Here is a 280,738-nt window from a genome sequence, read left to right as displayed (position 1 = left end):
AAATAATTAAGTCACTGAATTTTAATATCTTTTTGTATTAAGCATATTTGAATACCTACCGGTATGGTACCATACATGTTCGACAATACAGTGTCACATATCTCTATTAAAAAATTTAAAAAAAATAAAAAAATATCCGTCGAGGTTCGAACCCCAGCCGATAGCACTCAAAACTGAGCATTACCCGTTACGCCACCAACTACATGACTGAAAAGCTGATAATAGTCTATTTATACGTGTATTACGTAATTGTTCATTACGTCATAAATATCATATTAACCTTGCTAAAACCAAAATGATCAGTTAGCTCAGTCGTCTGAGCGTTGTGTTAACAACACGTATGTCGTGGGTTGGATTCCCACGCTGGTCGGTGGAATAGAGTTAAGGCTATGCGAGCCACTGTGTTTGGGGTTCACAGATCACACGTCCCCCTTTCCACCACACATCATGAGGCGACAACATCAATACATCTGGTGATGTGGTGGAAACGACCCTAAAAGGCTGTGGCAGGGCCTTAGTGCTGAGGCAGGGAGAGCACATTTACCATCTTTTTTTTTTTTTTGGCTCTCGCAAACTGATTTGGTGGTTTAAATGTTATGTTTAGCGCCCTCAATTTATTTTAATGTAAAAAAGGGGAATTAATTGACGTCGTTACGTGTTTAGAAGAGAATTAATTTTATCTCATCGTAGTTTGGTATGGCGTGCGTTTGTTATGCAAATGAGTATGCACATGTGCTGTGGGAAAGATGGTATTGTTAGTCATTCGCGATCAACACAACACTTTTCATTTATATTTTGTTAATCTTTTACATTAGAATTGTAATTCTACCGTTGTTACACATAACTTTTAAATATCCGTTTCATGCAAGATATTGTATTGTAGGCCTACTAATATGTTGTGAATAAAAGTTTATGGTAGAATAAATAAATAAATATGTTTTAAGCGGATCTTCGAAATTGAATTGGGTTTTTTAAAACCCAACCTAAAATTGGCATCTGGATAGTTGAAATTTAACATTATAATTATCAAAGGTGATAATTGTAATTGTTTTCTAAATTTATAGAAATATTAAAAATTAGTAAGCAGGCTTTTGTGTGCTAGTTCTGTTTGTATTTCATAATTTTGTTTTGTTGAATTACCGTCATGGCCGCGTGCATTGCATGTCTCACACTTGGGAAACAATCACCATTGTACGGCTGGTCCTGAAGACTTATATATTTCGTTTCATAACTTCCGGGGAATAAGCTTTCATTCTTAGCTCTGCCTTAACCATGGTGAGCTTAACTGGAGACTTAATATTTAATTTCATATTTCAATAAATATTTTTCAAAATTGTCTTTGCTCAGCCCCAATCACGGTGGGTTAGTGAAGACTCTTATATATCATGGTTCAACATACTATAGGTGTCATTTCTGGGGACCTTGTAGTTATTTTAAACAGTTTGGTATGCCGTGCGTTGTTATGCAAATGAGTTTGTGCAAGTGTAATGGGGAAGATGGTATTGTTAGTCCTACGCGGTGAACACGCCACAAAATTAAATTTAAAAGTTAAATTTTGATTTTGTTAATCTTTATTAGAAATTCAAATCATGTAAAGATACAATTTTCCGGGCGGGAATCTAGAAACTTTCCTCCTTTAGTTTACAAAAGTAATCTCGAAAAGAACCCCATATGGAAAAGAAGCTTATCCATGGAAAAGAAGCTTATCCGTTGAAAAGAAGCAACCGTACCGAAGAGTACTAAACAATCAGGAACACCTCAATTTTAATGTAAAAAATGAATTAATTATCTTCGTTACGTGTTGAGAAGAGAATGTATCTCTCATCATAGTTTGGTATGCCGTTCGTTGTTATACAAATGAGTTTGTGCAGGTGTAGTGGGAAAGATGGTATTGTTAGTCATTCGCGGTCAACGCGCCCCACTGTTAAATTTTGATTTATTGATGTATTGTCCCTTTGACGAATTCCAAAAAAATTTTTTTTTTTAAATTTCGAAAAAAAAGTGGGTCATTTTGAAGTATCATAATAGTTATTAACTTTCACCAAAAATTAGTCAAAAAATAATAATTTAACCGAAATACAGATGTTTTTTTGTTCAAAAAATAACTTTGACTTCCAGTCAAAGTTTTCAATCAAAACATATCCCATAATGCAATGCGCTTGTTTGGCTACTCTGTATGCATAATCATAAAACTTCCTCGCGATCTGTGTGAAAACACCTTCTCAACCGTGATGAGTTGAAAACAATCCTAATTAGCATCATGCATAATGCATACTCATGGTTTGAAATCTTTGTTTACTTTCTCAGACGATTTCTCAGACGAAATGTAATCTAATTAATTTACCTGTTAATTACGTAAACTGTTGTTTTTGGCTCGAATTTTCGACTTAAAGTGAATAACTTTAATATTACTTTGATATGGCCAATTTAAATTTAGAATATTTTTTTTTTTTCATTTTTTGTGTTTCACGGGACAATACATCTTTAATCAATGTTGCAACATTGGTAGCGAAATGTCCGATTCTTTATAGTAGTTTGGTGTGTATGGTCGCACCGTCCCAGAATAAACATGTTTTAAACAGATAGTCTCAGATAGTTTTTGTATGGGGTTAATGGAGAGTGAAATAAGATCAAATATAGAATATTTGCAAAGATTCCGATTTCCGACCAATTTCGAAGTTAATTCCGCCGCCGGGCTAGGCCATAGGCATATACGAAGTCGAGTTGTTAAAGTAGAAAACCCCACTTAAAATGTTGAAGTCACATCTGGATAGTTGAAATTTTAACATTATCATAATTATCATAGGGGACTATGTATAGTAATAAGTATGAGTAAGTGCATTTCTGGGCTCTATTTTCATTGATCTGCCTCAACCATGGATGGGCTAGTACTGGAGACTTAATATTTAATTTTATATTTCAATGAATAGGTGCACTTTCCGGGTAACAAGCTCATATATTGTCCTGGTGAGTCTTATATAGTTTGTTTCATTCAAATCATGTAACGCCATATTTTTTCGGAACCTACCCACATACAGCTCTTTTTTTCAAAAATTTTCTTTGCTCAGCCCCAAGCATGGTGGGGTACTGAAGATTCTTATGCATGTTGTTTGAAAACATAATAGATGTCATTTCGGGTACCTTGTAGCTCTATTTTAAACAGTTTGGTATGTGCGTGCGTTGTTATACAAATGAGTCTGTGCAGGTGTATTATGGTAAAGATGGTATGTTAGTCATTCGCGGTCAACACGCCACACTGTTAAATTTTGATGCTGTTAATTATTTACATTAGAAGATTTTTCAAATCATGTAAATAAAATATTTTCCGGGCGGGAAGCTAGCAGTTCCTCTCGTCGTTTAGTTTGCAAAAGTAATCTTGAAAAGAACTCCATGTGGAAAAGAAGCCCACCCAAGAGTACTAAAAATGAAGGAGCACATGGGTTTCTTTTCGAGGTTTTATGGCAGTCTATTTAAACTTTGTTTCTGATTTAAAAAAAGTTCCACTTGACATTTACAATCCTCAAAATATCTCTCTTTCAAAATAAAAGAAAAACAATATTCATTATTTTCCATTAAAAAAAAAATCCACTGGCGCCAAATTGGGTCCACTTGAACACAGTGTATTAACACACGAAAAGATTGAAACTTGAGTGACTTTATTTCTATTTTATATCACTGCTCTCCTGGTACCAAATTGTGTCCACTTGAGCACAGTGTTTTATACGAAAAGATATTAAAATTTAGTGAGTTTATTTCTATTATCACTGTGCTCCACTGGGGCCAAATTAGGTCCACTTGAGCACATTGTATTAACATACGAAAAGATATCAAAATTTAGTGACTTTATTTCTATTTTATTTTTTTATTAAACCTTATTTTGTGAGGGTGACCCTAAACAACATATGCAGACAGTCAAAAACATATATGAAAAAACTATGTTCAAAAAATATAAAAATTTATATATGTACTTAAATACAAAAATATAGCTTAAAATACTATACAAAACGTTGAGTTTTTTCTTTTGGGATTAAATATTTTTTTAGAGCAGACTTAAAATTATTTATTGTTAACGCATTTCTTAGTTTGGTGGGTAGCAAATTCAGGTATGTTGGTGCTCTATAGATGAAGCTGTTCTTAAAAGTTTCAGTTTTAGGGAAAGGGACGACAAATTTCCTTTCACTGACACTTCGGGTACATCGATGATTTGGAATTCTGGCAAGACGCAGGACAAGGTATTCCGGAACAAGACCATCTGCAGACCTGTAGGCAAGGCAGCCCAGTTGTAGATGCATGCTATCTTGGACTGTATGAAAATTGAAGGTGTTGTAAATGTTAGTTCGTAGTTTGAGAGGATGTGCTTTAAGTGATGATGAATTACGTAATACACGTATAAATAGACTATTATCATCTGTTCATTCATGTACTACTTTGTGGCCTAAGGGTAATGCTCAGCTTTGGGTGCTCTCAGCTCTAGTAGATCGGGTTCGAACCTCTACAGAATTCTTTTTTTAATGGAAAATAATGAATATTATTTTTATTTCATTTTGAAAGAGAGATATTTTGAGGGTTGTTGAGGAAAATATTTTATTTACATGATTTGAACAATCTTCTAATGTAAAGATTAACAACATCAAGATTTAACAGTGTGGCGTGTTGACCGCGAATGACTACACACCATCTTCACCATAATACACCTGCACAAACTCATTTGCATAACACAACGCACGGCATACCAAACTGTTTAAAATAGAGCTGCAAGGTTCTCCTGAATCTATTATTTTTTCAAACAACATGTATAAGAATCTTCAGTACCCCACCATGCTTGGGGCTGAGCAAATTTTGAGAAATATAGCTGCATTTTGAATTCCAGACGTATATTTTCTTAATGTTTTTGTATGTGACGATGTGCTTAATTGGCGCCAAATTTGGTCCACTTGAGCACAGAGCATACGAATTACAGAACTTAAAATGCTTTACTCATAAAATATATATGCATATATTATGCGTTGTGTTGGTGTGTGCGAGTATACACACATAGCCTGTTTTATATTATATGTATTCATAGTTTTGCTATAATAAAAGAAAGAATCCACATGTACTGGAAGTAATAAACTGAATATCTTCATAAAATGTATAAATAATGATATTATAAAAACACTAATGCTTTTTGTTGATGAACAACTCTAAAATGTATATAGGAAATGTTTTTTTAAATTTTGTATCTATTATGTTGTGTTTATTGTTTTATGTTTTTTATGTAAAAGGGTCCTGCGAAAACAGAAGTGTAAACTTCTCCATGCAGGATCCTTGCCATCATTTATGCTATGAAACTGTATTTATAAACGATGAGTAAATAAATGTGAATTGAAAAGATATTAAAATTCAGTACCGGTAACTTATTACTATCACTGTGCTCCACTGGTGCCGAATTGGGTCCACTTGAGCACAGTTTATTAACATACGAATGAGATATAACATTTTAGTGATTTTATTTCTATTTTATATCCCTCCGCTCCGCTCGTGCCAAATTGAGTCCATTGAGCTCAGTGTATTAGATACAAATGAGATACGGTATTGTATTAAAATGTAGTGACTTTATTTCTATTTTATATAACTGTACTCCCCTTGTGCCAAATTGGGTCCACTTGAGCACAGTGTATTAACATACGAAAAGATATTAAAATTCAGTGACTTATTTCTATTTTATATCACAGTGCTCCCCTGGCTCCAAATCGGGTCCACTTGAGCATAGTGTATATTAAATACGAAAAGATATTAAAATTCAGTGACTTTTTCCATTTTATATCACTGTGCTCCACTGGCGCCAAATTAGGTCCACTTGAGTACAGTGTATTAACATACGAAAATATATTAACATTCAATGACTTATTTCTATTTTCTATCACTGTGCTCTCCTGGCGCCAAATTGGGTCCACTTGAGCACAGTGTATTAACATACGAAAAGATATTAACATTCAGTGACTTATTTCTATTTTATATCACAGTGCTCCCCTGGCTCCAAATCGGGTCCACTTGAGCATAGTGTATGTTAAATACGAAAAGATATTAAAATTCAGTGACTTTTTCCATTTTATATCACTGTGCTCCACTGGCGCCAAATTAGGTCCACTTGAGCACAGGTATTAACATACGAAAATATATTAACATTCGATGACTTATTTCTATTTTATATCACTGTGCTCTCCTTGCGCCAAATTGGGTCCACTTGAGCACAGTGTATTAACATACGAAAAGATATTAAAATTCAGTGACTTTTCTCTATTTTATATCACTGTGCTCCACTGGCTCTAAATTGGGTCCACTTGAGCACAGTGTATTAACATACGAAAAGATATTAAAATTCAGTGACTTATTTCTATTTATATCACTGTGCTCCACTGGCTCCAAATTGGGTCCACTTGAGTATGCACAGTGTATTAACATACGAAAAGATATTAAAATTCAGTGACTTATTTCTATTTTTATCACTGTTCTCCACTGGCGCCAAATTGGGTCCACTTCTTGAGCACAGTGTATTAACATACGAAAAGATATTAACATTCAGTGACTTATTTCTATTTTATATCACTGTGCTCCCCTGGCTCCAAATTGGGTCCACTTCTTGAGCACAGTGTATTAACATACGAAAAGATATTAACATTCAGTGACTTATTTCTATTTTATATCACTGTGCTCCCCTGGCTCCAAATTGGGTCCACTTCTTGAGCACAGTGTATTAACATACGAAAAGATATTAAAATTCAGTGACTTATTTCTATTTTATATCACAGTGCTCCCCTGGCTCCAAATCGGGTCCACTTGAGCATAGTGTATATTAAATACGAAAAGATATTAAAATTCAGTGACTTTTTCCATTTTATATCACTGTGCTCCACTGGCGCCAAATTAGGTCCACTTGAGCACAGTGTATTAACATACGAAAATATATTAACATTCAATGACTTATTTCTATTTTATATCACTGTGCTCTCCTTGCGCCAAATTGGGTCCACTTGAGCACAGTGTATTAACATACGAAAAGATATTAAAATTCAGTGACTTTTTTTCTATTTTATATCACTGTGCTCCACTGGCTCCAAATTGGGTCCACTTGAGCACAGTGTATTAACATACGAAAAGATATTAAAATTCAGTGACTTATTTCTATTTATATCACTGTGCTCCACTGGCTCCAAATTGGGTCCACTTGAGCATGCACAGTGTATTAACATACGAAAAGATATTAACATTCAGTGACTTATTTCTATTTTATATCACTGTGCTCTCCTGGCTCCAAATTGTGTCCACTTGAGCACAGTGTATTAACATACGAAAAGATATTAAAATTCAGTGACTTATTTCTATTTTTTATCACTGTTCTCCACTGGCGCCAAATTGGGTCCACTTCTTGAGCACAGTGTATTAACATACAAAAAGATATTAACTTTCAGTGACTTATTTCTATTTTATATCACTGTGCTCCCTTGGCTCCAAATTGGGTCCACTTCTTGAGCACAGTGTATTAACATACGAAAAGATATTAACTTTCAGTGACTTATTTCTATTTTATATCACTGTGCTCCCTTGGCTCCAAATTGACTTATTTCTATTTTTTATCACTGTTCTCCACTGGCGCCAAATTGGGTCCACTTCTTGAGCACAGTGTATTAACATACGAAAAGATATTAACTTTCAGTGACTTATTTCTATTTTATATCACTGTGCTCCCTTGGCTCCAAATTGGGTCCACTTCTTGAGCACAGTGTATTAACATACGAAAAGATATTAACATTCAGTGACTTATTTCTATTTTATATCACTGTGCTCCCCTGGCTCCAAATTGGGTCCACTTCTTGAGCACAGTGTATTAACATACGAAAAGATATTAACATTCAGTGACTTATTTCTATTTTATATCACTGTGCTCCACTGGCGCCAAATTAGGTCCACTTGAGCACAGTGTATTAACATACGAAAATATATTAACATTCAATGACTTATTTCTATTTTATATCACTGTGCTCCACTGGCGCCAAATTAGGTCCACTTGAGCACAGTGTATTAACATACGAAAATATATTAACATTCAATGACTTATTTCTATTTTATATCACTGTGCTGCTCCCCTGGCTCCAAATTGGGTCCACTTGAGCACAGTGTATTAACATACGAAAAGATATTAAAATTCAATGACTTTTTTCTATTTTATATCACTGTGCTCCCCTGGCTCCAAATTGGGTCCACTTGAGCACAGTGTATTAACATACGAAAAGATATTAAAATTCAGTGACTTATTTCTATTTTATATCACTGTGCTCTCCTGGCGCCAAATTGGGTCCACTTGAGCACAGTGTATTAACATACGAAAAGATATTAAAATTCAGTGACTTATTTCTATTTTATATCACTGTGCTCTCCTGGCGCCAAATTGGGTCCACTTGAGCACAGTGTATTAACATACGAAAAGATATTAACATTCAGTGACTTATTTCTATTTTATATCACTGTGCTCCCCTGGCTCCAAATTGGGTCCACTTGAGCACAGTGTATTAACATACAGTACGAAAAGATATTAGGCCTAATATTCAGTGACTTATTTCTATTTTATATCACTGTGCTCCTCACTGGAGCCAAATTGTGTCCACTTGAGCACAGTGTATTACCATACGAAAAGATATTAAAATTAGTAACTTATTTCTATTTTATATTACTGCGCTCCACTAGTGCTAAATTTGGTCCACTGGAGCAGCTACCGAAGTACTATTTCTATTTCGTAAGTAAATAAAGGCATAAATGGCGCTCCGTAGAAGTAGAGAATGCTTGATCGTCGAAATGACGCTATGAATACCGTACCTCGAGATAGGGAATAAAAAATAAATGATAATGGTATCAACCAAGAGGCCTATTAATTTTTTTAAAAATTTGAAGGTACTTCAATTTTATATTTGTTTTGTTGGTATAAACACATTAAGCACAATGCCTGATATTTTATTCCAAAGAGGATATGCGTCGATAATGCGTAGTGCATTATGCTACATACATAGGTAGTACTGGTTCCCCATAAGGGAAATTGGTATAGTCTAGTCATGGACACGTTTGCGTGTGAGGAGAGAGCAAGTATCTTTTCGTCAGCAGCAGGGGATCGGAGTGGAGGCAAGTGTTGAAGGTTAGGCGTAGGTTTTGTAAGTACTAAGTACAGCATCTTCTGGGCTATAGATTTAATCTTTGTTTAAAAGATCTATTAAATATAAATCAGTTGATATGATTAAATCGCTTTATATTAGATTTGTCGGGCCTCATCTTGAATTTGCAGTCCAGGCATGGTCTCCTCAACTAATAAGGAAAGACATTCTATTATTAGAAAAAGTTTAGAGAGGAGAGCAACTAGGCTACCACCTAGTTTGCATGGCATGCCCTATGCAGATAGGTTAAAAGTTTTTAATTTAACAACCTTAGGAGAAAGACGACATAGAGGGGACTTGATTCAAATATATAATTTTCTTTCCAACAAAGAGGCTATAGCCTATTGATAGTGATTTACTTTTTCAAAAGTCTGAATATACCATTCCCGCCACTAGGGGTCATAAACTTAAATTGAAAAAGAATACGCCGTGGCTAAAGATACGGTACCGTATCCTAACTTCCGTTTACTAAAGACTAAAATCATGCACTCAATCTCAAATATTATTTCATTATACAACATTAAACACTTGCACTACAGTAGAAATATGTTGATAGCCAAATTAGAAGTAAAGGAATTATAATTCAATGTTGGAAATTGTGTTGCGTCTAGTTCATTCGTCCATAGGCCTATAGTTACTATGAGGGTTTTATTTTTATTACAAACTGCCTATTTAGGCCTATATTTTTTAATAAACTTTGTTTACAGATGGTGACCATAAACAAAAAGCAAATGCGGACAATAAAGAGGCCCTCAAATACTATGATTTAGACAATAGGCCTAGCTCCCAGGTCTTAGTCTAAGTCACAGAAATCAGCGCACACATGCAGCTGGCCCCAGCTTGGCAAACAAACTCATATACCGAGGCTATATAGCATGGTTATAGTACGTAGTAGACCTCTTTTGAAACGGTAAATTTCTGTATTCTAGAATTAAAATCAACATATTTTAGCCTATCAATAATATCAGACGTAGGCCTAGGCTACATTTAGTTTTGTCAGACGACGGGGATAATAGCGATAAATGAAGCATAATAAAGAAAATGTTAAGACGCCGGTTGATCACTGTTTTCGCGATATGAAAAAAAACCCCAAGTCCTTATACGATGACGTCACACACGTACCACACCCCATTGGCTGACTATGACGTAATGCAATTTTACCGTACCTTTAGCAAACGGAAGTTAGGATACGGTACCGTATCTTTAGCCACAGTGAAAAGAATTATTGCTCGATTAAATTGCCGTAGTAATTTTTTTACCCAACGAGTCGTAAATTCATGGAATGCTCTCTCTGCCAGTACAGTAGAAGTTGACACTACCATACTATTTAAAAGACAATTTCAGAAGACGAGGGAGGCTAATAGAGGGCCACGACCGGCCCACCAGTTTCTAATTTAGAGTGGTGTACGGTGAGTTACGAGTTAACAAATTCTTTTCTGATTTAAAGATATGCATTTTAGTTAGCACGGCTAGCTTCCTATCTCACATAAACCACCTAACTGGTTCCAAAAACACAGGCCGGATGCAATCTATCCTAGATTAGAGGTAGGCCCCTAGCTAGACAAGGAAGGGCCAGGAGGGCCTGCAAAAGGCATGGCTCTTCTTGGACATCATTCATAGTCGTATAGCAGGCTAGGCTAGGCCCAGTGAGACCAATCAGTATCCAGCTAGAGTAGGCCTTATTAAGTCATAGTTCACATATCGGCATCATAAATAAAGATACAGAAGGTACAGTGTACAGTAGGTATAACACAAAAAGAAGTCCGTGTTGCTGCCATCAATGTACTGCTTGTGGTTCTAAATGAAAGTAATCTTACGTAAAAGATAAATGCCTCGTGCATTCAGCTAGCTGTTGGTTGGCCTGATACGCCTCTTGTTACAGGTACTAAATCATACTCTGTGAAAACTTTATTTAATTTACAAAATTGAACAATTTATTAAGACCTGCCATACTCCTATTTCTAAATATTTGGATATTTGAACCCAACATATGCCTCTGACTGGAAATGGTTTCTAATAGTTGTGATTTCGCAGGCTGGCAGTATAGTGCGGTTGCATCTACCCAAATATCCATGTCTGTATTTTCTATAACAGAAGAAAATGTTTTTTTAAATAAAATTTATCTTACTATTAAAATAAATTCATGTCGTATTGTGAGGTAATATTCTTCGGAGTTAAACAGTACCGGTACTTGGTTTAACTCCGAAGAATAATTCTCAAAAATATTACTGTTTATATGAAGTTCGAAATAGAGAGAAATGAATGAATTGCAATCAATTAAAAAATAATTGAATGCAGTTGAAAATACAGTATCATGCATTGTGGTGTACTGCGATAACAGTGGTACACTATATATTGGGTTGATCAATTTTATCATCAGGAAACTGATTAATGATCACGAAATATTCATAACAATATGTTTTAATTTATCACGATGACGCAAGTGTACATATTATACATAAATCATTGATAATTTATATTGTTTTGGTTGTACTCTCATTTATTGACTTGTTACGATGTCTTCTCCCTCTCCCAATTGAAAGTTGCAAAGTCCAGACATTTAGCTACGCTCGCGCTAACCGCTCGCCAATTCGCCAATGGCGACTGGAGTCTCCATTTGGCGAAAATAATTATTGCCTCGTTCGCCAAATTGGCGAAAATACATTTCCAAGCCTAGGCCTAGCCTGGTCGGCGTGACTTCTTATGGGAGCGAGAATTCGCCACACTTCGGTACTTTCTGACTCGGGTACACTTTTTACCACAACAGCATTTTATGTGACGACGTCACGATCGCCGTGTTAATTTTTTTAGTTCTGTTTAAACATGCGCAGAGCGTGCCTCGATGACGTTTTAATGACACACAGTTAATGTGATTGGTTCGTGGCCGGCCGTCGTCGACGTGATGATGAGCGAATAAAAGGGGAAGTCCCTATTCTTCGACGTAGAAAATGAACTTTGAGAAGAAAATGTAAACAGAAACATGTGGACGAATACTTCCGTAAACGAGGCTGTTCTGTTATTTAAAAAGGGGAATTTTAAATTTAACAAAGTAATTACCTCAATAGCATAATGTTAACATGTTTAATTTTATTTCCCTTTCGATTATTCTAACCGAAAGTTGGGCTTTAAATTGAATAGCTAAGAAACAGCGTATACTGCAACGGCAACACCATGGCCAAAGCGCGTTTCGGCCGCCTACATAGAATGGGTTACGGCCGCTGCATAGCAAATTCAAAGCTTCTTAAATTTCTGCGGTACATTTCTTGTTTTATATAATAGATTGATAAATATTCCAATTATTAAATAATTTAATAAATCGGTAAAATTGACGTTTCGAAGCAAATATTCCATGATGAGAGGTGACATTTTTCGACATGCCTCGTGTGCGGCGAAGACTAGTTCAGAAAATGGAACAGTCCACTGCGGGGGTTATCCAATCATTAATTAACGCGCTAATACATGCATACCATGCACATTGCCTGGGCGACGGTAATTTAGTAATAAGCGGAGAACTGAATCCCCCGTAAGGAAAATGGTAAACACTGATATTTATGGTAGGGATTATTTTTTTCAGGGGTTGGTCTTGTTGGCCTCTTCGCACGAGGTCCACGCAAAGTAAAAAACGATGTGTTTTATCAAACAGAAATATAAATTAGCTTCAATTCAATACTAAATTAGCCAGATTTTGATAATGAGAAAGACTCAAAAATTCAATTTTTATCGTTAAAATTGACATTTGAGGCGGATGTACATAATAATAATAACCGATTTACATATCAAAATAAAGAGTATTTAAAGCCTGATAACATGCAACAAAAATTACTCCACCACCTATTATGGACCTCGTGCGATCGGGTGCGAAAATGGGTAGGTGTTTTCCAAAGTTATTTTTAGCACGCGGATTTCGGCTCGCCGGCTTTTGTACCTCATTTTTAACTCGCGTTTTCTATTAAAATATTTAATAAACATAGATTATAAATATATAAAAATAATCCCTTAAACAAGATCTTTCCAGGCATATAATTTTTATTCTCATGGGTACATAAGAAATAGTGTATTTTTAACTTCAAAGACACGTCACTTTTTGAAATTTCACGAACGTGTTAAAATCCCGTTAACGAAAATCAGGTTCATTGGGATACCTAATAATAATATAAATGTAATAGAAATAAAATATAAATAAAATATAAAAAAAATACATGCATTATTTATTTAATATTAATAAACATTTTTTCGAATTTTTATGGTTTTTTTTAAATTTGGCTAAAGGATTTTCAATTTGGCTAATGTTTTTCAAAACCTTTCGCCATTTTGGCGAACGAAAATTTGACCTTAGCGCGAGCGTAGTTTAGGCATACGGATCAAATCCGGGATGTTCCGTTATACACGTAAGGGGTCCTGTCAACTATTGGTCTCTTTCGGGATGTTCCGTTATACACGCAAGGGGTCCTGTCACCTCTTGGTTTCTTTCGGGATGTTCCGTTATACACGTAAGGGGTCCTGTCACCTCTTGGTCTCTTTCTCGAGTCTCTCTAATTGCTATGATCTCAGTACAGCATATACACTCGTCAAATGATGCCATATGTGAACATCTCTGACATCAGCATGTGGCATGTTTCTTCTGAAGTCACAGTGATTGACATTCCAGTCGGCCAGTTTCTAGGGGGCAGGGCTTATTTTGATAAATCATATTTTTTTTGTATATTAAAATGATTTTTAATTTTTTGGATCAGGCATATAATGTGTTACTATTTCAGAAATAATTTGTTAAAAAGGCATACTTTGTCGGCTCTTTAACAATCTGTATAATCACTAAGATTAATTGTATAATATTACTACATAAAGTACATATCATTCTTTTAGCTATCAAAGTACAGTTACTCAAATTCCTATCTGCTTCCTGATGAAGGTCAGTTTCTGCTGAAAAAATCAAAATAATCGATTTTTTCCAGTCACCGCAAACCACAAAAATAATCGCGTTGCAATTGAAAATTGCTAAGACTTTAATCGGTTATTCAGGTAATCGGTTTTTAAAATCACGTCATCATTCCCCCACAGCGGAGTTCAAGTTATGAAAGGCCGATGAGAGTTGGTTTGTTTTAACATCGTATCGCTGCCTAAAACTCTCACATGTAGGATTAAAAATTACTCTTGCGTAAAGCTATATTATTTGTAAAATAAACATCTAGGCATACTACCGTACCACATACAACAGAATAATGATGTTATATTAATAAGGACACGTCGGCGAAAAAAGTTTGTTTCGCCGTTCGTTGGTTCTACCTTCGGCCTGCTAGGCCTATAGGCTATATACTTCTACCGGAACAAGTCAACAGACAACAGGCCTAAAAAATGACATGTAAAACATCGTTAGCCTGGACTGGTGGTATGTAACGGGTGTACTTGTAACACAGAATCCTGGAGTCTCTCGGTATAATTCTCCCCCACAAAATAATAAAAATCAAATGTTACATTTGATTGTTATTCGGTATACATCGCAATCGTGGTTTTGCTGATCGTCGTCGATATCGCGCAAAACAGCATGCTTTTACGTGAATAAGTTTGTCATACTCTAGAGGTCAAAGTGAGGTCAATAATCGCTATTTGTGTTGCAGCTCAAAACTGCTCCGCAATAATCGGTTAAAACAAGAAATAATCGATTAAAACACGCAATGGATTGAGTGTTTTTAATCAGTTATTTTTAATCGGTTATTTTATTTTGCGCCGTTTCTGCTGCCCAAAAATAATCGATTAAAAAAATAAACGGTTAATAATCGATTATTTCTGCTCAGCAGAAACAGGCCCTGAGACCATAAACCAAAGCCTAATTATTTTAGCTGGCATCTGGACAGTTTTATAAACAGCCCATTGCAGTTAAATTAATACCAAAGGTTCAAGGTTGGTCAAAAGGTCAAACTTTAGTCCATTTTATTTATAAGTTAAAATAAAAGTTGTCTAAATATACAGTATAATACAAAAAGTGACTAATCAAGTAAGAAATACATAGTTGTCTAATTCAATTCATATATATATTCAGTTTTCCTGTTCGTTTACTTGTGAGTTAAGACTTGAAAATTAAGAATTGTGTTTTCTTGGTCTATTTACAGTTAATCTCTCTCTTAATTGGTCTACTCTTTTTGCACTAAGGCGCAGGATTTACTCTCTTTTTGGTGCATCTCCTCCAGTGCTTTTGTCTTCTGCATGTTAATGGTCAAAGTTTCTTTATTAAGCAATCAAGGTCAATTGAAATACTGTTACATAAATATTAAAATACCACTTAAAAAAGAAAAAATTTGGCAAAGGAACAGACCTTGATGACAACATGGAGATCACAAGGATAGCCAAGAAAAGTTTCCTTATTTACACTTGGGTCCTGAAATGTAATTACAATAAATAATGTTACCTAATTACTCCTTGTACTGTAGATTGAGTTGAAATTCTGTATGACTACAAAACAGAAATACAGTACTGTATAAAATGGAATATTATTATTCCCCCATGGATCAACTTGACAAGGCATGCAAATTTTAAATTATTGACCACCAGAAATCTTGAGCCAACTCAATCCTCAAATGGCATGTGAAAGTAGATTGTCCACGTGGTAATGACCTCCCTAAAGTTGTTTTAAACAAAATAAATTGGAAGAATATTGATCAGGAATGTTTCTTTATCATTGTTTATAAATAATTGCTGTTTTCCGTGACAACCTTTTAGTTTTCCAGGTCAAACATCTGTAGGGTTAAATAAAGGTTGGTTTTAAATATACAAGAAAATACATATTATAACAAACATTGAAATGATGCAAGTCTATTAGATACAGTATAAGATATAATTTATTAAAACTACACCTTTACAATGGTGGCACCCGTTCATACACGGTGTGTTCTATATACAAATAGACATTCAACAGATACAAAAAGTAAAAAATAAAAACTAGAGTCAACAACGCCGACTGACTCGATCGCTGTCCTAGTCGTACGTGACTTAAGCAAAATACAATGAATTGAAAAGAAAAGAAAGACAAACAATTTAAGTAGTACAGTAATAATTGAAAATAGAAAATATAAAAAAAAGAGCTCAAAATATAGAGATGTCAGTATAAACTCTATACCGCAACAATACAAAGCATTACATGCTATCTGCGAGTTGTTAAGATTGTTTCGTATTTTCCATGATCTTGTTAGGTATACTTTACAAAATTTGTCAAAACACAATACTTATAGAACATTATTACTGAGGGGAAGTGTATCTGTCCCCATAACATATAGAATTTTTTCCAGAATATTTCCCAAACATCTAACTCGTTATGATAAATTAAATCTTGTTTAAGTATATTTAGCTGTTCTTCTCTTACACAATGCATCACAACTAAATAAAAAATGAGATATGTCCTCTATATCTCCAAAGTTGCATAATGAACAGAGACCATCATTATCCACGGTCCATTTACTTAATTTAAAATTTAAAGGTAGAGAATTGGAACGGGCTTGAAATTTAAGACGGGCACCATTAAAATTTGTTTTATCAAGTTAAAATTGTTCAAGATCCGGCTTTGATTTTAACTTTGCATAAAAAGACAGCGTCGATTTAGATACAAGGTCCTCTGACCATTGATTAATATTACGTTATCTAAAATATTTTGTTTCAGTAAATTAAACCAATTCTCCATAGTGCAATTTTTAATAACAAATCTACAGAAAGTGGTTCGTACACAACTATGGAATTTAAACCGTAATTCTTTTGTGTTGTAATTAAGCATTAGTCTTGTACAATACAGGTTGGGCCATCGTTTCTCATTCAACCCGACTATACGTTCAAAGAATTTTAGTTTGTAATATCTTATGAGATACGGTTAAGGGTATCCATCCTAAATTTTCATATAAAGCCACTTTGGGTGTATACGCCGGTGCTTTTAAAATGTATCGTGCCATCTGCATTCAAATCATCATCAAATTAATCATCAACAAACATGTCACGTCGTTACCAGTCTGATCATTATATCTATACTGTTGATATTAAATACTGTTAGGGATACCGAAGCATTTTCAAAAGACATTGGACTCTGTTGAGGTTGAAATGAATTATAACAACTTGTAGTAAAGCAACTAGAATAAAATAATCGCTGTTTTCCCGTGACAACCTTTTAATTTTCCAGGTCAAACATCTGTAGCGTTAAATAAAGGTTGGTTTTAAATATATAAAAAAATATATATTTAATAACAAACATTGAAATGATGCAAGTCTATTATTATTATTATCATCAAATCATCATCAAATTAATCATCAACAACATGTCACGTCGTTACCAGTCTCATTATATCTATATTGTCGATATTAAATACTGTTAGATACCGAAGCATTTTCAAAAGACATTGGACTCAGTTGAGGTTGAAATGAATAATACTGTATAACAACTTGTAGTAAAGCAACTAAGATATTGCAACATTAAACAGAATAAAATAATCATAAACTTGTGTAGTAATCTCAACTGGTTCAGAGCCAGATTTATTCAGTAATTTATTCATTATACAAAAATACAAAAACCAATATTTAAAGGGGAGGTATGAAGGAAATTTTTTTTTATATGTTTGAACGTCCCTCCATACTCCCCACCACCCCCTTTTGATTCAAGTGATACATATTCAAACGACAACAATAAGGTACATTTTTTAACATTAGAAAGAGTAATTGCATTTTCATCAATAGAATTGTCGTAAAAAAAATGTTGAAAATCTATGTTTTAATAATTGCATTATTAAACGCATTGATCCATTATGTAACATTTTTTACGGCACAATCGTCTTAACCAAATGCAATTAACACTATCCTATTTTGTATAATTTACACTTTATATTAAAAAAAAAAACAAAAAAAAAAAACAAACAAGACATAAATTTGGGTGGTTAGCTTATATGAACCCCCAACCTCCATACCTAAAGTTAGGCATGTTATTATTTTAAAATGAAAAACAATTTTAATTTTAATTTTAAACTGGTTTTATTTACTGTTTTTTTAAAAACTGTTTTAATCAGCATTTCTTAATGAAGAGGAACTTAAATAACATTCAGAATGGAGTGAGAGTAGCCGCAGATCCGATCCGATAGTGATATTAGAGAGCGTAGATGACGGGCTACGTTTAGGCTATTATCTACGCTCTGCTGTAGTTCGTAAAATCTATCAGCTGTATTTGCTTTGTGGGTTAAGTGGGAGGCCAAAGTTTCCCTTAGAGTAGGGTCCCGTCTCCTCAACGAAGTTGTGTAAAATTTACGCAACCTCGTGCAGCTAAACGTACTCCTGTTGCCTGCACTTATCCAAACCGTTTTCAGCCGTTTGCTAATGACAGAACTTGAGAGTTGTTTGCCATCCACAAAATTAGTGAAGGCGTAACGCGTCTCGCATTCGTCATTAACACACGGCCGAATCCATTGGATAAATTTCTCAGCCAACCGATAATCATCGTCCAAGAGAATGATCCTAGCAGCTCCACTAGTAGACGTAGTCTTGTGTCTAGCTGCTAGGATCATCCACTGGGTTCCTCTTTTCTCGGCATTTAGAATCTCTTTGCAAGTGAGATTCTTTAGACAACCGCTGCGTTGGTCGGAATTTAATACGAGCAGCATCATTATATAATCTCTGACTCGTACAAATTCCGACTCATCGCAGATGAAGTCTTCGTCCTCAGACTTGCGCAGAATTTCTAAAGCCTGGACTTTTGCAGGGTTGTTGCTACTGGTAAGCAGGTGGAATTCGTCATGACGAAGCCTTTCCTGCATATCAGTTGCAACCACCTCTGCGTGCCGAACCCTTTTCTGCCGACCAAGAGCCGAGTTCCATTTCTCGGTCTGCAGCAAAAGGTCAGTGGCAAAATCCTGAAAAGTAGCAACTTTGGCTAAGATAGCAAACTTCAAGAACCTTCTATATGAATCAATGTACACTAGTGTAGTTGAAACCGATATCGGTTTCTTTCCATCTAGTGACTTTACATGTAAATTTGTAAAACACTCGCGCATTTTGTCAGCATTTACCATACCGTCCAAACCACCAACAAGTGAGGAAAGCCTGTGGAGGCGAACAATATGTTGCTGAGCGTTCTCCTCCTCTAGGAGTCCTCCATCCATGTTGGTTAGGTATTTCTTAAACCTCTTGAAGCTATCGTATAGGGCGACTCGTTTATATGTAGAAGGCGCTTCTTCTTCCGATAATGATTTAGCTGAAAGAACAAAAAAACATCATACAAAATGTTTAATTTGTTGTACAATAAGAATAAATCTTTAGTAATTATTGTTTTTATTAGATTTCTCAATATTATTTTATTCCATTATTTTTTAATTATTTATTTAGGCACATGGCCAAGGAAAGCCAAATAGCCAACTTTTCTGAACTGGACCCTGGGATTGAAAGGTGAGCACCTTAGCCACTAATCATACATTAATTGTAATTAATGTTAATGGCTAGAGTAAGAAGAAATTAAAATGGAAACAGAATGGTCAATACACCAGTATCCTAATGAATTATCAGAAAATCCAAATATGACTTATATATTATTTCTTACCTGTTTTATTTTTTCTCATTAATCGTATGTATTCAGAAGTGCCTATTATAGAAAAATGAAATATCAATCAATTTTACAGTATACTGTAGTTATTTTGTATATTTTGTTTAAGGATGTTCGTGGAGTGAAATATTGCCACTGGACAACTAAACTTATTGAAAGAATTTTTAACAGATTCTACAACAAATAACATAACTGTATGATGCAGTTTGAAATAATGACTATTGTCATTTAATATTTATAGTTTAATGATTATAGCCATTTTCACGTAAGCGTATCCTAGCAACACTCAAAAGAACTAAAAAACCAAGAACGGTCGCTTAAAATGTGTAAATATTAACAGTCCGGCTCAATCAACATCATTATTCTCAACTTCAACGATTTGGTAACTCAACGCAATTCAATGATTTGGGATCTGAACATGGTAAATTTTAAAGTGTGCACAAGAATTAAATTGCACCCTCTATTACTTAGTTCTCAATATTTCTTAATAATGATCTATTGAATAAAGGATTGAAAGACTAATCAAAATTAATACAACATACCTTTATCAATTTTGTGAAATTGAGTGAGATGCCTTCCAACTCTTGCTCTTTTCATGCTGCATCCCGGAAACGGACAAGAGTCGAGTTCTGACTTGTCGCGTTTCAACTTGAGACTGCCTTCATCTGCAATTTCCATTGCATCTTCTCGTAATAAACCATGCTTTCTGCTCATTAGATGCCGTACAAGTTGCTGAACCTTTGCTTTACACTTTGGCAAAGGGCATTGTCTTGTGCGTTTTTTACCCTTCTTGGGCTCCTGGTGAATTTAGAAAATAAATAACATTTGAGTTGAAATAATACAGTGACAATAAAGTTATGATTTTATAATTTAACATCTGCACAATTCGAGTTTCACTCTCTCCACTGTTCTAGGTCTTACTAAATACCACCCAAGCCCTATCAAGTCCCAACAAACCAACCCTATCAATTATTAGTATAACCATTATTCATTACATCGACAATGTATACTGTTAATGACCTAATTAGCGTCACTCTCCAATAATTATTAGAAATATAAAATTATCGATTGAATAAGCTGCGCCCCTAATTGTATTTTGTAGGACATTTACGGAATAGTATAAAGTGTAAAGTAAAAAATGTTAAAATAATGGATCAATGCGTCAATAATGCGATTATTAACATACATTTACAACATTTTTGACAATTCTATTGATGAAATTGTTAAAAAATGTACCTTATTAATATTGTCGTCTACATCACTGCTACTGCCAAACATATCGCTACCACTATCGGACTCTGAATCGGATCTGCTGTCGTCACTAACACTACTACTGCTATCCATCTCAATCTCTTCTTCACTAAGAAATGTTGATTTAGGCTAGTGGTAAAAAAATAAAAACAGTATAAAATAAAATTGTTTTTCATTTTTAAACACTTATAACATGCCCAAATTTAGGTACAGTACCCAAACTTTATTAGTTTGCTTATTAGTTAAACTAACCCACAGTAGCTAATCTTCATTAAAGTTTAGCTACAGTAGGTTATAATTAATTTACAACAATTAAAAAATACAACAGAAATATCTTACTATTCTATCTGCCATACCTCCTTGAGTCTACTGCAGTATTCTCTGTGTATTAATGTAGTACTACTATAGTAGGTGTGACTGGAATGAGAGTTTTTTTTTCTGAATTGAAGTTTTTGTCATTGAAGTTTCTTGCATTGACCAATCAATGAAATAGATCAAATTGACCAATCACATAGATGATAGAGCCAGCACCACACTGTCCAGGAAGAAATTCAGGGTTATAATATGGTTTAATGGACTTAAACCCCCTCCCCCTCCTAACCCTAACCGAAAATCATCTAATTTTTATGGCAATTATATTAAATCAATTAAATAATAAACATTTATTGAAAAATATGCTAATTAATTTGTTTATACAGTAATTAATATTAATTAATAAAGAATTTATTTTTTTTGTTTTGTTCATATTTCCAATCAATTTGATTTTTTTACTTCAAAAACTAATTTTTAAATTACAAATTACAATTAGGCCTATGGGACATAAGGATAGGAATTTATATAGTAAACCATATTATACCCCTGAGTTCAGGGTTCAAATATGGTTTAATGGACCTAATTGTTATTAATTATTAATTGTAATTATTATCTTTAAATATGGTTTAATGAGTCCCGGGTCATAAAGCCACGTACCATATTATACCCCTGAATTCAGGGTTAAAATATGGTTTAATGGACTTGATCCCCGGGTAATAAAGCCACGTACCATATTATACCCCTGGATTCAGGGTTAAAATATGGTTTATTGGACTTGATCCCCGGGTTCATAAAGCCACGTACCATATTATACCCCTGAAGTCAGGGTTAAAATATGGTTTAATGGACTTAAACCCCCTCCCACATGGTTTAATGGACTTAATTGTTATTAACTATTAATTATAATTATTAATTATCTTATCTTATCTACTTAATTGTTATTAACTATTAATTATAATTATTAATTATCTTATCTTAAAATATGGTTTAATGATCCCCGGGTCATAAAGCCACGTACCATATTATACCCCTGAAGTCAGGGTTAAAATATGGTTTATTGGACTTGATCCCCGGGCCATAAAGCCACGTACCATATTATACCCCTGAAGTCAGGGTTAAAATATGGTTTAATGGACTTAAGCCCCCTCCCAAATATGGTTTAATTATTAATTATCTTATATCTAATCTTATCTTAAAATATGGTTTAATGAGCCCCGGGTCATAAAGATGGTTTAATGAACTTAAATTTAATTAATATTAATACCGGTAATGATTTTCCTAAAAAGTACCAAGCCAGTAAAATTCTATAAACCTATAGATGCTAAAAACATATATATCAATATAACATAATTGAATTTTAATTAAATTTAAGCTGTAATTCTACAATGGTAATTTCTGAAGCCTATACACTTTTTTGTTAATATACCGGTACTGAAATTGTTTAAAAAAGTAACATATAATAATGATTTTCATAAAAATTACCAAGTCAGCAAAATTCTATAAAACTATAGATGCTAAAAACATATATATTATTAAAACATAATTGAATTTTAATTAAATTTAGACTGTAATTCTATATTGGTTATTTCTGAAGCCTACAGAAGTAGTACCGGCCGCCCTATCTAGCCTACTTTATAGGCTAGGCCTGGGCCTAGCACATTTTGTTTGGTCTGGCTGGGCATATTATCATGTCCATTTCATTAACTGTAAGTTTTACAATAAATATAATGTATATATAATATAAATCAAACAATAAAATAAAAATAAATTTGATATTAAATTATTTATTTCAATATTTTATTTGCCAGGCCCTCTATAGTTTAGAAAATTAAAGCCCTAAAAAGAGGGCGATACCAGGAAAACAAGCCATCGACATAATGGTTTGCAGTCGAAAACGGTATGAAATCGAAAAAAAGATATTTTAAAAGTATTTATTCCTTAACCAGCCACCAACTCAGTTTCCCTAAATAATATATTGCTTGTCGCAAAATAAAACGATAATCTACTTCATGATGGGACATCACGCCGCTCCAACCATAACATAACCCCGATGCGCCCCCTAGAGTTTGGAACATAGAGCCTTAATACCATATTTTAACCATAAATTCAGGGTTAAAAATATGGTTTACTGTATAAAATCCTATCCTTATGTCCCATAATTGTAATTTAAAAATTAATTTTTGAAGTGAAAAAGTCAAATAGAATAATATAATAATGAATGAATGAATAAATATGAACAAAAAAAAACAAAAAACCAAAAAAAAAAAAAAATTCTTCATTAATTAATTAAAATCAATTATAAACAAATTAATTAGCATATTTTCAATACATTTTTATTATTTAACGTCCTTTTAATTCTTATGTGAATCATTAGCACCCTTTTTTAAAGTGGAGATTCCTAACAGCTTGTATTTAATTATGAAACATTATGTATTGTTTAGGGCAATCATTTTTTTTCTTTATGATTTTAAGTTTTCTTTATTTAAAAAAATTAGCAGATGAGCTAGACATGTACTGAAAATAGCATAGTCAACTGTAGTATTATTTTTCAGTGGTGGCAAATATCCTATCAGAGATTTTCTATATACAGTAACATATTTAATAGCTAATAGCAAGCCTAACGTAATTCAAACAATTAAAATCATAGAACAAACTGGAATGTATTGGTTGTATGCTACACAATATTTTCCTTAATTCCATTATTGTAACCTTACTGCACTCTTTCAATCTAATTCCATGGTCAGAAGGCTGTGTTGAGTAATTTACAATACTGTACATAGGAAATAACAATGTGACCTAATTGTTCAACCAAGACTATCCAAACCCCTATTTTAAGAATGGTTGAGTCCATTATTTGCTTTTCAATGTTATACAGAGTAGCCTTCAGTTAATTCTTTGTCTGTAGGTTCTAGATCATTCTGCATCAAGTCTTGAACCACACTGTTGTGTACAGGCACCTCAAAGCAAGGTTTGAACAGATGTGTAGGAGGCCCTGATCACCCGTTCAAAGCAAGGTTTGAATCGAAATGTAACAGGTTAACTTAGGTTATCTATCTTATTGATTGAACGTTAAATATAAACAGTTAGCTTGTGCTCAAATCATAGTTGCCATTTCTGGCATTATTATGCTTTTTGGCATATTTGGAGGCCCACGGCATCTGGCATAATGCCGCTGCATTATTTAGCCGTTTTTAGCATAATCTGGCATAATTTTGTGTTTTTTGAACAACCAAAAAAATAATATACCACAGAACAAAAATAAAATATTTTTTTTATGAAAATCTTGCAATTTAATACATATTATCACCTTATACAATATCATATCGTACAAAACAGATCTGTTCGGGTTTTCCGTACAATAGTTCTTCCATCCTTTCGTTTCGGACTTAATAGACTCTTCGGATAGGAAGGCTGCTCGAAAACTACTGTGTGTGCGATATTATAGGCAGTACAACAAATCCGAAGAGGCTAGCTATTGGCCAATTATGTTGCTCTATTTCAAAATAAATTAAATTACCTTTGTTTAAAACTATGTTTTATTTTAATTCTTTACCCAATGCCACCAACTTCTTTTTGACAATTTTGTTTTATGCTTTGCACTACAAGTACAATATCCTATAAAATTATTAAATTCTGAAATGTATTCATTTGATTGAATTTGATTAACTAAACAATGAATGATATTATGGAATCTGCATAATGGAAATATAGGCCTATACATCAAATATACATCAATTGAAATTTGTTGTGTTGGCGATTGAACCCACCCATGTTGCATTTCTTGGAGAAATAAACGGTACTATGGCAAGTTAAGTACCTTTGATGTCATTGAGGTTATTATGAGAGATATAGAGAAAATCTAGTTATTTTGTGATATTGCTTCACAGATGACCTGCAATTTAGTTAAATCTTGATTTTGCTGAGATTATTGTTTCTGATATTAAGATAATTGTAGCAAAACTTTCCTTTTAGCTCATTCACTGACCATCTATGATAACGCCTTGGTAAAAACCTGTGATATCACTAAGGTTATTGTGACTGAAACATTTTGACAAGTCTTTATATTTAATCAACGATATAAATCGCAGTAAGATGATTTTAAAATGGTATGGAACTGGTAATGGTTTGCTGTGATTCAAAATTCTTATCGTTTTGAAACTCTTGAATATTGTAATTGAAATTAAGTTTGTGTAATTCATTAGATTATGATGCCATAACTAATGTCATTTTCTTCATCTTCTGCAATGAACAAATTTTCTACCAATGGTGATGTCTTTTGTCCTATCTACTAGCAAAATGTATAGGTGACACAAAATAGCTATAATTAGCTATAGATCAGCTATTGTCTTTTGATCTTTATTTTGTATGGTTTCTAAAAGCTTAGTTAATCTCCAAGTTAAATACTAAATCCCAAATGTTTGGAATAAACACAACCTTTTTAAAATATTGTGTTGACTAGTTTCTAAGCTTTGTTATCTCCAGTCTAAATACTACTTCCCAAATATTAGTTGAAAAAGGTTTTTTTTCACCAGGCTCAATCTCTAGTTTAAATACTGCATCCCAAATGTCTCCTACATCTAATTGATCAAATAGGCAGAATTTTAACAAAAGGAGTAATTTTCCACTTTGATGCATTTCCCATAGATTCACAGCAATGGCGGTGGCAACAGAATTAGATTTTTCTGATCGGCACTTTCTTCGATTAAGCACCGTACAAAGTTATGGAATTCTTCATACTGTATCTCCCCACCACAGTGGTATGTGTCTTGTTTACAGTATCTTCATTATCTTTTTTTTTTATCTAAGTAGAACTTTTAATATAATACAAATATTTTGCATTCCATAATATGTCATATTTAATATTATTCACAGCAATCTCTTTTGTGTGAATTTTTGCTAAATATTAATATATAATTATAACATTTATTACAATCTTGTGCATTAAAAGAAATCATTTTCATTTCTCCTACATCTAATTGATCAAAGAGACAGCATTTTAACAAAAGGTAAACCGAAAAACTTGTTTTATTGGACTTAATCTCCAGTCTAAATACTACATCCCTAATGGTTTTGAAAAGGCTCAATGTCCAATTCAAATACATATAAAAAGGTATTTGTCTTTTTAGGTTGAGAATAAAAATACAGTTACTTTTTTTTTTTATCTTAAGTAGAACTTTTAATATAATACAAATATTTTACATTCTATAATATGTCATAGTGGTCAAATAGGAAGAATCTTAACCAAAATGGGATAATAACCAGTGCAAACATTACAGTTAAACAAATTATTAAAAGTCTTTGCTTCCTCTTCAACTCCTTTATCGCATCTGCTTAGGTTGGGTAGCAAATTATTAAATCATTTTGCACCATGATCAAGCACTGACTGAAACTGTGGAAAGAAATGGAACCTTTGGATGTAAAGTCTGTTGAATTCTGATGAAGTAAACCTTCTCAACACTTCTGTGTTCACTTATAAAGCTTTTAGTCATGCCGAATAAATAAATAATACAGTATATATCCTTTATCTTCTGGTGCATGGAATACATCATTAGTTCTTCATATTATTATATGTTTCCTACAGCTAAATGATCAAACAGGAGGAACTGTAACCAAAGTGCTACTTTTTTTTATCATCTCAATATTAAGTAGAACTTTTAATATAATACAAATATTTTACATTCCATAATATGCATATTTAATATTATTCACAGTCAATCTCTTTTGTGTGAATTTTTGTCCCAATTCAAATACTGCATCCCAAATGTTTAGATGTAAAGTCTTTTGTTGGCTTCATTACACGTGAAGCCATTCCATTGTAATTAATTAATCATATTTAATATTATTCACAGCAATCTTTTTGCTAAATATTTTGTAAAAACCTTTATTACAATCTTGTGCATTAAAAGAAATTATTTTCATTATGTCTCCTACATTCAATTAAAAACAGACAGCATTTTAACAAAAGGTAAACCGAAAAACTTGTTTTATCGGACTCTTATCTCCAGTCTAAATACTACATCCCAAATATTACTGAAAAGATGTAAAGTCTATTGAGAACCTTTCCAACACTAATAAATTTTGAAATACAATAACACGTTTGCATCTTTTGACATACTTCATTATTGTTTGATTGTCTTTTGTTGGCTTCATTCTAATATACGTGAAGCCATTCCATTGTAATATGTCTGCTACTTTCATCGTGTCGCTGTTATGTACAGCAAAGCACGACGAAACTGTCTTTTTTGTCGAGATTTCTCTCTCTACTTCAAACAATATCTCAGAAACGTTGTCACATTTCATTGTGCTTTCTTTCAGTATTTTCTTCCAAAAACGCTTGCAATTTTTCTGCCACATCAAGAAATAATAATATACAGTAATAACTTGTTTTATCGGACTCTATCTCCAGTCTAAATACTACATCCCAAATATTATTGAAAAGGCTCAATGTCCAATTCAAATACTGCATCCCAAATGTTTAGATGTAAAGTCTATTGAGAACCTTTCCAACACTTCTGTGTTCACTTCTTATCAGTGACAACTTTCTTTATCAGACTCAATCTCTTCCGTTAATAAGCAGATATTCTTCTGGGAAGAATATCTCATAATTTCTTTACTACAGGATTCTTACCTTCAAAGGTATTTGTCTTTTTAGGTTGAGAATAAAAATTACCTGTACACTTTTGTGTTCACTTCTTATCAGTGACAACTTTCTTTATCAGACTCAATCTCTTCCGTTAATAAGCAGATATTCTTCTGGGAAGAATATCTCATAATTTCTTTACTACAGGAGCTTCTCCACAGACAGTGTTGGTACCTCTGCTGCATTTGGATCAGTTGATAATTCAAAGTGTGTTACTGTTGTAATCCTCATATTTTTGTTAAAAGACCTGTAGCAGTCTTCAATTTTGTCAGTTTAGCAATGTCTAATAAAAGATTGGTTGTGACGAATTTTACCTATTAAATTTCTTCATCATTTTTGTGATGATCTGTCTTGCTCAGCCATTCACTTTGTGCAGTTGAGTGATGGTTTTTATGCATTCTTCGAAATTGGATAGTTTTGCAATTTCTAATAGAAGGTTTACTTCCAGTAAATTGTAGTTCATTGAATAAATCATTTCCATTCAGTGATTAAACGTTTCATCATTCGTGTCTGAATCGAATATATTAGGTATTTTGGAAATGCATTTTACGGATATTACAAACTGATTGCTCCTTTAGCTTTTTCTTTTTTTTGACATTTTCATGGTATTTGCGATTTGCAATTGTATTTGCGACGTTCTTCCAATTTTGGTAGTTTAGCAATTTCTAATAGAAGGTTTACTCCAGTAAATTCAGTAAGTTTATTAAATAAATCAAGTGACTAAACGATTCACTGAAAAATACATAAAAAAGGTATTTGTCTTTTTAGGTTGAGAATAAAAATTACCTGTACATTATTTTTTTGATGCATTAGAACTTGAATTACTGTAGATCATTCCTACTAAAATCAACCTCTGTAGATATTGCTTAACGATACCCTAAGTTTTATCTTTTTTTTAAATCTAATACAAAATAAAGAATTTAAGTACAAAAATATAGTACCTTATAACTATGTTTCGCGAATGCTCTTTGCTTTCTCAAGTAGACTGGTGCTGTTATTTTTAGTCTGGTCTAACATCACCTGTGTGTTGTTGACAGCAGTGATGCAACAAGAAGACGCTTATTATCACAAACAAGTTTATGGAATGGCTAGAACATTATGGAATAACAAGTGATTACATCAGTGGCAGTCATCATCAAACCTATATTTGAGAAAGATTTGAAGAATCATTGACTAACAACTAAGTCAACCTGTACAGACCAATAAAATTATGGAAATTAACCTGGATAACTATTTGAAGTCAACAATCACATGATATCCAATTAGTGTAACTCACCATCTATGGTAACTCTTGCACATAAGATACAAAGATGCTGAAACGTAGAGAAGATGATTTTATTTTTTTTTTAAATCAATAGATCCGATGAGCCTTGTAATTATTGTGCTTTGGTAGTCCTACAAAAGGCAACTTCAAACAAAAGAAATAATTGAGAAGATTCAGCGGTGTTCTATTATTTTCATGGAAACCCTCGAAACAAAGACTTTTTATACCACATATAACTAAATCCAAAAGATAAAATGGAAAGTTGTGGCTGCATTAAAGTGGCCTGTTAAACTGTGACCATATTTATATCGGAGAACAAGAAGTAAAAAAGAAAACACCAGTTTAATATCTCAACTTGCTTATCAATCAATCGGACATAGATCATGCAATTCAACTCAACCACAATGCAAAATTAGAACACTCAAATTACCAAGAAAGAAAAAGCCAGGTTTGAACAGTGGAACGACATGGTGAAAGGTCAAGAAGATTGAAAACAAGGTCACCTGTCAGCTTTAGAATGTGAATAGAGCATTTGCAAAACATATTTTTAATTTAATTGAGTTATTATTTTATTATTTTTATAGGATCAACAAAAAAGAATATCAAACTTGGATTAATGCTAAGTAATCTTTAAGAGAGGTTGATTTTAGTAGGAATGATCTATGGTGACCAAAGTTTTAGTGCATTGAATAAATTATGTTCAGTGTTTTCTTGTACTTGGCAATTTCTAATAAAAGGTTATATAGGACACTATATAGCCTTCATCATCTTGTGCATTTAATCATTTGCTCCATTCTTCATATGAGGATTTTAGGCTTTGTCTCGGATTTATAAGATCAACCTATCTCTCTCGGGTCATTAAACTGGTGATTTGATGATATTCAAGACTAAGTGTAATTAGTTGTTCTGGATAGGTTAATAAACGTGAAGGATTATCCATTTATCAACACTTAAATTTGTCATGGTGCAAAGTTAGCAAAAATAATTACATGTGGAATATCAAATACTTTTGTAATTGATTCGTTTAGAGTTAAAATAAAACCATTTTTAATGGCTTCAAATTACTTGGTAGTTGACTTTGTCCTCATTAGTTCTGCAAAAGTCAAAAACGACAATTCTTTCCCCATTGTGAGCAAATAAAACGTTGGCGGTCTTATTGTTGTTGTCTTGCCAAAGTCGACTTGCCTGTACCTCCCTTGCTTTCCAAAACCTAGTGTTATGGCTAGGGTGGATCTCACCAGCCATGTACACTATTCTCTCTTGCCACTTTCTATCTTCATCTCGTTAACAGGATCAAATCAGTATCACCGTGGACAAACCTATATCCGGTATTTTGTGGCTCCTTCCAAGGGTCCATTGAGGTGGCAGAATAGTATTACTGTACCTGTACCTCAATAAATTTTTATTCAAGTTCAAGAGAACTTGATAATGTGTCCTAAAGGTATGTGATCAAATAGGCAGAATTTTAACAACCTTGGTTGTCTTCCATTCTCTCCATGCTGTCTTTATCAACCTGAGTCGAGATCAAACTTTCTGGCTGGTACTGTAGAATCCTTCAATTCTAATATTCCATCAACGTCAATTTACCTAATGATATTCATTCAACATCACAACTCTTCAATTTAGATAGTTCAGCAATCTCAAGAAGAAGGTTAACTTATTCTTTTAAAGGTAACGAACCTACTGTAAGATCTAGTACATTGAATAAATCATTTCCTTTAAATTGTATCATGTTATGTTTCCTAAAGTTAGGTGGTCACATAAGCAGAATCTCAACCATATACAGTATGCAGGCAGTCTATGCAGTAAATTAAACTTAGTATAATGGTGACATCAATGAAAACCCAAAAAGGCTATGTAGTTACTATGCTAAAGGGAAATTTATTTATGCTGTTGAATTACTCTGCCACGTTATGTGGTATGATATGTGAGAGGACATATATCCATTCGTTGGCACTCTCAGTTCCATTGCAAGGTTCAGCCTCACACTTTTTAAGGGTTCCCTTTTTCCTTCCTGAAGAAGCCTATGCATGGGGGATGTGCAGGTGTTTTGGTGATGCCACCTGCCAGAGATGTCACACGAAATCCATGATTCATTTGCTGTTCCACCACAAGGTTCAGCCTCACATTTTTTATTGTTCCTTTTCTTCTTTCTTGAAGGAGTCTTCGCATAAGGTAAACAAAACTAATGCCCATGATTCAGTGACAACAAAGTATTGTACCCTATATCTATAATTTATAAAATCCAATTCAATCAATTCACGTTTATTTCAAAACAAAGTCCACATCATAACACATAACAATATTCAATAAATTAATGTAAGTAAGTAAAAAATCACAAGTTATATTGGCTATACTGTTACGTAAAAGTATACATGAAATTATGTATACAGAAGTTCAATCCATTTCTGTGCAACTACTACTACTATACTACTAATTTATTAAAAAAACAAAAATCATCTACATGGTCGTTTCGCAGATGAAACTTCTTCTTTGGCCACCACCACCGCATTGTATTCGGATCTGGATTTTTCGACGCTTACTATGAGCGGTACGTCGTCGTTGACTTTCAAAATTGGATACGGATGCGTGTTACTGCTCTATCAGGATCAGAACTGCATAATTCACACACATAAAACACTGAGAGTAATAAAGAGAATCTATGCTTGATTGTTTTACACTCGAAAAATTTATTAGTATTTTGTAATAAAATAAAGATAATTCAAATTGTCACATGATGCATTAATAAATTAAAGTTCATAAACGTCCAAATACTAGTTTCCTACCATTGGTATTAAAATAATTCAATTCAATTCAAATAAAGATTTATTTCTTTCATATTTTAGAGTTATAATAAAGTAAATCATAATGTATGAAAAAGGTTATTAAGTTGAAAATGTAGCAGATATATTTTCATGTTTCGTTCTGCTCTGCATGCGGGATGTGTGTGTGTCTTCTAGTGACTGGCTGACGTTCATGATTTAACGTTACCGCTCCAAGAATTTACTACAATACATTGTTTGTTGTAATATTGATGTTACTATACCTTTCAATGTTCATAAATGTTAATATGCTGGTGCTTCCTATTCCATCTGTCTTTGGTACAGTTCTTGACCATTCATTGATTGTTTCAGAATTTTTTACCAGCATCGAACCATGCTCCATTTTTATGTTCACCGGTTTAATGGGGTTTTTTGTACGGTGTTCGAATCTACAGATTCTAGTAGGTCCAAGAGACATAATGCATACAGGACTTGTTTCGCTCCTTTGTACATTATTAAGATAGCATTCCGCTGAATCCTCTGCTCTTGTCAAAGTCACCATAATGTAACTATGACCAGTCGCAATGTGTATCCATTCACGCATTTCGAGTAGAAATTTCGGCCAGTAACACAGAGGACTTCTTGTTGTATCGTCGATGTTTGTGTGAACTCCTATTTGGAATGATAACTCCAAATCACCGTACGCTGCACATCTAATGTGATCTACTTCACTGATCACATTGCGTAATTTATATATAGAAGTGAATAAATGTATTTTCCTACATTTTTAAAAAATAGTGTGTGCTATCCGTCTATGTAGCAGATGTACACGTACACATTTCAGGTTTCCTTCCGGTCTGCATACGGTGTGTGAAGGAAAACCGAAATAAAACTCCATACTGTCTATTTTTATACCATCTCCGTTGCGATGAATGTTAACTACACGCGATTTGTCAACAAACAACAAAACCGATGAATGGTTATCGATTACTAATGTGTGTGTGTGCGCGCTTTTAAATTCGTATTGAATATATCGTGCCTCCTCTTGCTCCTCATACCCTGCTTAATTTGCGTAGGGTTTTCGAATGACAGGCACAAACGGGTGTAATTCTATCGTTAGTTACTGCAGTGTTACAATAAAACCATCGGCAATATGGAAATAAGCGTCACCGTCGGTCAATGTATACACCGGTCCCAAAGAGTCAGGGTCAATTACTTTTTAAGAAATTATTATGTTTAATATGTATTATTATTATTTATAGTTTAATATAAGCGAATAAAAAATGCTATGTTTTAAATTTTATTTAGTTCTCTCTCGCTCCTCCTTTCTCCTTCTCCTTCTCCTTATTAATTTTGTTATCGAATGATGATTCGACTATGACACCTGTATAAACGGAATTTAATTTCCAAAATTAAAACACTGCATAATTGTTACTATAAAAACTGTCTGCTTTGCTTTTATCGATTACAATGGAAATGGCCATGGCGTGTGTCAGTGTACACACCAGGTCACAAAGCTATAAAGAAATATTTTTAATTGTTATCCCAAATATGTGTGATATAGTAATTCGTTTCCATATTTGATATATTAAAAATTTGAACTGGCTGCCTCTAGGCGCCTAGTCGTAAATCCAATCCTAGATTCTATATCTACGCCGATATCGCGCCCTCTATAGTTTTTGATAAATTAGTAATAATGTTATGATATCGGTAGATTGTAAGCCAGCTGAATGGGTAGTTCTTGAGTCTCGTAATGTAACGCTGTAGCATTAGGCTAGGGTTCGAGACTCGTATTTGATACATATATTTGTTTTACTCACCATTGACCATCATCTTTTCTTATCATTTTCCTTGAGGGATGTTTTTTTTAAATGAAAATATAACATCAAGTCAATGATAACAGCGCGCTTCATTGTTAAGCATGCAGGTAGACCATGATAACAGCGCGGCGCTTTATAGGCATTTTTTTTACTAGAATCGGTCGTATACATTTTCTTTATATTCGATGAGAAGTGTATAAAATAATTACGGAGATGTATTTTCTTACAGTACACATACTATCTGTGTTCATTATAAAGTGCGCGTTTATCAATGCTATTCTTGTCTGTAATGATTAAAACAGAGAACGAGACGGCTAAATTTCATTCGTTTTATTGGCAACACACGCACACACACAAAAAAAAAACCCACATGTATACAATGTCATTTATAAAAGACCATAAACATAATATGAATATACATATAAAAAGTTCATAACGTTTGTTTTGAACACGTACACCGTGAAAGTTTCTTTTCACCAGTCTTGTAAACCAATGGTCTGAATCTGTGCAGTTTGTCCTTTTCTATAATTTCATCTTCTACCAGTCTTATATGGCGTAAATAAGTGTCCACGTCGTGTCCAAATTGTTCTCTCAGTTTAATCTCCGTACCCTCGGACAACATTCCAATCCACGCTTTTCGTAGTTGCGACGGTTCGGCTTCAAGAAATTGCGGTTCTTCTAACTTGAATCTTAATATATCGTGATCTACTACCTCGGTTGTGGGATTTTTACAGTTCTCAAAGACATCCTTGACAATTCGTGTGGCTTCTGACGCATTGCAAGAGCGAGGAATTGCAATAGATACAGCATTACAACTAATAGACGATGCTGAAAAAGCACTGGCATTTAAGAGAAGCGACGAATATTACAAGGCATTAATGAGCGACGCAAAGAAATTTGCATCAAAATGTGAAATTCCAACGGAGTTCAAACAAGATCGTCAAAGACGACGAAAGCAACAAAGCGGTGAATTGGCAGGAGATGAGTTGTTCAATATGTCCCATAAAGCATATAGGTTTTTGTTATTGTATTGCAGTTGTGCTGTATGCGAAATCCGCGCGTTTTATTTTTAAAAGTTAACCATTATTGTTGTACTCGGAAGCGGTTGATTTTTTTTAAAAATTGTTTGGTACAACTTGTGGGTACAATTACTATATTTTCCAAACTAGTGATCAAGCGGAGGGTGAGGCCTGTCTCCACTCTTCATTGATTTTTTGTTTTTTGATTCTTCAATTTTGTAAATATTTTTTTGGGCAGTATTCAACAAAGGATCTACTGGCCATATGCATGACTTCAGCTCATTCATGGAATGGCCATTATATCGGTTTCCATCATTGGTTTTTTTTGCCTCTGACTTTTCTAGTTTCTCCTCTTTCTCAACTTGTATACCTCCTTCTCAAGATTCTCTATCCTTCTATTATCACTCATTCTGGAAAAATATATGTTCCCTACAGAAAAGTGATCATATAGGCAGAAGCTTAACCAAAAGAGCATGTTATTTTACAGTTTTTCTATAATTTAGAAATAACTAACAATATAACAATATACAGTATATACTTCATCATTATATAACTATTATATGTTTCCTACAGCTAAATGATCAAAGAGGAAGAATTGTAACCAAAGTGTTATTAAACCTTTATTAAAAACAGACAGCATTTTAACAAAAGGTAAACCGAAAAACTTGTTTTATCGGACTAAATACTACATCCCAAATATTATTGAAAAGGCTCAATCTCCAATTCAAATACTGCATCCCAAATGTTTAGATGTAAAGTCTATTGAGAACCTTTCCAACACTTCTGTGTTCACTGCTTAATAATGCATTCATTCGACGTAATCTTCAAAGAATAAATTTTGAACTACAATAACACGTTTGCATCTTTTGACATACTTCATTATTGTTTGATTGCCTTTTGTTGGTTTTATTCTAATATACGTGAAGTCATTCCATTGTAATATGTCGGCTACTTTCATCGTGTCGCTGTTATGTACAGCAGGCTACGACGAAACTATAAGACAATCTACATTGTTGTTGTCGATGTCTTCTGAATTAAAGGTGTAAGCTTCCTTTAAAATAAGGTAACCAATTACTTACAGTTATCAGTCATTTAATCAATATACACAATTTCTTCATCTGGTTCAATACGCTGTAGGCGTTCTTCCCCTTCAGCTATTCTTCTTTCCAAATCCTTGGTCAAACCTTCTAAATAAGAAATTACCCCTTCTCTCCTTTGCAGTTGACAATTTAAATTTCTTATTTTTCTAGAAAGTTGTTTGTTTTTTGTCTTCATTTGAAGAGTCTTCCATCATCCTTAGTTTTTTTTTGTCAAGTTCTGACTTGTCACGTTTCAACTTGAGACTGCTTTCATCTACAATTGGCATTGCATCTTCTTGTAGTAAGCCATGCTTGCTGCCCATTAGATGCCATACAAATTGCTGAACCTTGGCTTTACACTTTCGTAAAGGGCATGCTTTTTACCCTTTTTGGGCTCCTGGTGAATTTAGAAAATAAATAACATTTGAGTTGAAATAATACTGTCAAAAAAGCAGACTACCCCAATTCCTGTCTAGATTTATGAGTGTTGGCAGCTGTTGCACTTGTAAAAATCGTGTCACGACATATCACTTTCAGTCCATCCGAATTAGGTCTTGCAAAATGCCTCCTTAAGAGTGTCATCCATGCGTGTTCAGAGTCTGGCTTTTTACTTCAAACATCATCTCAGCTACATCGCCACATTTCATTGTGCTTTCTTTCAGTGTTTTCCCCGTCTAGTTAAGTTCTTCTAAAAACGCTTGTAATTTGTCTGCCACATCAATAAAGTTTGCGCCTAATATTTAATTTATTAATTTATTTAAAATTTAAACAACTAGAAGAGTTTTAGAGGGTGGGTGTATTGCTGAACCTTGGCTTTACACTTTGGTAAAGGGCATTGTCTTGTACGCTTTTTACCCTTTTTGGGCTCCTGGTGAATTTAAAAAATAAATAACATTTGAGTTGGAATAATACTGTAAAAAAATTCTGCTGAGGCAGAATACCCCAATCCCTGACTAGATTTATGAGTGTTGGCAGCTGTTGCACTTTTAAAAATCGTGTATTAATTGATTTAAAATTTAAACAACTAGAAGGGTTTTAGAGGGTGGGTGAATTAGGGGCTGTCGGCGGTGTCCTCATTGTATTTTCTTTAATGAAAAAACAATGATTACAATCCAATCGGCCTTTAACAACCATGATTGGGTACCTAGCCCATGGCACCTGTGGCATGACCAACCTATGGACACAAAAGTGACAAATGTGAAGTCCGCAATATAATTTAATAACTTTCACGTTTTCATGAGTTCTCTATTTTTGAATTTCTGTTGCAGATAATAAATTTAGGATATGATTTGAAGACTCAACTACAAAATAACCTAACCTGCAACTCCGGTTGCAGCAAGTGGGTGATTCGCCTGAAATTTAGGGTTTCGGCAATGAAATGTGAACATACAATTTGTTTTGCATCCAACTGATGTCCCTCGTCTTCAAGATTCTGGTGAAATGCTATTAGTTGTAAATATGCATCTACAGTAAAATGAATAATAAGAACATTCAAGAAACATCAATGAAAATCAGTTGCTTATTCTTAATTTAATCTGATCCTAAGACAGGACAATGATAACTCTTTACCATCTTTTTTAAATAATACATTTTATTTGCTTAATACTTTGAACAATGAGTTAAAGTTTTTATGACACTGTGTCATTAAATTTATTGTTAGAGCAGGGGCATGCATTCACTTTCAGTCTTATAGACAGTTGTCGCCACCATTTCTAAATTTTCGTTGCAGATAATAAATGTGTCTTCAACGTAATCGTCAAAAACATGTTTGCATCTTTTGACATACTTCATTATTGTTTGATTGTCTTTTGTTGGCTTCATTCTAATATACGTGAAGCCATTCCATTATAATATGTCTGCTACTTTCATCGTGTCGCTGTTATGTACAGCAGGCCACGACGAAACTATAAGGTAATCTACATTGCATTGATATTGCCCCATTTACATGCAGTTGGTTAAGATAAGCTCTATCCTATGTATACAATACAACGGATAAGAAATGAATAAAAAGAAACCGGAAATATGTGACGAAAAGAAAACTCAAAAGAAAAGGGAAGATAATATAGATTGGTTGGATGATGAGTTGTTTAAATTTTCCCAGCCTTTTGACGTTCTGCAAAAAGGTTCCACCCACCTTTCCTGTTGGTAGTGGTACATACCAAAATGTGTACCATACGCGAAATGTGTACCCAACTCGAAAAGAAGTCCCCTCTGTGGTTTGCAAAACAAGGAAAATGTTGCCAAATAGTAGAATTGTGTAAAATATATTGTTCTATAGTCTGTCTGCTTTATTTATGTTTTAGCACGGATTGTCATAACCAAAGTCTGCATGTTCCATGGGTTCCAAGAACGATATAGACTCTTCTATACTTTCTGCAGTGTGGCTCATCACGCTTTGGTGAAATTGAAAAGAGCATTTTTGGCAGCACTGCCTGCATTTTTTCTAATTATGTCCATCTTTCTTTAAAAATTAGTTCTTGAAATAGGTTTATTTTACTTATAGTTGTCATATTCTAAAATATTTACCTGAAGTGCTATAAAAAACAAAAGTGTTGTTCAAGATCGACGTAATTGTGGGTCCGTTGGTTTAGAGGCATGCTACACTCGGATTTACCGAAATAAAGACATCACGACGGTGGGGTTTCCCTAAACGGTCAGGAAGGCAACTATTGTTAATTATGTCTATGTCAGTTATTTTATTGTGAACCTTTAGATACAAAATTGGACAGGAATAGGAATGATCTATGGTGAGTTTTAGTGCGTTGAATAAATTATGTACAGTGTTGTCTTGTACTTGGAAATTCCTAATAAAAGGTTATATGTATGAGGAGTTAGATGGTGAAATAGGCCGAATCTTAACCATTGATATTTGATGTCCAAGAACCTTCCATCAACTATCTGCCATTTTATTAAATGTGCTAATTCAGTTAGTAGTTACTCAACCTGGTTTATTGGATTACTTGGAATTCTGTTGAGTCATAATAAAATAGCGCCCTCTATCGACCGTAGGTGGCGCACTTTATATCGTAGAGCGCGATGTTCATATATAGAGGGCGATATACACATAGAGGGCGTACTTTACTACAACGTATTATAGGCTAGTCGTGAGTATCGAACCGTTTATGTACCACCGCAAGGGGGAGCAGTTCATTTCAAAATAGACGATGGTGTTGATATGGGATGGTTGGTAATGGTTGTTGGTAATAGAATAAATTTTTTCGAAAATTGAGGTACCATGTAGTGATGTCATCATAATAGAGGGCGCTATTTTAAATAATGTGGTTGGTAGCGGTAGATGGTAATGAAATAACTTTTTCGTAAACAATATTCATCATCGTGTGAACTTTATTATATTGATATACATACATAAATATTAAACATATTTTTTTTTTTTTTGTATTTTTTTATTTTTTTTGTTGTTCATCGGTCCAAAATCCTGATGTGGATTCGCACTCAATGGATCTTTTCTGAGCAGCTTTTAAAGACTGAAACGCTTTAAATTGCGTGTAATGTAATTTCGTATTTTCGTTACATGCTCTAACATGTGAACCTACATTACGTTTTGTGTATATCTTACATTTTCTACACTGGTGGAAAATATGAAACGGTGTTTTACAGTTGCCCAACTCGTTAAAGTAGCAGTTAGACTGCAATAACTTTTCACAGTTTTCTAACAAGCGTCTTTGTTTAATCGATTCGTGTCTACTGACAAAAGACGGATCTCCGTGATACGGAGTGATTTCGTCTGAATTATTTTCTCTTAAAAACTACTAAAAAACTAATTAAAAAATGAGATATGTCCTCTATATCTCCAAAGTTGCATAATGAACAGAGACCATCATTATCCACGGTCCATTTACTTAATTTAAAATTTAAAGGTAGAGAATTGGAACGGGCTTGAAATTTAAGACGGGCACCATTAAAATTTGTTTTATCAAGTTAAAATTGTTCAAGATCCGGCTTTGATTTTAACTTTGCATAAAAAGATAGCGTCGATTTAGATACAAGGTCCTAGACCATTGATTAATATTACGTTATCTAAAATATTTTGTTTCAGTAAATTAAACAAATTCTCCATAGTGCAATTTTTAATAACAAATCTACAGAAAGTGGTTCGTACACAACTATGGAATTTAAACCGTAATTCTTTTGTGTTGTAATTAAGCATTAGTCTTGTACAATACAGGTTGGGCCATCGTTTCTCATTCAACCCGACTATACGTTCAAAGAATTTTAGTTTGTAATATGTTATGAGATACGGTTAAGGGTATCCATCCTAAATTTTCATTTAAAGCCACTTTGGGTGTATACGCCGGTGCTTTTAAAATATATCGTGCCATCTGCATTCAAATCATCATCAAATTAATCATCAACAAACATGTCACGTCGTTACCAGTCTGATCATTATATCTATACTGTTGATATTAAATACTGTTAGGGATACCGAAGCATTTTCAAAAGACATTGGACTCAGTTGAGGTTGAAATGAATTATAACAACTTGTAGTAAAGCAACTAGAATAAAATAATCGCTGTTTTCCCGTGACAACCTTTTAATTTTCCAGGTCAAACATCTGTAGCGTTAAATAAAGGTTGGTTTTAAATATATAAAAAAATATATATTTAATAACAAACATTGAAATGATGCAAGTCTATTATTATTATTATCATCAAATCATCATCAAATTAATCATCAACAACATGTCACGTCGTTACCAGTCTCATTATATCTATATTGTCGATATTAAATACTGTTAGATACCGAAGCATTTTCAGTAATTTATTCATTATACAAAAATACAAAAACCAATGTTTAAAGGGGAGGTATGAAGGAAATTTTTTTTTATATGTTTGAACATCCCTCCATACCCCCCCCCCCCACCACCCCCTTTTGATTCAAGTGATACATATTCAAACGACAACAATAAGGTACATTTTTTAACATTAGAAAGAGTAATTGCATTTTCATCAATAGAATTGTCGTAAAAAAAATGTTGAAAATCTATGTTTTAATAATTGCATTATTAAACGCATTGATCCATTATGTAACATTTTTTACGGCACAATCGTCTTAACCAAATGCAATTAACACTATCCTATTTTGTATAATTTACACTTTATATTAAAAAAACAAACAAACAACTGTTTTTTTAAAAACTGTTTTAATCAGCATTTCTTAATGAAGAGGAACTTAAATAACATTCAGAATGGAGTGAGAGTAGCCGCAGATCCGATCCGATAGTGATATTAGTGAGCGTAGATGACGGGCTACGTTTAGGCTATTATCTACGCTCTGCTGTAGTTCGTAAAATCGATCAGCTGTATTTGCTTTGTGGGTTAAGTGGGAGGCCAAAGTTTCCCTTAGAGTAGGGTCCCGTCTCCTCAACGAAGTTGTGTAAAATTTACGCAACCTCGTGCAGCTAAACGTACTCCTGTTGCCTGCACTTATCCAAACCGTTTTCAGCCGTTTGCTAATGACAGAACTTGAGAGTTGTTTGCCATCCACAAAATTAGTGAAGGCGTAACGCGTCTCGCATTCGTCATTAACACACGGCCGAATCCATTGGATAAATTTCTCAGCCAACCGATAATCATCGTCCAGTAGACGTAGTCTTGTGTCTAGCTGCTAGGATCATCCACTGGGTTCCTCTTTTCTCGGCATTTAGAATCTTTTTGCAAGTGAGATTCTTTAGACAACCGCTGCGTTGGCCGGAATTTAATACGAGCAGCATCATTATATAATCTCTGACTCGTACAAATTCCGACTCTTCTTCCTCAGACTTGCGCAGAATTTCTAAAGCCTGGACTTTTGCAGGGTTGTTGCTACTGGTAAGCAGGTGGAATTCGTCATGACGAAGCCTTTCCTGCATATCAGTTGCAACCACCTCTGCGTGCCGAACCCTTTTCTGCCGACCAAGAGCCGAGTTCCATTTCTCGGTCTGCAGCAAAAGGCCAGTGGCAAAATCCTGAAAAGTAGCAACTTTGGCTAACCTTCTATATGAACCAATGTACACTAGTGTAGTTGAAACCGATATCGGTTTCTTTCCATCTAGTGACTTTACATGTAAATTTGTAAAACACTCGCGCATTTTGTCAGCATTTACCATACCGTCCAAACCACCAACAAGTGAGGAAAGCCTGTGGAGGCGAACAATATGTTGCTGAGCGTTCTCCTCCTCTAGGAGTCCTCCGACCATGTTGGTTAGGTATTTCTTAAACCTCTTGAAGCTATCGTATAGGGCGACTCGTTTATATGTAGAAGGCGCTTCTTCTTCCGATAATGATTTAGCTGAAAGAACAAAAAAACATCATACAAAATGTTTAATTTGTTGTACAATAAGAATAAATCTTTAGTAATTATTGTTTTTATTAGATTTCTCAATATTTTATTCCATTATTTTTTAAATATTTATTTAGGCACATGGCCAAGGAAAGCCAAATAGCCACCTTTTCTGAACTGGACCCTGGGATTGAAAGGTGAGCACCTTAGCCACTAATCATACATTAATTGTAATTAATGTTAATGGCTAGAGTAAGAAGAAATTAAAATGGAAACAGAATGGTCAATACACCAGTATCCTAATGAATTATTATCAGAAAATCCAAATTTTGTATATTCTGTTTAAGGATGTTCGTGGAGTGAAATATTGCCACTGGACAACTAAACTTATTGAAAGAATTTTTAACAGATTCTACAACAAATAACATTAATGTATGATGCAGTTTAAAATAATGACTATTGTCATTTAATATTTATAGTTTAATGATTATAGCCATTTTCACGTAAGCGTGTCCTAGCAACACTCAAAAGAACTAAAAAACCAAGAACGGTCGCTTAAAATGTGTAAATATTAACAGTCCGGCTCAATCAACATCATTATTCTCAACTTCAACGATTTGGTAACTCAACGCAATTCAATGATTTGGGATCTGAACATGGTAAATTTTAAAGTGTGCACAAGAATTAAATTGCACCCTCTATTACTTAGTTCTCAATATTTCTTAATAATGATCTATTGAATAAAGGATTGAAAGACTAATCAAAATTAATACAACATACCTTTATCAATTTTGTGAAATTGAGTGAGATGCCTTCCAACTCTTGCTCTTTTCATGCTGCATCCCGGAAACGGACAAGAGTCGAGTTCTGACTTGTCGCGTTTCAACTTGAGACTGCCTTCATCTGCAATTTCCATTGCATCTTCTCGTAATAAACCATGCTTTCTGCTCATTAGATGCCGTACAAGTTGCTGAACCTTGGCTTTACACTTTGGCAAAGGGCATTGTCTTGTGCGTTTTTTACCCTTCTTGGGCTCCTGGTGAATTTAGAAAATAAATAACATTTGAGTTGAAATAATACAGTGACAATAAAGTTATGATTTTATAATTTAACATCTGCACAATTCGAGTTTCACTCTCTCCACTGTTCTAGGTCTTACTAAATACCACCCAAGCCCTATCAAGTCCCAACAAACCAACCCTATCAATTATTAGTATAACCATTATTCATTACATCGACAATGTATACTGTTAATGACCTAATTAGCGTCGCTCTCCAATAATTATTAGAAATATAAAATTATCGATTGAATAAGCTGCGCCCCTAATTGTATTTTGTAGGACATTTACGGAATAGTATAAAGTGTAAAGTAAAAAATGTTAAAATAATGGATCAATGCGTCAATAATGCGATTATTAACATACATTTACAACATTTTTGACAATTCTATTGATGAAATTGTTAAAAAATGTAGCTTATTAATATTGTCGTCTACATCACTGCTACTGCTACTGCCAAACATATCGCTACCACTATCGGACTCTGAATCGGATCTGCTGTCGTCACTAACACTACTACTGCTATCCATCTCAATCTCTTCTTCACTAAGAAATGTTGATTTAGGCTAGTGGTAAAAAAATAAAAACAGTATAAAATAAAATTGTTTTTCATTTTTAAACACTTATAACATGCCCAAATTTAGGTACAGTACCCAAACTTTATTCAAAGTATTTAATGGTTTGCTTATTAGTTAAACTAACCTACAGTAGCTAATCTTCATTAAAGTTTAGCTACAGTAGGTTATAATTAATTTACAACAATTAAAAAATACAACAGAAATATCTTATCTGCCATATCCTTGAGTCTACTCCAGTATTCTCTGTGTATTAATGTAGTACTACTGTAGTAGGTGTGACTAGAATGAGAGTTTTTTTTTCTGAATTGAAGTTTTTGTCATTGAAGTTTCTTGCATTGACCAATCAATGAAATAGATCAAATTGACCAATCACAATATGTAATATGTCTGCTACTTTCATCGTGTCGCTGTTATGTACAGCAAAGCACGACGAAACTGTCTTTTTTGTCGAGATTTCTCTCTCTACTTCAAACAATATCTCAGAAACGTTGTCACATTTCATTGTGCTTTCTTTCAGTATTTTCTTCCAAAAACGCTTGCAATTTTTCTGCCACATCAAGAAATAATAATATACAGTAATAACTTGTTTTATCGGACTCTATCTCCAGTCTAAATACTACATCCCAAATATTATTGAAAAGGCTCAATGTCCAATTCAAATACTGCATCCCAAATGTTTAGATGTAAAGTCTATTGAGAACCTTTCCAAGACTTCTGTGTTCACTTCTTATCAGTGACAACTTTCTTTATCAGACTCAATCTCTTCCGTTAATAAGCAGATATTCTTCTGGGAAGAATATCTCATAATTTCTTTACTACAGGAGCTTCTCCACAGACATTAGTTGTCAAGGTTGCTTTTTCTGGGAGGCATACAGTAGATATTCTTCTCTTCTGTGTTGTTCTGTGCAACAGTGTTGGTACCTCTGCTGCATTTGGATCAGTTGATAATTCAAAGTGTGTTACTGTTGTAATCCTCATATTTTTGTTAAAAGATCTGTAGCAGTCTTTAATTTTGTCAGTTTAGCAATGTCTAATAAAAGATGAACTGTCAATGTAACCTTTATCTTTACAGATATTATGTTCTGTACAATGTTTGAATGCACCCTTCAATTTAGATAGTTTAGTAGTCTCTAAAAGAAGGTTTACCCAATTTCTAGTGCATTAAATAAATCATTTGCTTTGCAGTTTGGTCTTGTAATGTCCCCTAAGGTTAGATGGTCAAATAGGCAGAATCTTAACCATTGATATCCTGCACAGCCATTGAGTGATTTTCTAACATCAGTAATACTTCTCTTGAAGCTCTCAGTAGCATCCTTCAAATTAGATATTTCAGCAATCTCTAATAGAAGGTAAACTTAACTTTCAGTAAGTTTATTAAATAAATCATTTCCAGTGATTAAACGATTCTGTGAAAAATACATATAAAAAGGTATTTGTCTTTTTAGGTTGAGAATAAAAATACAGTTACTTTTTTTTTTATCTTAAGTAGAACTTTTAATATAATACAAATATTTTACATTCTATAATATGTCATTGTGGTCAAATAGGAAGAATCTTAACCAAAATGGGATAATAACCAGTGCAAACATTACAGTTAAACAAATTATTAAAAGTCTTTGCTTCCTCTTCAACTCCTTTATCGCATCTGCTTAGGTTGGGTAGCAAATTATTAAATCATTTTGCACCATGATCAAGCACTGACTGAAACTGTGGAAAGAAATGGAACCTTTGGATGTAAAGTCTGTTGAATTCTGATGAAGTAAACCTTCTCAACACTTCTGTGTTCACTTATAAAGCTTTTAGTCATGCCGAATAAATAAATAATACAGTATATATCCTTTATCTTCTGGTGCATGGAATACATCATTAGTTCTTCATATTATTATGTTTCCTACAGCTAAATGATCAAACAGGAGGAACTGTAACCAAAGTGCTACTTTTTTTTATCATCTCAATATTAAGTAGAACTTTTAATATAATACAAATATTTTACATTCCATAATATGCATATTTAATATTATTCACAGTCAATCTCTTTTGTGTGAATTTTTGTCCAATTCAAATACTGCATCCCAAATGTTTAGATGTAAAGTCTTTTGTTGGCTTCATTACACGTGAAGCCATTCCATTGTAATTAATTAATCATATTTAATATTATTCACAGCAATCTCTTTGCTAAATATTTTGCAACAACCTTTATTACAATCTTGTGCATTAAAAGAAATTATTTTCATTATGTCTCCTACATTCAATTAAAAACAGCATTTTAACAAAAGGTAAACCGAAAAACTTGCTTTATCGGACTCTTATCTCCAGTCTAAATACTACATCCCAAATATTATTGAAAAGATGTAAAGTCTATTGAGAACCTTTCCAACACTAATAAATTTTGAACTACAATAACGTGTTTGCGTCTTTTGACATACTTCATTATTGTTTGATTGTCTTTTGTTGGCTTCATTCTAATATACGTGAAGCCATTCCATTGTAATATGTCTGCTACTTTCATCATGTCGCTGTTATGTACAGCAGAGCACGACGAAACTATAAGGTAATCTACATTGCTATTGTAGTCAAATTCTGAAGCTTCCTTAAAAGGCAGAAGCATGCTTTGCCTGTAACAGAAAACATATAAATAATAATTTTTGGGGTTTGGAAGCATTTTCCTGCCTAAAAAAAATAACAATAGTTTGTAAAACTATCATGGAGCACGCCTCTAGTTCGTTGATGACGACCTGTCGAATATAATGATTGTTGCTGTGTTGATTCTATATGAAAAAATATATATTCATATACAATCATGACAAGTGAAGTACCTTTGATATTATTGTCTTTCTCATCTTCCCGACTTAGCATATGAATGTAATAATTTTTCTAAGTAAGCTATTACCATGTCTTTTTTGTCGAGATTTCTCTCTCTACTTCAAACAATATCTCAGAAACGTTGTCACATTTCATTGTGCTTTCTTAAAGAAATTTCTTCCAAAAACGCTTGCAATTTTTCTGCCACATCAAGAAATAATAATATACAGTAATAACTTGTTTTATCGGACTCTATCTCCAGTCTAAATACTACATCCCAATTATTATTGAAAAGGCTCAATGTCCAATTCAAATACTGCATCCCAAATGTTTAGATGTAAAGTCTATTGAGAACCTTTCCAACACTTCTGTGTTCACTTCTTATCAGTGACAACTTTCTTTATCAGACTCAATCTCTTCCGTTAATAAGCAGATATTCTTCTGGGAAGAATATCTCATAATTTCTTTACTACAGGATTCTTACCTTCAAAGGTATTTGTCTTTTTAGGTTGAGAATAAAAATTACCTGTACACTACTGTGTTCACTTCTTATCAGTGACAACTTTCTTTATCAGACTCAATCTCTTCCGTTAATAAGCAGATATTCTTCTGGGAAGAATATCTCATAATTTCTTTACTACAGGAGCTTCTCCACAGACATTAGTTGTCAAGGTTGCTTTTTCTGGGAGGCATACAGTAGATATTCTTCTCTTCTGTGTTGTTCTGTGCAACAGTGTTGGTACCTCTGCGGCATTTGGATCAGTTGAAGAAGAAGGTTCGGAAAAAAGCGCCCTCTATTAAATCAGTGGTAAAAACATGTCCAAACAAAATGCCCTATGTAAAACTTACTGTGTATAGTACACTATAAAGAACAAACAGTATTAAAAATATTAATACAGTATAAAACAATTAAATTTAACATGTAAATTAACACCTTAAATGCCAAAAAGATTGATATTTCTGCTTTTTGTTATGTTACACACATTCTCTGTACCAAAATTCAATCGTTTACTTTTTATTATGCATATTTTGACACAAACTGTAATTTACGAACTTGTTCCTAAAGTAATAATATAAAATCCGTTCTGGACCGCAAATATTTACATTTTTAAGCTACTATGTATGTGTGGTGTTTGACAACTATGCAAGTAAAATGGAATTCCCAGAAAAATGGCTACGCGACGACTGACATTAAAGTTTTAAAATGTTAATAAATAAGAGTCAAGTGTTTTTTTATATCGTAAACACATGCACAAACCAAACTAAATTGATAGTATGGTCATCGTAGCTAGCCTTTTTTGCAGTTCGCGATCAACTTTTGTTTTTTTCAAAAACACGTGCAGGGTGCTCTCCATGCACTCCAGCAGTGGGGATGATGATCTCTAGCTTAAGCCTAGACTAAACGGCCTAGGCCTAGCTAAACGGCCTAGCTAACGGCCTAAGAATAGACAACTTTTAAACTATAAATAAATCGTGGATCGTTTTTAATAAGCTTTGCTTTATTTATGAAATAATTGTTTTGGGGTAGTTTAATAAATTAAGAAGATAATAAATTAGTAGGTACGTAAAAGTTTTATTATATTACTGATGACGTCATCGTTCGAACGGCGTTCGTAAAATAGAAGGTTCGTAATTGAGAAGTGTGTAAATGAGAAGGTCGACTGTAGAAGGTTTACTTCCAGTAAATTGTAGTTCATTGAATAAATCATTTCCATTCAGTGATTAAACATTTCATCATTCGTGTCTGAATCGAATATTTTAGGTATTTTGGAAATGCATTTTACGGATATTACAAACTGATTGCTCCTTTAGCTTTTTCTTTTTTTTTTGACATTTTCATGGTATTTGCGATTTGCAATTGTATTTGCGACGTTCTTCCAATTGTGGTAGTTTAGCAATTTCTAATAGAAGGTTTACTCCAGTAAATTCAGTAAGTTTATTAAATAAATCAAGTGACTAAACGATTCACTGAAAAATACATAAAAAAGGTATTTGTCTTTTTAGGTTGAGAATAAAAATTACCTGTACATTATTTTTTTGATGCATTAGAACTTGAATTACTGTAGATCATTCCTACTAAAATCAACCTCCGTAGATATTGCTTAACGATACCCTAAGTTTGATCTTTTTTTTAAATCTAATACAAAATAAAGAATTTAAGTACAAAAATATAGTACCTTATAACTATGTTTCGCGAATGCTCTTTGCTTTCTCAAGTAGACTGGTGCTGTTATTTTTAGTCTGGTCTAACATCACCTGTGTGTTGTTGACAGCAGTGATGCAACAAGAAGACTCTTATTATCACAAACAAGTTTATGGAATGGCTAGAACATTATGGAATAACAAGTGATTACATCAGTGGCAGTCATCATCAAACCTATATTTGAGAAAGATTTGAAGAATCATTGACTAACAACTAATGTCAACCTGTACAGACCAATAAAATTATGGAAATTAACCTGGATAACTATTTGAAGTCAACAATCGCATGATATCCAATTAGTGTAACTCACCATCTATGGTAACTCTTGCACATAAGATACAAAGATGCTGAAACGTAGAGAAGATGATTTTATTTTTTTTTTAAATCAATAGATCCGATGAGCCTTGTAATTATTGTGCTTTGGTAGTCCTACAAAAGGCAACTTCAAACAAAAGAAATAATTGAGAAGATTCAGCGGTGTTCTATTATTTTCATGGAAACCCTCGAAACAAAGACTTTATATACCACATAACTAAATCCAAAAGATAAAATGGAAAGTTGTGGCTGCATTAAAGTGGCCTGTTAAACTGTGACCATATTTATATTGGAGAACAAGAAGTAAAAAAGAAAACACCAGTTTAATATCTCAACTTGCTTATCAATCAATCGGACATAGATCATGCAATTCAACTCAACCACAATGCAAAATTAGAACACTCAAATTACCAAGAAAGAAAAAGCCAGGTTTGAACAAACAGTGGAACGACATGGTGAAAGGTCAAGAAGATTGAAAACAAGGTCACCTGTCAGCTTTAGAATGTGAATAGAGCATTTGCAAAACATATTTTTAATTTATATATTTTGAGTTATTATTTTTTATAGGATCAACAAAAAAGAATATCAAACTTGGATTAATGCTAAGTAATCTTTAAGAGAGGTTGATTTTAGTAGGAATGATCTATGGTGACCAAAGTTTTAGTGCATTGAATAAATTATGTTCAGTGTTTTCTTGTACTTGGCAATTTCTAATAAAAGGTTATATAGTACACTATATAGCCTTCATCTTCTTGTGCATTTAATCATTTGCTCCATTCTTCATATGAGGATTTTAGGCTTTGTCACTTAACTTAAATGTGGAATATCAAATACTTTTGTAATTGATTCGTTTAGAGTTAAAATAAAGCCATTTTCAATGGCTTCAAATTACTTGGTAGTTGACTTTGTCCTCATTAGTTCTGCAAAAGTCAAAAACGACAATTCTTTCCCCATTGTGAGCAAATAAAACGTTGGCGGTCTTATTGTTGTTGTCTTGCCAAAGTCGACTTGCCTGTACACCTCCCTTGCTTTCCAAAACCTAGTGTTCATGGCTAGGGTGGATCTCACCAGCCATGTACACTATTCTCTCTTGCCACTTTCTATCTTCATCTCGTTAACAGGATCAAATCAGTATCACCGTGAACAAACCTATATCCGGTATTTTGTGGCTCCTTCCAAGGGTCCATTGAGGTGGCAGATTAGTATTACTGTACCTGTACCTCAATAAATTTTTATTCAAGTTCAAGAGAACTTGATAATGTGTCCTAAAGGTATGTGATCAAATAGGCAGAATTTTAACAACCTTGGTTGTCTTCCATTCTCTCCATGCTGTCTTTATCAACCTGAGTCAAGATCAAACTTTCTGGCTGGTACTGTAGAATCCTTCAATTCTAATATTCCATCAACGTCAATTTACCTAATGATATTCATTCAACATCACAACTCTTCAATTTAGATAGTTCAGCAATCTTACGAAGAAGGTTAACTTATTCTTTTAAAGGTAACAAACCTACTGTAAGATCTAGTACATTGAATAAATCATTTCCTTTAAATTGTATCATGTTATGTTTCCTAAAGTTAGGTGGTCACATAAGCAGAATCTCAACCATATACAGTATGCAGGCAGTCTATGCAGTAAATTAAACTGAGTATAATGGTGACATCAATGAAAACCCAAAAAGACTATGTAGTTACTATGCTAAAGGGAAATTTATTTATGCTGTTGAATTACTCTGCCACGTTATGTGGTATGATATGTGAGAGGACATATATCCATTCGTTGGCACTCTCAGTGCACTTTTTAAGGGTTCCCTTTTTCCTTCCTGAAGAAGCCTATGCATGGGGGATGTGCAGGTGTTTTGGTGATGCCACCTGCCAGAGATGTCACACGAAATCCATGATTCATTTGCTGTTCCACCACAAGGTTCAGCCTCACATTTTTTATTGTTCCTTTTCTTCTTTCTTGAAGGAGTCTACGCATAAGGTAAACTCGCATAACCTCTGCATTGGCCTGCCTTAATGCATTTGGTAATACCCTCTTAGTTATGGCCCATGTATTCTGAAAAATACTAAATGTACATAAAAGAATAAGAAATGACTATATTTGATTTTAATATCAATCACTGCTCAGTGAGTTTGGTAAATTGCAAGTTCAGCCTCACACTTTTTAAGGGCCCCATACACTGTCCGTTTATTGATTTTTACTTTACAAGTTATATTGGCTATACTGTTACTGCTACTACTACTATACTACTACTATACTACTAATTTATTAAAAAAACAAAAATCCTCTACATGGTCGTTTCGCAGATGAAACTTCTTCTTTGGCCACCACCACCGCATTGTATTCGGATCTGGATTTTTCGACGCTTACTATGAGCGGTACGTCGTCGTTGACTTTCAAAATTAGATACGGATGCGTGTTACTGCTCTATCAGGATCAGAACTGCATAATTCACACACATAAAACACTGAGAGTAATATAAAAAAAGATTTATTTCTTTCATATTTTAGAGTTATAATAAAGTAAATCATAATGTATGAAAAAGGTTATTAAGTTGAAAATGTAGCAGATATATTTTCATGTTTCGTTCTGCTCTGCATGCGGGATGTGTGTGTCTTCTACTGACTGGCTGACGTTCATGATTTAACGTTACCGCTCCAAGAATTTACTACAATACATTGTTTGTTGTAATATTGATGTTACTATACCTTTCAATGTTCATAAATGTTAATATGCTGGTGCTTCCTATTCCATCTGTCTTTGGTACAGTTCTTGACCATTCATTGATTGTTTCAGAATTTATTACCAGCATCGAACCATGCTCCATTTTTATGTTCACCGGTTTAATGGGGTTTTTTGTACGGTGTTCGAATCTACAGATTCTAGTAGGTCCAAGAGACATAATGCATACAGGACTTGTTTCGCTCCTTTGTACATTATTAAGATAGCATTCCGCTGAATCCTCTGCTCTTGTCAAAGTCACCATAATGTAACTATGACCAGTCGCAATGTGTATCCATTCACGCATTTCGAGTAGAAATTTCGGCCAGTAACACAGAGGACTTCTTGTTGTATCGTCGATGTTTGTGTGAACTCCTATTTGGAATGACAACTCCAAATCACCGTACGCTGCACATGTAATGTGATCTACTTCACTGATCACATTGCGTAATTTATATATAGAAGTGAATAAATGTATTTTCCTACATTTAAAAAAAATAGTGTGTGCTATCCGTCTATGTAGCAGATGTACACGTACACATTTCACGTTTCCTTCCGGTCTGCATACGGTGTGTGAAGGAAAACCGAAATAAAACTCATCTTCTGACTGACTGACGTTCATGATTACTATGTCATTGACGAAATTGTACACTGCATGCAGCTGTTCAATTAACGCTTGATCTTGCTTTACCGATTCCAGTCTAGCTAGTTTCCTTGGTCCTTCGATGGTGTTATATTCATCAAGTTTGCGTTTCAGCTTTCTTTTGCATACTGAGCATGTGAATTGTAGTGCATTGCTGTTTATTCCAATGCATGCTGGGTGAAAAAGAGAACTGCAATTCGTGCAGCGCAACATTTCTGGGGATGCTGGTTTTCTGCAAATGCAATGCACTTTTGAGGTGATCATCTTTGGACAGTCGGCTATTCTAGTGCCAGTGACTGCTAAACTACGCAAATCATTCTTGCTAATTGCATCAACTAGTTTAGCTCTTAGCACGTTCTCCTGTTTCTCAAATGAGACCAGATCCGGATCCCCCTTCTCACAAAGTATGGCTGCAAACGACAACCTTTATTACAATCTTGTGCATTAAAAGAAATTATTTTCATTATTTCTCCTACATTCAATTAAAAACAGCATTTTAACAAAATTTTTGTTAAGGCAATGTCAATTAGAAACAATAATCTGAAATGATAATAATTTAGTTTAGTTTTTATTTATACATAATTTTTGAAAAACAAAATAAAAAAGACCATTTTATGATTTTCGAAAAAACTTGTTAATAGAATAAATAATTACGCGATGTATTTTCTTACAGTACACATACTATCTGTGTTCATTATAAAGTGCGCGTTTATCAATGCTATTCTTGTCTGTAATGATTAAAACAGAGAACGAGACGGCTAAATTTCATTCGTTTTATTGGCAACACACGCACACACACAAAAAAAAACCCACATGTATACAATGTAATTTATAAAAGACCATAAACATAATATGAATATATATATTAAAAGTTCATAACGTTTGTTTTGAACACGTACACAGTGAAAGTTTCTTTTCACCAGTCTTGTAAACCAATGGTCTGAATCTGTGCAGTTTGTCCTTTTCTATAATTTCATCTTCTACCAGTCTTATATGGCGTAAATAAGTGTCCACGTCGTGTCCAAATCGTTCTCTCAGTTTAATCTCTGTACCCTCGGACAACATTCTAATCCACGCTTTTCGTAGTTGCGACGGTTCGGCTGCAAGAAATTGCGGTTCTTCTAACTTGAATCTTGATATATCGCGATCTACTACCTCGGTTGTTGGATTTTTACAGTTCTCAAAGACATCCTTGACAATTCGTGTGGCTTCTGAGGCATTGCAAGAGCGAGGAATTGCAATAGATACAGCATTACAACTAATAGACGATGCTGAAAAAGCACTGGCATTTAAGAGAAGCGACGAATATTACAAGGCATTAATGAGCGACGCAAAGAAATTTGCATCAAAATGTGAAATTCCAACGGAGTTCAAACAAGATCGTCAAAGACGACGAAAGCAACAAAGCGGTGAATTGGCAGGAGATGAGTTGTTCAATATGTCACATAAAGCATATAGGTTTTTGTTATTGTATTGCATTTGTGCTGTATGCGAAATCCGTGCGTTTTATTTTAAAAAGTTAACCATTATTGTTGTACTCGGAAGCGGTTGATTTTTTTTTCAAATTGTTTGATACAACTTGTGGGTACAATTACTATATTTTCCAAACTAGTGATCAAGCGGAGGGTGAGGCCTGTCTCCACTCTTCATTGATTTTTTGTTTTTTGATTTTTCAATTTTGTAAATATTTTTTTGGGCAGTATTCAACAAAGGATCTACTGGCCATATGCATGACTTCAGCTCATTCATGGAATGGCCATTATATCGGTTTCCATCATTGGTTTTTTTTGCCTCTGACTTTTCTAGTTTCTCCTCTTTCTCAATCTCCAATTCAAATACTGCATCCCAAATGTTTAGATGTAAAGTCTATTGAGAACCTTTTCAACACTTCTGTGTTCACTGCTTAATAATGCATTCATTCGACGTAATCTTCAAAGAATAAATTTTGAACTACAATAACACGTTTGCATCTTTTGACATACTTCATTATTGTTTGATTGTCTTTTGTTGGCTTCATTCTAATATATGTGAAGCCATTCCATTGTAATATGTCTGCTACTTTGATCATGTCGCTGTTATGTACAGCAGGCCACGACAAAACTATAAGATAATCTACATTGTTGTTGTCTGTGTCTTCTGAATTAAAGGTGTAAGCTTCCTTTAAAATAAGGTAACCAATTACTTACAGTTATCAGTCATTTAATCAATATACACAATTTCTTCATCTGGTTCAATGCGCTGTAGGCGTTCTTCCCCTTCAGTTATTCTTCTTTCCAAATCCCTTGGTCAAACCTTCTAAATAAGAAATTACCCCTTCTCTCCTTTGCAGTTGACGATTTAAATTTCTTATTTTTCTAGAAAGTCGTTTGTTTTAACTTGTATACCTCCTTCTCAAGATTCTTTATCCTTCTATTATCACTCATTCTGGAAAAATATATGTTCCCTACAGAAAATAGATCATATAGGCAAAATCGTAACCAAAAGATCCTTTCTTACTTGCAATTTTTGATTTAAAAAATGTGTGTTCCTTGGAGAAAAAAACATAAAAAATAAATATAGATATATAATCAAAATGCTATGTTTTAAATTTTATTTAGTTCTCTCTCTCTCTCTCCTTCTCCTTATTAATTTTGTTATCGAATGATGATTCGACTATGACACATGTATAAACGGAATTTAATTTCCAAAATTAAAACACTGCATAATTGTTACAATGAAAACGAAATGAAATTGTTATCCCAAATATGTGTGATATAGTAATTCGTTTCGATATTTGATATATTAAAAATTTGAACTGGCTGCCTCTACGCGCCTAGTCGTAAATCCAAGCCTAGATTCTATATCTACGCTGATATCGCGCCCTCTATCGCACCGGTACGTCACTTCAACAAGACTAAGAGAAAGGGGATCATAGTATGACAGGTCTTTTCAAATTAAAGTCGCAACGCAAGACGTCTGACAGATAATTTGAAGTAAATAGATAAAAATAATTACTTCATATGCATGTTGTTCTGGTTTAGGGAATCCAGACAGACTACTGACATTGAACGTGCGACGGTTCGGCTTCAAGAAATTGCGGTTCTTCTTAATCTATCACGATCTACTACCTCCTAAAGACATCCTTGAGACAATTCGTGTGGCTTCTGACGCATTGCAATAGCGAGGAATTGCAACTAATAGACGATGCTGAAAAAGCACTGGCAGATAAGAAAAGCGACGAATATTACAAGGCATTAATGAGCGACGCAAAGAAATTTGCATCAAAGTGTGAAATTCCAACGGAGTTCAAACAAGATCGTCAAAGACGACGAAAGCAACAAAGCGGTGAACTGGCAGGAGATGAGTTGTTCAATATGTCACATAAAGCATATAGGTTTTTGTTATTGTATTGCATTTGTGCTGTATGCGAAATCCGCGCGTTCTATTTTTAAAAGTTAACCACATAACATAACATATATTGAAAAGGCTCAATCTCCAATTCAAATACTGCATCCCAAATGCCAACACTTCTGTGTTCACTGCTTAATAAGGCATTCATTCGACGTAATCGTCAAACAATAAATTTTGAAATACAATAACACGTTTGCATCTTTTGACATACTTCATTATTGTTTGATTGTCTTTTGTTGGCTTCATTCTAATATACGTGAAGCCATTCCATTGTAATATGTCTGCTACTTTCATCATGTCGCTGTTATGTACAGCAGGCCACGACAAAACTATAAAGATAATCTACATTATTGTTGGCGGTGTCTTCTTAATTGAAGGTGTAAGCTTCCTTAAAAATAAGGTAACAAATTAAATACTACATCCCAAATTTTATTGAAAACTACAATAACGTGTTTGCATCTTTTGACATACTTCATTATTGTTTGATTGCCATTTGTTGGCTTCATTCTAATATACGTGAAGCCATTCCATTGTAATATGTCTGCTACTTTCATCGTGTCGCTGTTATGTACAGCAGGCCACGAAAAAACTATAAGATAATCTACATTGTTGTTGTCGGTGTCTATCAGTCATTTAATCAATATACACAATTTCTTCATCTGGTTCAATACGCTGTAGGCGTTCCCCCTTCAGCTATTCTTCTTTCCAAATCCTTGGTCAAACCGTCGAAATAAGAAATTACCCCTTCCCTCCTTTGCAGTTGACGATTTAAATTTCTTATTTTTCTAGAAAGTCGTTTGTTTTTTGTCTTCATCCTTCCATCATCCTTAGTTTTTTTTTGCCTCTGACTTTTCTAGTTTCTTTACCCTTTTTCTCAACTTGTATACCTCCTTCTCAAGATTCTTTATCCTTCTATTATCACTCATTCTGGAAAAATATATGTTCCCTACAGAAAATAGATCATATAGGATCCTTTCTTACTTGCAATTTTTGATTTAAAAAATGTGTGTTCCTTGGAGAAAAAAACATAAAAAAATAAATATAGATACATAATAGTTAAAATGAGCATTTCATCATTTATAGACTTTCCGTTAGCAATTTGTGAAATTGAGCGAGATGTCTTCCAACTCTTGCTCTTTTCAAGCTGCATCCTGGAAACAGACAAGTGTCAAGTTCTGACTTGTCGCGTTTCAACTTGAGACTGCTTTCATCTACAATTGGCATTGCATCTTCTTGTAGTAAGCCATGCTTGCTGCCCATTAGATGCCATACAAATTGCTGAACCTTGGCTTTACACTTTGGTAAAGGGCATTGTCTTGTACGCTTTTTACCCTTTTTGGGCTCCTGGTTTTAGAGGGTGGGTGAATTAGGGGCTGTCGGCGGTGTCCTCATTGTATTGCATTGTAGCCCATGGCACCTGTGGCATGACCAACCTATGGACACAAAAGTGACAAATGTGATGTCAGCAATATTTCACGTTTTTGAATGGTAAAGTTGTCTCCACCATTCATAAATTTCTGTTGCAGATAATAAATTTAGGATATGATTTGAAGACTCAACTACCAAATAACCTAATCTTGCAGCATTCTCTAGTGAACAATTAATTAATGCACACGTCGAAGCTGTAGTATACCCCTTAGCTGAAGGCCCCTCTTTTGTGAAGAAATACTCAACTACAAAATAACCTAATATAAATAAATATAGATACATAATAGTTAAAATGAGCATTTCATCATTTATAGACTTTCCGTTAGCACTCTTGCTCTTTTCATGCTGCATCCTGGAAACGGACAAGTGTCAAGTTCTGACTTGTCACGTTTCAACTTCAGACTGCTTTCATCTACAATTGGCATTGCATCTTCTTGTAGTAAGCCATGCTTGCTGCCCATTAGATGCCATACAAATTGCTGAACCTTGGCTTTACACTTTGGTAAAGGGCACGCTTTTTACCCTTATTGGGCTCCTGGTGAATTTAGAAAATAAATAACATTTGAGTTGAAATAATACTGTCAAAAAAGCAGACTACCCCAATTCCTGTCTAGATTTACGAGTGTTGGCAGCTGTTGCACTTGTAAAAATCTTTACACTTTGGTAAAGGGCATTGTCTTGTACGCTTTTTACCCTTTTTGGGCTCCTGGTGAATTAAAAAAATAAATAGCATTTGAGTTGGAATAATACTGTAAAAAATTCTGCTGAGGCAGAATACCCCAATCCCTGTCTAGATTTGTGGGTGTTGGCAGCTGTTGCACTTTTAAAAATTGTGTCACGACATATCACTTTCAGTCCATCCGAATTAGGTCTTGCAAAATGCCTCCTTAAGAGTGTCATCCATGCTAAATTTGTTGTATTATCGTCAAGAACTAACTGTAACTAAACTTGCATAGAAAGTAGGGTATTATAAATTTGGCCTTAGCACTCGGGGGAGTGGCTAAGATGAAGTCCGTGGGACTACTAAATATAAATTGTAATGAACCTCGAGGGACATAAATAGGAATATTTCATGTTTCATTATCAATGTATAATAAATGGAAACTGTTTACCGATTCAAATAATACAAATTGGTTTTTAACATTTTCCGAACCTGATATAAGAATTTATGTTTGCAATTTACGGTATACATTTTGTACCATGTTTGGAAAACACCCTTAAGGGTCTTTCACACCTGTTCCGGCACGGTTCCGGTCCGGCGCCGGAAAATCCAATCGAACGCCAATGTTTCGTTTTCACGCGGCTACGCACATATCGATTGGCGCATAGCCGCGTGAAAACGAAACATTGATGTTCGATTCACCGGACCGGAACAGTGCCGGAACAGGTGTGAAAGACCCTTTATGCGGGCTTCTGGTTTAACATAAACGCATAAACGTCAACATTATATTAGACTGTATGAATTACGGCTACACTGACAATAAACTGCCGGAAAAAAAGTTATAATAGGTGAGTGAGCAATTAATGACATTGAGTATGGTCGACAGTGGAGGATTCATTCCTCGATCCCAAAAGATGGTGGAAACGACTGTGTATCTTGGCAGGAACCATATCTGAATAAAGTATAATAATAAAAATATTATTCATGCAAGAAAGCAACAAAGGTCAAGTCGTTTTAGAAAAGGGCATTTTCCGTTTAATTTCATAAATAAGACAGCATTAAAAGGTGTTTTCACACACACACCCACACACCCGCACACAAACATATCTGTAGGCCTAAGTATTGTTGATTTCGTAGTTACTGAAAACTATAAGAGGCACGAAGCAATGATAAGGAATAGTGTAGTAAAAACTTACATACTTTTTTTGAGTGTCATCTTGATATTTCAGCATTTATGTGTGCAATGTAGTTAAGATATCAACTGGTTCATGTGCAGAGTCGATGTAACGATCCTTGTACAGGTAGTTGGTAGGGAGTAGGCCTATAATTGAAATATTTCCTTGAAGACAATGTTTGAAACATGGTGACTATTAGTTGCGTTGGGATTGTAGATTCAGGGTTTCCAACTCTACTCAATGAAACATACAATTGGCCGTGCGTAAAAAATTGTTGATCAAGAAATATGCCAACTTTGCTAAGTGTTTGTCCTTGGCTTTTGTTAGACGTGATACCGAAACATACTCTGATAGGGAATTGTTTTCTGGTTAAAGTAAATGGTAATGTTGGATCATCAGGGGCTAATTTGAATCTAGGTATGATTAAGTCATTTCCTTTGTGTGGTCCTGTTGCAATTGCAGCATGGATGACTCTATCTAGCATAGTTTTAACAATATATCTCGCCCCATTGCAATGGCCATTGCTAGGATCAATATTTCTTAGTAGCATAATAGGAATGCCAGGCTTTAGTTGTAGGCCATTGAGAAATTCGGTAGGGTATTGATGTTGTATATCCTCGTCCACAGAATCGTAGCTTAAGTATGTTTTCGTTTGGCCGGGGAACAAATGTATTAAACATTCATTGACTTGTGTGACAGTTTCATTTGTTGGACAAAGAATGGCCTTTGAACAAATCGTGTCGTTAGTTTGAGTTTTGTTGATTATTTCAGGATATACTTCCAAGCAGAAAGCGTTTAGTGTTTTGGCATTTGAAAAGAAATGGTGAGGTAACTGGATGGTGTCGTCGGCTATATATGGATGGACGCCTTCCCCTACAGAAAGAAGTAGATGTGTTTGTTTCCGGGAGAATTGGCTACCCTGAGATTATCGGATAGTTTGAGTTGATGTATGTTGTTCCAGAGGTGTGATGACTTTAATGTAGATTGGAGTATTTCAGGTTTACCTCCTTTTGGGAGAATTTGTCGCCAATCACCGGCTAAGAGAATTTCCGTATGTCTCTTAGTGATCGGTCTAATGCCTCAAACATGTATTTGTGTGCCATGGTGACTTCGTCAATGACAATAAGTGAAGTGTTTTTTATTAGAGCAGCAGTATGCGATTGTATAGGAATGTTGCATGTGGAATCTTCACTTAATTTTAGTGGTACCTTAAATCGAGAATGAATTGTTCTACCGTTGGGTAGAAGTGTAGCAGCTATACCACTTGTAGCCACAGCAAGTGCAATAAGACCTTGTCGTCGTATTTCTGCTAAGAGGAGGTTGATTGTGAACGTTTTTCCAGTTCCACCAGGTGCGTCTAGATGAAATATTTTGCCCTCATGTTTGATAGTGGATGAAAGAACGGAATGGAATACGACCTGTTGTTTGTTTAGACGCGGTAAGTGTGTCTGGACGTAGTCGTTTAGTTGTGCTATGTCGTACATAGTTTCCTCACGAATTATTTGTGGTGTAGTAGGTGTGTTGTTTACAATTAGTGGGATTGGTAGGTTGAAATCTCCTAACGATGCACCGCCTCTTTCAAGTTCAAGTTCAAGTTCAAGTTAAAATTTATTGTCAAATACACAGTAAATGAAATTTGCCTTCCAAGGTTCAAATTACAATAAAAATAACAACAGTTAAAAACATACAATACTATACAATGGATAAGATAATATATAAGAAAATATGCTATGTATAAAACATTATGAACAGTATAAATATTAAAATACTATATAAAGAATAAAATATAAAACGTCTCAAGTTATCTTTTAAATTGCTTGTTGTATTGCCTGATTGCACACGGAAGAAATGATTTATTATGACGCTCAGTCTTCTTAATTGAAGGAATCATCCTTCCGGATCTACTGAAATTTATAAAGTTAAAAAGAGGATGAGACTGGTCGTTATTATACATTTTAGTTTTTTGTAGGGCTTGATCAATTTGCAATAGTGCCGCATTGACGTGAGCTTGCGTTGCTTCAATGACATTGTCGCGCCTCTGGAAATCTTCAGTCAGTAACTGTTTGTGTCGAGTAAAGAAGTCATTGGGATTGTGAGGGCCAATGTAAAGTAAAATGGTGGCAAACACTTGACGGATGTTGTCACCGAAATGTAGAGAAGCGGTTTCTTCCATTGCCCTGTCTATTTCCCTGTCATCTTCATATAAGCCTAATGCAACGCATGCAGCGTGATTGGTCTCATATGTTATTCCATCAACTGTTCGAATGTTTGTAAAGCTCGTTGGGCTGGGCACATGAATAAGTAGGATACGAAGGAAGTAAAGTTCTCTCTGGTGAGGATTGAGATTGATGACGGGTAATCTTCCAATGGTATCACTTATTTGGTCTGGGTTGTTTCTTCTGGAGTTATGACGTTTGCGTGGTTTCCATTGTTTGTTGGAATATGTGTATTTGCTGAGAACATTTGGATATGTTAGGTTTGATAAATCATCTTTGTGCGAATTCAGATTAAAAAAAGCAGTCAGCATTGTTGTTTCTGCCTTGTTGAGTGCGTCGTTGATTCCATCAGGAGCATTAGGATCAATATATCCAATTTGGTCATTTTCTAAATGAATTGGCAATTGTTTTACAGATGGATGTCGTCGTGTGACCGGAAATTCATAGAGTCTCCACAAAGCCTCTGATGCACTAATATATCTAGCATTAGCGAATGATTCAATTTCATTGTATGCCATTTCTCCAGACGGTAATTTCACCATGACTCTGTCGCTGCCCTTTGTAATATATTTGTATATGTATTTGACGGCTTTGATAGTTGTTAATATTTCCACGTTGATATGTGCATTGTACTTTAGCATAAGCATTGGGTTATATGGTACCACGAATGAGTTATCAACTGTATAAGAGCGTTGTTTTCTCTTAACGTTAGTAATGTGACCTCCTTCTTCTGGTGATCTTCTGCGATATAATGCACCTGTTTGTGGAGTCATTGTGGTATTACATCTAAAAGGTTTAGGAAAGTTTTTATCGCACTTACTTACTTACGGGGCGACATTTCCACATGGCCATGGATCATACATGTGGTTATTATGTTATGTAGGCATGGATTTTCATCAATTTTGTCTATATCGGCAGGGCTCCTCGGTTTATCTTCTTTAGCCAATATTGCTACGATATGGACGTGAGGTAAACCTCTTTTTTGAAATTCTGTCATTAGAGTATAAGCAACAATGTTACCAAGAAGGTCAAATTTTTAAATGTCATCAAGGAGAAATTGAAGCCGATTACTGAACGCCCGGTTACAGATGTCGGGTCTGTCTCCGGGTTTTTGACCATAATGAATAGAGTGATGAAATAATCAGGTTTGCCGTATGTACGTATTAAAGCCATGGCATCTTGGTATTGTTGAGCATACCATCGAGGTGAACCGTAAATGGTTGGAGGAAGGACGACGACTCTACCTATGTTAGTAACTTCTTCTTGAGCATCGACCGCGTCTAAAAGGCACTTGTATTTTTCTGCCCTGAGATGTTTTTGATTCATTCTTACCCATCGAAGTCGCTGCCGTTCGGCTTTACTGAATGCATCTACAGCATATTGTTGCATTAGCCGCCGACTTTTGGAAATGATGTTGAGGTTATCTTTCCGCGTTTGGAGACGGTAACAATAGAAGTTTGTAGGTGACATCCTCTTGTTATTGATAAGTTGTAGGTTATCGTGGTAGCCGTCATCGCCCTGTGGGAACATGATAATATAATGTAGGGGATCATATGAGCGGTGCGTATCATGTATGCGCCGTATGTATGTACGTATGTAGATTATGACATCTGTAGAGTTGCAGGTATCGTTGAGTTCTAAAACTGCTATCTCGTTTGATTGTGGTAGATTGTATTTCCTGTTGTGTTCTGTATTTGGTTTTGTTTTGGTCGACAACACCAGTTTCTTATTGCATAGACTCGGTAAGTCTAAGACGGTTTTCATACTTTGAATGTATGGATTATGTAAATGTAGTGTATCTTGCAGGCGTTTAAGTGTGTACTTGTCGAGATTTGTGTTGGAATTGTTGCATCTTTGCTGTGCTTTTTGATCCTCTGAACCATCGTAAAAATAAATTTGGGCAAATGTTGGAGTCGTGTTTGTATCAGGAAGCATGGAACCGATGAAGTGATAAACTTTTCCGTGTACCTTAACTGTTGGCGAATATCCTGGTACGCGTTCCTCCTTGACTCCAATAGACGCAAGTGCCATAGCATTATTGTAAGTTCTGATATTGTTTAGAAATGATTCTTGGCCATATAGTTCTTTAATGTAGCCAGGAATGTCTTTCAATTGAACAGAAACCGATTTTTTCTCGTGCAAATCTATATGCAAAGCAATGACGGCAGACATCATCTTCAACAAAAAGACCCTTTGGTTGGAATTCTGTGACATGAGTAGGGATTATGTTCTCGTTGAAATTGTATGCAATTTGAGTGATACCATGCCTTGTTTTACCGTAGTTTATTTGAGGCGAGTAGTTTATAGAAGATATTGAATGTCTGGCGCTTGTTGTTTGCGATCTTTTAAAGCGTGTTAAACGTCTGGCATCTGTTGATTTGCGTAATAATGCAGTCTCCTTATTTACACTGAAATGAAATCAATATTACTGATGTTATAAAATAGTATGTAAACGTTGGTGGTGTGAAAAGAACGGACATTCTACCACCTTTCAAGGGGATGTGGACAAATATTATCATCATTTATTTTCTGTTAACGACAAACCCGAACCAGGCGGGTCTCTGAAGAGTTGATCAGTATAGTATACATTTTATCGTCGCGTGACGTGATCCACCATCGGCTATCTGTACCTACGATAAGCGGACATCGTCATTTGTAGCTAGTGGTAATAAACTAACTGCAGTGAAGCAAGTAGAATGTGAAATACAGATGTCCTGTCAGTAAACGGTAATTTAGTTTTGAACGGCGGCCGTTTTGTCACTGTAGGAGACATGTATTTCACTTTCGGTCAAAGCTAATAAACAGAAACAAACATCATTATTTATTTATTTCTTTTTTTATTTCTTTTTTTCTTTTGAACATGAAATAATGCGTCTTAAGGTTAACGCAGACTTAGTACGAATAGGCCTAGAATAGACGTATTTACACTTTTTCGAGTTTAATTCTCCTCCTTGTCGTCATCTTCCTAGTTTTGCGAGATTTCTTGGGTGTTGCTCTCTTTTCCATTCGTTCCAGAGATTCCAAAAATGGAACATCATTATCTTCACTGTCGGTGGCAGTAAAGAATTCAAGTTCAACATCTCGTCTCGGACTTTCTTTTGGTTTGCAGTCTGCAGCAATAGGAGTAGATACTTTTGTAGGTGTCGCAACAAATGACATGTGAAATGCGTGCTTTTGATTTTCGGCCTTCAGTTGACGGACTTGTCTCTGTGTTGCGCTAAAACTGCACAAACCGCTGAGATTCTCAACCTTCAGAGACATCGTTCAGCGTATTGTCCACTTGAATCCCAAGTTGCACAGCATGCTGACGCATCACAGGCGGAGTGTTTTCTACAAACAATGCCTTGAAGGACTTGGAACATTGTATTTTCATAATCAGTTCGTCCGCCATGTCTGTGGATAAAAATAAGCAAACGTACAGATTAATTTGTGTGTGTACAAACTAAAACTAATGTAATTGTAATGAATGAGTATGAACCTGATTACGGAATGTTATTAATATTTACTATTATTTCACATTATTTTATTATTCACCGCTGTATTATTACTGATTTATTTTTAATACAACCACTAAGTTACTGCATTGTTTATATAGGCCTTGACTGTAATATGCACTAAAAATACACATCACATACTTTTAGTAATGTAATTGGTGCTCAAGTTTTCTGAACGTGATGTAGGCTACTTATTGTATGTTGTGGTGTGATCCTAACCTCTGTCGCTAATAAAAGTAGGATATCCTCCAATAATATAGTCATGGATATCTCAGGCTGTACAGTTTAGGTCAGTGTAAACCAACATTAACATTGAGTAAAGTAGGACAAACGTACCTGTTAAAATGTTGGATGTTGGCGACAATTGAAACACTTGAACGCTGACTAATTTGGAATACATATACTTTTTGAAAGATACCACTTTTGGATACAACCAAGTGACGTGATTTGATTGGCCTGTAATATATTTTGAAATGAATTATCCATCATTTTGTTGAAGGTATGTGACAATGTCCAGTCTTGGTTTACTGAAGAAACCTGTCGCCAACGTCGACCACTGATAAATATGTTGCCAGCCTAATTTTGACATATTTATTAATGCGTATATAACACATGCAAATTTCGAAAAAAATACAGTGAACAAAATGTAATGATGATCGAAATAGGCCTGGATGTGAGCTGTTTTTAGAAACATTATTAGACCCATTTCCAAAGACTTATGTTGTGTTATGTTCGCCGTGGCATGATTGTGACCTCTTGAAGAAAAATAGTGAATGAAATCGGTAAATGGTTACCATGGTTATTTTTGCGTAGCACAACACACTGTGAATCATTATGTTTCTATCACTATACGAAGATACTGCCATCGTTATAGCGTTTGTTTGGTTTTTTTTTATAAAGGAAAGTGTATTATAAAGCAGGTCGAAGATCAACGAACAGACATAGGCCTGACCTTGATATCATAATTGTGTGCCGATACTCGCCGTGGGATTTGAGTTAGGAAAATAGTGAGACGATGATTTATTGCGCGGAATCTTCGAACGAAATTGTCCAAAACAATAACCAATTCAACAATTATATGTAAATATAGTAATAGCCTATACCATTAACCTGAATAAATAACATGAAGTCTGGCTTTTTACTTCAAACATTATCTCAGCGACGTCGCCATATTTCATTGTGCTTTCTTTCAGTATTTTCCCCGTCTAGTTAAGTTCTTCTAAAAACGCTTGCAATTTTTCTGCCACATCAACTAGAAGCGTTTTAGAGGTTGGGTGAATTAGGGGCTGTCGGTGGTGTCCTCATTGTATTTTCTTTAATGAAACTCCGGTTGCAGCAAGTGGGTAATTCGCCTGAATTTTAGGGTTTCGGCAATGACATTTAAAATAGATATGCCAAAGTTGGTCTTTTACGAAGCAACTGAAAAATAAAAATACATAACTATATTACCAAACTTGTTGACTTCAAAACATCAGTGACAACTCCACAACTGTGGCCATCAGTTAACTTAATGTGCTACCATAAGTTCAGTAACTCATGATCTTTACTGGTTAATATATTATGCACAGCCATTGAGTGATGATATTTTCTGACATCAGTAATACTAATCTAATCTGTCTAATGCAATTTGTTGTCGTGTCCCTTAAAGCTAAGTTGTCAAATAGGATGAATCTTAACCAAAAGATCCCATCTTACTAGCAATCTGTCTCTGTCTTTCGATGTTTCACTTGTTAGTTTAGCAATTTCTCATAGAAGGTTTCTCCAGTAAATTGTAGTTCATTGAATAAATCATTTCCGGTGATTAAACGATTCTCAAAAAAATACATATAAGGTATTATTTATTATTATTTATTATTTTAGGCTGAGAATAAAATTACAGTACTGTACCTGTAATGTCCCCTAAAGTTAGATGGTCAAATAGGCAGAATCTTAACCATACTGTAAATAAAACTGAGTATGATGACATCAATGTAGACCTGTGGCACTGCTCATCGGTGCTATCTTCATCCTTTGTGGTGGGCTCGCTTGTGTGAAGGCAGAAAACTTACCATTAGTCTTCCATGTTATGCAGTAGATCAATCCGAGTATGGTGACACAATGAAAACCCAAAAGGGCAATGTAGTTACTATGCTAAAGGGAAAATGATTTATCATGTGTGAATTGTAAACAATTGTTTAGCCAGAATATGGATCTACTGGCCTTACACATGTCTCTGTTCAGTTGTCTAGTTTGTAAACCTCCTTCTTCGGACCAAGAAGGGAAAATGTAGGTTCACTTGGTTGTTCTGCCGTTGCATGTTCACTTGATGTAGTAGGTGTAGGTTCACTTGGTTGTTCTGCCGTTGCATGTTCACATGATGTAGTAAATGTAGGTTCACTTGGTTGTTCTGCCGTTGCATGTTCACTTGATGCAGTAGGTGTAGGTTCACTTGGTTGTTTTGCCGTTGCATGTTCACTTGATGTAGTAGGTGTAGGTTCACTTGGTTGTTCTGCTGTTGCATGTTCACTTGATGTAGTAGGTGTAGGTTCACTTGGTTGTTCTGCCGTTGCATGTTCACTTGATGTAGTAGGTGTAGGTTCACTTGGTTGTTCTGCCGTTGCATGTTCACTTGATGTAGTAGGTGTAGGTTCACTTGGTTGTTCTGCCGTTGCATGTTCACTTGATGTAGTAGGTGTAGGTTCACTTGGTTGTTCTGCCGTTGCATGTTCACTTGATGTAGTAGGTGTAGGTTCACTTGGTTGTTCTGCCGTTGCATGTTCACTTGATGTAGTAGGTGTAGGTTCACTTGGTTGTTCTGCCGTTGCATGTTCACTTTATGTAGTAGGTGTAGGTTCACTTGGTTGTTCTGCCGTTGCATGTTCACTTGATGTAGTAGGTGTAGGTTCACTTGGTTGTTCTGCCGTTACACTATAACCTGCTTAATTGGTACATTTTTGTTTTGTTGTTGAAGCGGATTCTGGCCAAAATGGCATGTATGTACCATAATATCAATATTATTTTGGCATTGCTACCCTTGCTACATGTACACAGTGTTGTTATTTATACAATTTAATATAGAGGGGGTACTTTGTATTGATCTGAATAAATTTGTTCATAGTGTTTTACCTTGCAATTAAAATAAAAATATGTTTAAAATATATCAGCATCCAATTTGAAAGGCTAGCTAGGCCTACTCTATAATATATAGGCAAGGTGACATGGTTTATATTGCATTGCTTCCAATAGCTAGTATTTATTATTTCTCAGCAGTGCTTAAATTTGTTTTACATGTATTTCCTGCTGTAATCAAAGCCTATTGTTAGATTTAATGAGTTTAGAGCTAGTTCAGCCAACATCAAATCTAACCAAATACGCCATGAGGAAATGTTCCCTCTTACCAAATCTTAATGACTTTACTATGGTCTATGGGTCTATGGGTTTAGACTTTTGGGTTGAGCTGGTGATGCAGACTGGTTTAATTCTAATTTATCCAACCTACTCAATACTGCTATAAGGGCTGTTAATTCATTAGATTGAACAGGGATGGTTGTTGGCTTAGGTGGAGTCCATGGTTGAAAATTCCTGTTCAAGAATACGAAACTTTTAACTAATTCTGAAAAAGTAGCAACCTGCCAATTTAAGTGACTGATTTGCAAGACATTTCCACATGACTTCATGTAGTGCAGCCTCTGTAGATCTAGCCTGAGTGTTTGATTTTAAAATCCTATGGAAAAGTACCTCTATTCTACAGGCAAAGCCTGCTACAGATTCGTCTGAACTTTGTTTCGAAGAATAAAACTTTTCTAAAAGTTCAGCAAACAAGGATTTTAATTTTGTTTGTAAAGTGGTTAAAGATGTATTGTCCCCCTGAAAACATTTTTTTTTTAAATATTTTTGTTGAATAGGCCATTTTAATTGCACATGAAAGTTATTCACTTTGAACTCAAATTGGATCGAAAAGAAAAATTATTTACTCGAGAAAATCGTAATTTAAAGCAAAAATTAACCAACCGGAAGCTATTTGTCTGGAAGACAAACGTGTTCCGGTTTAATTTAACCCTTGACCTGAGTTAGCTCATAAATATTCATATTGTATGGATACATCGTGTGGATGATGGTTCTCTTGCTCAACAAACAGCCAACAACGCGACGATGGCAATGCATAGAGAGAGTCGAGTAGTGACGTTGACGCGAGACGATAGACTATAGCTAGCACTGTAGCAGAATACTAAGTAGAACTGCGGTTGGTAACTTTGATGTTGAATCTTATTTATTTAGGTGAGTTTTTGTTTCGCTAGCAGGAGAGGCCTAGTTAGGCCTAGGCTAGGCCCGAATTTGCTGCTACTGTACTAGCCTAGGCCTAGGCCTAGTAGTACTAGCACAACCACATGGCAGGCAGTTTCGGGTAGCCTTACCTGCTGCCTCCTTCTGTTTCTAGAAGTAGAGGTAGGCCTAGGCTAGGCAGTACACTGCTAGCTAGGGCTAGACCACCACCAGGAGGGGTGTATTTTTGGTTTATAATTTTTTTTTCCATCATGATGAATTGGTTTAATTTGTTAGGATTTCAACTATCTATTCTGCAGAGAAAATTACCAAATAAATCTAAATATTGTTTTGGATGTTTTTACTGTACAGTATTTTAAAAATATTTTCTGCATCAAATGCAATAGCTTCAAATCAACATTTGCACAATTAACCATTTTGTGCAGATATTTTGATACAAATTTCTTCTTTTTTTTCAGGTATTAACATTGATTGAACAATAAGAGCAAGTGAAGTAGTGAGAAACACAAAATGTACCGTACAGAGTGGCAACATTCACAAATTTATTGAAACATTTCTTACTATTAAAATGACACTTTGTAATGGATATGAGCGATCTTAGAAGACTATAGCTGCCGTAATTACTGCCACAATCAACACATTGATATTAGTAGACAAATTGACACAAAAAACAATACAGGAATTCAATAAGCTATACTGTAACTGTATATATATATATTTTTTATTAACTCCTTTTGCACTGTAATATTTACAGTAACATTATGAAGTGTAAGTAAAGTTGAAGAATTTATTCTGTGTACTGTTGTAGTAGTATTTTTTATTTATTGAATGTTTACAAAATAATATACTGTACAAATATTATTGCTTTATAAAAAAAATTATACATTTTACAAGCTGAACAGGAACATACTGGCCGAATGCAGCATCACAAATATTTTTCTTGCAATATCCAATCATATTCCAATACAGAGTCTATCTTGAGTTGTCTTTATGAAGTACGAATGTGACCTCTGTTCCAGTCTTCATCAGCTCAACGTCTTTAAATAAAAATTTTTAAATAATGATGTATAAATAAGTTAAATATTTCACAAAATCTAAAGTTTTTAATTTCGGCAAAGTACGAAAACCTGGAATTTGGTATTTAGAAATAGGTCTAGATCATGGACATTTTGTACAAAATGTGGGCTAGTGAAATTGCTTGCTTTGACATATAAGTAGGCCTACACTAACTTTTTATGGTAAAACACATTACAACTTAATAAAGAGAAAACAAGTACAGTATTTGACTTACTACAGTACAGAGTAACATGGTAAAGAACAGTAGTTTGTGTTGTAAAATGGCTAAGCTGGCTTTTCCCCTCTGTCTACTTGTACTTGCTGCTGGAGGAAGGTTCTCAACTTCAGGCTTGTAAGTTGTATTGTATTGTAACCATTTTCCCTGAAAAAATGTTTATTTTATTTTTATCATAAAACTAGTTAAACAAGATTCAACTGTAAATTATGTATATGGTACAGCAGACTGGCTGTATTTTCGGATTGATGGCCTAGCCTAGGCCAGTCTATGAAGAGTACAATGTAAAGGGCCTAGCTGGGCATTTTCTGCAGGGACCCAATTGTCCCAGCAGCCTGCCTGCTCTACTACGGTACTACTACTAGCCTATGCCTATGCATGTATTATTCTAGGCCTACGTCTGTCTAGTTTGCGTTATATATATAATTATTATATTTAAAATTACCGTCTAGGCCTACTTACCGACAAATTAACAGCTTAGCTTTACATACGATCAGGGGAAACCCCCAGTCGAGTCGCGTCGATCTCTGGGTGTTTGTACAACGTGCATCATCCATGTTTGTTAGATCAGATCCCAGCTGTGTCGATGCTCATTAACATATCATGCATATTTATGAGTTAGCTCTATCGGCCTAAATTTTGAGCTGACAAGTTGGGAAAATTGATTAACTTATTTTGTTTTTTTCTTAGCGAAATTAATAATTTTTTCGGATTTTTTTTTGGCGAAAGTGAACAACTTTATTATAGCTACAATATGGTCTATTCAAAATTTGATTTAATTGATCTTCATTTTTCATGTTTTGGGGGACAATACAACTTTAAGCTTGCAGTCGAACCTAACCCAATAACAACTTGTGAGGCCTCTCCATGTAGGAACGACACACTGCTGGAAAAACCCCTTCTCATTTTGACTACCACTATTTGACTACAGTTGTCTCTTAGCCACTTCTGAATTTGAGCATGCCGGTCCGTTCAAAAAAATCAATTGAATAAAATTCCATGCAGCAACAATCTTACCTGAACAAGCTCCATAGCCAAGATCTTTTTTCTATCCAGGTCTAATAAAGTATAGCTTCCATATTTTGCCGAATGCCCCATGCTGTCACATCGTGCATCACCACCTAATGTCACTTCGGACTGTCGAGCCACTCTAAGCAAATCTGTTTGCTTTCTGTCCCATAAATTGTTAACAGCAGGTATTAAAAATTTGTTTTGGTGTCTGAAGAAGGTGTGTCTTTCATATATTGTCACACCCCAAAAGCGTAACAATTTCAATGCCTTACTTGGCAAAGCACCAGAGAACAAAATGGCAGCACTCAATAAAAGATTTCCAGCTGGAATTGCTCCGATGTATGGCTGGCTTTTCCACTGGAAACTTCCATCACATGCTCGACAAGTCTGATTTATTATTATTAATGTCCCTATACAAGTTGTTGCTGCTTTAGCACTTTTTTTGCCACACAGTTGACATAGGGTAAATAGCATTGAGCGGAACACAACATATTTTACCTCATGGTTTAATTCGTACTCAAAGTCATTAGAACTGAAATAATATAAAAAGGTTTACAAGGTCAGAATGTAAAATAACTAACATGTAATTGATTGCATCAAAATGAAACTGTAACATGGCGTTTGTACTCATCACTTTCACCTTCATCCAATTCAATACTTGAAGATCATTAGGTAATCACTCACCCTTTCAATTTCACTTTTTTTGTGAACAGACTCTCTTTCACTTTCCCTGTTTTGGTATGCAGAACGGCCTGGGCCTAGTTTCTGTTTGTCATTGGCCAGTTGTTCACAACATCCACGATGAAAGGGAATGGCATCAGGCTTTAATTTTTTTTCTGTAAAAAGAAAATAGGCCTAGGCCTATGCATTTGATCTTGATCACAAACTTCTTAATTTCCAACATATTTGGGAACATCTAATACTAGGCCTAGCCTAGTAGTAATTATTTTTGATCGGGTGATACACTGCTTCAAATCGTCGTCATCCCATACGTGATTTAGATTTTCAATGCCATCAAAAAGATTGATTCAATAAACAAATCACAACGTCTCAAAAAAAAGGCAAAGTGAACAATTGGTGTCAGTGCACCATTGTTTGTTCTTCATACCCCACGGACGCCTCAACTAACCTAGGCCTTAGGCTAGTTACCCAGGCTTACTACTACTAGGCCTAAAGTAGGGCTAGTCCTAGTTGCCTAGCTACTGTAGTAAGTACGCTATTATTAATATTTTAATATTACTTATTAAAATAGTAAATTATTACAAACCTGTTTGCAAAACCAAGCTGGGCCTTGACGGAATTATATTCCACAAACTGGTCTTCGCTGAAGTGTTCAGAGCATACACAAGAATACGGGCTGGCTTTCCAGTTTTTTCTCTTGGTTGCTACAACCTTTTCCCACTTTTTTAAAAAAGGATTTGTCTTTAGGAAAGAAATGCAAACTGATTCCATCTTTAGAAATGTTACTACACCCAAAGAAAACACACTGTTTCAGCATTTTTATGAGATAGATGCAAGATTGTCAACATGAACACACGACACGGGCCAAGCAATCAGGCAAGCATCAGAGGAAACAACTATAATACTACTATTTTGCAAAAACTTCAAATACCATGTTCCATGATCTTTAATTTTTTCCTCATCGCGTTCTGCAGTTCATCTTTTCATTACTCTTTTACACGATCAATAGCTGCCTGGGATGTTGCCTGCTTTATCATTAATTAATCATTTTTATTATCGGGTCACGTTAATAACCTCGGGGTTCGGTAGCAGGTGTGTCCCACTGACTTATCTAGTTGGTCCATGGACTTTGGATCCATAGGACGTACTGGTCCGTCCATATCCTCCAACAATCTCCTCTGCTTTGCGGACAAGTATGGCGGTTTCCCACCACTCACTTTCGGTTGGAATGGCATTTCATTTAATACGGCAAAGAAATGACTGCCAAGAATTAGTAGGCCCTTCAACTATATTTCTCCTAAAACTCTACTAAAAAATAATTACATAGTTAATAATATGCATGTTGTTGTTCTTGTTTAGGGAATCCAGACAGACTACTGACATTGATGGTATGTGTGCGACAAGCAGTATCCAGTGGTTAGGTACATTGATTGGTACAAATAGCCAAGAGAACTTGGACAAGACAACCTGTAAAAGAACATTATTCAAAATAATAACAAATCATTATTATGTTCTTGTTTTGAAGTGGACAGTTCTTGTTTTTTTATGCTGAATTTAGGAAGTTTGAGCTAATCGTTATCATTCAGCATTCTCCCCTGTAGCACCAACCTTTCACATAATCGTATTCTAAAAAGTTGGCGCAACGGGGACTGACTAAAAAAGGAAAAATGCCTTTTAATCCTATTTGTGTGGTAACTTTGTAGGTCTTTGCAGCTGTATTTTCCAGTAGATTTTTAGATGCAACTCTTATAGAGTAGTAAACTACTCTATAAACTCTCTTTCTTAAACGATCATTTTATTAGTATTCTGATATTTATGTTGACAGGCTAGGCGAGTCCGGCAAATGCTGGCCAGACATATTCAGCAACACGAAATAGACTTGCCCAACAAAAATGCTGGCCACATTGTAAGCATATCCAATTTCCAAACAAATAGCAGAACAAGGCCGAATATGATAGGGGTGAAATTAGTAATTATATTTTACATCATGTATCATGTATTTAAACAACCTAAATGAGGCATGGAATCATCTTTTTAACTACCTGCACAGAAGACACAGGCCAGTTTAATAGTGCACATTCCTATGATTGTCTTGGAACACCTCAGTTGAAGAATTGGAATTCCAAAGTTAGAAAGATGCAGTAATAACAATGACAATGAATTAACAATGTTACAATACGAGCTGGAACAAAAGGCTACTGTAAGCTAATCAAAGACCTAGAGATATACATTTTTGGCTGAAATGTTAGATAAGGTCTACCCGATAAGGCTACATTTAATGTTGTGCTGTGCGCTGGTTTATTTAGTTGCAACTTATATCAAAGAAACTGCAAAGTCATTCATGGATATATCAATGGTTAGAGACTAGATATATAAATCTTAATAAAAGTATACAAATGTTCTAAACAATGTCTCCTTATTTTTGCAATTCTTGTCATCAGGAAACGGTATTTATTGCTATGATTTTACTGTACAAGACAGAAGGAGGCAGGTTAAACTGTTTATCGGCATTTACATTATTGTAATTGTGCGCATATCATAAAGAGTGGGGTCGCTTTTCAATATATTACCATGTACAGGCATTGTTCGACTTCCATTCTCTACCTCAAGATGACCTTTGCGTGGTACATACACTGCGAAATAGCATTTTAAGCAGTCAGTTAGATGCAGTTGTCCTTGTATCTGGTGGTAGTACTTTGAGTAACAGCCCTTGAAATGCTCTCATAGGGTACAGCGGACAATGGGAATTTAATTTCCAAGACTGTGTCGTCACAAATAAGACCATTAGCTTTGGTGAAGTCCAGTGTGGGTTACCTCATTTTCATACAACAAACTCTGGACCATCTTAAATGTGGCCTCTTCATTTTGGATGACGTGTATGCGATGTAATGTATTGCCTTGGCATCCCATGCTTTCTTTCTGATCAGTACATCTTTTCTTTATCTTTCTCTAAAAATTCTACTTCCATCATTTTCTGTAATTACAATTACTCAAAAAATGACATTGCTCATGTAAATTTACTGTGACGAGATTTGGCATTGCAAACACAGCCATTGTATGTCACAGTAAATTTACAATAGAATCTGAAATATAGAATTCTACATTGTATTCAATTTTTTTTTTCCTGTCGCATATCCTGCTTCTGACAGCACCTGAATTTACTTTTGGATAAAAATTGAATATTGGATGAGGTAAAATATGGGAGTCTCCTGGCCAAAACGGCAATGTTTGTTGGCATGCACTGGCATGATATCAATATTATTTTGGCCTCTTTATAAAGCATACATGCTACCCTGCTACTACATACACGTCACAGTGTTGTTATTTATACAATTTACTATAGAGGGGGTAGTTTGTATTTATTTCTTTGCATGCTTTTCTTATTACTCAAAAATGTATACAGAGAATCAGATGATAACAGCCTAAATAAAACAACTCAAAAAAGGTAATTGTTATTTTTGAAGTGTGATCCTAGGAATACATATAATTAAACTGTTTAAAAATATCAGCATCCAATTTTTAAAAGGCTAGGCCTAGCCTAGGCCTAGGCCTACTACTCTAGAAGGGACCCCTCTAGAATATACTGTAGCCTACAGGCCTTTTTTAATTTTAGGCTAGCTAGGCCTACAGATGAAAAGGTTTAAGTTTGTATTGTATGAAGAGACCTTCCTTAGGTAGCTCTAAACTCAACTCAAATCTAACTAACTACACCAAGCTCCCAATACCAATAGTTTCAATTGTAGACCTTTTTTAACTAGGCCTATACACAAAACCACCATCCTACACGTTCTATCAATAAGGAAATGCGTTTTTTGGGAACTCCACAATCGATCATGAAATCAACCAACAATCTGGCTTTACAACTGATGGTTTGACTTCATCATTGGCCATCAATATTTGGAGTTCATCTTCAAGTTGCAGCACTCAAATGATGACTCATCTTCCATCATCAATTCGGCAACTCTTTTTGAATGCTCTCATCTGCAGCTTCCATCTTTTTTCAGTTTTTCCAATTTAATTAAAGTAGTCGCGGATCTCAACCTGCCTACCTCTTGTGGGTTGAGGGGTTGTTGTGAAGATAGTCGGGTGGGCGATTTCTAGCGAATAAATAACTTTTCAATAATATTGTTGGAAAGCGTAACCTCCAACAATGGCGTAACCACCAACAACGGCGCAACAGCAGCGTAACCACCAACACGCGTAACCATCAACAATGAATGGCGTAACCTCCAACAGCAATGTAACCACCAACAATGGCATAACCTCCGGCTCCACTATGTCTCAAATACTGATACAACCAGTAGGTGCATCCTCCGGCTCACTATGTCTCCAACAGTAACTCAAACTCAAACAAACAAACTGTGTCTTAACTCTCTTTTTATTATTCAACTCTAATTTCCTCTTTCTCTTTTCTCTAATCTTCTCTACACTTTGTTTTCCAATTTCTCTACTTATTTAACACGTCTTTTCCCTGGTTCTCCGCTTTTCCAGCTCCAATCTCTCCCTCCTCGAGTTCACCCTCCATTGCCTTCCTTCTCCAATCCCTCTCTGCCCTTTTTCTCACGTCCGTTCTCTGCCGCTCCTCCTGCCTAACTCCGCCTCCATCTGCCGCCCTCTACCTATTTCTTCAACACCAAAATCATTACAGTATAAACAAAATAATAGACAGTACATAATTTTATTTGACTGCAATTCCTTTTTATTTTATACAGGTCATTTTTAAAAGCAAAGTGAAACTGCAAGAAGATTCAGTATGATTCACTCTAAAGTACTAAAAGCCTTTTATCCTGTGGGAGTGTTTAAAAATGTGAGGCTGCCCCATTGTTCACGGATAAACCATACACGAAAATTATCGGCTACAACGGATGGAGACTCCAGCAAGAAGGCAAATGTGTGTTCAAATAGTGATAAAAGCCAAGTTAACTATATTGATGAACAATTTTTTTCAGAGGTACTTGAGTATTCCACGAATGTTAACATTGATAAATCTTCATCGAAAGACATCAATAATGATGTTAGAAAAGAAATATCGATCGTTAATATGGAAGACTTAAATGAAATCGATAGTCAATACTTTTCATCAAGTGATGAAACCACAAAATCTGAAGCCAATGACAGAGTAGATTCTGCTAATTCTTACTGGATATATGACTCAATACAAGAGGTTAAGAGCGATGCTGAATTATTGGAGGTTAATAAAGCTGGCTTCAGACCAAAAACAATTAAAATAGATCGAAAAGAATCAAAAGAAAACGATGAGGATGTTCAGTTTCAACCTCACGAGAGACCAACTTCAATTCACATGTCAGATGAAAAATTTGACATGGATTCTTTAGCAAAATTACGGGAGGAGTTAGAACTTGTTCGGAGGGTTAATAAAACGGCTGTAAAACGAGATGTTGTGCGTGGGGTGAAAACAGAGAAGATTCCTGAAGGACAGAATCTCCCGGCAAATGTACGTTTAGAAGAACTTGAACCGAGTATCGCTGAAGTGGTGAAAGTTATCACTAAAAAGAAACCAAAATTAAAAAAGAAAACAATTGACTTCTTAAAATTGTATGGCACTCCTGACCCGGAGTCACCTTTGACATCGGTACCATGCTGTGGGTGTGGTGCATTGCTTCATTGTCAAGATGCCACAGCTGGTGGTTACCTGGCAAGCGAAAGATTCAAGAAACTCTCCGAGTTGGAACTCATCAAAACTCCGTGTCAGCGATGTATGTTAATTATGAAATATAACCATGCAATTAACATCAGCGTTACTGAGAACGATTTTGATGAAATGTTTCACGAGATCAAAGACAAATACGCACTTATTTTAGTTATGGTTGACCTCTTGGATTTCCCAATAAGTTTCATCCCAAATATGAAAACAAAGGTTGGTTCGAACAAACAAGTTATGCTGATTGGTAATAAAATAGATCTGCTACCTGCGGACTCGCATGACTGTCATAAGAGGATACAAAAGCAGTTAAGAGATTCTAGTGTTGAACACAATGTATGCAATCCTGAACAGATTCTCAATGTGCATTTGATTAGCTCCAAACTTGGCTATGGGGTTGAAGGTTTGATCTCTGATATACAGTCTAAATGGGAATCAAGAGGAGATGTTTATCTCATAGGTAAATAATGTTTCTTTGCTCTTTCATTACCAGGATTTATAAAAAGAACCTAATTTCCTTGACTTTTCTAGCCAAATTTATGCTTTCTGATTTAAAAAAAAAAGGAAATTGTCTTCATCCTGTTTCCATGACTTTCCAAGCCTGGAAAAGATTTTGTAAATTCTATGATTTTCCAGGTCAAGTTTGCAATATTTTCAACCTCCATTTAGTTCACTTTAAATTGATAAAACTGTACTTCAATTTGTGAAAAACTAAAATTGATTTCGATAAATTGTACTGAAGCCAGATGACAATGATCTGTTTCAAGTTTATGCAAGCTATCAAATTGATACTTTCAAGTTTGAAAAAAATAAAATTGACATCAGTACCTGTATTTCTTTATGTGCGCCCTCTATAATTGCAGTGATTGGAATCTGTATACGTAACACAAACATAACCCATCCTGTTCATTTATTTTCAGAAACTAAATTGATATGAATATATAAGTTGAAAAAATCTACTAGCAATTAATTAATATAATTCCACCAGCAATTCGGAAACCTTATAGAATGGTAGAAATTACAATTAAGTTACTTAAAATAAAGGACACTAAACCTTGAGAAGGAAAGAAATTGCCAATAATTGGAATGACTGTATAAACAAAAATTTTTTGTCAATTTCAAATGGTTATAAACATGTAATCCGTCGTATAAACACTGATATAAAGTTCTATTTAAGCCAAAGTCGTCTAATTATCTTTCTTACCTAAAACATAGAAAAACTCTGCTCATTTTAAATCCTACTAAATTCTTTGACCATCAAATGTTTTTCTAATTTATTTTGTGACAGAAAATGTCGTATCAAATATTAAGCCGACCAAAACGAAAAATTTAAATGTAAAATCCAATAAGTCTTTTTTATCTTGTCACATTGATTTGTGAGGAGAAAAAAGGTAAAAACACTGAACATTTTGTATGTAGTGTTACCATATCACCTGATTTTACCGTGAACTAACTCTAGTTCTAAAAGGTTGTCTGAGAACACGCTGAATACATTTTATTATTCTTTCTTGTACTTCATTATTTAAATGTAAATGTAAATCTACAGATTAATTAAACAATTATTTTTAGGAGCGAGATTATTTGCCAAAATGCTTTAAATCTTCAAGACTACCGGTGATCAAATCAAATAACCTTTATTTTGCCTTGTTCCAAAGTACTAAACAGTTTTTATTTTTGCATATGATGTCATTCAGTAATATACCGTATATCCTCTGGTATAATCCAACTTTGGGAGTTGGGACTATACCCAAGGAAACTCTGGTTCATATCTTACCAATGTTTAATAAGCATTTCTTGTAAAAATTCACCTGAACTGGCTAGAGAGACGCCTACATCTACACCAAAAGTCAATACTGGGACTATACCCGAGGATATGGCTGTTTATAAAATCAGACATAAAGTTGGGGTGGGATTATACCTTAGGATATATACTGTTACTGTAAATTTACTTAATGGAACAATAACGTATATTTATGTTACAATCGTTTGTGTGCCTTATCCAGACATTACTTAGTGTTTAGCTGCAGCTTGTCACAAACCAGAAGCTCTATCAATAAGCCTCTACTCGGTATGATAATCTAGACGCTAACTAATTGTTAAAACGTTATGCATCATAAAAAATAACTTGCGGAAACACCATGTAAATCGCTAAGAAAATATATCAATGTTTCCTCGGTCAGTGTGTTTTGAACTCGTTCAGATTAAAGTTACATATATTGTCTAGTATGCAGTTAAAACTCACTGATACGAATGTTTCTCTTTTAAACATGATATTTTATCGATTTAATTTACCTCGATATTATAATCTCCAACTTCGGTGTAATTAGTAACATATAATGCTTAAATCAGTAATTAAAATAATCTAAATTAAAAATAAACAATAACAGTTTCTGCTTACTTGCGTTTACTTTCTTACGTTTTCAAACTCTTCTTTTCTGGCTGTACACTTTTATGCTTCACGATGCAATTCACGATGAATTAGATTAACAATTTTATGGAGTTAAATTTATGTATTTCGGTTTTTCTTTATAATTCAGGTACTGCAAATTCTGGTAAATCAACACTTTTCAATCGTCTGTTGAACTCTGATTTCTGTAAGACAAAAGCAAAGTGGGTTTACAAGAAAGCCACTGTAAGTAGGTGGCCAGGAACAACACTAAATTTGCTGAAATTCCCCATACTGAGACCAAACGTTGAACGAATCGGCAGACGTGATGATCGTTTACGTGAGCAGAAAGAGAATGATAAATGGCGAGAAAGAATCGAAAAACATGATAAAGAGTTTGATGCATTAGGTTACTTTAGAGGTAAGACTTTGTAGGGATTAAGCTCAGAGGTCAAATAGTGTGATCTTTGTAATAGATGATTAGCTCTATAAAACCTATAGCTCAAACTTCTAGTTTGACGCCCCACCCTTAATCATCCACCTCTATTTTCCAGCACCCATTTTATTTACCCTATTCGGGTCACCCATATTAAGGGTACACTTGCCTTTGACACGAACAAGGGAAAATATGTTACACTATAGCCAACCCCTATTTAGGGGACACTTCTATTCACAGGACACCTTTTGGGTCCCAAAGGTGTCCCCTGAATAGGGGTTCTCGGTTGATTGTACGTCTTTCACATTTATAAAACATGCCACAGATAAGTGTTGCTGTCAAATACTGTAAGCTTCGCTGTCAAATATCACATGCAAAAACATCGAAAATTTTGATTTTTAATTTTATTATATCATTGTATTATTAGCTTATTTTATTATCTTTATCAATGTTTAAAACCATAATTTAATTTGCCATCAATTTGATCTCTCTTTGAGACAAACTAGCCGCCGCCTTAATCTATCATTGACATAAGAAATCTGAGATGGATTTACTTGTTTCACTCTTGAACCATATTGTTGTGTTCCTGTAGACGGAGTGTCGCTTGTTTTCTGATATTTACATTTACATTCATAGAGATCGATGCTCTGAAAGACAATTTTGCATAATAAAACATGATCTTATTATTGACCTATTGTCCGCCTCGATCTGTTTTCTGTCGCATAGAAGTAAACATTTTAATACTAGGAGAATTGCTCTGCTTTGACATATTAGCATTATGTATTTGAACAGCTTCCATGAGATTGAAATAATACAGTAGTTTTCCCCTGAATATTCTGAAATGTGATGATGTTAAAATTGTTATGGAAGTTAACTAACTGGGAAAACTCTTCCAGAGTGTATCGGAAAAACCTGATACATTTTAGTGAAAGTGAAACATTTAAAAGTAGGCCATTTAAAAATGATCATTTTACATTCTATTCAATTTGGATGTACACTAATGAATAACTATTTATTCATTTTTTAAACATATACAGTATTTCCCCTTGTTCATTTCACAAGAAAGGTGCCTCTTAATAGAGGTGTCCCTAAGATACATTTCCTGTGTCAATTTAATACTACTATGATCTCTAACCCTAAACCCTTCTTGTGTGTCCACAAAAAAGAAAAAATAGTATTCCTCTTTCATGACACATAAAATGAGACACTAACATAAAGCATGATCATTGCAAGCAACTTTTAGTTTATAATTAATTTGAAAGAAAAAATGCATTTATCTTTATTTTCAGGTCATGTTGGACGAAGCTTTGAAAGTGATGTATATGATGATCCTGTGAAGGCTTTCAATTTGATCTCTGGCAATAAAATGCCATCTTCTGCTAGTTTACCGTTTAAGTTTGATCCTTCAGAGTTTAGCGAGGGCAAGTGGTTGTATGATACGCCAGGTATCATTAGAGACGAGCAGGTGAGATTAATATATTTACTGATGTTTTTTCTTGTAGTTGTTGGTCGTAGGGTTATTTTAGAGGTTTGGATTTGATTCATTTTTATATCATAAAAGTATATATATATATAAAAATACAGATAAAAACGAAACAAAAAACGCATCAATCATTTTGTATAATACCGGGGATAGCACTCTAAATCCCGAGAAAGGTTGTGTAGGAATCTGTCTTTATCAAAGACTAAATATAAAAAACATAGCCTTTCATATAAAGGTGCACTTGTTTTGGTGTTGATAAATTGTATGTGTATGGCATCAGTAAAGAACAACCATGTGTTGATCTGGGCCTCTGTGGTTAAATAAAGTTGAATTGTATTGAATAGTCAAGGATGCACTTTTATACCAGAGGGTAGCAAACAGAGAAATATTTGAATATTCTCAGACGTTTTATTCCAACATCATATTATCCCGTTGTTCAATATACTATCCAATTGCCAAAATAATATTGGTCTATGTTTTTAATGGCTGGCCTAATAATATTCTTACTCCATAACCAGCAAAACTTGCTTTGGGAGAACACTGTCATATTATATTTGCACCTGGTTCTAGATTACTCATTTTTGCGGATCTAAAACTTACAAGGATTACAAAGAAAGCAATCCATGTAAACCATAAATCATTTCTGTTTAATTATTTAGTTTATGCCCTTTGAATTTAGGTATTATCTAAGCTAACAGCTGAAGAACTAAAACTGTGTGTATCGAGCCAAGCGTATCGACCCAAGACCATGGTCATTAAACCCGGTCAAACAATATTTCTAGCTGGACTTGGACGTCTAGACTATCTACAAGTAAGTGCCATAATGATTGTTAAAATTAAATTTATTTTTATACCCTTTTTAAGTTGCCAATATTCATATTTAATTTATAATTGTCATAATTATAAATATATGATTGCAATGCAAATGGTTTTGCATGATTTATGCCAATATAATTCCAAAATTGTTTATTAAATGTACCAAGCTACCTTCTTTGTTTTCTACTCTTATTCAGTCTCCACCCACCATTCACCACCCTGTCTCCTTTTGTTGTTTTTCTTTTATTCCTGTCCACCCAGGCAGTACTTGCCAGTTCTTATGCTATGACGTTATCCAAATTCCTTCATTTGCATTGATGAAGGGCTAGTGTTGCCCAAAAGCTCACTTGCTAACTTTTCTGGCTGTTTTATTTTATCGTTTTGATTTAGCTTTTCGCTTTTTTTTTTTGTATCTTCATTGAGATCCAGCCACTGATACCCACAGCATTGTCATTTTTCAGTGCTTATTTTGTATCTTCATTCTACTATTCTCTATACACTGCATTTGTTATGGTAACACCAGAACTGTCGGTCATAAACAAAAAATTGGATTACAAAAAATGAAAGAACAAATGGAATTTAATGCCAGCTTATTACCAAAGATGAGCGAAATTGAAGTAAAATGTATGATAAGATTGTCTTCTGGATACAAACATCTATAAATGATTCGTTCCTAGTTTCGTTAATGGGACAAGCTGTACTGTGAGAATTAGAATAATAACAATTGATAGCTGGTGATAAAATTTGTTCTTCTTAGCATCATGTTGAACGCAGGTTGACCTAGTTAAAGAGACAATGTAAAATGGTTGCGATAGACACCATTGTGACGTGACTCAATACAGTGGAATCATTACAGTGTTACTACTTGGCAGCTATTGACTTTAGCCCAAATAATCAGCGTCTCCCACAATGGGTAAAATAAATAGGGCTGTTCTGTACATTTTTCGCATCTTGTAACATTTTTTTCATATACAAATTTTGTAATGAAAAATATTCTAATTACAAATTCTTGATTATGTCTGATGTGTGTATTCAGTGAACATAATTAATAACCAGTCATTTGTATTCCGACATCAATAATTTTATTAATAAATCATTTATATTCAAACATTATACAAATTAATAATCAATCATTAATTTGTATTCAGACATAATTGATTATGTCTAAATATACTGTACATGATTATTGATTATGTCTGATCATGTACAGTATATTTAGAAATAATCAATTATCATAATTATTAATCAATCATTTGTATTCAAGCATAATCAATAATCATAATTAATAATTGTTTATATTCAGACATAATCAATAATTAATCGGTAATTTTGTATTCAGACATAATCAATAACCATTACCGAGTGTAAGAATCATAATAGTATTTACTTGTGGCAGTTTTTTTCATTTGAACAAATAATTAGGTGTCGCTTTAATAAAGAAATATAAGTATTCTATATTAACTTATTTCCCTTGATGTAAGTTACTAAATTCTTATGTTTATTGATGTTGAAGAGCTGTAAAAGAATAATAAAAACAAATTCCAACAAACATAGACACAGCATTTAGTGCTACTAAAATACGAGTTTATGCAAGGTAAATAAATATTTGTATCTAGAAATGTTACTATCTAAAATGATACTTATTCTACCTAGCATACTTTTAAGCTTAAGCGGTCAGAGCAGACAATTATATTAACATCCATCAAACCATAAATACAAAATAATATAGTATCTCTATACTGAGACTGAGAGACAATCAGAAAGAAGTGACATGAAACATATTCTCTTATTTTTACGCCTTTCACATTGCATTGCAAAACACTCAGACATGCACCATACAAATGTCTGTGTTGATGCCCTTTTCTGGGCAATATGAAAAGGTGTATTAAGCTCTGTCTACACTATCAAACTAGTTTGACGACAACAAAATGTGCCAAATATGGTAGTAATATGACATCGTGTCCATATATGGGCACATCACATTTTTTGTCACATAAAGTTTGATAGTGTTTGATGGTCTTTGTAGATTCTGATAAACATATATATTTCAAATTTGATTTTTCTTTCTTCTTCCTTCCAAAATGTCCTCATCAGCTGTTAATTTAATCTTTTACGTTTTACATTCACTTGTCTTGTAGCTTTTAATAGACTGACACTACATGATTGATTTATGCCCTTCGTTTACAAAAATCAATCCGCTGTAATAATACATTACAGCATTTTATGTTAGATTCTCTATTCATTAATTGCTACTGTCTGGTAGTCAGTCAAATGTTAACAATTATTAGATCTGTTTCTGATTCATTATTTTTAAAAAATACATCATTTTAGTTATAGATAGATAGAAATCTTCCTTTATTCTGGATATTCATTCAATATTTGTACATTGTTCTTCCTTGAAGTCCAGTTAACACTTACAAATTACAAATATAAACAATAAAAATGGAAAATTATGAAAACGTTTTTAAAGAATACAATATCACAAGAAGCAAGAGAAAAATACAGTTTTAAATGATTGCATGTAAAGTTAATGAATTTATAGAGCTGCTGGTGAAAGATTATTCCAGAGTTTGACTGGAGCGGTATTGAAATGTTCTTTTACCAGAATCATTATGCCATTTTGGTAAGACTAAAGTGTTTTTCGATTTGCTTCTTCTATTTAAATTATGATAATTATCAATAAAAACATAAAATCAATTAGGTAATCGGGAACAGTACCTGTTAAACATTTAGAGGTCATTATAAGAATATTATGGTCCCATCGTTGATTTATATGTTTCCAATTAAGTGATGTCATGAGATCATCAACAGGTGTTTTAATATCAGCATACAGTATAAGATAATTCTGGCAAGTCTAATTAACAATATTTGGAGTGAGTTAAGGTTTAGTATTGTTGGGCTTATAACATTTGTACTGTAGCTTAGTTTAATATGTTTGTATTTATGTGTGTTGTTGGTTCTGAAAAGAAGTAAATAAGATACAGTACGCACAAAACCTATGTTTTGGATTTTTATTGTTAGTTCATTTTTATACTGGGTGACCTCTTCACCCCCGACTCGTCTCGAAAGATGTACTAGGTTCTTTAAAGTGCACACGAGCAAGTTGTGTACACTAGACCTACGGTTTATAGTCCTTATCCGAGAAGACTCGTTCTACCACCAGAACCCAGGGATCACCTCCAGCTCCAAAATGTTCTTCTTATTCAAGCAAACCACTCGGCATTTGGGACACCCTTTTAAAATTACTTTTGAAATGATTCTGATATATTATAAATTTTAATATGGGTAGTTTTTAAAAATACATTGACATGTATCCCTACATGCAATTGTTCTACGCCAGCTTATGAGAAGTAACAGTTTATGTCAAAATTGGAGACAAGTTGGTGCCTTCTGTATCCAAACGCACAATAGCATCTAATCAATATATATATAAATGGTATTTTACCTGTCAGTTTTACTTGATATACAATGTTATAAACATCGGTTAGGTATTGGAGCCTGAAGTATGCTAATAATCTATTATCTATTAAGATGACCATCTTCATCACAGATGAATTTGAATTGCAGTGTCTGCGGGAGTGTCTGTAACCAAACTTGACTTCACGTTAAGTTGTCATCCATACCTTGTAAGCATCATCTCAAGTTCAGATTATCAGTTGATGAAAATGTTTTTGCTATCTGAATTCTGTCAACAAACTTTTTCTCTTAAACTAAAGTGCTCATATCTACCAAGTTCATGATGAGAATACTTTAAATTCAGTAATTGTTTAGAACATCATCTTTCTTGGAAACATGTGGTTTGTTTTTTTAACAAATTTCTTTGAAACAGTCAAGCACATATTGCAATGTACTCACATTATTTTTAATCAATCTCTTGTAAATAAAAAAGAAACATTTTTATTGAACTATTTTTCATTTTTCAGCAAAGCTGATCATTGAGACCCTCAAGAAAATAAAAAATTTAAAAATGATAATTGTTAAGAAGTTCCTTCCTTTACAGATCTCAATAGGCACAAACAAATGCCTATCTTTCCTGAAATTGGTAGGTTATGGATTGCATTAATTTAAAATAGATCAACGTACAATTACGAATTAAATTAAATTTTGTAATGCTATCGAGAATTTTAAAACCATAAAATGCTATTTTCAATTTTATACAAATTGCAGCAGATGTTCCTGTGAGAATTATTGACAAGTTTAAGAGCTTTCAATTTATAAAATAATACAATTTATATATATCTCATAGGTCTATCTATTATATATGTCTTCAAAATTGAGTTAAATTATTTAATATTAAAGAAATGGGCAAGTGACCAACAAAATGACATTTTATGTAAAACAAATTACTGTATTATCTTGATAGTAAATTGTACCTAAAAAATTTAATTATTTAACATTTTATTTGAAAGAAAACCAGCAAATTAACTACACTTTACTGTATATTGTTTTCTGTAAAGCTTAATTTAAAAAAAAAATTATAATAAATTAAAAATAAAACATAGGATGTTGCTCAAATATAAAATATCAATTGTGAAAATGTGTGTAAACATATTTTTTTATTAAAAATAATGTGAAAATGTCATCTCAAAGCACAAACACATTTTTTCCTATTCAATCCAGGAAATGAGCTAATTCTGATCATAAAACAAAACAGAACACATATATAACCACATACCATCACATTGTTTCATTAACTATCCGAATAAGTTGAATTTTTATATTTTTACATTTATGCTGGTAACGATATTCATACAGCCAGATTTTATATAAATTTGATTGTTGATCCAGTGTTTAATCGCAAAAAGAAACGTCTGGAAAAAAGGCTTTAAGTGTGCATTGAAATTATACCTTTAGACAATTTAACATTTTGCAACAGAGGTTTAATCACCCTAAGTAATTTATATTTAATATCTTGAAATTGAAAAGAAAAATGGCATAAAAAATGATCTTCATTTCTCTGTTTTTATCGTTTAAGGAGAAAATTAATGGTCCATTGAATGTTTGCAATCATGATTTCTTCAGAACATTTTGTCCCCTTGATGTATAATCAAAGGAAATAATGATGATGGTGTTTGTTTCAAAGCCGCTGATGTGATTACAATAGCCTTCATCATTATAAAGTAGAAGAATTTTAAAAACAAAACTTGTACATGCATCATTGTCCAGTTGTAACAATAGTATGTGCATTGTATTGTCCAGTTGTAACAATAGTACAGTATGTGCATCGTATTGTTAAAGTTGTGGCAATAGTATGTGCATCGTAATGTGACAGTTGTGGTAATAGTATGTGCATCATAATGTGACAGTTGTGGTAAAGGTATGTGCATCGTAATGTGACAGTTGTGGCAATAGTATGTGTATCGTAATGTGACAGTTGTGGTAAAGGTATGTGCATCGTAATGTGACAGTTGTGGCAATAGTATGTGTATCGTAATGTGACAGTTGTGGTAAAGGTATGTGCATCGTAATGTGACAGTTGTGGCAATAGTATGTGTATCGTAATGTGACAGTTGTGGTAAAGGTATGTGCATCGTAATGTGACAGTTGTAACAATGGTATGTGTATCGTAATGTGACAGTTGTAACAATAGTATGTGCATCGTATTGTTACAGTTGTGTCAATGGTATGTGCATCGTATTGTTACAGTTGTGTCAATGGTATGTGCATCGTAATGTGACAGTTGTAACAATAGTATGTGCATCGTATTGTTACAGTTGTAACAATAGTATGTGCATCGTATTGTTACAGTTGTGTCAATGGTATGTGCATCGTAATGTGACAGTTGTGGCAATAGTATGTGCATCGTATTGTTACAGTTGTGTCAATGGTATGTGCATCGTAATGTGACAGTTGTGGCAATAGTATGTGCATCGTATTGTTACAGTTGTGTCAATGGTATGTGCATCGTAATGTGACAGTTGTGGCAATAGTATGTGTATCGTAATGTGACAGTTGTAACAATAGTATGTGCATCGTAATGTGACAGTTGTAACAATAGTATGTGCATCGTAATGTTACAGTTGTGTCAATGGTATGTGCATCGTATGGTCCAGTTTTTGGCAATGGTATGTGCATCATATTTTCACATTTGCGTACATCGTGTTGTAGCAATGGTACGCACATTATATGGTGACAGTAGTAATGGCAATGGGTTGTATAACTATAGAAACACATTTTTTAATTTATGGTCATCAATGAAAAATTCTTCATTGTAAAATCTTAATTTTCTCATAGTCCAAAATTAATATCATTTAGCAAGTTATTGGGATTGTTTGTAGCATGTATAGCACTCGCCCTTGACGTTTTATAAATACTGTCATCTAATAACATAAATAATTGTTATTAACTTGATTTTTAGACTGGTTTTAACGTTTTTGTTTTCTTTCGCATGTGACAATAAAGCCCCTTTCTCACAGAGTTGTGTGCCAGGAATATTGCGGGAATATACCATTACCATGCCGGTATGGTTTTCTGTGAGAACGGGTCGTCTTGGCATCATGCCGGCACCATGCCGGCATCGACATGACCTGCTTTAGACCTAGTAATATTCTAGGGATATTCCCCGCAATACCAGACGGGCATTCTGTGAGAACGTATCGCCGTTATATTCCGGGGTTCCCCGTCGAGGCTTTGACACCTTGTGCGGTCAAGTGTATCACTTTGGCGCCTATTCAATTCAATTAACAATAATAATGTCGAACTGGAGGGATAATGAGATAAGAGAGCTGCTTAAAATAAGGGGACAAGAAGAAATTTGTAGCATAATCTATAGGCCGCTAGGCTAGGCCATTCAATATTGGCATTAGCTCTTTGTTTGTTGGTGCCTGACCTTTCGTCGCCTTGTAAATTGTAGGCCTACAGCCTTCTAAGGTGTTTTACAGATTGCCGATGACGGCAAATTAATTGCTATACCTGTATAATATATGCACAATATACTGTACATAGCATGCATTGCATAAATATGCTATAAAGGAAGATAATAATCTGTAACTTAACATTCGCCGCCATATCATCGCTAGACAAAAATAATAACAATAAAGGACGCCCTCAATAATTATTTTATCAGAGACTTTTTATTGGCCGAATATGCCCGACTCCTTTCTCACAGAAAGCCGGTATATACCGGTTATATTTCCGGCACGATAGTCCGATGAGAATGGGTATATGCCGGTAACGATACCGGCACGACGCCAGCACTGTACCGGTATATTGCAGGCACATCTGTGAGAAAGGGGCTTAAGAGACAAATAGCTTGCACCTTTAACCCCTTTTTTTTCCGAATAACATTAAACACATCTGCGTATCCTGGACTTTGTTTATCGTTTGAAATCATTCACTTCCCTTATTTTAATGAATTCTTTCAACAACACTATTTATTTCATGGCCTGCCAGGCCTATAACTCTTGAAATGTATTGATACATATAGTTGTAAAAAACTATTAGAAACTAGAAAGCCACTCTGAGAGTGCATACCTCCGCCTACTGTAAAATTCTCCTACATAAGATATCTCAGGGAAAAATATATATTTGTGTGTGTCTTAATGCTCTTTGTGATTTAGGCTAATTTCACTACAAGCATGTGTATGCGAGTTTGGTGTAATGGTTATGTAACAAGCCTTTCAATAATTAACAATAGCTTCAGTTGACTAACAATAGAACAGCAACGCGAAAATCAAACGAGTGAATTTGAAACAAAATAGGTTTTTTAAACTACTCGCATCAACAAAGGTGTACAGTACATTAAATCAAATTATGTTTTTAAAATTACGAATCACAAATTATAACCCTTGCCTCTTGTACAAAAATGCAATTTCAGTTTACTTGTTACTTTTGAAAAATTCTAGCAGGTCTGAAAAATGTATTAAAAAGTGGTCCAGAATTTGGACCATGGTCCCAAATGGTCCCAAAATTTAATGGAATGGTCCTTGACCACATATCTATCTGTATATTCATTTTGGTAAAGATCTTATAATTACTTTTTGAGTAATCCTGCAAACAAACAAACACACGCGATCGATTACATATACCTCTTTGGCGGAGGTAAATAATATGATTATATGTATCTTCTGTAAAGTTATTTAGAGGTAATCTTCTTTTAACTAAGTCCATAAAAGCCAATTTACACAGGAGCATTAACGGTAATAATATATGTTATACCTCATTACAATTTACACACAACCCGGAGCGGACGGGCGGTTTCTTCTTATGATAGATACAGAAATATTCTATGTGGGAGAAGTTACACGGTTTACTACTCACTTACCGTTGCCGTCTGTGTAAATTGGCCATAATGCTATTCCATTGCTCTATTTCTCTCAAATTAAATTTCTATTCCCTGTTATTATTTGTATAGCAGTTTTTTATTTAGAATAGTCAAAATTTGAAATAAATTTTACATGCCAGTATAGAAAAGCATCGTTTGATAGTCTAATGGAATTCAGTATAATATGACATGATTAGAGTGATAATTTAATTACTTAATTAATTGTCATAAGTTATACTTCTTGAAATATGCAAGACATTTTTTAACAAATGTGAGAGATTTTAATATTAATCTGGTTGGCTGGTATAGTAATTTTTGTTTCATTCGTTTATAATACATAGTTGACCCAAAAAAATGGTTATTGGTGCCATGGTAAATAAAGTGATAAATTGGAATTGTTTGGTTAATCGTTGTCTGCAGTCAGTCGTATCTGTGTCAAAAACATTAAACTCTCCTTATATCAGTCAATCCCTTTGATCATGTCACAGGACAGGGTAAAGAGAAATTCTGCTGCTAATCCAGAATAGGAATAATTGATATACTGTGGTCAATTGAAATACAGTATTTACAGTATACCATATCATTAGCACTCATCATGTTGCTTAAACTTATAGCTCTATTTTCTAAAAAATATCTCTATAATTGATATAGTAAAACGAGCAATTAATTTCCGAAAGGATTAATAGTATACTGTATAGTATACTGTATAGTATACTGTATAGTATACTGTATAGTATACTGTATAGTATACTGTATAGTATACTGTATTGTCATGTAATTGTTCATCCTTTTTTTTACAAATTTTAATATTGAACAAATGTAAATATCTTTGTAATTCAGCTAAGGCTGCGATAATGATATTGAAATAAATGAAATAAAAAAAAAAAAAAAATCCTTATTTGATGGTCTTCATAATCTAATGGCTCTATTTTTCCAAAAAAAATCCACCGTACTAGATATTTTTCAACTGTCAATTACCATATAAATATTTAGATTTGAACATTCATCATCATTTTTTGTCCACATGATATCAATATAAGTAATAACTGTAGTCAATTAAAATATCTAAATTATAGTGTACAAAATCGTCACTCATTATCATTTTTTTCCTTTTCCTTATTTGTCATGGTCCACTTGATGGTCATCATAAACCAATGGCTCTATTTTCCTTAAAAACATATCACTTTACTTGATATTTTGTAACTGGTCAATTACCATTCAATTCAATTCAAAAGACATTAATTTTCCTCCATAGCAATTATACAATACAAAATAAAACACAGAAATGATAAGGTTTTAGAATATTTTAATTATAATATACAGTATTGTTATATCATTAACAAAAATATCACTATAATTGATATTTTTCAGATCCAAATGCAGTCATCCACACATATCACTAATTAATTCGTTTCCACTATTTGAAACAAAATTACATTATAATGACAAAATAAATATAAAAATAATTACATTGATAGTGAAGTACAATAACAGTCCAGGATGAGATATTTTTTAAATTATTCCATTACTTATTTTATTGCTTCTATTACAGGGAATACAAACCATATTTTGTACGATGTTTGCTGCCCCCACACTGCCAGTTCGAGTAGTCGATACAGAAAATGCAGATGAATTTTACAAGGAAAATGTTGGTCACCCACATTTAAAGGTTTGATATGTTTTGTATTATCAGTAAGAAGTATTCTAAATACTTTGTTAAATTTAATTTACTAAAGCAAATTAACAAGCATAGCTGCTTGGTGGTTTTATTATATGTCTGGTGAGATTATGAGAGGAAATTATGAGTACTAAGTCTCCAATTTTAGATAGCATGTGTTAGAAATTGATGTTGTCTAAAGCCAAAGTTGTTATGTCAGACCCCACACATCCCTTGCGTACAAATGGGTACCTCGTATTAAGGTCAAGACACAACTTAAAGCTGATTACTGCTGCATCATAGGAGTATGTTTACAACATGTTTGATCCAAAAATGGCCAAGGTAATAATATGTACAGCGCTTAGAGGTTTACAACATTAGGCACTTTATAAATCCAGAATATAGTATAGCTTGTTTGTTATGTGCAGGTCTAGTAGACTTCGCCATACTTTGACAAAAACAAACACTACAACTCTTTCATTCTCAATTTGCATCTTTGATTTTTAATCAACATTATTTTATGCAACAAGCGTCCTAACAAGTAGTGATTTTAACCCTTTCAGTGCTACAATATTTGTTGTTTGACTTCTGATTTTTTAATTATAGAGTTGTACAAAGATTTTTAAAATTAATCATGATTTACACGTGTCCACTTCCTACCTTACCATATCTATCTACATTCATTAAAGAATCGATAAACAACCTTTTGTGTAGCAGACAATTCTGAATATTTTCTTTTTTTCTGTATGCTTTGACATTTTTAAAATTCTGTTTGTTCTTTTATGCATCAGTTGCAACAAAATGCTTCACCAATTACATTAAACATTATTTAAATTTTTTTAGTAGACCCATTGCTGTGTTTGATTACAAAAGTGAATTGTATTAATTTAATTTTCTTAAGGTTCCGGCAGGAGGAGCAGAACGGTTAGAGACGATTGCCCCACTTGTTGCTTGTGATGATGTCACTATAAAAGGAATTCACCAGAAGCACAGTGCAGCAGACATTTTGTTCGCTTCTGCAGGTTTGTCTTTGTGACTGTTTATTAAATAATGATATAATAGCTATTAATGATAGTTAATTCTTATATAGTTCATATAAGCAAGATCTCAATACGCTTATGAAGTAAAACAAGAAAAATTGTTGGATAAATTAAAAATTTTGTTGAAAATGAAAATCTTCAACTTGATCTTAAGAGTTGATTGATAGAAAAATATAATTGATACTCGAGAAATGTAATGCTTCAAAAGTTTTTGAAGACAAACGTGTAAATCCAGCTGTGAAGGTATAAGAATAATAAATCAGAATAAACGTGAAAGATTATATGTAAAATATTGCCGAACACAATCAGTATTGCTTTTACACTACGCACTTGAAAGGCCATCAATTGAAGGATTTAAGTAAATTGAAATACTTTATTGACAACAAATATTTTGACTTCAGTTAACCTGTGCATAGATTCATCTACATTACAGTGGTACAGCCAAACAATGTTACTATTGGATAGCCAAAAGTTGTGTACACTAACAAACTAGTTGCCGAGCTGTTCAATATGCGCTAGTGCTCATGAAATGTGTTACTGATTGGTTGCGGAATGTTTCTCTTATAGCAATAAGTAGAAACTATTCAAACTACTAATTTCGTTGCAAGCCTGTTTTGTCAGCAAATTATGTGTCCTGATATCTGACTACTGCTGCTACTATACCACTCAATAAGATTGCTTTTTTATGCTAAAACACAATTACGCATCGCATATCATTGGAATTAGCCCTATCTAACAAAAACTTGATACCTAATGGTGATAAATGGCACACACTAATGAACATTCAGCTTTCTGAAAACATTTCGATAATTTTTGCCACACAACATTGACTGATCGCGTTCGGAAAAATAAACTTTATCTATCTGTTCTATCTAACTGTTCTACTCCGCGTCTAAAGTTGGAGCACTGCCTTTTTTAATGGCCTAGCTTTCCAGCCTAGCATTCGTCAATGAGTTATGATGGATAAATTAAATAAAAGTAAGTGTGTTATAAAATAAATAATGAATGTTTTGTATTCGTTGAATGGAGAGAATATTTAATTAGAAGAAAAATTGACTGCTCTATTTTGCAAGAGGCAGAGCTGAGTTAAAAATAAAACAAAACAAAAATGTGTTCAGCTTCTCACCATCCAAATCATAAACATTCCTTCAATATTTTGGGGAATATATAACAATAGGTGATTTCACTATTTTTAGCTCCTGATGTTAAATGGTAAAAACCAAGCTGTTGATTGATTCTATAAAGTATGTTTTCAGAAACGTTATACTAATTTGTTGTGCACCCAGATTTCCTTGCACCTAAACATTTCACATTGCAATATGAATTTCTATTTGTGTAAATGTCATGTCATAGTTCACACATAATAAACTTCAATGAATCTATCTTCTGGTTTATCTTTAGAGTGTTGGGAGATTATAGAAATGTGTGTACACAACATAGTATATTATTGTGGTTATTATGTTGTACGTAGGTATATAATTTTGCGCTTATAATTGTAAAGTGCAATGGCCGGTTCTGTATATTTTTAGAAAGTATAATTAACACTATCAAATGGAATTTTGTTATTCTATTTACTGAATATTTAGTGTATATTCTTTCCCCAAAAAAATGTATACATCATGATGACCAGAGAACTGTTTCCTGATTATGCAATCATTTAGCAAGATTTTGTTTGTACTGCCTCATAATCTTCTACACCTTCATCTACAAAAGCAAACTAAAACTATATTTTACTGCTGTAAATAAATGTAGTTACTGCAGTAACTGGAGTAGAATAATTTTGAAATGATCTTACTAGGATACAATGCCCAGATGTAAGGGTAAAAGTAATTTGACCAATTATGACATGATGAATGATGATACATCGTACCGTGATTGGTCAAATTACATATCCTTGCATCATTGTGTTTCATTCTAGCTTTACCTGGTGAGTAAAGTGAACAGTAAAAGTGACCCAATTTTGTTTTTATTTTTATTTTGACCAGTAGAAGATAAATTTCAATAAACAAAAGGATGATACATCCAAATACTGTGTAACAACATTTTCCAAAATTTATAAATTGTCATTTTTTCAAAAATACACTATGGTTTATGAGACTTTAATAATACGGACAAAAATTAATTATGAGATTTAAAGTTAAGTTCCAAGGTAGATTTAAATGATTTTTAAGTATGATTGATGTTTCTAAAAATAAGCACATATTTCAAACTGACATTTTCAAATGGTTTTTTTTTTGTTTGTGACATTTGAAAGGATGATACTAAAGCGTTGTATCACGTCCTAACATTCAAATATGTAGGTGTTTTGACAAAAATGGTTCGTCTTATGCTGAAAATAAAAATTATAATATTGTGCATAATTCAGATAAATGTTTATGTATTGCGATAATTTGGAGATAACGTTCATATTAACTTTGACGACGTTCATTTATATCTGGTAAAACTGAAACGACTTTACTTATTATAGTAATTAAGAACATTAAAAACTAAGCTATATTCTATATATGACATAGATTATAGTGGATAAAATGTAACAACACCACATCGTTTTTTAGCTATATTCTATATATGACATAGATTATAGTGGATAAAATGTAACAACACCACATCGTTTTTTAGCTATATTCTATATATGACATAGATTATAGTGGATAAAATGTAACAACACCACATCGTTTTTTAGCTATATTCTATATATGACATAGATTATAGTGGATAAAATGTAACAACACCACATCGTTTTTTAGCTATATTCTATATATGACATAGATTATAGTGGATAAAATGTAACAACACCACATCGTTTTTTAGCTATATTCTATATATGACATAGATTATAGTGGATAAAATGTAACAACACCACATCGTTTTTTAGCTATATTCTATATATGACATAGATTATAGTGGATAAAATGTAACAACACCACATCGTTTTTTAGCTATATTCTATATATGACATAGATTATAGTGGATAAAATGTAACAACACCACATCGTTTTTTAGCTATATTCTATATATGACATAGATTATAGTGGATAAAATGTAACAACACCACATCGTTTTTTAGCTATATTCTATATATGACATAGATTATAGTGGATAAAATGTAACAACACCACATCGTTTTTTAATAGAAATATTAAAGGCTGTTTTATACGGATTTAGTTGTGTGAAAATGAAGAGAAAGAAATGATTATAGTTTTTTTTTAAATTGAATATTTAAAAGATGTAACCAAAACATTAAAAATGACAATCAATTAAATCAGACTTTGAATATGTTATTTTGTAGTTTTAATAAAGTCAATCACTTCCGTAGAAAAAAACGAAAACAAATTATGTTTTCACTTATAAAATAACATAATAAATGATTAAAAACCAAAAATCAATTTGGCTGGTAGCCAATTTGACAATGTTTTACTTTAAATTGCAGTTTTCAGGTAAATAAATATTTGGTCAAAGTGGATAACTGTTATGTGACATTAAATGGCATATTCAACAACAAAAAATGTTAAAAATCATTTTTCAGGGGGACAATACATCTTTTAAAGGCTGCCTTGTATAAATGTATTTTTACATAGAAATACATTGTGTTGATAGTTGACGCAAGTTGTTACAGTTAAAAATTCATTATAAACTATTTTAATCAGCATCACTCTTGAGATCAAAGACATTTTCTCATAAACAAAGCAAAAAGTACTATTATTAGTAACAAGAGCAAACAACATGAAATATTGATTAATGTAAAATGCGGTCAATTTGTTATTTTTCAAATTGAGTAAACAAGTACAGTTTTTAGAAATGTATTTATTTGTTCTTTATACTGGGTGACCTCTTCAGTAAAAAAAAATGTTCACTCAGAAGGCCAAGTACAGTAAGATTACACTACAAACGTACTTACTATGTTAGATTCATTTGAAGCTCTATTAAGGGGACACCTTCATCATCCAATCAAATCTCTCTTATCGTTTTCTCGGATAGGGACTATAAACCGTAGGTCCAGTGTACACAGTTATAACCTGTGTGTACTTTAAAGAAACCCAGTTCATTATTCGAAAAAGAGTAGGGGGTTACCCCGGTGAACTGGTTCACACAATAGCCCCTGTATCAGGGGGGTTACCACCTATCTGATAGGACAGTGATTAATTCACTATTGGTAATCCTTGGCCACATTGCCTAAAGACATAAAGTAAATAAATAAATAATTATCTGGAATTGGTTTCTTTGATTTCTTTAAATATATTTATTTTTTCTTATTTTTAGGATGGTTAGCAATTACACCCAACCAAGGCCTGGAGGCAGTTCTTAGGCCGTACACTATTGGAGGTTTAGGGTGTATTGTGCGCACTCCAGCCTTACTGCCATATGTTGTTAACCTGAGAGGCACCAGATTAGTAAGAAGCAAACCATTTTATAGAGTGAATGTGGATAAACTGGTTCAATACGTGTGAAGGCAGCTGACTGGTAAGTTCAATCATCCAATGAATGGGCACTGGCTATTTAGTGGAATTCATGGTATTAACTTAACATTGTATTGCAGTAGACCTCTCTTTGACATAATTGTAATTTATGAAAAAATGGTCCAAGATTACCAAACAGGGCATTCGGCCATCACAAAGAAATTGGTCTAAAAAAACCACATTCTAACATAGCCAATTGGCTGGAAGGGCATTAAAAAAGACATGGGGTGAAACGGAGGAGATCAGGTTAAAATGTTGGGATAGTGTGACCTGATCATCTCTTTATGAATTTTAAAAAAGGGCTTGATCATCCAAATATGGTATTAGTATCCCTCTTCCTTTTCAAATGGGAATGAATTGATATGGCCGAAATATACCATTGAAAATGATATTTCCACAAATGTTGTCAATACCTACCCATAAGGTTGTACTAAAATATAGATTAAAACTAAAATTGAAAAAAATAATATTTTCACAGATTCCATCAATACCCACCCACTGCTACAATGTTAATCATGCATCACTTTTAAAAAAAGTTCGTAGCAAAATTAATAGTGTAAAATGTTTCTTTAAATGACCTAAATTTTGATTAATCTACAAATAAACTTTAATTAGCAATGGTTATATGCACACGATGACAGTATAAATTCTCATGCAATAATCATTATTTTAATTTGTATATTCTGTGGGGATTAGATTTTTAATTACGGGTTAATGAGCTTTCCTTTTCTAGATTATATGACCCTTTGTTATTTATCTACAGTGATTGGCGTAGTAATGTATAAGATCTAACAAAACTACTTTTATTGTGATTTGTGCTTGTAGTTTTATAAATGACTGTTTCTGTCGTTTGCTTTCAAAGTTACAATACCATCCGTCTTCCGTTTCAGAAATAGCTCCATGAACAAACATTTCTCTGATTTGATTGTTTAAATGGAACCATCTTATTTGCAAGGGAACAAAGATAAATCACTCAAGTGAATCGTGTGCCTTTCCTTCACTTTTTATTGGTTATCCGCAACACTTAATTTCATCTATACAGTATATTTTAATCTGTTGTAGCTCATCAGAATGAAAAGTGACCCACGTGATTAAAACTTATTATGGAAGCTGTTGAATTGTAGATATGAATTCATATTATATAAACATTTTGTCTATCTGATGACATCGTGTCATCAGATGGCCAGTTGAATTTAAAAAGTCGGATTTTCATCTCTTTTGTAAATGTTTGTAACTATTAAAAGAGAGTGCATTTTACGTGCCCAAAATTCTTCAAATTTGTAATACTGTAATTATTTAGATAATTATCTTCTAAAATCGTTATCTTTATGTCAATTTTGTATGATGTCATTGTGTTAAAAATTGGATTAAAAGATGGGTCTCGTAATTTCATCTATGCTACACTGTATATAACATATACAGTGTATTCTGTAAATACTGTAATATTCTGTAAATACTGTAATATTCTGTATGATACAAAATAGGTACAATTCAGCACTGTAAACACATTTAATTCATGTTGTAAGATAGCATAATAGTTCATATATTTTAACGTATGTGCATGTTGCATTTCCGCGGATAACCCGAACTCGTCAAAGTGATGAGTTCAAACCTAGTTTTCAATTTTATATTTATTCTTCTTTTTTTTGATGGCGAAAAGCTGTCTTTACACACACTATGCAGGCTTGAATCATATCAGAGTTACATCCACACTTTTCACTGGGTATATATCGGCTGATTAAAGCTGTCTTTACACACACTATGCAGGCTTGAATCATATCAGAGTTACATCCACACTTTTCACTGGGTATATATCGGCTGATTAAAGCTGTCTTTACACACTACACTATGCAGGCTTGAATCATATCAGAGTTACATCCACACTTTTCACTGGGTATATATCGGCTGATTAAAGCTGTCTTTACACACACTATGCAGGCTTGAATCATATCAGAGTTACATCCACACTTTTCACTGGGTATATATCGGCTGATTAAAGCTGTCTTTACACTACACTATGCAGGCTTGAATCATATCAGAGTTATATCCACACTTTTCACTGGGTATATATCGGCTGATTAAAGCTGTCTTTACACACACTATGCAGGCTTGAATCATATCAGAGTTATATCTACACTTTTCACTGGGTATATATCGGCTGATTAAAGCTGTCTTTACACACACTATGCAGGCTTGAATCATATCAGAGTTATATCCACACTTTTCACTGGGTATATATCGGCTGATTAAAGCTGTCTTTACACTACACTATGCAGGCTTGAATCATATCAGAGTTACATCCACACTTTTCACTGGGTATATATCGGCTGATTAAAGCTGTCTTTACACACACTATGCAGGCTTGAATCATATCAGAGTTATATCCACACTTTTCACTGGGTATATATCGGCTGATTAAAGCTGTCTTTACACTACACTATGCAGGCTTGAATCATATCAGAGTTACATCCACACTTTTCACTGGGTATATATCGGCTGAATAACTGCTGTTTTATTTGAATTGTATTGTACATTATTTGCAATAAGCAGTAAAGCAATATGTAGGATGTGTGAACTTCTTACTTGTCAACATAAATTTATTGTTCAAATATCAAGAATTGGCAGACCAATTTGAAGGGAAGCATCATGGATTATTTCCATTATATTACTATATATATTGTCCTAAATTCTATACAAGTTTTAATATAATTTCAAAAAGATATTAGATGCACTGTTAATGCATTAGTTAATGAAATGTTTTAATCTTTAAAAGGCAGCTCTCATATTCATTCTGAATGTGCGGTGTCTTGCCATTATGTTGCAGTCTTTTCTTCTCCAATATTGTTCAACCAGGTACTCATTCCAGCTGAGTGAACTGGGAGTCATTCCTATTTGTTTAGATAAAGTAGAGAAATATTTCTTTATTTTAAAAAAAAATCACGCAAAATTATAGATATTTATGAACTGTTTAATGTTGTAAAACTTTCCATCCAAAAAAAAGTAATTGAAAAACCTACTGTATCTACTCTTATGCAACCAATGTTGATTTAACTCTCCAGAATCAGTCAGAATTGATAATAGCCAATCAGTGAAGCTTACTGATATAGTACTCTTATCCAATCAACACACATTGTAGGTTTGGCATGCTTTCAACCAATCAGTTAAGGCTGACTTTCTCAACCATGAAGACTTAATGATATACTCTCATCCAATAAGTAAAAACTGTGTGTTGATTTTCTTTTATTCAATCAATGAATACCTCTAGCCTGTTGACATCCAATCAGTGAAGCTTTTATTCTGCCCTCATCCAATCATAAACCTGCTTTCATGCAATCATTAATGTAAAGCTGATTGTGTACACTCTGTCTGTTCTGATCAATAACATGTAATTAAATGTGTAGCTATTTCTTGTCATTCAATGACTATACAAACATTTTTCTTGTTACAATAAATGTAATGTTTGGTCATGTCAGCAGTTCAACTGTTCATCTAGTGTTGAATATATTTCTGTTTGCATAAACACATGCCCTTAAAATAAATAATTCCTTGTTTCCTTGTATTGTAGCAAAATAGATGCAATAATACTTTTATAAATAACTTTGTTCTTAATTCTATAAATAGCTTTGTTCTTCATTACTTCTATAAATGGCTTTGTTCTTAATTCTATAAATAGCTTTGTTCTTCATTACTTCTATAAATAGCTTTGTTCTTCATTACTTCTATAAATAGCTTTGTTCTTCATTACTTCTATAAATAGCTTTGTTCTTAATTCTATAAATAACTTTGTTCTTAATTCTATAAATAGTTTTGTTCTTAATTACTTCTATAAATAGCTTTGTTTTTACTTCTATAAATAGCTTTGTTCTTACTTCTATAAATAACTTTTCTTTAATAGTTTTATAAATAACTTGTTGTTGTCTATATTAACTTTGTTCTTAATTCTATAAATAAACTTTGTTCCTTCTTCTATAAATAGTTTTTTTCCTTTCTAATAACTTGTGGAAATCCTCAATTTAATTACTTTATTAAATGATATTGTTGCTTTTGACACTAATATCTGGAGCTGAATTCCTTGGGGTTAAACAATAGAATGTTCAAACCATTGTATTTACAGCTGAATATGTTCGTAAACATCTTCCACTTTTTATAATTACCATTGTAGAATTAGTGAAAATTATAATTTTCATCATCTAATTCTTTATCAGCAAATTTTGAGTAAATTTTATTTCTATTGTTCCCCAAAATTGGAAACATTTTATTTAAAGAAAATTACTTTAATCCCATTATCATAAATCTTTATAAAAAAAATATAAAATCTGGATTTAAGGAATGGTAATCATAATTTCAACACTGCAACTAATTCAAGACAAGAAAGTTCTTATAATAGTTTTCAATTCTCCTAAGAATTATTTATTATAAAATTTAAAATAATAATTAAACTTAAGAAGTTCATTTTAAATTTAATTAATAAAGATTATGCTTTGGCTAGTACATCCATTGACGTGTGTGAGAGGGTACCAAATCAGGTATGAATACGTTTGTTTGTATGTTTCCTTAGCCTAAGTGGGAATGGTGAATAGACCACTGTGGTTTTTAATATTAAAACAAAAATTGGAACCTTTTGTACCTAAGAAAAGTCCCGTTTTTGGAGAGTTTCCTGTTTTCAGAAAGTCTGGTATTGGGAAAGTCGACTTCATCAAGATATCAAGTTGCATCTTCAAAATCGAAACCCACAATTTTGTTTCGTACTAGATTTGGTAAGATAGATTAACATTTTTCCTCTGAAGTCTGAATCAATCATTCAATCTTATAACATAAAACGACGGAAGGTACTTAGATAATATTGTCTTTGACATAAACAATGCATCACAATAAATTGAAACGGTAATAAAAGAACATAAAGATATCTGTACAGGACTTGAAAGACATCGTCAAATAATGTATTAAATGGACAAGTTAATTTTGTCATTCGTCAAACATTCTACTAAAATAAAGCTAATTATGTTTTAAGTACAGATAATCTACTGCATATCAAATTAAACTAAAGTTTTTTGTCAATTTATATAAATTTGCTATGAATTTGAATTTATAACACGGTGTGAAACACCAATGTACAATGATGAAAGTCTACAGAAAATTTAAATAAAACAAAACTTATGAAAGATATCATATTAAAATTTCTTGTGAAGGTAAACAAGTCTAGGTCTGGGTGGGCTAGAATACCCTGGGGAACTTCATACTTTGTAGGGAAGCTATTCTTTGTTAATTTTAAAATGCATATTTAGTGACTGTATTCACACACTGTAATAAGATATTCTCCTTAAAGAAATATTTCACTTCAATCATATATAAATCCAAAGGCAAATTACTGAAAAAAATGACAATGCTGTGGGTATCAGTGGCTGGATCTCAATGGAGATACAAAAATAAAAAGCGAAAAGCTAAATCAACTGGGCCCTCTGGGAGACCAGTCTTTGACTGAGGAGGTTACTCAGTATACATATATATTTCAATTCAATTCAGCCAGAAAAGTTAGCAGAGCTTTCGGGCAACACTAGCCCTTCATCAGTGCAAGTGAGGGAATATATATATAAGATCTTTTTGTGGTGTTCATGTTTTAGAATCCTAGAATTTTTTAATTTGATTTTAGTATAACATCACAGTACTGTATGTATATACAAGTATAGTATTTCTGAATGGTGAACACTAGTACTCTCAAATCCATTTAACTATCTTCAGTTCCTTTGAAATATTAAAACAAGATTAGTTCCTGCTTCATATAATTAATTCAAATAGTTAATTAAAATCTTAATTAATGCCCAACTAAAGACAAAGCGGATTATTTGCTCAATTAAATCAACTGTCAACTAGTCAATTTTCTTTGTTGCTGTCATCCGCATTTTATTATTTGTCTTCTGTAACTGACTTGTCTTTTGTGTTGCTAATTAGGTTTTGATTAAATAATTAATTGCATCATTTCAATTAATTTTAATTCCAAGGCATATACTAGTATCTGAAAGTGAATAACATAGCTTTATATTAGATGTGTAGTGGCACTACTGGTTGATATAATAATGGTAGTCTGATGTAGCTCCTAGTGTAATATTTCTAAGCGCTTTTACCCATAAAATGTATGCCAAAAGTATCTTAATTAACTAAAAAAGGAAGATGAATAAGGGGAACCATTTATACCGCTCCATACTCCAGCGCTTTGAAGATCTCATATGAGAGCTTGCTGGAACAGTATTTACAGGAACTTGAGTTAAAAAAGCATCTGTCTTTTTAAAGTATTATTGATGTCGCTTCTTATTATACAAATCCTGGAGTCCTGTGACTTGTTCACACTGATATACTGTATTTCTATTAAATACTAGTATTATTTATTTCAATCAGTCAATCAGATTTCTCTTATATTGTCTCCGTTTAAACATTGTTTTTACTGCTATCAAATAAAAGTGGGTAACATCTAAACATATCAATACCTTTTTCAGTTTCATCGATTTATTTTGTATTTTTTTAAAAATGTATAGAAATATGCAAAAATGCTAATTTATGTTCAGTCATGTAGCGCCCTCAAGGATCATTTACCATTACATTTTTGTATAAATTATTTACTTATCGATCGCTTTTTCTAGAAAATAAAAATTGGTTAGCATAAATAATGTAGTACATTATCAATTTTGGAAAGGAGTTTAAAAGTATAAAATCTGATGGGGCCTAGAGATGATGACATTACTTTTGTCCCATTAGAAAAAAACAAATAATAAATAAAATTATATAAAGATAAAGATGGCTTTACAGCAAACAAATTACGTGTCATGTATTTTTATTTTAGTGAGGTTGAATTGCTTGGCCTGCTCATCTTGTGTGTTCTTAGTCTTAATACAGTTGTCTTTTTTAATGGGCACTGACACTATATGCTAGGAATAATAATAACTGATATGACCCTTAGTGGAGAAGAATGTTGTTGAGAAGGTGTAACATCTAAGTCCACAGTACTCTGATCTTCATGAAATAGTGCTATATAAATGTCACATTACATTACATTTTTTTTTGTATAGCATACATATACAAGAAAGTAAAAATATAATACAATACGCAATGTATAAGTATGTGTATATTTGGATATGAGAATAATAAAGGTGGGTGATACCGCAAAAGAGAGGTCAAAAATCAGATTATATAATGTGATTGAACTATGTCTAATAACATTCATTCATTATCACCCTCTCATTAGCTGTACTTAGTGTAATCTCTATGATCATCTATTAACTGCAGTAATTACTACTACAATTATTATCAACATCACTATTTTTTACACATCTAACAGCAGCATAACTATTCACATTGCAACATTGATAAATGCTAATTATTCAATTGATATAATTTGTTTCAAGTGTAATGCATTTATGTGTAGAAGCTAAATGTTTTGATTAAAAGGAGTTTTAAATTTCTGTGTCTGATAGTTTTGTCCGCTTAAGAGAGAAATCATAAGTTATATGATATCCTGTGCATGTGTGAAAGAATATACTACTTAATATAGAAACATACGGTTTAATAAATAATTAACTAAACATGTGGATAGAGGCTAGAAGGGGGTAAAGAATTTAATACTTTGAGTATAGCTGTGTTGACACTTATTAACCTCAACTATGACCTTTGACCTATTGCTATTTTATGTTTATATTCTTATGTTATTTTATGTATTTTCCATATTTGGTGAACTCATAAAACCAGACAATTTTGGCTGAAATTTTCAGAAATTTATTTTAATAAAAGATGAATGAATAGAATTTTGATCTTAAACAAATCTTGTCCAGTTTCTCATAGCATTGACTCTCTTGACTAAAATGTTAAAGATTCCTGGCCTATCATTAAACAATAATGAAATACTATATGAGTATTATTATAAATAATAATTTTGCATATTGATTTTTTTTTTATATATAGATAAATGTGGAACATTAAATGGGTTCTAATATTGATCAAGAACTGTGTTCAGATAATCGATGAAGGTAAACGTAAGATTTGCTCAGACTATTCACTGATAGAAAGAAGGTTGTCTGGAAATTTGGATATGTGTGACCGTAATCCTTTATTGAAGTCATACGATAAACCTGGAATGTATCCGCCAGTTTCTGTATGGTATTCAAAAAACAATGAGGAGGGAAGTTTGAGATTACACTAAAGGACCGATTAAATAACAAAATGGTTACTTTATGCAACATACAGTGATTATTAATACAGGAATCAAAGTATATGAGCTGCACAGCTGATTTACAGTTCATGCAGATTGGAATGGAGCTGAATTACCTTTGCCCATCTGCCTACTAGGACAACAATTCTGATATTCTCCTGCTTAACTCTTTGCATACATTTTTCACCTTTTTCCTTCCACAAAAAACATTTCTAATGTACCCTGGAACAAATACATAATCAAGAAAAAAGGATCATTTTACATAAAAAAAATAACTCTAAAGCTGGGGGAAGTGTACATAATATACATACCCTCTCAGCACTAATGACTATGCTAAATATATTTTTGATTGTGCCACATTAAAACCAATCAACGGCTATATGAACAATATGCGCTAACATTCTGCCCTAATGGTGTAAGTGTACATATCGATGGCGACATTTAAATCGTGTGTTAAAATAGTCTTAACTAGAGTATCATCTATAGAATCCATTAAGTACATTGTATATCATATTTCTCAATAATATCTAATAGTGCTACATACCAAAACGGCCTTTTTACATAATTACATAGCTCGTAAATGTGCATGACTGGAAAAAGTGCATGGCCATTGGACTGAGACCTCAATTTAGCCGGAAGCTTAAAGTCATTTACTGAGAAAAATCATTAAAATATCACCAGCTACTCCAAGATTCCTTTAACTAAACGATATAGGAAATTGGTTTTATGTAACTCGATCATTTTAAGAGCATGGGTTACTTTTAGGTATAGGGGTGGAATTAAGGTTTAGAAATGATTTGATCAGACGGATATTACATCGCAAGAAAGTTTTTACTGGACAATGGTGTTTTCTTTTTTTGTGTTTGATAGAGGTTGTTTAGAACCCTTATTTCTGAGGGTGAGATTATGTACCCAGTTCTTGTATCTGTGTTGAATTATTTCACTAAATTGCACTATTTTGAACTTTCTACTTTGTTTTACAATAATTTCAAGAATAAGTTTAATATAATTTTCATTCTATAAATTTTAGAAAATAAAATCAGCTTTAACAATTCTTGACTTGATTGATGTTTTTTTTATTCTAACATCTTTAAAGATGCACTTTCACTGCATTTAATTGTTTTGCTTTTTTAGACAACAATTTCAAATAACCAAAACTGACTCTCTTTACTGTCATATCAGAAAATTATTTTTTAGGGTTAAAAGAACAATATTTTTTTACGCATAAAGAATATGCCATTTAGTAGTTTTAATAAAGTTAAAAAAAAAACGATTAAAAAGACAACAAATAAATTCAACCAAAAACCCATCAAATTCCAGTCAATTTGACTTTTTTTTTTGCGTTAAATTACATTTTTTTCAGGTAAATAATTTTTTTTTCAATCCAATCTTTGGTCAAAGTGAATAACTATTATGTGACATTAAAATGGCATATTCAACAAAAAAATGTTAAAAAATGATTGTTTCAGGGGGACAATATATCTTTAAGGAGAAACAGTGCAGCATTCATATCACAATGTCTATGTGTAATAACACACTGTAATAAAATCATTTAGCTTGCAATCTTGACGTTATAAAGTTATATTAACAAGCAACTAATCAGCCTTGTTTAAATGATGATGTATTCACCTGTGCTTATAGTCGTAAAGGGCGACAGTATTCTGTGTCTACAATCCCTAATATCTTCTAATTTTAATCACTTTAACCCAGACATCTGACTGAATTTTAATTCAATACATGCCTTCACATTTAATTGATATATTTCATCATGATATTTTATTTTAAAATTTTCAGTGACATTTAATTTAGCCTAAACTTAACTTTAACTTGCAAATCTAAAATTAAATTTTCTAATTATTGCAAATATAAAATGTTTATATAATTAGTCATTTACAATAACCATCCATTTTGATCATTGATTATTTTTTATTAAATACATTGTTTATTTTAATAAATTTGTAATGATATTTTGAGTTTGTTTTGTCTTTATTCATTATTATCATGCCATTATAATCATATTCTTTTACATCTTTATCTTAATCCTATCATTTCACTTGGTAAAACCATAGAGATATTATAATATCTCTATGGTAAAACTAACCATGCAGCTCAGGTAAGTTAAACGAGAAGAAGTTGTAAAAACAAGCTGAACTTCTGGTCAATCAGAGGCTTAAGATGTTGAGAGTCTGTTGCTCAAATGTTTCCTTTACCTCAGAGACCCAACATTTGTTGAACACGAACCTCTGATGAAATGTCAAGAACATTGGGCCATGCTATTACAGTAGTTGGAACAAATCGATATTTGAAGAAATAACAGAATTAAAAGCATACAAATATTCACAAGAGAAAATGCTGTTTATCAAATTTATGACATTTTTTATGGTTATTTAATAGCATTATTTTTTATTATTTTAAACAAATTGAAGTTTTATTCACATAATATCCTATGATTAGATCAATATTATTAATAATTTATTTTATTTAAAAGTCCCAGAATGGCACCTTGTAGATCCATTGATCACATGATCATTCTTCCTGCACTTATCTCAGTACATTTTGCAGTCCCTTGACTCTACCTAATCAACTAACTACTTACTATGTAATTCTCGTATTGACAACATTAAGTCTTCACAGGTTAACTCTCATTTAGACAGAGGGTTCAATAGCATAAATATATCAAGCCTTTTTTAGCCCTACATTTTGGAAAGTGTTTTGTGGATTTTAATTTGTATGGTGAAAAACTATGTCACTACCCAAGCCTCAAATAAAAAATCATGTGACCTTTGATACATGTTTCTTTTTTACTAGTAAACTGAGGGCTCCAAGTTCAAAATGATTGGAACTCAATTAATACTAGTTTAAGTGAAAGTTCACCTAGAGTGAACACTGGTGGAATGAACACTGGTTAGTGAGTGCACACTTGTTTAGTATTTAGAGTTCGCTTAGTGAACACTGGTTAGTGAGAGTTCACCTAGAGTAAATACTGGTTAGTGAGAGTTCACCTAGGGTAAATACTGGTTAGTGAGAGTTCACCTAGGGTAAATACTGGTTAGTGAGAGTTCACCTAGGGTAAATACTGGTTAGTGAGAGTTCACCTAGGGTAAATACTGGTTAGTGAGAGTTCACCTAGGGTAAATACTGGTTATAGAGAGTTCATTTAGTTAACACTGGTTAGAGAGAGTTCACCTAGTTAACACTGGTTAGTAAGAATTCACCTAGTGAACACTGGTTAGTGAGAGTTCACCTAGTGAACACTGGTTAGTGAGAGTTCACCTAGGGTAAATACTGGTTAGTGAGAGTTCACCTACAGTAAAGTAGACACTGGTTAGTAAGAATTCACCTAGTGAACACTGGTTAGAGAGAGTTCACCTAGTTAACACTGTTCAACGAGTTATTGAAAGTTAAAGAATGAACACTGGTCAGTGGGACGTCAGTTGTTAAGTAAGTGTTCACTGATCGTTTACCTAGAGTATACACTGCTTAGTGGGGAGTACCATTAGATAGAGTATACACTGATCACTGTATTTGTTTCTGCAGATTTGTTTTTTTTTTTTATTGTACTGTAGTTGTATATCACTCTTGAAATACAAGTGTTTTTTTTTCAAATTTTGTGCTTACATAAACCACTTCAGTTTTTTTAAATAAATTTGGCAACAAATTTGTTGGCCATTTAATATTGTGAAAAACCTTGGATAAAGTTTGTTATGTTTATACACTTGTAATATCAAAACATGCTTGCGTCAGATGATTTCACACCAACATTGCAACACAAATCCAATATTCAATATAAATAATAAAACAGCATGTTATATTCATAAACCAGTAGACATTATACCTTCATACAGAATTCATATCTCAGTCGTTTATCTGAAAATGTCAGCACATATCGCTACTTGCAGACAATTCAAGGGAAAACAATAATAACCTTGGCCAGTGATTTTCTCCCTTCGTGCAGGTTTCAGAAAGCGATTCAGCTTAATATTTGTAAAGAAAAAACACTTTGGCACACGACATGACACTCCAAACAAATAAGGGTCTAGGTGTGTTTATGGGACTCAAAACATAGTACCTCCAGATCACTAGCCTAGCGTTAATACCTCTAGAAAACTGAGCTTGCACTGATGGCTAGATGTCTAGGGTAGAGCGAGCATCTTGCCGCTTAACTTCCTAACACAAAGCTACTCCACAGTAGTTAAATACAATTGTCATTCTACAGTAAATTTATAAAAATAATCAGTGGTTATAATTTTTTTTAAAGCATATTTCTGCTAGCATTAAAACTGATGTCTAGTGGTCAAATATGTCATGGTAATTAAAGAAACCGTAATGTTATTTATCATTTATCATATTCGCCCTTAATTTTGCTTACTTCTTACAAATTGTAGCACATCAACCTGGTATGTCCAGGGTCAACTGCAGTATTAGATGAACTACACAGTATTGTGGATAAAAAAAATGTTTAAAACAAGCCCTTAAAGAAATCAACAGGCCAATATTATAGTAAATAAATAACATTTCCATATGTTAACAACCAGATGGTGATCCTCTTGATTGCTTTCAATGTAATCAAACACCCTATATCAATATATTACTTCCTATATTATTTTCTTTAGATACATTTGTGGTATTTTTGTAAAGGAAGTATATAAATGTCGTCTGTTTGATCTTTTAAGTATTATACAAAGAATTAATAAATAAAATTACACCTGGGTACCAAGATCAATCATAATGATTATATAAATATAATTAGAAATATAATTATGAAATTGTTGTCTTCCCTAAAATCTGCCAAATGTTATATTCTTTATCTACTTTTCATATTCTTCCTCAACTATGTAAAATCATACTTTGTTATTAAATTAATCATTTTTCATAATTTTAAGTGTTTCTTTCTCGTCCCATTGGTGTCCCCTTCACATTTAAATGTCACTTTATGATTGCGTTTAAGTGTCATAACTTTAATGCCTCATCCATCTCCTATTAAATTTTGTCACTTTCTTTAGACCCAGCTGTCATAGCTCAAATTGTCCTCCATCTTCTTGTCTCCGTTAAATTTCATTCGTTCACAAGTGTGTTTGGCGACTTTATTTATCCTGACAAAATGTATGCAAAAAAATGTATTTTAACTGCAGCTTCGGCTAAATGGACCACCCTTATAAAATATTCTTGAAATAAAAAGATATCCCACAATGCTATGTAAAAGTACAGTTCTATAGAAAAGGCTATGTTAATTAGAGGTGGAGGTTAACTGCAATCCAACAATGCTGTAAAACCCGTACATTTCAGGAACATCCTACAGCGAGACTTTTTACTGGTGAAACAACCAATGAGATACATGTTTCAACTACAGCCAACCCCTATTTAGAGGACAGTATCTTTTTAAGAAGATACATTTTGGGTTCCTAATGTGTCCTCTTTTAGGAGTTCTTTCTTCCCTTCTTTTTCACATTCTTGCTTTTAACAGTTGCCCATATTATAAGAGAAATAATGTTTACATTTATTAAATCATATTTTCATCGTATATGACTATATGCACTATATCAATCGATTCATGACCATCTGGTCAGGTTACGTGCTAGTTAACATTTGACCTTTTCAATATGGATCATCTGGCATGATACTAAACAACCATATGCTGTGAAAGATACCTAATATATCTAGAGAAATTATCACCTTATTCTTTATAACAAATATATAAAATGGTTGCATTCTTGATTTTGAAATCCTCAATATTATCTGTCGGGGGTAGATATTTTATTAGGAGTGGAGGAAGCGGGGTGTTTAGGAATGAAAATAAAAAAGTATAGAAAACAATAATAAATTATATTGAAAACAATAAATACAATGTATTAATATTATTTTTGATATTTTATTTATTCATGGTCAAACACAGTTCAAAATTAAAAATGCACATAAAAATACAAAAATGAGGTTAAAATTTAACAAGGTTAGAATTTGATCAAATACTGATTATTTATAAAGCACCAAGAACTAATGTTTAAAACCTTAACATTCTGCGAAACATGGATCATAGACTTCAAATAAGTAGTAATTGGGCAGTGTTTTATATTCAAATAAAAAGATTATAAAATAATGATAACAGCGTATATCAATAATATATTAAAATAATATTATTGCTATTAAGTTTAATCATGAAGGAAAAAAAATGTTCCTCCATGGTTGAATGTATGCTCCTCTACTAGATAGTATATAGTACCGTATACAATGTGTACCTACTACCTAGGAGCTGTGTCTGTTACAATAATAAAAACATTTAAATAAAATTCAAATGCAATCATTTTGAAAAAACGTAAAAAAATGATACAGACGGTGAAAAACGCAAAATGTACTTCAGATTAAATGCAGGTATTTCACCCATAAGTTATTAATTTATGTTTTATTTATTATTAATTTTTTTTTTTGGTGAGGGGGGGGGTGGGGGGTGTTTTTGCTAAACAACTGTCTTACTTCCTTCTACTACTTACTTCTTACTTCCAAAACTAGTATTTATCAGTGTGTGTGGTAATGGTTGATTAAAGTGAAAGAACGGGGAAAGAACCAAACCGTGTTTACCTGAAAGTCAAGTGACTTTCACCCCAAATAGTAGCATAAATACCAATTTTAAAACTAAAATGTTTTGAAATATAGGTAGTTTATTCTGCATACAATTTAACCAGTTTATTTCCTTCAGAAGAAGCGCAAGTGCAATGTACATAAAGTTGAAGAAACAATGCACATCAAATGGGAAGAGTATTTAACTTGGTTAGAAAGAATTCATCCTATTAAACTTTGTCAAATAGCTATGATATGTTTTTTTCTAATTTAAAGTTTTTCACTGTCTCAACTATCTTGACTTTAAAATTATTGATAAATGTCATACACTTCACATCAAAGTTGTTGGAAACACTACTACTAACGTTATTAAAATGGTAACAAATTAACGTTATTAAAATGGTAACAAATTAACGTTATTAAAATGGTAACAAATTAACGTTATTAAAATGTAGATAAAACAAATTTATCTCTTCTATACATATACCATACTTTGTGAAATATTTATTTATTGGTTATTGGTTGTACTTTTGGCAAAATTTGTCGCATTAAAAATGTTCTATCTATAAACTAAATCCTTGCATATGTGTTAAGTAGAATGAAATATATTGTGCCGCAATTATGCCTGAACTATAAAGCATCGCCATGGTTTGTTGTTGTAAACATGTTGTGTATGATATTTAGTGATACAAATTTCTTCATGGTACTGGTTTTGTAGCAGCAACTGCTACTGTTAGTTAATATTATCGACCTTTTTATTGGCCGCATTAATGGTGGCAGGCTCTTCTTGACAGGAGGTTAAAGTCCAGACGGAGACAATACAAATGTTGAGATGCATAATTGGCTGGGGACTCTGGCGCCACCACTGAAACAATGGACTGATAATAACATTACTGTACTATCCCACAATACCTTGATATAAATTAATTGCAAGGCATAATATTTATATGCGGTGTTATTCGAATTAAGCCATATGTGTAATGTGTAGTATGTCATGACAAATAGGTCTATATTCTGTTGCTTGGTTCACAAGTTCAGTTCGACATCAAACAGGCGTCCACAGAAGTATACGTTAAATGGTATTTATAATTGAAAACATTGATATGACTTGAATTAAAATTTTACATGACATATTTTATGATCTTTTAAAAAAATGTTTTTGCATAAAATCGTTGTCTCGGCATATTGGATAGATTGTTAACAATATCAAATCGTATGCTTATAAGATAAAGTGCACGTTGTAAGTGTGACAGCAAAAATAACCAAATATAAAATTGATTTTGTTTTATAAAATAGTAGCATTTATGATTGAGAAGAGCCACAATGATTATAAAATTTCTTGAAAAATTAATGTTGGGATATGACCAAAATGTATATATTTATAAACATTACAGCTAGAATAAGACATAGCTAGCTCCGCCCTACACCTCATTGCCCTCTCCTTCACTCCAACCACCTTTCTTAGGAAGACTCTGAATAATTATAATTATGCTTTATTGAGTTCTTTTCCATAGCGGTCAAGAGCACTTCTATATTTAGAAACAATGACTGCAGAACAGCTCTGCCACCACCAAAAAAAAAAGAAGCTAACATGATCAGACCAACAACTAAACATCCAAATTGAAGGACGAAGCAATTCAAGTATTATGCAAACAGAACACACATGCAGGTCTAAATTTTTTACTGTGTCTCGCTTTTTTAATTCATGTTGAGTTCAAGAGTTCTAACATCTTCTTCTTTTAACTACCTATAGCATGTGCAGCAATTATGTAAATTGTAATATCTGCTTTATCATTATTTTCAGCTTTCGATTAAAGTTGGAAATAACCAGAAGAAAAATGTTGTATTGCGTATTCATTTATGACGCAAGTCGCAAGAAAATGTTACAACAGTTGATTAATTTACTGCATCATCTTGTTTTTGCAATTTCAAGAGAAGAAAGCAAAAAATGATTGGTCAAAGGTCAGCAAAATCATTATATCATTTTACTCTTTAAATTGATGAAATCATAGCAGCTTATCCTAAACGAAATAGTACAATTTTTTATATCGCCTGGCTAATAATATTTAATTTGGAAAAGAATATAAACACACCTTTGTATGGTCAGTCCTCCGCTTGCACAAATTGGCACACCCTTATATGCCTGAGTCCTAAAGGAGCAATAATTTTATTTTATTGGTCAACTTGGTAAAATAAAAGCAAATGTAAAATTTAAAGTTTTAACTTTCTGTGAAAACTTTCTGTGAAAACTTTCAGAGTGTTCAAAACTCTTAAAATTGTATCACAGTTCCTCATTTCATTCCGCAAGCGATTTCAAGTTTAAAGTCACACCACAAAACTTTTTGTTAACTTTTTGTAATGATCGGGTGAATGCAATTATAATTTTTAAAAATTATAGAAAATAACAATTTTTTTGTTACCAACCTTGAGAATCTTGTATCAATTGGGATAAAGAATGTTCGTCTCTTTAAAATGTAAAGTTATAGTTAGCACCAACACTTGTATCACGCATAGATGAAAGACACTAATAACTTTTATTGAAAATAAAAAATGATTGCAAGTATTTCCGCACGTGTGGGTGTTCAGTATAGCAGGCGATAAAAAATAGATTACATTGACAGATAAATTGTCAAGTTAATTTGTATGTCATCAATATGTAGGTTATTGTGTAGGAGTATTCCCTTGATACAAGCACCTCTTATTTGACTTATCTGATTGTCTACTATCATCATCTTTATTGTCATCATCATGTCATTATCATCGTTTATTCATCTATCGTTCATCATTATCACCTTTATTATCATCATCTTTCATTATCAACTATTATAAGTCTGCATAAAATTTTTAATTTCAGTGCTTTTTTTCTGCATAAACTTCTATTTGTTTTAAATCATGTGTATATTTGTCTGCAATGAAGAGACAACAAAAATCTTCTATTATTATTATTATCATCATCATCATTATCATGATAACCTCCATCAGTATCATCTTGTGCTTGCAATTGAATGTTTTGCAACAAAATAACTTCTCCTTCTTTTATGGTTAGAAAATATATATATGCAGTATTGTACCAACATTATCATAAACACAAATGACAGATCAAATAGTTTTTATTAGTACAATCCAACCAAGTTACACAAGTTTGTTCTTCGGTCAGTCCTTCCATTAACATGGAGAAATAAGCTTATTTTTCCATGTCTTAATTAAATGTCAACAGTAGTGCGATACATCTGCTGTTTTTGTGAGTTTGACCAAGACATACATAATGTATTTACATCAACAATCTTCAAGTGAAGTGTCCATTTATATGTTGTTTGATTTTAATAATATATTTTGTACAAGTGTTCAATAATTTATTGCAACTGTATTCATGTTTTGATTTAAATTCACGATTGCCTGTTAGGAATCACATTAGCTATAAGATTGTTGTCACTTCCTGACCTACATACTCACTATTTATGTCACCTGGCTGCAGAGTAATGTTGCTACTTGTACGCCCCACTTCTACACATCCTCCTAAATGTCATACACTGTATATGACCGAGAACATGGAACAGAATGATATTGTAGGCTTTAATATTTTCTGTTATATTAAATAGCCAATATTCAATGAATGTAAAATGTTGGATCTCTTGGAACTCTTTTTCTTTCTATCCAGTGTTTCTTCAAACCTTTCTTTTAGAGCTGCCTTTAGTCTTTTCTTGTTATTTCTCTGACAAACTCTCAATGATCTCACTAAAGCTTTCTCTTTTCCAGATTTCTCCAGGATTTATCTTCTTCAGAATCTACCACAGCCTTCTCCCAAAAGTTTTCAAGACTTCTATATAGGAACTCTCTGGAATCTCGCCAGCCTCCTCTCTAGGATTTCTTTATCCTCATCTTAAAGATCTCTTTAAAATCCTAATTTATTCTGGAATCTCTCACAAAATCTCTACGCGATCCACCTGGCTAACCTTTTCAAACTCACATTTAAGATCTTCAGCCTGGCCCTGTACATTCTCTGTATAAACTCTTAATACTCTCTATAAAGCCTTTTCTCTCTTTTCAGCAAACTCCAGAATTAAAATCTGCCACAGCCATCTCCCAAAGATTTTCCAAGACTTAAATATATATTTTATTCCTTTCAGAAAAAACTTTAAAAAGAAACAAAAAAGCAAACAACACAATTGAATCTCGCCAGCAACATTTCTTCAGCCTTATAATAAAAATCTCTTCAATATCCTTTCTAGGATCTCACTAGTTCTCCCACTTTAATTTCTTTAACCTGTACAATCAGATTTATCTAGCCATGTCTCCAGCCGTAAAAATCTCATCAACAATCTTTCTGGATCTCTCCTGCAATATCTGACCACAGCCTCATCTTGAGGACCTTTTCATCACCATTTGTAAGAAGCCCTTCAGAAATCTATTTTATCAGCTTTGAATATGGTACTTCAAATTGTCAATGTCAATTCCATCTACTATTGCTTCTTGTTGGGGTGAGTTACAATCCCATGTACATCACCAGACTGGAGAGAATTTAGAAAGTGTTTATTGGAAGAAAAACCAAAATGGAGGGAAGAAGAAGCTGTTCTCCATTTGTGAGTACACAGTTTCAGTTACAGTTCAAAGCTCAAAAGAGCATCGTAATTGCTAAATTTGAATAATTAACCAGGTGTGTTTGGATTTTATTCTTACTTGGAGTTTAATTAAAGAGCTTGCTTCATGCTTTTTCTCTGTCATTACCAGTTTCAGGAAAAAAAAAGTGGTGTTATTACCAATGAAGTTTTAATTGATTATATTTCAAAATAAGAGTAGAAATCCTTTAAGTCCTTAGTCAATATCTGTCTAGGAATTCATGATGTTATGTTAATAACCCAACATTTAAAGACATCTCCAGCAAATTCCTGCAGAATGATTTGTTGTAATATTGAACAATTTTGATGCTTGCTGGATCATTCTCGTAGTTAAATGATATACGATATTCAACATACAGTATGGATATAAACGTTAGTCTTCTACAAAAGCTTTTTCGTCCCCAGAGAAACATTTACGACTGCCCTCCTCACAAAAAAATGACCTGCTACAAATGTTGTATGCTAACAACATATACGTTTATAAAAGAATGTTAAGATACATTTGGCTTGATTTATATGTAGTACTTTATTGTCTAAGCTGTTATAAACCCTACACAATGAATATTAGGATTAAATGACTTAACGAACTTCAAAATCGTGTTGTCTGTGTGCTTAGCAAGGCAAGATATTAATACATGTATTTGCACTAATCATAATACAATGCTCTGTTATGAATAACTTTGTGCCCAAAAGGCTTTAAAAATTTGAAACAGTCAGAGATTACAGTTTATATACATAGTTTTGTGTTTTCAAGTTTCAGAATTGCGTTGTCTGTGTGCTTAGCAAGGCATGACATTAATACTGTAATAATGTATTCACTAATCATTATATTATAAAGCTCAGTTATGACCAACTTTGTGCCCAAAGTCTATCTAAGTGGTTTTATTAACTATTAGCAAGGGTTATTAGTAATGTTTCTTATAGTTGTACTTTCTCTATTACTTTGTTAAAAGCAAGATAGAAGGTACAATTTTAGAATCATTCACATGCTACCTAGTATGGCCCTGACGCATTTTGTGTACACGTTTGCATTTAAATTTTCTTCACGATGTCCCACACATTTGCCTAAAGCTGTCAGGCCAGCTGCTTTTACAGCCCACTTGGAATAATGTGTCTGAATGTAGCAAGAATTATGATTGGTCTGTGACTGGAAGTAATGCTATTTTGATTCATGGTTTATATCGCAACTTATCGCAATGCAATGCACGTCTAATTAAGTAAAAATATGCTTATCAACTTGTTTAAAAGTAGGAAATTAAACCAGTAATGTACAATTTATAACACAAAATTAATGAAACAGCCTAAGAAAATGTAGTAGTGGTTTTAATTTTGCTGTTACAATATTTTTGAAAATGTCACTTGCATACTAATTTCATTTTTCATCTCAATGGTTGTGGCTGGTCTGTTTGTTTGAGAAGGTCATGTTGGGAATCTGCTTGAAACACTTTGCTTATGTTGTCCTTCTAATCGGATATGAATGTGATTGTCGCCAGAGTACAGATAAATATGGAGTATGCTTTTTGTATCGCAAGCAAGTGGAAACGACTCGATTACCTAACTCTTTCATGTCATGGGTTGGGGCAAACATCCTGTATACAAGAATATTCAAAAGCATTACTCTGTACTGTCTGAACAGATCCTTATAGTGTGCTGTTGTGATACTGTGGATCTTAAATCGAAGTTTAAATCGAAATATTGAAACAAATTTGTATATATATATTTTCGTATCATTCTACCTGAATGTATGTGAATTTTGCATTTTCAACATACTTCCATGCTGTCTAATTTTCTAAGATATTTTCATGATTTACAATAAAATTTCACCAAATTGTGATGCACTAAATTTGGTTGCAAATCAATACCACTGCCCTATTTTATATTAAATTGCAAAGCAATTATTTTTACCAATTTCTATATATTTATTCAACATGCATTGGAAGATCTTCTAACACCCCCCCCCCCCCCAAACCTCCCACCCCAATGCCAAGATAGGTATAGGTTCACCACTTAAATCCTCATCCTATATAATATTACCGCCCTCAAATTCACACGATTTTATCACCTTTGCACAATGTTCGACACCATAGTAACTTTAAATTGAAATTTGATAAAATACCAGTACTGTACATAATGCTGATTAAATGTTGATCATCACTCAATTATACTGAATGTCGACAATGATTAATTGAAATATTCAGGTGAATGCCTTTTGTGTTATCTGATAAAGATATTGATACTTATTGTCACTCATTCATTTGTTACAAATTATACAAGATTAGGTGAGATTGATAACTATTAATTAAAACAAGCAGTTGGTGAATAAATTAATTATAAACATCAAACTAAAATGCTAGAACTGTAAGAAAGTGATGTTGTTTAAGAATACACAACTTATATCAAACAATATACAGTTAATTTAATCCAAAGTAGTAGACAATTTCACGTACGTACACGACTTTGAAATGTTATTAGTATTGTTCAGCGTGTTTTGTATTTGCAGTCCATAGGTTGTTTCTCAACCCCTGCAGTCCATAGGTTGCTTCTAAACCCCTGGCTACAAAATCATTTGTTTATTTAATGGTGATTTTTTTCAATCTTATCGTGGTCAAAATGTATTGTTTATTTCTAAACTGAGTTAATTTGATTTATAATAATAATATTTATTTATCTGGCAAATTTCACAAGTACAGTCTTGCCAGGGGTAAGCAGATAAACTCCAAATTAAACAATAATATACAAACAATTGTATAATAATTGAAAAATACCAACTACACAAATATCTTTACATGAAATGAATTTGATACAAAATAGTGAATATATAGTTGATATGTTGAAATATGTGGCAAAGTTTCTCTGCTGTTTAAATTATATTTTATAACATAAAGATCTACAGTGTATTAAGGGAAAATCAAATTAAATTACATATTACATTTGACAAGATTTATTTGAAACATTTTGAAATGAATGAAATCCTGGTTTCTATTTCGGTTGTCCGTAGCACCATCAAAAGTTCACATAAGTTAAGATGTGCTTGTAAAGATTTATTACTGTATCGAAATGTAGTTCGTAATGGCGCTGTAACAGTATGTTACGCGTTCATCAACCTCATCTAGGGTAAGTATCGATGTCATACGTGTGAACATAGTTATATTTAAAAAAGATGGAGCACTTGATCTAAATGCCTGGAATGACATCAAGTGCAAAAGAAATACTGTCTGTTTGTTATTATGGGCAAAGACTGGTCTCCCAGAGGGACCAGTTGTAATCAGTAGCTGTGATGAGCTAGATGTGTTGTATACTGAAGCTATCGGTTTATATCCCAATATCTAAGAAGACTCGAAGACCACCAGAACCATGGAGCGATATTATGACTACAGTTCCACTGTCTTAATCGCTCGACCCCTCACTCTCTATCATGTCATACAAATTTAACTTTATTAATACAACAGTGTTCTTGTGAAAAAAAGAAGTGAAATAATTATTTAGCTGACCACGGTCAACCAACTTGTTCTAAAGTTGGTTGAAAGTCGTTGGTTAATTGGTAGTTGGTATGAAAGAGGGACAACAGTATCCTTCCATGAAAATCAGCATGACCTTCATTTATATCGTTCTTTATAAAACTGAAATTTAGGTCTTTGCTTGCACTTGGATGAATTATATACTAATTTTTATGCAGTAGAAAAAACTTGGTTAAAAAAATCATACACAGTACATTTCTAAGGACATCTACTGACTATTTTACGTAGTTGTTAAGTTCAAAGTGCGACACGGCTCCACCCTTAAATCTCATCCAATACAATTAAACAAAGAACATTAGGTTAAATTCAGAACTTCATTTTACTTATATGCCCTAGCCCACTCAATAATGACAATTATTTCAGTGTGGTAGAAGAAACGCATTTTACAAGTGTGAAATCATCATTTCCTTCATCTTCATCACTTGTTTGTTTATATTTATACATTGGCGACCTCTTCAGTCAAAGACTGGTCTCCCAGAGGGCCCAGTTGGTAATCAGTGGCTGTGATGTACTAGTACACCGAGGTAACCCCCTATTTGTCTCGAAAGATGTACTAGGTTCTTTAAAGTGCACATGAGCCAGATGTACTCTGGACCTAAGGTTTATAGTCCTTATCTGAGAAGACTCGTTCTACCACCAGAACCATGGAGTGAGTGAGCCTCGAACCCTTGCCGATGTTATGCATACGTAATTACGGTTCCACTGTGTTAACCGCTCGGCCACTCACTCGCCCGTTATTTCAAAATGTTTGTACTGAAGATAAACACAGTTTTGCTCCCTTTTTTTTTCACAAGATTACCGTTGTATTAATAAAGTTGAATTTTTATGACATGGTAGTTCCCATGGTGATAAAATATGACAAAATGGTTGTAAAATGTCAACAAATTTACAAACATTAACACTCAGCTGCTTTAACAGCTATAAACAGAAGTTCCAGAACACATTTGATGCAAATCGCTTAAGATTGTCACACTCGTATAAAAGTTCATCATGTTTGACATATACATTCGGTTAAATACTTACTCAAAAATTAGACCATTTGTATAAGGCAGAAAAAAAATTGCCATTTTGTCTATGACATGGTCTATGGTTGACATTTAATTGAACATACCTTAACTGAACATATCGGAATTTAACTTAAAAGATCCAGTGCTTATGTCAACATGGAACTGATATCAAAACTTACAACTTTTTGTGCAACTATGTTAATTTGAGTTGCCAGTTACATTCAGTTGCATGGATCGCCTATATACAGTAGCGTAACGCAGAGGCCTGAGACTGCTGGATTATGAACCCTGTGGCCCTCAAACACGAAGGCCTCAGAGGCCTGAGACTGCTGGATTATGAACCCTGTGGCCCTCAAACACGAAGGCCTCAGAGGCCTGAGATTGCTGGATTATGAACCATGTGGCCCTCAAACACGAAGGCCTCAGAGGCCTGAGACTGCTGGATTATGAACCCTGTGGCCCTCAAACACGAAGGCCTCAGAGGCCTGAGACTGCTGGATTATGAACCCTGTGGCCCTCAAACACGAAGGCCTCAGAGGCCTGAGACTGCTGGATTATGAACCCTGTGGCCCTCAAACACGAAGGCCTCATAAGCCTGAGACTGCTGGATTATGAACCCTGTGGCCCTCAAACACGAAGGTCTCAGAGGCCTGAGACTGCTGGATTATGAACCCTGTGGCCCTCAAACACGAAGGCCTCAGAGGCCTGAGACTGCTGGATTATGAACCCTGTGGCCCTCAAACACGAAGGCCTCAGACGTTTTTAGCCCTTTTCGACATCTTTTAATGCCTGCACTGCACAGGGGCCCCCATAAGCTGCGGGGCCCCTGGGTTTAGCCAGTGAACGCTAATAGCCGTTACGCCACTGTAGACACACATGAATTGAGTTGCTTGTGCCATAACGACATAAGTGGATGGAAACAAGAATTGTAATTAGGCCCTCTGCGGCTGCCGTGGATCCGTAGAGTGGTCAAAATACACAATTCTTCAATTACTAAGGATGATTAATAACACTTCTACATTTATTTATCTCATTCTATGATAACACTAGACCAATTTTCCTCTATTTTGAGCTTGATGTTCATTGTGATGTATCTAATTGTCTTTTTTTTATTAATCAAAACTTAAATTATTTCATTTCCGACAAATCTAGCATTTTGATGTACGTTAATTTTATGAAGTAGAAGGCAATTTCTGTCTTTGCTTTATTTACTGTCTGTAGAAAACCAGGTCAGATAATGTGGCTGCGTAGGAAATGTTGTCTCAGATAAGAATTATATATGCAGTAAATACATTTATATTTGATAGAGTAGATATTTATGGAATGAAGCGCGCAAAAGAGGCCTTAACACGCAGATTTCAAATTGACCTGGCATAGAAACATTCAGAAGACTAATTAATAAGCAATTACGACGCAATGCATAGACGCTATTTGCTATATTTTACTTTGGTTGTTGCCCAGCGACAACAACTTAATCTTGTGCATAAATTAACATACAGCACTTTGGTTAAATGTCGCTTTGGAAACAAATTGTGTTTTTGATTGCTGTCTTTTTCGAAGCGACAATTCGAAAATAATCTTGTGCATAAAATAAAGTAAGAACACTTCTGTTAAATGCTTTTAACAAATTAGGTGTATATCTAAAATAAATACAAAGTACAGGATTGACTGTATTGTAAATTATTTGGCTGCTTATTTAACTTGACTGTCCTGCTAATTTGATTGAACTGACTGTGCCACTTATTTGTACCTGCCTCACTTATTTGGCACTTATTTGCTTGTGGTACTTATTTTTACCTACCTCACTTATTTGGCACTTATTTGCCTGTGTTTTGTATTTGCCTGTGCCACTTATTTTTCCTTCCTCACTTATTTGGCACTTATTTGCCTGTGGTACTTATTTTTAACTGCCCCACTTATTTGGCACTTATTTGTCTGTGATACTTATTTGCTTGTGGTACTTATTTGCCTGTGCCACTTATTTTTACCTGCCTCACTTATTTGGCACTTATTTGCCTGTGGTACTTATTTTTACCTACCTGACTTATTTGGCACTTATTTGTCTGTGATACTTATTTGCTTGTGGTACTTATTTGCCTGTGCCACTTATTTTTACCTGCCTCACTTATTTGGCACTTATTTGCCTGTGATGATACTTATTTGCTTGTGGTACTTATTTGCCTGTGTCACTTATTTTTACCTGCCTCACTTATTTGGCACTTATTTGCCTGTGATACTTATTTGCTTGTTGTACTTATTTGCCTGTGCCACTTATTTTTACCTGCCTCACTTATTTGGCACTTATTTGCCTGTGGTACTTATTTGCCTGTGGTACTTATTTGCCTTCCTCACTTATTTGACTGTGGCACTTACTTTCTCTAGACACAGTGTCTGCGGCACTATAATGCCTTTGGCACTTTCTTTCCTCTGGTGCTTATTTTTCCTGTTTCACTTACCATTTGACTACCACTTCTTTGACTACCATTTCTTTGACTGCAGCTTATGTGGTACTTATTGCCTTTCTTGTTTAACACCACTGTCTTATTTGAATATTGGAAAACCAAGGTGATTTACTAATTGTAATAAATAAAATTCATTGAGAAAGTAATTGTCATTATAAAACTTTATCAGAGAACACCCATACAGGGGTACAAATCACTATGTAAACGATGTACTGTGAATTATCAAAATGCATTGTTACCATAATAAATAGTTCACAACTTGTATCAACTTGTTGGTTTAACTAATCTTCATCCTATTGATATCAGATAATTGGAATGCAAAAGCAACCATTGCCTCATTTTCAACACCACAGGATTGTATTGATAGAAAATTAGAACAAGTGAATCTCTTACTAATGGCTTTTCTCTAGAAAAAAAAGGTTTTACTGTAATCTCCTGCTCTGCCTTGATTTTTTTCTTATGAAATTAACTGATCAGATAGTAGTGGAAATAAACTTGAGTAAGAAGTTGTCTTCTTTTTCATAGATTTGGCTTTGTGGTCAAATTTGGTGTTTCTTCAAGATTAATGAATTCATTTTATCTTGCCAAAGTTGTTTGTGTTCTCATACTGTTTGCAATACTAGTGTAAACAAGCTATGCAACCTATTTTAGTTGTTTTCAGGGCAAGGATCGGTAAGCTACAGCCATATTTTTTATATACATTTTATTAATTATATGTAAATAATGTAAATGCAATTATATTCCTCCTCATGTTTTACTGAAAATTGATCAAAATTTGGATTAGGCCCTGTATGGACCCATGGAGACGATCACATTCAAATAGTGTACTAGTTCTTTACTGTTACCAACAGCTTAAAGTCCCATCCAAAGGATGCATTTAAAGTGAATTCCACTGTTTACAGGATTGTTAATAATTTCTTTTCTTTAATTTATAACTATCAATTATTAATTTAAAAAAGCAATACATCAAGTCGTTCTTGTTCTAAATATTATACAAGAATTATTGAATTTAAATGAAATTGGCCTACAAAATGATTTTTTTTTTATAGCAAGGGATGATCAATAATAACAATATTTATGAAATAAAAATGTGTTTTATCTTTAGTTTGATTGTTATTTGCAAATAAATTCTTTTCTATATTATTAATATTATTATATTGCATCGCTATTATATTGTTTACACTGCTTTCTTAAACTGGTCTCATAGTACATCTACAATCAATCAAAGGAGTTCATAGTGTTTCTTGTAGTGTTCATTTTGTTCATACCAGCGATACTGTTACCTTTGAATGGTTTCTCAAAAGACACCAATCACGTGAAAAATAAAAGCTTTAAATGCAATTGAAAAATGGAGGGGAAATGTAGATCTTTAAAAACTACAAAAAAATACAAAAGTACAACCAATTTTTTGACGGTCAAACTTTGAAAACATTTTTTAGGCTTAATGATATTACTATATACAAAAATGTGTAAATGATAAATAAAACCAATAATATTTATATAACTTACAGTGTAGTTCATCCTTGATAATTTAAGATGCACTGTCATTAATTTATGCCTCTTGAAAGCTGAAAATTGAAGTTTCTAGAGCGAGATCAAATGCATTTTGAAACAATTAAGTATGGATAATTACATGTGAAATCAATATTGTTTTAGGCCTACTACTGGCTATCTGTACACTTTAGGAAGCTACTATGGATGGAAGCATACTGTTTCTTAAGTGCTACTCTGTTAATGTGGTAGTGAAAGACAGTACTATTGAAATGATGTATGTAAAATGTTATTAATAAAGCAGTACTTTTTTACAAATTCCAGATTTTGCCAATCCCAGATTTTGCCAATCCCAGATTTGGCCCATCCCAGTTTTGTCCAATCCCAGATTTGGGCAATTCAAAATTTGTCCAATCTCAGATTTGTCCAATTCGAGATTTGTTTAAACCTATATTTGTCAAAATCCAGATTTGTGTAAACCTATATTTATTTATCACAGATCTGTTCAATCCCAGTTTTTTTTAAATCCCAAATTGGTTCAATCCCAGATTTGTCTAATAAATCCTAGATTTTTCCAGCTCTGGATTTGAACAATTCTGGATTTCCAATCTTTTTTGTCAAGTCCTAGGGTTTTTTCAATCAAAGATTTGGTAACTCCCTTATTTGTAATAATTAATTGCAACTAAAACATTAACATTGATTTTTTTTTAATCATTGTGTTGTTGGAAACAGAGAATGAAAACATTTTTCAACAAAAAATATGTTTTTACTTTTCCTGACTGTAGGCCAACTTTGAAAGCTTTAGCATACATTATCGACTTTTGTGATTATATAGATTTCTTTGAGTCAAATTGCAGATGTCTTTAGTCGTATAAAAACAATCTTCTGGTACTTATTTTTTCCAAATATGACATTTTACTTGTTACTATAAACACATTTTTCCAGTTTATTTTTAACATTGACAGATTTAACATGCTCTTAGATATTAGTGGACAATGAGGCCATACAAAATATTAATATATAAATGATATTGTTGGTTGTTTTGGTAGATTTAACATCTGATTGAAAACAAGATATAACTAATAACAGCTTGTACTCAAGGTCATTGGCAATAGTGTGTGAATACTGTCAACAATGTAATTTTGTACTTTTGTTATCGAAAACAATGACTTATGACTTAATCGTAGTGAAAGCCAATATATATAAAGTGATTATGTTCCAAAGAGTTTAATAAAAAGATGAGAGTAAAGGGTCTTTCACTCCTCTTCCGGCACGGTTCCAATCCTTCAATGGAAGATAAAATCGGACGTCGATGTTTTATTTTTATGATGCTCAACGTGGCTATGCACCAATTGATATGCGCATAGCCTCTTGAAAACGAAACATTCACATTTGACTTGCTGGACACGACCCATGCCAGAGCAGGTGTGAAAGACGCTTAAACTAAATGACAAGTGTTCGCCACAGGGTAGGCCTCCTTAAAATGGCCGCCGTATATATAACTCTTAAAAAATAACATTAACAAATAATTAAATAACCGAAAATATTATGACATACAGTATTTTAGAATATATAAATTAAATACAGTACAGTTTTTAAAAATATATTGGGCATAGCGACATGGGCATTTCTGATTGTGTTCCAGAATCTGTTGGAATTACATTGGAGTTCAGACTCTGTTCTGGTACTGTGTGTTTGTACTTGTTAGTTCTTGAGTGTTGTCATGTTGCTAAGGCTAGCTACACATTCTGCCAATAATCATTGCGAAACTTTATTTTAGTTGCCACTATCATATAGTTTGACACGTTGATGCATGAATATTGTATAATATGTTAAATTGGAATTCAAATTGTATTGTACCCAGTATAAATATATATTTCAATCAGCTAATGTTTTTTTTAATCTGACCTGCTGACCTCATTTTCCAATTGATGCTGTAGTTATGCAAAATACATAATTTGCCTTTATTATTAATCCATAATTATTTCCATACATGTTATGAGCATTCATTTATTCATACACATTTATTCAGTTACAACAATAACAAACTGATTATGGTGTTTAAATGGCTAATGCATTCATATTGCATTTAGAATATCTCTAAAATGTAAAAACATTGAATGTTTTTCTGCATCTACAACCTGCCGTATACATTAATCTATCTATGTCTGTTGCAGCACACACTATCCATCAATTAATCATACATACCTTATGGCTCATTCAGCTTTATATCCAAGCGTAGAATGTTAATTATCTCTTCACAGGTTAATTTTCCGATGTCAAACAATTACAGGTAGTTTTTTTATGTTGTTTTGTCTGCATTGTTTGCGCAATGTATTTAACGATAATTGGCATCTTATAAAAGACGTTTTATGCTTACAGGCTGACACCAGGGTTAACGAAAAAAAAATTGTGTAAATATAGTATACAATTGGTTGTCACAATTTGTTTTTAAATTTGACTTTGAAACAAGTTGTGTACTGTTTTGTGTTCTTTATAATTTCTCCATTTTGATTTTAAAAATTGCTCTGAATTTTACAATATTCTATTTTTAATAAAATATATAAATCTAATGTATACGGTAATTATTTATATTCTCAGTTAATTCTAAAATGTTGAGATATACTGGAATAAAAAAAATTGGATCACTCATCAATTAAAAACTTCTTTCAAGTTATGACCTATTGCAAGTGAAGACTGTATGTATAAATTTTAGGTATATAGGCCTATTGAGGCGGAGGAATGTGATTTCTTGATATATTAAACGAAAAATTATGTGCACTAAAAATTACAATGTATGTAAGTCTTCTATACTTCATACAATTTGAAAAGCCTTTAGGGCAAAAAGTCTTTAAGAACTGTGCATTAAATTATGGTAATTTATAACGGTCAAAACCAGGAGACTAGTAACAGGATTACTGTACTGTATTTAATAACAGTTATTGAAGCGTAACAGCAGACGGCTTAATTATGAACAGCCCCCTCTCTGTTTGCCTGCAGTGCTGAGATTACATTACTACATTACCACGTAGGCTTCTAGTTGAGTTTGAGCATTACACATAATACGGTGTGTAAAAGCTTTTCGTCCCGTAGTACATCAAACCTGTCAAGTCAAAGATAATTGTCGTAAATATCTAAACTCCTCTCATCTTCTGTTTCAAAGTAAAAGCATATAAAATGAGTTGTCCTCCCACGGACGTATTGCGATGCAAGGGATAGTGAGTGAGTGGGTGGTTTGATGCAGCGAAGATTACTTAGATGCAATGCTATACATTTTTCATTCTCAAAATTCAATCAATTTGAGTATCTATTTACAATGTGATCAATAATGATTGTTATGATTCTTTTAGAAAAGAATAAATACACGGCAGAAATATACATCTATTATTAATTTCAAGAAATGATGTATTCAATTTATTTGGAATTATTCAATGAATTTTGTGATTGCCTACACAGTTTATTTGCTGTGATTAATTTATACATTTGGGGGTATTTTTTCGAAAAGGGGCCAAAATGTGGACATTTTAAAATCCCCAGTTGAAAATGCTACTTTCCAACAATAATAACACATTTATATTTGTAGTAGAATTCATACATACAGTATACTTATATTATTATATAAAATGTTGCAATATGCTCAATAGATGATATCACATTCCAAACATTGACAACTATTTTTTAGAATATAATTTTTATAGAAATGATATTCAAATTAGTTGCTTTGAATATTATAACACATTTCTATTTGTAGTAGAATTCAAATACATGATAGTATAAATATATTTATTATATTATAAAATATGTTCTTTTATGAGACATTATTTGCTCGATAGATGATAAGATCACGTTCCAAACATTACTACTGTAGAATATGATTTGTATAAAACTGCTCTGCAAATTAGTTAATTTGAATATTGATTAAGTATGCATTATTTTTCCATTTTCGGAGCATTAAACGTCGCAATAAAAACACCACAAGTTCCATTAAGCAAGAATTCGTAAACAACTAGTCTTGTAGATACAGCTGAATTATTTATAGCCCATACTTAAGAAAAGAATTAGCTCTAATCATCTTCATAATCAATTTGAATTCCAAGTTTAAAAGAAGTGTTATATTTGTATTTGCTGATCAAGTATGCGGAAGACACTGGCGTATTTGCATGATGCATGGTTTGTCGCAGGTGTAAAGGGTCTTAATATTTAATAATAGGTGTTAAGATCAAAGAATTTCCTCCCACGCTATAACAACACCTTATGCTTACAATACATTCTTAAAACATAGATGTTAGTATTTAAAAAAAAAAAAAATATTGATGCTGTACTGTAAACACTGTTTTTTATTGCATTGAATCATTCTTGGTTTAACGGTTTACGGTTGAACGGTTTAACACAAAAAGATAGCCATTGATTAGTACCATTGAATATTGCTTTAAGCATTTAATGTCACAATATATTTAATGCCATGTGATACAGAAATTAACCAATCGAATGGCAACATTATACATGGGAAAATGTGAAATTATATTACTATAAAATAATAAATAATAAGTATACACACACTGTAAGTTTACAGGTTGCCTTCTATTCTAGATTTATATGAGTAGTTTTTTCTGTAGAATTCTAATTTTATATTAGGTAAATAAATCTGAAATCTAAAATAAAAATTGAGTATCATTAAGTTAAAATAGATTCTCTTGAAAGTAAAAATTAATTCTAGATTCAACACAAGCATATTGCAACATTTAGTGATAAGTAGATTTGGCAGATGACGGACAGGTAGAAATGAATAAACACGTAAGAATAGAATTCCCAAATGAGGAATTAAATAAAGTTATGCTGTGAATTTCATATCTAAAGCATATTGACATGTGACATAATGTCTTTGCTAATTATATTTACATAAATATTAATTGCAATATATGCATATTTTAAAATCTTCCTATTTTGGTATGTTAATATTTTTATCAGTTTATATTTGATTGGTGGTATGAGAAGGAATGGGATTGAAATAAATGTTATGTGAAGGAATGATACTGGGAAGGAATGGTATGGAAAGGAATGGTATGAGAAGATGGGATAAGAAGAAATGGTATGTGAAGGAATGGTAATGGGAAGAAGTGGAACGAGAATGAATTGTATGAGAAGGAACGCTATGTGAAAGAATGATATGAGAAGGTATAGTAATGAGAAGAAGTGGAATGGAAATTAATAATTGTATGAGAAGAAATGCTATGTGAAGGAATGATATGGGAAGGAATGGTAATGGAAAGAAGTGGAATGGAATGGAATAATTGTATGAGAAAGAGTGATATGGGAAAGAATGGTAATGGGAATAAGTGGAATGGAAAGGAATTGTATGACAAGGAATTGTATGAGAAGGGATTCTATGTGAGGGAATGATATGGGAAGGAATGGTATGGGAAGCAGTGGAATGGAAAGGAATTGTATGAGAAGAAATGCTATGTGAAGGAGTGATATGGGAAAGAGTGTTGAAGGAGTGAAATGGAAAAAAATTGTATGAGAAGCTGTGTGAAGGAATCAATGATGGGAAAGAGTGGAATATAAAGGATGGGAAGGAATTAAATAAGCATGTGTGTAATTGGTTTTTTTGTTGTAAATTATTTGTGCCATTGTTGTAAGAATTTGGTGTATTGCCTTGTTCTACAGTATGGGATGGGCATTTTGGTCCTGCAATACAGAACTCCATAATATTTACATTTTTTATCATACCAAAATGATTGGAGTGGAGTGCACTTGATTGCTACTAGGGATGCAAACTTTAATGTTTATTGTAAAATGTTGCATGCTGGAGCATGTGTTTTTAAGACATATTCAAGTAATGCATCATGAACCACCACCAATTGTACCAACTCAGCATTGCTGCGACTATTTGTACTTTTCGGCAAATTACTGAAAAAAATGCAATGCTGTGGGTATCAGTGGCTGGATCTCAATGGATACAAATAAAATAAGCAAAAGTAAATCAAAACGATAGATTAAAACAGCCAGGAAAATTTGCAGAGCTTTTTCATTGTTCGTTTCACAATAATGGGCATCAGAAAATGGCATTTTAAATATACTTAAAATGCATATTATTTGCATAAATATTTCATCCTTCATTACATATTATATGTGAATGTTTTACTAATCTAGAAGAATTAGCTTGTAATGTCAATTTCAAGTATGAATAATGTAGACTGTCCCTATACTGTAATTATCTTATTAACGGCATACCTACACTTCCTCTCACCAAGGTAATGGCTGGGTATGGTTTGATCTACGAAGTTATCGTAAAGCAAGGACAAATTAGCATCACAACAGCAATTTGATTTCAGACTTGATTTCTTTTCTCTTTTTATTTATTTTGAAACCAACTTTGTAGGTCTGAACAGGCCCTCTAAATCATTCACTGAAAACCCCACCAAAAATGTTTTACTTTGACTTTTTAATAGCAATGATAAAAATTACAATTGCATTGAAAATTTCACTTTCGGTCTTTATTTTCACAATTTATGCTTTATGTTTTGAAGTTTAAAAAAGAGTCTGTTATGTTGAAAATCTATACAACTATAGAGAAATAAATTTCATGTTCATGACTCAACATTTTTTTTCTAAACTTAATTCATAATTTAGGAAAGAAAATTATTTTGTATAACTTTTGTCATCTAAACAAAAATGTTAACAAAATTTACTTTCCTTTTTCCTTTCATTTATACTCACATTATTATTAATATTGCATGAGTCTGATATCTAGATATCCATTAATATGTATTTTATGTATTTATTCAGCAAACACTTTGTCTGTTTCCGATGCTTTGTAGTTGAGATTCAATACATTTTACCATCGCAAAATGTCGGATTTTGACAGTCTACGTTGGAACAAAGCATTTCATCGTTTGTTTCATGTTAAATTGAAATCATTTTCTATCAAATAATATTTTAGTATTGATTATTCAATATTACGTTGATTTAAAAAGAGGAGTCGATGAGGTAGTTTGAAATTGTTGTCTTAATGAATTAAACTAAAATTGTTTCTGATGATTGGAAAGATAACAATTGTTGCTATTATATTGATTTGGAACTTATTTTCTGACAGATTGAAAAATTCAAGTTGTTTCTGATTAATTGAAAAATGAAATTGTTTCTGATGGATTGGAAGATAAAAACTTATTTGAAGAAATGAAGAGGGACAAAGTGGGGAATGAAATTTGTTTCTCAGAATTGAAAATGGAAAACTGTTTCTTTACAACTGGAAAATAATTTCAGATAAAAATAGATTGAACATTGTTTCTGATGATTTCCAAGCGGAAAATGGCCTCTGTTGGATTGGAAGATGACATTTTTTAATAACTTGAAATTAGTTTCTGATGAAATAGAAAATTGTTTCTGATGATTTTAAAATGGAAAACAGTTTTGTTGAATTGGAAGATGATAATTTTTTTCTGATAATTGAAAATGAAAACTTGTTTCTGTTGAATTGGAAGATTAAATTCGTGTTTGATGAAATAGAAAATTGTTTCTGATGATTTTAAAATGGAAAACAGTTTTTGTTGGAAGATAAACATTTTTTCTGATAATTGAAAATAGAAAATTGTTTCTGTTAAATTTGAATTAAATTTGATCTTGATAAAATATAAAATTGTTTCTGATAATCTAAAAGTAGAAAAATACAAAATTGTTTGTTATGATATAAAAAGTGGAAAAATGTTTTTGTATGTTGTATTTGCTATTTACACATAGGGCTGTAGTTCCCCTACCACCTCCACCTTTTCAATCCTATATCTTTCACCATCTGAAATATCATAATAAAATAGTAATTTCAAAATTGTATTAGTTTTAAATGCATTGAAATTAAATTTTAAAAATTGGATAATATTTCTATCAACTGGATGGAATAACCTTGAATATAGACATTAGATAAAATTATCTTTTAAATCTGAAATTGGATTGCATGGGCAAATGATATAGAATAGACATTGAAGGACACAATATCTTTAAATTTCAACTGAATCATTCCTCTTTTGTTCAATATATTGTGCCGATTTTTCTTTGAAAATGACATAGAAAACACTCTATTCAGCAAAAAAAATCAGGGTATAATAGGTAATTTTGATGACACTGCAAATGAGCAATTTAAAAGTATCTGTGAAATATTTCTAAAACTGCTCCAAAATAATTTATTCTGATGTGTCTACTGCCGTGGTTACCTGAGCTCCTGCCGCGTCAGTTAAACGAGCATCATAGAATTTAAAGTAGATTTTGTCCGTCAGGGCTTATCAGAGCGAACCGACTAGTTTCAGTAATGATTACATTGCTTGATTTTTATTCATACCATACACAGCTTTTTTTAAGCAGCAGTGTTCATATGCAGGATGCGTTTCATTTCATATTCACATTAAAACAATTTAAAGGGACAGTACCAAAGGAATTTATGTAACATCCTTTTATTCTTAAACACAACTTTAAGCACTGTTCTAAACATTTTTCAAGAGACAGTAGTAAGGAATTTATATAAATTGCTTATTTTCTTGAAACTATTGTAATTTTTTGTAATTGTAATATTTATAACACAGCTTTAGCAGTATCATAACAATTTAAAGGGACAGTAGCAAAAGAATTCATGTAACTTGTTTTTATTTTTATAGATAGCTTTTATTAAAGGGGCAATACATAAATAATTTATGTAAATTATTCATGTAGGATTCATTTAAATCAAATATTTCTGTCATACTGTTTGTTGAATTATTTATTGAATTAAGTTAAGTATGATCTATTAATTATTTACCTGTTTTTGTGTGGGCATTTCATATGCCTAGACCTACTGTGTAATTTTGTTTTGCTTAACCGATTTTACTGAAAAATTACAAAAATACATATTATTTCATAAAGAATTTATTAGATTTCAATGCTGCATTAATATTACAATTCTACCCTCAAAATGACTTATTTAATTAATTATTTATTTACTGTATTATTAATTTGTTTTATGATTTCAACAGTACTAACAGACTCTATGCAGGTTTGAATTCTTGAATAGTATTATAGGTACTTATGTAAATTATTAAACTAATTTGTTTTATGTAGGCAACCTGCAAAAATTGAAATTGAAATTGGAACAAATCTGTCACAAAATTCCATACCAATGTACGTAAATACTAACTCACCCTATGGTATAATTGCATATGTTATAGGCCTACTTATTCAAAGACAAACTCACCCTGTGGTATATTAGAAAAATGCTGTAGCACTACCCACTCATCCTATGGTATTCAAATATAAGTATATTCATATACCCCTATTTATCTTCTTAACATGACCCCTAATAGAGTGGGTGCATATAGTATAGAAAGTAGTGGAGTTGGGTGGTTAAAGGTTCAGGGTTCAGTCATGAATTAGTGCCAAATCCTGAATTAGTGCCAGGGATGCAATCCTGACTTAGTGCCAGGGATTTAATGCTGACATATCACCAGGGCTGTAAATGTTACTTTTCCTATTTATCCTACATCCTATTTATAAGCCTCAAATGAGACAATTGTAAATAAAGCATGATATAGTTTATCTATCCTGTAATTGGCATTACTAGTTGTTGGATGTGTATGACATTTTTTTAAATACACAAATATACTGTGAATATCAAAGGTCTATGAAGTAAACAAAGCTCCATTATTTCTATCAGACGATAAAACATGTGACCTTATTCAAAGATTCATAAAATCTGTTTTTAAAGCGCACATTACGATTAAAAGCCTTCTTTTATTTCATTCTAAAAGAGAAAGTAGAAGACATTTTACGATTTTCTTTTCAGTAGAGATAGACTTCAAAAAATGTCCTCGGTCGTGTTATTGCTGTATTAGTATGTAATTATGCGCTGCAAATGTAAACTTAGTAAACAGCTAGATTATCTTCACGTATTATCCTTAAGTACACTGTAATGATACGTGACCTTGGTTAGCGGACATCTTGTATGATTTTGGCCGCCGGATGCTTCAAGCCATTTGTAGAAGATGGACTTGGAAAATTGTTATTATAAATCTAAATTTGACTTTCAGCCTAGATATTACAAAAATAATTTGTGTGATTAGATAGCGTATTTTTTTTTTTTGGGGGCGATTTTGTAAACACAGCCCTACTTGTAAGTTGCAAACTTAATCATTCTGTTTGCTTTATATTAAATAAATTATCAGCTATAAATTAAATTGTACATTTCAGGTATGTGAACTTATTACTATATAGACAAAGGCTAAATTAAATTTGTTAAATGTAATTAACTATTATAAGCCCATACGTATTTGTTCATGCCTGCAGAACGTAGAAGTACAGATGCATTTTTACTCGCCCTTAGAGAACAAAACAACTGACAGAATTCATTACAAATCCTTAATTTCAAAACCAAACTATTTTCACTTTATAGTATACGACATTATTGCAAATTGTGGCTCAATGAGGCAAATTGCATGTAGAATTCCAGAATTCGTGAAAGGCTGATTTTTATACAAGAGGCTAAGAAAAAAAAATAGGATGGGCACGGGATTCAAAAGAAAGTGTATGTATCGCAGTAAGCTAAGTAAGAATTACACATATTTCACAATCAAGTTCAAGTTCGGCCGCCGTAAATACTGACGATTGGCTAACATCTGTTCACATCTCTGTATATCTCTTCCAAGCTGGTCTGTTTTGAGCGAGGACGCTTGGCTTGCACTAAATTCATCCATTCTTTTTTTAAACCATTGTTTATTCTGACGTCCTCTCTTTCTCTTCCCTTCCACCTTTCCTTCTGTTACCTGCAGGCTATATAGAGGCTAGCTTTCTTTTCACATACAAATAGTAGCTTTTTCATTTATGTTACAGAGTATAGGCCTAGTGTTAATTTAAACATGGCCAACATTTTGTAACAGTATTCATACTCAACATATGAATGTAGAAATATAACTTCTGTGATGTGCCCATATATGGACAAGATCACTCCCTTATTTTAAGTAGTATCACAACCATATTTGGGCAAATCACACTTTTTTTTGTTTGATTGTGTTGACAGTGCTTAAGAAAAAAAACATCATTGAACTTAACTTATCTTGTAGAATAGATTAACATAGATTTGGTTAACATTGTTATGCTTCAGTGAATTCCATATGTGTATTTTTATCAGCTTGTTAGCATTTTCATAGAGTTTTGTATCATTTTAATTTTAAATTTTTCAACGTGATGTATAACCTTTAAATAGCAGATTCAAAATCTTTATTCTATGTGAGAAAAATTATTGAGGAAATCAATTTTGCGAATAAAGCATAAATTTTAAAAAATAAAAATAAGTTAAGATCTAGAAAATGGGCCATTATTCGTCCTGTATCATGAAAAATACTGATACAGTGTTACATGCAAACATTAGAATTATTAAATAATTTAATTATTTTATTATTATAAGGTTTTTATTATTATAAGGTTAGTGTATGAATACAGCGACCCTTGTGATATTGCAACTATAATACAGGTGTTGTATGTGATACACATGTGACACTGTTTCATGGAATTTAGGTCAATTAATGCTGTATATACAATACCGAAAATCGTACAATATACTGTAAGGTGTGTGAGCCTTGCTTCATTCGGCATATAAACGTTTATTGAACATGATAGTGTCGGAGTTAATTTCAACAATAATGGGATTTACAACTTCTTATAAACAATGCTAAAATCAAATTAACAAAGACCAGGTTTATATAATATGATTAGCAGTAAAGTAATTTACATTCTTTGTGAGAGTGAACTTATAAGAACATTGTGCAATTATTATAATTTATGCAAATAAAGATGATGATGATGATGATGACAACAACATAAAAAGACAACATCATTACAAAATATGGTGAATTTTTGTTTTTAATTCAGGTGAATAGCTTGCCAATAGCATCACAAAAACATTTTAACATGCACAGAATGACCGTTACGCTTAATACCAGCATAGCTCATGCTAAAAAACATTTGTACATGCACAGAATGACTGTTACGCTCAATACCTGAATAGCTCGACATGCTAAAAAACATTTGTACATGCACAGAATGACTGTTACGCTCAATACCAGCATAGCTCATGCTAAAAAACATTTGTACATGCACAGAATGACTGTTACGCTCAATACCTGAATAGCTCGACATGCTAAAAAACATTTGTACATGCACAGAATGACTGGTACGCTCAATACCTGAATAGCTCATGCTAAAAACATTTGAACATGCACAGAATGACTGTTATGCTCAATATACCTGCATAGCTCATGCTCAAAAACATTTGAACATGCAAAGAATGACTGTACGCTCAATACCTGCATAGCTCATGCTCAAAAACATTTGAACATGCAAAGAATGACTGTTACGCTCAATACCTGCATAGCTCATGCTCAAAAACATTTGAACATGCAAAGAATGACTGTTACGCTCAATACCTGCATAGTCTAGTGGTACGTCATGATTTTTATTTATTTATTTAATTTTATTCATTTCGGCAATAAACATAAAATAATAATTACAAAAAAAACATAAAAATATATATATATATATGAAAAACAAGACACGAGGCCGAGGAAAGACAAAAGCATTAAACAAACGCTGTCACCGGTAAGGTGTGTCTCTCCAACACATAAATAACAAATAACAAGAATATATACAAATATAGTAGACATATCATTTCATTTAAAAATTTAAAAAGTTTCTCTCCGACATTTAAAATATAGCTTTAGAGATAATTTAAAATTAATAAAAGAACCATTAACAAAAATATCACGAATCTCATTGGGTATGGAATTCCAAGTTCTAGTGAATCTGGTCGGGATCCAAAATTTTGACATATCATTACTGGAGCGAAGATGCTTGAAAGTGAGAGTATCATGACGATTATTAACTATGAGTAAATTATAAATAATAGATCTTTGATGATAAAGTAAAACATTGCAAACAAATAGAACAGTATAACAATCTCTAATAGCGATTGTGGATGGGATATCAAGAGTGTCTAGTCTCCACTCAAATGACTGTTCCTGACGACGTTGATGTAAGATCAACCGGGTGGCCCGTCTCTGGATTTGCTCAATCATTTGAATTTGACATATGCATATACATATGATAGTGAAAGGCCTAACTCTACCTCATGACCTCATTTTTCTGGGCCTTGCAACAATTCTTAGTTTAGAAAGCAATAAAGAAGTTTCTTTGGGTTTCTCTTGAAATTTTATTTAAATAGTTTTTTTCTGAAAAAACGCAAACTACACATATATATATATATCAATTTCACAAGAATTTTAATCAAACATGCTTCTGCGATCTTATTATGCAAATGTACCAATTTGTACTTCTAGGTGAAACAAGCCAGGTTTCAATCCATTTGCAATTTGCTATATACCCATCAATTCTTTTTTTTAATTGACGTTTTATATCTAAAGGCTTTCGGCTGTGCCACACAGTTGGTAGCTATTGGCAACTACGTGAAATACCTGTGACATGTATTTTACACAGCTAATAGGAATTAATCAAGAACTGTCTACTTAAGGAATTATGTTGTCTACCTCTAATTGCTGTTTGTATAAATAATCTCTTCTTTGTGAGCTACCTGAAAGTGACAGTTTTTAGAATATGAATTAACATCATTACATATATATTATTACATTAGAATCCCTACTCAGTCCTATAAAGGAAAATATTGATATATCATTTCAACCATTTACTTTCAAAGCCTTTAGGGCAGAAACTGCCTTAGAACCATGTATTATATAGTATATTATATTATAAAGACTTCTTGGAGAATTAGCCATCTGGAACTTTATTGATTTGTGCTTATTTTACATTATAATTAGCCTAGATTAGATCATCATACATTATACATAACATCATCAAATCTAAACTTAGGGTCAGAGCAACTATTATTTCTAACCTTTGACATAACTAAGATGATGGTAACTAATTAGTAATAGTAATAATGCTAATTTATGTAAATCACAGCTGAATGCATAAAGAGTTGTGAGGCAATTACTAACACCGAGGTAAGCCGTTAGCTAACGTTCAAAGCAAGTTAGCAATTCAACATGTGAATTGATGGCGGCGCGTTTATCCTACTAGTAATTAGAAAGTCTGTAAACTGTCTAGTCTTCGACAACTACCGATCATATGGAAAATTCATCGTCATTTTAACCTCACAGGGGAAATTTAAAATTGTAAAACGCATTAAAAGGTTTAACAGTTGCATAGTGACTTGTGCGAACAGTTATGTTTTGAAGTTTAACATAAACAGTTTAAATGCTGCATGTGTTCATCATATCCATGATGTAATTTTAAAGGCTAAACTCTATACTTGCCAATTCAATGCCTGAAGGATCACCCATTCCGAAATAGATATTTCTAGATTATCCATGGTTTGTAAAACAGAATAAAGTCTTCTTACAGTTGAGCAATTTTATAGAATATTCCGGGGGAACAAATTAATATGAATCCCTATTAAGGGGGCACTTTCAATATCCAACAAAATGTCCTCTTTATAGGGGTGTCTCTGAATAGCGATTGGGTGTAGTGTTAAAACATATGCCACTCTTAATTTGATTTAATTTTCCTGTTTTTTGATAGTGTAAATAAGACTTCAATCATTTTTCTTTGTTAAAAACAGTTTTGCAATGGTTACCATCAATTTCATTTGATGAATATTGTAGAAAACACCTTCACTTTTTTTAGATACAGAGTTTTTAATGCATATAAAGAAAACATTGGCACTATTAACCAATGCATCATAGGTTACCTTTTGTGATGAGTGCATTGATAAGACAGTCAAACACAGATTCTTTATTGTTAGTAGTAACAAGTACCAAGTTTGTGGTTAAAAGTACTTATGTCTAATTGGTTATTGTGTGTTATAAGTGGAAACAGGCCAAAAGGTAGTTGGCCTATTATCATTGTTCAATATGTTTATCAATGTTTACAACAGCTTGCTACGTTTACATAATGATTGTGTTTCTAAAAGTAGCTTAAGATTAATTTGTTAATTTGTACTTTAACCACGTCAACATTTATATACATTAACTCAAATATAACACTTTGGTAAAAAACAAATTTATTAAAACGTCCTTTGATAGGTTTCCATTAAGAAAAGAAAACCCTTTAAGTCTATTTTCCACTTTGTAAACCCTGAGAATCACATTAATCGCGAAAAGTATGAATGACCACCAGTCATTGCTTTCGATTCTTGCAAATAAATTGAGCTTACCGTATTGTCATTAGTAGAACCTAAGGAACACTGGGTACCCAAAAAAGTGTCCTCTGCATTAAAGGTTTAACATAGTTTTTAAGGAGTTTCACATTTTCAGGCCATGCTTGCTGAATCATCAGGGCTAATAGTAATGGGAATTACATAGTACACTGAAAAATGCCGGTTTACAATGTGGTATACATACATAACATTAGTCTCAATCTACTGTCAAATTTGGGCTTGCATACCTAAATAAATTTGTAGAAAACCCTAAAAAGTTTAGGTTTATCAGACATGTCAAACAAAATTTCATTTGTCATTTCAGTATCTGTTCGTGGATGAAGTTTTCTTGATCTTAGATCGCAAGAAACTTGAAAGTATTTCAAATTAAATATAGACATGTACCGGTATGTTAAAAAAAAATATTTCAAATATGTAGGTTAAAAGATATAGAACTACAAAAAGAAAATTATGAAATAAATATATTATATTGAGTTTTGAAACTCTATACAAACATCAATGCAATTAAAAAATTATATAAAACAAATTTATTTCAGAATTCTGATAACATTAATCAATTTCTATAATTAAAATCTTTAAAAGACATATTTTCTCAATCAAATATTTTTATATTAACTGCGAGAATCCCCAGTTGACCTGAAATGTTAGTTTTAATGGCTTTTTTCCATCTTAATAGAAATTTTATGAGAAATTTACGGTATGTGCATTCAATTCAATTTGAAGAATTAGAGTAGAGAATTTAGCTTTTAAAAATAATTTCGTTTATAACTAGCCAATATTTAGTTATTGCCTAGTGTATTAGTTACAGAAGCAGGTATCTTAACTCTGCCGCAAATTGCCCGTCTCATGATTGTGGGCTTTTTGCTACCTTCTTGCCGCAGTATCTCTCCATGGATTAGAACAAAAATTGTATCTGTCAATGTGGATTTTCAACATTCAATTTTGTTTTGTACAGACAGGCAAGATGCTTAAATTTAATTATAAATATAAAATATGACCATATTGAAAATTTCAGACGTCACCCTCATACGGCCCTGATTTGGTTATCCAGTATTATGAGTAGGGAATTTTTCTAAAGATTGGTAGCTGAATCCCAGTACTTTACAGGTTCATAGGCAAATTCTGTGATCCAGCATCACATGTGTTTCACATGTACACTTGCAACATAGACCCTAACTTAACCCATAACTAAATATTTCATGATATGATACACATGAGATGTATTACAGAATCTGAGACTGGCAACTAATGCTATGTAGTCCACTGAGAAGCAGAAATATTGGGACGTCAACCAGAAACTCGTTTCACCTTTCACAGAAATTGGGTATGCAACTGTACATACACTTCATATTTAGTATAAAGGTAATTGTTGAAACAGTATGGTCAAAATCCTATATGATTTATACTGGTACCAACCTTATCAATTTCATAAGCCTCTACGTGGTAAACTTGTACATAATAATATAATAACAAAATGTCTATGAATAGTTTTGCATCTATTAAAATCTATAGAATACACTTTACCAAAGAAAGGTGGGCTAATGTTAACCTGCTGACAGTCACTTGAGTCTCAACTGAAAAGTTGAAATAAGGTCTTTGAGCAAGTGTAACTGACAGTTGCAAAACAATATTTTACCATTTGAATCAAGTATTTTTCTATTTTTCTGAAACTGAATGAAGAAAATGTTAGTTGTGTGTTTCTCCTTCAGTTGAATCAAGTTCCTTTAAATTGATTCAAGTTTAGTTTTTTATGCTTTGAGTTTCAGTTAAGTTGAGTAGTTCTTCTCAGTTGAGCTGAGTTCCTTTCAGTTGAGTGGAATTACTCTCAGTTGAATTGAGTTTCTCTCAGTTATATTGAGTTGCTCTCAGTTGAGTTGAGTTGCTCTCAGTTGAATTGAGTTTCTCTCAGTTGAGTTGAGTTTCTCTCAGTTGAGTTGAGTTTCTCTCAGTTGAGTTGAGTTTCTCTCCATTGAGCCAAGTCCTTTTCAATTGAGTTGAGTTCCTCTCAGTTGAGTTAAGTTCCTTTTTGTAATCAAGATCAAATGTCCCCTAAAACAACTATCGAATAACCTCATTGCAAATACGATACCAAGAACCAAGAAGACATTTTTAAAAATGTCTTTACACAATATGTGTAAACTTTAAATGCCAAAAAAATCTGTAGAAAACTAATTTAATTTGAATCAATAAGACGATTATAAAAGAGATTATTTCATATCTTGGTGACATTTATTCACCTCATATATCTTTTTGAGATTACGTTGTGAAAACATATCACCTCATTAACGAAAATCACCTTGTGTTGATAGAAGTTAAACACTTGTATGTTTTGAAAAATTTCACAATTTATTAAACAATATTTTTGTCTGACACTTGTACATTATCTTGTGAAAAACTTACCACCCCATTAACAAATGTCATAAAGTCTAATTTGTTTATGACCTTTTATATATTTTAAAATAATTTCATAATCTATTAAATATTGTTTCAGTTTTAATTTAGATTGTGGAAAATGTATCACCTCATCAGAAATATCAATCCATCTTCTTAGAAGCAATGTGTGTGCAAGTTGTAGAATTTAATAATCTATTAAATATCATTTAAATTATGTTAATACTTGTTTACTTTGAAAAGTTTCATAAACCATTTATCATCATCTTTTTTTTCTGGATTTATATAATGAATTCAATATTAATTTAGTTCATATTCAATTTGTCATAGGCAGTTTTTGAATTTTATCTATTTTTCGAAAATTGAATTTATTTGATGTGTGTAATTTTTATATAGTTTTGGATTTTCTGTTAATTAAATTATTTTAATATTAAATTATGTAAATAGATGCAATTCAGAACTTTACTGCCATGTTTAATACATTTGCAGAGACAAATGAACTCAAATATATTTGCAGAAAAGACAAATGAGCACAAATATATTTGCAGAAAAGACAAATGAACACAAATATATTTGCAGAAAAGACAAATGAACACAAAAACATTTGCAGAAAAGACAAATGAACACAAATATATTTGCAGAAAAGACAAATGAACACAAAAACATTTGCAGAAAAGACAAATGAACACAAATATATTTGCAGAAAAGACAAAGGAACACAAAAACATTTGCAGAAAAGACAATTGAACACAAACACATTTGCAGAAAAGACAAATGAACACAAATATATTTGCAGAAAAGACAAATGAACACAAATATATTTGCAGAAAAGACAAATGAACACAAATATATTTGCAGAAAAGACAAATGAACACAAATATATTTGCAGAAAAGACAAATGAACACAAATATATTTTTGTTTACAGTACACTCTGAAACCAGCAGACAAGATATTGTTGGTAATTGTATACTAATTCATGTTTTCCAGAATCTATCCTTTGAACTATTACTTAGTTCAATCAAAGTAGCAGTAATGGCTTTTTGTGTCGATAATGTAAAAGAAATGGAACAAGGATGTGGTGAGTTTGTGTTATTTCATTTCCCTGTTCTTCAAATGGCGCATAAGCAAAGCTCCTCTGTTGAAAATGGGTAAGGGATATGGTTACCCCTGTGAATAATTAGAATTCTCTTGAAATATTTGACTATTTATTTACATAATAGTGAATGTTTTATCAGTGTTTTCTGCTTTCCAGGACTGGAGTCAAATATTAGAATAAGAATTTGCACATTGCAAGAACAGCATACAGTAGATGGATGAAGGAAAGCAACTGAGGAAGATATAGTCAGAATAAACACATTTCTTTCTTAGGCGGGGGTGTACATGATGTCTCCTTTAGAGGTAATATTTAATCTACTTGTAGACTTGTTTTGTATATATATATATATATATATACACTTCCACTGATGAAGGGCTAGTGTTGCCCGAAAGCTCTGCTAACTTTTCTGGCTGTTTACTTTATCGTTTTTATTTAGCTTTTCGCTTTTTATTTTTGTATCTCCATTGAGATCCAGTCACTGATACCCACAGCATTGTCATTTTTTTCAGTAATTTGCCTTTGGATTTATATATATATATATATATATATAAACAAGTTCTGACAACCTCTGGTACATACACTACAATATCTGCTAAAGCGGAGCTACTAATTTTGTTTTTGTTTAGCTTAAACCCAACCCCATGCCAAGAACCCAACCCCATGCCAAGAACCCTACCTCTGGATTAACTACAGACATGATGAAATCTAAACTCATAAGATGCACTGTGTATTACATTTTAATGTTGATCTGTGGTCTATGCTCTTCCACAAGATATATATTTATATATGCTCTTGTTTTTCATTTGTATATCTATATACAGTATAAATTATTGTCAAAGCAGTGTATAAACTCATTGAAACAAATGTGCATTGTTCGGATATGCTAAACATTAATTGCCATTTCTACTAAAATGAATTTATTTATTTATTTATTTTATTTATTTAGGTTTAAAAACACATACAAAACAGCAGCCATTGGCTGATAACGTTTGTTTACAATCAATATACATATATAATTAAAAGTAAAAGAGGCACAATGTGAATACAACTAAAGCATCCACGATACAGCATCAACTTTGCTCTCTTGTCATACCTGATGTAGGGCAAATACACATGAACATAAAATCTTGTCTGTATAAATTTAAAATATGCCCGAGGGAAAGATTATGTAAAACAACAAAGAGTCCGTACAGAAAAAAAAATCGGAGCATGCTGTTTAAAGAGGAAATAAATTAAAAGAAACTAAATGTTTAAAAAAGAAACTGATCTTGTATGTATGTTATAAATGTTGTGTTTGAAGCTTAAATTTTGCGTCAAGCACATAAATTGATATTTAGCTAAGATCCAACTCATGTGAAACTAGCGTCTCAAACTGATAAATTTCCTTTGGGAAAAATAAACTGTCCGAACATTTGAAATACCTACAGTAGATTTTTCTACTTTGAAAGCATTTAAAATCCCTATCGTTAATAGGTATATTGATTATACTGTGCTAAGGTATTATTTAAATATTGTACTTTACTGTATTTTGAGAAAATTGTGAATCTTTTTTTTAACATAAAATATGTAATATAGTACTGGTTTCTATGGGAAATAAATTTAATGACGAAGCAGAAAACCCCTTGTAAAAAAAAAAGTGGTGCACATTTTCGTATGTTATATAATTTTACTGATTTACAAAAAATTGAAATCATTAACCAGGTACGTTTTTGTAAAATAGTCCAATGTAAAATAAAAGTCAATTTTAGTGAATTTCCTATCTTATAAAATTCCTGTAGAACCACTTTTTTAAGGGCTTATTTTACAGCACTTATAATAAAATAAGTAGCGTTGAAACCTCCCGGAGCTACCCTTTAAGCCCTTTAATATAGCACAAATATTATGATACATTTCCAACACGAAATCTCCCCATAGATCAATTGCTTATGTTTAATTAATAGCAAATGGCAAATTTATGGATAATATTTATAGAAACCATAGCATGGCACCTAGTAATTGTTTCCTTTACAAGACTAATTATAATCTATTTATTGATCAATATTAAGGGTACCCTGTCATTTTTAAGGAAATCTATGGTAATATACTTTACTGATAACTTTCATAGGTTGTATTTTGTTTTTTAACTAGGCTTACAAAAGTCTTGATCGAGCTAACAATTCCAATCTGAATGGTGGTTATTATTTTCCCAAAGGTTAGATTATCACAGCCTAGTGATTCATTTTAGTGATGACTGCTTGCCCAGAAGAACTTATCTTTGTATCCATAAAATGTCCAATGTCATTTTAATAGTATTAAAACCAACTGGGTGCATATAATCAACAACATTTATTTAGAAACAGTTAAACAGCATACATTAATTACAATAAATTATATATGTTATAAGAACCCATATGCTTCGGTAAATTTACTTACCATGGTTAAATTTAGCATCCAGTGCAAACAATTGGTTATAAGGCAAGTTCAAAAGTTGTCCTATGCCCTGTGTAGGCCTACTCATGGTTTTTTTGTGTCCGCACTAAAATAATTGAATACAGTGTAGAGTAAATTAATTCAATTGTCAGAAATTAGAAAACGAAAAAGACAATGTAAAGATCACTAGAAAGATTCAATAAATTAAAAAACAACTGAACATCCCTAGATAAAGAAAACCCAAATACAGTATTATGAGCTCATAACTAGAATTTATGAGCATTCAGACAAAAATCTATAAATTAAATTATATTTTTTATTGGCCTTGTTGATATAAAAGATAAGATGTACATTGCTTTCTAATATACAGATACATTTTGATGTTGATATACTGTATTCTTGAGTGAATGTCAATAAAACCAAAGAAAACAACAATTTGATTTGGTACAGGTCTAGTTGTGGAAAGAGGTGGGGGAGTGTTCTGTATAAAAGAGGGTGCACATAGCAGTAAGCAAAAAGAAAATAGTATCTCAACAAAACTAGGTCTACCTTGATATCTGTATTCCCTATGCTGGTTATTTATTCAGGTCTGTTCAAGTCTCTGTGGGTCACATGCCATACTACTACTACTGATAAGTTAGCTCTAGTTACTCATTATCAGATCTGGTGTCAACTTGATACAATTAACCATATTTAATTTTCTGGGTAAAACTGAAGAATCTCCAAAACACCAAATTTGTCTTTTAAATAATATAATAATAATATTTTGCTAATATATGCTACATTCTGTTATTAAAAGACACACTCACCATATGGTTGTCTGTAACTATAGTCAATAGCAACATCCATATTAAGATAGCGATGCCACAAAATGTTAGCAAATCATGTACTTAGTAAATAGGAGTAGTTAAATGTTAATATACAATTAATTCAACGATAATTGATTATAATCGCTCATATGGCATTTAAAGGTCACTCAAATTATCTATAAGAGTTCTAAATGAACTTAAGTTGTTTGGTCTGTATTAGACAAACAATTTAAGTACTATTGTTTGGCGAAGTTCTTATGAGGTGAAGTGATTGCTCTCTTTCACAGAACACAATACAACTACATCATAATATTTATCTAACTTCTGATTTAAAATGCTAAAGTAAGAAATTAAAATGCATATTGAATACATTTTTTATTTTTCTAAATAAAGTTTATATTGAAACATGGTTGTTGAATTATAGGCCTATTTAATGTTACTACAATGCCTGCAAAACCAATGATACAATATACTTCTATACATACAATACCATCTGTTTATATTGTATTTTGTATATACATACAGTATATGAACACAGATGTTTAAAAAAAATCTGGTTAATAGTTTACGGTGTGGCTTAACATCTCTATACTTCAAACTATTCAATGTTTATAAAATAATTTATTATATGCGAGTGGGCCGACGAACTATGAAAGAGCATATGCTATATTGGTAGACTATAACACAATTTATTAATGTTTGATCAATTTGAAGTTGAAACTTCTGGTGAGCAGATGTGTCCTCTCTCATTTCCCCGTTTTTGACCTTTGAAATTGTATTTACAGTGTTGTGGTGAAGAGGCTCAGCTGATAGTGATTGTCATCAAATCAAAGGCTTTTCTTTTTGCATAAGAAGATGTCTTGAAGAGAAGTTCTAAAAATTGTCTAACCACCAACCCAAAATGTTCCTCCTAGTGTGGTTATCATAATGGTAAATTTGATTTGGTAGTTCAGTTGTTAATTTCATTTGTACAAAAGATGCCTATAATATTGGATAAAGGATAATAAAATTAAATAAATATATAATATATTGGTTATTTATTATTATGTTAAACTGGTAGAAAGAGGGAGAGAGACACTTATGATATTAGTAGTATTGTTTACCTTTTTATCTAAAACATGTGTGTACCATATTTCTCCATATGGATGCACATTTTAATCTATAGTAGTGTTTATTTACTTCTCCAGATGGACAAATGAACAGCAGTCTAAATAAGCTTAAGGAAATTTTGTTAAATGTTTTTGCCATTTTAATTTACTTTGACCAAAAATTGGACATTTTTTTTTTTAATGGCCATAAACGACTTTTTTAAATATGTATTGAGGTAACATACGCAGACCACATGATGTGATTCTGCAAAAAAAAATAAAATAGCCAAAATTTGGCAATTTTTTTCGAAATTTTCCTTATACAGGGATTTTTCAAAAGAATGACGAAATGTCGACCTTTTTATCTTTCGATGTAACTGTTTACTATAGCATAATTAACATGCACAGAACATGTGCACATGTTAATTATGATATAGTAAGCATTTATGTCAACAAATAAAAAGGTCGAAATTTGGTCATTGGTTATTTTTCGAAAATTTCCCTGTACAGGGATTTTTCCAAAATGGCCAATTTTCGACCTTTTTATTTTTCGATAAAACTGGCTACTATAGCATAATTGACATGCGCAGAACGCATTATTCGGTGCTGCGCATGTTTATTATGCTATAGTAACCATTTATGTCAAAAGTGGTTACTATAGCACAATTGACATGCGCAGAACGCATTATTCGACTATGCGCATGTTTATTATGCTATAGTAACCATTTATGTCAAAAAATAAAAGAGTCGAAAATTGGTTATTTTTCGAAAATTTCCATGTACTATAGTACAGGGATTTTTCCAAAAATGGCCGATTTTCGACCTTTTTATTTTTCGATAAAACTGGTTACTATAGCATAATTGACATGCGCAGAACGCATTATTCGACGCTGCGCATGTTTATTATGCTATAGTAACCATTTATGTCAAAAGTGGTTACTATAGCACAATTGACATGCGCAGAACGCATTATTCGACTCTGCGCATGTTTATTATGCTATAGTAACCATTTATGTCAAAAAATAAAAGAGTCGAAATTGGTTATTTTTCGAAAATTTCCCTGTACTATAGTACAGGGATGTTTCAAAAAATGGCAAATTTTCGATCTTTTTATTTTTCGAAATAAAACTGGTTACTATAGCATAATTGACATGCGCAGAACGCATTATTCGGCGCTGCGCATGTTTATTATGCTATAGTAACCATTTATGTAAAAAGTGGTTACTATAGCACAATTTACATGCGCAGAACCCATTATCCGACTCTGCGCATGTTTATTATGCTATAGTAACCATTTATGTCAAAAAATAAAAGAGTCGAAAATCGGTTATTTTTCGAAAATTTCCCTGTACAGGGATTTTTCCAAATTGGCCAATTTTCGACCTTTTTATTTTTCGATAAAACTGGCTACTATAGCATAATTGACATGCGCAGAACGCATTATTCGGCGCTGCGCATGTTTATTATGCTATAGTAACCATTTATGTCAAAAGTGGTTACTATAGCACAATTGACATGCGCAGAACGCATTATTCGACTATGCGCATGTTTATTGTGCTATAGTAACCATTTATGTCAAAAAATAAAAGAGTCGAAAATTGGTTATTTTTCGAAAATTTCCCTGTACTATAGTACAGGGATTTTTCCAAAAATGGCCGATTTTCGACCTTTTTATTTTTCGAAATAAAACTGGTTACTATAGCATAATTGACATGCGCAGAACGCATTATTCGGCGCTGCGCATGTTTATTATGCTATAGTAACCATTTATGTCAAAAGTGGTTACTATAGCACAATTGACATGCGCAGAACGCATTATCCGACTCTGCGCATGTTTATTATGCTATAGTAACCATTTATGTCAAAAAATAAAAGAGTCGAAAATTGGTTATTTTTCGAAAATTTCCCTGTACTATAGTACAGGGATTTTTCCAAAATGGCCAATTTTCGACCTTTTTATTTTTCGATAAAACTGGCTACTATAGCATAATTGACATGCGCAGAACGCATTATTCGGCGCTGCGCATGTTTATTATGCTATAGTAACCATTTATGTCAAAAGTGGTTACTATAGCACAATTGACATGCGCAGAACGCATTATTCGACTATGCGCATGTTTATTATGCTATAGTAACCATTTATGTCAAAAAATAAAAGAGTCGAAAATTGGTTATTTTTCGAAAATTTCCCTCTACTATAGTACAGGGATTTTTCAAAAAATGGCCGATTTTCGACCTTTTTATTTTTCGATAAAACTGGTTACTATAGCATAATTGACATGCGCAGAACGCATTATTCGGCGCTGCGCATGTTTATTATGCTATAGTAACCATTTATGTCAAAAGTGGTTACTATAGCACAATTGACATGCGCAGAACGCATTATTCGACTATGCGCATGTTTATTATGCTATAGTAACCATTTATGTCAAAAAATAAAAGAGTCGAAAATTGGTTATTTTTCGAAAATTTCCCTGTACTATAGTACAGGGATTTTTCAAAAAATGGCCGATTTTCGACCTTTTTATTTTTCGATAAAACTGGTTACTATAGCATAATTGACATGCGCAGAACGCATTATTCGGCACTGCGCATGTTTATTATGCTATAGTAACCATTTATGTCAAAAGTGGTTACTATAGCACAATTGACATGCGCAGAACGCATTATTCGACTCTGCGCATGTTTATTATGCCATAGTAACCATTTATGTCAAAAAATAAAAGAGTCGAAAATTGGTTATTTTTCGAAAATTTCCCTGTACTATAGTACATGGATTTTTCCAAAAATTGCCAATTTTCGACCTTTTTATTTTTCAATAAAACTGGTTACTATAGCACAATTGACATGCGCAGAACCCATTATTCGACTCTGCGCATGTTTATTATGCTATAGTAACCATTTATGTCAAAAAATAAAAGGGTCGAAAATTGGTCATTTTTCAAAAATTTCCCTATACTATAGTACAGGAATTTAAAAAAAAAATGGCCAATTTTCGACCTTTTTATTTTCGATAAAACTGGTTACTATAGCATAATTGACATGCGCAGAACGCATTATTCGGCGCTGCGCATGTTTATTATGCTATAGTAACCATTTATGTCAAAAGTGGTTACTATAGCACAATTGACATGCGCAGAACGCATTATTCGACTCTGCGCATGTTTATTATTCTATAGTAACCATTTATGTCAAAAAATAAAAGAGTCGAAAATTGGTTATTTTTCGAAAATTTCCCTCTACTATAGTACAGGGATTTTTAAAAAAATGGCCAATTTTCGACCTTTTTATTTTTCGATAAAACTGGTTACTATAGCACAATTGACATGCGCAGAACGCATTATTCGGCGCTGCGCATGTTTATTATGCTATACTAACCATTTATGTCAAAAGTGGTTATTATAGCACAATTGACATGCGCAGAACACATTATTCGTCTCTGCGCATGTTTATTATGCTATAGTAACCATTTATGTCAAAAAATAAAAGAGTCAAAAATTGGTTATTTTTCGAAAATTTCCCTGTACTATAGTATAGGGATTTTTTCAAAAAATTGCAAATTTTTGACCTTTTTATTTTTCGATAAAACTGGTTACTATAGCATAATTGACATGCGCAGAACGCATTATTCGGCCCTGCGCATGTTTATTATGTTATAGTAACCATTTATGTCAAACGTGGTTACTATAGCACAATTGACATGCGCAGAACGCATTATTCGACTCTGGGCATATTTATTATGCTATAGTAACCATTTATGTCAAAATATAAATTTATTTAATTTTCGATAAAACTGGTTACTATAGCACAATTGACATGCGCAGAACGCATTATTCGACTCTGCGCATGTTTATTATGCTATAGTAACCATTTATGTCAAAAAATAAAAGGGTCGAAAATTGGTCATTTTTCGAAAATTTCCCTGTACTATAAGTACAGGGATTTTTTCAAAAAATGGCAAATTTTCGACCTTTTTATTTTTTGATAAAACTGGTTACTATAGCACAATTGACATGCGCAGAACGCATTATTCGACTCTGCGCATGTTTATTATGCTATAGTAACCATTTATGTCAAAAGTGGTTACTATTGCACAATTGACATGCGCAGAACCCATTACTGGACTCTGCGCATGTTTATTATGCTATAGTAACCATTTATGTCAAAAAATAAAAAGCTCGAAATTTGGTCATTTTTCGAAAATTTCCCTATACTAATATCGACTTTTTAAATTTCAATTATTATGCAATAATATTGCCATATATGCGTATATATTGCGTTATCAACAAATTTCCCTATACTATAGTACAAGTAAGAAAAAAAAAGTAAATACAAATCTTTACATGCAAACGGGAGTACAACAGACATACTATGAAATTATATAAACTTGAAATGAAATAGTACATAAAACATTTTATGAGGAAGAGAATTAAACCCAGAGCTGAAACAAACCCAATATGCATATTGCTAAACACTTAGATTTATCACAGTTTACTTCTCTAAGTCCTTGCCAATGGGATACATGTTTCATTTGATTGATTTCTTAATTTCTTGCCCGATGTGTGAATCCTTTTTCGAACTTGCTGAAGTAAACTTGATTGTGAATACGTAGTTAAGTCATGGCAATGCATTTTTAATTTTAGTAAATATGTTACTCAACAACAAAGTCCTGGTTTACTTGACAGTACTGGATTACATTTTATTTTGAAGAAATCAAATGAAGCAAATGAAGTGAAGCTTGGTTCCAACTAGAAACGCAACGCAAGTAGGAATAATCCCACCGCCATCGTCTGTGATTGGTCAAATCATCTCTGCTGTCTCATCTACACTTATAGATATAGATTATGCAGATAAGCACTCTTACTAACGAATCAGTATGGTGATAAAAGAAGACACAATAAGGACCCATCAAAGTGGGTACTGTAATAGGCAGTTCTACTGTATAAATCTTTTTGTTTGTTTAAGACTAAAGTGTCCCCTGAATAACAATTCCCCAAAGTTGTATGTTGTAAATGGAGCGTTTTTCCTTAGTGCCCAGTGGGTACGTACTTCGGGAATAAATGGTCCATATTCAGGGGAAACGGGTATATAAGAAGACACGTTGTTCAACTGTACTATACAAAAAAAAAGCGAACACAACACCAGATTTTTTTTTTCATTTATTAGTTACATAAAGAGCTTCAAAAAGTTAGAAAGATCTCAAAAAACAATCACAAATGCTTAGAAATACTCCAAAAAACAAGAAAGTATTTTCATCAAAATTGACTGCAAATAACATAAAATGTATTCCCAAATATATATAATAGACAAAACCCTAATATCGACGCCATTTTATTGTATATAATGTTTTTTAAGGATATTACGCATATTTTTCTTTCTATTAAAACTGATTTTTCAGAAAACAAGGTGATTTAGAGCGAGCCTTTTGGAAAAAATACTCTGTTATTATTATACACACCAGTACTTAATGGGAAGAAGTCTGGAAGAAAAATAATGTAATAATTATTATAAAATGAATACAACATATATACAATATCTGTTTCCCAAAATTACAATGTTGATTTAAATAGAAAAATTAATTCTATATCAAAATCACTTCTATCAAACACAACTGGATTTTGCACACGGCCCCTTAGTGCATAGTAAAAAAGTCACCCGGTACAAGTTGGATTATTTACTATATATAAAAATTTCTTGTATTGAAGTCAAATCGGTTTAAAAAAATATGCAAATTATCAAGTTTCTATAAATTACTTTAGGTAAACAACTATATAAAAATTGCTTCAACAGTTATTGAAGAAATCGGTTAAAAAAATATGCAAATTATCATAAAAGTATATATAAATTGACTTTACTGTCTATTTGTATTTAAAATCTGTATTAAGCAGAGAGTATTGTACGGGGTTTCACATTACTCATTTGGAAATTAAGTGTTTAAAAACGAGAAGCCATTTCGCATTATGTATTGCAATGTGTAAGTGTAAAGTCTTTTAGATCAACTGGCAGTGTTGTGGTCTTACAGCGGTTTAGGTTCAAATCCCAGGTTATTTTTGCTTGTTTTCACGGGGTTCTATGGTTCAAACAAGAATACTAAATGTGTACAATGTACATTCAAACATAATATTCATGTGATCTGAAATGCTTTACACTTTGCAATCCAATCCAAAAACTGTGAAACGACATACTGTTTGTTATTAAGTTCCTATACATCGATTACATAGTTACACTGGTTATCTATGGAGCGTTTTTTTTGCTATTTGTATCATAACACACAATGTATAGTTACACAATGCAAGTGGATAGTGTGAGAAAAGTCTACTAACACATTAGTTTACAGTAAATGACCGAACAAGAGTCGCTGCGCTTATACAATTTTTTTTAGGTTTATGTGAAGAACATGTAATAAATTAAGACCGAATTTTACCAGATAATGGTGCTCAGCAATTATGCCGCAATTATTTACCATAATAAAGAGTAGTTTCTACAGATTATCTTAGGGATCATGTCAAAATGATTCTACTGGTTTTACAATTGATTTTATTTTGTTTCAATGTTTACTATTATAATAAACAGGGTGTTTATAAATAATTGCATAAACAGCGTAGTTACTGTAGTTGCTGCAGTAACATCATTTTGACATGGTCCCTTAAGATTAAACAATTACTGGACCACAATCTGTACCACATTGGTGTTGGTTGTATCGCAGGTACTAGATATTTTTTTGTTTTTTAATTGTTATAAGAAAAAGTTATAAATGTAGTAAATAAACGGGTATGTTTATTATATGGTTTAAATATAATAACATTTTGTTTAAATATTTTTTTGTTGTTTAATAGTACAATATGAATTCCCTGTATTATTGCATTATGAGTATAATTAGTAATTCCATCCGCATTATACCTACAGCTCCATTCAACTTGCACCGTTTAAAAGATTTAATGTAAGAAGTAATGGAGTGGGATTGAAGACGCACACGCATACAAAGATTCCCTCGCACACATAACACACATATCTACCATCAATGTATAAACCATCGTATATCTACTATTCTATAATATTCTTTCCACAAAAACAAGCTATTAATATGAAAAATTTATATTAAAAATACCTTAAATAATCTAAATTAGTACTTATAACTTGAAAATATAAACTGACAAAAAAAAAATCATTCTTTTAAAACCAACAAATATTAAGAATTACATCAAGTGAAAAATAAAAAAGAAACCACACTAATAATAACGGTTATAAGGTTTACCTCTTGGGTTATTGTTTTTTTTTATACTTTTTTTTTGTCCAAAACATATAAACTTTGGTATTAATTCAGATTCAACAAAAATATTTATCTAATATAATTCCCATATACAAATAACACAAACAAGATAAATTCTGAATGGACACCGCAAAGCCTTTCAAACAAAACAACAGTACCTTGCTATTATTTTTCCATAAAGAAATACATATTCTTAATAACAAAAAAGAAAAAAAAACATATACTTTATTCAGCAATAATAAATTACGATTGAAATCAAAAAGCAGTACTTTTAAAACAAATAATCTTTTTCTATTAAATAAATAAAACCACAAAATCAAAATAAAGAATCTGTATATTAAACTGAAAACAATTAATTTCTTATAAACTACTGAACGGAAAATCTGAACAAAAATTCAACCACAGCAACTACCACAAAATCTAAAACAACTTTATACTAAATCTGATCACATTATCTGTGCTAAAGATTCAGTTGTTCAATAAAACTATCCCAAATTAACTGTTTTTGTACTGTAAATTACAGTTAGGGCTATAAGATTTTACCAAAAAATGTGGAAAAGAGCAAAATATTTGTTTTACCAGTCAGTTTTGGAAAAACAATTGTTGCAGTTGATGGCAAACAAACTAGGAATTTAATGTATTGGATAGATCTACTCTTGATGTAACTGATTAGATAAATTCAAATACTACATAGTAGCAGAATAGAGTAAAGTAGAACCTTGCTTTAGTATGCCTTTATTCAGGACACCCTTTTAAAGGGACACTTTCCCGGGAAAATAACAAGCAGCTTGTTTTTTGTTAGCTTGTTTTAACCCTATGGCCAACTCACGTTGGTCCCAAAGATGTCCTTTTAATATGGGTTCTAACTGCTGAATATGAAGTGCACTTTTGATACTACCCAATATCTTCAGGCATTGCATGAAGATAGTTTTATTGAACAATTACAAAACAAGCTGCCATATAATGGAAAAATAACAATATATTATGAAAACTTTTCAAATATAAAAACAAAAAATCACATTTCTGTACCATTCCACATCATATTGCACTGAAAAGAATTAAAAAACTGGTCGCCCTGATTGAGATAAATGTTAATTAAATAATTCCCAAGCACATGGTATTTAGGGTGGCAGCTCATTTCGGACGAACCATTATGAGTGTAGGTAGCACCATATCCTGATGGATGGCATACAAAATTAAGAAACGCCGCGATACCATGCTGGAGGGAGAATTTCAACCCAATATTCCTTGTAAAAAACCCATTATCATGCGAATATTACAACTATTATTAATAATGTTAATATCACTATTATTAATAACGTTACAGATTTAAGAAAATACAAAAGGACCATGCAAACAAACATGCATTACTCTTTTACATCAAAATTAGTCATTTATAAAAAATCTTAAAAGCTTTAGTGAAAAACTTGGTTTCTAAAATTTATTTTAAAAATAAACAAATTCTTTTTTTTTTTTTTTTTGATTTACAGATTTGTGAAATTATAAATAATATTAATTATACAATATTAAACATTCTTCAAAAATTTCAGTGACAGAATTAACATACTTGTAGGATACATAGCTATATGAGGTATCAGAAATACATAAACATACACAACGGTTTGATTTTGATATAAAAGGTAGGAGAAAAAATTATATATATATATATAAAAAAGCTTTTTTTTTTGTTTATAATCACAGGTAGCAAATACTGCACAGAAAAATAAAAAGGTCGAGTAACTAAATGTACTCTTTTTGTTGCCTCAATATAAACCTATGGAAAAGATATAAAAAGGAAACAACATTAAAACATGTTAATTTATACATCTTTCTATGTTATTATAGTGCAAAAATGTGATGTCTGAAACTTCTTGTTAAATTCAAATCTTAAATAGGAACCATTAAATTATGTAAAAATTCATCAAAATTGCAAACATTTTTGTAACGAATAGTGAGTATTGTTTCTTACTATTTATACAGCAAGCAACATGTTCACAATATTAAAAATACTGATTGAAATTGTTTTTGTAAAAAACACAAAACTCGCCAAATGACACTTTGTATTTGATATACTGTGTTAGAAACAAACCTACAGGATCACATCTGATGATGTCATACCACATCTGATGATGTCATACCTCATCTGAGGATGTCATCATGTTTACATTTTAATCAACAATAACTTTCTTTCCATTAGAAAAATAAAACACCCAAATAAAAAACTGGCAAATTGCCCCATAAAATGTTATCCTTAAAAATACCTTCTAAAATTACATCCTTCAAAGGATAAATAAAACCATTTTACTGACAAATATTGAAAATGAATATTTTCTGATTACTGGTACATTGTGGATGTACATTAGCAATGTGGTTTATTTAGTGACAGATAACTGCAAGTCTAGTATCTGATAGGGCCATCTGTTTCAAGACGAACGCTGCCGCCGTCGGGGTTACAACTCTACATTGATTGCCTAAATGCTAGTACTTTAATATAGGATTTAAGAAAAAACATTGCACAAAATATGCAATTGTTCAAACTGCTGCTACGCATCAGTAAGTACAAAATTGGATGGATGAGACATTCTCTTTACGTTACGATAATGTGAATATCAGGATGATAATGTCATGGGGTTATACATTAATGTCAGATTCTATCGCATCGCAAATAAAATCCATTTGCAGATATTATTACACAGCCGTGTCATAGCAGCAAAGATTGTATATTCAGCCTTTTTTAGACTCAAAATGGTTGATTTCTTTTTTTTTAAATCAAGGTTTTCGGAACATAAGTTATCAATCACATTACAAACAAATCAAAATCGATACTATGCGACCTTAGTCGAGATATTGAATAAATAATCCACTAACTTCTACTATTCTTTGACGATTATTTTTTTTGGACAGATAATTTTTTTTTTAAATTGCGACATATAAACCAGCTCTGGCTAATGACACTGGTATGGAGAATCTACATTAGCACACTTTACTGTAGGACATTTATATATTTATCAATCGTCAGTGAGGGGACACTATCGACAATAGACCAATCGGTTATTATTATTGTATGGATTTTCTAAGCTAGGTATGCCAATTTTCAGGCTACTACCAGCTTAAAAATTAGCACACATATGTTGTTATGTTATGTCACATGTGGAATAAACCATTGCACAATTTGCATGTTCTAGCATGCTATTTGGTATCATTAAACAGATAGCTGGATACAATTGTAATCTCTATAGCCCACAAACTAAACTCTATTGAGATTGTCTTATTTTTTTGTGATTTATAAATTTGTTTACGTTACATTTGGCCATACTATTTCAGAGGCTTGAGTTGTTATACTAGATTTGGCAAGAGACAAGCGGCTCTGAAAGTTTGCGCTTTGGAGCAAAATTCAACAAATTTAAAATCACTTCCTTAGTGAATATCCCAAATTTTAAATATAAAAATTATATAAATTATTTATTAAAACTAGTATACAAATGCATGCATACAACCACATAATAATATAATATTTGATTTGAATAAAATAATTTTCCAAAAAAAAAAAATATATATAAATATATGCTATTGCATATTAATTAATAAATTAACTAAAACTGCTCCCAAAGCACAACTGTTACTTGTCTTGCTCCACTGAAAGGTTTACTATTGAATGAGCGTGCCAACAACACAATATTACACCATATTTAATAACCACTACACACTAAACCACAAAGATGTTTAAGGACGATATCAAACTACCAACGGAATGGCATGGTGCGAGGACGATCCGAACCTTCCTTCACAAGTGGTTTGTGAAACTCACGGCCTGGCCGAGAATGTATGGTCGCCCAGCATATCTCGCAGTAATATTGTAGACAGGTCACATTAGCACAGAAGAACGGTGCAAACTTTCCGGCACAACGTGTCCCTTGGCATTCGTCACACATCTGGTCGTCCAGCACGTATGGCTTCACTTCAACCTGAATTTTATAATAACAAAACAAACATATTTAAGGTTACATACAAGAAGTAGCACATGCATTTTCTTGTATAAATACCAAAACATTTGTCACTTATTTATCGCGCAAATTTTATTTTTACTTTGTTTAATGAGGGTAACTCACAACATGCATAAAGCCCTCAACAGAACGAGAATGATTCAAACACAAGAAAAGGAAAAGGATTGGCAAAAAGGAAAATAAATAGACCAATAATAATAAAGATAACAAAATATATATATGAAAAAGGGCTAGTGTTGCACAAAAGCTCTGCTAATTTTTCATTTTGATTTAACTTTTTACTTATTTAAACCCAGTCATTTTTTCAGTAATTTGCCATATAAAAATATTTAGCTGTGTCCGTATCATTTATTTTCGATCCCGTTGGCAACCGGCAACATTTTCTTCTTCAGTCACATAATTTCTAAGATACGGTACATGGTATGAATCCCAACTACAGTAATAAACTTGGTCTTGTGTGCGTACTATTTACAAAATGTATGCGCCAAATATCACTTTAAATTTACGGCTAATGTGCCTTTGGCTCGATTACTGTATGGCTTAATACGAACAGTGGTAGCTGAATTGCAATTATACACAAAATATGCACATGTGTAATTATAATATGGCAGAAATCTTCCCGGTTTTATGTTCAACATACTGTATATGTAAAATTATACTACTGTACACTTGATGTACCAATGATAAGTGTTTTTTTCAAAGATGGGAATGACAACTTTTAATGTTGTATAAAAGCATTTTCATAATTAATAAATTATTACTTTCTTTGTTATTCATATGACATTATCAGTCCTAAGGACATTATGTTAATCCTGAGACCTGAAATAACAACGATCTTACATTGGGTATTCATTCATTAACTCTCAACAGTACGGGTCACACCCAGCAATAAAACCAAATCTTTTTTATCTTTTTTGATTATGCCAAAACCACAAAGCAGATACTGTACAATCAACGAAACTGATTATAATATTCAATAGGTAACGTTCAGTCAGCTGTGTGAAGGAAAACATTAATTATAATATTATAATACATTTGGTATATATCACACACTCTTAATACCGATTAAGAATAGCCTTAATTAAACATAGAAAGGACTTGGGTGTGTGCTACATCAAATCTTAATGGCATTTTTTTACCAGTACAGTATAGTTTTAATAGCAATAAGTAATTAATATATGCATGAATAGCTATATTGTTTTTCAGGGATCAACTTCTAGAAAATACAATTAAAACACGGAATTGTACTGAAGTGCAATTGTTTGTACTCTACTCGGTTGTGTAGTTAGTATTTGATGTGCAAAGTAATTTAATACTAGCACAAGAAAGGATATTGCTATGAACGATGTCCATACAGTAGTCTCCAATATAACACCATCTGGTAATAGCAGAAACCAATAATCAATGGCATTGTATTGATAATGTTAATTTAGCATGCGTTCTGTATTGATAAACAGTACAAAACCCAACAGCTATATTTAACTAATAACAGAATATAAATAACATGTAGTCTGAGCAGAGGAAAGATTACAATACGTGGTACATATTTAATAACAGTATAAAATTAACATTTCAAAATAGTAGATCAATGCTGTTGTTGCATACTGATGCTAAATGCTATGTAGTAATTTACAGTAATACTGTAGTATTGAAGAATTTAATTTTTATAAATGTTTTTAAAACTTGTTTTGGATTGAATACAGTACTACTGTACAGTACCTCAAATTACAATTGCATTGCAGGTAAAAATTACCAATATAAAATTTAAAAAAATCTTTTTTTTTGTGGCTTGTTTCTGCTGCCAAAAAAAACATCATTAAAAAACGGTTCAAAACAAAGTTTTCCCGTTAAAAAAAACAGTCCCATAAATCTTCTAATCTAATACATGTAGATATTTACTGCTATGCTTTACACTACAGCAGCAAATTTAAATTTTATAGTAACAAATATTTTTAAACCGAGTATGACTACAAAATCACTGAATAATGCACAGAAACATATGGCTCAAAAATGCAAAATTTATCATCAGTTATAAAAAAAAATCACATGTTTTTCTGCCACCAGCAGAAATTGAACCGAATGAATAACATTGTTGAAGGTAATGCATTTGTATCTTTAACTCAGATTGTTTACATTTTGTATTCAGCATAGTTTGTCCTTGGAAATACGCTAAATCGCAAAAACATGAGAAACCATAGTTGGCAGCACCAACATGACGTGACCAGTAGGGGAGAAGCATTGAGACAACATTGTTAGTGGAAATCCATTAAATACATTAATATTTAACATTACAATTTTAAAAATGTAACAAATTAAAAATGTTCGGTGTAGAAACATGCCTTTAGAAAAAAATCACATGAAACATAAAAATGATAAACTTACCCTCTTATCAATGTCGCCATGTTGTAGTTGAACAAAGCGTGCGCTAATTGCCGCGATGTAACTCTGCTGGTTTGCGAAGGCTACTCTCCCTGCGCCTTTCGGGTACTTCAGTTCTGGATCAGTGTCTATACCAGCATAACATACGCCTCCATACAAACGGTCCATTATCATAGCCAACTCAACTGTAATAAAGTGTTGTAAATTGTTAATATTTACAATAACCTGTATTTCTACAAAAGACTACTGTATACTGTATGGATCGTTCCCATATGAAGAAAAATGTCATTTTAATATAGGTTTTAGAACCATTATGGAAAGTCTCCAGTACATTATATTACTTCAATATTATAATTCTTTAAGAAATTGATATCCGCGTCTGCTGTTTCAAACTTAACAAGGTCGCAAAAGCAGACGCGGATATCAATTTCTTAAATAATTGTAAAACGTTCAGCGTTTTTCCCAGATTTATTACATTTGAATATTATAATTATTGTAAATGTTGAAGCATTAAGCTTGGTTCACACTAGGAGATTTTACAAGGACGTAAGCACAGTGCATATAATTAGACTAATCACAAATGATGGATTATTCGAACTGTTAATTGTAATTGGTCAACTCGCTGCATTGTGGGAACCAAGCTTTAATGTGTAAATGAGAAAAACCAGTTTATATGTGCATCAGTAACAGATTTGATATCAGCACAAACAACTATACTACCAACCTATTTATAAAAAATTGTCTTAAGACATAATCTTTAAACTTTACTATAGTATATGACTTAGAAAAGAGATTAGCGAATAAAGTTGTTTGGGCTAATAGAAATGCTAGCTAATTTTAGTTTCAACCCACTCAATCTATGAATATATTCAATAGGGAATGACTTATATTATAGTAACAAGTGGGATAATGATTAGAAGGAAATTGACTTCGCATCAGTGCTATAAACACTATAGTCTCTGTGGAATATACTTCCCATCCACTGTACTAATCTACCAGCATTTTATTTCAAAATGATAAAATATATTAATTCATTCAAGCCATAAATATGTTCATGATTGTAGGACTAGGCCTAGACAGAATTGTCTGTCAGCATTGACACCTTCTATCCCAACTGAATCCAAACTTAGTGGGTCAGAGGTCACAGACAATCATGATTATGATTGTGACTGAATAATGATGATGATGTACAGTATCAGTGTTAATTTCTTGTATTTCTTTCTTATAATTGTTAATATTTTCTGCGTATTGACCAAATCAAAATCACGACGATGATATTATGATTGACGAGCAATTGCGCAATATAGTGTGCTTGTTTCAATAGAGTAGTGAAAATGGCAGACAGTATTTGAGACATACAGTCATTATAACTAGAGGGTCAACTACTGTAGGCCGGCAGTGAACAGACATACGTACAGACTGAAAATGGCTACTGTAGTAGTATTAGTAGTCTAGTAGTAATATAATAATGTATGTTTTAATGCAAAATGTTCCATGATTTTAAAAGTCAAATGTCAACTAATGACACCAATGTGATAGTATAGATACAATTATGCAAAGATGAGAGTAATATTGCCATAGTATTATTGCATTAACCATTACACAATGTAATCACTAATTCCAATGGCAAAATGTTAAGTAGCCTTAGGGGAAAAAATCTTGTGTATTCATTTATCGACAAACAAAATTTAACAGTCGGTGATATCATGAGATAAGATGAGATCCTGTTAAAAGAAATGTAGAGTGTAGCACATTTTTATCTGTTACTGCTGACTTCATCATAAAGTACATATTTGAAGCATGGCATGCCCCGCTAAAAATGTTATGTGCTGTTTATACTTTGTATGTTAAATGTTATTACATGCTTGCATAAGACATGATATAAAGAAACATATGCTAACTGAAATACCCACTTAATATAGTTTGTTTGAATTTACAGATATGTACTGTAAGTATACCATCACAATACAGTAATGAGTTTCTAAAAGAAAGGGTAGCAAATAAAATTGTTCCTTACGTGCTCTGAGTGGACGCGGAACACCGCCGACAAATATGGTCTTGCGAGGGTCTAGTGGCTGTGTGCCATCGAGAACAAAGTCACTATCTCCCAAATTCCATGGACGAATCTGTACCTAGATATCAATAGAATAAATATTAATTAGAATAATATTATTAATATTCAAAGTCTGATTTAATTTATCTTCATTTTTCATGTTTTTGGGTAACAATACATCTTTAACAGCAAGATAAACAAATAACCCAGCGGAAGTAGAGCATTACTAATGTTTTCAATAACTTATGTTCTAATCGCAAACCAATAATAAGAAAAGACAAAAATCTATACACATTACATAACAAATATAATTGAACGCCTGTCTCTACCACTCAAGGTTAAATGTTAATTTTAATTAAGCTTCATCTCATTCTAGTCATGTGTACACAACTATAGATTAAGGCCCTGTTCAGACCCATGGCGTTAGACCGTTTTAGCGTACAACGTTACTATCAAGGTCACGTTACAAACCGCAGAGAAAAAAACGAGGTGTTCAGACCCATAGCGTACGATTATCGTTACAACGGAAGTACGTCATCCAGGTTGTTTCTAGTTGCATATTCATGTGCTCTTACCCACGTGTTTTCATCATTATTTCCACTGTATATAGGCCTAGATCTCAGCCCTACAATTATGACAAAATTTGCCGTAAATAAAACATACCTCAGCATTTATTTAAGAAAAATATAGTAAAGCCAAATTTCTGTTTCTATTGTTTTTATTTTGTTTGTAGTAAAAAACATTTTCCCCAGGCTCTTGTGTTACGAAAATAAAGCAGGCCTCGTAATGATGAAGAAAAAAAATGATTGTGATTAGTCTATCCAGTCCAGTCAAAGATATATATTCTTTGGTCCAGTCGGTTGAAAATAACCCTTAACTTGCTAATAAAAGGGACACAGCTCCCCTTGTTTGTTTACTGATTTTTTTAGGAGTTAGGGGGTTTTCAGCATTAAACTTGTCCAGTCTAGTCTGCCTTGTATGAATGAGTGACTTGATGTCCCAGGCTAGTTTTTAGCTTGAATGAAATGCGTGAATGGCTCTAGGCCTAGCTAGGCCTAAAAGCGGATGGGATCGTAGTCCCTATGTTTAAATACAAGGTGCATGTATTTATGTCATTTGTTAGAAAATATAATGGTAATCAGTTGATAGTAGTTTGTAGCCTTTGTAACAGTTGTATTTGTAGTGTAGTTAGGCCTTATTTATTCTGGCCTTTTTGTTATTGAAATCCATCTCACACATTGACGATACACTAAAGATGTCAGCCTAGGTCAAACCTTGTTTCGCGTCATAACAGGAAACGTTCTGATTGGATACAACGTTGACTTACAGTAGCGTCGTACGCTAAAACGGTACTATCAACCGTTTTCCACTACAACGCTACAACCGTTGTACGACGCGTTGTACGCTAATCCCCAACTGTTCAGACACACATTCTTTTAGCGTCGTACGCTAAAACGGTCTAACGCCATGGGTCTGAACAGGGCCTGAGAATAAGGTGCTGTTTCTGCTGCAAACAAAATAACTGGTTAATAATAACTGTGAATATATTAACCCTAATTTCTTGAGAGCAGAAACAGGACAAATTTTCAAGAACCAGTTAAATGGCAGCCTAAAAATAACGGGTTAAAAACACCAAATCGATTTGTTGTTTGAACGCCATTTAACCCGGTTATTGCTGTGCAACTTAATAGCTGCAACGCAAAATAACATCGAATCAACTACACTGCAGTAAAGCTTTAAATGACCGCCAGTGAGCATTGCATTTTGGGTACTGTTAACGATTGAGCAGAAATGCAGTCGATGAAAAATATATTTAAAATCCATTTTCAAATAAACGTTTTATTTAGCGCTATGCAGCAGAAACAGACTCTAAGATGTTCTTACTGGTTTGTCCTTAATGGTAGGGCTTGAAACGCATAGGTATAGCTTGTCGCCTTCTTTAATACAAGCGTCTATCAGGGCTTGAACAGACCTTTCATCTTGGAACAACAGGAATGCGTAACCTACAAAAAAATCAATAGTTCATATAGTTCACAGTTAATTTTTATTTGTCTACTGTAATTCATATATTTTCTTACGATTTTTTTACTTTTGCATTGTAAAATGTTACGAATTAGGCTTTCCGACTATTTGTGGCATTGTTCGTCTTCTTTTTGACAAATACCTGAAATATTATACAATGTTATTGTATACAATTTGCTAAAAAATTGATAATGGTTATAATTAAGAATATGTTATATTAATATTATTCTGCATGATGTTTGTTGACCATGGATGTCAACTTTCCCAATAGTGGACACTCTTGGGCCTACAGTAAATTCTCGTAAAACAGAACTTCTATTCAGGGGACACCTTTAGATCCAACACAGTGTTTCTGTAGAGTTGTCAATTTAATAGGGGTTGGCAACAAAACATCCTATATAATATCCCTCATTCTTTTAAATGTTCACCCCAACAGAGGTCGCCTCTGAATGGATATGTTCTCTGGATAAGAATTTCCCAAGATGTGGAACCTTTTGTACCTCAACCAACTGTGGTTTCCAATTTTCAGAGAGTCTGGTATTGGGAAAATCGACTGTATTATTAATAATCCATCTGTCAACCTGATTTTCTATTTAAAAACTACCTCCCTAGATATTAATAATATTGCAATTTAATTTTAATTAAATATATCCAATGTCGACTAACATAAAACGAACACCTGCACAGTCAATTGTTAGTTATTTATTTTCTAAAAATAGTTCAGATATATTAAACATTTACAAATTTATGTTATAAATACTGTATAACAATCTATTTATACCATTTTAGAAGAATTTATTATTTATGCTTATGTAATAATAATTATCAGTTCATGAATATTCATGATTTAATTTCTTTCAGTGTAGTCCAGCTGATTTTATTATGTGTATTGAATGTAGTATTTATTAACGTATTATTTAGAATTTACGGTTTCCCAGGGATCATCTTGTTATTCCTATAGTTATTATAATAGTATTCAACTTATGTAATAATTAATATCCGTTCTAAATATTTATTGCTAGACTTTACGTAAATGATTTTTATTTAATGATTCCAAGGATCATGTACAAAATTGTATTTACAGTAAATTATCTCTTTATAGTCTAATTATGCATGGTATGAAATACAGCAACTAATACATTTGTTATACATTAGAACGCTTATAAAGTGGAAATCTTCAGGACCAAACAAGAAAGTGTCCCCTTACAGGGGTGTCTCCTGGATAGGGATGACCTAAATAATATTTAATTTATATAGCGCATTAATTAATATACTGTAGCACAGAATGCTGGGTGCTCCAAGTGCTGAACAACCCACAGAAATAAATAAATCAAAACATTAAGGATGTAAAGCTCTGTTTACACTATCAAACTAGTTTGACAAAAAGTGTGATGTACCCAAATATGGTAGTGATGTCCAAATATGGTAGGTTTATATGACATCATCATGTCCAAATACAATATATTATATGGGAACATCACATGTATTAGTAAGTGAAAGTTAAAAAGGAGAAGTTCTATTAATTTTGTACAAATCACTTACCCTTTGGAGGAAAGTAGGACTTGCTTTCAGCTTTATGCGGCCAATCAACAACTAAAGGTCCAAATCGACGAAAACTTGCGGTAATTTCCTCTACAAAGAACAAACCAAAAATTAAATTCTTGACACTGGGAACATTCTACTATCTGAATTTTGTTTGAAATAATTTAAATACTTGAAAGTATACCTTCGTCTATGTCGGGTGGTAGTCCACCTACGAACACTTTTCGCGAGAAGCGTTCTCCACCGTAATCACGCGGTGACATGCGGGATGGCGACATTAGGGATGGAACTACTTGATCGTGTTGACCGTCGTCTAGTAAACCATCTGTATTAAACAAAGGACTCGACCCTGTAAGATAATTAAAATAGAAAGTATGATTATAAACGAAATGTAACGACCTTGCAGTATATATAGAGCTGTTTTTCAAATACGGTAAAACATTATCAGTAATTATATTACTAATTAATTATTAATTGAATAACATTATCATCAAACCCAGTACCGTTTTTGATTGCGATCATGCAGAAAAATTACCTCACAAGGTTATACGTAATGGCTAAACATTTGTAATCAAGGTATTTTAATTTTCCTTTATCATCAGCTGATTTTCTTCATAAAATAGTAATTGATAAAAAAAAAAAAGGGGGGGGGGGAAGGGCGAGCACTCCAAAATCCCAAAGGGGAGGTGAAGCTAAACAATAATTTGTTATACTCTATGTGGCAAAATAATCATATAAAAATTTATGTCCATATTATAATTTCACTCCATATACTGTAATAGGATTTCAAAACATTATGCATTGCATACTAAAGTGCACCGCAATAAATGACCTGAATTTAATGAAAAACCTGGTGGTGTATGTTTTCAACACACCATGAGATTTAGAGCACCATTAATAATGCTTGACTATTGTGAGGACCATTCAAAATCATAGCAAAAACAATACCCTAATCAGAAACCTATCAATAGTATCATACTCATAGCCAATATGGCTAATGATGATCAGGTTGTACTGTGTATTCCCATTTCTCATTTAGATCTGTAAAGGTCAAATTCCTTGATTACCAAATGCCACAATAAGGATATCCCATGAGATCGTTCCTTTGTCTAATTTAATTTAATTAATAAGGATTTAACAAACCACAAGCAATACTACAACCGGAAAATAATTTGGTTTTGTTTTATATCGAAGAATTAAAAATATTTCATCAAGCCATTCTTGGCATTATCTGTACGTTCATTTGACGTCTTGGCGAAATACCATAACCAATTTAGAAGCAAATATCCCAAATATGTAAGCCTAGCACATACAGTAAGTGCTGATCCTTATGTTTAAGACATGTAATACTGTACACTTGTTTTGGGGATATTTGTTTACTTATAAATGCCCTACTTATATACCCAAATATAGGCAGTGAAATTAAACAATGTAATACCTTCTACTAGATTAAATGAACCTGGAATCTGAAATTTTAATCTAATTTTAAAATCAAGTTATAAATTACATCAAAAATGTTATTAATACATTTTTTTTATATAAAAATGGAAATTTTAATTGCTAATTTTAAATACTATACAAAATTAATCAAGTCATAAATGACATTAAAAATGTTACAATAGTTAATAGTATTATTATTTACATAAAAAAATAAACCTAGAAATTGAAATTGCTAATTTTAAATACTATACAAAATTAATCAAGTCATAAATGACATTAAAAATGTTAAAATAGTTAATAGTATTATTATTTACATAAAAAAATAAACCTAGAAATTGAAATTACTAATTTTCACAATCAAAGTAAAAAAAGAAAAGTATTACAAATATAATTACTAAACTATCTTTGTTTTAAATATAAATATAAATTTGCTAATTTGTAAAACATAAATTTATTAAAATATTATAAATTACTATTATTTAAAAAATCTGACAACTGCCATAATCAAGACAAATCTGGAGTATTGTGCTTTCTGGTAATTTTATGAGAAAATGTTGCAACATTATAATTTTATACATAAATTTTCTAGAATCTACTGTACAGTATGCAACATAATGTACTGTAGCTCCCTTCTGGGTATTAATACATATTTAACTCAACGATAGACTGATCAGATTACAGTGAATATTTTAAAACTAATTACGTGATAAAATATTGACACTTTTAATTCCATTGCTAATTATAATAACAATCCATATTCATAAACATGTCATCATCTGTCATAATTTGACACAATATTCAAGTCATTTTAGTAAATGCTTTTCAGATTTCTTACATCCTTTAAACAATTCTCAAATGATATGTTCAGTAAATTTAAATTGCTCAGAGGAAAAGAGAAGAATCCACTTATGCAAAACAGCATTTGATTTTGACCGTAATCCATCGCTATGGCCATTAAAACACTGCAGACTTTATATTTTAAATAATGTTATGCCTTGGAGTGGGCTTAATTATATATAAATAATCTTTTTATTTTAAGATATTAATCAATAATAGCTTAATAATGTACTGAATACAAAATTGGATATAAAAACAGATTTTATGCAAAACTGGAATTTTTACATACAAATACTGTATCTCCAATGGTACTAGTAAACTTGGCACATTTCATTATAGTTCAAATTAATGTTTATGATGCTGATGTATGTTTATGAGGCTTAATTGTAACTGAAGTCATCACATTATGGCAACATTCTGCATAATTTAACATTAAACATAATAAGAATATACTGTAATAGATCAGAACTAAAAAGAACAATTACGAAGCAGGATTGAATCATGTCTTTACTGTATGTCTACTAATCCCTACAAGCATACAGTAAATGCATTCATTTGCATAGGAAAACGGCTTAATTTTAACAGATAACTGAATGAGAACAACTTTACAATTGAAATGAGAATTGTATGTGAAGGCGGCATTTGACCTTAAGCATCTGATTAAGGCTGCTAACTACAGTACTGTACTATCAGGCATATCCTAGCACATTAATTATGAATTGTTAAAGGTAATAAACAAAGCCAGTCTTTGCTGTAAGTGCTCTTAATGGCCGCCGATTTCCTACAACGTATACTAGAATTATAATACAGAGCTTAATTAATCACGGTTGTCGTTTTCTTACTAATATCTCTAAGTACATGTTGGTCAGAAAATAAAATATGTATTTGAAATGTGAAAAAATATTTGTCAAAATTTTAAACCATTCACTAGCTAGTAGCTTTACAGTTTCAATTTTGTAATATATTTAAAATGTATTTTGTATTTCGATACAAATTCTTGCTTGAAGGCAAAAAATATAACATTTGTTTTTCATCGCAATACATTTTTAATGTATATCTAATGAGTTGAACTTAATGCCATCAATGTGTTGAGCACTAATAGTACCATAACTTAGCCACTGGAAAATAAAATCTATACTGTAGAATGACGTCAAAGGGATCTAATATCCTGTTGGCTTCCCTACTAGATGAATTCTAAAGATATGCAAGGGCAGGGGACAATATGGCCTTTGCATGCCAGTTTTCTACCCTAAATGCCACCTTTTAAAGGAATTGAATAATCTTTAATCCTCTTTTAAATTAAGAACACCTTTATAATAACAAAATTTGTATAAAAACAAAACATTTGAGACTGGGGATTTTGTGACGTATAAATATATTGCTAATTTAAGTCACCTGCCACGAAATTTAGGGTAAATCCTGGGGTCATTCATTATATACTACTTTTTCCAATACTGTGATAAAGAATATTTAATTAAGATACCATATATGGTGCAGTGCTTGTGTAGCTCATTCGCATAATCCAGATTTTTCATTCATGTAGTACCTTTAATTCTCATAGATTAGTAACTAAAATTTGTGGTTTTCAATTAAAAACTTGATTAAATTCTAAAACCATTTTAAAAAATATGTAAATAAATTAAAGTCTTAAAACAGTATAGTCGAGTCTAATCACACCTCCTCCCTCCCCCTAAATCTGGCTAAATATGGACACAACACAAGGCCTTCCATTGTCAACGCAATCCAAGTATACAGTAATCCCACTCCATAATATTTGCCCAATTACATATCAGATCCCATGGGACTATATTCATTCATATACTTAGTATACAGTAAATAATTATTCGGATTCAAGTTGATGTACTTTTAATACTTTATTTCGATTATAAAATTAACATTAACAAGAGAAAGCAACTATAGATTAATATAGTAATCAGAAAATGGTATTTTTTCCTGCAGAAAGCAATCACGCAATTTCACCTTTCAATGCCTAATAAATGCAGTGCAGCTTTTGACCATAATGTGCATTCATTCTTTACATATTTTAATGAGCATTGCAGTAAAACTAAATCAATAAAGTCTGTATTGCTACCATAATATTGATATCCATTCACCACGCCGGATATATACACATCCAGCAAAAATATCCTGACCGGTACAAAATGGAAAACCGATGATTTGTTATTGATTTAACGACAGGTGTATTTATAGGATAAGAGTTGAAAAAAAAACACCTGATAATAATAATATAGCAAAGGTTTTTAATTTAATAATTCAATCATGACCAAAAATAGGTGGGCGTGGCATATTTTTATACAGCAAATTTCAAACTGAAATTGTGAGAATTTTTAAACCCAAGGCACAGTACAGTACAGTACTGTATGCGATTAATTTTTTTTAAAGCAAAATCAGAGATGATGATGATCCTACAGTATATACTAGCTATTGGTTGATTTGGCATGGAATGACTCGCAATACAATAAAACACCTACAGTATTAAAGGGACACCTTCAGGACCTAAACAAAGTATCCCTTTTATAGAGAGGTACTGTATCTCATGAATACGGATCGAGTGTAGTGCTGAAACGCATATTTGCCCCCCCCCCCCCCTCACTCACTCACTCACCCTCACTCACAGGAAAGCGTTTCCTTAATAGTTGTGTCCCCTGAATAGAGTGTCCCCTGAACAGGGATGTTGCATGTGTAGGAATGTCTCCTGAATAGGGATGTCGCAAAGGAGGGGTTACAGTTAAAGCATTTATTTTACCAATTTTAGCGAATACAGTAGTAGTACACAAGAAAATAATTTTGTATGTTTCAACTTTAAATAACAAAATATTTTTAAGGTTATTGCAGTTAAAATTACATAACAGCTGATTATAAAACTTAAGCAATAAATATGCAAATATCATGACAATGTGTTAACATGTATAAAGTGTGACATATTGATACAATTTATGCAATATGGTTACATATGACCTTCAAATAAGGAGATGGACAAAATAGATGCCAGTCAATACAGTATTGACCTATTACAGTGTTAAGTTCACTCAAAATAGGGAGTTGTTTAAGATTACTAGATAAGGAATAGGCCTATGTACTATACAACCGTAACTAATAAAATGAATAGGCCAATACAAATTATGTAATAAATCATCAAAATGCCACGAGTAAGGTGGTGGTTGGGGTGGAAATACAGAAAAGACTGTTCTTGTACAGTAGGCCTACAGTACATTAAAATGATTTTGATTGGGTTAGAAAGATTATAGTGAAAGTAACATTTTGCGTTGTTTTATAAACATATTTAACATGATAAAATCAAAACCACAAAATAAAGCTGTTTTTTGTACAATGTACCACCTGCCTAAATTAAAAATATTTATGTTTTTTAATACAGTGGTATTTCAAATTAGAATATAATAAGCCACTGTGAACAATACTATATAGAATATACGACATACTGTACAGTACGGTATAATATTATTTATAAAGTTATAACAATTTTTTTTAAAGTTATAAATAAAATTATCTCACAATTTCAATTTTAAATGAATTTCAATGATTCAATTTCTTAGTTACAGATTACACAATAGGCCTACATACTAATCCATCAGAAACACTTTTTATGATAACAAAATATTTTGCAGTGTATGTATTAACAATTTTAGGCCATTTGACACCAGAAATCAATAGCAATGCCATAGAAACCATACTACTTCCAATGTAAGTAAATGCATCTATTATTACTATTAAAAGGTTGTTCTGAATGAAAATAATAATTGCTTTGTAAATCAACATAATTTATGTTTTTAAAGTTGATATTACAATAAAAATAAAATACATGTAATACGCTGCATGATAATAATAACTGATGTTTCTGAATATTTTTCAAAACATTATACATTTTAAATAATCAAAGAATGATAAGAATTACTTTTTCTAAAGATGATTCATTGCAAAATACACTGTATTCATCTTTGTCGTATAAATCATACATGAATATTTATACATTAACATAATGCGTTCTATATGTATGTAGTTAGTATACAGCGAGAGACAAGCTATTTTAAGATTTGGTAATATTAAAATAGCAGTACAGTGCTGTCTAATGTGAATGTTAGGTTGCCATAATTGACGTCAGAGAGTTAATCAACATGACAGGTGATTCAAACATCAAACGCAGCTACTAAATATCAATGAAATTCCTTTTAGTTGTCATGTTTTATCTCAATAAAGATTGTCCGGTGGGGAAAAGGTACTGTAGAAATTTAAAACTATCTCGATCCATGAAATTCAATGGGTCAGTCGACTCTTTTTCCGGAAACAGCTTCTCTCCAACCAATAATGGTTTGACAGTGTGTGAAATAGTACACTGGGTAACCCCCTACACAAATATTTTGTGCACACTGGACCTAGTGTATAGTATAGTTTATCTGAGTAGACTCGGTTTAACTTTAACATGAGAACCCTTACCAATATTATAGCCACTCGCTGATAACGGGCAGAAACATCTGAAACATTGCTTTTAAAAGTTTACTGTATGTGCTATGTTTTAATTTATTTAGTTGGAATTTATAATGATTGGGTCAAAGAACTTTAGACTAGTTTAATGAACGGATGGTAATTAATTTCCAGATTTGAAAAAAAAACATTGTATAATCAGTAACCACTTAATAATTCTAATTTATATATTTGAAGGTATTCTTAACCTTTTAAAACATATGCTAACTTAATTATATAGCTTGTAGGCCACTATGGAAGAATAATAATCAAAGCATTTGTTAATATTAGTTATAAATTAACTATCTACCCAATTCCAAGGTTTCCAAGAATTTAGGACTGAAAAGCACAATCTCATTCTTGAATTGTTGATTGGTGGTACCATCAATTCTTCCAATCCTGGGGACCCTTGGGCTAGACCAAATGCTTAGATTTCAGAATGAAATTTCGGTTGCATGGAGTTAAGAATCTGAGATCTTTTGTTTAAGAAAGAGGGACTTGACATGTTGGCTGGATTACTGCAAATTATTCTCTTTTACTGTAAAAAGACTAAGACTGTGAATACTGTCATTTTTATATTTTTATACTGTAGTATTGATTATCATCAGTACAGATGGGAGGCCGTAATTTGTTCTTTGTTGCGAATAATGCTTGTATTGTTAGGCGCTCTGTTCATTTTAGGGCGCCATATAAAAATAGAATAGAATCTCTAAAAATGACTTTGTAGTGAATATGATATTTATTTTTGCAATAATTTAATAATATTATGCTAAAGTACCTATTATTCATAGTCATTTTCACAATTTCCGCATTAAGAATGAAAAAGAAAGCAAACAAGAGGTCAGATTTATTAACAACTATTGTTCTTATTTTCCTGACAATATGCTTGCAATTACGAGATTTATTCCAAGTATTAGAAATTATTTTAAAGTTTTAAAAGGAAAAAGAAAGCAAACAAAGGTCAAAATTTGACCCCAGCGGAACATGTCTCATTGAATGTGGACAGAAACCAGAGGTGAACTCATTGCTATGAATCACACAAAAGGAAAGCCCTCTTATTGCAAGTTCCTCACTTATTTACTCAGAGGGAAACTAGTTTCTATTTGGTTCAACCTTTTCACTTAAGTTTCATTGGACAAAATAAAATTATCAAAATCTCCCCTCCCCTCCTACTGGAGTACCACTGTACAGTACTGTTTAACAATCCCTTTTGATTAGAAATTAAAATGGTTCATAAAAATCTCCACTCCCCTTCTATAAAAGTACTTGTGCAGTAACAATCAGATTAGACATAATTACCTTACAGCAGTTCATTAAAAATGCCAACTCCTTCCTAATGATCCTAAAGAACCTGACCTATGACCACAAAGTATCATTCATAATTGTATTATTGTTGTACCAATATATTTCAAGTTTATCTTTCACTTTTAAGAGAATAGGCTATTGTTAATTTATTCAGGTAAAGCTAGGCACAAAGCTAGACTTTGTATTGATACTTTTAGTATCTTTTGATAAAATAACAATTTTACTTAGTCTGGAACAAATCTAGTAATAAAACATCCATCAAAATTTTGGATAAAAAAGGATGATAATCATCTTGCGTTTTTTTAATAAGGCCCTGTTTCTGCTGCCAAGTAAATACCGTTTTTAATAAGTTATTTTTAAAATAATATATAACGCCGTAACGATATATTTTTGACAATGCGCTAATCAAAAATATACAATATTTTCTCCACCAAATTGTAGTACTTCTATCAGAAACGGGGTACTAAAAAATACGGTATAAAATATACAACAATATGTAATCCACGTTTCCTATTTGTATGCATTGTGATACGCTTGGTTAAATACAATTTCAGATTGAGCTTTTTTTTCTCCCTCCCGTCAAAAAAATCTAAGAAATGTATCAAATCATAGCATTATATAAAAACTTTAGTATTTAAAAAAAACCTTTGAAATGACTAAATAATACTTTTAAATGAATTGCATGTGGAATGATTCTCCCATCCAAAGGTCAAATACTGGCTTAGTTTCATTTACTATGCACTCATAACATATGAATACCATACTATTTAGTTTCTTGAAATGTGTTGTGTTACAACTGAAGGAGGAGATATTACATTTAATTAAAACGTTATGATTCATTTACTAAGCAGGAAGGATGTATATTTGCAAATATCCACATCCGAATAAAGGACAGACATTTTACAACAATTTTTTGTACCCACCATTTCAAGATAAATCCATTTGATTACATAATAAATTCAAATGCAAATAATAATCATTGAAGATACTGTAGACAATATGATGGCTCTACACTCATTTTGTAGTATGTTTTTAAGTACCATTAAGAAAAATAGTAATACCATCCTCAATTAGCATATTCAATGTTTTCTATTTCCTACTGTATTGCAGTGGTGTATGTAATGGATAAAATCAGAATTATTCTACTGCAGCTACTGCAGTAAAATACTGTACATTTTGTTTGTTTATGTAATTATTTGGAAATTTTTGGATAATCATAGCCACTATATAGCAACTTAAAAACGTGTTAAGCTCTGTCTATATAATCAAACTAGTTTGACCACAAAAAAATGTGATGTGCCCAAATATGGTAGTGATACATGTCCAAATATGGTAGTGATAGCAAATCATGTACAGTATGGGGACATCATGTGCATGATAGTGTAGACAGGGCATAAGGTACTGTATTGCATTAAATAAATGTAGTTCCTGCAGTAAATATTTTGTAGTGATTTTTTTTACTTTATAAATATTTTTATTTTTTACATTTAGCATACTGTATTATTGATGTACTTTTTATGAATCAAACTTAAACAAATTATGGGACTGTTTTTTGGACTGTACCATTAAGACTGGAGGTGTTGAGTAAATTGTTTTTTAGTTTTAAAGGTGAATAAGGCTATTGTTGATTTATCTAGGTATTAAGCAAAGCATGAAAATCCAAATTGAATACTTACACGGACCACTTCCAAATGGATCAAGAGGCTGGTCTGCTCCCTTCATAATATCTAACAATTGATGCTCCAATGATGACAGCTTCATTGGGTCGCCCATAGAGTTTGCCATTTGCCGATCCTGAGAAAAACAATCATTTCAGTACGGTTAAAATGAGAACTTTCCAGTAATATAAATACAATAAGATGTCCATAGGAAATGTTGGCTTAAGACCAAAATGTAAACAATCGCTATATGTGATACTAAACAACAGCAATTAACAATGTTGGCCTGGGAAGGAACACAATATGACAAAAGCAACCAAAGACAGATAATGTAAAACAATACTGATTGGGTCAACAATAAAACTAACCATAGCAATTATGGGGCAGGGATTGTACAGCCATTATAAAAAGAAAAACCTATTTCACAAGAAACCAACAAGAGGTCTATTTATCAGTACATTTTTGCAGATTGCAGATATTTTACATTGAGTATTCGATTGTGTCATATCACTACCATATTTGGGCACACCACACTTTTTTTTGTCAAACCAGTTTGATATTGTAGACAGAGGTTACAGATGGGATGGTGTGTTTCAAATTAAATTTATGCAAAATTATTCATCCACAATCCATAGATATTTTGGTACAAGTCAATTTCACAAACCAACAAAAATTAAATTTTAATGTTCTCTGAACAAGGTCATACGATTACATAATATCTGGCAGTTAACACAAAGCTTTATGAGGGCAGTTCTGTGTGTGGGAAGATCTCATCATAAATGTTTAATACCTACTGGGTACAGGTTTGTTTTCCTCTACTACTAGACTACAGTATCTCAACTGATTTAAACAGTACTGAAGTTAAAGCAAAATTTAAGGTACACTATGCACCGCCAATAGGGATGGCACTATACTTTAATTTCATTAACATTTAACAATGCTTAATGTAGGCACCTTCAATAGGAATGGGATTATACATGGATATGCATACATTTAACAATGTTTTAAAATGTAGGTACCTTCAAATAGGGATGGGATTATACTTGGATATTAACAATGGAATTTTAAAAAGTCTATATTATCCTACATAAAGGCTGGAATATGCTCTAGCATGTAACTTTACAGTATTCAATATTTAAATATGGTGTTTAATTTTTTTAATAAATTATTCACAATTAAATAGTAATCAAATCAAAGTAAGAATTATTAATTTGGCTTATTCAAATTCTAACAATGCACTTTGTCGGTAAAAGACAATGAGATAATTACAAAGGATACACATTAATACCATTAAGGAAATAATGACTTAACATGGTTTTTTTAACTTTCATTGTACTTTATAATTCCCCAATTGTCAGCTAAACTGCATGAATAATTAGTCCAGGGGACATCAATACAGTTGGATTTTTAAGCAGAATTGTAAATTAAATTTTGCAAATTTGTCTAATTTTTATTCAAGGATACAAAATGTCAATTTTATGACAAAGAATGAAGATTTCCCTTAAATAGGAAATCACAATTGATTTAAGTAGAATTTATTAACAAAGAAATTAATGTTTAATATTCTGAACATTTATTTATTTTTCAATGGTCAATAATTACACATCTATATTGTTTAGTACTACTATTGAAAAACACAAAATAAATTATTATTAACCTCTGTACCACAAAACCACACATTGTAAATTGCTAATTATTTGTGGTAATTATTCAGTAATAAATGCATCATCACCCACAATGAAAATCAAATTCAGCAAGTTTTAATTGAACAGAAGATAATTTGACCTAAGGTGAAAATGAGGTCATATTTTACGTTGCTACTAAAACTGATCTGTATTTGGCTTTTACTGTTTTTTACAGTTGATTTACCTTTATTAATTATTATTGATCAGTTATTTTGAAATTGAACGATCCCAAAAATGATTGATTATGAGAAATTACAGTATTTATTATCAGGCTGTGAATATGATCAATAGTTCACCGTTTAAGTGAGTATCATGTTAGGAATCGGTAAACAAAACACAAATCTGGTTTTTTAAATAACTTTATCTTATAATTATCGCTTCCAACTTTATTTGAAACACAAATGCTTAAACATGTCTATTGTTACGCTATTGATAACATCTAGGGTCTATGTTTAATTAGTTGTTGTGTAAACAATGCAAATGTAGCTAGCAGCCTATCTTTACCAGGCACTATCTGATAGAGAGTTCAAAGAGCAAAGCATTGCAACATCACTGTACAGACTAGGTTAAACGATGATTAGGCTATTTACCCAGGCAACCAAATAAATCAGTGTAATCATTTCATAGTACAATATGCCCTATTAAACAACACAATGATGATGAGCCTACAGTATGCTATTAAACCTCAGACAATATTAAGGTGCTTTATACTATAGTTGAAAATCATTGTTTAATACATCATGTTACAAACTTAATCTTCCTTTAAGAAGGATTAATTTAATATAACATTTATTAAAACAAAATTGACACCCACATATATTATTATTTTTTGTTTTATTTTTTATCGACAGTAAAATTTTTATTATTATTAATAATAAAAACTCAGTGAGTGGAGCAGAAAGAATTGAACCCTAGCGCTAAGTCAGGATTGAACCCTCGCGCTAGGTCAGGATTGAACCCTGGCGCTAGGTCAGGATTGAACCCTGGCGCTACTGTAGGTCAGGATTGAACCCTGGCGCTAAGTCAGGATTGAACCCTGGCGCTAGGTCAGGATTGAACCCTGGCGCTAGGTCAGGATTGAACCCTGGCGCTAGGTCAGGATTGAACCCTGGCGCTAGGTCAGGATTGAACCCTGGCGCTAGGTCAGGATTGAACCCTGGCGCTAAGTCAGGATTGAACCCTGGCGCTAAGTCAGGATTGAACCCTGGTGCTAAGTCAGGATTGAACTCTGGCGCTAGGTCAGGATTGAATACTGGCGCTACAGTTGGTCAGGATTGAAACCCTAGAACTTGGAAGGCAAACATGTTAACTACAAGGATACAGCTCTTTGCTGCAATATGGATGGGTTTGTAGACAGTCAAATTAAATATATTTTGAGATATTAAATTTTATAAACCTGTACTAATGTACAGCGCTGTGTACTAAATCAATGATTAATTAATAATGGAAAATTAAACTCCACATTGAGATTATTAATTATAATATTAATCCCATATTATTTATTAACATACAGTACAGTATGCCATATCTACTTACATTTAAAGATAGTACAATACTAATGAAAATATGGCCACTACAAAAATAAGATCAATACGAGAGAATGGAGCCTACAGAATACAAAATATTGATCACACCAAAGACCTTGGTTTGACCATGTGTTGGTTGTCTCATTTGAATAATAAAACTACAAGTGTTAGCAAAGGCAGCTTGACATATAACGCACCAGGACATTAGAAAATTAGCACACCATTAGTAATATATTCAATACACTTTCACTTCTAATTTCAACAAATATATTCTGAGAAATCATGTCTCATCAATAATATAGTCTAATTGGGAGTGTCTCAGACAGTTGAATATTTTACACATTGAATTTAACGAATAATAAATTATGCTAAAATTGGAATGCATTAGATGATGATTTGACCTTTCAAAATTATTTATGATGGTTTTAATTCATAAATAGTTTTGCGCAAATAAGTAATGAGTGTATTAATATTTCAAAAATTGATGAAATTATCTCTATTCTATTTAAAAATTCCTTTAATATTTATATATTTTATAAAATTTACATTTATTCACCGACACTTTTTTAGACCAAACAAATACTTTGGTTGGTCCGTTAATTTGGAATTTAAAATAAGCTATAATATGCAGTATTTTAAGGTTGTAAGTAATAAAATAAAATATAAACTCACCTGGCCATGGTATGGGAAAAGTGTGTTGGTGTTGATATCGCCATTCCTTTTTTGGTGGTACCCACTTCCTGGTATACCCATATTCATAGGATTCTTGCCAGGTACAGAAGAACTGCGCTGGAATTTAGGCGGTGAAATTATTGGGTTCGACGGTCTACCCTTAGTGGGCGAAAGCGGTCCAAGTTGACTATTCATTAGAGAAGGCATGGACCGTCTGTTGAGTGCATTGGTAGCATTTTGACTGTGTATGTTAGATGAACTTGCTGCACTCCATGGATTATTGTGATGTTGGTGCAATGTTTGTCCGGAGGCTGTGCTCCATCTCGATTGCTGCTGCTGTTGTGGATTACTCCAGTTGTACTGTTTCTGGGGAATGAATAGACTACCAGCAACTTGAGCTTGTAGTTGCTGAATCTGGGCCTGTTGTAACTGTACTTGTTGTAGCTGACTGGCAGTTTGAAAGAATGCTTGTTGTGTGGGCTGGGGAGGCAAGCAACTGTGCCGATGCTGTTGCTGCTGCTGTTTCTGCATGTTTAGCTGAGAGGCAGCGAGGCTAGGACTAAACATTGAAGCATTTAGTGTATAATTTGGAAATTGCACGGTTCCATTGAGGGAGTGAAGGTTTTGAAGTTGAGTTTCATCAGCCAAAGCTGATGACCAAAATGCTGGACTAACACCATTATTTGCTACACTGTTCGCACTGGTTGACGAAGCTAGTGTAGAAATAGGTTCTTGCTGAAAACCAACCAGCTGTTGTTGCAATGTTGATGCTGTAGAAGAGTCAATTGACTCTGTAATTATCTCTTGTTTAAAATCTTTCTCAGGGACGGTTGCTGAATTAAGTTCTTCTGACTTAGATTTTGGAGAAATATCAGAGTTATCAGAATTTACCTCAGCACTAGGAGAAAGTTGTTGTAATTGTAATGACTGCTGCTTCATAGCCAGTTTTTCAGCAATAATCTCATCCTGCATGATGGTTGCAGAGTCGTTGTTGTTATTGTTGGACGAAAACAAAGACGTTGTTCCACGGTTAATTGGATAAAATTCTAACGGAGAAAGTGGCCTAGTGTGACTTGTGGTTCCTCGATAACCGTAATCCCCCATTAGAGAAAGAAGGGAGGGCTAGCTTCTGCTATTCTTCTGTAAACCTCGAACAGCTGTGCGTTATCCAGTATTGCTAGGCCCTACAGCTGTATGTACTTCTTCGCTTCACACACACCTCTCTCGTACGCTTTCAACTCGCTAATGTAGCGTACTTTCGATATTTCAGTTGTCTGCTGTTTTAGTAAAACGCCGCCAGCGTTGTGACCATGAAGGTCGTCTGCCAAGTCCGCTTTGTGTGGTGATTGGTTATTTCCTATATTACGTAATTATAAAGTACATGCTTATTGGAGTTTTCTTAATAAAAAGTACGATATAGTATTAAATAAACCATAGTAATTGGACATGTAGATGGTTTTTGAATAATATATTTTGTGTTAAATGTAGTAAAACACAGTGAAATAAAATGGATGGAATAAAGTAGTATTTATGTAGATGGCGCTAGCATTACTTTCCTAAAACTTTAGCATCAATATTTCTAAACAATAAAAATATATGTAAACAAGGATAAATAGAGCATAGATTTTTCATATGTGTGGTTTTTCCTATACTTTGTTTACTCTTTGTTGTTTTCTTCTATTAAACCATTCTTTTGTCTTTCACCTATCACAAAATTGGTCGCGTGCGAGTTCTTTGTTTTCATCCTTCTTTTGTTCCATCCATTAACAATCTTATTGTTTACCTCTAACTAAACTTGGGGCATTGAAAACATTGGAGGGTAGTGTGCATAAGCTTTTACGAAATAAACTGGTACTGGTTTAAAAGGTCACTTCTTTATTGTTGAAGTTTTCATAATTTTAGAAAACATGGACGATCCTTTATTAACGAGCTGTTTCCTTCATTTCGGTAAAAAAAATCGGTTTATTACCCTTTTGAATAATGAATCTATCATAAAACTAAATACAATTTTAGAAATACAAACACACCTTTTAAACATCCATATCTCTGGGACACTCTATATTAAGGGTGCACTTTCCTGTGAAACAACGAACAGGCTCTTTTGGACACTCCTATTTCTGGAACATGATTGATGGGAAAGGCATACAGACAACTAACGCATATAGACAACTAACGCATAATACAGACAACAAACGCATAATACAGACAACAAACGCATAATACAGACAACAAACGCATAATACAGACAACAAACGCATAATACAACGCATAATACAGACAACAAACGCATAATACAGACAACAAACGCATATAGACAACTCTATAATAATCTTTATTGTCTTTCTTTCTTGTTTGTTCTTTTTCACATACATAAAATCAAAACTAAAGACAAAAGACCAAAAAAAAAAAGCTTTCGCTTATCGAGTTTTGGCCTTTTAAAATAAATAAAACTTAAACTAGAACGTATATCATTTCTGAGAAAGGAAAATTTGAAGAAAATTAATTACATAAATGAAAATTAATAACGCACAAACGCATAATACAGACAACAAACGCATAATACAGACAACTAACGCATATACAGTAGAATTCATTTTTCAGAGGACAGAGAACACTTCCCAACCAACCAAAGAGTGTTTTAACTCTATACCTCTATTATTAAGAGACACTTTTATTTTGTTGGGTCCCTCAATGTGAATAGGAGTTTTATTATGTTTATTGAACTCTATAGGCTATCTATCGGAACACATGCAGTGCACATTGTGTTTACGGTTCCAAATTGGCACCCATGAAACACAATATTAAATACAGATTAAAAAAAATATTGCGATATCATAACTTTGTGCTGTGGATGTACTACTAAGCCCATTCTAATAATGTCACTTGATTTGCAAACTCTTTGTGTGACATTTTAATTAAGACTCAATCTTTACACTGATTTAATAAGAAAATGCTGATGATCCATTTACAGGATACGACTGATATTATCTATATTGATTCCACGATACATAATGGGTTATTTCAACGACGACCGGTAACCTAGATACAGTCTTTGTAGCATCCATTTTGACATGTCTATATATAGTCACGAAGAACGCATATGCTATATAAACTGTAACTCAGTACAGAGATTGTTTAAACGGATTGTATCGCTGCCACAGATGAAGAAAAAACTGGATCATAATAGGCCCGGATTGATATCAATTCATACTGAGAGCATTGTGTTTGTGTTTTTGAATTTTACTGATGCTTTTGTTTTCTTTTGTATACTATGGGGTGATGCTGAAATATATTGATATTGATTATTTGGTATTATATAACACCTATAATAAATTCCTGACATTTGATTGGATGATGATTACAGCGTGCAATAGTACCGTACACACTATTGTACGCCAATATTAAATATTTCAGGATTACTTTTGGGAGGCTATGACTATAATAGGTCACTATAATAATAGACGGGTCCAGTTGGGAGGCGACTCGGAACGGCTGGAAAGTGCGTGTTGCAGGCCCTGAGCCTTCATTTACGTTTCACTTTTATTTTATCAATTGTAGTGAAATTAATGTTCCCTCTCTCTTTACCATTTGACCATTTCATATGAAACCCCTTTCCACACCCCGCACTTTCCACTCCCTATCACGTCATCATACTGATACTGACTCGTCAGTGTGGTGTAATTCATACCCTACATGCGTTGTCGAATGTCGTCATCATCAGAGCGTACGTTCACACAGCAGAGTCGCATCAGGAGTTGTTTATGCAATCTAATTCGTTCAGCTGTATTGTGGCTGTCGTTGTCACAGCCAATGGTCCACTGGATTCACTACAAGTTTATCACTAAAGTCGCGTGCCAGTGCTTTGTAATACTTAATCCCTTTTGTTCTTGCGTAAAGCAAGATATGTAGGGGATGAATAGAACAATTACCACCGACTGCCCCCTGGGGTTATTCTCACGTACAACAGTATAATTATATCGGTGTGTTTGTAGTGGGATACATCGTCATCCAGCATGAAAAAAAAATGGTATTGAATAAAGAGTAAAGTACAGTATTTACATTGCAGAGTAACAGTGCAACAGTATTACATTATTTATTTAAAAAGAAAATGAGTATTCAATAAGTAAGTAACTCCTCGATTTTAATAATAATGTATCATAACCAGAAGATTAAAAAAGACAATAAAAACAACACGCAATCTGTCACTATCAGGATTACCCCTATAACTTCGATGTCCATTTCACCTATTAACCTACTTTTCCAACTAACGAACGAGTCAATGCAATTATGATGTATATTTTAACATTAAGACAATCCCTATTTTAGAGGATTCCCTATATTAAAGGGATACGGGCAATGTACTGTTTTAACTTCAAGACAATGCCCTAATTGGGACATCGCACGTAGAGGAAGTGAACGATACCGGTATAATGTGTTTTAACACTAAAACAAAGCCCGTATAATTAGATTGCACACTTTTCAAAGGAACACTTTCTTGTGCCTGTGTTGTAGAGTTCCATAAGAGTTCTATATCAAAGATAGTGCGCATGTACGTCTCATTCACCTAAACGTGTCGTCGCAGTAACAGATTTTGATTTGTTTAAAATGAAAATGAAGATTAATAAAATCAGAACCATGTTCATATTTGACTAATATAACACGGCATATAAAATGTTGAACATTTCATTTTGTTAAAGATGTATCGTCCCCTTATAAATGTTTACAGATTTGTAATTATCCGACCAGGAAATCCAGCCTGACCCTGATCTGACCATCTTTAACGTTTACAACCACTGTATAAAATAATGGCCACGAAGAAAACAAAGAACATTATAATGTATTCAATTGTTTTGATTTAATTTGATTGGCTTTCGTCTTAACGTCACACCTGTTCCAAAATATATCCTTTTGTCTTCTTTGTCCCACCTTTTATTTTACCCAGTGACGACAAAAACCGCTGTACAACCTGGTTAAACAGTGTATCCAGAAGGTGACGAGAGGGCTTGATCTACCCGCTTGTGAGTCAGGAACAAAATAAAAACGGGTAAAATAACACTAATTATCTAAATGTTAATGTTGACAAAATGGCTCATCCCACCTTTATTTGAATATACAATACCTTATTATGAAGTGGGCCTATAAGACAAAACATATGGAGAAATCCATCTTGGGGAATACGTCCTTTAAGATCATTATGTTTGATGGTTTTTTTTATCTTTTGTGGTTCACCACCTTTATATTTTATTACATAATTTCTAAACATTTTTTACATTTTTTCATTATTTTCTGTTTTTTCCTCATTGATATCATAATTTTAACCTTTAGTATCATACCATTATACTATTAGTAAACATTAGTATTCATTTAGTATTTTGTTTTCTGAATTATGTTTAATGTTAACTTATAGAGGAATTGTTGTTATTCAATTTTCTGGACAGACAAGAATTATTATCTATTATAAGATGCACACGGTATCTCCTAATTTATACACTTCATACTCCACAAAATTCGCGTCATCTCACCATTGTTGTTGACGCGTTGTAACGATTAAAAGTATACAATGTTTCTATCTTTTACTTGTTTCTGATAAAAAAAAAAGTTTAATATCCATCGCTCATACTAAATCAGGAGCCGGTGCGTTTTTTAATGTAAAATGTACATGCTAACATTACTTTTAATATTATTTGGATATCTTTTGTAATTGTTAGTTTTTTCTATTCATGATATACCCCTATTAATTAAAGAAATACTTTCCGTTAAACGAACAAGGGATAATATATGTTTATTGCTACCCCTACCCCAATCAGAGGGCACGCACACTGCTGTATATAGAAACAATTACACTTATTTGATGATATGATGAATAATATCATTATTTTGTTGTTTCTTTGTTCCTTTTCATTGATTGAAGCCTTAATTAATTAATTTCGTTCATCCATCTTGCACATCGAAATAATTAATAGAATCCTGTGGTTAGGCCGCTTCGATCTGAGTAATAATTTGATAACTAATCTAATGCGCAACGAGAGACAAAGAGTAAACGCGGTTACATTTCATGTAGGCCCATACTGTAATAATGAGGCCTCGGAGCTAGGCCTACTATTGATTGATATGACGTACATTTGTCGTAATACGGTTACGACGAGGATTATGATTCGTTTTTTAGGTCATACAAATAAAATTTATGCATGGTACCATATGAAAATAAAGTAGGCCTATATCCCATTAATAAAACATTGTCTCCTCGTGTATAATACTTGTTATAACCCTTTAATTTCATTCGAACAATACACGAATATTCCGTGTAAAATGATTACAGATTCACAAGCAATGATTCACAGTGAAAAAATACTGTAAATTGTTTTAACCAAAACAAAAAGTACCAAACACTTATTTACTATAGAGGGCAGCAAATACTTGATTGAAGTTATCAGGCGCGTTTTTTTTTTGTACTGAAAATATGTAATTTAGTAAATGATTTTTAAGTTATTTTTTATCATAGACTTGATTAGTTATTAATTATCATATAATGTAATAATAAGCTAAAAATTTAGTTAAGTGTTGTGGCCTATTTTGAGAGAAGTGGTCTCTTCAAATTCAATTTACTAGTAATAATAGTACGGTAATAAAGCGCTTTTAGATTTGATTTCTTTAAATAAAATTAATAGATCTAATAATATTTTGAATTAGAATAGCCTGGCCTTTAATTAGAATAGTACCAATACAACTTATAAACATGTACAGTGGTGTCCTATGAATCAATACTGATACTGTATTAATTTAACGTGATATGTACAAATTCAAGTATAGCGCCACCAACATTTTTTTTTTCAGGTTTGAAGTAGTAGTCCTATCCGAATGTTACATAAGCATTCGTATTAGGCCAGGCACACGTTTTATAGTGTTCTTTTTCTATTTTTTTAATGTGTGGCTAGTGTAGGCCTTATGTGCTCTGTGTTCATCTAGGCCACATATGGGTGTTAGTAGGAGAAGCCTTGCATAATGTGTAAATGCAAACTCGCAAACAAGAGAGACAAAAACAACACTCATTGCTCTGGTGATCTTCAAGTCTGATGCGTGGGATAATTCCTACGCATTTATTATTTTAAAAGTTGTTCACATTATTTGTATTATTGTGAAAAAGTACAAAGTGGCTTTGTAGGCCTATCTTAATAATGGTTGATAATGGGAATTGTGCATAAAACACCGTAATTTACAAACATATAATTAAAGCTATGGTTTCTGTTGACTTCTTTTGACGTATACGTAGAGCGGCGGGCGCCACCAGCCGGTGTTTTACTTCCAGCAGCTTAATTATAGGTATGGCATGCCATGTTTGCCAAATTGTACGAATCGCCATCCAATAGCCTAGCGAAACTATCTATAGAGTCTGTGTCGTGTAGCAACATTCGCATGCAATGTGAAGCCAACATTAGGCCTAGCATTAAAATTGATATACTTCTTCTATGTGCTGCTTCGGACAGAAATTATTATGTTATGACCACACTAAGGCTTGGTTCCCACTAGAACGTAACGCAAGGACGTAAACGATGACAAGCGAAGTTATAGACAGTTAGCAATCACAAGCGAATAAGCCATCGCTTGTGATTGGTCAATTCACTTGCGTTGCGTTACGTCCTTGCGTTGCGTCGCTAGTGGGAACCACGCTTTAGGCTTAATGCAATTTATACAGTCGAGCAACAATGGTAAGTGTGGACAACTAGGCCTATAGAATCAATATTTCTTATGACCATTGATGCTAAAACGCGGAGCCCCTCATGTCTACGTGGGACAAACACGCTTACCGTAATACCGCTTGTCTGTGTAAATTGGCCTTTAAGTCTACAGAACACCTCGAAATATAAGTAATGAGTAAGTAAGTATTAAGTAAGTATTACTTATTACTTATCACTTAAGTGTTGGTGAATACGGCCATGATATGCAAACAATTTCCACTTTATATACGTATTTACTCAAAGAATAGAATATATAATCTGTATGTATAGGCCTAATACGTCGTCCCATACATTGCCCAAGACATACATATTATTAATAATAGGCCTCTATAATGCGCACGACCATGCTTGTACAAAGTAAACAAAATATTGAGAAGTACGATAATATTGTGGTCATGGCTATATAACAATCAGTTAGTTATAATTGTGTTATTAAATATAAAATATTAGTAAATGTTCTGGTTATGTATTCTAAAAATATATAACATACCTTCAATATGTTTCAAATTTTCAGTGTCGTCATAAAAAAGGCAAACAAAAATGAATGTGGATTATCGATGTTTAAATGCACGCGCGCACGTACGTGTTTCGCGTACAACGATGCATATTATGGTAACTTTTTGGATACCTAAATAATAATACGCGGATATACATCGGTCTGAACTAAACCATAGATTAGCGTAAGAAAGCTGATAGCTTTGGCATATCCGGAGTTAATAAAGCCAGACGTTATATTAACATGATATGAAACATTTATGATGCAAATTTGTCATCGAATTTTACTAATAGCCCTAAACTTCACCAAAAAATGTTTAAAATATATGGTATAAAGTATCACTTTTTACACTTATGAACTTACGTAACGAGCATGATTAAATTATAACTGTACTGTAAATTATTAATCTAAACCCTTTCAAGGGCCAAACTAAAATGATGTCGTATAAAAATATCATACATACTGAAAATATTTCTGAGAAAAATGCTGTAAATTATCATGTAATATTAGGTTGAATAAATTACGATATTTTCCAAATGTGACGTTTAATATATATCTTAATATCGTGGGTATTATAATAAGTCGTTATAACACAAGGAGACATGTTAGAAAAGCACGTACCCGCTCCTGTACCATTTTCGCGTACTTTCCAGTTTTAAATTTACCCTTTCCGAATACAGAGGTAAATAAAACACCGGAGGCATTTGTGGGATGTTATTTAGTAGTATAGGCCAATAATTCACTTAAGATCGTAAATATGGGGGTTTTTCCATCACAGGACCTCACTATGACGAAATCCCAATTATATATTGCATCTATCACAAACACGTAGCAAATACTCGGATACCACGCGGTTAGTACAAAATAAAGAAATTAAATACCTGGAAACAGTCTAAAACTTATCTTCTTTTCAACTTGTTTTAAGTCTGAAAGGATTGCTGGTAGTAACCTGTTATGTTTTACTGTTAGTACAATTTGATATGAAACAAATGTCATTTTGGTTTATTCTCAAATAACTAATTACAGGTGGACAGCAATCTATTATAAACTCTGCACACGCAATATATGCAAATTAACCATTAATGATTAAATTAACATTCGAAAGACATAACGCTGACTTATGATTCGTTAATCAACTTAACCAACAAAATAATGACATGATGACAATGATTGATATCGGTGATAATATTTGTTATTGATTACAATGATTGATATCGGTGATAATATTTGTTATTGGTTACAATGATTGATATTAGAGACAATTGGAATCGGTGACAATCATTTATATTACAATAATCAATATATGTGACAATTATTGATATTTGTGTCAATCATTGTTATTAGTGACAATCGTGTATATTGGTGACAATCATTGATATAGACGAAAATCGTGTATATTGGTGACAATAATTAATATCTGTGACAATTATTGTTACTAGTGACAAATATTTATATTGGTGACAATGATGATACAATCTTGCTTTATCAAACCGTTATTTTACAAGCTATAAAACATTTCTCCTTGATATACGTCAATCGTATACTTAAATCCTCTTCTTCATATACGTCAATCGTATACATAAAACGTGTTGAATGATATACAATATCTTATCAATAAAACAGCTCTACAACCACTCTACGTCCACAAAATATGGACTGTTTCTCTTGGCGGTAATGCTCGGCTAATTCATAAAACAGAACCACGTGCGAGCCATCCAGTCACAACATCTTAGTGGCAACGCTCAACATCACCGCTTAAACGGCATAATCAATATTTTCATCTTTTTCTTCAGCATAATAGGTTAATTACTTTCTTCATTAAAATCTACTTGTTTTATTACTAACAACAAAGTCAATAGTGTCCCTAAAAAGTAAAAGAGCATAAAAATACGATCAACAACCAGCGCGACCTGTTTCCATTCTCCGTGAAATTGTTCGTTCTTTGTTTTATCAATGATTATCATTTTAAAGCTACGAAACTCTTCTAGGAGTTTTCTCAGAATGTCGACTTCCCGCATTTTGAGCTTGTTTGAACCTGGTGATGTTTCATCTATTGATTCTCTGTGTTCGTTCGCCATATCCATCCGCGGAAGAAGAAGTTCAGAATTGCCCATGTCAAGGCCTAGGTCCGAGTGTAGGCTGTCGTTCTCACAAATGTCGATCATTTCGATCTTTTCCGGACGTTTCCGGCGTCGTTTCGCGTAACGTACCGTCTGGTGTAACGTGTGATGGTTTCCGTATCGTGACATCGGCGACGATTCAAAATGCCCGATATTATTGCACACGGAGTTGTGCTGCTTCTTGTGAGATACGGTTCTCATAAGTACCAGCTTAGCAACCCGGCCTAAAAACAATCTTCGCAACCATCCCGGTACCGGTTGGCTCTCAGGCCCTCTATGGTGAAGGTTCAGCACTACTACGGACATCGTTAGTGACAATGACACCATCACCATTGTGGAAGCGTAATATATGGCTAGTAAAAAACAAAATATATCTCTATTTTTAGTAAAGTTTAGTTAATTATGAATAAACCAATCTATGCAATAAAAACGTATTATCAAGGTAATCTAACAACATAATGCTGAGCTCTGGAGATCAAATGGTTTATCTGTGGCTGCGACATGCTCCTTAATCAGACACCGCGCGCCACTGAGAATATGTACTTAGGCCTACAGACTGTTGGTATTTGTCAGACATAAGATTAAAGGACTGGTACGAGTTCTTTTCTTGGCAAGGCGAGCTCAGTTGTTAGATTACCTTGGTATTTTACTATTTATCATGGATAAATAATTTCTCCATGGTATTATGAAGTCTTCAACTCTGACAGACGAAGTATTTTTCGGGTATAATGTTTACTAAATAATGTTATCAAGCTTTAGATTTTGTGAGGCCCAGAACCTGGGACTCAGTAACGTCATGTTAAGACACTGTACCTGCGAGACTACAACTTGTTCCCACTATACGACACAAAACAAGTTCACACGCGCAACACAAGTAATTTGACCAATCAGAAGCAACTGTTTTTGTAATCTGTCACTTGGTCAATACAACTTCCGTAGCGTCCTAGTTGGAACCGACTATAAAACTCGATTTTAAAATAACCTTGACAACCTAATATGTAATAACCTGTTTGTCTCAAATCGAAAGTGTCTCTATATGACGTCACTGCGTCTTTGGTCCTGGTCGTTGCAAGACAGATCCTGCTATTCAACAGTGTTGTTCCAATGATACACCAATACAAATCAATAGCGAACCTACCAATTATCGGAACGGCACCAGTAGGCGGTAGCAGCTCAGCCACAAGTAGAAGGAAGACCGTTAGAGAGAGGAGAACAGTAATGCCCAGGCTCACCTTCTCGCCTGACTCAGGGGGTAGAAAAAAACTCAGCAATGTAGTAGCTGAAATCAGAGTACACGGCATAATCAAGTAGAACACAAAATACGTCGGAACTCGCCGTAGGTAGATGTAGTACGTAACAAAAGTGTATGGTACGGGTTCGTCATCGGGGTAGATTTGGTAGTCTTCCTGGCCGTTGTGGGCATCAAAATCAAATATTTCCCATTCACTGGAGCTTACGTTGTAAAGATAAAGGTTATGAGAGCCTGTAACAATTCAATGATATTATTAGTTAAAAAAATAAATATACGAAATATATCGAAATGCAGCAGTCCATACGCTATAGAGGGCGCACTAACACATAACACGAGAATATGACAATCTAAGATTCTCGTAATTTGGTTTTGCTTTTCTTTTACCTTTTACATATATTTATTTAAACTTTGTGACTTTCTCTCTGTATGTTTTGAATATTATAATTATTATTATTATTAATATTATTCTACCTTATATTGTAGAATAGGCAACATTTATTCATGTTCTAGAGACTAGTTTTTGCGCATGCGTATTTGAACTGTATGGTTGGAGGTGCTTACCTGTTCCGTTCAACGATATCTCATTAGCTCCGTGTTGCCATGGTCCAAATTTCACCCTGCACGTCTGTTTATCAAACGGGAAATGCGTAACATCCATAGTACAATGTGTAGTAATAATTGCAGGCGATTGCCACACCACGCGACCAGTATTATAGATGCTACATATTGAATTTGTGTAGTAATGTTCATATCTACTTCCAGCACTGAAAAACATGAGTAACATAATATTACAAGCTAAGAGAATTTATACGAAATGTTAAATGTTGGAAACCAATACACGATATCAGTATCTGATACTACTATGTAGTATAGCTTGATGTAGTATAGCTTGATGTAGTATAGCTTGATGTAGTATAGCTTGATGTAGTATAGCTTGATGTAGTATAGCTTGATGTAGTTAATAGCCTAAAATAGCTATATGAAGCACTAGTAAGATATATCACAGCACTACAAATTTATACTAGGCCTAGAAATATTGTAATTATTATTATGGTAAACATTGGCACGATGTTTAAACCATGGACGCCCGACTTAGACTTGCCCCAAGTCACTGTTTATTGTCTTTTTTTTAATGCTTAAGCTCTGTCTACATTATCAAACTAGTTTGACAAAAAAGTGTGATGTGCCCAAATATGGTAGTGATATGATATCATAATGTCCATATATGGGCACATGTCAGATAAAGTTTGATAGTGTTGACAGAGCTTTAGTCCACGAGTCGCAGTTTCGATATTTGTGATTGTATGCTATAGCACATATTGTATTATTACGTATGAAACACCATGGACCAAAATATTTGTTGTTACTAATTTTAATTCGAAACACAGTTTAGAACCTATAACAGTAGACTAATTTATTCTATTTACGATACATTTGTGTTTTTGTGTTTCGGAGGAGATGGTGGAAGTTTGTTGATGGGTAGGAGGAGGTGCGTGTACATTAGTTCTTTAATAGATTCGGCTTAAAAAATAATAAGGTGACATAATTTTACATTTTCTTTACCATATTAATACAGTCATTTTTTTCTGCCTGATTTATTTTAACTTGCACGTCGTCTTGATAATTAGATATATAATAGTAATTGCATTCTATAAAATGGTACGCATTGCAGTCTTAATTTAGTTGTTTAAAATTAGAATCAATCATGCGTAAAATTATATATTACATAAGGGACGAACATAAAGACAATAGGCCTACTATAATGATAATAATTATTATTATCATAGCATAAATAAAAAAAATTAATGTGATAAGAGATCGGAATAAAGACATCAATAATGATACATATTTATAAAAAAATAAATGATAACAAAAGTAAAAATATATTAATTTCAGGTTCGAATCTTTTTCAGGTATTTTCTTTTCGTTTGCCGTTTATTTTAGCAATACTACTAAAGTTTAGGATTTCTTTACAATTATGAAATGATAAATAATAATTATATGATAATTAAATCGAAAGACAACATCATAATATTAAAAAATACATATTATGCATAAAATAATGGCAAATTATGTCACCAATACTATAACATTTTTTCCGATAGAATTTCACCATAAAACCTAGAATGAGTTATGTTTCATAGTTTCTTTGTTCTTTGAAAGTATAATGTTTCTATACGAACAATATTATTGACACATTATGTATTATATATGCAGTATACGAAAAGCGTATCTACAATAAAATCCTGTTTAGTTACATATCATCTAATATCCGAATTGTCATCTTATTAAAGAAGAAATAGCCTTTATAATGCTGAGATTGAAGAGATTTTTGTAGAAATATTATGACAATCAAAGCAAATTATGGCCAAAATAATGATATTTTTGGCTTCAACGCACTTAATTATCAATTATCAGTACCCTACGAAGAGACACAAACGTGTACTAGTTTTATCAGCATGTGAACGCGCGAGTACAAAACGTGTATCATTTAAGCAATATATGAACGCGCGCGTACAAAACATGTTCATTTAATCAATATTTTAACGCGGGCGTACAATGTACCATTATATCAGCATTTGAACGCGCGCGTACAAAACACTATATAATCAGCATTTGATCGAGTGCGTACTGAACGTGTACCATTTTCATCAGAGTTTGAACGCGCACGGTATGTACAAAACGTGTTCCTATGTAGACAGATTTTGAATATTGTTACCGAAACAAATTATATCGAAATATTCAAAAACTATTCGAATGGAAATTAGTGCGCATGTACGTCGATACTCACTTATTGTACAGCCACAAATCTGGCATCCATACTTTTTCATTTGAGGTTTTGAAATTAAATACACCATTGTAATCTTCTGGATCCCAACGAAGGTATTCGTCAATCCATCGCTGTGAATAGCAATAATAAACATATACAGACATTAACATGTTTAAAAAGCCCTAATTTTAACCAAGTAAAATAGTTACAGAGTTACAAATTGTCATGGCTACGGGGAGTCTATTGTATTACCGGCATGAACATGTTCATTGTTTGTGTTCACTTAAAGGAGGGCTCCTTGAATACAATTTCTAACATTTTACGTATGATATTGTCTTATGAGAGATAGAAATTGCAATTGTCAGAACAAATGCCCAATCCGAAAATTAGATTGATAAACTTCGCTCAGATTAGAGTTAGGTATAACACTTCCACACATTACATCGCCTATAGAAAAACTCTGGAGTTTGCCCTGTCTGCTCCGGTATGTTTAAAACGCGTTTTGTTAGGTGGTGTAAACGGGTAAATAAAAATGATGACGAGTGTATGTCTAGGTAATATTTCAGGTATCTTAACATTCTGAAACTTACCATAGTTAGCCATGCGTTTATCTTAAATGTTTCTCGTCGTTCATCCTGCAAAGTAACACAATAGTTGCAATGTAAACATTACTACTTTGAATAGGTTATTTTGAAGTTTTAAAAAAGCTTCACTTCCGTAGAAAAAAAACCAGAAACAATAATGTTTCACTTATAAAAAAACAATATAATCCATTGGCTGGCAATTTGACCATTTTGGGCTTAAAATTACAGTTTTTTCAGGTAAATACATTTTTTTAGATCCACTTTTTAGTCAAAGTGGATAACTATTATGTTACATTAAAATAACATATTAAAAACAAATATATAAAATTATTTTTCAGGGGGGACAATACATCTTTAATGTTTTGTTTATATTACGGTATATAAATTATATGATGTGGGGAGGGCCTCAGCCAGCCATGTGTCTATCGGCGTTTTAATAGATATTTAATTATCTACGCCATTGCGTATAATATTGTTTATTTACACAAGACATGCACATCTCAAATATTTTGTTAAAGAACGGTTTAGGAGAAATTTATAACGAGCGATAGTACACGTAAAAAATTACAAGATCGTGTTAGAGATAGCAAATCAGCTGGCGATATGTAATCCCGATAAGTGCTCTTGGGTATGAAATGTCATGACGACACGTGTGGGCCCTCGTACTTTTCATAAGATCTGGAACATCTGCGCACAGGAATTTCAAGCCTTATTTCGTCGTCTGTTTAGCTGGAGCTAAAATCATAATTAGACCGTTCAATATCAACTGGAATTATTATTCAGGTCACGGATTTAACGGCAGACTATAAGTTGACACTTTATGCCGCCAATACCGAATGTTACACTGCAATAATCAAAGTACAATACGTTGCACTCTTAATGTTTCCCGTCAGTATTTACAGATCACCTGTATAAACATTATGAATGTAATGAATGTACTTTAAAAATAAGCAAGTGAAAAATGTCCAATCAAAGCCGCATTAAATGAGTTTTATGATTGTTTGTGATCGGCTGATTTGCAGGATAAACTTACCACAATCTTTGTATCGTAAATCTCCCTATCGAGTTTGCAAAGAAAATTAGGTCGGATCGAACAGTACAGAAATGCGTTAGTAGACTCATTATTATCAATAAAAACGAATCTATATATACATTTACGTAAGGGCATCATATTAGATTTTTTAAATATATATATATATAATCTTCTCTTCTAAGAAAGAAATAACGAGATTAATCCGGGAAAAGTTGTCAATAAATGAATGTAAATAAACGAAAAGACCGTGTTGTCATTAATTTTTCGGATGTAAACACGGTCGCAAAGAAACGCTTTCTAAGGTCGATAACGGTTGGGGAAGAGGTTGACTGGGCGTAGAGGTTGGGTGGACCGGATGGGTTGGGTGAGGGTAGATTTTGGGTTGGAGAAGAGGCTGGGTGGGGACAGAGGTTGGGTTAGATAAGAGGCTGGATAGGGTAGAGGTTGGGTTGGAAAAGAAGCTGGTGGTGTAGAGGGGGCGGGGTTAATAATCTTATGGATAACCCGACTCCATAGTGTCTACAGATATGGCATTACCTTCCATGATAAAGCGTCATGCAGTATGTGTTTCAACATTATTTTTAAAGGAGGGTAACGTATACATCTGTCATAGAATAACAATTCTTCGCCTATAAATGCTACTAGAAAAATGGTAGATTCGGTAAAATAATCAGCTATTCGTAGCCCAGGTTCCCTCTTACGATTTCTTCCCAGTTATATTAGCGTACACGGCGGTATATGGCTGTCACACGCCTAGTTTGACTCGTTCACACAACTTATTAGTCAATCAAATCAGGTACAACTCATCGGTTGTGTAAATTAATCAATTAATTATTGACAATGTTGTCCATATTGTCACACGTTTCACCGATTGGTAACATGAAACGCGGTCACAATTGAGTAACTAAAATTGTTTGAGATTATTTTCCTTTTAAAAATAATATAAAAATCAACGCTTTTGTCTCTCTAGGCCTAATTTTTAGAATATATTTAGGATCATCTGGGCCACGTAATGTTTGTTTTGGGGGATACCTTTGGATTACATCATATTAAAGAACAGTCATGTAGCTTTGCTTATACAAAATATTAGATTTAAGAAACATGGAACCATTGCATTTAGTTCTTTTATCATAATAGTTTCTGGATTAGGTATAAAAAAACGGTGGCTATTAATGTGTTGAAAAGGTCATATTGGGATGATATTCGTAAGTCGACGCCAGTAGATCTAAACGCAAGTGTTGCTGAGATTACTGTTTGTCTATATTAATGATTATCATAATAGGGGATTACCGTGTGGCAAAGGGGTCAATATTGGGCTAATTCTTGTAATTTCACGTGTAATTCTAAAGAGGTGTTGACATTAGAGTGCCCTAATGCCAAAATTACAAAAAACATTAGTCGAATAAGTAAGTGAGGGAAAAACATTGTTTCGGCAGGATTCAAACAAGGGAGAAACAAAGAGGTAATTATATAATAGTAAAAATACACTGTTAAAATAGTGTTTAGATCTTAAACATGTATTTTGTACCCATCTTTTCCACAGATTTAGCTATTATTGTTGACTGCTTAACGAGTGGAGTAAAACAACATTATAGCTATAAACACATTTAGGTTTTAAACACACTAAACACTATACGTGTTTAAAAGCTCCACACTGTTTTTGCAGTGTAATATTGTCGTGTAATATTTTATCAAAGCATAAATAGAAATTATAAAAATAAACGAAAAACCACGTAAAGGTTTATTCTGTTTAAAGCCTACTTTCTCGTCTCTATTTTGAAGGATTACCTTAACTGCGGTTATTTAAAAGCTCGCGAAAAGGTCAATATAAGGGTAGGTCACGTGAATTTAACGGGTGAGCTCAAATAGGCCTAACTATGCTCGAAATGAGAATTTCCTAATCCACGTATGGTGATATAAAAGTGTCTAAGAAAACATGCGACATTGAAGTCAAATGCAATGCAGCAGCAACGAATAACAATCACTGTATTCAAGCGCGTCGAAATATTGTCCTCATTCGACTCATAAATATTTATTATTATGCTATTATTACTAGTTACCCTCCGTTTAAATGCGAGATTTATTTATAGTATGACGTAATGCATAAATGTATAGCTGCATAGCAAGAATGATACACACCGTGCATTGCGAGTACGGGTAGATGAGTATGTATGTTTTTATACTGTGATGGCGCTAGTTACAATCTGTTATGCGTGATTAATTAATGGCGTAAATGCATACAGTAATCGGGCATAAAGGGGAGAAAAAATATACGTTAAAATTATGACATTTGATATTTTTCCTTAAAATAGGCCTAATCCTGAAAAACTGAAGAAGATTAGTGAATTGTATAAAATTAATAATTAAGATAAATAAAAATTTTTAATGATTATTTGATTAAAGTAATACAAAATAAAGGCTCATTGCACCGTTTGTCAAAAGTATTTTCTTGAACTAAATTTTTACAGAAAGAAGTGAAATATCTTATGACACGCAAAATGTGCCAAACTATGTCACATTGATTTACTAGCTGATATACTTACCACGTCTAGCACCTGAGCGACGAAAAATTGTAGATCAATAACTGTAGGGTCAGATGAATTAATAACGGGCCTTACAGACACGTCGTAATCCGTGAACAACACTTCCCGTAGTCGTTTGTGTTCACTGGAAGCGACGAAACCTGGAGGAAAATGATATACGTAACGAATTAATAATGTGGACAACACTTCCCGTTTAACTGGAAGCGATGAAACATGGAGGTTAAAATGGAAAAGGGTCTTCAAGATTGGTACCAATTCAGCCAAACAGTTGGTTTGCCGAATACTCATTACGTGTGAAAGGGCTGTTAACATTGATTGTAATCTGAAGATTATGTATTCAATTTCTCTCATGAGAAATGGTTTCATACGTATGTTTGCAATTCGTCTTTGAATTTGTCTTCTGTCACGTGGTCCATCAAGGAGCAATCAAACATAGTATTCATACAATCATTTAGTCCATCAGGTCAATAATTATGAAATTATAAGTGTCAGACAAGGTTTCTTGTCCGATTCGTAGCTGTGAAGTTATGACAACACAAATTGAACCTTAGTGACCAGAGACTGACCTGAAATTAATGAAATATAAATAGGACGGGTCGAGTGTCTGAGCGGTTATCGATAATAACAGAACACTGGCCATAGTTGACCACACGAAATGAAAATCATATTTATTAGTAGTAATATAATATTAGTAATATTTAGTAATATACTTTTACTTTACTACCAGAGATATATTGGAAGTACATCGGAGATTCTTGGAGTTAACGACAGGAGTAATTAAATTCTCAATTAAAACGAGCACTTACGATCATCATTGCAACTCGGATATGATTGTTCTACGCTTAACTCAATTGTGTGAACGCGGCTTTTACATTTCATTTCAACATAATATATAAGACTGGTAAGATGGTAAATAAATAAAGTTCAGAAAATTTTTTTTACTGTGATACGAGTTACCGGTACTGCTTTGTTATGATTTGTATATGTTTTATCTTGTACATATAAATTGTATAATAAGCGTTCTACAATGAAAAAATGAAAATAAAAATCTCACAAATCGTTACTTCCGTTTAAAATATGTTTAAATTAATATTTATTAATGATAATCATAAAGACATTATATATCTTATAACGATGCTTGGAAAGAGAAAGTTAACGATGCAGTTGGAACTTTTGTTTTGATTGTTAATCTCCTTTTGCAAGTGTAGTATAGAAAACTACAAGAAAAAAGAGGTAACATGGAATATAAAGTGAATTTATAAAAATGTAATATTGTTATAGGCCTAAGCCTACCACTGATGAAGTTGATAAATTTTAATGATAAAAAAAATAGAAAATAACAAAAATGTGGTAATTACTGATAATGAAAATAATATGAAGATTTTCATTCATTCATTCAATCTTTTATTTCGGAATCTCTGGTCCATACGAATTAAAATTTTGTATAAATTAATAATAAATAAAAAAAAAAAAAAGTACTAATTACTACAATTCATCTCAGGATAGCATTCTACCTGGCATCTTTGACTTAAATAAGACATTGTCTATAATCTTTGAGACTAAAACATTTTTACTTGAATTAAGCCTACACATTATGATGATGACATGACTACGATGATATTAATCTAAATAAAAGTGATGTGTGCGTCAAAAACGAGAAAAAAATAAAGACATAAAGTTCTTTGAAGAACTCACTTTTAGAATAGGTAGGACTTTGTACAGATTAGCTGAAGAAAGAATGTTTTACGTGACTTCCGATATGTGTTTAGACTTGGATCATTTTTAGAATTCCTAAGGGAACTAAAGTGTGCCGTTTACACCAACCAATTTCAATATCAACACAAACTGATTGTAAATATATTTTACGAGGTAAATTCACCAGAAGCAAGAATTTATATTTAAGCATTAAGTCGCACAGATTAAATAATAGTTGTAAACAACCGAATGAAATAGGCCTAAATACAATAAATGATGCCAATCACATTTCTATCACAAATTAAACATTTACGACATTTTTAGGTGAAATTCCATATATGGAACTTTTCAACATGGTACCAACATAGAGGAATCAAGTTTTTCCATGGTAACAAGTATGAAGAAGTGGAGAATAACAAACATCTGCGCATGATCAATGCCGGCATATGCGTTGTAATTACAAATTGGGATATTTGTAGAAGCTATCACAACAGAAATTTTTGTGTTTGCAGAAACAGATATTCATCCCTATTTTTTTTTTTTTTTTTTTTTTTCTTTTTTTACGCAAATTGCTATACGAATATAACGAATCCCTTAACTATTCCTCTTAAAGCTTGGTTTCCACTAGGACGTACTGTAAGCGCAACGCAAGTGATCTGACCAATGACAAGTGGCGATTCGAATAATTCATCGCTTGTGATTGGCTGCGTTGCGCTTATTATTACGTCCTTGCGTTTTGCTTTGCTCTCTTCGTTACGTAGTTTCCATACCCTTCTTTAAAAAAAAAATAGTACACTCTTCCTAAAATATACCTGTCTATATAAATAGACTGTAGACCTGAAAAGAATTCAATTAACATGATGACATTTTTATTAAGACTTTGAATGTCTAAGGTATGTTGTTCAACTCGTGTAATCTCATTCTTTAAAATTAATAGATATAAAACATACTCTTGTTTATTTAAACATCATCCATTCTAAGAACGAAACCGCATCTGCTGGACCTTTAGATAAATGTTTGTCGTTATGTTTTTCTTAAATTCTATAATATCCAAATCGGAATTGAGAAATATACTGGTCGGCGCAAAGGTATCCATAGGCCTATAGTTATTTATTATTATTATGCCCTAAAACTCAAGTTAAAAAAAAGGATCCTAAAAAAGTATATCGTTAAAAAATAAAACTTTCTATATCGCATATCTTGACGTCGTTGCACTCTTGGCACTTTGTAAACATAAATTCAAGCGAACTGGACAGGTTATAGTACCACTGCAACCGCACTTTCTTTCTTTTAATGCACACATAGGCATTTAACAGCATTACTACAATTAATACATATTTAATGCCCATTGATATACAGTATATGTTACGTAGTTGCTTGTCAAAGTCAGCGAGAGACATTGAGAAATTGATTACAGTTGAATTGGACATTACAAGGCGTAGCATTTTAATTGCATTAGTCAAATAGCAACTATTTCCACTCTCATTAAAGATCGCTGGTGATTTAATAGCTTGGTCATGGCTCGATGTACATATATCGAAGACCATTTGCACCGTTTCATATTTTACACGTTTTCACCTTTGCGTAAAATAGGATTGCGGTTTATTAATGCAACTTCTTGTACGTTTTTTAAACGTGCTATTGAACTGTTTGTTCCTAATATCTTATATTGTCGAAGGCTTAACCTCCTTGGTTTGTGCAGTATTTTTAATCAAGTATTCTAACGTACTGTAAATCAGATCCCTGCGGGGCCCGAGGTTCACACGTGTATATCGCGACAACACAAAATGTACTAAATGAACTGTTTGTGCCAAAGATCTTATAACCGTAGTCTTAATACCACCTCTGTGGGTTGTGCAGTATTTTTTTTATCGCGACAACATAAATTGTACTAGGCTATTTCAATGTCTCTCTGAGATGGCAGTCATCTAAAAACAAATAAGCACATTTACAATGCCTTCCATGTGGTTCCATTCGGTATTGAGTTATTGCAACAATTCGGACGAACCCGGATGTTCATTAACCGTTATAAAAAAAAACATGCTAAAGACTGTAAATATAATCCAAAACATTATGTTTAAAGGTACACTGTAACATTTTTTAAAATAGAAAATGTCTATATTTAATATAAAACATTACTAATTTTTACAAAAGAAATAAGGTTTTTAAACATGGAACTGCCATTTCCATCTAGCGCGTAAACTTTAAAGCACATTTTGTTCATAACTGTGCACTATGTTATGATACTTTTACTATTCTGTTGTAAATACATATCTATATCGGAACTAATTAACAATGGGCGATTGAATAATTTATTATTACACAGTTAAATCGTTAATCATTCCAACACTTTAGATGTATTTATTAAATGAAAAGTAATATTTCAAGACAAGAAACACGTTAGATATTTCGAAATTTATGACATATACGTCACCAAGTTCTTGACTGTAAATATTGTGTCTTATAAATCAGGGTCTTGATCGAGTTCTACATTATGCGTCAATCTCAACGAGATACAAACTATCAAGTTAAAGAATTAGGTATACCATGTTTTGTTCGATTTCGGTTTTGTAAAGCTTTGTAAATTTTTCCACTAGACGAATTTATTTGTTTAAGTGTTGACTAATGCGCATGCGTATTTATATTTTCATCTACTTTTTGTGTGACCTGAAAAAATACTAAAAAAATACGCAACAAATAAGAATTTTAGAAATGTTCGATTCGCGCGAATATATTCGCCTCTAGTGAAAAAATAGGTTTCTTAAGGCCTTAACATTTGTGTGTTTTTTTCTGTAAAATTTTCAAAGTAAATTTGTTGTGTGTTCTCGCTACTAGGCAACTTCAGCGTTACTTCTTAGCCCTCTTCCATTTTCAAATTAAGTAAACAACTTATTTAATATTAAGAGAATTCCAGGTAGCATAGCATTTTGTAACAACATCACCGCTATCAGTTTATAGATAAAAAAATAAACGAGGGGCAATGTTGTGTTTTGACACTTGTTTGGGGTTCCGAAGGCGTCCTCTTAATAGAGGGGTTCTATTCTGCAAAGTATACGAAGCTAACACATCAACGTGAATGTATTGAGTCCCTACAATATTTTTCTTTGGTACGAAACGTCTCCCAGCTACACCTATGATCTTCATTTCGCCTGTTCCCTATCCAATATTTGTCCGTTCATACCTGGTGAAATATTCGGCATACCCTTTACAAAATTGTATTCAATTGAGTTACAGAATCTACATTCTTGACGTCCTAATGATAGAATGTTGTAACTTAATTGATTAATTAAAAGATAATAATAATTAAGATATAACTAGATCTACCCGTAGCGTAGTGTTTGTAGAAAATTTATCTCATGGGCGGACGGAGTGTTATTATCAGACGTGAACTAAATAAAACGCACGAAACATAGCCGCCACTAAACTTCTAAAAGTTTTTGTTGAATATTCCAGAGAGAACAGGGGGAGGAAAAGAGAACTGGAGAAGGGATAGAAAACAGGCGAAGGGATAGAGAACATTAGAGGCATAGAACATGGGACGGACAGAGAACATGAGGGGCGAGATAGAGAACGGGAGAACGAATAGAGAACGGGAGAGGACAGAGAACAGGGAGGGACAGAGAACATTATAGACATGGGAAGGAGGGGTATTGGTGTCCTCCTCCAGCAACATTTCCCTTTATTTGTTTACCGTCTAAAAAGGAGCCAATGAAATCCTCGATGTATTTATACTGAGATGCGGGTGACCATGAGAGTTCAGTAGATCGGTATGGTTGGGGTGGTATAGTGGTGTGTGCTTTTGTAGAGAGGGAGATTAAGTGGTTGTTATGGGTGATGATGTAATGATGATGAGATAACGTATTCCTCGTGTACATCATGTGGATAATCATCCCCCTGCATCGACCTTCTCAGCAATGTTCACCTGCAATGATCAGGACCTTAACTCAATTGATTGAACAAATATTGTATTAATGACATAATAAGCTGCTGCTGATCGGGATAATGAGAATTATAGTGATGAGCACGATGAAAAGAAGGCGGAGGAAGATGCCAATGTATTAGAGATGATGGATGATGAGAAGATGAAGTACACGGTGGTGAAGATATAGACAAAAATGATAATGCAAAAATGATCATTATCACTGTGTCTTCTTTTTACCTATTATTACTAGATACACAAAATGATAACGATGTTATTATCGTGTAGACAAAGGCGAGATTATTGGTTTTGAAAAGAAAAGAAAACAAAGATGGAAATTATGATGGCCGGTGATGATGCAATCAAAGTAATAATGATTATGATGATAAATATGAGTAAGTAAGTATTATCATTGGTTATTAAGCCTAATCTTTGAATAATAGTAATACGGGCGATACGTGTAATATAATTGTATTACAGAATTCTCATATATGATCCTGGAAAAGTTAGGCCATATTAAGGCGGAAATACAGTGCAGAGTATTTCGTTAAAAGTTTCGCCTCCGTGCCGGGAACATATGGGTTGGGTCATTTAGGTTGGTGGTTGGTTTAGGGCAAGGGAGTAAAGAGAACGATACAATACCAACATCGCCACCAGATGTGTTCATTTACTCGTTTATACCTGGCGAAAACTAATCAGCCCCTATTGCTAATGCGCACGCACGTTCACCTGGGTTGTGGTCAGGACCCAACATTCTTGTTATCTCATCTTAATTTAATTGTTCCTCGCTATTCAACCTTATTCCGTGTCAAACAGATGTGAATGGTCACGTGCCTAGCGACAAGATCTATGTAATCACACTTTGTGATGTTTTAATTTGATTGACATAATGTGATTATGATATATACGGTCCGAACAGAACGACATCACATTCTATTAAGGGCTTTCTAAACGTAATTAAATCGAACGGTCTATCAATACTGCGCAAATGATGTAATATCGATAAAACTGAGTTTTCACATTGTAACTTACACACGCTAAATCTAGCTATACTTACTTAATTTAATATGAACAACACGTTTTACAGTTTTATTATTCAAAATATAGATAACATAGGTTCATGATGTAACATAAAACTGTAATAATATTGTAGGTTCATAATGTAATGATGTATTATCGACAATGTACTGCTATGCGCTTTTATGTAACTCAACACATACGGTTATTTCAAATAGTGTCTTATCATAAGACGTCAACAAACTTTTGCTTTATAATAAACCGTAAGTATAAAATACTTTAAACCGTATTCACAAGAAATGGACAGAACTATAACTCGCATTCACACATGTCATGAGCGGTCATTCCGTTCCGTTGTTTCCTCAAGGAACTGATGTGAACTCTTCATATATTCTTCCCACGATTTTCAATTATTAAACCAAACGTCCGTTCCCGCTTTACGTTATAGTCGCTGAAGGTAGATATACATTTCATTCAGCTTAAATAATGATAATAATTTTGATGATGACGTCAAAAAACAGCTTACTATTTAAGATTTATATTTCAAGAAAGATGTATTTGTTTTAAAACAGTTTTATATAGGCCTAGTTATAGGCCTACTATATTTTAGGTAAGAATTGACCAATTGACCAATCATAGCACTTAGTACTGTATCTCCACATTGCATTTTATACCCAGTATCATGGGCAGATTTTGTAATACAATGTCACATACTACGACTGTTATGTTCAAGTAAAAATTAGGTTAACATTATGGCCTACGATATAGACAGTTACATTATTGATACACGTCATGTGATAAACATGTGACACCGTCTTACAGAATTTGCCAGAGATACAGTATCGAGTATCGGCTAGTTGTAGACTCAGCCTAAAACATTGCAAACAGTTCTCCCTCCTAATATGGGCCTATGTATAATGTTCTCTTTTTTTTTCTCGTCTCCAGTGTTTTTTTCTTATCCCTATCGAAACAATAATATTAATAATATCGGAGCCATAATAATGATGTAAATGTCATTTTTTCATAATGTTCTAAGTTGTAACTTTAGAATTCAATAATTATTACCATATGATGTAATATCGACGAGGCGCTTTTTATAGTTTCTGTTCATTTAATGTCGTAACTTAAATACACCGAAATAGGTACAATTTCTCCTCGTTGTATATCCGTTTAGCCTTGGGTTATTGAGGAACGACGACGCAATCAATAAAAGGGTTTGCAAAACGAATTACACCGGTTCAGTGGCCAACTTGTGGACTAGAATCTGGCCTAGATATTTTAATGAACATTGCAATGATATGATTAAGAATCGGACGATGAATATTCAGCCGTTATTTACTTGGTATCATCAACACTTTAAGCGCGGTAATTGGGCATCCAATGACCTTCGATGCATGGCTTAATAATGAAGCAAAAACATTAATAGATTTATTTGTGATTGAATATATTCTTGATAAGCAATTATCTTTTAACAATTTACCCTTAATTTGTGTTTAAGGAATCTTTTGAAAACCTGTCTGTAATAATTGCAATTATGGTGATACGATACGCGCGCGTTGAATTATTGATATAGGTTGTTGAATTGTAAGCGCGCGTCAACGTTCTGTTGAAAACTTATTTTGATATACGATGATGGTGAAGACGGCGATAATTAGGATGAAGACGCCGCATGACAATGAAGAAAGGGGCAATGAGACAACAACAATGATAACGATTATAATGTTGATAATAGACAGCAATGGCTACGATTATTACGTCATCGCCGTCGACGGCGTTTATGAAGGCGGTGACAATATGATAACGACAATGGTGACGATTGTGAGGTTGATAGACAGAAGTGGCGGCAATTATTACGTCTTCGTCGTTTATGAAGACGGTGACAATAATTATGTTAACGACGATGGTGACGAGTGTGCTGTTGATTATAGACAGCGATGGCTACGATTATTAAGTCGTTGACGACGGTTTTGGAGAAATTTACAATTAATATGATAACGACAATGGTGACGATTGTGATGTTGATAGACAGCGATAGCGACAATTATTACGTCGTCGCCGTCGATGGCGTTTATGAAGACGATGAAAATTAAGATTATACCGACAATGGTGACGATTGTGGTGTTGATAATAAATGATTATTACGTCGTCGTTGATGACAATTATAAAGGACAACGACAATGATGACGTTGATGTTTTAATAATTACACAGTGATGGTGACCATTAATACGTCGTCGTCGTTGTCGAAGAGGATGGTGACGATTGGACAACGCCAACGACTATTTTAACGCCTACGACAATTATTCCGAAATGTATGACAACGATGAAACCGATTTTTGATAGGGTTGAGTGAAAAGCCGATAAAGTAATCCAGCACAAGTTTCGCTGTATCAAATTAAGATTGTCATAGTATAGAATCATATTTCATTTATTCAATTTTGTTACACAAATCACCGAAACAGCAGTACGTTTCCGATTGTCGTATCAAACTGGAAAAATAATTCTGTTCTCTTTAGACAATGTTGTGTGTTTGTAGGCCTACTTACTGAATACCATTCTATCACCACTATTTTAAAGCTTCAGTTAGTTATATTGTAGTTTTTCCACTGTTGACAATTCTGATTTATGTTAATGGTGTTTGTTCAAGTGTTTGTGGATCGGAGTGGAGCTTTGGTTTGGTGGTTTAGATGGTTGGCTACCAATCCCAGGGTCTTGGTTTAAAATCATGTCATATGCTAAGGATTTTGTTTTCATCACAGAACCATGGACCTAGTACAGGTATATGACAGAACTCCACTATCAAAGACTTGTGCAGAGTATCTTTTTTAGGCCTATACGTTTGTCTTTGATTATAAGAAGGAACCCTCCTAATTGTCCGCTTGCCTTGACGGCTATGTGGCCTGACTCTCTTGTCTCTAAACTGTCATAACATAAAATAAAATTAACAATATTTTACTAAACAGTATGAACAAGGAATAGGCCATAGTCCGATTTGGCCGGTATGATATTTATTTCGACCACAACCAAAATATTCAACTAATTTAGTTCAGGTCAAATCGAATTCATTGTGTATACAGACTTTCAATATGTTCGAATATCAGATCTATCGCAAATAAAAGAGATTTTCAATCGCATGCTATCAAATAGTTCAACGTAACAGAGCGTTACGAGCATCTACGTATGATTAACCAAAATATGATAACTTACTAAGATCGACTTTTACGTCAATTTTATAATTATTATCATCGTAATTACCACAATCATAAGCACCGCGCCAAACAGAAAGACACTGTGCTTATTTCATCCTCATTTACGGTGTTACCAGACCGAGATTTCATTTTTTTATACATTCGTCAGAACAATTTCATTTTAAATATAAATATAAGAATCAGACAAAATAATAAAGAAATAATTGGATTATAGACAGGTGTAATCATGCGGAAAATTTTAAAGAGAATTTACTACGTTTTCTTTACATCATTATGAAATAAGACAGCACAAATCGTACGCCAACGCTACCGTTAATTCTTGTGATAGTGGAGAATCTTTGATTTATATCTCTTCACCGCGCTTAGGGAGTAAGCCGCAAATATTCCTAAAATCATTTGTATTTATAGTGAATTTAATGGACTAATTAACTGAAAATTATAACATCTCACAAGAATAAATAATCGAGCTTCCAAAAAGTATGAGTGTATACGAATTTTATAAATTATGATTTGAATAAGCTAATGAAAACTAGCATAGGTTATTTTATCACTGGATTGGAGTACTTTGTTGAACACCTAAAGAAACGATAAATGAGTTATGGGGTAAAATATGTAGGCCTAATAAAAAGGTATTTCAAATAACCATAAGCCCAATAATTCATTTTTTGTGAGAGAGGTTCGTATTACCCAATATTTTACGCAATAATGTAGGTATACACTTTTTACCAGTAATGACATTAATGAATAATTTGTAAGGTAAGTCCCGTATTCATTTCTGAACGTAGGGTGTGTGTGTGATTTTTGTGTCATTTTACTAAGCCTCGGTCGGCATAATGTGGTAGGGTGGCCAAGAATAACTTGTGTGTGTGTGTGATTTTTGTGTCATTTTACTAAGCCTCGGTCGGCATTATGTGGTAGGGGGGCAAGAATAACTTGTGTGTGTGTGATTTTTGTGTCATTTTACTAAGCCTTGGTCGGCATTATGTGGTAGGGTGGTCAAGAATATCTTGTGTGTTTGATTTTTGTGTCATTTTACTAAGCCTCGGTCGGCATTATGTGGTAGGGTGGCCAAGAATAACTTGTAAAAACAAACAATTATTAAATAGATCGTTATGTAATACCATGGAGAAATACCATGGTAATAAGTTATATAACGAATGACGGCTTTTTCCTGCGAATCAATAAATTATGAGTTATATGAATGTAATATATATTGCTATAAGTTGATAATTTGCTTCAAGTCTAACTACGAAGGCAGTGATGTTGTAATTTATCATTCGTAGAAATAATACTTTCAACATGTATCTGTATTTCAGGACTGTGCCCTGCTGGTAGATACAGCAAAGAAGGGGTCGCTGAAGAACGTTGCCTCTGGCGGTATCAGGCATTCTTCGCGTACCGTCTGCTGCTTGCTGCGCTCGCGTTTTTCAGTCGAACTATAAACGGTTTAAAACAACACTCACCTGGGTTTTTGGATACACGTTTGGTAGTATTAACCAGCGTTATATAGGATGACCAATAACAACACAAGTAATATAAAAATGTAGAATAGTGCATATTACCGGAAAGTGTTACGACAATGAACAATATATAAATCCTGACGGGCTAACGAGCCGATGACAGCATGTCTTTTACGGATCCGTAAGGTAGAAAAAATGTGCATCGGTCTTTTTGTTGATCCTTTTAGATTAATAATTTATCCAACAAAAAAATCACACAGAAAATGCGTTACTGTTTTCTCCCCCATTTACAAGATATATCCACGCGTGTTGAATACGGTAGCGTATAAGTATAATCACTTGCAGTGTAGTAGCACAACACGTAATATCTTCCGTACGACTGGCGTCGGTATACAACTACTCATAAAACGCGTTTGATACAATGAACGTCTCGAACGCCATGAGTTGAGAGATGAAAGCGTCAACCTTCAAGCCGAACAAGCTAAATTGTATTCAGTTGATTACCAGCACGCTCCAAATAGACGCAGTCGACTAATCGTAACGGGCAATAGTTTTTGCTACACAAATGTAAATGACGTCATCACATTTTCTACTAAAACACGCGTACGTGTTAATAGTGACTATACGTTTTCTAAGACCGTACTCTATTTTTTTCAACCGGTTAATTTGTTTAAAAGTAGGAGAGGACGACTTCCACTCATGGTAAACGAATACATTTAACGTCTCGATAAGATAGAACTCATCGCGTTACGAAAAGGCAGATAGAGCAGACATTTTTGTCTACTTGTACAGTCGTTCAATGCAGTCAGCTGAAGAAGAAGTAAATCTACAACTTGGAATGCTCTTGAAACTTTAAATAAACAAGCAATTTACCTGTCTACGATGGTTAACGATGCTAAGTATAGATATTTATTATTCCTGTATCAAAACAATAGATATATTGCAGCCGTGTAATGCATTAAACGATTATTCATTATGAAACATCATCATTTATTTACAGATCACACTAGAAATGATCAGGAAAATCGAAGTCTAAAACTATTGATTGAATCCATCTTATGGTTTCAGAGCCAACAAGAGACCGGTAAAAATTATGAAAATTAAGAATGGAACATATGGACAAAGGAGTTGATCATAAATATATCTGTAATAAAGAAACGGATACACTATAACAGTTTCGGAGAATACTTTTATCTTAAAATTAACCAAAAGGTTATTTGTGTAATGGTCGTTAATGTAGCGAAGCTGTTGCACAATAATATTAACGGTTTTATATTTTTTTAAACGTGTAAATTTAGTAATAAGCGTGTTGTTTGTGTGTTATGTGTCTTTCATACGCAGGTTAGGTTACGTAACAACGGAATCCGGTTTTGCGCTGATGTTTTGTGGAGAATGAGACGCTATTTACGGTGTTTATGTTTGACGCAACATGTCTTTGTGCGTTCATGTGTTAAAGGCCATACCCTATTTATGGTGTTTATGTTTGACGCAACACGTCTTGCGCGTTCATGCTTTAAAAGGCATATACCCTATTTACGGTGTTTATGTTTGACGCAACATGTCTTGTGCGTTCATGTGTTGAAGGACATATACCCTATTTATGGTGTTTATGTTTGACGCAACACGTCTTGTGCGTTTCATGTGTTGAGAAGCACAGGCGGTATTCATACGGTGTTTATTTTTGACGCAACATGTCTTGCGCGTTCATGCATTAAAGGGTATATACCCTATTTATGGTGTTTATGTTTGACGCAACATGTCTTGTGCGTTCATGTGTTGAAGGACATAATACCCTATTTACGGTGTTTATGTTTGACGCAACATGTCTTGCGCGTTCATGCATTAAAGGGCATATACCCTATTTACAGTGTTTATGTTTGACGCAACATGTCTTGCGCGTTCATGTGTTGAGGGATATAGACGCTATTTATACTGTGTTTATGTTTGAAGCAACATTATGTTGAAGCGCAGTATGTAGTGGTATCATTATGATACATATTACGTTAATAATAAAGAGATAATGAGAATGAAAATAATTATGTGGTACAATTGAGGAAGATTATTTTTTTGTATAGAAATTTCTTTTCTCATTTCAATAAACTATGACTTCTCGTTATTTTTGTAAAAATATTTTATTAGATTAAGATGAATACATACAGTAATAACAATCTTGGTGATGATGGAACGGTAACGGGAACGGTAACGGTAACGGTAACGGGAACGGGAATATTATCAAAACAATAGTAGAGTATGAATAATTCTTGTCAACAAAAGCTTTCTCGTAAACGTATGTTGGTGTACAATGTCCACAAACAGTATTATCATTTAAGTGATTCGATCATCTAGTAGGATATACTTCAGAATTTTATTGTCTTCAGTGATCAACTAATATTAAAAGTGATTGCACAAATTGTATAACTTTTAGACACAAAAATCAACTTCAATGATGGTCTTACGTATTGGATATCGACGCGATTATAATAAAAGATTATACTCCAGCAATTGTTACGATGACGTCATGGTATACCTAGCTCGTGTTTTTCTTCAAGATGAATTCATCTCCACTCATTTATCGGTACTGAATAGCTTCTTATACATCAGTAGTTCAGTATCAAAGCAATTTCCTTGATACAGTGGATCACGTGCATCATGCACGTTCGCGTCAAAAAATGTCATGGGCGTTACGTATGACGTATCATGAAATATGTTTTAAGATTATGCTAATTACAGCGTGACATGTGACATTGTTACAGGTGTCTCATGACATGGAAAATGATAGATACAATATCGAAAATTGACACACATTTTACGCACCATCAAAACATTGTTACATTTCTATAATGCTGATAAACAAAAGGTCATAGGTTAAACTGTAATAGTTTTATATTTACAATTATTATTTGGCTTTAAAAAACAAAGTGATTAGTAATGTTTTCCTTTATTATTATATTGTGTATAATATAACACCTAAATAAATTCCTGTCATTTGATTGGACAATTGTGGGTCACATGGCGTGCAATAGTCATTTTTAAACAATTGTATTATTGAGAATTCGTGAAAGTCACATATAACTCATGAGCACACATATGTTGAGTGTGTTTACCATTACGCCCTCCTGCCTGGATGTTAAGCCGGCTACTCATCATACATTGTAACTGTCACTTGTGTGTGTGTAGATGAAAATAAAAGTAGAGCGAAATCATTTAAGCAAGATATGAACATTTACGATGCTTTGTTTGTTCTCTATAGATTACATTGTTATAATATAGATGGATTCACTAGACAGGCGTAATAACATGTTATGAAATTGTATTTTATTTTAATAATCTCATATTTATCGAATTACTATACACGTTCAATGCAAAAAGTTGTTCCTATGGTTTCAAATTTCAAAGGATTTTGTACAACTTTTATGAAAATGAAGATTATGTTAAATGTATTCATTCATTTTCACATCAATATCTTATTTATAATAATTATATTAGTATATTTAGCTTTTCGCTATTTTTTTTTTATCTCTATTGAGATCCAGCCACTGATACCCACAACATTGTCATTTTTTCAGTGCTTATTTTATTTGCATCTCCATTGAAATCCAGCCACGGATACCCAGAGCATTGTCATTTTTCCAGTGCTTATTTTATTTGCATCTCCATTGAGTTCAGCCACTGATACCCACAACATTGTCATTTTTTCAGTGCTTATTTTATTTGCATCTCCATTGAAATCCAGCCACTGATACCCACAGCATTGTCATTTTTCCAGTGCTTAAATTGTAATCATTAATAATACACAGACAACTGAATAACAACCTTGAAATAGTTTAGCTAACACACAAATATACTATTTTCGTCTAGTGATAACTAAGCTTAAATTTATGTTCAACTTTTACGTCATCAGGTCTACTACTGCATCTCTAGAACTGTATTATTATATAAATCATTGTTTGTTATCAATCCTAGTAAACACATTTTATTATAATGAAACCATACCTATCTGCGGTGTCCGAGGTTCACACGTTCCGATGATCGTATCGGATACCTGACATTTCAACGTACACATTCTCATTCATTAGTGTAGACAAATCAGGTTCACACGTTCCGATGATTGTATCGGATACCTGACATTTCAACGTACACATTCTCATTCATTAGTGTAGACAAATCAGGTTCACACGTTCCGATGATTGTATCGGATACCTGACATTTCAACGTACACATTCTCATTCATTAGTGTAGACAAATCAGGTTCACACGTTTCGATGATGATTGTATCGGATACCTGACATTTCAACGTACACATTCTCATTCATTAGTGTAGACAAATCAGGTTCACACGTTCCGATGATGATTGTATCGGATACCTGACATTTCAACGTACACATTCTCATTCATTAGTGTAGACAAATCAGGTTCACACGTTACGATGATGATTGTATCGGATACCTGACATTTCAACGTACACATTCTCATTCATTAGTGTAGACAAATCAGGTTCACACGTTCCGATGATTGTATCGGATACCTGACATTTCAACGTACACATTCTCATTCATTAGTGTAGACAAATCAGGTTCACACGTTCCGATGATTGTATCGGATACCTGACATTTCAACGTACACATTCTCATTCATTAGTGTAGACAAATCAGGTTCACACGTTCCGATGATGATTGTATCGGATACCTGACATTTCAACGTACACATTCTCATTCATTAGTGTAGACAAATCAGGTTCACACGTTCCGATGATGATTGTATCGGATACCGGACATTTCAACGTACACATTCTCATTCATTAGTGTAGACAAATCAGGTTCACACGTTCCGATGATTGTATCGGATACCTGACATTTCAACGTACACATTCTCATTCATTAGTGTAGACAAATCAGGTTCACACGTTCCGATGATTGTATCGGATACCTGACATTTCAACGTACACATTCTCATTCATTAGTGTAGACAAATCAGGTTCACACGTTCCGATGATGATTGTATCGGATACCTGACATTTCAACGTACACATTCTCATTCATTAGTGTAGACAAATCAGGTTCACACGTTCCGATGATGATTGTATCGGATACCTGACATTTCAACGTACACATTCTCATTCATTAGTGTAGACAAATCAGGTTCACACGTTCCGATGATGATTGTATCGGATACCTGACATTTCAACGTACACATTCTCATTCATTAGTGTAGACAAATCAGGTTCACACGTTCCGATGATTGTATCGGATACCTGACATTTCAACGTACACATTCTCATTCATTAGTGTAGACAAATCAGGTTCACACGTTCCGATGATTGTATCGGATACCTGACATTTCAACGTACACATTCTCATTCATTAGTGTAGACAAATCAGGTTCACACGTTCCGATGATTGTATCGGATACCTGACATTTCAACGTACACATTCTCATTCATTAGTGTAGACTCCAGATGTTTTTACTTAGGCCTAATATTAGCAAAAATACAAATATGTTGGCACATATGGCGTTTCATACGTATACTACATAAGCTCGTAAGTTTCAGACACATATCGAAACGCCGACTGGTGACCAAACATCAGAAAAATGTTAGACTTGGCACAACATTCTTAACGTATTTGGTTTTTATACAAAAAGATAATTTCCATTTATAGTAAACGAATGAATGAAACAAATTGCATAACACGCGGGCATCTCGCGTGTACTTTTCGAGCTTAAAGCATAGGAGTCACACCCCTATTAAATGGAAACTTTCCTTAAATATAATATTATTATACTGTTGGTATATTTTATTGGGTCCCGAAGGTGTCCCCTTATTAGAGGTTGTATAACATAAGCCTCATATTATGTTTTACTAAAACCATTACCAATACTGTGAACGTGTCATGTAACACAATTACCCAAGTATTAAAGTTTCTAAATTGATGAAAACGGGCCAATGATAATATCGTTTACACAATCGATCAATATCCAGTTCAGCGAACATTACTGATGTTATCTTTTCACCGGTGTGAAAGTAGGTGATATATTATTTGTAATTAGCTGCAACCTACAGCAAAGATTACATTAATATTGCAACTGTCACAGAATATACAGCAGTGGTAGCAATCAGTGAACACCCTTATCTTAAATCTATGATGTACAGGGCCAACGGCGTACACACTGATTATATGTCAATTTACACGTAGTTTAAACCTAGTTACAAAACTGATCAGCCGGGTCATTCTCGTAAATTGGCGTATCCTTCAATCTAGTAGGGACTAAAATAGAGAAAAACACAGCACTGTTTCTATATATAAATCTACGTACCATTACAAAGGGCTAATATAACGAAACTCGTACAAACCTAAAGCTTGGTTCCCACTATAGGACGAACGATTCGCTTGTGTTGCGCTTTGCGCTTATATCCTTGCGTTGCGTCCTAGTGCGAACCAAGTTTTAATCCGTACCGCACTCATTGTAGGGCTATTAGTAAGTTACAAACTTACATATAACATAGTTGTATCGTTGAAGATCGCCACGTCCGCGACGTACATTTTCATAGTAGAAATACAGATAGAGCCACGATAAGTGTAGGCCTAATTCATTACATTTTGTGATTTTAAAAATTACAATTTTCATGAAGCCATGCTGTCGCAAAGTGCAGTTTATAATAACGCTGCGTGTGGCAGGCAGACCCGACCTAATTTTTGCAGAAACGACTGACTTCCAGATCTTTGACGTCAGGTTTACAGGTGATACAATGTTGCCCTTTTGGCGTTCCATAACATCTATATATAAAACGTCAATATATCTATAACTATCTATAGATAGTGACTAACATGTTGATGAATCTAAGAACTTGGCATTTAGAAAGAGTTTTACGAGTTACATGGAATTAGAAGATGATTTAAATTTCTGTTTTACCATTTTTATTTAAAAATGTGTCCCCCAAAAACATGAATAAAAAATATTAATAAAATCAGTCATTGAATAGATTATTTTGTAGTTTTAATAAGGTTAATCACTTCCGTAGAAAAAAAAAATAAAATAAAAAGATTACAAAATTAATTCAACCAAAAACCCATTGAATAGCAGCCAATTTGACTATTTTTTTGCTTTAAATTACATTTTTTTAGTATATATATATATATATATTTTTCAATCCAATTTGTTGTCAAATGTCTGTTTAAGTAATTTTTTTATAGAAATATTTAATTTATTTATTTAATTTCAGTCTTAATTCCAAGGCCTAAAATGTCGTTATAAGGTTAATGATTATTTAAATTATAAAGTAAGACACGTTCATATAAAAATAACTTCTAAAAATAGTCTAGAAATCATCTTATAATAATATTATACTTATAATTCGTATACTGTGGTGCTCCTGATTGGCCACAGTAACATTGCAATTTGGTAGCTATTTGGAGTATGGCTAAATATTATTGGTCAAAGTTAGTTAATGAACCATACAAATTATAAAAATGGACTGCTGCTGCTTTGGATAAAGTTTAAATAAAATAACGGAAACGTTTCCACGTTCAGTTTTAACTCATATTATATTAACTTTATCGGTGGATAGAAATGACTTAAACCTTCTGAAAACCACGACAGCAACAATGGAGAAGATGAATGAGTAAAATATACTTAGAAGAAAAATGAGAGCATTAATTATACAGCCTCTATAATCAATGAGAGAAGAACGCAGTTAACTTTAGGCTATAAATTAATTTGATGTTTCCATTTTGAACATAAGGAGTATATTTAACAAAATTAGTAAAAGTGAAATGGCCAGCAGAATAAATCAAGACTTTGTACGCGGCGGAACCACCGCAGTAGAAATATAAGGTGATGTGATAGCGTTCGCAAATACTATGACTTCCGAATCAAAACAATAATTGTTTTGTAGGCATGCGCATAAGCTCAAAGACAAAGTTCAAAGTAAGCTGAGTTGAATTTCAAACACGGCGATCGCGTTCAGAATCGTGATTTCTGTTTTGTTTGCATGTCCCAGTGAACAATTATTAAGTGTACCAACTATGGTAAACTGTTTACACTTACACATGCTTAATTAAATGGATTCAAATCAATAGTGTGATTATTGATTGGTTAAAAATCTGGCGAAACAAGTTTATGTTGGATAAAGCTTATGTTAGTTCATTAAAATAGTTCGTCAAAATTTAGATAATCGTACGTGTAAATAGAAGAAGAAGAAGAATAAGATGATGATGATGTTGATGATGATGTTGATGAAGAAGAAGAAGAAGAAGAAGAAGAATAAGATGATGATGATGTTGATGAAGAAGAAGAAGAAGAAGAAGAATAAGATGATGATGTTGATGAAGCAGAAGAAGAAGAAGAAGAAGACGAAAAGAAAGAAAGTATAAGAAAAAGGAAAGAGAACAGAAGGTGAAGAAGAAATAAAAAGAAGAGGAAAAGTAGAAGAAGAAATGTTGGAGAAGAAGGAATGTTGAAGGAAAAGTTGGAATGTTGAATGGAAAAGATGGAATGTTGAATGGAAAAGAAGGGATGCTAAAAAAGAATAGAGAATATAGAAGGAGAAGAGAAATGTTGAAAAAGAAGATTTAAATAAAAGGAAATGTTGAAAATAAGAGAAAATGTGAAGAAGAAACAATATAAAGGAGTTAGGGAAGAGACTGATAAATAAGAACAACCACAATAAAAAGTAAACTTTCGTAGAGTTAATAACTTACACGGTCACTTCACTCGTGGTAGTAAACTCAATTTTGTTGTACCTAAAGTCCAAGGTATAGAATGTAATACATTCTATTTTAATGCAATCAGAGAATGGAATAACCTTCCTGACTATATTAAACAAATTTCCAACACATCTAAATTTAAAACTGAATTGAAACAATATTACAAAATTAAACATAGATAAATTATTATTGTGCCATTATATCAGATGTTTTGCTTATATGCTTATATATTTATGAACCCCGTCTTATAATGTTTGTTTTGTTAAAATTATAATTACTATCTTTTTAGGGACCACATTGGAATTAAGTTGTTTTACTTTAAACCACTTTATGTGTTTTCCCGTGCATCGTCAGACTTCATTAATCCCGCCTTTTTTATTTGCTTTTTTGATGTATTTTAATATTTAAGGTGATTATATATATTATTGATGTATTTTTAATGTTATGTATTGAGATGCCAAATAAATGAGAAAAAAAATGAAAGAAAGAAAAAGAAACATGTTAGAATAATAAGGAAAACAAATGATACAGAAATAATTGAATAACATCGTCTGCTTTATAGATCATGTGACCTTTACTAAGTGTCTAAAGTGTCATATTTCTTTATGACAACAATCGTTGATTTGTCAATATAGAGCATGGTGATGTCATTTCACAAACTACAATACCAAATATGTCTAATTTGATAATACGTAAGAAAAAAAATTATTATATAAAAGAAATTATAGAAGAAGAATAATATTTAATACCGGTATATATAATACTGTAACACGTATTTATAATTATTAAAGTTTAAATTACTAACTAAAATTATATAACAGTACAATACTTTCTATTATAATAATAATAAATAATATATTTATACAGGATAAAACAGATAACAGTGTATTTGTTTTACATTGTGGTCCTGTCTTAATCAAAATATACAAAAGAGAAACATAATTAAATATAATACAGTGTTTATGAAAAGAAATTAGATTAATATTAAAATACAATTAAAGAAGAACAAACAATAGTAATAATTACGTTTCTTTACTCAGTAGTATTTTTTTTTCTGACTATCAATAATGTGTTTTTTATGCGTGAAATGTTTTACCTCAAAGCGTTTTTCTCGCGTTACTATCAACTTCAAACATACGACTTTAAGAGCAAACCTATAATTTACAATTTTGGAATTTGATATAAGATGCCATTCTTGGCCTTGTCAGGAGTCATCATTATCAGCAATGATAATATCGTATCAATATCAGTATTACATCAATATCAACGTAATATAAATTATGAAAATCATTTCTGTGTGATAGTTGTAGACGTAATTGAAAAATGATTAAATGTTAATAATTATTAGATCTATAGTTTATTAGCATTGGGAATAGTTTTAAAGGTGAATATAGTTCCGTTGTGAAGACATGATAGCTTAAAATAATTGCAATAAAAAATTCAATTCAATTAAACTCTACAAAATATCCTATACAGGAGAATCTTTAAGAAACCCTTTAAATAATCTTTCCTGCGATCCCAAGATATTAACATCGCAGACAACACGAGATGCACCTCTATTAAAGAGACAATTTGTTGTGTCCCGAATATGTCCTCTTAATCAGTTTTGTACTGATCCACTACATATTTTCATTATTTGTTATGTTTTCAGTTAGTTTTTATTTGTTTCAGTTTTATAAATTATTCAACGTACTGCTGTTTATAGCTGTTGTAGCTTTAAATGAGTTGCATTTCATTAATACATGAACATAGTATCAATTTACAGCTTTAACAAAAGAAAGTAGCTAATATAAAATATCAAAAAGCAAGGCAAACAACCTTTCAAGATTTTAAGAAAGAAATATCAATAAAATAAGAAGTAATATTTTCAATTAACGTAAATCATAGTACCTCGTTTAAACCAATAAATCAATGTTGAATTTAGTGTATTGATATCGACAGTGAAACCTTAAAGAAACACATTTATCACACGCGTACACAATCCGTTGCCATTTTTATCAACTTTTACCCGCACTTCAATTTCTGTTGCGTAATCGCATTCAATAACGCGCACAGTACCATTGTTAACTATGTTTAAGCCACATGATTAAGATTGAGTGGTTCTTTAAATCATCAAGTAAACGCGCGCGTATAAAGCAGTACCATATCAACGTTTGCACGCGCATTTTGTTGGAAAAGTTATCACTCGTAATAAAGCTATGCGTTTGAACGTTGTTCTTTAAATACTACCCTTTTGTGGTCACTTATTAATATTATGTGTAAAGTTCAGTGCCTGAACATCGATTACACTGACCACACCACTGGTCAGAATGAAACCTCCAGGTGAATAATCAAACCTTAGTTGACATTGACCGTCTGTTCAGCTGGTCTACCCGTATCACTCGGATTAACGCGTACAAATACAACTATGTGCCTAATATAATATCACGTATAACTTACATACATCGTTAATAAATTCACTTCCAATTTAGTAGGTAATCCGTCAACGTATGACGAGCCTAACAAATTAACGCTATCTGTGACTGAGGTAGAGTCTATGTTACACACTGATTGTTTTCAGCATAGAATTACTTTTTTTATGATTGTTCTGAGAATTCTTTTAATCATAAAAGATTTCATAAAATATTTAATACAATATACTGGACTTTAAACTGGTCAAAACAAAGAGGCGCGCGATTAACTTGTGTTAAAACAAACAGTTCCTGTGATAAGTGCGATTTTCTGGCTATGAATACGATTTATATTGATGTAAAAACTACTTTTGTCAAACAATTTATATCGATGTAAAAAAATGTTTACAGTACATTGTTAATATATTACTAATAATTTCTAGTATATCACTTGGCAGTTGAGAGTTTCTCTATGACTGTAAATTCATAATAGTTTTAATAGAAATGTTAAGTACAAAACAATAATCGGCTAAATTCATTCGTACTTTTTATTCAAACGTAAGTGATTTGACCAATATCTCAAGCAATGATTATTCGCGAACAGTCGCTTTTCGTTTGTTAACTCGTTCGCGTTCCGTCTACGTCTTTGCGTTGCGTCACGTCTATAGTGAGAACCGAGCTTAAGTGATTATGACCAATCACAAGCGACGGATTATTCGAACAGTCGCTTGTCATTGGTCAACTCGCCTGTCTTGCGTCTCTAGTGGGAACCAAGCTTAAGCAGGTTTGGTAAATCTGAACCCTGGTTTAGTCTGCGAGTTTATCAACGTTACGGTATGCTTTTCAGCAAACTGGAGGAAAATAATGTAACGTATTTGATTGATCAGTCTAGCGCGTAGCTATATCGCCCCGTCAATGAGTCGGTCCAATTTCACTAATTTCTAAGAATACCGTAACGGGTACACACTAATGTCAAATTATTAGACAAAAAAGTACAGTCGCAATTGATGTCATAACGTTCGTAGGCTTAATTATCTTTGTAATTATCGTATCATCGGTAAGGCATCTCCACTGAGAGGAAGTCATTCTCATTAGAAATCATTAGTATGCATTCGCGTACACACAATCACTAATTTCTCTTTCAGTGTAGACATTATTTATTACAACTTAAGCTTGTTTTCCTATAAGAATACTATTACCATCGATCATGTTCAATTAACGGTCAGTAGTTTCTTTAAAAATGTCCCATTTAGTAATTAGCAATTAATTATTCGTTAAGCGTGGTTCCCACTCGAACGCAACGCAACGTAACGCAGCGACGTATTGACGCAAAGTGATGTATTGCGTAATCGCAAGTGGGAACCGACGACGCAACAGTGCTGTAAAAATCGCAGGTTTGATTTCACGCAGGTGGGGGCAAACACAATGATTGAAAGGGCATTTTCTTACGTTGCGTAGATTGCGTTACGTTGCGTCGCTAGTGAGAACCAAGCTTTATAGGTGGGTCTTCCTGAATGTGTACAGTTTTTTTTAGTACAATAAAGATAAATGACAGATGATAATGTGTTTGTCACACACACGGCTGTGCATACCAAAACAAAGTCGCCTGGCGAAACTTAATTTTGAATTTCACTGCCTTAAGTTAGTAATCCGTAGTCTCTCTTCCCCGGTTGCAATGATATTGATAGAGGGCAGGATTCTTCTATTTTAATTTCTAACAAAAACAGACAATTATCAAATAAGTTGCTGCTCACTAAAACAAAAAGACGAAACCAAATGTTCGAAAAGAACTTTATACCTACATATTTACTTTTAGACTTGTCCCAGTTATTTCGAGGTTTTTCGATGATGATCTGTTAACAAACTCAAGTAGTATACGTAAGAAACGCCATATGTGCCAAAATATTTATCTTTTTACTATAATATTAGGTTAAAACTCAGTCTGGAACCCAGACTAATTTACTTTACTAATCGTCTTTATTCACAGTTGCCTAGACAGTTTGACAGCGGCTCAACTTGGCCTAAGTCAATGAATATGATAATTTAGGATCAATTAAGCTTGGTTCCCACTAGCGACGCAACGTAACGCAACATACGCAACGTAACAACATGCCCTTCCAATAATTGTGTTTGCCCCCGCCTGCGTGAAATAAAACCTGCGATATTTGCAGCACTGTTGCGTCGTCGGTTCTCACTTGTGATTACGCACTTTGCGTCGATACGTCGCTGCGTTACGTTGCGTTGTGTCGCTAGTGAGAACCACGCTTCAGCGTGGTTCCCACTAGCGACGCAACACAAGGACGTAACGCAACGCAAGTGAATTGACCAATCACAAGCGATGGCTTATTCGCTTGTGATTGCTAATTGTCTATAACTTCGCTTGTCATTCGTTAAACGCTTGCGTTGCGTTTACGTCCTTGCGTTACGTTCTAGTGGGAACCAAGCTTTAAGGGCGATCCTTACGCCGAACTGACGGCGGCTGATATGCATTGAGCACTATAAAAATAAGTATATCCTAATCCTAATATGGCAACATGCATTTGACAAGTCATAAATTTATAAAATATTCACAGCTGAGAATTTAAAGTAATAATTCTATTATTTTTTTCTGATAAATGGAAGTCTATGGCGCCGCATAATTTCTATTTACATTTTTTATCAAAACATTAATATCGATATTAAATGTGAATTTTAAAAAGAATGTTCATTTAATGGCAATAAACGTTAAGCCATATAAGTGTTTAGCGTGTATGCACGTTTTGGTACTCTTTTATATTTTACGCGGAGCAAATTCTCTCGTTTTTAGTCGCAATAGGTTAGTATGCAAAATTATATAATTAGAACGATCTATAAGTTGCCTGTTGATAATGTTAAAATTGAAAGATTTATCCCCAGCCATCTTTGTTATTAATTGCATTCAAATACGTTGAATAAAGTTTTAAACTGGGTTCACCAATTTGGAATAATAATGACGTATTCGCGCTTAAAGGGACCAGCTATTTCTCAGACATTGATGAAGCAAAACAAGAATCGTAAAATAGCCCCCCCCCCCACCACCCCTTCTTTTTTTTTTACTCCTATGGGAATATTGTCTAATTGTATTTTCATTTACTCATACTTTGATGAAACAATTATAAAAATAATCGAAAGAAAAAGCAATCTTGGATTTTCGATTAAAAATAATAAAAATAATAATAATATCCTGCGCATGGTTACCCAGGTAAAGATTGTACGTCAATTAAGAAAAATCCTGTAGCACCACTTTTTATAAATGTTTATGTTTATATCTTTAAACAATACAAAAAATTAATCCCGGAGCTACCCTTTAAACAACTATTAGCGTAATGTCTTAACTATTACACTACTTTGACCAAAAAGAGTGTGATGTGACCAAATATGGTAGGTATATCACATTTTTTTGTCACATAAAGTTTGATAGTGTAGACAGACCTTTAGACTTGATAGCACTACATTTTGTGCATTAAATCGTCGACTGTGAACAATAATGGGGGCGCTGTTATATTTTAAGTACATCGTCATAAGAAAGTTAAGATAAATTTGTTAAATTTCTTCATATACAAGACGGAATTGGATCAATCTTGGATCCTCGAACATCGATCGTACAATGTCTCAAAAACGCCCACAATGTTACAATCGTCTTCTTTAGCTGACATGCGGCGTTGAGCCGACTATCTCAGAAATGAAACCGCGATTTCAATCTCATTTATTCACGATTTCTCCTACTTGTTGTTGTTTTTTTTACATATCTGAACAAAAATACTTTTGATTGAGCATAGCGCCCTCATACCATTTAAAACTTTCTTAGACACAGAAACGAACGTTTTTGAAGAAGAAAGAGAAACTATTAAAAAGTATGTATGTATAAACCAATATCCATTATTGCGATAGTAGTTTAACACTTTGGAACATGGTGAAATCAAAATGTAAAAGTGTAGGGCACATTTGGAATGTTTGTTCAGTTAGAAGCTTAAAGATAAGCATACTTAGTAATCCTACTAAACATACTATTTTATGTCACAATCTGGTGGTATTTGCGTGGTGTTTGATGTTATAGTTAAGTCGCCCTTTTCAAAGTCGCCCCATTGTAAAATTGTCCCTTTTCAAACTCATCCATTTTCAAGTGTAAAACAAATTATAAAACTGGTATTTTCTCAAAGTCGCCCCTCGTACGTACAGTACCGTATTATGCCGTACGTACAATCCTAAAATAAAATAAGAAACCGTGATACCCCGGATGTAAAGCAAGTCAAAGTGGCGAACAGAATACCTTAAAAGGTAGTTTCATCTTGCTGATTTATTTCACCTGTGTATGATTTAAGATTTACAACCATCATAAAAATAATGTTTATATTATACCTACTTTATTAATTGTTGCATGTTTGTCTAGCCAAGCATATCGGTGATCAAAAACCGTAGAGTAATGGATTGTAGGTATTATTACATGACGATTTGTTTTATCACCATTTCATACTATAATGCTCCGTTTAAAACAAATAGTTTTGCCCAAAAAGCTTTTAAACACGCGGCATGCACAATTATAAATACGAATGACATGCCATTGTCGTCATAATTGTTCAGAAATTGATGATGATAGTCTATTCTATAACAGTAACCGAAACACAAATCAGCTTCCGTTGTATAAAACAGTATTAAGCCCTTGATTCTTGTAATTTGATCGGAGAATTGTGGGTCTCATGATATTCAATAGATATTCTATTGAATACTTAATTACGAGATTGAATTATTTGTTCCATTGCACTTATACATTCATTTTGTTTGTATATTATTTAATTATATTCGTATTTTTAAAAACACATTATTTTTATAATATAATATGCCTTCTTATAACATGACATCAATAATGATGTATGATAATCATGAATATTAATAAGTAAACATTTTGAATTTGTTCTTCAACATCATTACGTACATTGGCGTCAATATGTCATTTTGTCACGATAACTTGTACGAGATTTGTTTTTCTATGACACCTCTTTCATAGGACACATTCAAATGAACAAATAGTAATAAAGCCAGTCCCATTTCAAGAGACACACTAAGGGGACACTTTTGTTGGCCCGAAGATATCCCCTTGGTAGGGATTCTACATTTAATTACGTTAAATGTATTCTATAAAATACTGTAAATATTTACCACAAAATGAATTATGTTCTGAACATACGTTGTCTATGGAATATACTCATCTGTCTTTATTACACACAATAAGTTACATTGGTTGATGTATTGAATATACTCATCTGTCTTTATTACACACAGTAAGTTACATTGGTTGATGTATTGAATATACTTATCTGTCTTTATTACACACAGTAAGTTACATTGGTTGATGTATTGCTTGACTTTTCTATTGATGTACTGTGAACTAGTTAGTAACTAGATGACATCACGTGTGTAACACATCGTGCCTTGGTCAGATGTTTCGCCCTACTCTGACGTAATTTGTACTTTAAGTACATTGAGAATACTTGCGAAATGGGGCTTGAACCCACGACCTCTTGCGCTGATGGCTGGGGTTAGATTCGACACGCTGACGCAAAGCTACTCCACAGTAGTTACAAGCAATACATTGTTCCTTGTTCATTATAGGTTGTAACATTCAATGCTCTCAATGAGTGGGACGTCCAAAAAATGAATCCTTCATTTTGTCTGCCTCGAAATGTATCCGTTTATAATTGTGTCACGGTAAGTTATCAATTGCAAAAGAAAAGTACGCGCGCGTCTTGATATCGTTGGCATTGATTATCGGATTTATGATTGCTAAAACGATTGCTGTTCCCACTTTTGGACGCAGCGCAACGACGAAGTCGCAACCCAATCACAATCGACTGTTCGGGTCACTATGGTCGTCGAATTACTTGCGGTGTGCTTACGCCATTGCGTTGCGTCCAAGTAGAAACCAAACCTAAGTATTTTGTACGCTTAATTGTATGAACTTAAGAAAGAAGAATAAAAAATAACTCACCTTCAAGAAACATCACAGTCACAAAGATGGCCGCTATTGGTAATCTTGGATATTTCGTATTATAGATACACATTTTCCAAACAGTGACTTGCAACTGTTATTAAAAGCAACATTTATGCGATATCCGAATTAATAGTTAGCCACTTGAAGTATATACCGGTAGCTATATTGTGCTACACAAGTACCGTAGCGCACATACATAGATACCATCAATAGCTGGATGATGTTCTTTGCACAATGCAAACTATATTTGAAGAGTGAAATAACCGATCAATCGTTGTTTGAATTTTACACCACTGGACAAACATCCAAAATCAACTTTATTCACAGTGAGTTGCTTCCAGTTAAAATGACGTTCACATCATCACAGGTCGACGACGACGACTGTGTCATCATTCACACAATGCTGCAGCTATTTTAACAACTACTAAATTCAACCAGCTTCTCGAAATTGTTAAGAAGAAACACGTAGACGTGAAAGTATATCTAACAGCTGCGGGATCAAGTAAATTGTATTAGTCAAATGCAGGATATTAACATTCCCACTTTTCTTGAACGATTGCCACAAATAAATCCATTTATTTTATAATTGTTGAAGTTATGTTGAATTCGTAAAATAATCAATTTAGTTCTATTTTTTCTTAACTGTGTATATTCCAAAAACTCGATGATTATATTTTGAAGAACTACGTCCGATTAGTTGATGCCGTAATTTTCAAAATTACAAATAACGTTTCAATACCATGCAATTACGCTTAATAACGTTTCTACTATTTATTTACGCCTATATTTTAATGCTATATCCACAAGTGATAATGTTGATATAAAACAAATATGACCAATCACAGTGTCTGTTTCATAACTGCTGCATTACAATTCTTGTCATCGCTTAGTATTATCCCTTGTCGGACGATGTCCTATTTTGTGTCACCATTCAATGTACCGAATCAGAATCAATATCAATAATTTGATTAAGCGTACGATCTGAGTTGAATGTTTATTATCTGTTACGTATTCCGAATCCACTCATAGCAGTATTGATATTTCTTGTATCAGCTTTTTGGCTGTATAAACTATTTAATTTAAACTCATTCCGTGGTATTTCCAATGTATAGTGTGTTACTGGTGATAATTTCATACGACTATATATAGAGTTGTTAAAATTGGACGCATGGTTAGAGCGCCAACGCGGTGGTTCAGAGGAGGAACTGGTGCCTACAGTTGCCTTGTCCGGGTCTCAGCATCTATGAGTATTAAGAAAAGATAAAATAATGTACGTTTATTACTTGGCAAAAAAAATTTTGCCAAGTATAGTATTCACTTTGTTTGTATGTTTGTTATTATAGTAAAAATGTTTTAATTTCAACGATTACAGGTGAGGCAACGTCTTAAATAAGTCAAATATGCTCTTCATCCTGAGATGAGTAGTGGTAATTAGTAACTAATTTATAGGTAATTTTACTTTCTATGGGCCAGAGATTCCGAAATAAAAGATTGAATGAAATTAATGAATTATTACGATTGTTTTTTCCCAACAGGGAGATGTTCCCTGTTGGGAATAAAGCCTGCAACCAAATGAAACGGGTCATGAATTAGTCTTTCTCCTCGCGTATCTTTGTGCCCATAAATCATATTATTGTGCATATTACAATTACGTTGGTACACACTGTAAAAATAGTGTTTAGATCTTAAACATCTATTTTGTACCCATTTTCCATACATTTAGCTTTTAAACACGTAGTTACATGTTTAGCATGTTTAAAATCTAAACATGTTTATAGCTACATGTTGTTTTCCTCCACTTGTTTAGCAGTTAACGTGTCACTATTATGTTCAGTCAACAAGTTTAGGTACGTGTTAAGCGTTGCGTGCATACGAGTTGCGTGCATACGATTTTACTGTGACGGAAAAAAGTTCTACGCATGAGCTCCACACATGGCAAATTAAATACGTTTAAACCCTAAACGTGTCTTTATATTGCTCCTCATGTTTACCAATCAACACGTCACTGATGTGTTGAGTTGACTACATGTTTAGAATGTATTTAGAATCTAAACATGTTCATATCTACTTAAAGCTAAATGTGTGGGGGAAAAAATACATGTTTAAGATCTAAACACTATTTTTACAGAGATAATTATAAACATTTGCCAAGTGTGACGTAGAAATGAAGTAGGTCTACTCAATGGATATGCAGTGGGAACAACTACTTGTTAGGGTGACGTTTAGAACTCATCTAGCCTGAAATCAAACATCCTAACATAACCCACGCTTTGAACTCATATAGCTTGGAATCAAACATCCTAACATAACCCACGCAGCTACAGCGTAGATTAGTTAATTAAATATGCTAGAAAGACGTCTGTATATAATTCATATGGCCATTCATATGGGTAAATTAATTAATTCTAAAAACACCATACCGATATATCATTAAAAACATAATCAATATGGGTAATGTAAATATACATACACACATTAATATATTATTACCATTAATAGCGCCTATCGGTCTCTCGAAATCGAAACATTTTGCAATAATTCAATTAGCAGCAGTTAAATGGCGGCAAAATGTATAATGACTACTGGTTTTGCAGATGGTTCATGGATGGAATATGAAGGTAAAAACAGAGACTAAAACTTCGGTTTGTTATGCTAGAACGCGTTCAACAATGTTATAATCAATTATTTTGAAGTGGCTCACTCTTTACACATAAAACATTTGGTCAACTGCATATATACTCGTGTTTGTTAATTTACTTTCACCAATTGTGACTAACAACAAATATACAACTATTTGATATTGGCACACATTAGGGCACACATAAAGATGTAATCCATCATTGACATTTGCTTTAGTCCAGTTATATTTACTTTATATCAATCTCATGTGTTTATAGGTTTAATGGTATGTTTACATTCAATAACGCGTTTGATGCCGTCATATTGATGAGTCCTGAACGGGTTTATATCGTTTATTCTGTCTGGTTCAACGTCGCGACGTTTAACCAGACATGATGTTAGCATTAAAATTATGAGCGCAGTCGCATTTGGTGATAAAGAGTATAGAAATAGTTGTAAAACGAAGAATCAATCAATAAATCAAAGTAACATTTATTTCTCTTATAATTTCATAGTTAATAAAATTAACAGTAAATATGATGAAAATAAGAGGGGCAAGATAAAAAAAAAACGAAGCTTGTATAAGGAAGCCCGGCCCATAAAAACTGAATAAGAAAATAGAACAGGAAACAGGACAAAAAAAGTAATGAAGATTTTTTTTTTCAGGGTACCGAAAAATGCTAAATATAAAAACTATAAAAAAACTACAAAAAACTAAACTGGTAGAACTAAGTAGTGGAAAATATGTGCTATTATATTGAGAGCGTGTAGTTGGAAATAACATTCATAAAAGTAAAATGTTTTTTACCGTAGCGTAGTACAGAGTACAATTATTATTACGGTATAAAGAAAAGCATTTCTTATTTCAAAGGAAGTAAAAACCACAGTGCAATTAATATATTGAAATGGTAACGAATAAACGTGAGTTGTAATTATAAAAATTACCAAACAAAATAGAACCGTTGTTACCAGTAATGAACTTAAATTGAAGTTATATTTACAATCAATATTGTTGTAAAGTGTTCTTTGTTAACGATCCTATATGCATTTACGTCTTATTAAAAATTAACCTAGATATAGGAAATATTATGAGGCATCGAGTTAACGCACTATAAAATAAACTATGGCCTATAAATACCATTGCATTAAAAGCAATTTGGAGATGCTGATGATAGAGAATAGGGATTTTAAATAGCAATCCGACATTACTTCTTTAAAAACTAAAACTACTGTTTAGAATCATGGTGAAAATGTAACGTTATTTACGCGACGTATACATTTTTTTTTTACCAAAGACCTAAACCGCTGTTCATATCCATTACGGTAGCGTTATGTAATACGGTATACACATTTATATTTGACGTTAAGAACGTAATTTTATATGTTCAGACTCATAGCGTAAAGGAGCGTTATGTTCGCGACGTACATAATTGTCTGCCTGAACTAATTTGTATAGATTACCGTAAAATAGCTGTTACTTACGCCTTGCACAGAGAGTTCCTTAACAAGCAGAGTATGCAAGATCGAACGCTCTACTTCGGAATACATCAGCTATTTTGGTTCAATCGTTAAACACTAAAGGATTACTGTACATCTTGCGTTAGATAAAACACCTTAACGTCACGAGTCTGAACTAAAATACTATTACGCTAATGTCTATATTTAAAATGTGGTAGAAAAATGATAGAGTAAATCATTTCACTTTTGTGTATTATTAACTTTAATTTAATTTAAATTTTAATTTAAGAGAGACTGTAACCATATTATAGGGTAGCTCCTACGTGTTATTCTACTTTTAGCTTGCCTCTCTGTCTTAATACGCCGTTACCGACCGGTATCACTTTTGTTTGTATTTTAATCAATTTTAGTACCGTATTCCTACACGTTTAACTATTCTGTTGTAATATCAATAATTTCCAGCGTAGGCCTATCAGCGTTCGGTAATTGTGATTAAACCTTTTCATTCTTCTTTTTAGCGTGTCTCTCTGTCCTTTATACGCCGTAACCGAGGCCGACCGACGACATTAAATTTTGTATTATATTCAATGTATAAGGCCTAGTATTTGAAAGGCCAATTTATACAGACGAGCGGTAACGGTAAGCGGTAACGGTAAGCGGTAACGGTAAGCGGTAACGGTAAGCGGTAACGGTAAGCGGCGGTAACGGTAAGCAGAAAGCCAACAAGTGTAATCTATATGCATAGTTTCTTATGACCATTTACACAGAACACAAACAACCACAACGTGAATGATTGTTTGTGTAAAGAAAATATACATTTTGGAATTTATTAGGCAACAAGTCCCTCTAAAACCTAAGACAGTCAGTCATATTAGTCTAGTCCAGGCCACCAGTAATGCTTGCAACATGCAGTAGCCTCGAGGCCTACAAGCACCTACTTTCCGCCACACCGCTCGCGAATTCTGCGCGCTATGTGGGACAAGCAATGCGGTTTTCCGCTTACCATTACCGTTAGCGCTCGTCTGTATAAATTGGTCTTTACACGGTTGATAGTCTTTTTAATTCGAATACGTTCCAGTGTATTATTATTATTCATTCTCACACGTTATTAGTGTTCACAATCGTTTTCTACCAACGCAGTGCTCTACGTATTATTATTGTCATAATATTTCATTTGACGAAAAACCAAACCAAGACTATCTTACCAAATATATAAATAATTTATGCAGTCGTCTGTGTTACCTTCAATTAAAAACAAATTTGTATCAATGATCGGTAATAATGTACAGCCATCACATATGGTATTTATTGCATATACGGTATATACAAACTAAAGGACTTTTTGTTATGCTATACGATAGGAAATTTATGTAAATTAGGAAAAAAGTATATAGATTGAAATAAATTTGACACAGGAAAAATAATCAAGAATTGGGTTGGGAACACAATTCTATTTTGAGAACGGAGAGGGCGGGTTTTCGACCTCTTCGATTAAGCATCCTCTCTGTTAACACGATCACATCAAAGACTGGAACGCTCTTCCAACAAACTTAAAATTAATTTCCAACTACTTTCAAATTACATATTAAAAAACATTTTGAACGCAATATTTAATATTTATAATAATTTTGATAACTATAATGGTCTTGATAACGTGCAATCTTACTCATTACTTGTTTGCTTTCTCTTTTAATTTTTCTGTTTTACTGGGCTTTATTTTTAATATATATATATATATTTATATTTTTTTATAAATTTTGTATTTTTTATTGTTTGTTATGTGCAATTTGGACCCCATTGGAAATGGGCTGGTTTTTCCGGCCTAATGGGTGTTCCTGATGCTCGTTATTTTGTCTTTTGTCTGTTTGTTATTTTAATGTTGAGCATCAAATAAATTTAATCAATCAATCAACATTAAATTGAAGACAATTTTTCTCTGAGCATCCCTGTTGTGATTAATTTTTCTCTGAGCATGCCTTTTGTGCTTACTTAAAATTGGAAAATTATTGCTATATAACTTATATTTGCTTATGACTTTTATGTGCAGTTTTACATGGGTGAATGTTCATTTACTAATTAAACTATTTAAGCCAGAACTTATGTTGTATGCGTCTTTATTTATTATTCTATGAGTTTGTCAATTGCCGCAGTCTCCGAGTAGCAAAACTATTTTTATTGGAAATATTTACCCGGTTTTTCGTAAGTCATTTGAAATCGGTATAATTCCTGTCCATTTTGTCCTGTAACACCACTTTTTTTCAGTTTTACCGGTGACAAAAAATAAGTAGGCTCTTTATCAATGTTGTTGTTTAGATTTTATAATAAAAAAATGAAAATGTATACCCGAAGCTATCCTTTAAAGATGTATTGTCCCCAAAAACATGAAAATTTAAGATTAATAAATCAACTTTGAATAGGTTATTTTGTAGTTTAAATAAAGTTTAGGCCTATCACTTCCATAAAAAAGCAGACAAAAAATGTTTTACTTAAAAAAATACAAAATAAACGAATAAATTTAACCGAAAATCCATTGGCTGGCAGCCAATTTATCTGTTTTTGGCTTTAAATTACAGTTTTTTTCAGTTAAGTACTTTTTTTCAATCAAATTGTGACATTAAAAAAATATTTTTTTCCGGGGAACAATAGGCCTACATCTTTAATTAATAATTCAATTACTATACCTTTCTGGTTAGTTAGCCGTAACACATTGAGACAGATGCCTATACTAAAATAATTCAAGATTGACTAAACGATATTATCTTCTTTTTTGAAAAACCAATAACGTTTAAAAAAAAAACCAGATTTAATATTGGACTTGACATACGAAATGGATTTAATTTAGTTTCAAGATTAGAATTAAATTTAATATCCTAGTGACGATCAATCATTTAAAAAGAGTTCCGATTTCAAATATGTTTTACGATCAAATTCTGAGACATTTTTCAACAAAAACCTTTGATATCGTGCACTGTGAACTTATTTTTTTTATAAACTTGAAGTCTGTTTTACACTACGTTTCTACATTTCTGAGCTCGGAGGTTAATTGTGCGTATTGTTTTGCAATACACAAAAAGAGTAAATTTGAAATACGCATGCGCATTAGTCAACGCTTTCGATTCATGCGAATAAATCCACCTAGTGGAAATTACCGCAAAATGAACTGCATTGCATACTAAACAAGGAACGTTTATGTTGTGTAAAGAAGCAATAAAAATTGCTTCTAAGTCTGTTTTACACTAAATGAATTTGTTGGAAAGCTTCAGATTATGCGCATGCGTATTAATATTTTCATCTTTTCATCCCTTTCTGCGACTAATTCTATTGTGCAAACAGTCAGAGCTCAGAACTTAGTTATGATGTGTGTTCATTAGCACACATACGAATCAAACAGCTCGGATTCGTACAAAAACATAGGATTCGCGCAAAAACAAGAGATTCGCGAAAAAACATGGCATTCGCGCAAAAACATGGCATTCGCGCAAAAACATTGGATTCGCGCAAAAAAACATGGGATTCGAGCGAACAAATTTGCCTATTGGAAACAGACTTTAAGATAAATATTCAGCTTTACCTATTACAGGTACTTGAATGTGTTTATTTAAATATTGCGTATATCACGAAAAGAAAAGTAAGGTCGATTACGTTACCGCTCGCCTGTGTAAATTCCTCGAGTGTGGCAAAATTAAAGGCAATCACAATCAACTTTTTTTACCTTCTAGGGAGTCACTAGACATGTTATTACATTAGGTTACACTACCTAACTATTGAAAAAAAGTCTTCCTGGTTTTTATAGCAGAATTTTGAAAAATTTTGTATTTGAAAATTTTTCACTTCTATTCTACAAATATTTTATTTAGGCCTATGTACAATTAAGCAAATATTATTTTTTTTAATTCATGCCTGTACCTGAACTTTAACTTTTCCCTCGAATGTAGCAAAATTCAAAGAGTCGCAATAAACGTGCCGTAACATATATATATGTACTTAATTAAAAAGCAAATGTATCCGAATTTGATTTAGATTATTTTAGTACATTCTTCACACATAAAGTATTGTCTTTCATTCTTCCCACAAGACTTTATTTTGTTGAAAAAACCAAACATAAAAAGTTATTGTCAACTAAGTAAATGTTATGTAAATCATAGATTTATGTTTTTCACACCGTCTAAATTATTAAGGAAGATTGTACATTATCATCATCATTTTAATGACATAAATACAAAACAGGTGTAAACGCATGTGAAATGAGAGTGTGGAGAATACTAGAATACCAAATGATCCGATGTGCTATGTTAAACAAACCGCGTACAGCGAAACATCACAATGGGGTTGGTAAAATAATTGCAATATGTAAGTAGCTAAAGAAATCGAATAGTCTGAAAGATGTAACTGAGAACGAAACGTTAACTGAGATCATTTTTAATGATGTTAGCTTAGCGGAGAGGATATCCGTTCAACAACTCGCATTACTGAAGTAGTGTCGTACCTCGAGTGGCACTTTAGGCTTACCTTAAAAGTAATGTTTTTTTCTCTTAAGCGTCAAGGGTCGCAAAAAAACGCATAATAGTGCGAAGAAAACCAAAACCCTAACCGTCATACATATGGGATAGTCAGCTGGGTAATGCCTCAGCTTTGAAAATCGGTAGACCTTGGTTCGAATCCCATGCACGTTTTTTGTTCATTTACAGGGTTAGGTTAAATTTGTCAGTTGCTAGTGTGTGTGACTGTTACAGTTGTTAGCAGACATGATACTGCCGCATGGTTATTGTCGCTAGACTATAATACGAGAATCGTAGCACATAAACGGAAGTATCGACCAGATAGAGAAGAAGCATGGATATTCACAGAAAATCAAGTATTTCTATGATTTAGGAACGTACGTGCAAATGCAACCACGATGCAGCGAAAAGGACAGACGTCCAACACATGTATTATATCGATAGAACAAAATAGAGAAGAATAGACAATAAATACGGTCTTTTAGATTTTATTGATAAGGATAACATCAACACCTATAGATAAAATAGTAGTTTGTATTGTTCTTGTAATTTGAAGGTGCTGGAGGCAGCAAGTTTAAATACATTTAAAATTTGAATTCGAATACCATAAGCATGACCGCTAGTTAATGAGTAAAGAACTAGGATATGATTAGAAAACTCAAATATTCGAGTTTTAATCTGAGTTTATTAGACATCCTGGACGGTTGTATTAGCCAAACGATATCAATGCAACACAGCCCATGATGTCCCCCAAATTACCTAAGATCAGATAGTATCACCAAGAAGATAGAGAAGGGGCATTGCTCTTTGCAGCCATTCACCCTAAAGTGCCTGCAAGGTCATATAAAGTTCCCCCTAAGGGTGGTTCTTTGTCCCAGTGCGCCTGGTGTATTATGTCAGGCTACATACCTGTAAACATCCTTTGCCGCTAGTATTCAAGTGACACCTTAGTCTTGTTGACAAAAGTACACTCTGAAAACATTGATGAGAACATGTAACAAGAGTGTACAATGCGTACGTTAGAGAGAAGTCCTTAGGGGCTGCAAGTGAGAATGGTCGTAAGAGTACGGTTTCTAATATCGCCGGAAATGTGAACTTGTGCCCCCTGACTTTTACTCAGCAATGCTCATCTCATTACCCAATAGCTATAATAATCAAATAGGCCTACGATATAGTATTGGGTCATGAAGTGATACTTCAATATTCAATGGTTAAGTTATTTTTGATATCCTATAAACATAAGGAGAAATGTAAGTTTTAATGTGATTTAGTTGATTGAAAAGTTAATTAGACTCCTTGTACAGACGCACAATGACACCACCTCGTCAATCGAAACCAAGGCATTTGGCAAAATCCACGTGACATACGGAAATAGAAAGGTTTGATGGGAAATAACTGATTCTAAAGTATGCTTTTATATTTCAGTAAACTATGATAATTGAAATAGCGCTGATTATTTTTGCAGACATCTATGGTAATGATAATATTTTTGTGGATAATCAAGTCAGTAAATAATGGCAGTCGGACAAAAAATAGCATTCAACATTGTGTTTCACTACGGTATTACCCACTAAATTATGGTATAACAATATTATATAAGTACATTTGTTTAACTTACTGTTCCTCATGAAAATAACATGACATGCTTAAAAGATGTTTCTTAAAAACAAAGGCTGGTAAACCACCAATACATCAAAATGACACTTTATTTCTAGGATTGAAATATTATGACGATCCACGCTCTGGGTTATGTCTACAATATTATTTTACCTAAACGCTGTGGGCGCGCGTTTACGCTGTGGGCGCGCGTTTACGCGTTACGTTTTGGGAGTTTACATGTTGTTTAAAGTGTAATATTATGCTGATATTTAAACCTATGCAGTACAATAATACACAGCCACGATGTGTATGTGATGTATGGACTATTTTCCTAGTTAGGCCCATGTCACGTCCATCTTCAGCCGATGATGTTGCCATCACCTGGCCTGGGCATCACGCAACGGACTTGACACACCGCGTTCCACTAAACAATAAACTAACATATTTCTTGCTAGGATCCCCATTACTTTATAGATCGCAAACAGCAGTATAATAATTCGATCAAATTAAGATAATTACCAAGATGTATCAAGAACTATCTATGGCTTCACGGTGCTGCATTAAGAGTGGTGTAGAGAGAGTACGTAGTATATTATTACTTGCAGTGTTACAACTAAGTACCATAGTATGTATAAAAGCAATATGTTAAATATGTTGCAATAAGCAATCAGACTGGTGGACGTTAACAACCTTATTTCAGTATATAAAGTACCATCCTGTTTAATACATTACCTTCTGAAATTCAAAATTCCACATTAACTAAATTTATTCAAAGTACAAGTAAAAAAATATCAAAATAAAAAAATGGATAGGCACTGTCCCTGAGGGTTCCAAAATGTTTCAAATAAATTATTTCAAATAATACTTTTGTTTGTAATGCATATAATTATTTAGAAACATTACTTTCCTTCATGGTAATTTTTACATCTTAGGCCTAATTTTTATTATTTTATATTTTAAATGTTCATGTTTTTAGTCGCGTGGAAGCGACTCTATAGTTCACTATGTCGGTCGGTTGGTCTGTCTGTCTGTCTGTCTGTCTGTCGGTCTGTCTGTCGGTCTGTCTGTCTGTCTGTCGGTCTGTCGGTCCGGTATCACTATGCGTTTTATCGCTTTCTGACCTTATCTTGATATCAGTTTAATCTAGCTAGGTCAATTTTTCACAGTATATTCCTTATGGCCAGGAATCAATGTGGTTATGTTTTCACGGTGCGCAATAAAAAATTACGCGGTCTACGCACGATTTAACGAAATCACGTTTGTAATCATATCTTCACAACCATGAATCACAATTAAATAAAATTTGGTACTCATAAATTTCAGGGCATAAATCATCATATGGCAATACAATTACGTGCGTAGCGCATGTAACGCATGCGTACGCGCGCTTAAAATTTAAAAAAATTTATTTTCGATGAAATAAGAGTACGTTTCAGGCAATTTTAAGCGTTTACAAAATTGCCATGAGTGCACATATTTTTGCGCGCGCACTGCGCGTTAAATGTTATTGCGCACTCTTTTTGCCCGATTTCTGTTTTCTTGACTTACTTTTCAACTCGAAATTACGTTATACGAGCACGTCAAAAGTGACAGGCTACGCACGTGTAAATTAAAAAAATATAAATGTTTTTAAACATTTCAACATTTTTAAACATGTTCAGTAATTTCGGTCAGTATAGTTCACTATGTTGGTCGGTCGGCCTGTCTGTCTGTCGGTCTGTCGGTCTGTCGGTCTGTCTGTCGGTCCGGTATCACTATGCATTGTAGCACGCGACTTAATGGCTGTTGGCCTTGTTCTTTATAATAAGGCTACCGTTGTTCAAGTGATGGCCTCATGTATGTTAGCATATGTTGTATGTTAGCATATGTTGTATGTTAGCATATGTTGTATGTTAGCCTATGTTGTATGTTAGCCTATGTTGTATGTTAGCCTAAGTTGTATGTTAGCCTATGTTGTATGTTAGCATATGTTGTATGTTAGCATATGTTGTATGTTAGCCTATGTTGTATGTTAGCCTATGTTGTATGTTAGTATAGCCTATGTTGTATGTTAGCCTATGTTGTATGTTAGCCTATGTTGTATGTTAGCATATGTTGTATGTTAGCCTATGTTGTATGTTAGCCTATGTTGTATGTTAGCCTATGTTGTATGTTAGCCTATGTTGTATATTAGCCTATGTTGTATGTTAGCCTATGTTGTATGTTAGCCTATGTTGTATGTTAGCCTATGTTGTATGTTAGCATATGTTGTATGTTAGCCTATGTTGTATGTTAGCCTATGTTGTATGTTAGCATATGTTGTATGTTAGCCTATGTTGTATGTTAGCCTATGTTGTATGTTAGCCTATGTTGTATGTTAGCCTATGTTGTTTTGAGGTACAACCTAGTATAAACAAATTAATAACATTCTTAAAACGAAACATTTTATCAATTTTTCAATAATAAAAAGGCAATGACTGGCGGAGTACATCTGAAACTAAGGCTCTGTCTACACTATCAAACAACAAAAAGTGTGATGTGCCAAAATATCGTAAGGATACGACATCATCATATCCATATATGGGCACATCACATTGTTGTAGACAGAGCTTAACGCCTTGTCTACACTCACATCAAACTTTATTTGACAAACAAATATGATGTAATGGACATAATGATGTCATATCACTACCATATTTCGGCACATCACATTTTTTTTGTCTAACTAGTTTGGTAGTGTAGACAGACCTTAAGAAACTGAAAACTGAAACACCAAAAACCCGGAACGTCTCATTTGAAAAAAATAATAAAATTGATACTACACGAACGCATAACGCAAATTGATTTATACGCATGCGCATGATCTTTGGTGGTGCCGTATTTAGTGTAATCGGAAAGTCACTAATGAAATGTATATTCACATTAACTACTACCGTAGTTCAGAGTAAAGACTGATGCCGTTAATAGATATAAAAGTCAATGTCTTGTATCTCTGTTGCTAAACTGTGCAGTAAGGTATCAGTTACCAACAAATTAAATTTCGTCATGTGCTTTATTACATCATGAGAGATAATGTTATTCTTTTGATAATGTCGTGATTGTTGCTCAATGGCGACCCATTTTTATCTTAAGAGATCTTTCTTCACTCTTCTCAAACATATTTTCCAATCGCACGAGGTTGACAATATACAGTACTATCCAGAATATATCACCCTTGCACGCGTATTGTCCGCGGAAAATATTCGAAAAAAATCGTCAATATTCTGCGAGGGTCGATTACGTAACAGTTTAGCAGCTACTTCCTGCTGCTGGGAAACTACCTTTTGTTCTTTCATGCCTATCCTCTATGGGGTGCCATTGGTGCCATATTTGCTTAGAAATGATAATATAACGTCTGTCGTGGTTATATCAGCGACATGTACGAACCAATTTGTTTACGACTTATGCGGGCGTAATCCGACGAAAAATAACTACACCTTTGTAAAAATATTAAATAAGGAGAACTAGCCCGAACTTTCTTTCTTTGTTAAATGCAAGGCCTACTTGTTCCACTGTCGCTGCATTAATGAATATAGTGTTTTAATACTGCGTAGAATGCCACTGTAAAACCCATATGTCAAATATCATCAGTAATGAAAACCCGCGTTTTATGGCCGACAAAGTTTAAGTTATCAAAATATTAATCCTTTTACCAGGCAGTTAAACATGACAGATTTACTGGAATCAATTCCTAGACTCTGGCCCCACAATTAATGGTGACCCACAGTGTGACCATTCAAATGGATGTTTTAACGGTTAAGTCCTTTCGCCGCGCCAAACACTTCACCTCATCAGCCAGGGTTTGTCCATCTACGCCTGCGTAAACATCACAGGTGTGTTTGGTCAACTTTGCAACTCGTTTTCCAAAGTAATCAGACGGCTTTAAAAAGTATTAAGAGAGATCAATGGACTATTGCAGAGGTTGTTTATTCTATGATGAGACCGACAGAGCAGGTTCACATTTAAAATTACTAAAGTTCAGATTGTATATCAAGCTTAAGTTGATAAAAGACATTCGCATGGACACACACTTGTCATTTCATAGGCACGGTATGAAGCCATTAGCACCGTATTTGATAGTATGATCGTGACGATTTGTCTAGAGTGTAAAGCTTGGTTCTCTCACTAGGATGTAATGCAAGAACGAAATCGCAACGTAATGTTTGGTTTCCACTAAAGCTTGGTTTCCACTAGGATATAACACAAATAAAGCTAGCAATAGATTATTCGAATTGTCGCTTTTGATTGGTCACTTCACTTGCATTGTGGCTTACGTCCTTGCGTTGTGTCCTAGGAGAAACCAAGCTTTAAAGACACACAATGATTTAATGAGTAACTACTGTACAAGCGATGGATTATTTTCACTGTCGCATGTCATTGGTAAACTCGCTTGAAGTACGTCTACGTCCTAGTGGGAACCAACCTTAAGTGATTTGACCATTCACAGGCGATGGATTATCGAACTGTCGTTTTGCGTTAGTCAAATCGTTTGCGTTGCAGTGTCCACATTATACACGTAGAAATGCAGCGACGGAGAAACCAATTTGTTTAAACTTATGAAAATAATCCGTAAAAATAATCCAATAAATAATTATTTTTATAAATCTACATTGCTAAATTTAATAATTTAATCTTACAAATAGTAGGCCTAATGATACTAGGAGTAATAATTTGTTTTTTAAAGTTATAAGACGGTTTATACGGCGATTGGGGGGGGGGGGGGGAAGACCCAGGTCTTTTATTTGAAATAATTAAAGTTTGTATTGTATATCATGCTTAAATTGATACAAGACACATGTAAAAACTTGTCGTTTTTAATACCTTGCCCGAGGGAAATGAGGTATAATACATTAAATGTCACATATTGTTACTGCAATCAGAAAATTATTATACTGTAAAAGAAATGGTTAAATAAATCAGAATTGTTCAAATGTTTTCGAATTTCTACAAAGATGTTGTCATTTAAAACTAACAGAAACTTTTATTTTATATTATCTATTGATATTTTATCTAAATGTTCAATTATGAATTTAAAAGGTACGAGATTGAATGTATACCTATGGCAAATAACCTATCATAATTATCAAGATTCATTTTTCAACCAATATGTTGTTCTTATTTCTTTCTGTCGCGCGTATTTCAACATGCATGTTACGTTTGTGCGGATCACCGTACTCGTCATGGCGACGAGTTCAAATCTTATGTGTTTTTGTTGTGTTTCATCTAGATAAGGTGGAATTGATAGGAGTGTATCATTGATGAAAGTTGTTCTATTATTTTAAAGCTGCGGTTGATCACATGGACCTTAAAGTGTGTCTTGTAACTCTTCATCCCAACCTCCTTCATGCCATTGAATGAACCGGGATGAAGGAACCATTCTCAGCGATCAAGTAACCGATTTTGCAGCTTTCAGTATTATACACTTTAACTCCTGTAGGCCTAGATACAGTTTAACTGAATAGTCCGTTAGATTCTACCTAATGACAACTACAAAATTGGTTGATCATTAGGGGAGCTTCAGTAACTCCCCATCTCAAACGTCCTTCTGCCATTGAATGAGTCTACACAGAACCAAGGGAACTAACGGGATAGTTAACAAGAGTTAACTTCTGTAAAATTTGACATCGTGATTTCGCTATAAATTCTATAATGCATCTGCTTGAAAAATGTCGATCTATATTAAATCAATTGCGTTTAGCTTTGTCAATTTCAAGACATAATCAATTAAGGTAAATTGAGGTCACTCGATGTAGAACACGAGTATAGACGACGCTCATACACACAAACGACATCATTTCATTACTTAATTTAACCTAAGCTAAATCATGTTATGTCGTCATTTAACAATCAATTCCCTTACTTATTTTCTCATATTATTTTTTGTTCATACAATTAGCCTAAAAAGCATAAGAAAATATCGCATAATATATCAAGGTAATTAATACAATGGTGTATACAGATAAACAGACTTGAGTTCTCCTCACCCCCGATAAATATGAACGCAATGAAACATAATAAAGAAATTTAAGGGTATAATAGGCCTCCAATTTCAATTCTTTGGAGGCGGAAGTTATGGGCGGGATGGTAAATCTTCTCCTTTAAAAATGTATTGTCGGGCCAAAAACATTAAAAATGAAGTTTAATAAAATCGAACATTGAATCTAATAATAGCTAGGCCACTTTGTAGTTTTGATAAAGTTAATCACTTCCATGGAAAAAGAAGTATCTTTTCACTTGTAAAATGACAAAATAAATGTTTAAATTCAACCAAAAACCAATTTGACTATTTTTTGCTTTAAATTACAGCCTTTTCATGGAAAATAATTTGTTTTTCAATCCAATTTTTGGTCAAAGTGAATAACTATTTTGTGGCATTAAAATGGCATATTCAGCCAAAAGTTGTTTAAGAATTATTTTTTTCCTTTGAAGGAATATGAAAAGTATGGAAACCTCAAAGAAACATTGTTTTATTGTAAAACAAGAACAACACTAATGAGCATCTAAAGCAATATCATTATAAGCCTACTAATTAAATTAACGTTGATTTAATTCAATCCAATTGTTTTTCTTTAATCAGAAACACTGGAGGTTTAACAAACAAACGCCTATAAAGTACGGAGTTCGTATTCTAACTACTTCAGATTTGTTCATCCTTTTCAATCAATCAGGAAAGTTGTAATCGTCCTCCCTCTTATCACAGGTTTAGAATTAAATGTCATAGACTTTTTCTATGAACAAATAAAAAATTTATAAAATAAAAATTGTCAGTATGGGAGTGACACGTTATGTCCCAGACAGCATGAGAAGTGGCAGATGGATGGCAACAGCCAAGCCAAGAATCTAGGCCTACAAATGTTATCGATTAAGTTTTATCGGGCGTTGATCTACCCTCGGCGGGTAAGAATAGTATTGATAATTATCAGCTAACCTATGGTTATATCTTTAGAACTCGGCCTACATTTTAAATAGTGTGTATCTAACTTAGTTTATGTAATATTGTAGTGTTGAAACAGATCGCCTTTAACGACATCGAAATTGTCCCATTAGGTTCCAATATGTATGAGTACCCTTACTTAACGTTATTTATACCAATAGCAGTTTTCACAACGAAATATTACTGCGTATGCCTATTATTTCATTCTTTAAAATTGTCAGAACGATCATCATAAAAAAAAAATGACAAAATGATGACGCCATTTAAATTACTTTCAAAATGTTAATCACCCATGGTGTGTTTCAATTCTTGTCATATACATAACTTCCTTTAAAAATAACTAATTAACATTCCAGGTGTGTTAATACGCAGGCAACACAGTCCTACTAATAGTGCTAGTAGAATATACTAATTGAATTATATACACTCAAGACACTAATTGAATGCGTCACTAAACCATGTTTCAAATCTGATTATGATTCGGCATTTTGACGTTCGCGACGCGTTCAAGACCTACACTCCAAACGCGTTTTAAAAGTAATAATTGATCATACGAAGATGTGTTACTGTAATGAACAAATGATGTTAGTTTTCCAAGTTTACTCAAGCAGTAAACAACGTCTATAGCTAGTTTTATTTATAATTACTTCGTCAGAGAGACACAAACTTAACGCGCACGTCCCAAGATAAGTCGTAATTTTACGAACAGCGTTTGTACGCACGTTTAAGACACCAAATGTTAACGGTCGCGTACTAACGTTGTACTTTTATCAGCGTTTGTACGCGCGATTAAGACACAAAAAGTTAACGCGCGCGTACTAACGTTGTACTTTTATTAGCTTTGTACGCGCGAATAAGACACACAAAGTTAACGCGCGCGTATTAACGTCGTCTTTTTTATCAACGTTTGTTCGCGCGATTAATATACTCAACGCGCGCGATTTTGTTAATCGTTTGTGAATCAACAGTATTTATCTGCGGCAAATAACATAAGACAATAGTGTCTTTAAACACTCGTAAAAAAACACAATACAATATAACTGAAATCGTAAACTTGTGATTATTCGATCAATCGCTACCCTTTTATCTTTGTTTTATTACGAACATACAGTTTATGAGTAATTTTGTTGATTGTCAAATCATTACATACGGTACGATAAAACATCAGTATGTACTAAACTAGGCCTAAATATTAAGGCTGTGGACACCGAGATGTTTCTTTTCACCGGTGTTCTTTTTTACTTACACTTGCGCGCACCTGGGTTAGCTGTTTCTTCCAATTATATGCATATTATATGAATTAAATACAGGCCGTCCAATAATTGAAAATAGATACTTTATTATTTTGAAAATGGTTTAGTAATTTAGCAGGGCGGATCATGGATGGACATCATATGGTTTCGCTTAATGACCAATACTAATTAGTTGCATACGGTAGTTCACCACTCGTTAATATCACATTACTTTACCAGATTTGAGACGATACTTGTAATTCCAGGTAAATTTATTGGAAATACATCTCAGCTCGAACAACCATCGTGTTCAATTTGCGTAATACATCTTATCCTATTTAGGGTAGTTATCCTGAGGGAGGGAAGGGGTGATAATCTTTGGGCTAGTTCTATGGGGAGTAGTTATTCACCGGTGGGTAATATTGTCTAGAGGTATGTAATAGTTTTCCTATAAGAATGTTATGTAATAAACTCCACCAGATCGCCTCTGTGCATGATTTAAATTAAATACATCCCTGAGCCCTATTAATGCTAACTTCACGTCCTACAATTGGCAACCGTTCGTATAGTAGCATTACCATAAATGCATTTGTTGGATGCATAATACAGTAAAATATTTAGGACCTATAATACAATTTTGGAAGACATAAAAAAATGTGTATAAACATAGTACGCACGTACCTGAACAATAATTTTATAACAGTGTCAATATCATCAGTTTGTTGTTTTGAACGTAACACGGTGTTTGACGCTACAGAGCCGGTTAGAAATATGTGTTGTATGTCGGTGGTGGCGGGGTAGTAGTGACTATTTAAAATGGAAAGTGAGACGAGCCGTGTTAACAGCTGTAATATCACAACAGATAAAAGATTTGTGATGTCATAATTCAAATTGCATGTGTGCAGACTACGAGAAATTGAAATGAGTGGAACGACCGCGTATGAGGATTATTGAAATCTGTACATTATAGGGATTTTCTCTGTCCACAGTGAGGGCGATATTGTCCGCAACAGGGGCCCTTCCATATAAGGACTGTCTATCATAAGGACTTTTTTCCACAATTAAAGGCGCAATTGTTTGTCCATAGCAAAGCCATATTAAGGTCTACAATTGCATTTACATATACTCAGATACTATTCGTAGTGTCGTCTTTCAAAACATTTGTATAATATAATAAATATTAATGAGCATTGGATGATATTGCACAGACCTAGATTAGGGCCGTAATCTAGGTCTAAAAAAAACTCTAGGCTTATAAACTTGTTTGACCTACTATTTTAATATTCCAAGTATATATTGTAATTTTATGTACATTATATGCAGTGATGGCGTTCCATACATTATATACATTTTTATGGTACAAAAATGTGATGTATTCTATTCTATTATTTCAATTCCTAATTCTATTATTAGTCACCTTTTTATTATTTATATTTAATAACACGTTATTTGGCGAGCTCATTTCAAATTTCCGACGACCAAAAAACACATGCAATCGTGCATCTCTTCGGTTCTATCAATACATTTTACAGAAGCTCCAAGCACCATATTTACTTCATTCAGTAGGCCTAAAATTGTCGGCCTCTCCGTATGACGTCACTGAACCTTTCATCACAATGATACAACTACCCACTCCCATCCCCATAACTAAATTGCCGAAATTTAGTTTTCATTGTATGAATAACAATATGGCTATTTTACTAATTATCCTATAGTGACTACTAATCTCAGAGCGACAGAGGGCGTGCTATTTAACATTTCAGCTCATATTGAACATACAGCAAACTCGAGATTTTAATTAATTTAATTTGGGAAGTCACCAATAAATTAATTTTCCTAAAAATCAATATGCATATTGGAAATATGCATGCTATCTTCTTGCAAAAGACAAATCAAACAGTACTACACTTGAACTTGAAAGAAATTGAAACTAATTTTTAACTCTACAAACTAACTTCCCACTCAACTATGTTACTAACCTATAATTTACATTTAAAAGATTTGGAATGCTATTAATTTGTCAGATCTATTATACATGGTAAACATCTTTACATGTCAATATGGGCTCACCAACATGTAGACCTATGCATACGAATTACGCGCAGTTTCAATTTGTTTTATCTTTTATACTGGGTGACCTCTTCAGTCAAAGACTGATCTCCCAGAGGGCCCAGTTGGTGATCAGTGGCTGTGATGTACTAATACACCAGGGTGGGTAACCCCCTACTCGTCTCGAAAGATGTACTAGGTTCTTTAAAGTGCACACGAGCAAGTTGTGTACACTGGACCTACGGTTTATAGTCCTTATCCGAGAAGACTCGTTCTACCACCAGAACCATGGAGTGAGTGAGCCTCGAACCCCTGCCGATGTTAGGGCTACGTGATTACGGTTCCACTGTCTTAACCGCTCGGCCACTCACTCTCTTAGTCAGTTAGCAGTACAGTTTTTCTCTTCGCTAGACCACTTCTACAAAATATCTTCATGATATATACATATTTTACAGTAAAGCTTGTCTACACTATCAAACTAGTTTGACAAAAAAAGTGTGATGTGCCCAAATATGGTAGTGATATGACATCATCATATTTTTTGTCACACAAAGTTTGATAGTGTAGACAGAGCTTAAGAATACGTTTTAAACTTCAAAATAGTCACTCATTATCAAATACACTTATTGAATATTGCACTTGATAAGTGTATCATATTTCGGACAAGCAATACTTATTGCTAATTTCGTTACATACACGTCCACCACAAAGAAAAGAGTGACGCGCGCATACAAAAGCTGTGCCATTTTCATCAGCATTTGAACGCGCGCGTATACAAACGCTGAGCCATCACTATCGGCATTTAAACGCGCGCGTTAAAATAAACCGTGTCTCTTAAGTAGGCCTAATACTGACAAATTTCAATGATTTTAATCCATCATCAACAAGGGTTTATACATTTTATCCGTAATCGGCAGTGACCCAGAAAACACAGTCATGGGACCTCATATGCTAGTCAAAGACCGGAGCGAGTGTGTCTACATAGTTTGGATAAAGACGCTTCGCCCCTTTTTTAGGTGTTTTGAAATAAATCATTTTTATTTCCAATGCATAAATATTTATTAATTAAAAACAGTTTTGATATATTAGGTGATTAGGTCTTTTTAGAACCCATCCCATAATCTCTAGATTTGCTTCCGAAAGTTTGAGTACAGTGAGTTACACATGTAATGACGTAATTGTATGTCGGTGTCATTGACGACTTATAGCACCATGCTTTAAAGACGATTTTCCACTAGGCGAATTTGTTGGCGCCAATCGTAAGCTTATACGCATTCGTATTCATGTTTCCATCTCCCAAATGCCTCTCTACGCATGCGTATATAAGCTGACACTTTCAATTCGCGCGAACAAATTCGACTAGTGGAAAATCGGCTTAACGTTACCCTGTCCCGGGGCGATTTTTTTCGTACATAAGTTGGGGACCTCTCGATGTAAAAGAATTACAAGATAGCCGACCTACTTCTTAAATATAACTGAACCTAACCCGCTAACTGAATCTCTCCCCGTGAAATAAAGTTGTTCTTCGATTCGAACCCCATACATCGACATGCAAACACAGCTCGATGGAAAGCGTTTACATATAGTCAGTTCAATTCTTACGTCAACACCTATCGCATATGAATATATATGAATATGAATTATTCATATTGTTTCGTGACGTTTCATGAGGTTATGTACGAAAAAAATATCGCGGAATATAATTGAGAATATTTTACATTATTTATCAGATTACTTTTAGGCAGATTTTAACTCCGGAAACTTGGAAAACATCGAACCACCAAATGAAAGCATACTTAGGAGGGCGTTTAATACTTCGTAAACAAAATTGTCTAACGCCATCACAATTTGTTTAAATCAACTACAAAAAGTTTTTAAAAAGTATTTACCAACGCGATCGGTATACGGCAACAACGCAAGTACGTGTAAAGTTTTCGTCTGTTTAAAGTGGCTTTTCGATCCAATGAAAGCAACACGCAGCGCGTCAGTACGAGTTTTTATATATTCACGATTTACGCAAATTGTGTCCAGTTTTACAAAAATATTACGAATATAAAAGTTTCATTAGGCCCTATATTTATAGAATATCAAAAATACGTGTTCCTCCGGCAGGTCTGGTTTGCCGAATTAAGTTACTTTTAATGGCTAAAGTGGGCAATGTATGTTCGACAAACAGGGATTCGGGAAAATTGGCGAAACAAACATTATTTAGTTAACTTGTCCACGTTATACAGATGCTAATTGTAATACTGTTAAAATGCTGCGTGATCGCGTATGCGTCTACTTATAATAATCTCCTTAAGTTTGCAAGACCTTTTGATTAACATAAATAGGGTCTTTGATTTCGTCCAGACCAAGGTAAGAATTGTGTGGATTAGGTCGCGGCAATGTTTCCTTCGGTCTTTCAATTGGCAGGGGTGCCGCTTCTCTTTCGTCAACCTGTTTCTCTTCGTTTATTACGCCTTCTACACTCGTTACTTTACACTCAACATCTTCTTGTACAGCACCGTTGTTGTCAAATGATTTATCCTCTACGGTTGTTAACTCCTGTAAAAAATCAAGTAAGCTTGTATAAGGCGAAAATATGGACGTTCAGATTGTACCACCGTAAAACTTCGAAATGAAGTCTCAGAAGAAGTCCATCTCGAAAAAAGCCCCCTCTTTGGTCTGCAAAAGTAATACCGAAAAAAGAAGCTCATCTGCAAATCAAGCACATTGACTTACTTTCGAGATAGACTATTTTGAATATAAGGAAGAATGTGATGATTTAACCAGATAACTTATAATGCAGATATGATGTATGATAGTTTATATCGTACATTAATTTTGTACGGTACTTTGATCACAAAATATGTAAAATTGGAAGGTAATGTCTAAAAAATCCTATTGTCATAGTAGCAATTCATAAAATGTACAGCATTCATTGCGAAAAGAACCTCTCTTTTTAGTTTGCAAAAGTAATATCGAAAAGATAATTTTACTATATAAAAAAAGGAAGAAGCCCATGGGCTTCTTTACGAGGTTTTACGGTATATTAAGCAAAACCACAGTAGCTACATAAAGTTTCAGAGCTTTTTGATTAACTAACAAACATAATACTATTTCATCAATTAGCATGTAACTTTCATTTTAAAGTATGTATTGAGTGGATCCAGATTTGGAAAATAAAGACCTGAGGTTAACCTATCATTATATAACACCTAAATAAATTCCTGATTCCTGATTGGACGATTGTGGGTCACACAACGTGCAATAGTACTTCTTTTATCTCTATATCATAGACAAATTATGCGATACAGCCGCCCTTACGTACATGTTCAACACATTGTGACGACTGTTGTAAAAAAGCCCTGCCTTAATAGTACGACAGGGACTGTGGAACTAGCGTATTTTATTGTTACTTATTGTGCGTATGCCAGGCATTGTGACGTATTTCCTCGACACAATTCTGGTGAATTGTAGGTCTAGTCGACGACCAACGACACAAATACGTAGTCCTTCCATATCAATCACCGGTGAATTCTAGGTCTAGTCGACGACCAACGACACATATACGTAGTCCTTCCATATTAATTACCGGTGAATTGTAGGTCTAGTCGACGACCAACGACACAAATACGTAGTTCTTCCATATCAATCACCGGTGAATTCTAGGTCTAGTCGACGACCAACGACACAAATACGTAGTTCTTCCATATCAATCACCGGTGAATTCTAGGTCTAGTCGACGACCAACGACACAAATACGTAGTTCTTCCATATCAATCACCGGTGAATTCTAGGTCTAGTCGACGACCAACGACACAAATACGTAGTCCTTCCATATCAATCACCGGTGAATTCTAGGTCTAGTCGACGACCAACGACACATATACGTAGTCCTTCCATATTAATTACCGGTGAATTGTAGGTCTAGTCGACGACCAACGACACAAATACGTAGTTCTTCCATATCAATCACCGGTGAATTCTAGGTCTAGTCGACGACCAACGACACATATACGTAGTCCTTCCATATTAATTACCGGTGAATTGTAGGTCTAGTCGACGACCAACGACACAAATACGTAGTTCTTCCATATCAATCACCGGTGAATTTTAGGTCTAGTCGACGACCAACGACACAAATACGTAGTTCTTCCATATCAATCACCGGTGAATTCTAGGTCTAGTCGACGACCAACGACACAAATACGTAGTTCTTCCATATCAATCACCGGTGAATTCTAGGTCTAGTCGACGACCAACGACACATATACGTAGTCCTTCCATATTAATTACCGGTGAATTGTAGGTCTAGTCGACGACCAACGACACAAATACGTAGTTCTTCCATATCAATCACCGGTGAATTCTAGGTCTAGTCGACGACCAACGACACAAATACGTAGTTCTTCCATATCAATCACCGGTGAATTCTAGGTCTAGTCGACGACCAACGACACAAATACGTAGTTCTTCCATATCAATCACCGGTGAATTCTAGGTCTAGTCGACGACCAACGACACAAATACGTAGTTCTTCCATATCAATCACCGGTGAATTCTAGGTCTAGTCGACGACCAACGACACAAATACGTAGTCCTTCCATATCAATCACCGGTGAATTCTAGGTCTAGTCGACGACCAACGACACAAATACGTAGTTCTTCCATATCAATCACCGGTGAATTCTAGGTCTAGTCGACGACCAACGACACAAATACGTAGTCCTTCCATATCAATCACCGGTGAATTCTAGGTCTAGTCGACGACCAACGACACATATACGTAGTTCTTCCATATCAATCACCGGTGAATTCTAGGTCTAGTCGACGACCAACGACACATATACGTAGTTCTTCCATATCAATCACCGGTGAATTCTAGGTCTAGTCGACGACCAACGACACAAATACGTAGTTCTTCCATATCAATCACCGGTGAATTCTAGGTCTAGTCGACGACCAACGACACATATACGTAGTTCTTCCATATCAATCACCGGTGAATTCTAGGTCTAGTCGACGACCAACGACACAAATACGTAGTTCTTCCATATTAATCACCGGTGAATTCTAGGTCTAGTCGACGACCAACGACACATATACGTAGTTCTTCCATATCAATCACCGGTGAATTCTAGGTCTAGTCGACGACCAACGACACAAATACGTAGTTCTTCCATATCAATCACCGGTGAATTCTAGGTCTAGTCGACGACCAACGACACATATACGTAGTTCTTCCATATCAATCACCGGTGAATTGTAGGTCTAGTCGACGACCAACGACACAAATACGTAGTTCTTCCATATCAATCACCGGTGAATTCTAGGTCTAGTCGACGACCAACGACACATATACGTAGTTCTTCCATATCAATCACCGGTGAATTCTAGGTCTAGTCGACGACCAACGACACAAATACGTAGTTCTTCCATATCAATCACCGGTGAATTCTAGGTCTAGTCGACGACCAACGACACATATACGTAGTTCTTCCATATCAATCACCGGTGAATTCTAGGTCTAGTCGACGACCAACGACACAAATACGTAGTTCTTCCATATCAATCACCGGTGAATTCTAGGTCTAGTCGACGACCAACGACACAAATACGTAGTTCTTCCATATCAATCACCGGTGAATTCTAGGTCTAGTCGACGACCAACGACACAAATACGTAGTCCTTCCATATCAATCACCGGTGAATTCTAGGTCTAGTCGACGACCAACGACACAAATACGTAGTTCTTCCATATCAATCACCGGTGAATTCTAGGTCTAGTCGACGACCAACGACACATATACGTAGTTCTTCCATATCAATCACCGGTGAATTCTAGGTCTAGTCGACGACCAACGACACAAATACGTAGTTCTTCCATATCAATCACCGGTGAATTCTAGGTCTAGTCGACGACCAACGACACATATACGTAGTTCTTCCATATCAATCACCGGTGAATTGTAGGTCTAGTCGACGACCAACGACACAAATACGTAGTTCTTCCATATTAATCACCGGTGAATTCTAGGTCTAGTCGACGACCAACGACACAAATACGTAGTTCTTCCATATCAATCACCGGTGAATTCTAGGTCTAGTCGACGACCAACGACACAAATACGTAGTTCTTCCATATCAATCACCGGTGAATTCTAGGTCTAGTCGACGACCAACGACACAAATACGTAGTTCTTCCATATCAATCACCGGTGAATTCTAGGTCTAGTCGACGACCAACGACACATATACGTAGTCCTTCCATATTAATTACCGGTGAATTGTAGGTCTAGTCGACGACCAACGACACAAATACGTAGTTCTTCCATATCAATCACCGGTGAATTCTAGGTCTAGTCGACGACCAACGACACAAATACGTAGTTCTTCCATATCAATCACCGGTGAATTCTAGGTCTAGTCGACGACCAACGACACAAATACGTAGTTCTTCCATATCAATCACCGGTGAATTCTAGGTCTAGTCGACGACCAACGACACAAATACGTAGTTCTTCCATATCAATCACCGGTGAATTCTAGGTCTAGTCGACGACCAACGACACAAATACGTAGTCCTTCCATATCAATCACCGGTGAATTCTAGGTCTAGTCGACGACCAACGACACAAATACGTAGTTCTTCCATATCAATCACCGGTGAATTCTAGGTCTAGTCGACGACCAACGACACATATACGTAGTTCTTCCATATCAATCACCGGTGAATTCTAGGTCTAGTCGACGACCAACGACACAAATACGTAGTTCTTCCATATCAATCACCGGTGAATTCTAGGTCTAGTCGACGACCAACGACACATATACGTAGTTCTTCCATATCAATCACCGGTGAATTCTAGGTCTAGTCGACGACCAACGACACAAATACGTAGTTCTTCCATATTAATCACCGGTGAATTCTAGGTCTAGTCGACGACCAACGACACAAATACGTAGTTCTTCCATATTAATCACCGGTGAATTCTAGGTCTAGTCGACGACCAACGACACATATACGTAGTCCTTCCATATCAATCACCGGTGAATTCTAGGTCTAGTCGACGACCAACGACACATATACGTAGTTCTTCCATATTAATCACCGGTGAATTCTAGGTCTAGTCGACGACCAACGACACAAATACGTAGTTCTTCCATATTAATCACCGGTGAATTCTAGGTCTAGTCGACGACCAACGACACAAATACGTAGTTCTTCCATATCAATCACCGGTGAATTCTAGGTCTAGTCGACGACCAACGACACAAATACGTAGTTCTTCCATATCAATCACCGGTGAATTCTAGGTCTAGTCGACGACCAACGACACATATACGTAGTCCTTCCATATCAATCACCGGTGAATTCTAGGTCTAGTCGACGACCAACGACACAAATACGTAGTCCTTCCATATTAATCACCGGTGAATTCTAGGTCTAGTCGACGACCAACGACACAAATACGTAGTTCTTCCATATTAATCACCGGTGAATTCTAGGTCTAGTCGACGACCAACGACACAAATACGTAGTTCTTCCATATCAATCACCGGTGAATTCTAGGTCTAGTCGACGACCAACGACACATATACGTAGTCCTTCCATATCAATCACCGGTGAATTCTAGGTCTAGTCGACGACCAACGACACAAATACGTAGTCCTTCCATATCAATCACCGGTGAATTCTAGGTCTAGTCGACGACCAACGACACAAATACGTAGTCCTTCCATATCAATCACCGGTGAATTCTAGGTCTAGTCGACGACCAACGACACAAATACGTAGTTCTTCCATATCAATCACCGGTGAATTCTAGGTCTAGTCGACGACCAACGACACAAATACGTAGTCCTTCCATATCAATCACCGGTGAATTCTAGGTCTAGTCGACGACCAACGACACAAATACGTAGTTCTTCCATATCAATCACCGGTGAATTCTAGGTCTAGTCGACGACCAACGACACAAATACGTAGTCCTTCCATATCAATCACCGGTGAATTCTAGGTCTAGTCGACGACCAACGACACAAATACGTAGTTCTTCCATATCAATCACCGGTGAATTCTAGGTCTAGTCGACGACCAACGACACATATACGTAGTCCTTCCATATCAATCACCGGTGAATTCTAGGTCTAGTCGACGACCAACGTCACAAATACGTAGTTCTTCCATATCAATCACCGGTGAATTCTAGGTCTAGTCGACGACCAACGTCACAAATACGTAGTTCTTCCATATCAATCACCGGTGAATTCTAGGTCTAGTCGACGACCAACGTCACAAATACGTAGTTCTTCCATACCGTTAAGCTTGTTTTCTATTAGCAAATAAATTCGCGCGGATCAAAAATTCTTGAGTTCTGATTGGTTGCGCATTTTTCACGTCACAAAAATTAAGATGAAATTCTTAATACGCATGTGCATTAGTCAAATTCGCCTAGTCACGGAGAAGTAAGTTAGCTTAGTTCATTTATTTGTTTTAACTTAATATTTCATTTCACTTACCTGCTCACTTACATTTCTATCCATTTTAGTTTCTTTTATGTAGAACCACGTTTTTATCGTTTGCCTCATTGTCATTTTTTTCATCGGTTTTGCTTTACACCCTCCGTTTTTTCTTCGATGATTGCGTTTTTTGACGATTATGATGAATATAGTGAACAGTAAAAAGACGGCAAACACAGCCAATATTATAAGTCCAAGTACCTTCAAGTCTATTCTTTTATCTGTATCTAACAAAATAAAAATAAACATATTTTTAATAATAATTAATATGCAAGCATGAAATAAGTTCATGATGAACGGGAAAGAAAATAGAAATAGTTGTATAATAGTACTCCTCTTTCTCAAACCACCTGAGCTGACATTCCTTAACCTCTGTCTACACGATCATATGTGATGTGCCCATATATGGTAGTGATATGACATCATCATGACCATATATGGGCACATCAAATTTTTTTGTCAGATAAAGTTTGATAGTGAGGACAAGGCTTTAGATTAAAAAAAATAACACACGTAAATATTTGTTATGTTATATGTAATATGAAAATAGAAAAATAAATGGCGTGTGTCTTTTTTCAGGAAATGACGTTAATTTTTAGAAGAAAAAACTCGATCAAGCATCGTTATAGTCACAGTTCTGCAAATATTGGCTTTCATTCAGTTTTCAGTCATCTGTGACCTTTACGGTATTATAGAAAAACATAAACTGAACTATCAAATAAAATTACAGAATGAATTGAACGTTGTATAACTATATAGTTACAGGATGTATGCCTATTTTTAGATAGTTTTTAGGTCTTGAATTGTCTCATTGTTCGTTGCTTTGAGCGCTTTTTTGTTGTTATTTAACACTTAGCAGGTCCGTATTTGTGGAATAGACTAGAAAATTGTATTTAACAATCTGTTTCCTTACATAATTTTGTTTAGATACTCACTTTTTTATTTATTTTTTAAAATTTTATTTTGTTCAATTTGCTTCTCTGTTATTTCAACTATTATTGTTTAACTGTTGTTATTTTATTACCATCATTATTACCATTATTGAATAAATGTTATTGAACTAAAATTAAAGTAAATGTGTGTTTATATTACTATTATATATTGTTAATAGTATAAAAACAACTTGATTACCTGGTAGGGTTACTGTGTTTTATTTGTTTACCTAATTGGTGCCGGCCTGGCAAGGATTTGAACTAAGAATTGCGTGATGAAGTACGGCACTAAGCTACAATACCACTACTGTGATTGATAAACTTACCTTCAACTCTTATTGTTTCGAAAATGATAGTGGCATTGATATCATCCATAAGGGTTATACCATTGACAAATGCTATTAGCATCGCATTCTCACAATAAGCCTTTTTCGTAGTAATTTCACACTTAATAGGATTACTAAAACAAAGACATAAAAAACAATAAAATAATTTTTATTTTAAATTATTCATTTCCAAGTATTTACTTATATTTCAAAAAAAGAAATTAAAAACTCCGAACTATGAAGCCGTAGATAGTTTGGTCGATTTGCGACATCAATAATGTTAATTTAACCTATTATAGGTTTGAGTTTGGTTTGGCAATGTTTTTCACGTCAAGAATCAATTTCTCCGATTCCGGTTCTGTTAGCACACGGCGTATTTGAATGTTTTGGTGTGAACGATCCACGCAAAAAAAAATCTGGAATCGACGAAATTATGTCCGCCAAACATTGCCAAACCAAACTTAAACGCATAACAAATAAACAATTTATGACCTATATGTAACTTGTGCATTACATACTTTTTCCACTAAGTCGATTTCGATTTCGAATTTCCGCCAAGATCGTGCATCCAAAACACATTGCGAATCCTAGAATCGGACGAAATAGGGTCCGACGACCAACTAAAAATTGCAAAACCAAACTTCATCACAGGTATACAAAAATATAGGCCTATCTTAAATCTGACGATAACCTTAAATTACTGACCTGCAATCACCACAATTCGCATCGATCATGTCAGGATTCAAAAAGCTCCTTTTATACGCTGTTTCCACCTGAATTAAATTTTTATTTAAAAAACAACGTTAATTGTGTTTGAAATAAATGTAAATAAAAGCTTGGTTCCCAGTCTTAGGACGTAAGTCGCAAATAACAAAGTCGTTGGGAGTGGATGGAAATATCTGGAATCTCAACAGGATATGATCCTGTCAGAAACTCATATTATATTTATCATAATGATATTAATTATGGCATAAAATTAAATCATCATTGATTGAACTGATCATCTTACCACCGTTTTACAATTATCGTCGTGTTGTTGTTTGATGTCGTACTGGCAGACGAAACTTTTACTTTTTCTGCAATCATTAGCCTTAGGAGGCTCGTCAGTCGGAGTAGATTCTGTTGTTTCTGGGGTTGTTAGCTCTGTCGTCGTCAATATTGCCATTGTTGTAAGGTCTTCTGTAGTTGTTTGCACTGTTGTAAGATCTATCGTCGTTTCAGCATCAGTGGTGTATGATACAACTGTAGAGATAGGAGGTGGTGTTGTCATCCGGGTATTTACGATTAACGTTGTTCCTTCAGGATACTCTGTTGTTTGGCCATAAGTAAGATATAGGCCTACATTTGATAACAGTACAAATATACAAATCCTCATTTTGAATGTCATTATTTGGTACACACTAAAATTGTTGGTCCGCTTCCAGACTTCACTCAGTCCGGTAATTATAGGCTGTTGCTATTTGATTGAATAATCTGTAAATTAGAAACAAATATTAATTTATATACATGGTAAAAGTAATATTATTTGACAAAATTCATCAACATTTTGACACATTGAGATATATATATTCGTTATGTTTATATTTTATTCTGTTACATGGTTGAAGTGTAGAGAAACAAATAAAGAAAACAAACACATTATCTGCATTGTCTGAAAAGAAAACAATGTTTTAATAATTATTTTGGTTAATATGCCAATTTAAGGCATAAATTAAAAAAATAATTTACCTGAAAAAACTGTAATTTAAAGCAAAATATATATATATTGTCAGTCAGAACAACAAAATGACATAATGTGCATATCGCACGACCACAACAATCATGATGTCAACCTTTGATCGTAAAACTCGATGTGTGTTGCGTTGCATTCCAAACAGTAATGGTAAATAGAACAAGGAAGTTAAGTATGTTTATGTTTTTTTGTTCACAGAAGGTTTTGTACAATGAGCTACTGGTACTGTCACGTCATGCTTGCTTCGAAGAAATATACTTATATAGTTATAATTTTGTCGTTTCCTTATAGGAGTGTATTTAGGTGTGAAATGGGCCTGTTACCATGATGTTTACATAGCGATGTTTCTGATAGCTTTTGATTCGGTGTCAAATTCAATTAATGTAATTCGTTTACGGATTGTGTCCGGATTCTGTGACGCATAACTGGTTTGTCATAAAATAAACACAAACTTGGTTTGACAATATGTCATTGATTTACCGGATCATTGTGTTTATTATTTGTAAAGTAGCAAAGTTCAAATCGAGGTATTTGTCTACTACAGGTGGACATATACTAGCGAAGATACCCGCCCCCAGTTGTTACAATCTCGCCGGTTTTCAAATAATTTATATTTTAAAACTTTCCCAGTATAGCAATAGAAAACCAGGCCATATACAAGGCTGCAGTCGCGTGCGCAAATTTGAGTTTACCGACCGACCGACCGACCGACCGACATTAGCTGTAGAGTCACGTGTGCACGCGACTAAAAATAGCAAAACAATTGTATAAATTAAATGAATAAACACAAAACACATCCTTAAGTGGTGGAATTTAGACACCATTTTGGCCGCCATATTGGATTCAAGATGGTGGATAATTTTCATCTGCAGTTTAACAATTTCCCAGTACAATTCCGATCATTTTGAAACCCTCGGTATTATGAAGGTCTACAATAGCAAACTATTGTACAACGCGAAACAACTCTACACACTTTCTTTCTCCCTTTCAGAGGCAGACAGATACAATGATACTATATCCTCTTCTTCTTTTCTTCAATCAAGGAAACTTATACTGTCCTCATACAGGACATCCGACGATGACACAGCGACCTCCACCTCCCGGGGAAGCAAACAAAACCAACAAGAAAAATACAATTGTTTATGTTGAATATTTTTCTCAGAATGATGCACCGTTAGCTAAACTAGGCCTATAGTAAAATATTATTCTGGATCAATCGATAAATCAATAGTAGGCCTATTCTGGATCAATCGATAAATCAATAGTATAGGCCTATTCGAAACATACTGCAATAACGATATACAATTACATATTTTTATCTACATTGTTTTAGTGCACATGCTTCTTGATACCGTGGTTTGAACAAGTTTTTTTTTTATATAAAACAATAAAAAAAAATCAATTAAAACTACTCTGTCTATTGGATCCAGAAAGCTTGGGAGGAGGTAAGCGAGGCCTTACACCCCTTTTTTGAAAGGTTTAAACAGGAACAGGTGTCTCGAAATGTGTATCTGCAGAACTTTCTATACAGTAAAGCACACCTTGAATCCCCTCTACACCCCTCGCAAAATAACCATAGGGCCTATACCCCCACTCTGAATGCGTCAGAAATAAATGGTATTTTTATGCATCCCATCATATGATAGATATAAAAGAACTATACGGTATATGCCTATAGTCCGTTTGGTGGTATTGAGATGAACTCCTAAAATTAACGATACAGATAGTTCACTATAATATCTCTATGAATTATCTAATAGATAGTACGATGAAAATCCATCTCATACTGTAAACATTGTGTATAGATTCGTGCCATAGATCGTATAGACACCGCAGGCGTCATCAAGGAAAGCAAACATACATTGTACGTTCTAATATCTCACTCAATGTAAAAATACACTTCATAAAATATTTTGTAAACAAACCTATTAACCTTATACAATAAATCTTCATTTTCATATATTATAGGTTTGTAATGTTTAATAATAATAAGCAATGTCACTAAGTTAAAAACTGAAGGTAAACTTACCAAGATCATGAAAATAAGGTGAAAGCATTTAATAGGAACATTAGCTTGCAGCAGGTAATGGTGGTCTACTATGTGTTTGTATACCAAGAGCATACACTCCGTTTCCTGTTCGAGTCACTGACTTAGGAGGCTACAACAGTAGGTGGTATTACAAATCATCAGCATGTTATTTATTTCCTGGTATATTGTAGTTGAATAGAATAAAGTTGAACTATAAAACTTGCACTGAATTGAACAGACGGATTTCTATAGACATGGGCCGGCTATCCTTTATTGTTTATTCAGGACTGAGTAAGCCCGCAGTCACTACCTAAATCCGTGTCCAATGATTTCTTTGTACTGTTTGTATTTTTTAAAACTTATTTTAACCAGTGACCATCTGTAAGTTTGTCGTCAGTTTTTGCTCTCCGTCGCGATTTTTACGTTTGTAGGCCTTTCATTCATTCATTCATTTATTCATTCATTTATTTGGTCAAGATCAACATACAATACATGATAACATAACAATACAGAAAGTTAAAACTTGAGAATAAAAGTTAGTATAAAAGGATATTTAAAATTGTTTAAAATGTTTTAAAGATAAAACTTTGAAAAGAATATTTAAAAACTATGAGGAAAAAAAAGAGGACCAATATTATAGACAACTAGACCCACAATTTGTATTCTAACTTACGTTAACTATATTTTGAAAGACATGTTATATATCAAAGAATTGTAGGCCTACTGTAAGCTGCATACTGAGGGAGGAGTGGATGAAATAGGGGCTAGACCTACTTGTTCGAGATACACAGCCGCACCAGGGGGTAGGCGGTTATCCTTACATAAGGGGGAGGGGGTAGGCGGTGATCCTTACATAAGGGGAGGGGGTAGGCGGTCATCCTTACATAAGGGGAGGGGTAGGCGGTCATCCTTACATAAGGGGAGTGGGGTAGGCGGTGATCCTTACATAAGGGGGAGGGGTAGGCGGTGATCCTTACATAAGGGGAGGGGGTAGGCAGTGATTCTTACATAAGGGGGAGGGGATAGGCGGTGATCCTTACATAAGGGGGAGGGGGTAGGCGGTGATTTTTACATAAGGGGAGGGGGTAGGCGGTGATCTTTACATAAGAGGAGGGGGTAGGCGGTGATCTTTACATAAGGGGGAGGGGGTAGGCGGTGATCTTTACATAAGGGGAGGGGGTAGGCGGTGATCTTTACATAAGGGGGAGAGGTTAGAACTGAAATGTACACTGATAACATACTATTTAACAGTACATGCCAGATTAGGAATGTGTAGAGGAATCACCTCTCTGACAAGCCGACAACGACTGTAAAACCGGACAGCATTCAGATTTCACATAGACCCACTCGGCTATCACGGGATTTTCTCGGATACCTATAATTAATTGACTGGAAAGTTACGTTCATAAACCATCCATTTAAAGGTGCAAACACAAGAAGTTTTTCTTATATAAGCCACACATTTTCAATAAAGTATATAATGCTGACTTCAAACGCGGATTAGGACACTAATCTTATATTTGCTTTGATATATATCTATATTGGATATTTCCGTCTACACCGCATACCACATTACTCTATTAGAAGAGCGATACAACAGGTTAAAAAGTGCATCCGTCAGTCAAACGCCTTTGATTTGTAAGAAATAAATTGTTTATTTCATTTGACACAGTGGGTCTATACAGATTTGACGCGCATGCGTACAAAGCCGTAACATTTTCATCAACAATCGAACACGCGCGTCACAAAGTACATTCCTTCTTATATAATACCTTTCATTTTATACGTTACATTTTCGGCCTATCTAAATATTTTCTAATCTTGCCGGAAATAGGATAACTAGATCACCACATACCAATAAGAAGTATCAAAATACTGTACAAGTCTAGGTCATCGCAATGTAATCGTTACCATCCGTAACATGTACACCACACATTGCATTTAGGGACTTCCCTCCCATAACCATTTCCTTGTTAATGTCATGGTCAAATAAAAACGAATCACAGACAACCCCTTGATGATCACTCTACATATAAGTTTAAATTAATGCGAATATAAATAAATAATACACAAAAGAGAGTAATACAATACAATTTAATTTATTCCAATTAAGCCAATAATTCATCTACATTTCTCAAAGATGTATTGTCCCCCAAAAACATGAAAAATGAAGATTAATTTAATCACACTATAATAAATTAAAAGTAAACAAAATTATGTTTCACCTATAAAATTACAAAATAAATTGTTACATTCTTCAACCAAAAACCCATTGGCTGGCAGCCAATTTGACTTTGTTAAATTACATTTTTTCAGGTAAACAAATTTTTCTTCGATCCAATTTTTGGTCAAAGCGAATAACTATAATGTGATATTAAAATGGCATATTCAACAAAAAATATGTTTAAGATTTATTTTTTCAGGGGGACAATACATTTTTAATGAAAAGCAAAATTAACAAGATTTCTTTGTACTGTAATTGCCATGATAGTGTTTTTATATATATTGTTACAAATACATTTATAATGGAAAATAGAAAAATACCACTCCATGTCATGTATCTATGGCATGTGTATTCAGGTCATATTTCTATGATGTGTCTCCATGTTCTCTATGATATGTGTCTCTATGACATGTCTCCATGTGTTTACATGACATGCGTCTCCATGACATGTGTCTCCATGACATGTGTCTACATGACATATGTCTACATGACATGTGTTTACATGACAGGTGTCTACATGACATGCATCTACATGACATGCATCTCTATGACATGTGTTTACATGAAATGTGTTTACATAACATGTGTCTACATGACATGCATCTACATGACATGCATCTCCATGACATGCGTCTCCATGACATGTGTCTCCATGACATATGTCTACATGACTTGTGTTTACATGACATGCGTCTTCATGACATGCATCTTCATGACATGTGTTTACATGACATGCGTCTTCATGACATGTGTCTACATGACAGTTTTCATTTAGTTTTTATGATGGTATGAGTCATCAATTTTTGTTGATGATATTATAGTTCACTATGCAGGTACCGATACCGCACTCACAGCATGATTCAAAGTTATGTTCAACTGAAAGCAACTCAACTCACCTCAACTGCACTGTGATATTTTGTGCAACTGTGTTCCTTTGAGTTGCGATCAGTTGTTCAGAGCACTAATGTCATCAAGTCAAGTGACCTAAGTGTTCATGACGATAGCAAGCCTTCAGTGTTCTCAACCATTTCCAGTGTTCTTGGTTTTGATTGGTATTGGTGTTACCAACAGCCTTGCCTGGCCTCAATTAAGTGTTCCATCTACATAAATTGATTCCTGTTTGTCAGTAGTATCTGTTCATGGTGGTAGCAATCCTTCAGTGTTCTCAACCATTTCCAGTGTTCTTGGCTTTGCTTGGTATTGGTGTTACCAACAGCCTTGCCTGGCCTTAATTAAGTGTTCCATCTACATAAATTGATTCCCGGTTGTCAGTAGTATCTGTTCATGGTGGTAGCAATCCTTCAGTATTCTCAACCATTTTTAGTGTTCTTGGCTTTGCTTGTTATTGGTGTTTCCAACAGCCTTGCCTGGCCTTAATTAAGTGTTTCCTGGTTGTCAGTAGTATCTGTTCATGGTGGTAGCAATCCTTCAGTATTCTCAACCATTTTCAGTGTTCTTGGCTTTGCTTGGTATATAGTGTTCTCGACAGTCTTCCACGTGCCTGTAGGCTCTTGTAATTGAGTGTTCCCAACTATGTTAAGTTCACCAGTTGGCATGACATGATAACTAGCTTTCTTAACCTTGGCAAATTTGCCACATAATGGTGGATAATCGTTGATTCTAGGCAGGTTTTCAGGTTGTGCTTGCAAACAGGTTTTCTCTACTACATTAGATGTGTTGGAGTTGGTTTCGAGTGTGACATTCTCAACAACTGGTTTGCCTTTGTCAGGTGAACTACCAATGTCAGTTTTAAAGTGAAGAACCATTGGAGGAAGCTGTAAAAATAAGAGATAAGATTTAGTGGCCATATTATCATTCACACTAAATATTTTATGTTTACTTAAGTAAATTTCTGGATAATAAATGAATTGAATTGAATTGAATACCTATACTGTAAAATTAAATAAATTAATAAAAATAAAGAAATACTACAATATCCCATTTAATTGTGAGTTATATGGGTGACTGCGACATTCAATTTAACTTTACTTAACCATAGAGATCCAGATCAACACATGGTTGTTCCTCCCTGGGGCTATGCATATACAAAATACAATACAATGCTTTAAGAATATTATGTACAGTATATAAATATATATTTAAAAGTTTTAGTGCAGTTTAGGAATTTAGGTTACCAAAATATATCTATTTAAAAGAAATTTATTTTATTGTTATTGAACCTTGTTTAATAAGGGTGACTCAATACAAAGAAAAAACGTTTCAACTAAATATTAAGTGGTTGTGTATGCTGGCCCATGATTAGTTTGTTTAAAGGGGAGGGGTGTGTGAATTCTTACTGAGGGTAGTGCAGATTTGTTATCAATAATTATTCAATCTTATTTACAAAAATAATTGAAGGCATTAGAAAATAAGCCTTACCTTTTGAAACCAGTGTTCTAACCAAATATGTTTTAAGTTGGTATTTGCTGATCCTAATTGCTTCCCATTGCAAAGAATATTGACCTGAAAAACATTGTTAAAAAAGTTATATAACCACAGAACATGCAAAAAAATTACTAAACTTAATCCACCACTCCTGGAAAATACAATTGGTCGATTGTTTTGGTTTTTTTTAAAGACAAAACAAATAATATTAGTATTGTAAGGCCTGTTACTGTAGTGTAAACCATGTAATTCCTGTAAAGAGAAGTACTGTACAGTATTGTTGAGAATGTCTTTATGGTTGTATTAAATATTTTTAATAGTTAAGGCCCATTTACACTAGGACGATAACGATGATGATAAATAGACAAATATGCATTGTTCATACATAAAACAAAAGGAATATAAAAACTTTTCATTCTATAACTATAGAATAACCATATATGCTTCCTTTGATGACAATGACATTTTCACACGTCCAATCAAATGACGTCATGATTAGTAAGAGCAGTAATATTGTGACAATACAACGATTTTAATGTTTTTATTTATCATGACGTCATTTGATTAGAATTTTAAAAATATTATTTTTATCAAAGACAGAATAAATGATTATCCTAGAGTTCTAGAACGAAAACCTTAATTTCTTTGTTTTATGTAAAAAAAATGTATGCTTATATATTTATCGTCGATCATTATCGTCCTAGTGTAAATGGGCCTTTAGGTTGATGCACATAAAATAAAATATATAACATATATATTTATTCATCCACTAATTTTTGTAAATTTGCTTTCCTTGGACATTGTTGTATTAAAAAATTGAAATTCACTTTGTAAGATATGATTGTTTTTTTTTTAAAGTTGAATAGTTAAAATTTAATTTAACTCTGACAAAAAAAGATATTAAATTACAGTGCCATAAAATAAGGCAGTTTGAAGGCAGATGCCAGAAAGATAAAGAAAAACATCTTGTGTTGGGCGTGCCTTAAAAAAGAAATGATAACAGAAAAATAAAAAGTGTTAAGTTCAAGTTTCATAACATTTATAAACAGACTCCGACAAAAAAATAAAATAAAATGCAATAAAATAATGATAAACGGTCAGAGTTTGAAATCATAATAGGAAATTTAAAAACAGATTATAAATAATTAAAAGAGACTGTATGAAAAAGACAAATACAGGTCAAGTCATGACTGGCTAATATTTAGAAAAGATATTCTTTTTTTTAAAATACATTTTGAGAGGCAGAGTCTAAAATGGAGGGTGGTAGATTATTCCATTAAGATAAGCCTTTGATTCCCCAAGTAATACAACATAGGGATAATGCAAACTGCCACCCACCCTACTATTAATTAAAGTTAAAACAACATAAAATGTAGGAAATTTAGGCTTCACAATGAATTTGGTATGTCAATTTTGGTAAAGTAAGTAAAGTACTGTATGTAGGTCTGACAAAAGCTTAAAGAGAAACAATTTAGGCCAATTTTGAATCACCACAGAAAGGTTGTCAAACATCACAGTAAACCTAGCAGTGTTGTGAATGACACAACAAACTGTGTCAAGGGTCACAGCACTGGTGCCATGGGTCAAACATGTCATCAAAGTCATGGGAAAAACACAGAATGTTTCCTGTTATTAGTGGTTTCAATATATTTTCCTAGCTACTTGTGGTAGTTTTTGTCATTACCTTGGTTGAGCTTGAAAGGTTAAGTTTTCTCCTGATTAATTTTTGTAAATGATGCACACAAGTTCTCACTGAACATCGGATATACTTTTTCTGAAAACTAGGAAGCTGGTCTTGCGTCTTTTCTCTACAAAAATAAAATTGGAAACTACTAATCGTGAAATTGTAGGTTCGAACACAACATTCATCGGAATGCTTGTATCTGTAGGCAAGACATTTTTTTATGTTTGCCTCTCTCCACCCAGGTGTACAAATGGGTACCTGGTATGGTCAAGAAACAACTTTGTGCTGATTACTAGCTGTAATATGGGAGTATGTTTTTGTAAGTGTTTGATCAAAAAATGACCGGGGTAATAATATGCAGCGCTTAGAGGTTCCACAACATTAGGCGCTTTATAAATCCAGGATACTATTATTATTATTACTGTATATGTAGATTACACCAAACTTCAATATTTGTAATCAATGAACCTAGCTTGTTAATTAGCCTAGCTTACAACCTGCTGTATTACTTGTGTGTTATTACAGTATTATTATTTAAAAAAATAATTATTGGGCCAAAGGTCAGCAAAATGCACCTAACCATTTTTCACATACTCACTGTATGCTTTTGGTTCAATATAAAAAAAACTATTAAATACCTGAATCTCTCCAAGCACAATGACAACAGATGATCATGAGTAGGTTGATGGGTCAGGTCATAGGTCAACTGCTTCTTGACCTCAACTTCTTTTACTTTATGAACTTTACCCAGTCCTCTTGATTTATAGAACTCTCTTTTTCTCAAAGCTTCGTCTAATGATGAAATAACAGCCAAAATTAAAATGAATTTGTTGTAATTTCAAAGAACAGTAGTTGTATTCACCATTCACACCTTAAAATGTCTAAATGGACAACACAATCCTTAAATATCTATTGACTTAAGTGAAATACTTAGTATCTAAGAGAAATATCTCACTTCAATCATAATTGGTGAATACAGCCACAAAGTATTATATTTTGCAATCAAATAATACAGTTAGAAGGCAACTCAGAGTTTGACATTTTCATTTTTACTATAAAATATATAAAAAACTCTTGATGATATTACTTTATTTCTGACAGTTGTATAGCAGGTTGTATTGTGAAAAAAGAGTGTTTAAATTAAAAATAGAAACATATACACTAATGTACTGCTTGATTCTTACAAATATTGTGTCCTAAAGGCTTTTAATAATTAAGTAATAGATTGAAATGTATTGCTTTATTGGTTTGATCAGAAACAAGTTGAAACCAGAAAATCTATTAACCTATTTTAGACTGGTTAATATACCCTTGATCTATAAATAAATATGCCCTTAATTTATAATTAAGGATATCCCATTTCAGCTTTAAAGTTTTTTATCATTTACATTTCAAACTGTTAATTTGAAAAATGACTTTCTACCTTTCCACAAATGAGGAACCAGTGTAAAAACAATGTCTTGCATGGTGCGATCAGGTCGAAGGTTAACCAGAGGTTGCGTCTCATGGATTTTGATATTACACATTGGACAATGCTTTGACGTTTGAAGATATTTGACAATACAACTCTTACAGACTAAAAAATAAACAAACTTTAGTGATTTAAATATATATGGTTTCTACGTCCATGATTGATCTATGTCTATTGATATATAGCGCCTCCTATGACCTAATTTACGCCGTAATTAATCTCATAAATTGTCTTGATTAGGAGAAAAAAATAATGCATCCAATCCATCATGGTAGTAAATGGTATAGTCAATCAAATGATCATTATCAATATTTATTATTATTTGGCACTAAAGTTGTACAGTACAGTGATATTTCCAGTTCCAACAGCTATTCGATAGGGTGTTTTGAAGTTGTTTGACAACAATGTTTAACTGGTTATTTGAAATCTGTTTGTTACACAGGAAAGTGTCCCTTAATATTGTGGGGTGTCACTTAATACTGTGGGGTGTCCCTTACTACTGTGGGGTGTCCCTTACTACTGTGGGGTGTCCCTTGATACTGTGGGGTGTCCCTTAATACTGTGGGGTGTCCCTTGATACTGTGGGGTGTCACTTAATACTTTGGGGTGTCCCTTAATACTGTGGGGTGTCACTTAATACTGTGGGGTGTCACTTAATACTGTGGGGTGTCACTTAATACTGTGGGGTGTCACTTAATACTGTGGGGTGTCACTTAATACTGTGGGGTGTTACTTAATACTGTGGGGTGTTACTTAATACTGTGGGGTGTTACTTAATACTGTGGGGCGTCACTTAATACTGTGGGGCGTCACTTAATACTGTGGGGTGTCACTTAATACTGTGGGGTGTCCCTTAATACTGTGGGGTGTCCCTTAATACTGTGGGGTGTCACTTACTACTGTGGGATGTCACTTAATACTGTGGGGTGTCCCTTAATATTGTGGGGTGTCACTTAATACTGTGGGGTGTCACTTAATACTGTGGGGTGTCCCTTAATATTGTGGGGTGTCACTTAATACTGTGGGGTGTCCCTTAATATTGTGGGGTGTCACTTAATACTGTGGGGTGTACCTTAATACTGTGGGGTGTCCCTTGATACTGTGGGGTGTTACTTAATACTGTGGGGTGTCCCTTGATACTGTGGGGTGTCCCTTACTACTGTGGGGTGTACCTTGATACTGTGGGGTGTCCCTTACTACTGTGGGATGTCCCTTACTACTGTGGGGTGTCACTTAATACTGTGGGGTGTCCCTTAATACTGTGGGGTGTCCCTTAATACTGTGGGGTGTCACTTAATACTGTTGGGTGTCCCTTAATATTGTGGGGTGTCACTTAATACTGTGGGGTGTCCCTTAATACTGTGGGGTGTCCCTTGATACTGTGGGGTGTCCCTTGATACTGTGGGGTGTCCCTTGATACTGTGGGGTGTCACTTGATACTGTGGGGTGTCCCTTGATACTGTGGGGTGTCCCTTGATACTGTGGGGTGTCCCTTGATACTGTGGGGTGTCCCTTGATACTGTGGGGTGTCCCTTGATACTGTGGGGTGTCCCTTGATACTGTGGGGTGTCCCTTGATACTGTGGGGTGTCCCTTGATACTGTGGGGTGTCCCTTGATACTGTGGGGTGTCCCTTGATACTGTGGGGTGTCCCTTGATACTGTGGGGTGTCCCTTGATACTGTGGGGTGTCCCTTGATACTGTGGGGTGTCCCTTACTACTGTGGGGTGTCCCTTGATACTGTGGGGTGTCCCTTGATACTGTGTGGTGTCCCTTGATACTGTGTGGTGTCCCTTAATACTGTTGGGTGTCCCTTAATACTGTGGGGTGTCCCTTAATACTGTGGGGTGTCCTTTAATACTGTGGGGTGTCCCTTAATACTGTGGGGTGTCCCTTAATACTGGGGGTGTCCCTTAATACTGTGGGGTGTCCCAAAGGAGGGGCTCTACTGTATAGAGGCCTCTTGATTTTGTACTTTACTTGGGTTTGACTGCTGGGGTTTCTCTAATTTTGTACTTTACTTGGGTTCTACTGCTTGGGTTTCTCAAATTTTGTACTTGTTAAACGAACACTGACTTACATGTGTGTAGACATTCTGTAATGGTAGTAGCATCCACAAAATACCCAGCACACAGAATACAAACTATATGCTGGTTCAGATTGCATACTTTTAACATAAGAGGTTTCTGGAAAAAAAAGAGAAGAATGTGAACTTTATTTATTACCTTCACCAAGGAGATTACAAATTTATTTTTCAGTTAGCAAAATTACATCGAAACTACTCGGATTTGACCAAAAAATAATTTTAAGCATTTCGCAAATTCCCGCCTTGGATACACACATTACAATTCACACGGGTGAAAAATCTCTTCTACACAGTCTTAAAGCTTATTTTTAGGCTTTCTACACAATTTAATTTCAACATAGCACACATTCCTCCGGATATTATTTTCTTTTTTCCCCAGCCCACCCTTAAAGCCCCCTTCCCTACGTTTTTTAGATCTAATTTAAGATCACAAACTATATTTAATGTAAAAATAATACTATATGGTCCTATTGCGATAACTTTTTTTGTCTTTAAACGGTTAAAAATGTAAAAAATAAGTCGATTCTAATAATTATAGCGGCCCGCTATAAATCCCAAAATGCATTGCGCGCGGATTGATATTTTTTTTTTTCACCTGTAATTCGCCCACTTTTCGATCGATCGTGAGGCCAAAACAAATGGAAGACTCCTAAATTTTCAGCGAAAATACCGGGTTTTCCCCAATTTGTATCAACGGAGTCTGGCAAAAATAGAAAGACAATTAATGCAACTATACAACGTCAGGCTAGGTATATAGCTAGCGTACGATGTTCGTACGTTACCGATGTTTACCAGCTAGGCCTACAAAACTAAGCCTAGCTAGGCTAGGCCTAAGACCGTCCACGAGAGGTCGATCGCCGCGAGCTACTTAGGTAGTGCATTGTTTCTCACTTTTTATCATAATTTACCATAAAACGTACATTTAAGACAAGGAATGACATGGTTTAATGTTTTTAAAGTGATATATATGTATTATTTTCCAAAAAACGTCCAAAATTGCAGGGAAGGGGTCTTTAACTTAGCACTCTATCTTATTTTTGAAGGTTTTTTTTTAAATAAAATTAATAATTATTATTATAATATAAATTAAAAACAAAGTAAGATCTTACAGTCTTTCACAAGTTGAACATTATAACTGTTTTAGTTTTCAGTATTATCTTTAGAAGTAAAAGATGGAGCATTGTTAATCTTACCTCATCCTCAAGTTCAGCATTGGCTCTAGGCTTCAAGCTTTGTATTGCAAACATTTTCTTTAAAAAAATGAATTAAAATGATATTATCAATTGAGTCATGGATACTGGAATTTTCTTAATCTTTAATATAATCTACAAAATTATATTTAAATTCAATATAGTATTCTTTGTAGGCCTATTATTAAAAATAAAAGTGGATCCGTATTATATTGTTTGAAGGTTTGCATGGCGAAATTAATCAAATGTTGATATAAATTTTGCAGTACACGTATTATGTATAGGCCTAGGCCTATTTTAGTTCTGAAAAGAACTGTTGAGTTTCTCGACGTTTCGATCGATATGCTTTGATCGTCCACAGGAGTGATAATGGACCCGTATTATTATCATTTTGATATAGCAATTTACATACTAATATATACAGTATATTTACAATTTGTATTTAAGGACAAAACGACCACAAGCTAGGACAAAAGCACAAAAATATAGGCTGGGTAAACTACTACAGTCATTCTCAATCAAAAAGTTTAGCCTAGCCTGAGTGAGTTCACTTAAGTAATTAGCTACAAAACTTACATAACGGACCACTACTGATAAATATAAGTTATTACAAAACTAACAATACATTTGTTTCCTAAAATAGTTTGCAAAAAACACATAAAAGGGACTTTTAATTACAAAAAGCAGAGCGAACGTGATTCCGTCTTTTTTCTATCGTCGACCCACCATTTTTGGTAAAAAAAACTGTTGAGGGCGGCATACATCACCATTAAACCGTTTTGACGTGAGATCGGGGATAATTATTAATTATACGGGGCCACATAGTTTTGTACATCAGTTCGTTGTGTTGTAGGCTCTGAGTAGATCTAGTGCAGCAGTATTTATACTACTTATAAGTAGACCTCCACCACTGTGGTTTTATAAACTCATTTTAATATTCAGTATAATAAGGAAGATAGTTATAAAATGAAAGCCCGGCTGGATATTTTTTTTTATAATAAAGAGGCATTTTTTTCCAGAAGCAGGCCCTAAAACATAAACGATTTTTTAAAATTGTCTTTTTTCTTGCATTTTTCTTCTGTTTACATCAGCATACACACACTGATTCAACATAAGAATTAATGTGTAGTAGGCCTATACAATTATAGATATAGTAAATTCCGGACCAGCTGCTGATCTCTACAATTTGGAATTAAATCAATTTATCACACACAGTCACACATAGGATATTATCAAACTAGATAAGAAAACAGATCACGCCTACATTGAATGAGGATACTTGGAAAAAAAATGATATAAAACTAAATACGACAAACATTGCAGCTTAATAGGCCTATTTGTTTGTATCTAGCTGACAGTAGGATGCAACGTTTATGTTCCGATATAGACAGGTTTATGGTTCTTGTATCCATACACATTATTAATCTGTTCAGTGCCATTTTAATGGAATATCTAGGTAGGCCTACGGACGGATATTTTGAAAGCCTGTAATGGAAATTGAATTACACTATACCGTAATTTTGCAGATTCAATTTTCATCTTTAAAAGCAAATAGAGTTTACTTTGTAGGCCTTACTGGTACATTTAACAAAGATCCACAATTCAGAGTTTTACATTGATGTTTATATTATTTGTCACAATTTTACAGTAAGAGTAGAAAAAAAAACATTAAAATTAGGCCTACTGTACATACGATAGAGAAAAAGAAGGAGAACTGTGATTGTTATAAAAGAAAAATTAGATATCATAGGTAGAACAAGAAGAAGAGGAAGGAAAAGGATAGCTATGATTGATAAATCAAAAAAATAAAATACGTATTCTGAACTAAAAAAGAAGCACTAAATAGAGAAGTATGGAAAAAGAAGACTGTAATAAACCTGCCAAATGACATACACTACGCAAGAGACCAAGTATGGACGAAGACAAGACAAACAAACAAACAAATATAGGGTAAAAGAGGTGTTTAAAATAGGTCAAAATTTTGGTGAAATATTAAGTTGGTTTGTATTTTGATATTAGGAATTTTTTTGTATTTTGACTTAAATGTGATGAAACTATGATCAAATAAAGACTTGTTAAGGGAGTTCCATAGTAAGGGGCCTGTGTGGATGATTGGATTTCGGGGAGAGTTTCGATTTAGGTTAGATTGGACGTTGCAAGCAATTTATCTGGCTGTTTAGTGTTATAGTTTGTTTATTTATGATTAAACCATTGCACCATGTTTGAAAGGTGAAGTGTCTAAAATAAATGATTAACTAGGCCTATAGTATAGTATAGACTTGTAAAAACCAATGTGTAATGTGTGACGCAGTTGGAATTAAATAATTAGGTGATCAGCGGTTTTGTGTCATTCAGTAAGGAGCGGCTCGGGCTGGTGGTGGAACTACAACTTCTTTCAGCAAATACTCTAAAATGTATATGCTGTACATTAAGATACCTGAGCCTCCTTTGCATGTGAATGGTAACCTTGATGGTACAAGAATTGTAAGTTTATTTATCTGTTTAAAATTAGACCTCTGTGTACTAATTAGGAGGATATGGAACTTTTTAGTGCGCTTAAATATGGATTAGTTAACAAAATGTTGAACTCATTTGATTTAGGAGAAAGCTTTGAACATTTAATATATGAAGAGTTTTTCAAATTTAATGTTTTTCCTTTTTTTTATCTCACGTCTGCCGTGGTCATATCGCGTCTATATTCAATCCAGTCATGGGTATTTGGAGCTCATTTCTAAATCATGGATTTTGTTCTCCATCTTGAGATCTTGTTAGCAGTAAAATATAAAAAAAGGATATATTGAAAAAAAAAAGTGTGTAGTAGACGGAATATTTATCGGTGTGGCGCCTGTCTCATAGGATGCCTTGTATCGTGAAAATACGTTTTAATGTATCGTATTGTTTAACTCGGTAAGATAATCTCGGGAGATATCCATGCGCGCAATCATTTGTTATATTTTGAATTATTAAGTTGGTTTGTATTTTGATATTAGGAATTTTTTTGTATTTTGACTTAAATGTGATGAAACTATGATCAAATAAAGACTTGTTAAGGGAGTTCCATAGTAAGGGGCCTGTGTGGATGATTGGATTTCGGGGAGAGTTTCGATTTAGGTTAGATTGGACGTTGCAAGCAATTTATCTGGCTGTTTAGTGTTATAGTTAAGATAATCTCGGGAGATATCCATGCGCGCAATCATTTGTTATATTTTGTTACATTTGTGTTGTACATGTGTGAATCGGGTATTATTTAAATGTTTAAATTAGGCATTACACATACATATATGTTAATATAATCGATTAGAAATACTTTTAAAGTATTATTACTGTTAGAAAAGGCAATTTTACAAGAGTATTCCTTCGAAAAAATTCCACATCAATGTGCATCTTGCCTAATCACCTATTCATAAAGCTATGATCTGATTGGATAATTGTTATCTTTGTCGTTGCGATTCAGTAGTTAAAGTACGTATTTACCCAGAGTTGTAGTGGGTAGATGCATAAAGCCCGGCATGCGATACGATATCTGTCTTGAAATGTATGTGGTGACGTGTGTGAATGTTGATGTTTACTTATAAAATGAGACGAATATAGAGTCGGATAAAGTGAATTTTGAGATAAAATACAGATATATAAAAATGAATTATAATTTTTTTTACAAGTTTAGCTCTGTCTACATTATTAACAACAACATGTGATGTGCTTATTATATGGATACAATGATGTCATATCACTACCATATTTGGCATATCGCTACCATAATTGGGCACATACACTTTTTGTTGTCACATACACTTTGATGTAGACATAGCTTTAGTTGATACAAGTTTTTATTTAATTTTTACAGAACAATTTTGGTGTAAACAAATCAATTACTGTACAAGCCTAAAGATCAACAACATGGCATCCACTGGTGGTAAGAGCATCATATAAACTTACGTCATATACAAATTATATAAATCGTTGAAAATATGAAATATAAATATTATCTCAGATTAATCTTTTATATTTCTTATATTTAATGACATAGTATATCATAACTGTGTTCTTATATCTTTATTTCTTATAAAGTGTTATATAATTAATGCTTATTGTCATACTTAACCTGAGACAACATTAATAATTTGATTGTTGTCTCAGACTAATATCTCTTGAAATAATAGTTATTAATCAACAGTTATACAGTAGATTTCAACATAAAATTCTAATCTGTAGGATTCTAGACATAGGCCTACTTTGTGTCAGGCTTTTGTTTGGTTTGTTTTATTTGCATAGCTAACACTAACAATATGGTAGACTGCTAAATATTTGCTTTGAAACAGAGAGAGGGAGAGAGAGCCGTGGTTTGTAAAAGACAAACTATTGTTTTGTGTCGGACGGCTCCTCGTAACTGTCAAAACAACACGATACATTTTGAACTTAGAAAACAAAAAACAATATTTGCATTGTATTAGGGGTCAAACCAACACCAGATGGGGATTTGAGTATTTTTTTTTTTGAAATTATATAATAATTGTTCTGTCATTAAACTTACTGCCGGAGTAGGATCAAAGTGTCCATACGTGTACTTGTACGTTAATTTGGCGTTCTTCCTTAAGTAGTCCTGCTTCATTAACACTAAGGAATGGCGACTACATTATACTAATTTGCATATACTTAATTTATATTATAGAAACCTCAGAAGAGGATTTCAGGCAACTGGTGACCGATATAGCAAATTGGTATGATCGGAGTGGATATCTCACAAGACTGAAACTTTTATACAAAGACCATCTGAATATGTCTAACGTGGAGTTGGGTAGAGCTACTAGTGTTATAGATCTACTACAGGATTTAACAGCTTCTGGAAGTTTGAGTTCATTAAATCTTATTATTATATATGACACAATAAAGATAACCAAGCAATTTGGCTTTAAGACAAATGTTGAGAATCAACCTCCAGAAGATATTAAGGAACACGTAGTATCAATGTTGACACCATTCAGACAAAAGGTTTATCAACTGGGATTAGAACTTAAAGAGGAAGATGTATCCACATTAGATTCTTTATATAACAATCCAGTGAAGAAATATCAAGACAGCTGGAGTTTGGTTAAGGATTTTGAAGACAGAAAGATCATTGATAAGGATTTTCGGAAGATGGAGACATTTCTTACACGTTTAGGAAGAAATGGAATGACAGGAGCTAAGAGGATTTTCATTCAAGGTTGGTTTCTTCAATCAAATTCAAACAATATAAAATATGCATTAAATGAATATGTCTGCTCTATTATTTAGTTCCAATTTTTAGTATCATGTACCAGATCCCTCCACAAAAAAGCATGTGTCACCTTTCCGTTCCATTCCCAGTCTAATACAACGTTGATCTTGACTTTAAAACTCAGGTACAGGCATGCATTTTATATATGATATCTGGTTAATTGTACATAAAACAAATATAGATCGATAATTATTGAAATGTATGACCAATAGACATTTTTTACCCGCACCTGGCCTTTAAACTGTTGGATGCAATTTATACTAGATATTTGATTTATATCTTTTAAAATATATTACAATATGGGTTTGTGGGATTTTTAATTGATTATATATAATATATATTATATATAATTTTAATTGTAATAAAGTATTCAATTAATAGTATGGTATTTTCTCTAAGATGTAGAATTGGATGAAGAAGAAATAATAATGGAGCAAGACCCTGAAAAGCTATCACAAAGAGAAAGAGGTAAGAAATAACTGTAATTTTAAAAAAATATAAAGAAATAATAAATAACATAGTAACGAGATCACTTGACTTTATCATGCAACTTTATTTGGAATATTGTGCAAATAATGAACATTCGCCAACAATAGTTCAATGTTAGCAAACAGCAGTAGTATAAACAACACAAAAAACAGTTACGAATTTCCGATAAGAGAGGAAATTACTACTTTTCATGCTTATGCAAACAAAAGCATCAGCAAATAATTAAAGTTTATATCCATAATACAATTCTCGACAAATAATTTTGTACTTTGAAATTATTCTATGAAACATTTATTCAATCAGTACTAGTTATCTCTTTTATTGCTTGGTTCCGTAATTTAAATGAAACACACAAGAAAGGTCTCATTAGAATTACTAAGATAGCATCAAATATAATTGGTTGTACGGTTAAAGTTTTAAAATATCTTTATGAAAAACAGGTCCTAAGTAAATTAAGTAAAATTTTAGAATATAAGAAACATCTATTACATATGAGATTTTAGAAGAACAAGTCAGGCCGGCTACGGGCTCCTAGAGCTGATACGTCAACAAACCGACTGTCTTTTGTATCAAATTCAACTCATATTTTTAACTCAAAGATTGTTAGATCATAATAACGCACATGCAATATATATTTTAAAGTTTTACTGTTAATGGATGTTTTAATTAATGTTTTTAAATTGTAAATTCGTTCTATGTATGATGTAATTGTGAATGTTTTACCATATTTTTCTGTCGAGGAAAACAATTTTTTCATGTACATTTTCTATATATGGAACGAATAAAGATTTGATTTGTTTTTATGTTACTGTATAGTCTGCTACCCTTTGAAACGGATACTATATGTCAAAAAATATCCATCACGTTGAAAAGCAAAGACGTTAAGTCTACATAACATATTGAAAGATTAATGACATTTTTTATATTTTTTAGATGACAAAATAAGAAACTACCTAGTAACTACTCAAAAGAATTTGTACCGCAATTTCCATCGTTTGACACCACAAATCATGAAT

The 280,738-nt window shown here is 33.4% G+C and overlaps 6 protein-coding genes and 2 long non-coding RNA genes across 30 annotated transcripts; 3 read left to right on the top strand and 5 right to left on the bottom strand.

Annotated features, from left to right (window-relative positions):
* The first annotated feature begins 9,131 nt into the window (after positions 1-9,131).
* Positions 9,132-74,485, top strand: LOC140047394 (uncharacterized). Of its 19 annotated transcripts, none has more exons than XR_011844940.1 (6): positions 9,132-9,182; positions 10,486-10,591; positions 19,524-19,583; positions 24,206-24,314; positions 73,457-73,518; positions 73,923-74,485. XR_011844940.1 is itself a non-coding variant. In XM_072092405.1 (6 exons), the coding sequence occupies exons 3-6, from the start codon at positions 19,528-19,530 to the stop codon at positions 73,925-73,927; spliced, it is 231 nt and encodes a 76-aa protein (XP_071948506.1). In that variant the 5' UTR covers positions 9,132-9,182; positions 10,486-10,591; positions 19,524-19,527; the 3' UTR covers positions 73,928-74,485. The 19 variants fall into 19 exon arrangements, 6 of the variants coding, with proteins under 6 accessions (XP_071948506.1, XP_071948500.1, XP_071948501.1 ...); XR_011844935.1 differs by adding an exon at positions 42,301-42,360 and having other exon boundaries at positions 24,206-24,328; positions 73,457-74,485; XM_072092405.1 differs by lacking the exon at positions 24,206-24,314 and adding an exon at positions 42,301-42,360 and having other exon boundaries at positions 73,457-73,566.
* LOC140046446 (uncharacterized) lies at positions 69,821-71,234 on the bottom strand. The gene is made up of 3 exons (XR_011844788.1): positions 70,868-71,234; positions 70,406-70,552; positions 69,821-70,151 (listed from the first exon to the last, which is right to left on the bottom strand). It is a non-coding gene; the product is annotated as an uncharacterized lncRNA (long non-coding RNA).
* A 600-nt stretch (positions 74,486-75,085) lies between the features above and the next one.
* On the top strand, positions 75,086-108,392 carry LOC140047393 (nitric oxide-associated protein 1-like). Of its 3 annotated transcripts, none has more exons than XM_072092397.1 (9): positions 75,092-75,542; positions 76,810-78,219; positions 80,297-80,566; positions 81,871-82,046; positions 82,744-82,875; positions 92,696-92,812; positions 93,702-93,822; positions 98,101-98,301; positions 106,248-108,392. In XM_072092397.1, exons 2-8 carry the CDS (start codon positions 76,851-76,853, stop codon positions 98,286-98,288), a joined length of 2,373 nt encoding a protein of 790 aa, XP_071948498.1. In that variant the 5' UTR covers positions 75,092-75,542; positions 76,810-76,850; the 3' UTR covers positions 98,289-98,301; positions 106,248-108,392. The 3 variants fall into 3 exon arrangements, 2 of the variants coding, with proteins under 2 accessions (XP_071948498.1, XP_071948499.1); XM_072092398.1 differs by lacking the exon at positions 106,248-108,392 and adding an exon at positions 99,188-99,428; XR_011844933.1 differs by lacking the exons at positions 98,101-98,301; positions 106,248-108,392 and adding an exon at positions 92,970-93,142 and having other exon boundaries at positions 75,086-75,542; positions 93,702-93,803.
* Positions 108,393-114,311: 5,919 nt separating this feature from the next.
* LOC140046445 (uncharacterized) lies at positions 114,312-149,074 on the top strand. Its single transcript, XR_011844787.1, has 5 exons — positions 114,312-114,715; positions 114,851-115,008; positions 144,764-144,854; positions 145,029-145,174; positions 148,876-149,074. It is a non-coding gene; the product is annotated as an uncharacterized lncRNA (long non-coding RNA).
* A 5,273-nt stretch (positions 149,075-154,347) lies between these two features.
* On the bottom strand, positions 154,348-183,302 carry LOC140047392 (cytoplasmic polyadenylation element-binding protein 2-like). Its single transcript, XM_072092395.1, has 8 exons — positions 182,072-183,302; positions 178,207-178,324; positions 168,633-168,797; positions 168,449-168,538; positions 166,769-166,887; positions 164,849-164,963; positions 162,835-163,016; positions 154,348-160,413 (listed from the first exon to the last, which is right to left on the bottom strand). Exons 1-8 carry the CDS (start codon positions 183,173-183,175, stop codon positions 160,189-160,191), a joined length of 2,118 nt encoding a protein of 705 aa, XP_071948496.1. The 5' UTR covers positions 183,176-183,302; the 3' UTR covers positions 154,348-160,188.
* Positions 183,303-190,935: 7,633 nt separating this feature from the next.
* On the bottom strand, positions 190,936-248,509 carry LOC140047391 (neuronal acetylcholine receptor subunit alpha-10-like). 2 transcript variants are annotated; one of them, XM_072092394.1, is made up of 8 exons: positions 248,043-248,509; positions 229,000-230,243; positions 200,606-200,745; positions 197,036-197,080; positions 196,467-196,576; positions 194,237-194,439; positions 193,562-193,906; positions 190,936-192,776 (listed from the first exon to the last, which is right to left on the bottom strand). In XM_072092394.1, the coding sequence occupies exons 2-8, from the start codon at positions 229,070-229,072 to the stop codon at positions 192,106-192,108; spliced, it is 1,587 nt and encodes a 528-aa protein (XP_071948495.1). In that variant the 5' UTR covers positions 229,073-230,243; positions 248,043-248,509; the 3' UTR covers positions 190,936-192,105. The 2 variants fall into 2 exon arrangements, with proteins under 2 accessions (XP_071948495.1, XP_071948494.1); XM_072092393.1 differs by lacking the exons at positions 229,000-230,243; positions 248,043-248,509 and adding an exon at positions 211,907-212,352.
* Positions 248,510-248,613: 104 nt separating this feature from the next.
* Positions 248,614-263,019, bottom strand: LOC140047389 (uncharacterized). Of its 2 annotated transcripts, none has more exons than XM_072092391.1 (6): positions 262,938-263,019; positions 260,186-260,649; positions 259,882-259,949; positions 259,177-259,310; positions 257,919-258,145; positions 248,614-251,957 (listed from the first exon to the last, which is right to left on the bottom strand). In XM_072092391.1, exons 2-6 carry the CDS (start codon positions 260,561-260,563, stop codon positions 251,709-251,711), a joined length of 1,056 nt encoding a protein of 351 aa, XP_071948492.1. In that variant the 5' UTR covers positions 260,564-260,649; positions 262,938-263,019; the 3' UTR covers positions 248,614-251,708. The 2 variants fall into 2 exon arrangements, with proteins under 2 accessions (XP_071948492.1, XP_071948493.1); XM_072092392.1 differs by having other exon boundaries at positions 257,931-258,145.
* Positions 263,020-265,169: 2,150 nt separating this feature from the next.
* Positions 265,170-274,679, bottom strand: LOC140046444 (polycomb group RING finger protein 1-like). The gene is made up of 8 exons (XM_072091090.1): positions 274,655-274,679; positions 273,980-274,036; positions 272,781-272,886; positions 270,654-270,806; positions 269,869-270,022; positions 269,231-269,354; positions 267,541-267,624; positions 265,170-266,936 (listed from the first exon to the last, which is right to left on the bottom strand). Exons 2-8 carry the CDS (start codon positions 274,031-274,033, stop codon positions 266,571-266,573), a joined length of 1,041 nt encoding a protein of 346 aa, XP_071947191.1. The 5' UTR covers positions 274,034-274,036; positions 274,655-274,679; the 3' UTR covers positions 265,170-266,570.
* Between the last annotated feature and the right edge of the window lie 6,059 nt (positions 274,680-280,738).

This window comes from Antedon mediterranea, chromosome 4 (genome assembly GCF_964355755.1).
Source record: "Antedon mediterranea chromosome 4, ecAntMedi1.1, whole genome shotgun sequence".
In the NCBI taxonomy this organism is placed as follows: domain Eukaryota; kingdom Metazoa; phylum Echinodermata; class Crinoidea; order Comatulida; family Antedonidae; genus Antedon; species Antedon mediterranea.
This window is presented reverse-complemented; position numbering and strand designations above follow the sequence as displayed.

Bases quoted from the DNA above. Each gene is read 5' to 3' on its own strand.
- LOC140047394 (XM_072092399.1), top strand. From the start codon at position 19,528: ATGGCCAAGGAAAGCCAAATAGCCAACTTTTCTGAACTGGACCCTGGG. The intron at 19,584-42,300 runs GTGAGCACCTTA...ATATTTATTTAG, and splicing joins CTGGACCCTGGGATTGAAAG to GCACATGGCCAAGGAAAGCC. The intron at 42,361-73,456 runs GTGAGCACCTTA...GTTCTTGTTTAG, and splicing joins CTGGACCCTGGGATTGAAAG to GGAATCCAGACAGACTACTG.
- LOC140047391 (XM_072092393.1), bottom strand. From the start codon at position 212,000: ATGCACTATTCTACATTTTTATATTACTTGTGTTGTTATTGGTCATCC. The intron at 193,907-194,236 runs GTAAGCACCTCC...GAATTGTTACAG, and splicing joins GATATCGTTGAACGGAACAG to GCTCTCATAACCTTTATCTT. The intron at 192,777-193,561 runs GTAGGTTCGCTA...GTTTTTTACTAG, and splicing joins TGGTGCCGTTCCGATAATTG to CCATATATTACGCTTCCACA.
- LOC140047389 (XM_072092391.1), bottom strand. From the start codon at position 260,563: ATGACATTCAAAATGAGGATTTGTATATTTGTACTGTTATCAAATGTA. The intron at 259,311-259,881 runs GTCAGTAATTTA...TCTTTGTTTTAG, and splicing joins GCGAATTGTGGTGATTGCAG to TAATCCTATTAAGTGTGAAA. The intron at 258,146-259,176 runs GTAAGTTTATCA...TTATTTTGTTAG, and splicing joins CGAAACAATAAGAGTTGAAG to ATACAGATAAAAGAATAGAC.
- LOC140046444 (XM_072091090.1), bottom strand. From the start codon at position 274,033: ATGTTTGCAATACAAAGCTTGAAGCCTAGAGCCAATGCTGAACTTGAG. The intron at 269,355-269,868 runs GTATTTAATAGT...TTATTTTTGTAG, and splicing joins TTGTGCTTGGAGAGATTCAG to AGAAAAGACGCAAGACCAGC. The intron at 267,625-269,230 runs GTAATGACAAAA...AATGTTTTTCAG, and splicing joins ACCTTTCAAGCTCAACCAAG to GTCAATATTCTTTGCAATGG.
- LOC140047392 (XM_072092395.1), bottom strand. From the start codon at position 183,175: ATGGGGGATTACGGTTATCGAGGAACCACAAGTCACACTAGGCCACTT. The intron at 168,798-178,206 runs GTAAGTATTCAA...ATTATCTTACAG, and splicing joins TCCATTTGGAAGTGGTCCGT to GGTCGAGTCCTTTGTTTAAT. The intron at 168,539-168,632 runs GTATACTTTCAA...TGTTCTTTGTAG, and splicing joins ACCACCCGACATAGACGAAG to AGGAAATTACCGCAAGTTTT.
- LOC140047393 (XM_072092397.1), top strand. From the start codon at position 76,851: ATGATTCACTCTAAAGTACTAAAAGCCTTTTATCCTGTGGGAGTGTTT. The intron at 78,220-80,296 runs GTAAATAATGTT...TTTATAATTCAG, and splicing joins AGGAGATGTTTATCTCATAG to GTACTGCAAATTCTGGTAAA. The intron at 92,813-93,701 runs GTTTGATATGTT...AATTTTCTTAAG, and splicing joins TTGGTCACCCACATTTAAAG to GTTCCGGCAGGAGGAGCAGA.